At 46.5% G+C, this 288,358-nt stretch overlaps 1 protein-coding gene across 1 annotated transcript; it reads left to right on the top strand.

Annotated features, from left to right (window-relative positions):
• Window positions 1-96,267: 96,267 nt before the first annotated feature.
• On the top strand, window positions 96,268-236,118 carry PRPH2 (peripherin 2). Its single transcript, XM_069233966.1, has 3 exons — window positions 96,268-97,110; window positions 155,282-155,528; window positions 232,903-236,118. The coding sequence occupies exons 1-3, from the start codon at window positions 96,530-96,532 to the stop codon at window positions 233,125-233,127; spliced, it is 1,053 nt and encodes a 350-aa protein (XP_069090067.1). The 5' UTR covers window positions 96,268-96,529; the 3' UTR covers window positions 233,128-236,118.
• The last annotated feature ends 52,240 nt before the right edge of the window (window positions 236,119-288,358 follow it).

The following is a 288,358-nucleotide window of genomic DNA, read 5'->3' as shown; positions in this document are numbered from 1 at the left end:
GCCCAATGGCCATTCCCAGGGGACAGAATTCCCCTGGGCATGGCCATTGGGCAGTGGGGCATGACTCCTGTCTTTGCTAAGACAGGAGTCATTCCATGGTGGTTGTGCATCATAAAATGACGCGAGTCAGGTTAGCGTCAACTTTTTTGACTCTAACCTGACTTGCACCATTTTTTGACGCACAACCCCCATTATTCCCTACTCCAGCGCTGCCCGGTTCGCGTATTTTTTTTTTACGCTCACCAGGCAGCAGCGCTGGCTAGCGTCATCCCATAAATATGACACCCGGCTGGCGCGATGGAATGGGGTTAGCCTGCGTTAAATTTTTTGAAGCAAAACTGCGTTAGCGCAGTTTTGCGTCAAAAAGTATAAATATGGCCCTAAATTTCTTGGAGCTATGTGGACCAATAGAGCAAAGATTTTATCTTCTTCATGTGAAGTTGCCTTGTATGTATAGTTGCAGGTTGCCTTCCCAATGACGGTCATGGTTCAGCACACTTTTGTGAAATGAACTGTTAATTAGTGTGTGTACTCCTAATACTACTGTGCTTTTAGGCCAAAGAAGCTGTGTAGGGACTGTGCTGGATCTGTGGCCTAAAATAGTGAAGTCTTGCAATTGACTCTGTAAATCATCTAGGAAAGTGCTTCTTCTCTTAGTACTGTATTTGGCGGTGATCGCTGAACAAACTATTGCATTTTGCACAGATTTATAACTTTTAATATTTTTTTATGTATATGGTGCCAGAGTATTATGTGCTTAAGTCTTGGGCCCAGTGGTATTTATTATTGTATCAATGTTATCCTTGTATTAACTTATTTTTAATGTACATGAAAAATGATTGTTTTTCTTTGTGTATGTTTCGTGCTTTTATGGTACTAGTTACCAAAATAAAGCATATTTGAAATTACATGAAATGTATTAAAGACCCATACTAAAGCCTCTATCAGGAGAGAGGCATAGGCTTTATAAAAGGTGGTAGTATAGCCATCGGGACCAGGTGCGTTACTTAAAAGGAAACTACCAATTGCCTCTCTGACCTCGTCTGGGGTAATATCTTCCTCCTTTTTATAATATGTTTGGTTGATGTAAAACACCTTTTTGGCTGCTGATTTTATTAGGAGTTGTTCAAGCTCGCCTCTCAGCTGGCATAGATCCCTCAAAGTCCTGTGGAGTTCCCTTCCCTGTGTTGCACCTCCGCTTGTCGTATCTGAGTCTCTAATTCTTGGTGACCTTTGTTTATTCACCTGTTTAAAAGCTGCCATTTGGGAGATAAGCTTTCCTCAGAAAACTGCTTTTGACGCATCCCATAGGGTCACAGGTGACACATTTCCCGTGTCATTTTCAGGAAAATAATGTTCTATGGTTTCTTTGATTCTATCATGATGGGCTGGTTTTCTAAGCACAACATTGTTAAGGATCCATAGTCAAGGGAATGGATATTGTGGGGTCACCAAGCTTAGTGTCATCCACACTGCGGCATGGTCAGAGATAGTGCAAATGTTAATTTTGGTGTCAGTAAAACTGGGCAGTAAAGACTAAGAAATCCAAAAATTATCAATCCTTGAATATGTCTTGTGGGCATTAGAACAGAATTATAGTCCCATTCTTGGGGGTGGTGGTGATGCTAGGCATCTGACAAGGTCACGTCTAGTATACCCTGGGTCAGGGCTGTAGGTGGGTGAGGTTCGTCCCGCTGGGGATGGGAACGGACCAGGGGTCAAAGGGAACATTAAAGTCACCCCCAAGCACTATGTCACCTCTATTGAAATGGGAGATACTCTGAAAAAGGTCAACGTAGAACTCATCTCTATAAATTGAGGGGATGGACAGTCAAGTAGAGCTAAATGTGACCCGTATGCATATCTGTCATCCCACATGGTCCCTGTATGTGCTGTCAAGGGTAAAGGAGAGGTCTCTACGAAGTAAGATAACCACTCCCCGGGATTTACGAGTGTAGCAAAAGTGGAACTGTGTGGGATACCAATAGGAGTGGAGGAGTTTAGTGTCATCTTGGAGATGTGTCTCTTGCAGAAGTGCCACATCTGCCTCCTTGTAGCATAGCCAATTATTAATGCCCTATGTTTGAGCAGGGTGTTGAGGCCCTGGATGTTAAGAGATACTAAGTGAAGGGTGGTCAGATGTATAAGTATGTGTATATTTTTAGCGACTCCTTATACGTTTTTATTGGCGTCTGGTATAATGTATTATGCATGTGTGTCAGCAACAATAACAAGTTAACAAAAAAGGAAAAATGCGCACCAGAGAAGCAATGTATACAATGTAGGCAGCAGTAGAGAGGGGGTGACCATGTGGGCCCCTGCCATTCACATAATCAAGATGAGGAAGAAAAATCAGATTATTGGCTGGAAAAGAAGAGAATTACTCTCCCTGAACAATCCCAGAGCGAAGGAAAAATCCAACCATCTCTTCGCCAAAAAGGGCCAGGTTATCAAGGTGGCGTGTTGTCATCAAACTAAAGGGATGTTGTTCCTTAGCAGCCTGTTGTTTTTATTTCAGCACTTTTCTCTTGGCCTGGTGTGAGGGTTGGAAGCACCAGCCGCTCCCCCCATCTCTTAGGGCAATGTCTTGTGATTCAGAAGGCTTGAGGCATACAAGCACCAATTCTCTTGTACTGATGAGTAAATTGAAGGTGGAGCAGGAAGCCCCTTTGATATGGAATCTTGTTCTTATGTAGGTGGTTAGTAACATCTTTGAAGCCTTTATGGGGGGCTAATGTGTGAGCTGAGACATCTCAAAATAAAGATATAGAGTCACCACAGAAGACAATTGGCTCCTGTTGTCGAGCAGCCCTCAGAATCTGTTTTTTTATGAAAGTAGTGTACTCGGGTAAGAGTGTCAGGAGCCAAATTCTTTTGTTGTTGAAAGGCAGAAATCACCCTGCAGGCATGGTTCGAGGAGAACTGACAATTCATCGGGAAGCATCAGGAGATGGACAAAATGGGCCTGGACATGGGACTCCAGGTCAGCTGGCACAATGGAGGCAGCCAGGCCCCGAATGTGGATTCTATTGCATCTGGAGCGATTCTCCAGATTGTCTATCTTGTCCTGTAATTCCAGTTACCCCCGCTCCAATTTTTCGATACAAGCCGTTCTATCAGCATTGTCAAGGATATGGCCCATCGCTGTCACCTCCACAGTTGTAAGGCAAACATCTGCCTGACGCAAGGATTGATTAAGATTGAAGATGGCTCTAGTAACATCTTGGCGAAGGGAAGTGAGGTCCCTACAGAATTCAAGGAGTAAAAGCTGGATGTCCTCAGTCGCTGGATCATACAAGTCCGAGCAGTCACTTGGATCCGGTGGCCGGAGCTGAGTGTCACTTGCTGCTGGGCTGGGTTGATCAGGCTTATGAAGAATATCGTGAATTGTGGAGGAATGTTGAGGCTTAGGTTTATGTGCCGCCATAATAGGACCAACCCGACAAAGTTCACTGCCACCGCTGTCTGTCAGTGAAAGAATTCAAAGCCCCGCCTTTTGCTTAGTAGTACACTTGTAGCGCTCGTGGACAAGGCCCGAACATGTCTAGTAAACAAGGTGCAGTATGCTTCATGCCAGGCTGTTAAGTATCCCAGTCTCAACCAGCACCATGATCAGGACATTGGCAAAGCCATTAACAAAAAGAGTTGGCCCCAGCGCTGGATGGGTATGTAGAAGTATATGGGGGGGCAGAGCAATTGTTTCATTTGGAGGAAATCCAGGCAGCTCTCCAAAGGAGGTATATAGGTTGTCATGCTTATATAGTGCCACCCAAAAAATTGATTCCAATTACATTGGACAGCACCACTTCTCAAATCAGCACCCCCATTCCAGCCTCACTTCCTGACATGCAGCCGGGCGCCTCGCTGAAGAGCCTGCGCCAGGCCTGGGTCCACGCTCTGCGTGAGCCAAGGAGGTGGATAGGGGGTTGTCAAATATACTAATTTCTCCCTTTTTTGCGTAGTGTCCAATGCCTTTGCCTCCAGGGCTACAGCTCAGGGAGGAGGGGGTGAAATCAATCAAGGAGGGCTGGCGCGCCTTCCAAATAAAGAACCAGCCTTCCAAAGACTTTTGAGGCAGGCTGCGCACTCAACACTATTATGGCTCTGCAGGAGGCATACATCTGGTATGCGTAAAGGCATTCGGGTTCTTAGAGAATTGTAGGAAATTGGCTCTGTATATACTATTTCAACGTAAGAAATAGTGTGCACATAGTCCAAGGGTTCCCCTTAGAGGTAAGATAGTGGCAAAATTAGATAATTCTAATGCTCTATTTTGTGGTAGTGTGGTCGAGCAGTAGGCTTATCAGAGGGTAGTATTAAGCATTTGTTGTACACACAAAGGCAATAAATGAGGAACACACACTCAGACTTTCTACAGGCCAATAGGTTTTTATATTTAAAAAATATTTTCTTAGTTTATTTTAAGAACCACAGGTTCAAGATTTGAAGTAAAGACATAAAATGCAAGGTACTCCACACAGGTAAGTTAGGAACTTTGAATTAAAGCAATATCATACACAGTCTTGGTAAAAATGGCAATAAGCTATTTTAAAAGTAGACAGTGCAAAATCAACAGTTCCTGGGGGAGGTAAGTATTGGTTAGTTTGTGAGGTAAGTAAGACACTAACAAGTCTCAGTTCTTGGGCATAGGCAGCCCACCTTTGGGGGTTCAGGGCAACCCCAGAGTTACCACACCAGCAGCTCAGGGCCAGTCAGGTGCTGAGGTCAAAGAGGTGCCCAAAACACATAGGTGACTATGGAGAACACGGGGGCTCCGGTTCCAGTCTGCCAGCAGATAAGTACCTGCGTTCTCGGGGGGCAGACCAGTAGGGTTTTGTAGAGCACTGCAGGGGAAACAGGTAGGCACACAAAACACACCCTCAGCGGAAAAGGGGCTGCTGGGGGGTGCAGTGTGCAACGCAGGCGTCGGGTTTTAGATAGGAAACAATGGAGGGACCCGGGGGTCACGCTAGTGGTGCAGGCAAGCACAGGGGGCTTCTCGGGCCAGCCACCACCTGGCCTAGGCAGAGGGTCACGTGGGGGTCACTCCTGCACTGGAGTTTGGTTCCTTCTGGTCCTGGGGGCTGCGGGTGCAGTGCTTGGTCAAGGCGTCAGGTCCCTTGTTACAGGCGGTTGCGGTCAGGGGGAGCCTCTGGATTCTCTCTGCAGGCCTCTCTGTGGCGGTCTAGGGGGGTCGTCTCGGGCTACTCACGGGGTCGCAGTCACCAGGGAGTCCTCCCTGTGGTGTTTGTTCTCTGGATCTCGAGCCGGGGGCGTCGGGTGCAGTGTGAAGTCTCACGCTTCCAGCGGGAAGAGTGAGTTCTTTGAAAGTTGCTTCTTTGTTGCAAAGATGTAGCTGTTGTTGAGCAGAGCTGCTGATGGGAGTTTCTTGGTCCTGGGGGTCAGGGCAGTCCTCTGAGGCTTCAGAGGTCGCTGGTCCCTGTTGGACGGGTTGCCGGTTTTCGACTCTGGAGGCAGGCCAGTAGGGCTGGGGCCTAATCAGTTGTCGTTGTTCGCCGTCTCTGCCGGCTTGTAGGTAAGCAGACCTTCTTTGTAGTTCAGGTTGCAGGAATCTGATTTCCTGGGTTCTGAGGTGCCTCTAAATACTAAATTTAGGTGGGTGTTTAGGTCTGGGAGGGCAGTAGCCGATGGCTATTGTCCTGGAGGGTGGCTACACCCTCTTTGTGCCTCCTCCCTGTGGGGAGGGGGGCACATCCCTAATATTATTGGGGGAATCCTCCAAAACTAAGATGGAGGATTTCTAAAGGCAGGGGTCACCTCAGCTCAGGGCACCTTAGGGGCTGTTCTGACTGGTGGGTGACTCCTCCTTGTTTTTCTCATTATCTCCTCCAGCCTTGTTGCCAAAAGTGGGGGCAGTGGCCAGAGGGGCAGGCATCTCCACTAGCTGGGATGCCCTGGGGCGCTGTTACAAAACGGATGAGCCTTTGAGGCTCACCGCCAGGTGTTACAGTTCCTGCAGGGGGAGGTGTGAAGCACCTCCACCCAGTACAGGCTTTGTTCCTGGCCACAGAGTGACAAAGGTACTCTCCCCATGTGGCCTGCAACTCCTCTGGTGTGTTGCAGGCTGGCAGGAACTGGTCAGCCTAACACTAGTAGTCGGATTGGTATTCAGGGGGCATCTCTAAGATGCCCTCTGGGTGCATTTTACAATAAATTCCACACTGGCATCAGTGTCCATTTATTGTGCTGAGCTGTTCGATACCAAACTTCACAGATTTCAGTGTAGCCATTATGGAACTGTGGAGTTTGTGTTTGACAAACTCCCAGACCATATACTTTTATGGCTACCCTGCACTTACACTGTCTAAGGTTTTGCTTAGACACTGAAGGGGCATAGTGCTCATGCACATATGCCCTCACCTGCGGTATAGTGCACCCTGCCTTAGGGCTGTAAGGCCTGCTAGAGGGGTGACTTACCTATGCCACAGGCAGTGTGGAGTTGGCTTGGCACCCTGAGGGAGTGCCATGTCAAGTTAGTCATTTTCTCCCCACCAGCACACACAAGCTGTGAGGCAGTGTGCATGTGTTGAGTGAGGGGTCCACAGGGTGGCATAAGACATGCTGCAGCCCTTAAAGGCCTTCCCTGGCATCAGGGCCCTTGGTACCAGGGGTACCAGTTACATGGGACTTATCTGAGTGCCAGGGCTGTGCCAATTGTGGAAGCAAAGGTACAGTTTAGGGAAAGACACTGGTGCTGGGGCCTGGTTAGCAGGGTCCCAGCACACTTTCAATCAAAACGTAGCATCAGCAAAGGCAAAACGTTAGGGGGTAACCATGCGAAGGATGCATTTCCTTACAGGCGGCAGTAGTGAACTGCGTCAAAACAGTGGGCTGAGAAGACGTCACTGTTTCTGAAAAACAATGTATCTTAAATGTAGGGGAACACTACTGTCAGCAGGTCACAACGTCTGTGGATGACGCTGGGTCCGGTGGTTGCCAAAAGAAATATTGCAAAACTTTGGGAGGCCAACCAAGCCCTGAACCTGGATACATGGAAAGACAATATGGATTGGTGCATGATGGCAGAGAGGGTGTATATGAGGGCAGAGGTTGCCCCCACAAATGGGGGAAGAATTGGAATGGTTGGAATGAATATCATGAACATATTTGGACGCCTGGACTGATCTGAGGAGGGAACGCTACATTCTTGTGACAATGTAAATGTATCTTGTGATTGGGGAAAGGACGAGGGGGGAACGACAGGAAGGGGGCCTTGGAGCTAATAAAGTGGTGGGGCGTATGACAATTTCAACTTAGTAGACCATGGTTATACTATAAATAAATGTTAATAAAAAGAATGGTAAAAAAAAAAGTATCCCTTCAGCTTTTGACTATCAGTGGCAGCGTGGGTTGAGCAGTCCAGGGCTTCTCACGGAGTAGATAGCTGCAGGGTTGAACACAGGCTCACAGTCAAAAATAACAGCAATAAATTATTGTCCAGCCAAATACTTGTTTTAATGAAAAAAGGAGTATTTCTATACGAACACAAAGTGAAACACATCATGCACAGATAATACACATAGATCTGATGAGATCAGTACTCTAGGGTTAGATAGGTAGGTCACAGAATCCCACTTTTCTCTCTATTGCTAGTGTTTATTCCCATTCACAATATACAACATCCAGGTTAGGCCCACTAGCTGTCCCAGTCTTGGGTGTCCCACTCTGACTCTTCCAAAGTCCAAATTGCACTATGAGGCAGAACAAATTCCCCTTCGGCCCTGCAATCAGTCTTATCTGCTCTTGCTGGGGCTGCTGTACCGGAGTCCCTGGGAGTGTTCTACACTCAGACATCGCAGGTATGCAGCTGCTGCCTGCAGCATTGCAGGAGGCTGCAGCTGGTCGTCCATGGTGTTGTAAGTTCCTCTCTTGCAGATAAGGGGCGATCATATGCGTTCCGATGCTTCAGACAGTAGTGCAGGCAGTTGCAGGTCACCACAGCAGTCTTCCCTCTTGGCACCAACAAAACTAGGGCACAATCCTTGCTGTTCAACATGGCACCCCTCTGGCTTATGGAGTCGCCAACTTTACTTTGCACACGGACTACAGCCTGATCGGCACAACAGTAATTTGTGGCTTGATTGTCACAGCTGTAATGCACTCTTCACGGCGGCCTCCCTCTAGCATATGGGGTCACTGACTCTACTCCGGCACAGGGACTACGTCCCAATGAGCTTGGCAGTGGGGTGCTCTTCATGGTGGCCCCCTACAGCATACAGGGTTGCTGATTTTTTACCTGCATTCGGGCAATGGCATGATCGGTGCAGCCATGGTTAAATGCATGGTGGCCCCCTCTGGCAGAAGGGGTCGCCAACTTGAATCAGTACGCAGACAGCCCGACTGGTGCAGCAGCTGCTTTCCCACACCTTATTACGGGGATCCAATTGCCAGGATTACCCATTGGACCTTGCTCTCTCAAAGACCTCTCCTCATCCTCACAGGGTACATTGGTCTTGGCAAGCAAGCAGGCAGTGGTGCTTCAAGGCAGGTGGTCATGGATTTTCCTGGGTGATGTCCCCTCATCCAGCAAACTCTTGCCCCGAGTCCTGGTCTCTGGTGAAAGTCTTGCAGAGCTTGTGCTCCTCTACATTCAGCCCAACTGGTTGCTGGAAGTTGACAATTTGTGGGCCTTAAGCTTCCCTTCTTACAGTCCATTTCCAGACACCAAATGTGATTTAGGGTCTGAGTCTTCGAAGTTTGTGCTGGGAGTCTGCTTCCTTCTTAAGTGCTCTCTCCTCTGTCCTGTGTTCTCTCCAGATATCAGTCTGCCACAGCAGGAGTAACTCCAAATATCATAGCTCCACAACACATTTCATGGGAGTCGCCAGAGGTTCACAGTTCGATGTCAGCCACAGTGATATGTTCATCAAAAGGTCACCAAAGGGCCCCAGCCCTGCTGTTTATTATTCTCTTTTCAGCCGCATCTCCTTTCTAATATGTGCCCAGGCCCCTTTCCAGTGACCTCTCAAAGAGCATCCTTTGAAGTATACCAAGGAGCCTGGCTCTTTCTTGCTCCAGTGTGTTTTCCAACTAGCTTTCAGGAATGCAGCAATCCAGAAATCATGCTCCTTCAGTCAGCCCTGGGTCTCCGGAAATAGAACCCCTAGCAGTGTTCAGCAGTGTTATCAGCCAAGTAGACAATTTATTAATCTTGGAATAATTTAGAGCCACACCAATAGGCACTCAACACACCAAGCACATGTAACAGATGCTCTCTCTTCTCTCTTTTATGACTCACCTTACCCCTTCACTCAAACTGTTCACATGGAATATTTTGGGGGAAATCTAATGCTAAATATCAGGAACCTACCCAACCTTGCACAAGTGTAAATTAAGCAATCCAATTGCAGACATAGGGGGTCATTACAACCTCGGCGGTCTTTTTACAAGACCGCTGAGGGACCGCCGTGCTGAAGACTGCCAGTGGTGGCAGTTTTCCGCTCGGCGTATTATGACTGTTGGCAGCTCTACGTCGTTTTCCCGACGTAGAGCTGCCAACAACCATAGTGACGGGCGGCGGGAAGTGGAGGTTGCTCCACCTCCACCGCCACGCCAACAGAACACCACCCAGCGAATCACGTCCTGTGATTCGGCACGGCGGTGTTCTGTGGGCGGTGTGGTGTCGGTGGAGCTGCCCCCATTGCTCCCATCCCCTCCCGGAGGATCGACAGAACAGGTAAGTCGATCGTCCGTTAGGGGAGTGGGGTGGAGGGTGTTGTGTGTTGTGTGGGTGCATGGGGGTGTGCGTTGGTGTATGTAGAGGGGTGTGTGAGTGCGTGTATGCTTGCGGGGGTGTTGCGTGTTTTGGGAATGAGTGCGTGTATGTCTGTAGGTATGTCTGTATGGATGTGCGCATGTATGTTTGAATGTGGGTGTGCGTGTCTGACTGTGTGTGTGGATGTTGGCATGTATGTCGGTGTGTGTGCGTGTATGTGTGTTGGTGGTGCCTGCATGCGTGTCGGGTGTGTATGTGTAAGGTAATGTCGGGGTGGGGAGGGGGTCCTGCCACCTTTGGGGGGTGGCAGGAGTGGTGGGGGGTGTAGGGGAGGGAGTCGGGTGGGGGGTGGGGGAGACCCCTATCAGTGCCAGGGAAGGAATTCCCTGGCACTGATAGTGCTTACCGCCATGGATTTCATGGCGGTTCCTACCGCTTGAAATCCACGGCGGTAAGCCGGGTCAAAATACCGGCGGCGGTATGTCACAGACGCCGGGCTGGAGACCCAGTTCTCCAGCCCAGCGGTCGTCTCCGCCCTGGCGGGCGGAACGGAGAAGCGGCGGATGACCATGGCGGTAACCACCATGGTCATAATCCTCAAAAAAAGACCGCCAGCCTGTTGGCGGTTTTACCACCGCTTTAACACCGTCCGCCAAGGTTGTAATGACCCCCAAAATACGTTTAAACATAATAACAAACATACCCAACATGTAAAACCTATCTATAATATAACTATAGCACAGTCACTATTTCCAACTTCAACCGGTCTGTCATATTAATTTTCTCATTCATTTTCTCATTCAATCAATCAAACAATCAATCAGTTATTTGTAGAGCACACTACTCACCCGCTAGGTTCTCAAGGCGCTGAGGGGCGGGTGTGGGGGTGGGGGGGTGGTTGAGGTGCTACTGCTCGAACAGCCAGGTCTTGAGGCGTTTCCTGAAGGTCAGCAGGTCCTGGGTCTGTCGTAGGTGGACGGTGGCGAGGGGGGAGAATGATCTGCCGCCGGCTGTAGTTCAGTGGATGCGAGGAACGGTGGCGATGTTGGCGATGTTGGCAAAGCAGAGTTGACGGCTGGGAGTGTAGAAGGTGAGTCGCTCGTTGAGGTAGGCAGGGCCGGCGTTGTGGAGTGCTTTGTGAGCGTGGATGAGGTGGTTGAAGGTGATCCTCTTGTTGATGGGGAGCCAGTGTAGATCTCCCAGTTGGGCTGAGATGTGGTTGCGGCGTGGGATGTCGAGGATGAGGCATGCAGAGGCGTTCTGTATATGTTGCAGTTTTTTCTGGAGCTTGGCCGTAGTTCCCGCATAGAGAGCGTTGCTGTAGTCCAGTCTGCTGCTGACGAGGGCCTGAGTGTCCGTCCTTCTGGTTTTGGTGGGAATCCACCTGAAGATCTTGCGGAGCATGTGGAGGGTGTTGAAGCAGGAAGATGAGACAGCGTTGACTTGCTGGGTCATGGTGAGCGATGAGTCTAGGATGAACCCTAAGTTGCATGCGTGGTTGGTGGGCGTCGGTGCGGCTCCGTCTTGTCTGAGTTCAGTTTCAGGCAGCTCCTCTCCATCCAGTTGGCGATGGCCTTTATTCTGTCATGGAGGTTAGTTTTGGGGTGGCGGGGTCCTTGGTGAGTGTGAGGATCAGCTGTGTGTCATTGGTGTACGAGATGATGTTGAGGTTGTGGGATCGGCCGATGTTGGCTGGCAGTGCCATGCAGATGTTAAAAAGGGTCAGGCCGAGTGAGGGTCCTTGGGGAACACCGCAGATGGTCTTGGTGGCTTCAGAAAGGAAGGGAGGGAGGCGGACTCTCTGGGTTCTGCCGGAGAAGAAGGATGTGATCCAGTTCAGGGCTTTGTGGCAGATCGCTGCTTCGTGGAGGCATGTGCAGAGGGTGTGGTGGCAGACAGTGTCGAAGGCACTCGAGAGGTCTCGGAGGATAAGGGCTGCAGTTTCGCCTTTGTCGAGCATGGTCCTCATGTCGGTTGCGGCGATGAGGGCGGTCTCGGTGCTGTGGTTGCTACGGAAATCGGATTGAGAAGTGTCCAGCGTGTTGTTGTCTTCCAGGAAGCGGTTAGTTGGCCGTTGACGATCTTCTCGATGACCTTCGCCGGGAAGGGGAGGATGGATATTGGCCGGTAGTTCTTGAGATCTTTAGGGTCTGCTTTGGGTTTCTTTAGCAGGGCATTGACTTCGGCGTGCTTCCAACTTTCCGGGAAGGTGGCGGTCTCGAAGGAGCTGTTGACGATCATACGGAGTTGTGGGGTGATGATGGGGCTTGCTTTGTTGAAGACATTGTGGGGGCAGGGGTCTGAGGGTGAGCCAGAGTGGATGGTGCTCATGGTTTTGATGGTGTCCTCGTCGTTGATGTGGGTCCAGGAAAGCAAGAGTTTGGTGTGGCTGGGGTACAGTGCGCCGGGATTTGTGGTGGCTGCGGCGGTCGTGGGGGTCGAGGTGTTGAAGCTGTCGTGGATGTCTGTGATCTTGTGGTGAAAGAAGGTGGAGAGGGAGTCACAGAGGTCTTGCGAAGGAGGGGTGTCGTTGGAGCAGGACCTGGGGTTGGCGAGTTTCTTGACGATGTTGAAGAGTTCTTTACTGTCATGAGCGTTGTTGTCGATGCGTTCCTTGTAGAAGGATCTCTTGGTGGTCCGGATGAGCTGGTGGTGCTTGCAGATGGCGATCTTGAGGGCGGTGTGGTTGCTCCTGTTTGTTCATGGTGCCACTTCTTCTCGATTTTTCAGCACTCCCACTTAGAGGCCTGAAGGTTGGCGGTGAACCAGATGGCCTCAGTGCGAGTGCGTCTGCTGGAGGGTTTCCTGATCGGGGCGAGGGTGTGGTGCAGTCGTCTATCCATTGTCTGAGTTTGAGGGTGGCTGTGTTGGGGTCAGTGGTGATGGGTGGCGGGGCTCGGGCGAGGGTGGAGATCAGTTGGTCTTCAGTGATCTTGCTGCAGTGGGGGATCTGTTGTGGGTGGTTGTGTGTGGTGGGTTTCTGGAAGGTGAAGTGGACGCAACGGTGGTCAGTCCAGCGGGAGTTTGGTGGTATGGCTGAAGGTGACCTGGCTGCTGGTGGAGAAGACGGGGTGGAGCGTGTTGTCGGCGGAGTGGGTGGGCGTTGTGACAAGTTGTTTGAGACCGAGGTTGGCAAGGTTGGCGAGGTTGTCGAGCAGGGCAGTGGAGTTGTGTCGTTGGCGTTCTCGAGGTGAAAATTCAGGTCGCCGGGGAGGATGTAGTCTGTAGAGGCAAGGGCATGGGTGCTGATTATGTCGGCAATGGAGTCACTGAACTGTGACCGGGGTCCAGGGGGTATGTAGACAAGAGTTCCTCTGAGGGTGGTGTTGGCGTTGATGTGAATCTGGAAATGTAAGTGTTCGGTAGCGCCAAGGGCGTCCTCGGTGTTGGTCGAGATTCTGACGGTGTTCTTGTAGACTATGGCAATCCCTCCTCCCAGTCTGTTGGTGCGGTCTCTGCAGGTGATCTTATAGCCTTCAGGGATGGCTATGGCGATGTCAGGTTCGGAGGAGGGGTTCATCCAGGTTTCGGTGAGGAAGACGACGTCCGGGGATGATGAGGTGAGTAGGTCCCAGAGTTCGACGGCGTGCTTGTGGATGGAGCAGGTTTTGAGGAGGATGCAGCTGAGGTGGTTGTGTTTGGTTCTGGTGGGATGCTTAGCGGCTTGGGGGCAGGTGAAGCTGCAGTTTTGGCAGAAGGGTCCGTGGGTGAGCTTTGGGTGGCTTGGAAACAGGTGGCAGAGCGACCTGTGTTGAGGGCGTGGAGGTCATTGGCACTGTAGCAGCATCAGTGGCGTGGGGAACGCGGGGGCCAGAGGGTCTGGTGCTAGACGCAGTCCAGGCGTGGACAGGCGCAGATGGGCTTGCCTCTGGCGCGCCAGGGGCACGGCCACCATTAAGAAGGGGAGGTGGGAGGGAGGAGCAGCTGGAAGGCTGGAGTGGTGGGCGAATGGGGGCACGAGGGGGGCGTGGTCGAAGGGGACGCAGCGGCGGGAAAGGGCGAGCAGAGAGAACGGCTTAAGAGAAGCCAATAATGTGCAGAATAAGGATAAAAAAGGCAAAAAGGTTAACAGAAAGGAAAAAGAGGCTGAAAAAAGGAGATAAAGCAGTAAAAAAGGCACAATAGAAAGACAGTTACAAGACAGACACACAATACTTACGGCAACCACTAGACACCAGGGATGAGGCTCTGGCGGGTGCCTCTGGGTGGTGGAGGGCCTCGAACTTGTAGCAGCAGCGAGGGCGGGGTAGAGGGCACGGACGCAGTCAGGTGGAGCTGCGCGGTGTGGGGAGCGAATCCCGACCTTCAATCAGGTCAGGGGTCACTCTTTGCACTGCGCAGCAGGCGCCATTAAGAAGGGTAGGTGGGAGGGAGGAGCAGCTGGGAGGCGGGAGCGGTGGGCGAATGGGGGCGCGAGGGTGGCGGGCCCCAGGGTACACAGCGGCGGAAAAAGGGCGAGCAGACAGGATGGCTTAAGAGAAGCCGAAAACGGACAGAATAAGGATAAAATAGGCAAAAAGACTAACAGAAATGAAAAAGAGGCTGAAAACGGAGATAAAGCAGTAAAAAAGGCACAATAGAAAGACAGTTACAAGACAAACACACAATACTTACGGCAACCACTAGACACCAGGGATGAGGCGCAGGTGGGTGCCTGAGGGTGGTGGAGGGCCTCGAACTCGCAGCAGCAGCGAGGGCGGGTAGAGGGCATGAACGCAGTCAAATGGAGTTGTCCGGCGTGGGGAGCGAATCCCGACCTTAAATCAGGTCAGGGGTCACTCTTTGCACCGTGCAGCGGATGCCATTAAGAAGGGGAGTTGAGAGGGAGGAGCAGCTAGGAGGCGGGAGCGGTGGGCGAATGTGGGCGCGAGGGGGATGGGGCCGCAGGGGACGCTTCGGTGGGAAAGGGCGAGCAGAGAGAACGGCTTAAGAGAAGCTGAAAACGGGCAGAATAATGATAAAAAAGGCTAACAGAAAGGAAAAAGAGGCTGAAAACGGAGATAAAGCAGTACAAAGGCACAATAGAAAGACAGTTACAAGACAGACACACAATACTTACGGCAACCACTAGACACCAGGGATGAGGCGCAGGCGGGTGCCAGCAGGTGGTGGAGGGCCTCGAACTTGCAGCAGCAGCGAGGGTGGGGTAGAGGGCAAGGGCACAGTCAAGTGGAGCTGCAGGGCGTGGGGAGCAAGTCCCGACCTTTAATCAGGTCAGTGGCGTCCTCAGTGTTGGGCGAGATTCTGACAGTGTTCTTGTGGACAATGGCGATCCCTCCTCCCGGTCTGTTGGTGCAGTCTCTGCGGATGATCTTATAGCCTTCAGGGATGGCTATGGTGATGTCGGGTTCCGAGGAGGGGTTCATCCAGGTTTCGGTGAGGAAGGCGACGTCCAGGGATGATCAGGTGAGTAGGTTCATTCATGTCATACAAACATTTCCTTCTTTCTTTTTCCAAATTCTAGAACAAGAATGTATCTGTGAATTCCTAATCACCATCTCTTCTCGCAACTTAGATGTTACTTCTGTAACTCCTTCCAATCTTTCTTCTGATCCTTGTCTGTTATACTTTCTAATAAATACACACAAAACTTAGGCAGTCATTATGAACATGGCGGGAAAGATCGCCGACCGCCGTGTCGGCGGTGAACAGAATCCCGGCGTTGGCGGCGAATGGAATCCCGCCATATAATGTTGAAAAACCCAACCCCGCCAAAAACTCCCAGACCACCACTTCCCGCCAGGACCCTGTCGGCGGGAATCCCGGCCCATGCCACCCCGCCACCGCCAAGCACACCCACATGCCGCCCTCCAAATAATGATGCAAAAATCACCTCGGCGGACAGTGGAGGCCGGACGACCATTGGCGGCTGGGACCGCCACAGGCGGCAATTGGACCCAACAGCAACAAGTGCACACATTGGATAGGCGTATCACCCACACACCTGACTCACATCCAGAACCCCACAAAACACCCCCAGACACACCCCACAATCCCTTGCAAGGAAACCAGGACCAGAAAACGGAGAGCACCAGAGCCAGACAGCGAACGCCAGCATACAGGACACACATATCGACCCACACAGGAGCACCAATACCCCGTCCCCAGTTCCGACGCCGTCCACCACATTCACCATGTCCCCCCCAAAAAATCCACACTTCACTGAAAGGGATCTAAGGACCATGGTGGACGAGATCCTGGAGGTGGAGCCACAAATATTCGGGTGCGAGGTGCAGCACACACCCATTGCGCAGAAATTGGAGCTGTGGCAGACCATTGTCAATAGGGTGAATGCAGTGGGACACCATCCACGCACCAGGGAAGACATCCGTAAGAGATGGAACGACCTGCGGGGGAAGGTCAGGGCCATGGCATCTAGGCACAGCATCGCAGTGCAGAAGACTGGGGGAGGACCGCCACCAACACCACCTGACTACACCAACTGGGAGGAGAAGGTACTCGCCATCCTTCTCCCAGAGACACTCACTGGACTCACTGGAGGAATGGACTCAGGTAAGTCATCTACAATTACCCCATATACAACACATCTGCAATGCATGCACCACCCCACCCCACCTACACCACCTCGACCTACACCCCACCCAGCCATTACCCACCACATCTACCACCCGGCATCACCTACAACCCACTAACAGGCCCACATCACTCCCGCTGTGTACAACCACCCACCCCTGCACGTACCCAAAATGGAATAATACCCCCCACCACAATGCAACCCCACCACTGCCACTGAATGCAATGTCCACCTCACAAAGGCACCCTGGAAGGCCACTGAAAGTAACACCAGCACAAAATAGCCCAGTTCTGTACATCTCAAACCTTCAGGCATATGTAACAGACACGTCTATGTCCCCTATCAGGCACCACCACCCATGCAACCCTAATGGAGGGGACAAGGAGTGCCACAGCCCTCCAGGAAGACAGAGGCACATCACAAGACCTTGGCGAAGGATCCCTGGACACTGATAAGCGGGCAGGCCCCTCACACAGTCCTGGATTCTCACCATTCAGCAGCCCCACCCAGGAAACCACTGTCACCCCTAACACCCAGTCAAGACCAGCAGGCCAGGGGAGGCGTACCCACACCAGTGTACCCAGGGCACAGACTGGTGGAACACAGCTACAGAGGCCACAGTCACCCACTCCCAACATGCAGGAAGGCGAGGGCCCCAGTACAAGTGGCACGGCTAGACCTGCCCAGGGGACACAGGCACAGGGGGCTAGGGCAAGTTCAAGTGTCCCAGTGGGTCAGGGGGTAGGGCAACGGATGGATGCAGCAGCCCAGGACATTATTGCAGCGGTATTGTGGCCTATCAACATACCCAAGACAGGTTGGCACAGATTGTGCCCACCCTGAAGCAAAGTCAGAGGAAGCAGCTGGAACAACACCAACAAGCCATGGAGCAGTGGAAAGAGCACAATGCCACAATATCCACCATTGCTGGAGCACTGCTGCAGTTGGTAAACAAACAGTCTGACAACCACACCGGACAAGAGGCCCCCACAACAGCCCTGGACAACCAGCAACAGATGACCCAAGCAGCAGAAACAGCACAGGAAATACCCTCCCAGGAATCACAAAGGCCAACCATGCCACCCCAAGAACCTCCACAGCAGGCGCCCAAACGTAGTCTTAGGACAAGATATGGCACTGGAAACCCAGCTAAGAACAAGCTCCCCTCCAACAACTGGTACTGCTACTAATGCAAAACAACCATCCCACCCATTCACCAACAACACTTAGCTGAGGGCAAATTGATGTACTATTCTACAAAATGGACCCATCTAAGACATCCAACAGGGCTGCCACCAAGTAGGTTTTCAGGACACCCAACCCTTACGACTCCCATCACTGTATATAGCACAGTTTACTCTATTCTACCAATAAAACACATATCACACCTGTAACACTGTCCCCTGACTTCAATGTCGAACAAAGTGGAGTATGGATGCAACTGGCAGAGAACAACTTTTTTGTCAATTTGTGCTTGATGGTGGTGCTGTGTGTTTTAAATTAGGCAAAGAGGGAATGCATATATTGTCTGTCAGTAGCATGCAGAAGTGGTCCATGTATCGCCTATCATGACCAATCCCCCTATATGACAGAGCACACTGACAGTATCAGTCACTAACCCCAATGACAGGCTTAAGTCCCACACAGTTATTGGAAGTAGAGTTGTATCAGTTGGTTCCTGTAATTTATATCTTCCCCTTCCTCATCCTCACCATCACTCTCATCACCTCTCTGAGGTAGCTGATCAGGACCTATAGCACCCTCCACCTCCAAAAGGGGGATAGAATGTCTCACTGCCACGTTGTGCAGCATGCAGCAGGCCACCACTATTCTACACACCTTATCAGGCCCATAGGCCAGGGAACCCCCAGAGATATGTAGACACCGTAATCTAGCCCCTTCAGGAGACCTATAGTTCGCTCTATCACCCTCCTAGTACGTCCATGGGCCTCATTGTATTTCCTCTCTACATCCGTCCTGGGATTCCTCACTGGTGCCAGGAGCCAACGCAAGTTTTGATAGCTAGAATCACCTAGAAAATGGTCCAATACAGAGTCGTCATTGTAATGTCCCTTAGTCAGACAGGCAGGTTTTCTGCAATGTGTCAGTTAGTGACAGGCAAACTTACCTATGATCCACCCTCTGTCCTCTTGTAGTTGTTCTATCTTCTGTGGCACACTACTGTTCCTCAACACAAATGAATCATGGACTGAACCCGGAAACATGGCATTCACATGGGAAATGGAATTGGATGTTCATGGAATGAAAGTTCTTCCTGTTTCTGTATACCTGTTCACTCACTCTTGGGGGGATGATGGGCATGTGTGTGCCATCGATGGCACCTATAGCATGGAGAATTTTTGCAAAGGCATATAAGTCAGACTTGATGGCAGGGTGGTCAGCACTTTGGGGGAATCGCACATAGGATTGCAGATGTTGTACAAATGAATTCAGAAATCTTGTCTGTACCTGGCTGAACACTGGCTGTGAGAAACTAGCACCCATGCCCACTGTCACTTGAAAAGAGCCTGTGGCCAGGAAATGGAGTGCAGAGAGCACCTGCACCTCAGTTGGAATGGCATGCTGATTACGATTTCCGGGAGTTAGTGCAGGATCCAGTAATGCACATAGGTCCTGAATAGTTGCACGTGTGAGTCTGTCAGTGATAATGGTCTGACGCTCCACCATGGTCCCCATATCCACAATTGGTCTGTACACCGATGGCGCCCTTCCTCGCCACAAGGGTTGGTACCTACGTGGGGTTACAAAAAGGAGTGATGTGCACACATACATAGGCAAAATGTGAAGAATACATGCACTGCATTGTTCATCGAAGTGTCTGTACAATAACTGCTACCTGACAGGTGTACATGTACGTCACTAGTAGGGAACAGTGTAATTCATGTGTGCTACTATATGGAATGGATAGAGGCCTAGATGCTTCATGTGGGTAGTAGGCCCTGTATTGTGAGTAGTAAGAATTTCAAGATGCATAGGTGATAGCCAAATGTCTGCCCACTGTAGTTCTGCCCCTTTGTTGTGGAAGTGACCTAATACCACTAGCGGTTGACATCACAGCGTACGGCGATGTTGACCGCTGTTCGCACCCTCATTGGCTAACATGGATGCCAATGGGGAATCCTGGCGTATCATGATCGCCGCCGGCGGTGACGGTGCCTACCGCTGTGGAACGTACACGCGTTCGTCATCGTTTGATCACTTGACTCCCTGATCTCGTGCAGACTCCACTCTGTGTACTGCTGAGGCCTGCCTCTGGCTATGGATGTTCCATGTGGTGCAGAGGAAAGGACTCCGGCCTTCTCCCAGGAAGAACTGGAGAAGCTAGTGGAAGGGGTCCTGCCACTGTAAGGCAGACTCTACGGACGGCGAGAGGTACAGGTGAGTCTGGGTTTGGGGGGCACTGTGTGAGTAATGGACGGTGTGGATTGCACATATGTGTGCTCCTCTGAGCCTGGATGGGCCATGGTGCATGGAATGCTGTGTGCCACTGTCCTGCATGTCTGGGAGTACTGTCAGTCCTATGTTGGACAATCTGCCAGCTGTTCCTATCGTGCAAGTGCCTGACCTCTGTGTTCCATTTCTGTGTCACCCTTCTAGGTCAGCATCCACCAGAAGAGGGCACATTGGCATGCCATTGCCAAGGAGGTATGGACCCTGGGGGTCTACAACCAGCGGAGCACCCACTGTCGGAAGAAGTGGGAGAACCTGCGGCGCTGGGCGTGAAAGATCACTGAGGCCCAGCTGGGGAAGTTCTCCCAACGTGGAAGGGGTGCCCGTCGGGCACTGACCCCCCTCATGCGATGGATCCTGGCGTACCCAGATCTGGAGGGGTGCTTGAAGGCTGCACAGCAGTCACAACGGGGTGAGTACTCACTGACCATACTTCAGTCTGAAGGATGACTGTGTGTGCGATAGGGCTCATGCTGCTTAGAGAAGGGAATTTGACTGGTGTCCATCTACTGTAGGTTCCCCAAAGGGTGTAGGGGTGTCCCTGTCAGATTTCACCTACCTCAGCTCCAAAAGTATTTCAGGGGATGGGTGTAGATCAGTATTCTGGTCAGAAGTCAGGGGCATGGCCATGGGCATAGTGTATAGTGCTGCCTGTTGGGTGTGTTTGCTGGGTGGGTGTATGTCTGGCCATTGTGTATCAGCATTCAGCTATTTACAAGTGTCTCTCCTTTTTTGTCTACCCATCCCTGTTCTCTTGTGTTGGTTTGGTACAGCATCAATATCAGGCGAGGGAGCTGAGGCATCGACAAGTGGGGAAGCAGCAGCCCATGGATCCTCCGAGGCAGAGACAACAGACGCCCAGGGGACCAGTGGGTGGGAGGGTGAGGGGACTTCCAGGGGGAAGCTACTACCACAGGAGGTAGTGACTCTGAGACCTCCTCCAATGGGGGTCCTCCGGCAGTGGCAGACCCTAGTGCACACACCACTACAGTGAGATCTTCCGCCACCACCCATACCATCACCACCCTCCCTTCTGCTCCCCACCGAGTTGCCAGTGCCCATCCACCCAGAAAGGTGGGCATCTCCTTCGCCCCCGGCACCTCCTCCCCTGCCCCAGTCAGCCCGGCTGCCCTCACAGAGGAGGCTATTGACCTCCTGAGAACCATCTCTGTAGGGCAGACAACCATCGTCAATGCCATCCAGGGTCTTGCATCAGAGGTGCAGCAGACCAATGCCTATCTGGATGGCATTCACAGTGCCATGTCTGCCCTACAGAGATCTTTTCAGGCTCTGGCCTCCTCTTGGATGGCAGCCAGTTTCCCTGGCCATTCCGTCCCCCCTCCAACCTCCTCTACCCCTTCCAGCACCCCACTCCCTTCACCTGCCCAAAGCACACAATCAGACCCGCTTACAGGCACATCAACACAAAAGAAACACACTTCAAAACACAAGCACCACACTTCCCCCACAAGCATTCACACAGCCAACAGACACCTGCACACACAACATCATCTTCCCCCAGTGTGCCCACCTCTTCCGCCTCCCTGTCTGTCCCCTCTACATCCACACCCTCATGCACTGCACCTTCCTTCACTGTTACTGCTCCTCTTCCTGCACTCACCACAATCGCAGACAGCCATACATGCACCCATACACCACACCTGCACTCACCACCTCTACTGTAGTTGACACATGCAGCACACTCACCAGACTTGCAGACACCCACCCAACATACATCCACACTAGCTGTCTGTCATCTACCACTGTGTCCACCCCCTCACCTCCCAAAACACACAAACGCACGAAGACACCCACCCATCAGACATCCACCACACCACAGCCTACTGAGCAGTCACCTGCACCCACTACACGCACACCTACACCCCATACATCAACTCCCTCTGCCTCCACTCCCACGCCCTCATCCACGCCCACCCCAATTGCTCCCAAAAAACGTTTCCTCTCCTGTGCTGACCTCTTCTAAACACTGGCCCACCCCTTCTTGCCCCCAAACATGCCCACCTCCTTGCCCTTTCCGCTCCTTCCACATCACAGCCCACCCCGGTCCAGCCTTCCCATTCCCGTACACCTTCCCTGGTGAAGAAGAAGGCCCGGTCTGAGCCTAGGCCATCCAGCTCCACACGAGCCAAACAGCCCCCACCCCCTTCAAAGGAGAAGCCCACCCCCCTCCAACCTCCACAAGAAAGTCTAAGTCCCACCCTCGTCGAAAATCCCCACCCCCACCCCCCTTCCCTGAGGTGAATGGATCCCCATATGGTGCCCCGTTCTGTGGAGTACCCAGCACTTGTGGGAGTCAGGTGTGGCCATTTGTGGCCCAGGACAATGTACATTTTATGGACTGGCCATTGGCCCTGTTAGCACAGTTTGGCTCAGTGAGCTAATAATTAAAGTTTCTGTGCGGCCTGTGTTTGGGCTGCACGCAGTTTCACCCTGGTGTTTGTTTTAATTGTTTATGGGTGTGGGACTATTGTATGTACGATGGTCAAGTTGCAGTGGCCTTCGGTCGGGTACGTACCTCTTGGTGTGGGGTGTCTGACTTGTGCTGCTGGTAAGGGTTGGGGGAACATTGCAGTGTGGGTGGGGATGTAACTGTGCCCTTTCCTCCTTTTTGTCATAGGTTGCAGTACTTACCGTAGTCGTCTTCGTCGGCGGTCTCGGTTGTGTAGGTATATGGCAAGGAGCAGGGCTGGCATAATCAGCAGCTCTCTGTCCATGGCTGCCGCTGCAAGTTCTGTGGAACTCCGGTGAGTGTTTCCTTATATTTGGTTCATTTTCTGTGTGGCAGTGGTTCCCGCCCCCGAACTGGCGGCGCAATGATGGTTCATAATTTGATAAGTGGGTTGGGCCTTTCCAACGGCTTGTGGGCGGACTCTGCCGTCGTCGGCGGGACTCCTTTCCTGGCAGTGGGTGGTTTGCAGGATGCGTGTGTTTCGGTTGGATCATTATTTGGCGGTCCGGACCGCTCCTCTGTTGGCGGTTTCTACCGCCGGCGTTGCGGAACAGACCACCATGTTCATAATGAGGGCCGTAGTCTTTGCATTTATATTTGCTTTAGTGTTAGCACTATAAAATGATACAGCTTTTCTAAAAGGATTAGTTACTTCAAAGTTTTCAAACATAGGGAATTTATCAATAGGATATTGGATTCTTCTAAATAATCCTGATGGGTTATGACCAAATATATCACAGAACAAGACAACCCATATGTACAATGTAACTGAACATAAGTCACACCTTCAGAAGCAAATGTAGTACGTGCATACAAGATTAACACTCAGACAAATGCAGCATCTCCCTTTAGTTATTTAGTAGGTTTATATAAGATTTTTCTCCAAACTTGATTATAACTATCTTCATGATCTAGTGGCGTGGCCAAGCAGGCAACAAGGGCGGATGCGCTATAACATTACTCTGTGCCATTTACCCTACAATCGCCATGTAATCCTACCAGGGGCCCGGCATCAATGTTTGTTTAATCAAGCCCACTTACTGGGGACCTGAGAAATGAAACATATACCTGCTTGATGCTGTAAAGGCGAGAGCGACCTCTGTGACACCAGCGGCAGCCTCGAGGCAAGTATGGCGACCCGCTGATTCCTGGCCATTGCAGGCATCTGCAGCCCGAGGGGAGATCACAACCAGACACTCAATGCCTGTGCCTGCAGCCTCAGGACAGACTATTTCCAGTCCCATCCTCCACCCAGCACCTGACTGGCACCAACATTAGTGGAGTGGTGCGGCCTGCTCCGACGCTATATCAGAGGCATCCCCTAGCAGCTGCAACCCACTTCAGCCAAATCCGGTACCTGGATCCTCCACCTGCACCTACATTCATTGAGACGGAGACACATTGCAGTAATCCAGGGCCCTGGTAAGCACTTTTCAGGTGCAAACAACAGTGGAATGGCATGGCCCGCAGAGACCCCGCATCTGGGCTCCCCTTGCGACTATGACCCACTCCGCCCTGCAGTGTCCTTGTTTGACTCCCTTCCCGGCAGGGCCTGTGCTTTAGATCCTACCCCATGCTTCACCCATCAGCACCCCAGTCCCTCTGCATCTGCTCCCAGCCCCTGAACCGATAATTGTGTCATGCTGGAGCGGTGCACAGCCCAACTGTAGAGACATTTACTGAAGATTTCACTTTCTCCACCCAGTGGTCGATATCTACACCGCATGAGCCCTGGGACCACATCTACTAAACCTTTGCAATAATCCAAGACTAAGGGCCTGTAGGAAGTTGGCTCTGTATATTCTATTTCAAAGTAAGAAATAGTTTGCATAGAGTCCAAGGGTTCCCCTTAGAGGTAAGATAGTGGCAAAATTAGATAATTCTAATGCTCTATTTTGTGGTGGTGTGGTCGAGCAGTAGGCTTATCACAGTGTAGTGTTAAGCATTTGTTGTACACACACAGGCAATAAATGAGGAACACACACTCAAAGACTTACTCCAGGCCAATAGGTTTTAAATAGAAAAATATATTTTCTTAGTTTATTTTAAGAACCACAGGTTCAAGATCTACAGTAAACACTTTAAATGCAAGGTACTTCACTTAGATACGTTAGGAACTTTGAATTAAAGCAATATCATATACAGTCTTTGTAAAAATGTCAATAAGCTATTTTCAAAGTGGACACTGTTCCTGGGGGAGGTAACTAGAGGTTAGTTTGTGAGGTAAGTAAAGCACTTACAAGTCTCAGTTCTGGGGCATAGGCAGCACACCTTTGGGGGTTCAAGGCAACCCCAAAGTTACCACACCAGCAGCTCAGGGACAGTCAGGTGCAGAGGTGAAAGAGGTGGATAAAACACATAGACACCTATGTAGAACAGGGGTGCTCTGGTTCCAGTCTGCCAGCAGGTAAGTACCTGCGTCCTCGGGGGGCAGGCAACGGGGGTTTTGTAGAGCACTGGGGGGGGACAAGTAGGCACACAAAACACACCCTCAGCGGCACAGCGGTGGCCGGGTGCAGTGTGCAAACCAGGCGTCGGGTTTTGTATTGGTTTTAATGGAGGGACCCGTGGGTCTCTCTAGCGGTGCAGGCAGGCACAGGGGGGGCTTCTCGGGACAGCCACCACCTGGGCTAGGCAGATGAACCCAGGGGTCACTCCTGCACTGAGGGTTGGTTCCTTCAGGCCCTGGAGGCTGTGGGTGCAGTACTGGTTCCAGGCGTCGGGTCCCTTGTTACTGGCAGTCGCGGTCAGGGGGAGCCTCTGGATTCTCTCTGCAGGCGTCGCTGTGGGGGTTCACGGAGATCGTCTCTGGCTACTCACAGGCTCGCAGTCACCGGGGAGTCCTCCTGGTGGTGTTGGTTCTCTGGATCTCGAGCCAGGGGCGTCGGGTGCAGAGTGTGAAGTCTCACGCTTCCGGCGGGAAGAGTGAGGTCTTTAAAGTTGTAGAACAGTTGCACTTTGTTGAGCAGAGCCGCTGCTCACGGGGGTTTCTTGGTCCTGGGGGACAAGGCAGTCCTCTGAAGCTTCATAGGTTGCTGGTCACTGTTGGATGCATCGCTGGCTGCAGGTTTTTGAGTCAGGAGACAGGCCGGTATGGCTGGGGCCCAAGCAGTTGTCGTCATCCGTCGTCTCTGCAGGCTTGTAAGTCAGCAGTCCTTCTTTTTAGTTCAGGTTGCAGGAATCTGATTTCCTGGGTTCTAGGATGCCCCTAAATACTAAATTTAGGGGGGTGTTTAGGTCTGGGAGGGCAGAAGCCAATGGCTACTGTCCTGGAGGGTGGCTACACCCTCTTTGTGCCTCCTCCCTGTGGGGAGGGTGGCACATCCCTAATCCTAATGGGGGAATCCTCCAAAACTAAGATGCAGGATTTCTAAAGGCAGGGGTTAGCTCAGCTCAGGGCACCTTAGGGGCTGTCCTGACTGGTGGGTGACTCCTCCTTGTTTTCCTAATTATCTCCTCCAGCCTTTCTGCCAAAAGTGGGGGCAGTAGCCAGAGGTGCGGGCATCTCCACTACCTGGGATGCCATGTGGCGCTGTAACAAAGGGCGTGAGCCTTTGAGGCTCACCGCCAGGTGTTACAGTTCTTGCAGGGGGAGGTGTGAAGCACCTCCACCCACTACAGGCTTTGTTCCTGGCCACAGAGTGACAAAGGAATGCTTCCCATGTGGTCAGCAACTCGTCTGGTTGTGGCAGGCTTGCATACACTGGACAGCCCCACACTAGAAGTTGGATTGGTATTCATGGGCCATCTCTAAGATGCCCTCAGGGTGCATGTTACAATAAATTCCCCACTAGCATCAGTGTGCATTTATTGTGCTGAGAAGTTTGATACCAAACTTCCCAGATTTCAGTGTAGCCCTTATGGAACTGTGGAGTTCGTGTTTGACAAACTCCCAGACCATATACTCTTACAGCTACCCTGCACATACAATGTCTAAGGTTTTGCTTAGATGTTGTAGGGGCATAGTGCTCATACACATATGCCCTCACCTGTGGTATAGTGCACCCTGCCTTAGAGCTGTAAGGCCTGCTAGAGGGGTGACTTACCTATGCCACAGGTAGTGTGAGGTTGGCATGGCACTCTGAGGGGAGTGCCATGTCGACTTAGTCATTTTCTCCACACCAGCACACACAAGCTGTGAGGCAGTGTGCATGTGCTGAGTGAGGGGTCCCCAGGGTGGCATAAGACATGCTGCAGCCCTTAGAGACCTTCCCTGGCATCAGGGCTCTTGGTACCAGGGGTACCAGTTACAAGGGACTTATCTGAGTGCCAGGGCTGTGCCAATTGTGGAAACAAAGGTACAGTTTAGGGAATGAACACTGGTGCTGGGGCCTGGTTAGCAGGGTCCCAGCACACTTTCAATCATAACTTAGCATCAGCAAAGGCAAAAGGTCAGGGGGTAACCATGCCAAGGAGGCATTTCCTTACAGACATGTTTCCCTCCATGGTTGTTATTAGCAAGGCAGCTTTGGCTTGTGTAAGTTGTGCTTGGTTTGGCTAAGTGATTGTCACTAGTGCGCATGCTGTGGTGATGGGTGTCCATGCAGGTCTGTGATAGCACTGATGCATTGGTGTTGCATGCAGGGCTTGGTATTGGGATGGGTGGGTTGTGATGGTGGGGTATATTTGAGGTGGTGGGGTGATGGGGGTGAGGGTAGGGGTTGTTGTTTGTGATGGCATGCAGGTAGGGTGGGCGATGAAGTAGAAAGATTTGACTTACCAGAGTCCAGTTCTCCTGCTACTCCTGCGAGGCCCTCAGGATGCATGATCGCCAAGACTTGCTCCTCCCATGTTGTTAGTTGTGGGGGAGGAGGTGGGGGTCCACCGCCAGTCCTCTGTACAGCTACCTGGTGTCTTGCTACCACGGTACGCACCTTCCCCCGTAGGTCGTTCTACCTCTTCCTGATGTCATCCCTTCTTCTTGGGTGCTGTCCCACGGCGTTGACCATGTCCACGACTCTCTGCCATAGCTCCATCTTCCTTGCAATAGATGTCTGCTGCACCAGTGATCAGAATAGCTGTGGCTTTACCCGGATGATTTCCTCCACCATTATCCTTAGCTCCTTCTCTGAGAACCTGGGGTGTCTTTGTGGTGCCATGGGTGTAGTGTGAGTGGTATGTGTGAGGGCGTGTGGGGTGATGTGGTATGGTGTGTGCTGTGAGGTGCGTGCATGGTGTATGGGTGATGGTGTTGTGTGGCTCAGATTCAGTGGGTGCTCCTAGCTCATCTCTCTCTCACGTGCCAAAATGTTTGGATCGTAAAGGGTTATGGGTATTGTGGGTGTGTGTTTTATAGTGTTGTGGGTGTGTTTATGTGTGTCAGGTGTGTGTAGTTTGAATTGTCCAATGTGGTGTAGTTTTGTTAGTGTGTGTGTAATTTGAGCGCGGTGGTGTGTACCGCCGATGGTTTACCACGGTTGAATGTCCGCCGTGGCGATTCGTGGGTCATGATGCTGTGGGCGTATTTCTGTTGGTGTAACGGTGTGGGTTTTGGTACCACCAGTTTATCACTGACCTTTGGGCTGGCGGACTTGTGTGGGTGTCTGTATAGTGGTGGATTTCTGTGTGTGGGTCATAATACCCATAGCGGTATACCGCCGCTGCCACGGTATGTTGGCGGCAATCAGCATGGCGGTAAGTGGCACTTACCGCTGATGTTGTCATGAGGGCCTAAGTAATCAGTAGTATTCACAGGAGCAGCAGATGATGAAATACCAGGAATTCTCAAGTTTCTCCCCAGGAGCACTTCATGTTTACTCAAACATGTCTTCTTGCTTGATTGGGCTTCTCATGCTAGGGAAGAGTAAAGGGGATCATCTGGTTATTTTAATTGAGGAATATACCTTGGCTAATTTTGCTGTCACAGGCCCCCTCCACAACTACTGATGCTTCTGGATGTTAGCTACAATGGAACCTTTGCTTAATCGTCAGTACTTTACTTAGAACTCTTGTTATCTCATTCTTGAAACGCATGCTCTTATCTGTCTCTATAGAAGTTGGCAAACCAAATTATGGGATTAATGCCACCCAGCAATAATTAGTCAATTGTCATGGCATCACACCTTCTAGTTGGATATGCTTCAATCAATTTTGAGAACAAACAATCACTAAAATAGGCTATTGCACATTGGCATCTCTACAAAATCCACCTGTAGCTTTGCGAAGGGACCTCTGTTTTTCACACGACTCAATTTACTCCAGTTCTGTTCCCTATGTTAATAGTCTGGCATGTGGTACCTGTCTGACACACATTTTCCACCATTTTTCAAAAACATGGATGAAACCAAGACTTTCTAAATGCATCCACCATTCCATTGTGCCCCACATGTGTAGGCCCTTGCATGTATCTAATCATCTGCTGTAGCACTGAGTCCAGCACAACTGATTTGCACAATTCATTTTCATCTTGTTTAAATCCTGATTTTTTTCCACCTTTTGGTTTCTTCGTGGTGCCTCTTTCTGCACATCCTGTAACTCATCCGTAGTTTGAATTGTCATAGAAAAAAAGCATTTACAGTTATAACATCTGAATCACCTGCTTCTGAATAAAAAATGTCCTAGCTATGGTAACGGAAAGTTTCTATTCTGTTAAGGGCTCAGAGGCAAGGATTATGCTTGAAAATCTTTACTTCACTGATAATAAAATTTCACAGCAGCCATAGACAACCACGTGCATAAAAAACTAACATTCTCAAAAGGCCAGGGGAGGTTAGAACAAATAACAACATCCAGTCAGGTAATGGCAGTCATAACAAAGTCCATAATCACTGTCCATGCTGCCTCATTTCCTTGCTGCTCAGCAGCCGCAGATAAGTGTTTCTCCCTTCTCTCCTGCTTCATTGCCTATGGTATTCATACATAACACACCTTGGTGTTGTATTGTGCGTCTCTGGCTCGCGCCGTGCACCGTAATTAATTATACTCACACCATTATGTGATTACACTTGAGCCGCGGGTAAAAACTAAAACTCCTGCACTCCGCTTTATTTTATTTGCTTGGCTTCCTCCGGGTCAGTGCTCTGTGATTGGTCTCCCAACAACTGAACCGTCACGGAACACTACATCCCTCCCTAACTGGATCAAAAGTTATTATGCACACAAAGGCCCATATTTATACTATTTGACGCAAATCAGCGCCAGGGCAGATTTGCGGAAAAAAGTTTACCACTGGCTAACGCCATTCCAGTGCGCCAGCCGGGCACCTTATTTATGGAATGACGTTAGCTGGCGCTGCAGCCTGGTTAGCGTCAAAATAAATAACGGTAATCGGGCAGCGGAGGCGAAGGGAAGACTGGGGGTTGTGCGCCAAAGAATGTTGCAAGTCAGATTAGAATCAAAAATATTGTCTCAACCTGACTTGCGCCTTTTTAGATGCACAACCCCCATGAAAATAACTCCTGTCTTAGCAGACAGGAGTCATGCCCCCCTGCCCAATGGCCATGCCCAGGGGACACCTGTCCCCTGGCCATGGCCATTGGGCACAGTAGCATGTAGGGGGGCCCAAGTTAGTCCCCCCATGCCACTTTAAAAAAAATATATATATACGTGCACTTACCTGCACTCACCATGGATGGGTCCCCCCATCCATGGATGTCCTCTAGGGGTGGGCTAGGATGGCATTGGGTGTCCATGGGTGCAGGGAAGGGTACCTGTGGACTGCTTCCACGGTCTCCCAACATGGAAATGAGCCCACAGGTCCCTTAACGCCTGCCTTGACCCAGGCATTAAAAAACGGCGCAAATCCATCTGGGCACCATGTTTTAAGACCTGCCTCATCCTGTGCGTCATTTTGACGCCAGAGGATAAATAAGGCACACATACCTTAGTCATTTTTTGCACAGGAATGCCTACCTTGCATGTCATTAGCGCAAGGTAGGTTTTCACGTCCAAAAAATGACTCAAACTCCATAACTTTGGCGCTGGACGGGTCTAGCGCCAAAGTATAAATATGGAGTTAAGTTTGTGCCAAATTTGCGTAAAAAAAAGACGCAAATCCGACGCAAATAGAGTATAAATATGGGCCAAAGTCCTTCAGCTTTTGGCTGGGTGGCGGATTGGGTCTTAAACTGTACCTCCCAGTTTGGGATCTGGCCTACCTTCACCGAGTCGCTGGGGTGGCACTCACAGGTTGTCTTAAACAGCCTGGTCCAGCTGCTGATGGCAGTTCACTCTCACAATTTTGTTCTGGGCTCTCGGTGGTTGACCAGTCAGGTAATTGATCCTCCACTTCCTGATCTCCAGAATGTTCCACAAACATTGCTTTCTTAAACCACAAGATGTTTTGTGTCACCCGATCACTCCCTTTCTCTGTTGTCACCATGGTCCCGGACACTCCAGTCACTGTCCACACTCCGGGTTCATAGGGTGTGTGGAATTTCCACCCAGGTTTCCAATCTTTGACGATCACCTGGTCGCCGATGCAAATGTCTCTTACCCTGGCCCGCCTTCTTCTGCTCGCCTTATCATTGACATCTTTCCTCTAGGCTTGTGTCAGCTTTGGGTGATAGGGGGTGGGTCCAGGGGCAGTGGGAATGGTGTCTCGTCTCAGTCCAGCAAACATCAGCGACCATGGAGTCTGGCCAGTTGTACAGTGAGGGGTTCCTCTGTATTCTCGTAAAAAATTGTGAAGGCTGAGTTCCGGGTCTTTGGTTTCTAATACAGCGATTCTAGGGGCCTTGTTAAGCATGTGCATAAACTGCTCAACGTCTCAGTTGGCTTGAGGCCATAGCGGCGTTATTCTTCGGTGTCTGATGCCCAAACTCCTCACCATGTCCTGAAACTCATTCCCTTGAAAGGTGGTCTGTTATCCGTCTTGATCTCCTCCATGAGACCAAACATGGCAAAAATCTTTCAAGGACTGGACCCACCTGCGTTAATGCAGTGGACGCAATGACCTCGACGATTGGATACTTGGAGTATCCATCTATGAGCGCCAGGGTGGTCCTGCCGTCCAGAAAACTTCCAAAATCTAGGCTGACTTGCGCCCAGGGTTTCGTACATGCTTCTTCTGTCAGGATCGGGGCTGGTACTTCTGGGATACCTGTTAACTGACATGCTTGGCATTGTCGCACGCATTAGTCCACTCCTTCAAGTCCAGGGAACCATACCTTTTCTCTCATGCGCGCTTTAATTTTTGTCATTCCTTGATGTCCTCCGTGTGCTAACAGGATCACGCAATCTTGTTGTTGTTGTGGTAGTACTAGCCAGTTTCCCCGCAGAAGAAGACCATCTAACGTAGAGCTTAGCTCATTCCGGACCCTCCATAGTTTTGTTAAACGCTCCCATTCAGCTGTGGTCCAGTTGTCTGTATTCCGGAGGAAATGGTGCCATAATTCACCCTCCAACGCTTGCTTCACACGCAGCAGCTCCGCGTCTTCAAGTATCGCTTCTGAGATCTTCTTTGTGTTGATTGTTTTGGGACAGCTCCCCTGGGCGAGCGCGTGCACATGCGCCTCTGTGTCTGCCTCTTCTTGACTGGGGACTTGGGTCTAGTCCGGCGGGTGTCGAGACCGGAAGTCTGCGGGGTTCTTGGCCCATGGTTGGTATACTACCTTCATGCAATATTGTTGCAGCTGAATTGCCCATCTTTCGATCCGAGGAGGCGGATGTGGTGCGCTCCCCTTGAACAGAGGAACAAGTGGTTGATGGTCCGTGACCACCCGGAAAGGTCTTCCTTGGAGATAGAGGTGGAAATGCCTGCACGCCCACTTGATCGCCAGGGCCTCCCTCTAGGTCTGGGAGTAGCGTAGCTCAGTTGGCGTTAAAGCCTTACTTGCACATGCCAACTACGCCCACCAGCCTGGCTTGCTTTCTTGGGCCAGCACTGCCCCGAGGCCTACCGGCCTTGCATCAACAGTCAGCTCAGTCTTTCTCATTGGGTCGAAGTATGCCATTGTAGTGTCACACAGGAGAGCCTTCTTGAGTTCTTGTAATGCTTCTTCTTCTCAGCTCCCCCATACCCACGGTGCATCCGCTTTCATGAGTGCTCAGAGTGGCTCTGACAGCTTGGACAGTCTTGGGATAAATCTGCCACAATATGTTGCCATCCCCAGGAAACTCCTCACTTCAGTCACAGTTTACGGGGTGGGGGCTTTTCTGATGGCGCTGGATTTTCAGGGATTTACTTGGATGCCTTCCTGGTTGAAGACACATCCGAAGAATTTGATTTCTGTCTGAAAGAAAATGTACTTGTCTCTATGGAGGGTAAGTCCATGTTCCGACAGCCTTTTGAGGGTGTCTCTCACTTGCTGAAGGTGTTCTTCAGCCATTGTAGAGTATATTAGTATGTCATCGCTTACGTTCATAACGCCTTGTAATCCTGAGAGGGTTTGTCGAATGGCATCCTGGAATACCTCCGAAGCCGATGACACGCCGAAACTCAGGCGCTTGTATCTTCTCAGCCCAAGGTGTGTCAAAAACGTGGTGATATATCTGCTTTCCTCCGCCAGTCTAAGTTGGTGGTATCCGGCGTTTAAGTCTAGTTTGGAAAACCACTTGGATCCGTTTAAATCAGCTATGATGTCATCTATGGTTGGTGTAATGTGCCTTTCTCACTTGACGGTCTGGTTGGGCAACCTCATGTCAATGCAGAGGCAAATTTTTCCTGGTTGCTTCGGCTTCTCCGAGATCACCATGGGTGATACCCAGGGAGTGGGGCCGGATACTCCTTCAATGACTCCCTGTTCTTCGAGGCTGGCCAGCTCTTGTTCTACTAGTGGCCTTAAATGAAATGGTATTCGCCGGTGTCGTAATGCGACCGGCTTCACGGCCTTGTCGATGTGTAGCTTGATCGGGGGAGCTTTGAGGCAGCCAAGGCCTGTGAACAGTTCCCGGAATTCTTTTAGCAGCTCATCAATTTGGCAAGATCGTATGCTTTTTGCAAACATCACCAGACCTAACTCTTCTGCCACTTGACTGCCAAGCAGAGTGTCCGCCTCCCTGTCGACCACATGGAACGTAGTGTTTATCGTTCTCCCCTCCGCCTGCACTGTCAGTGCCATGCATCCCTTTAGCAGTAAGGGCATGCAACTTCCGTAGGTAAATATTTTGGTGTTTGAGGGAGTCAATGGTGGACGGGGCTGGAGGCGGCGATACTGTTGCACTCCCATCACATTGACTGAGGCTCCAGTGTCTATGAGGGCCTTGACAGGGGACCCTGCTACTTCAATCATGCAAGTGGGCTCAGGCCACCGGTGCCTCTTTAAGTCATTGGTAAATGATATCAGAAACACTTCTTCCTCTTTGTCTTCTCCTGGGGAGGAATCCTCTGAGGTATGACGCGACAATGTGTAGTTTGCCCCCGTGTAATATGGTCATCTAGTGATAGTTGTTTTACCACTCTGGTAGGTGGTCGCCTCCCTCTTGCTCCTCTTCCTCTCACTCCTCCTTTGCAGACGGCTACGAAGTGATTCAGTCTACCGCAGTTGGAACATGTCCTTCCTTACGCCGGACAGTCCCTTGGGTTGTGTTCATCTCTCTCACAGTACTCACACCTCCCTCCTGACTTGGTGTGGGCATACAACCTAGATTTCCTCCTCGTTTGTGACAACTGGATCGCATTGGCACGTCCTGTTTTGACCACCGGGGTCCTCTCTGGCATGTGTGACATCACCATGTCCATTTCAGCTGCTCTAGCCGTTGATAGATCATGGGACCGCGCCATGATTAATATTTCGTCCAGAGTGATGTTTGGTTGTCTCAGTATTGGTCCTCTTAGTGTCTTATTTCTGCATTCCTGTATGATTTGTTCCCGTACCTCTTTCTGTTGATCATCGTCGGTGCACATACTTGCCAGTTCCCAGAGGCGAGCATAAAACTGGTCGATGGGCTGTCCTTCTCTCTGTCTCACCTGCAGTAGTTTGAATCTTTCAAAATCCGGGTTCAGCTGCGGATCGAAATGTGCATTCAAAGCTCTCACCGCTGCGTCGTCGTCGTCATGGGCACCTGTGTTTGGTAGGTGTCTGAAGAGTTTGTATAATTCATCACCCACAAAATGTAGGAGCAATGACCTCTTGACTGCCCCATCCTTCTCACAGATGGCCACAAAGTAGTTCTCCAGGCGCCCGACCCATACCTTCCATCTAGGTGACGCTGTGGCGGGATCTGCAAGCTCACTGAATGGCGGGAGTGCGCCTGTCATTGTGTGCTGTGGCAGTTGATGGGTGGCTGGCGCTGGTTCATCTGCCATAATGAGTGCATTGTCCGTGCTCTTTGGCTCAGGCTCACCACTCCCAGTCAGCTATGTTGCGGTGTACCCCTACTGCGCTCACGTTGTGGTCTGTCACAGCCTAGTTGCATTTCCTGTCGGCGCAGTATCACTTTTGGGCATGCAGGAGTCCAGTGTTTGCTCTATGTCTCCCTCCTGGGTGTGGTGATGTCACACTGATGTGGAGCTCGACATGCTTTTCTGTATCTTCCTGGCAGTCCAGTTGGCTCACAGTCTCACCATAGGTGGCCCAAGCAGCAGCAGCAGGAGCCCTTGTGGGTGGTCTGGCCTTCCCCCGGTCTATACTCCTCAGCGCGTGTCCAGCACGTGTTAGCAGCATGTGGTAGAGATCATCCTCATCGTCAGTGTTGTATTGTGCGTCTCTGGCCTTGCCCCGTGCGCCGTAATTAATTACACCCACACCGTTATGTGAATACACTGGAGATGCGAGTAAAAGCGAAAACTCCCGCGCTTCGTTTTATTTTATCTGCTCGGCTTCCCCCGGAATCTCTGTCCCCCTTCCGGGTCAGTGCTCCATGATCCATCTCCCAACAACTAGACCGTCACAGAATACTACACGTGGGCCAGTTGCTTGGTGTGTTTCTTCCCACAGATTGGACACCGACGGGCCTGTACATTCCTATTTCCCTGAGAAGCAAGATTATTGATTAGCCCTCAGGCATTACAAGGGACACTGCTCCCAGGCTGACCCTTTATATCTAGCTGAATGCCTGTGTATCCTGGGGCCTAGACCTGCCTCTGGTCCCCATATATATATATATTGCCTGTCACAACACATTGACCTCTCCCCTGAGGTTATGCAGTCCTCAGGGAACATACATTAAGGAGGAGGCATTGTCCTTCCTGCCTTGGGTCGATGACTTCTATGAGGCATTAGATGCTTCCATCCTTAGGGCAGTAATGGAGGCCATGGCCCCGGTAGAATTGTTATCTGAAATTGGTAATGTTGTAGACATAAGAGCTGAGGGGCATATTTACAAAACACTGGAATAGGGCAGCACCTCAAGTCATCAGTTCAAAAGAGCAGGAATGCACCATATTTATGAGATACAGTGTATTCCTGTCCTTCCAGCCAGGGCTGGTGTACAATTTGGTGACTAGCGCCAACGCAGGCACCCTGCCATTGTTGCCTGAGTTGTTTTTGTGCAGGAAGTGTATGTTGTAACACTCAATTCATTGGCTATGCAGCATGCTGTTATAATAGCAATCAATTTAGCTACTTGTGCTAAGGTTGCATTATGCAATACTATGCTTCCACAATGTATGTCAATGTGCAAATTGCAAATGCTGCTCACTTGTTTCCATGATGGTCTCTCAAATATGAGCCATTCACTAATAAAAACGAAAATCAGCCAACTTCAGTAGTACATATCGAATGTCTGATCTTGGCTTATTGCAGAGTTCTCTTACACCAATGTAATTATATCAATGTTGTCTTTAACTTCAGAGTGCTTCTCATCTTTACAAATCAGCAATAGTGTTGCAGGATTTATTATGTTGTACTGTCTTATGGAAATATTTTCTGCAGCCACAATCATTAGCTCATATATACTTACATTATTACTTATCAGGTACTGAGAGACTCAGGGGATCATTACAACATTGGCGGTAAAAGCCGCTTACCGCCGTGCAGAAGACCGCCAACACACTGCTGCGGCAGCGGAATTCCGCCACAGCTATTATGACCCACAGCTCGGAATCCGACAAAATTCAGACACCCACACAACTCCGCCACACCAAAGGTCAGTGATAAACTGGCGAAAACAAAACCTCCACCGCCATGCCTACAGAAATACGCCCACATTATCACGACACACGAATCCACGCGGCGGTCTTTCAACCGCGGTATTCCATTGGCGGTACACACCGCTGCGCTCAAAATACACACACATACAAAACACCGCCACATTGGACAATTCGAAATACACACACCTGATACACATACACACACTACTCCCACACACCCAATACAATATAAATCACACACCCACATCACCCACAAACCCCTACGACCAAAAATTCCGAAAGAAGGCCAGAGAGAGAGAGCACCAGCAAGAACAACAGCATCCACAGGCACACAACACCATCACCCACACAACTTCCACGCACAAAACACCACACACCACTACATATCACCACACTTATCACCAAACACTCCACCCCACACATCACCCACACCACCCCATGGCACGGCAAAGACACCACAGGTTCTCGGAGGAGGAGCTCATGGTCATGGTGGAGGAAATCGTCCGGGTAGAGCCACAACTATTTGGAGCACAGGTGCAGCACACCTCCATTGCAAGGAAGATGGAGCTATGGCGAAGAATAGTCGACAGGGTGAACGCAGTGGGACAACACACAAGAAATCGGGACGACATCAGGAAGAGGTGGAATGATCTACGAGGGAAGGTGCGTTCCGTGGTCTCAAGACACCACCAGGCGGTTCAGCGGACCGGCGGCGGACCCCCACCTCCTCCCCCACAACTAACAACATGGGAGGAGCAGGTCTTGGAGATTCTGCATCCTGAGGGCCTCGCAGGAGTCGGTGGAGGAATGGACTTTGGTAAGACAAATCTTAACTATTACATCCCTCACCCTACCTGCATGCCAGCACATACCCCCACCCTCACCCCCAGCACTCCAACTCCTCACAAATGTACCAATATCACAAACTACCCATCCCAACACCAAGCCATGCATGCAAAAACAAAGCATGGACACCCATCACTAAAGCATTCCCAGTGCACATACCCATACAACCCCCTAAACCATCATCACACAAGCCCCCACACAGGAATGCCAGCACTGAGGTACACGGTCACCCACCCATTGCACACCATGACACACACAGATGCAATAATCATGTTTTTCCACCCCTGCAGGACCACTACCCAACGTCACCAGACAGGAGGGTCCAGACATCTCCACCCCACCCACAGAAGAGCCCCACAGTGATGACAGCAGCTCTGTCCACCTGGATCTAGATGACCAGCCCGGACCATCGTGAGCCTCGGGACAGTCGGTTCCCCTCACACAGGCACAGACCACCACAGACATTCCACCCTCTGGTAACACCAGTACAGGCCCCACCCAGCAGGCCCATACCTCCATCCCCAGGACACGTCAATCAGCTGTGTGTCCACCACTACAGGGAACCCAGGATAACCCACCACCCCAACAACAACAGGGACCTGGGGGCAGTGGTAGTGGGCACACAGTCCAGGACATGTTTCAGGAGACCCAGCGCATGCAGGAGGAACAGTATTTGGGGTTCAGGGAGGAACTCAGAACCATCAGCTCCGCCCTGGGCACCATCGTAGGGGTGCTGAAGGAAATACTCAACACCAGGAGGGACACTGTGGCACTCCATGGGGCCCCTGAAACTAGCATGGACGATGAACTGCCCACCACCTCCGCCGGAGCTAGTGGACAGGAGGCACCGCCACAGAACCACCACACCAGCACCCCACCCCCTGCAGATGGAGAACCACCCCGCAAGCGGTCCCTGAGATCCAGGAACAAGACAGAGCACGATGTCAAGAACCCCGCCAAGAAATGAGACCACCCTGATTGTCAACCCACTGTCCCACTTTGTCACCCTGTCCATATTGGAACTGCCCCAGCTCCACTTACTATGCCCATATGGGCAATGCACCTATGAGACAAATAGACTGGACTCTGCCATGGACACTCCTCCGCCATCACCCCTCACCATTTAACTTTCCCCTCCAATAATTTTTATGTAAATAAACACACCTAAAACACCAAAAGATCTGGAGTCTGTCTGTGATTTCGAAATAGTGTATTTGCAATTACAGTGACAAAATTTCCAGGAAATAGTAATGTCAACATACCGTTGTCACACAGCTCTAGTCCATGAGGAATCTAAGCATATATCACACGTTGGGAACCACACCTGTGAAACCGTAAGGGAAAGTGACAACTCAGTGACCATACACTGGGTGAAATCGACAGACAGGAGAGAGGTAGAAGTGTAAAAGTACTTGTAGTAGGCAGGAATGTATTCTCACCTGTGTCTCACTGGAAATATTGCTGGATGACTGAGCCCCTGTTGTCAATGTCTTCTTCCTCTGCTTCCTCCTCATCACTGTCCACAGGCTCCACAGCTGCCACAACACCGCCATCTGGACCATCCTCCTGCAGAAAAGGCACCTGTCGTCGCAAAGCCAAGTTATGAAGCAGACAGCATGCCACGATGATCTGGCACAGCTTCTTTGGTGAGTAGAATAGGGATCCACCTGTCATATGGAGGCACCTAAACCTGGCCTTTAGGAGGCCAAAGGTACATTCGATCACCCTCCTAGTTCGCCCATGTGCCTCATTGTAGCGTTCCTCTGCCCTGGTCCTTGGATTCCTCACTGGGGTCAGTAGCCATGACAGGTTGGGGTAACCAGAGTCACCTAATAGCCACACCCGGTGCCTCTGTAGTTGACCCATCACATAAGGGATGCTGCTATTCCGCATGATGTAGGCGTCATGCACTGAGCCAGGGAACATGGCATTCACGTGGGAGATGTACTGGTCTGCCAAAAACAAAGCCACATGGGTCCCATCAATAGCACCTATGATGTTGGGGATATGTCCAAGGGCATAGAAATCACCTTGCACTGTAGGCAAGTCCTCCACCTGAGGGAAAACGATGTAGCTCCGCATGTGTTTCAGCAGGGCAGACAACACTCTGGACAACACGTTGGAAAACATAGGCTGGGACATCCCTGATGCCATGGCCACAGTTGTTTGAAATGACCCACTTGCAAGGAAATGTAGCACTGACAGCACCTGCACTTGAGGGTGGGATTCCTGTGGGATGGCGGATTGCTGACATAAGGTCTGGCTCCAACTGGGTACACAGTTCCTGGATTGTGGCACAGTCAAACCTGTAGGTGATGATCAAATTTCTTTCCTCCATTGTTGACAGGTCCACCAGCGGTCGGTACACCGGAGGATTCCGCCATCTCCTCACATGTCCCAGTGGCCGGTGACTATGAAGGACAACAGCGAGCACAAAGTTAAACAACTCAGAGGTATGTACCCACAGTCTAGTCAGAACATGATTCAAACAACAAATTCAGGCCTGTATGTATGTTGAGAGTAGGCCTAGGTATGTGTGACGCAGTTCGTAATTAGGCCATGTGGGCCCCTGAAATGGCGGCTGCCTGACCTCTAAAGCGGGACAATGGGATGTGAGGTAACAGCGCTGGCGTTGCACACCGTCGCGGTAGGCGGTCGAAGACCGCGGCGCAATGCTGCATTGGTTAACATTGGACCCTATGGGTCCCAGGAGCCAATGACGATGTACGCCGGCGGTGATGGTATGCACCGCCGCGGACGTGACCACCATTTTCTATCACTTCAATCACTCGATACCTGATCTTCGACAGGAGAGGACCTACACTGCAAATGCTGCTGTGACCTCGGTCTGGAAGAGACAATGGCTCGTGCGTCTGGGGAAAGGGCCCCTGCCTTCACTGCGGAGGAGTTGGAGAAGCTCGTGGATGGGGTCCTCCCCCAGTACACGCTACTCTACGGTCCTCCAGACCAACAGGTAAGTACACAGGGAGCATGCTGTATGGGCTATGCGTGTGTGGAGAGGGCTGGTTGTAAGAAGGAAGGGGGCAGAGTTCTGCGTGCATGAAAGACGGTGGGTGCATGTGCCACATGGCAAGGGTAGGGATGGGGGCCACTCACTTTGACGGTGCAGTTGGTAATGACTTCTCTTCTTCCCCTGTATATTTAATGTAGGTCAGCGCCCACCAGAAGAAGGATATTTGGCGTGCCATCGCCAAGGACGTCTGGACCCTGGGGATCCACCACAGATGGACCACCCACTGCCGTAAGAGATGGGAGGACATTCGCCGCTGGAGCAAGAAGACGGCGGAGGCTCAGTTGGGGATGGCCTCCCAACGTGGGAGGGGTGCCCGTCGAACCATGACCCCCCTGATGTTCCGGATCCTGGCGGTGGCCTACCCTGATTTGGATGGGCGCTTGAGGGCATCACAGCAGACACAAGGGGGTGAGTACACTCTCATTCTGCTGACATTGCGAGCAGTGGAGGGGTCTGGGTGGGGGAGGAGGGCTGTGGGTTTCCCTAGGCCAGGGCGAGTTCTGTAGGCTAGACCCCTTCATAAGGCATGGCCCTGTGGCCCCCCCACCCCACCTCTGCAGAGTGCCAAGTACAGGTATTCATGCCCCTGTGTCATCTATGTGTGCAGATGTCGTACATAGCCATGTAGGCCATTTCCCAGGAATTGCAGTGTAGAGCCCAACAGCGCAACGTAGTGCAGGGGGCTGCTGTGTCTGTCTTGTCCGCCAACGGCAGCGGTAATGCATGCACTCAATATGTCTTTCTTCTGTTCCCCCCTCATTTTTTTTGCGGTCTCCCTGTTCTTGTGTGCATTAGCATCATCAGGCAGAGGTGCAGTGGCACCGGAGCACGAGGGAGCTGCATCCCACATGGGCATGGAGGCCCACACTACGGACTCAGAATACACCAGTGGGACGGAGGGCGAGGGGAGCACCACGGCGGTCACAGGATCTGCAACCAGCGACACGAACTCGCCACCCCCTACCAGCACCGCCCTCCCAGCAGCCCCTCAGCCTTTGCCCCGTGCCCGCTCACCCAGGAGGATGGGCATTACCTTCGCCCCAGGCACCTCAGCCCCTGCCCCTGTCACCTCTGCTGCCCTCAGTGAGGAGGCCATTGACCTCCTCAGGTCACTCACTGTTGGGCAGTCTACCATTTTGAATGCCATCCAGGGTGTAGAACGGGAGTTGCAACACACAAATGCATTCCTGGAGGGTATTCATTCTGGTCAGGCTGCCCTTCATCGAACCGTTCAGATTCTGGCCTCAGCAACATCCACTGCCTCCACTGTGTCCCCCTCCTCGTCGTCTCCCTCCTCCCTCCCAGTCTCGTCTACACTCACACCTGCATGCACAACCTCTACAGCCACTACATCCCGCACCAGCACATCCAGCAGCACACCCCGCTCACGTGCAGTCACCACCCCTACTACCATGCACACGTCCCCTGTGTCCTCTCCCAGTGTGTCTGTGACGCCCCCTCCCAAGATACACAAACGCAGGCACACACCCACCCAACATACACCCACCTCACGACAGCCTCCAGCGCATTCACCTGCACCCAAAGCCCCCAAAGTTACACCTCCTACAACCACCTCCTCTTCCTCCTCTCCCAAACCCCCTCCAGCGACCCGTCCCAGTGTCTCCAAACAACTTTTCCTGTCCACCCTTAACCTATTTCCCACCACCCCCCGTCCAACTCATAGGTCCCGCACTAGCACCTCAGCCACAAAATCACCGAGGCCAGTGGTGCCTGTTGTCACAGGTATGTGGAGTGCACCGGCCACCAGGCCAGCCAGTCTATCACAGAGCCAGAGCACAGCCAGTCCCCCCCCTGTGAAGCACCAGAAGTTGGCCAGTGCCCGGCGGGAGAAGGGGAAGACTCCAGCCACTCAAGCCGATCACAGGGGCCCCGGGGGAGTGTGGACTCTGCTGTGACTCCTCCCAAGGTCGGGAGGGGGCAGAAGAAACCTGCAAAGTCTGGGAGGAGCAGCACGGCGGAGAAGACCGCCATCATCCCCGCTGGCCAGGAGGGCCCTGGCAGCCCCATCGTCGCTGCCCAGGAGGGCCCCGCCAGCCACAGCCCAGCTGCCCAGGAGGGCCCCGCCAGCCATAGCCCAGCTGGGCAATGAGGGACTGCAAGCCCCAGGCCCACTGGGCAATGAAGGACCGCCAGCCCCAGCCCCGCTGGGCAATTAAGGACCGCCAGCCCCAGCCCCGCTGGGCAATGAAAGACCGACAATGCAAGCACCGCTGAACAGGGCAAGGACCGCCAAGGCAAGCACTGCTGAACAGGGCAAGCACCGCTGAACAGGGCAAGGACCGCCAAGGCAAGGACCGCTGAACAGGGCAAGGACCGCCAATGCAAGCACTGCTCAACAGGGCAAGGACCGCTGAACAGGGCAAGGACCGCCAATGCTAGCACCGCTAAACAGGGCAAGGACCGCCAAGGCAAGGACCGCTGAACAGGGCAAGCACCGCTGAACAGGGCAAGGACCGCCAATGCAAGGACCGCTGAACAGGGCTAGGACCGCCAAGGCAAGCACCGCTGAACAGGGCAAGCACCGCAGAACAGAGCAAGGACCGCCAATTCAAGCACCACTGAACAGGGCAAGGACCGCCAAGGCAGGCACCGCTGAACAGGGCAAACACAGCTGAACAGGGCAAGGACCACCAAGGCAAGGACCGCTGAACAGGGCAAGGACCACCAAAGGCAAGCACCGCTGAACAGGGCAAGCACTGCTGAACAGGGCAAGGACCGCCAAGGCAAGCACCGCTGAACAGGGCAAGCACCGCTGAACAGGGCAAGGACCGCCAAGGCAAGCACCGCTGAACAGGGCATGGACCGCTGAACAGGGGAAGCACCGCCAACTCAAGCACCGCTAGCCCATTGGCGGCAGGGGCAGTGACGCAACAGGAAACGTCACGGGGTGAGTGAAGCACTCTGGGCACCAGTCCCCCTCCAGAACCAGTGGAGACATGCATCCACTACCTCAGTCCTTGACAGGACGAAGCACTCTGGGCACCAGTCCCCCTCCAGAACCAGTGGAGACCTGCATCCACTCCGTCTGTCCTGCACAGGATGAAGCACTCTGGGCACCAGTCCCCCTCCAGAACCAGTGGAGACCTGCATCCACTCCATCTGTCCTGCTCAGGATGAAGCACTCTGGGCACCAGTCCCCCTCCAGAACCAGTGGAGACATGCATCCACTACCTCAGTCCTTGGCAGGATGAAGCACTCTGGGCACCAGTCCCCGTCCAGAACCAGTGGAGACCTGCATCCACTCCGATTGTCCTGCACAGGATGAAGCACTCTGGGCATCAGTCCCCCTCCAGAACCAGTGGAGACCTGCATCCACTCCGTCTGTCCTGCACAGGATGAAGCACTCTGGGCACCAGTCCCCCTCCAGAACCAGTGGAGACATGCATCCACTACCTCAGTCCTTGGCAGGATGAAGCACTCTAGGCACCAGTCCCCCTCCAGAACCAGTGGAGACATGCATCCACTACCTCAGTCCTTGGCAGGATGAAGCACTCTGGGCACCAGTCCCCCTCCAGAACCAGTGGAGACCTGCATCCACTCCGTCTGTCCTGCACAGGATGAAGCACTCTGGGCACCAGTCCCCCTCCAGAACCAGTGGGGACCTGCATCCACTCTGTTTGTCCTGCACAGGATGAAGCACTCTGGGCACCAGTCCCCCTCCAGAACCAGTGGAGACATGCATCCACTACCTCAGTCCTTGACAGGATGAAGCACTCTGGGCACCAGTCCCCCTCCAGAACCAGTAGAGACCTGCATCCACTCTGTCTGTCCTGCACAGGATGAAGCACTCTGGGCATCAGTCCCCCTCCAGAACCAGTGGAGACCTGCATCCACTCTGTCTGTCCTGCACAGGATGAAGCACTCTGGGCACCAGTCCCCCTCCAGAACCAGTGGGGACCTGCATCCACTCTGTTTGTCCTGCACAGGATGAAGCACTCTGGGCACCAGTCCCCCTCCAGAACCAGTGGAGACATGCATCCACTACCTCAGTCCTTGACATGATGAAGCACTCTGGGCACCAGTCCCCCTCCAGAACCGGTAGAGACCTGCATCCACTCCGTCTGTCCTGCACAGGATGAAGCACTCTGGGCATCAGTCCCCCTCCAGAACCAGTGGAGACCTGCATCCACTCCGTCTGTCCTGCACAGGATGAAGCACTCTGGGCACCAGTCCCCCTCCAGAACCAGTGGAGACATGCATCCACTACCTCAGTCCTTGGCAGGATGAAGCACTCTGGGCACCAGTCCCCCTCCAGAACCAGTGGAGACATGCATCCACTCCGCCTGTCCTGCACAGGATGAAGCACTCTGGGCACCAGTCCCCCTCCAGAACCAGTGGAGACATGCATCCACTACCTCAGTCCTTGGCAGGATGAAGCACTCTGGGCACCAGTCCCCCTCCAGAACCAGTGGAGACATGCATCCACTACCTCAGTCCTTGGCGGGATGAAGCACTCTGAGCGCCAGTCCCCCTCCAGAACCAGTGGAGACATGCATCCACTACCTCTGTCCTTGGCGGGATGAAGCACTCTGGGCACCAGTTCCCCTCCAGAACCAGTGGAGACCTGCATCCACTCCGTCTGTCCTGCACAGGATGAAGCACTCTGGGCACCAGTCCCCCTCCAGAACCAGTGGGGACCTGCATCCACTCCGTTTGTCCTGCACAGGATGAAGCACTCTGGGCACCAGTCCCCCTCCAGAACCAGTGGAGACATGCATCCACTACCTCAGTCCTTGACAGGATGAAGTACTCTGGGCACCAGTCCCCCTCCAGAACCAGTAGAGACCTGCATCCACTCCGTCTGTCCTGCACAGGATGAAGCACTCTGGGCATCAGTCCCCCTCCAGAACCAGTGGAGACCTGCATCCACTCCATCTGTCCTGCACAGGATGAAGCACTCTGGGCACCAGTCCCCCTCCAGAACCAGTGGAGACATGCATCCACTACCTCAGTCCTTGGCAGGATGAAGCACTCTGGGCACCAGTCCCCCTCCAGAACCAGTGGAGACATGCATCCACTCCGCCTGTCCTGCACAGGATGAAGCACTCTGGGCACCAGTCCCCCTCCAGAACCAGTGGAGACATGCATCTACTACCTCAGTCCTTGGCAGGATGAAGCACTCTGGGCGCCAGTCCCCCTCCAGAACCAGTGGAGACATGCATCCACTACCTCAGTCCTTGGCAGGATGAAGCACTCTGAGCGCCAGTCCCCCTCCAGAACCAGTGGAGACATGCATCCACTACCTCAGTCCTTGGCGGGATGAAGCACTCTGGGCACCAGTCCCCCTCCAGAACCAGTGGAGACATGCATCCGCTACCTCAGTCCTTGGTGGGATGAAGCACTCTGGGCACCAGTCCCCCTCCAGAACCAGTGGAGACCTGCATCCACTCCGTCTGTCCTGCACAGGATGAAGCACTCTGGGCACCAGTCCCCCTCCAGAACCAGTGGAGGCCTGCATCCACTCCGTCTGTCCTGCTCAGGATGAAGCACTCTGGGCACCAGTCCCCCTCCAGAACCAGTGGAGACATACATCCACTACCTCAGTCCTTGGCAGGATGAAGCACTCTGGGCACCAGTCCCCCTCCAGAACCAGTGGAGACATGCATCCACTACCTCAGTCCTGCACAGGATGAAGCACTCTGGGCACCAGTCCCCCTCCAGAACCAGTGGAAACCTGCATCCACTCTGTCTGTCCTGCACAGGATGAAGCACTCTGGTCACCAGTCCCCCTCCAGAACCAGTGGAGACATGCATCCACTACCTCAGTCCTTGGCAGGATAAAGCACTCTGGGCACCAGTCCCCCTCCAGAACCAGTGGAGACATGCATCCACTACCTCAGTCCTTGGCAGGATGAAGCACTCTGGGCACCAGTACCCCTCCAGAACCAGTGGAGACATGCATCCACTCCGTCTGTCCTGCACAGGATGAAGCACTCTGGGCACCAGTCCCCCTCTAGAACCAGTGGAGACATGCATCCACTACCTCAGTCCTTGGCAGGATGAAGCACTCTGGGCACCAGTCCCCCTCCAGAACCAGTGGAGACATGCATCCATTACCTCAGTCCTTGGCAGGATGAAGCACTCTGGGCACCAGTCCCCCTCCAGAACCAGTGGAGACATGCATCCACTACCTCAGTCCTTGGCAGGATGAAGCACTCTGGGCACCAGTCCCCCTCCAGAACCAGTGGAGACATGCATCCACTACCTCAGTCCTTGTCAGGATGAAGCACTCTGGGCACCAGTCCCCCTCCAGAACCAGTGGAGACCTGCATCCACCCCGTCTGTCCTTCACAGGATGAAGCACTCTGGGCACCAGTCCACCTCCAGAACCAGTGGAGACTGTTATCCACTTGAGAGACTGTGGCTTTGCACTCCCCAGGATGGTACAGTGGGCAAACCACCCACTGTAGAGACTTGAGAGACTGTGGCTTTGCACTCCCCAGGATAATGCAGTGGGCAAACCACCCACTGGAGAGACTTGAGAGACTGTGGCTTTGCACTCCCCAGGATGGTACAGTGGGCAAACCACCCCCTGGAGAGACTTGAGAGACTGTGGCTTTGCACTCCCCAGGATAATGCAGTGGGCAAACCACCCACTGGAGAGACTTGAGAGACTGTGGCTTTGCACTCCCCAGGATGGTACAGTGGGCAAACCACCCACTGGAGAGACTTGAGAGACTGTGGCTTTGCACTCCCCAGGATAATGCAGTGGGCAAACCACCCACTGGAGAGACTTGAGAGACTGTGGCGTTGCACTCCCCATGATGGTACAGTGGGCAAACCACCCACTGGAGAGACTTGAGAGACTGTGGATTTGCACTCCCCAGGATAATGCAGTGGTCAAACCACCCACTGGAGAGACTTGAGAGACTGTGGCTTTGAACTCCCCAGGATAATGCAGTGGGCAAACCACCCACTGGAGAGACTTTAGAGACTGTGGCTTTGCACTCCCCAGGATGGTACAGTGGGCAAACCACCCACTGGAGAGACTTGAGAGACTGTGGCTTTGCACTCCGAAGGATACATCAATGGGCATGGAGCCCCCTCGTGGATCTGGCGTTGTGCACTCATCCGGCTGAGGTGCCCCCCTTCCCTTCCCCCTGAGGTGCCTGTTGTATTTCTATCTGATGCCCCTGCAGTGTTCTCTCCGTCATGTTCAGGTATCTTGTGTGGGCCTCGCCCATGCATTTTGGGCCCAGTGGTCCACGGACTATGAATATTGCAATACCTGGACTACTATTCGTGGAGTATATTTTGTTAATAGTGTATATATGTAGATACTTACTTACTCTATTTTGATATATTACAATGGTTCCACTCATTTCCTTTTGTCTTTGCATTCTTCCAGGGGGGCTGGGGGGTGTTACTGTAATGTTTGGATATAAATTGGTGTGTGTGTTGTAGTGGGTGAGGGTGGGGGTGTTGCATGTGTGTGTCCCTGTATTTTGCCTCCCCTGTGTCGTAGGTGCAGTACTCACCGTGGTCTTCGCCGCCGGCGTTGGTGCTCCTGGTACAGGAGCAGGAAGACTAGTGCAGGAAGAATATGGAGTTCCGGCTCCATGGTGTCGTCGTTCCTCGTGGAGTGTGTAGAGGTGAGCGTTTTCCCTTCGAAATTCCTGTTTCCGCTGTGTTTTTATCTGCGGTGAATCCCCCCCGCTGTTTGTTTGTACTGCTGTGGCGGTCTGAGTGTTAAAGTGGCTGTCTTTGTTGGCGGTTTGCGCCACGGTCGTAATTGCAAAATTTTTACCGCCGGCCTGTTGCCGATCTTACTGCCGCTTTAACACCGTCCGCCAGGGTTGTAATGACCACCTCAGTGTGAGAGTGAACAGTGTTTCAACTGTATGTGCTACACATACAATCAATCTATGATCCATTATAATTGTTTTGCTCTGTGTGATGGCCAATACTGTGGCAGATATTTTTTTACATCCAGGCAAAGCTGCTGCCACTATATCTAGCGATGCACAAAAATATACAATTGTCCTTTTTGCATGCCCATGTTGTTGTGTGAAAACAGAAACTATGCACCCTTTTTTCAGGCATTCCGGCTGCAAGTGCGATATATAAAGAATGTTTCAGCTATAGGAAGGCCTTCATGCATTCATCATCCCAGAGTACCAGATCAGTCACATCATTGTATACAGTCTCTGTAGAGGCTTCACAATCAAAGAAAAGTTGGAAATTCGCTGATAACAGAAGCCAACCATTCCTAGAAACATCCTCACTTCCCTCTATTCCATAGGAGAATTCAGTTGCAGAATTAAAGAGATGCGTTCTTTGGATATCTTCCTCATTTGTTTCTCAAATAAATGACTTCTATTTGACAGTATTGCATTTTAGTGGGAGACACTTTGTGCCCACTTTCAGCCATGTGATTTAACAGCGCAATTGTGTCCAATTTAATTGGGTGTAATTCTCTGTACATTTTCAGCTGCTCATTACAGTTGGTGGGTGGAGGCTCTAGCCCTACCTTGAAATTTGACATTTTGCTAACAAGCTACCAGTCACTGAGTCACCTGCGTAATAGGTGCTACCCAGCCTAGCAGTGCCACTTTGGGATCTAATGGTGAAGCTTCACCCTTCAGTTATAGTAGCTAGCTTGTACAAGATCTCTCCCCAGTATCATTGTATTGGTGGACAATGACACGGCAGATGGAGGAAGTCTGCCTCTGGGTTTCCACAATGAGCAAAAGTTAAGTTGGATTGTAGGTCCATTCTGCGGAGGCTCACCAGGGTGTAGTATATTATGTGTAAGTATCTAAAGTGTATTGTGCGACATCTACTACGTGATGTTGTATGGGCTGTTTGCATTCATCAGAATTTTCACTCTTTAGCAGTTACTTGTATGTGGAGTACTTTGTCCAATTTAGCTTAATAAACTGGAGATATGATGGGGGCTTCCACTTGGATTGGATTGTAGAGTGGCAACTAGTCCCTGGGCTGATCAAGCTGCTATCAATAAACCTAGCGGTTTGGTAGAGGGTGGCTCAGTTGGAAAATTAGGTATGTATGCTTTAATCTTACCTCTGAGGCTGTAGTAAAGAAAGGTGTCAAGATTTGTGGGGTGATCAGCACCCAGGAAGGAGGATTTATTGATGAAGGTGCCAGCTTAGTAGAGGTCACCTCAAAGTTTCATCTTTAACTTTTATACTTGAGCCTGTGCCATGGGCTCATGTGTCAGAGTCAATTGGAGGTGGTCTACCAATGGGACAGAGAGGGAGTATAGAAGTGTAGATGTTGAATAAGCTGTCAACAAATGGATTTTAAGTAATGTTGGAACTCAACACTGTCACAACTCAGGGTGACTGCTGCTTTGCCTGCACGGAACATGTGTGACAAGGGTGGGACATCATAGGTAAGTATGGACCTTCAGTAATTGTCCAGGGATTGTAGCCAATGTCAGATGCTGAGCCTACACAGTGTATCCATGGGATTCTGTCCTGGCACTGCCATTGGGCACAACCCTGACACATGGTGGACTGTACCTCACATTTGGCACACACACATTGGCTGTGGAGCGCACAATGGGTTGCCAGACAAATTAAGCAGCTGTGGGTGCAGAATCACTATGCAAACACATGACCCATTGTCAGGATCTAAGAATTTAGTGGGACAATGCACCACCAAATAATAGTCTGGGTGGAAAGTAGGCAGACTATATTACACTCCCTATGTACATAAGATGCATACTTGTCACACAAATCTGCTGTCTTGACACATGCCTACAGCAAATCCAGATAAACATGTGAAGACTGATGTATGGGTGTATGTCCTAGGTAGAAACGGGTTTACCAGCATCAATAATGCGTGACGTGTCAGCATGTTTACCTAGTATGCTCTGTATAACAACATCACACAGCAAATAGCAGTATACACCACTCGTCACTCACATGACAGAAAAAGTGCACGGTAGCAACAGTAACAAACAAATCATTCCATACATGTTTTGGGCTCCAACATCACAATCAGGTGTGGGAAGTGCTACTATGTCCAGCATTGTTCAATAATTTCAGAGACTCAACTTCAAACTGAGTGGGAGTAGACCTAGACATATCTGTTGCATTTGGCAAATGCAAGGTTTAGCACTGAGATGATTTCACACCTCAACGTCATTCAGTCATGGTAAGAGGTACCTAGGTTGTGGCAAGCCATGTTCAATGGAGGATGTGGATTGATAGCTTAGAGATAACTGCAAAAAGAACAGTTGATGGACGGAATGTAGACCATATCAAACATTTACCCCCAGTCACAGATCTGGGTTTAATCTATACATTTTTTTGCTCACCATGCCATTCCAGTTAGGACCTAGCCATATGCAAATCAGTCTTGACCCTGTTCCCCATGGGAACAGTCTAGCCCTAACTGCCAGGCCAGGTCCTCCCTGGACCAGAAACAAGCATCCAGGGACCGGGTTCAGGGTATCACTCCTCTTCAGCCAGGTTAGCTTGAATCTGGTGGCATAGTGAGCACGGGACCCATGTGTGGGCATACCCTTCCCACTTGGGGTGACAAATGCAAAAAAAAACAGTTGATGGACGGAATGTAGACCAAATCAAACATTCACCCCCAGTCACAGATCTGGGTTTAATCCATCAGTTTATTTGCTCACCATGCCAAACCAGTTAGGACCCAGCCATATTCCAATCAGTCTTGACCCTGTTCCCCATGGGAACAGTCCAGCCCGAACTGCCAGGCCAGATCCTCCCTGGACCAGAAACAAGCATTCTGGGACCGGTTTCGGGGTATCACCCCTCTTCAGCCAGACTAGCTTGAATCTGGTGGCATAGTTAGCACGGGACCCACGTCTGGGCATACCCTTCCCACTTGGGGCGACAAATGCAAAAAGAACAGTTAATGGACGGAATGTAGACCAAATCAAACATTCACCCCCAGTCACAGATCTGGGTTTAATCCATCAGTTTTTAGGCTCACCATGCCATTTCAGTTTGGACCCAGCCATATTTAAATCAGTCTTGACCCTGTTCCCCCATGGGAACAGTCCAGCCCGAACTGCCAGGCCAGGTCCTCCCTGGACCAGAAACAAGCATCCTGGAACCGCCAGGCTAGCTTGAATCTGGTGACATAGTGAGCACAGGACCTACGTCTGGGCATACCCTTCCCACTTGGGACAACAAATGCAAAAAGAACAGTTGATGGACGGAATGTAGACCAAATCAAACATTCAACCCCAGTCACAGATCTGGGTTTAATCTATCAGTTTTTTTGCTCATCATGCCATTCCAGTTTGGACCCAGCCATATGCAAATCAGTCTTGACCCTGTTTCCCATGCAAACAGTCCAGCCCGAACTGCCAGGCCAGGTCCTTCCTGGACCAGAAACAAGCATCCTGGGACCGGTTTCAGGGTATCACCCCTCTTCAGCCAGACTAGCTTGAATCTGGTGGCATAGTGAGCACGGGACCCACGTCTAGGCATACCCTTCCCACTTGGGGCAACAAATGCAAAAAGAACAGTTGATGGACGGAATGTAGACGAAATCAAACATTCACCCCCAGTCACAGATCTGGGTTTAATCCATCCGTTTTTTTGCTCACCATGCCATTCTAGTTTGGACCCAGCCATATGCAAATCAGTCTTGACCCTGTTCCCCATGGGAACAGTCCAGCCCAAACTGCCAGGCCAGGTCCTTCCTGGACCAGAAACAAGCACCCTGGGACCGGTTTCGGGGTATCACCTCTCCTCAGCCAGACTAGCTTGAATCTGGTGGCATAGTGAGCACGGGACCCATGTCTAGTCATACCCTTCCCACTTGGGGCGACAAATGCAAAAAGAACAATTGATGAATGGAATGTAGACCAAATCAAACATTCACCCCCAGTCACAGATCTGGGTTTAATCCATCAGTTTTTTGCTCACCATGCCACTACCTCCCCATGATGCTGAACTGGGGCATTCTAGGCTACCCCACAGGCAAGGAAGCTGCGGTCGGCAAGGGGGTCCACCACCTAACAAGAGTCTGCAGCAGGAAGGAACAACTACCAACTGAAGCACTGCTGGGCAGACCTTATTACAAGGGTCAAGATCTGCTGGATCATCTGGGCATTGAGATTGGTGGACCAGTTGGTAAGTCTCCTATTTCTACACAAAGTCCAGTTTTTTCTTGTGCATGACAGTTGCAGATACGGTTGAGTGCTGCATGTAATGATTGTGGATCTGGACACGTTGTATGCTAACCAGCGCCACCTTAGGCCTGTAATTCAAATGTACAATAATGAAGCTGAGGCAGGGCAGATGTACCATTTTCCCTGCACAACCATTGCAAAGTGTTGTGATGCATGCATAGGGCAACTCACTATTGAGCAGCACAAAATGATGTCTGCACCATGCATCATGTATGGAACGGGGTCCCAAAACCTGTCTGGGAGGCAAATGTATAAGCCACTGGGGAAAATGAGAAATACCTAAATTCCATATTGCAGGCACTCTGAACGGCTGCTGAGAGCAGGTATAATATGGGGGCATAAAAATGTATGTGATGGGCTCCCATGTACTCAGCAGAAGTCATGATGATCTGTTGTGTTGCAACTCCTGCTGAATACATTATTTACCTACACATAAATAGATGCAGTTGGACCCTACCTGTATCATGCTTTGCTTTAGTTCTCATTAGGCGCACACATTGCTGGGATAAGGGGTGCACTGATGGCCACAAGGACTGTATTGATGCAATTAGTGCTGCACCACTGTTGTTCTATCGGCCCTTTTGTGTCATTGGCCAAGGCCATGTAAGGGAGCTTGACCATGCACTAGGTCCAGACTACTAGCACTTTGTTCTTCCTGTACATTGTGTATCACATACAGCCTATTCTCTGTTTATTATACCAAACACATGGGCTGAGTCAGTTCCACAGGCCTGCCGCCTCTCACTGACAGTATGGGACTACCGTGCATCTCCTCATCACTGGTACATTACTCAGTAACCTGCACCAACAAATGCATCCTTGGACCACAGAGCAAGTGTGTCTGTGTTGAGGCATATGTCTATGTCCATGTTCTTATCCCCCCTGGACAAATAAAGGTATACCATGCTAACAATGGCTGGCCATACACTATTGGCAATGCATCCATGATTTCAATCAGTCAGTGTGCACATAGGTAGAACTATTTTCACACAAGTAAACTCCCATAGCATTATTGATTGTGTGTGTGCCTTGTGATGACACACACATATTACTTATTTCACACAAGGATGTATCACAGCATTCCTCAACACTTTGGAATACACACACAACCCATGGGCAGTAGTTTGTCAGTTTGCTGTGACAATGAGGTAGATATCTACAACAGCTGGGGCAGGCTCAAATGCCATGGGTATTTCAATAGGATAGTGTAGGAAGTTGGCTCTGTATATACTATTTCGAAGTAAGAAATAGTGTGCACAGAGTCCAAGGGTTCCCCTTAGAAGTAAGATAGTGGCAAAATTAGATAATTATAATGCTCTATTTTGTGGTAGTGTGGTCGAGCACTAGGCTTATCAGAGGGTAGTGTTAAGCATTTGTTGTACACTTACAGGCAATAAATGAGGAACACACACTGAGTAAGTAAGACACTTACAAGCCTCAGTTCCTTGGCACAGGAAGGCCACCGTTGGGGGTTCAGGACAACCCCAAAGTCACCATACCAGCAGCTCAGGGCCAGTCAGGTGCCGAGGTCAAAGAGGTGCCCAAAACACATAGGTGCCTATGGAAAACAGGGGTGCACCATTTCCAGTCTGCCAACAGGTAAGTAACTGCGTCCTCGGGGGCAGACCAGGGGGGTTTTGTAGCGCACTGGGGGGGGACACAAGTAGGCATACAAAACACACCCTCAGCGGCACAGGGGTGGCCGGGTGCAATGTGCAAAGCAGGCGTCGAGTTTTAGATAGGAAACAATGGAGGGACCTGGGGGACACTCTAGCGGTGCAGGCAGGCACAGGCGGGGCTTCTCGGTCCAGCCACCACCTGGGCTAGGCAGAGGGTCATCTGGGGGTCTCTCCTGCACTGAAGTTTGGTTCCTTCTTGTCCTGGGGGCTGCGGATGCAGTGCTTGGTCCAGGCATTGGGTCCCTTGCTACAGGCAGTCACAGTCAGGGGGAGCCCTTGGATTCTCTCTGCAGGCATCGCTGTGGGGGTCCAGGGGAGTCGTCTTGGGCTACTCACAGGGTCACAGTTGCCGGGGAGTCCTCCCTGTGGTGTTTGTTCTCTGGATCTCGACCCGGGGGCGTCGGGTGCAGAGTGTGAAGTCTCACGCTTCCGGCGGGAAAAGTGAGTGCTTTGAAAATTGCTACTTTGTTGCAAAGATGTAGCTGTTGTTCAGCAGGGCCGCTGCTCACTAGAGTTTCTTGGTCCTGGGGGTCAGGGCAGTCCTCTGAGGTTTCAGAGGTTGCTGGTCCCTGTTAGATGCGTCACTCATTGCAGGTTTTCGAGTCAGGAGACAGGCCGGTAGGGCTGGGGCCAAAGCAGTTGTCATCGTCCGTCGTCTCTGCAGGCTTGTAGGTCAGCAGTCCTTCTTTGTAGTTCAGGTTGCAGGAATCTGATTTCCTGGGTTCTGGGGTGCCCCTAAATACTAAATTTAGGGCTTTGTTTAGGTCTGGGAGGGCAGTAGCCAATGGCTTCTGTCCTTGTCCTGGAGGGTGGCTACACCCTCTTTGTGCCTCTTCCCTGTGGGGAGGGGGGCACATCCCTAATCCTATTGGGGGGATCCTCCAAAACTAAGATGGAGAATTTCTAAAGGCAGGAGTCACCTCAGCTCATGACACCTTAGGGGCTGTCCTGACTGGTGGGTGACTCCTCCCTGTTTTTCTCATTATCTCCCCTGGACTTGCCGCCAAAAGTGGGGGCTATGTCCAGGGGGCGGGCATCTACACTAGCTGGAGTGCACTGGGCGATTGGAAGACGAAGCCTGAGCCTTTGTGGCTCACTGCTAGGTGTTACAGTTCCTGCAGGGGGTAGGTGTGAATCACTTCCACCCAGAGCAGGCTTTGTTTCTGGCCTCAGAGGGCACAAAGGCGCTCACCCCAGGGGGTCAGAAACTCGTCTCTCAGCAGCAGGCTGGCACAGACCAGTCAGTCCTGCACTGAAGGATTGTGTAAAATACAGGGGTGATCTCTAAGATGCTTCTGTGTGCATTTTTTAATAAATCCAACACTGGCATCAGTATGGGTTTATTATTCTGAGAAGTTTGATACCAAACTTTCCAGTATTCGGTGTGGCCATTATGGAGCTGTGGAGTTTGTTTTTGACAAACTCCCAGACCATGTACTTAATATGGCCACACTGTACTTACAATGTCTAAGAATAGACTTAGACACTGTATGGGCATATTGAGCATGCAGCTATGCCCTCACCTGTGGTATAGTGCACCCTGCCTTAGGGCTGTAAGGCCTGCTAGAGGGGTGACTTACCTATGCCACAGGCAGTATTTTGTGCTTTGCCTTTTTCTCCCCATCAACACACACAATCTGAAATGGCAGTGTGCATGTGTTAGGTGAGGGATCCCTTAGGGTGGCACAACATAGGCTGCAGCCCTTAGGGACCTTCCCTGGTCACATGGGCCTCTTGGTACCACTGGTACCTTTCACAAGGGACTTATCTGTGGGCCAGGGGTGTGCCAATTGTGGAAACAATGGTACATTTTTAGTGAAAGAACACTGGTGCTGGGGCCAGCACACTTCTCAGTGAAGTCAGCATCAATATCAGGCAAAAAGTGGGGGTAACTGCAACAGGGAGCCATTTTCCTACAGATAGCCACTGCAACAACCATCGAATGCCCCTCAGATACAGTATACCGTGTCAAGCAGTCCGATATGGCCATGGTGGTGCAGAGCTAACAGACACCTGCATTACAATGCCATGTATATATGGTGCAGTGAGAAGCACGATGGACCGCCGTGCGGAAGACCGCCAGTGGTGGCGGTTTGCGCTCGGCCTATTATGACCGTTGGCAGCTCTCTGTCCTTTTATGGACGGAGAGCCGCCAACAGCCATACTGGTGGGCGGCGGGGAAGTGGAGGTTGCTCCACATCCACCGCCACGCCAACAGAACACCGCCCAGCGAATCACGTCCTGTGATTCGGCGTGGCGGTGTTCTGTTGGCGGTGTGGTGTCGGCGGAGCCGCCCCCATGGCTCCCGTCCCCTCCTGGAGGATCGTCGGACCAGGTAAGTTGATCGTCCGTGAGGGGAGGGGGGCGGGGGTGTCTTGTGTGTTGTGTGTGTGCATGGGGGTGTGCGTGTGTGTATGTAGAGGGGGTGTGTGAGTGCATGTATGCTTGCAGGGGTGTTGTGTGTTTGGGAATGAGTGCGTGTATGTCTGTAGGTATGTCTGTATGGATGTGTGCGTGTATGTTTGAATGTAGGTGTGCGTGTCTGACTGTGTGTGTGGATGTTGGCATGTATGTCGGTGTGTGTGCGTGTATGTATGTTGGTGGTGCCTGCGTGCGTGTCGTGTGGGTATGAGTGATGTTATGTTGGGAGTAGGGGTGGGGAGGGGGGTCCTGCCACCTTTGGGGGTGGCAGGGGTGGGGGGGGGTGTAGGGGAGGGAGTCGGGGTGGGGGTTGGGGTGGGTGAAACCCCTATCAGTGCCAGGGAAGGAATTCCCTGGCACTGATAGTGCATACCGCCATGGATTTCATGGCGGTTTCAAACCGCATGAAATCCATGGTGGTCAGCCGGGTCACAATACCGCCGGCGGTATAGTGACGGCTGCCGGGCTGGAGACCCTGGTCTCCAGCCCGGCGGTCGTCTCCGCCCTAGCGGGCGGAACGGAAAACCGGCGGATGACCATGGCGGTAACCGCCATGGTCATAATACAAAAAAAAAGACCGCCAGCCTGTTGGCGATCTTACCGCCGCTTCTCCGCCTTCCGCCAGGGTCATAATGACCCCCTATGTGTGATTGACTGATCATAGATGTTTAGCAATTGCTCTGATAGACCACTAAGATGACGTGCTCACTCAGCCTAATACGTTGACAGTGAACAATGTCGTCCATTAACTGATATGTACAAATTACACTAAGCAATGTTTTCCATTCATGTCTTGCAGGTAGACCTCTGCCCTTCACCATAGGTGAAGGTGCCCGATTTGAAGACCTCGATGCAGCCAATAAGTGTCATCTTGTGCGTCATGTGTGCCAACCCAGGGTTTGGTTTGAGTCTGTCTGAAGTGTGAAATGCTATGAAATATGGTTTTGCCTGACCAATGATATGGTTTAATTGGAGAATGGATAGTGACATCATGTCTGTTGGAATGTTGTGCAATTAGAACGACTTGTTTGTAGTCCAAGGGGCAACATGTGCTGGCATGGAATTGTGTGTAAATTAAATTGTAATGGCTGGCCACTTATTCATTGATGTCTACCATGATAAGTGTCAGGGCAGCTGTTTATGTACATAGCATGCCTGTTGACAACCACTTTGTCACAGCACTATTGTCAGCACTGTGTGCCACACATAGCTTACACTTACTGACAAGACGGTACAGATGTGGGTTATATCTGTAGAGGGCTTATGTAGGAGACCCATGCACCACAGTTGCCTCAGTACCCTTCAGATATAATGAGGCTGTAGTACTGCAAGGAGCCATATTGTGCTGCTCAACAGTCAGTGGTGTACACAATTAGTACACAACTCAGCTCCAGATGGTTGTGGGAAAAGTCTATGATTCTTCCCACGCCAAATCTCAACAGTTTTCACAATATGGTCCTGCCGCCATGATATTTGTGAGTGATGTAAGTCACATCACATATGCATATGATGTGAATGCTGTGTGCGTACCTGGTACTTTGATGATTTCTGACATGCATGTGCAAATGATGTACAATGTATCAGGATACTGCTGCAACACTCAGTGCAGTGTCAAACTCACTGTGGGCCTAAGGGCACCCATTCAGCCACCATGTGTGTGCCGTTTAACACATGTAGCACAACATAACACAGAGTAGGGGGCTTCAGTTCTGTAATATGTAGACAACTTTGATGTGCAGGTCAGGCTTTGGTCAAACTTTCTAAGGGACATTGCATTAGTTGTACATGTGGGCACATCATGGGCAATGGTGTGCCCCCTTGTAATGTATGCTCAGGTCAGGTCTTACACTAGGACACATGAATGATGATTTTCTAAACCTTAGAGTAGCCGGTGGGAAGTTACCAGACCCCCTATCATATGGCCCCCACCTTGCATCCATGATGACTTGCCAAGCCTTGATGTTTCACCAGGGGTGTTGAGGTGATGGATTGCATGCACAGCCCACCTTATGCACAGGAAATCCAGACTTGTTGGGGTATGTGATCCAGAGCAGGCATTGTTTCTGACCTCGGAGAGCAGGGGCTGTCCCCTCCAGGGGGTCAGAAACTCATCTGTGGTGGCCGGCTGATCGCTACCAGTCAGCCAGCACACTAGAGGACTAGTAGATTTCAGGGGGCACCCCTTAAGGTGACCTCTGGGTGCATGTCATAATGAATCCAATACTGGTATCACCACTATTTTCCAAACACCACTATTTTCCACGCAGCCAACAAGTAGCTGGGTCACTTGTGATGACCAGTGCCCAGTACATGACCGGTCACTTGTAATATCTAGCAATAGAATTTTACGTCAAAGTGAGAAATCTGCTCATGCAGACATGCCCTCACATGGATTATATTGCACCCTGACTTAGGACTCTTAAGGCCTACTATAGGGGTGACTTACATGTAATATATGCAGTGACTTTGGCATGGCACACAATGTGTGTGTCCTGTCGTGTTTTGCACCCTGACATTCAGCCTGCGACAGCAGGCTATATGCAATTTGTGTGGGGGTCCTTAGGGTGGCATAAGATATGCTGTAGTCCGTAGGGACCCTCTGTAGTACCCAACCAGGAGTACCATTTACAAGGGAGTTAAAGGGGTGCTTAAGTCCTGTGCCAATTGTGGAACAATAAGATATACTTTGTTTTAAGGAAAGAGCACTGGTACCTATCTCTGTTTAGCTGGCCACAGTGCACTGTCGGAGTTGAAAATCAGCAAACGGGGCCAAAAAGTTGCATAGAAGTCCAGTTTCCTACACTGTCTCTGACTAGCGAGCTCCCAGGGGGGCAGCCTGAGTTCCAGCAATTCTCTAACATAACAGAGGAGGTTGGGAGTGAGTCGATTTAGTTCACAGCCGTAAGGGAGTCCAAGAGGGTATTCAGCCATATGAGAGGATTGTCCATTTCCAGCATGGTTGAAGATTGAAGCTAAGAGCAATGTGCTGTGTCAAGAGTGCCATTATAAATGTAGGGGGGCATTGGCAATTTATTTTTACATTCTAGGCCTCTGTGTCATGAATGTCTCCGCGCTGCTTAGAAACAGAGTTCATGTAGGTTGCCACCCGAGGAACCCCAAAAATGTCTGCTTGCTCTGATATTCAATCTTGAGGTGTGCTGGGTGGAGTAATGTAGGAGGCTGGCTTAGTTTATGGTGTACACCTATGGTGTGGCACCCTATACTGAGTCCAGGCAACCATTAGTAATAGTGAGTAGGTGTCCAGATAGCAAACGTTCTCTAGGGGTAGCTGAGGCGAGCAGCTGAAGCTTAACCAGGAGAAATGTGAAACACTTGCAATATCACAGTAGTCAGACAGTAACTCACTCACAAAAAAGAACTGCACAAGTGTTGCAAAAATAAAGGATACTTTATTACAGTACTACTACTAGACTAGCATTGGTATATCTCCCTTTGGAGATATCTACACACAGTATGTACACAAAATAACCACCGGTAATAGCATATAAATACACTGGACTTTTTAACATTTTCTGATGCCTCTTTTCTTTGGCACATAATTCATAATTCATTCAATGCCTCAAACTGCATAGGTCTTGATTGCGGTGTCATGTCAAACATGACACACCTCAGATACTCACATTTCTTCACATCAGACATGCCATTTTCAGGAAATTGCAATGTCTTGTCACCCTTTGTAGCCTTAAGCCATTTTTAAGCCAGAGACACATGTGTAAACTATAATTAATCAGCATCTCATTTGCAGCAATTTCCACTGGAGGTGGAATTTCCCCAATTGTTTTATTATTTCTTTATTGCTATTTTTAAGACATTACTACAATAATGAAAGCACTAGTAGGTGACAATGCATATTTCAGCACATGATTGAATGACAATTGCAAGACAGTAGTGAAGGAATACAGAGCAATGTGTAGTGACACATATTGTGTACGTAGACCTGTGAGACAGGGAAAGGTAATCTAATGCAGCACATTCCTCAGGGTGTTGCCATCTGTAAAGACACAGTCCAGAACAGCATATACGCTGAACAATGTGAAAGAAATAAAAACAATTTGAGAGTCCAGGGCCGGCCACTAACATTTTACGGAGTAGTCCAAGTATAAACAGGTAACAAAGAGGCACAGGGGGGTTGATGTCAGGGGTACCTATGTGTGTCCGTTCTCTACCCAGTCTGTCCCCTGGGTGCCTTAATATGGATCCACTAGAACAAATAGGGGAGGGTCAAGTTAGCCTCAGGGGGTGTTTCTCTAGATGTATACACCAGCAGCCAGCCCCACGACAGGAGACGCCCATGAAGTCTCAGCTCGTGGCATCAGTTATTGAAGGGCATCCACCTTGTCTTGCAAGTTGAGAACATAGGTGTCTCCTCGCACCTGGGAGTCGTGGGCCAGGGCATTGACCTCAGCAGTCGCCACTTATGTACAACCCCAAGCCAACAACTAATCAAGGGCAGCTGTGCCACCTTCCAAGACATGCCAATCAGTCACTTAAAGAGGGCATAGCTAGATCAGCAAGCCTCAGATAGTACTTAATGCATTTTCTACATTTGGTAATTCCCAACAACCAGAGCGGGGGTCAGGAGGAAGGGGGACTCCTGAATTATGATCAATCACTTGGGCCCACATCTGCGCTGGGGGGGCATTCCCACACCATATGGAAGAAGGTTGCGTCTTGGTGCTCACACTGGGGGCACACCGGTGCCACCCCCGGAAACATCCTGTGTGGCTAATGCGTGTAAGATATGTATGATGTAGGTAATTAAATTGAGTTTTGAGATGGGCACTGTGGGACACTAGCTAAACCAGTTCAAGCACCATCGTCCACTGCTTGGACATCAGAACTGTCTCTAGACCCGTATCCCAGCAGGGCTTGCTGAGCAATGCAAGGTCTACATCCGTGGCCTGTAAGGCTACGTACAGCACAGTAATTGCCCCACAGCCAAGACCATGCATCAGAATGCACTGCAGTCCATGATGCAGGGACAGTCCTCCTGACCTACTGTCCGAGTGCTCCTAATCGCCAGGACTAGCACATTGTAAAACAGAATTGGCCAGCTCCCAGCCCATGTTTTTCTTGCAATTCCCGGAAGGAGCACAAGCCCACATTATCATACATATCACCTATGCAGGACATTCCAGCTTCCTGCCAGGGTGTTGGGTCATGTGCTCCCATCAGAGTTCTTAACCCAGGCATACTCCAGAGTGGCAGTTGTGGGGGGGGGGTAGGGTGGCTAGCCATTGAGGTTGACCAACAGTGATTTGCGATGCGTACCAATCTGCTCATCTCCCGATGTGGGCAGTCAGGTGAGAGCAGCCACTCTACAATGTCCACGCCCCCCAGTTCTTCCCTGTTCAACCTGTGCTCGAATGTTGCATCCCCCGCCAGCCATCACCTGGGCTCTTGAAGCTTCATCACCGCAAAGTAAAGTTTGAGATCCAGTATTTCCGAGCCACCTCCCATCAACTGCTGCTACGACATTTGGATGGATACATGCTTGCGCGCTCCCAGTCTTGTCAAATCCAAGAGTAATCTCCATAAATCCTCAAAGAATACCCTAGTGGAGATAACTGGCACTTGCAGCGAAGAAATATAGAAACAGCTGGAGTATTATCTTTTCAGCAATGGAGGCCCGGCCCATTGGTGACAAGGGCACATGCATACAGAAGCTCAAGGACTGCCAGAGCGACATGAGAGCCCTCCCATGATTCCTATCAAGGAGATCCTTGTCAGTGTGATATATGTTGACTTCAAAATATCGGAATGTCTCGAACCATCAGGGCAAACAATCTGCTTCCACCGCCTCAAATCTGCGAATCCACCCTCCTTAGCGGGAAGACAGAGGACTTCCCTCAGTTCACCAAGGAGGTCTAAGACATTGAAAAGAGCTGGCAGGTCACGCTTGTGGTTCTGCATGTAGACCAAGACATTGTTCACGTACAGTGAAACTGCATGTCAGCATGTCGCCATCACCACGCCCCAGCTCAGGCTCTGTATTTGCAGCAATGCGCCAGGGGCTTCATAGCCACTGCAAAAATAATGGGGGAAAAGGGAGCAGCCCTGCTTTGTGCTCCTGCCAATGCTGAACTGTTACGATATTTGGCAGTCTGTGCGCACTGTGGCCGGCAGTGCCGCGTACATTAGGTTCACCCAACCCAGGGACTCAGGTTCCACTCCCAGGGTCTCCAGGATAAGCAGTAGGTAGGACCACCCAAGGGTGTTGAAAGCTTCCTTGAAATCCAAGGAGACCACCACTGGAGCTCCACGGATCCCTCAACTGCACTCATAATGTGACACAGCCTAAAGGTATTTTAGGAGGTGGCTCTATGTGGGATGAACCCTCAGTACCCTCATTTTCCTCAAAGTAAAGACGCAAGTGAGTGCTGATAGTGTCCCGTTAGGGCACATACAGAAGGACCTTAATCCGCAGTTTTCAGGTTGGTAATGGTGCCCTGTCCTCCCCCCAGCAGAAGGCCACTTTCAAGGGGGCTATGATCTAACAGTGTCTGGCTCAGATACTCTGAATCCAGCACATTAGGATAGAATTCCGCATTACAGAACACGTAGTTTAATCTGGTGTGTAACTCGAGTCCCAGAGCATAATAAGAATATTGCCTGACCCCAGGATGACCCTACTGCCAGACTGTAAAGCCCACACACCTGAAAGTCAGGTGCCTGGTCAGGCTGGGCAACCTTTTCTTGGGAGTGTACAGTGTGATCATTGTTTAACCAGAGGAGTTATCTTTAGAAAGAGGAGAGATACACAAGATGAAAATTGCACGCCCTGGGAAACCATGGAGCTGAGAAAATACAAAACACAAGTATGTAACATAGGAGTCTAATCACCTTGACACTCTGAAAAGACGACTCAACATGTGCAGTTATTTCTTCTAATAAACGATGATTCACACACAAGATACAGGGTCTATGTCCTTATAATATACATGCATGGGACTAGAGATATGAATCCACTCTGATCTTTAGTCTCTTTTCATATTCTGCAATGGGGCTTCAAGTTGTTATGCACACAATGGGGAATAACTAATGTCATAGGTTTGCCACAAATACAAATCAACAACACTTGTGACGAATGTCAACCACAGAGAAAACCAATATCAATTACCTATACAATGCAATACAAGTGTTAAGCACATGACAAAGAGACACGTCACAAGGATTATGCAGAGAAAGTTTGAGTAATGGGAGTCAAGGCAGTCATACAGGTCACAGCGCGAAGCGTATGCTCCGATCCTTGTTGGAAAATGCTCTATTTGTTGTCTTAATGTCCTGAATTCAATAAAGCCAAAGGCATGAAGTCCAGAAACGAGGGCAAAAGATTAGTGCGATACTGAGGGACTTAAATAACTGGAGTAAAATGTTTAACATCAGGAGCGGTGTTCAAATACAGCGCACCGAACACCGAGGCCCTCATTACAACCCTGGCGGTCGGTGTTAAAGCGGCGGTAATACCGCAAATAGGCTGGCAGAAAAAAAATGGGATTACAACCGTGGCGAAAACCGCCAACATAGACAGCCACTTTAACACTCCGACCGTCACGGCGGTAGAAATAAACAGCGCAGCGGTCACCACCAACAGACAGGCGGGAGACAAAGTACCGCCCTCCTTATTACAAGAGGCCTATCTGCCACCTTTTCCCGGGCGGAACCAGCGCTATCAAAAGCACAGTGGAAACAGTACACAGAAGGGAATACACTCACCGCTCGACACCCAACGAGGAACCAGGATGCCATGGAGCCCGAACTTCATGTGTTGCCCATGTTGGTTTACCTCCTCTTCTATGAGGAGTACGAACGGCGGCGGCGGCGACCACGGTGAGTACTGCGCCTACAACACAGGGGAGGGGGGGGAGGAAACAGAGTGAGATACACACGAAACACGCACACCCTCACCACCACACACAACAACAGATACATAAATACATGCAGCAACATTACATATATACCCCCCCACCCCCTGGAAGAACGCAAGGAGAAAAGGGAAATGATTGTAACCATTGTAATCATGAAAAATCCAGTAGTCAAAACTCCAAATTCAGTATATACAAATATGTACACCAAATACACAAGTCCGGATAGTTTACCAATCATTGTCCGTGGACCACTGGGCCCAAAATGCATGGGCGAGGCCCACACATGATACCTGACTCGAAACGGAGAGAACACTGCTGGGGCATCAGATCGCAAATATACAGACACCTCAGGGGGAGGGAGAGAGGGGCACCTCAGCCTGATGAATGACCAACGCCACTGCTGCACGAGGGGGCTCCATGCCCACTGCTTTATCCTGGGGAGTGCAAAGCCACAGTCTCAAAAGTCTTTCCAGTGGGTGGTTTGCCCACTGCTTTATCCTGGGGAGTGCAAAGCCACAGTCCCTCAAGTCTTTCCAGTGGGTGGTTTGCCCACTGCTTTATCCTAGGGAGTGCAAAGCCACAGTCTTTCAAGTGGATAACAGTCTCCACTGGTTCTGGATGGGGGCTGGTGCCCAGAGTGCTTCATCCTGCCAAAGACTGAGGTAGTGGATGTCATTCTCCACTGGTTCTGGAGGGGGCATTGTGCCCAGAGTGCTTCATTCTGCCAAGGACAGAGGTAGTGGATGTATCTCTCCACTGGTTCTGGAGGGGGCATTGTGCCCAGAGTGCTTCATCTTGTGCAGGACAGAGGTAGTGGATGTATCTCTCCACTGGTTCTGGAGGAGGCCTGGTGCCCAGAGTGCTTCATCCTGCCAAGGACAGAGGTAGTGGATGTATCTCTCCACTGGTTCTGGAGGGGGCCTGGTGCCCAGAGTGCTTCATCCTGCCAAGCACTGAGGTAGTGGATGTCCTTCTCCCCTGGTTCTGGAGGGGGCATTGTGCCCAGAGTGCTTCATCCTGCTAAGGACAGAGGTAGTAGATGTATCTCTCCACTGGTTCTGCAGGGGGCCTGTTGCCCAGAGTGCTTCATCGTGCCAAGTACAGAGGTAGTGGATGTATCTCTCCACTGGTTCTGGAGGGGGCATTATGCCTAGAGAGCTCCACGTGCATTGTGGCCAGTACAATTCCCTCACCTGGGTGTGTGTGCCACGAGATTTGCGAGGTTCAGGTAGCATGATACGCCATGGAGGCAGCGACTTACCCCACACTGCTGCGGCTGCGCCTTCCACCTGCAGGTGTAAACAGTGATGGAAGAAATGCCTCATGGAAGCTGCCCAGGGTCCAGGAACTCTCCTCCAGCCTCAGATGACTGACCACTGGGGATGGTAGCCATGTCAGTGGTGGTACCTGTGTCCGAGGACACCGCGGGGCCGGTGGCGGTGCTTGCAGCGGTGTCTGTCGCGGCGATGTTTGCGGCGGTGCTGGCGGAGGTGCATGGGTCAGAACCTGCAGAGGGACATAGCAGGACGTTTCCTGCAGCCTTGGACGGTTGCCCACTGGGGAAGATGCTGGGGACTGTCGCGGAAGCTGTAGACGTGCCGGTGCAGGTAATGGTGCAGATGGCGGTTGTGGTGGCGGGGCAGCTAGCGGTGTTCGCCGCCGTACAGGTTGGTGTGGTCGTGGACAGAAAGTGTGACACTGGTCCCTCAATCGGTGCCACCATGCCCTCTCCTGACCTGCTCTTCAGCTTTTGGCCCTTCCCCAGCTTTGATGGTGCCGCAGTTGTCTTGCCACTATCCCCTTTGGTTTTTTTTTCGGCTTCTCCCTCTGGGATGTGGGCACCTTTTTCACCTTGGCAGGTGGCAGAAAGTCCTTGCCCTCGCTACGTGGCACACTGGCAGCCCTGATGGGTGGTGCACTCCATGACCCCGCAGTTGCTGGCACCACTGTGCCTGGGGATTTGGTGGCTGAGGTGCTGGGCTGGGACCTGGAAAGCCTGGCCCTAGGGTAAGGACAGGGGGGAGGTGTAGGGAAGAGGTCAATGTTAGCAAGGAAGAGTTTTTTAGACATACTGGGACGGGAAGATGGAGGGGGTTTGGGAGTGGAGGTAGAGGCAGTGGTTGTAGGAGGTGTACGTCTGCTGAATTTGGGTGAAGGTACATGGTCCGGAGGCTGTTGTGAGGTGGATGGCTGTTAGGTGGGTGTGTGCCTGCGTTTGTGTACTTTGGGAGGCGGGCTCACAGACACACTGGTAGAGGACACTGGGGATGTGTGCATGGTAGTGGGGGTGGTGAGTGCACGTGAGCGGTGTGTGGTGATGGGCGTGCTGGTGATGGAGGCAGTGGCTGAGGATTTAGTGCATGCAGGTGTGAGTGGAGACGAGACTGGGAGGGAGGAGGAGGACGTGGAGGAGGGGGACACAGTGGAGGCTGTGGATGTTGCTGTGTCTGCATGGGTATGGTGTTTGTGTGAGTGCCTGTGGGATGTGTGGTGCTTATGTTTGCCTGAGCCACTCTTGTGTGTTGATGAGTGCCTGCTGGTCTGATGGTGTGCTTGGGATAGGCTGAGGTTCAGGGGTCTGATTGGAGGACGTTGGAGGGGGGAGGCTGGACACAGGGACAATGGCTGCCATCAGTGCTGAGGCCAGAGCCTGAAATGCTCTCTGTTGGGCTGCCTGCCCAGAATGAATGCCCTCCTGGTGTGCATTTGTTTGTTGCAAATGCCTCTCGACACCCTGGATGGCACTCACAATGGTAGGTTGCCCAACAGTGAGGGATCTCAGGAGGTCAATAGCCTCCTCACTGAGGGCAGCAGGGCTGACTGGGGCAGGGCCTGAGGTGCCTGGGGAGAAAGAGATGCCCACCCTCCTGGGTGAGCGGGCACAGGACACATGCTGAGGGGCTGCTAGGAGGGTGGTGCTGGTAGGGGGGCGGCGGCTGTACCTATTGATGCAGTGGGCACAGATGTCCCCGCCACCGCAAGGGAGCTCCCATCAGAGGAGGAGTCGCTGTCACTGCTGTCTGCTCCTGTCCCCGCCGTGGAGCTCCCCTCACCCTCCGTCCCACTGGTGGCTTCAGACTCCATTGTTTCGCCCTCCAGGGCCAAGTGGGTTGCAGCTCCCTCCTGCTCCAGTGCCAATGCTCCTCTGCCTGATGATGCTATTGCACTCAAGAACAGGGAGACCACAAAAAGGGGGGAAGACAGAAGAAAGACTTGTTCGGTGCATGCAACACCACTACCGTTGGCAGACACAACACACATGGAGCAGCCCACTGCACTACGCCATGCACTAACAGTTCCTAGAAATTTCAGCTGACCATGGGGTACGAGGCCTAAGACCAATTGCTGCACACCTGGAAGTCACGGGAGCCTGACTAGATGTAGATGGCTCTTACCGCTGGTAGGGTTGGGGTGCCACATAGCCTGCCTCACAAGGGACCTTGCCTACCAAGTTCCCCCTGGGCTAGGGGAACCCACTGCCCATCTCCCCCACCCAGACACCTCGTAATGCGCGCAGTCAGCTGAATGAGAGTGTACTCATTCCCTTGTGGCTGATGTGATGCCCTCCAGCGCCCATCCAACTCCGGATAGGCCACCTCCAGGATCCAGAACATCAGGGGCACCCCACCCACGTTGGGAGGCCATACCCAGCTGGGCCTCCGCCGTCTTCTTGCTCCAGCGGCGCAGGTCCTCCCATCTTTTCTGGCAGTGTGTGCTCCGTCTGTGGTAGACCCCCAGGGTCTGGACGTCCTTGGCGATGGCACGCCAAATACCCTTCTTCTGGTGTGTGCTGACCTAGAGGAATGGTACAGGGGGAAAGGAAATTAGTTATCTGGCCGGACTGTCATACTCATTGCCCCCCAGTTCCCACCCGTGCCCTGACGCACATACACTCACCATCCGCACATGCAGGCCTCAGCCCCCCCATGTATCTTCCATCCACACCACTCAAAACAGGCATTGCCCATGCAGCATGCTCACAGTGTACTCACCTGTTTGTCTGGAGGACTGTACAGTTGCGTGTACTGGGGGAGGACCCCATCCACTAGTTTCTCCAACTCCTCCGAAGTGAAGGCAGGGGTCCTTTCCCCAGACACATGAGCCATCGTTGCTTCCAGACAGAGGTCACAGCAGCACTTGCAGTGTAGGTCCTCTCCTGTTGAAGGTCAGGTATCAAATGAAGGAACAGACAGAAAATGGCGGTCACGTCCACGGCGGTGCGTACCGTCACAGCCGGCGTACATCGTCATGGGCTCCAGGGACCCATAGGGCCCAATGTTAACCAATGCAGAATTGCGCCGCGGTCTTCTACCACCCACTGCGACGGTGTACAACGCCAGCGCAGTTACCTCATATCCCCTTGTCCCACCTTACAGGTCAGGCAGCCGCCATTTCAGAAGGCCACATGGGATGGATGTTAACTGCGTCACACCTATCTAGGCCGGGAATATAGACAGATACCGGCACACTGCGGATTAATAACGTTTCTGAAAATTAGACATTGAGATACCTCAGTGTTGGATGACTCTCTGCTCGCTATTCTCCTCCACAGGGCACGTCCGCTGGGGCAGGTGATGAGATGGCGGCATCCTCCGGTGTACAGACCCCTGGTGGACCTGTCGACAATGGAAAAGAGACACATCCTGGTCACATACAGACTTGATCGTGCAACAATCCAGGAACTGTATGCCCAGTTGGAGCCGGACCTGATGTCAGCCATCCGCCATCCCACAGGAATCCCCCCTCTAGTGCAGGTCCTGTCTGTACTCCATTTCCTGGCCAGTGGGTCTTTTCAAACAACAGTGGCCATGGCATCAGGGATGCCCCAGCCAATGTTCTCAAACGTGTTGTCCAGAGTGTTATCTGCCCTGCTGAAATACATGCGCAGTTACATCGTTTTCCCTGAGGTGGAGGATTTGCCCAAAAGTGAACGTGACTTCTGTGCCCTGGGACATATCCCCAACATCACTGGTGCCATTGATGGGACACATGTGGCATTTGTCCCCCCCCACAGAAATGAACAGGTGTACAGAAACCGAAAGAGCTACCATTCGATGAATGTGCAGATTGTGTGTTTGGCAGACCAGTACATCTCCCATGTCAATGTCAAGTATCCTGGCTCTGTGCATGACGCTTACATTTTGAGGAATAGCAGCATCCCTTATGTGATGGGCCAACTCCAGAGGCACCGTGTGTGGCTAATAGGTGAGGTCAAGGTCCCAATACAGTTGACATGGGTGTCTGGGTATGGGGTTGTCCCTAAGGGGTTAATGTGTGTCTAACAGTTGTTCCTCGACATTTGCACGTGACTCTAGTTACTCCAGCCTGTCATGGCTACTGACCCCAGTGAGGAATCCCAGGACAAGGGCAGGGGAACGCCACAATGAGGCACATGGGCGAACTAGGAGGGTGATCGAATGTACCTTCGGCCCCCACAAGGCCAGATTCCGGTGCCTCCATCTGACAGGTGGATCCTTCTACTACTCACCGAAGAAGGTGTGCCAGATAATCGTGGCCTGCTGTATGCTGCACAACCTGGCTTTGTGACGCCAGGTGCCTTTTCTGCAGGAGGATGGACCAGATGGTGGTCTTGTGGCAGCTGTGGAGCCTGTGGACAGTGAAGAAGAGGAGGGAGAAGAAGAGGATATCGACAACCGAAACAACATCATCAGGCAATACTTCCAGTGAGACACAGGTAAGAAGATGCCACTGCTTCCCACATCTCATTCTATTGTTGGAACTAGGATAAGTGTGTCATTTTCATTTAGTGTATGGACCCTGACTTGCCACTTTGACTTTCCATTTCACAGATTTGGGTCCCACTTTGTGCCCTCTGCTATGTTTACTGCTGGCCTACAGCTGTGTTACATTGGTATGTGAACAAGTAAATTGACATTGCTATATTCCATAGTAATTGCAATTACACATTTGTGAAAGCACAGACTGACTCCAGATTGTTTTGTGATTGAAGTGTTTATTCCTGTGCTAATAAGTGGAGGGGGTTGAAAAATGGGCTGGGGGGATTGTGGAGGAATGTCCCTGGCAGAGTCCAGTCTATTTGTTTCACAGGTGCATTGTCCAAAGGGGCATAGGAAGTGGAGCAATGGCAGTTAAAGGATGGACAGGGTGACATAGTGGGACAGAAGGGTGACATTCAGGGGGTCTCATTTCCTGGCGGGGGTCTTGGCAATGTTCTCTGTCTTGTTCCTGGATCTCAGGGACCGCTTGCGGGGTGGTTCTCCGTCTGCAAGGGGTGGGGTGCTGGTGTCCTGTTGTTCCTGTGGCAGTGCCTCCTGTCCACTAGCAAAGGCAGAGGTGGAGGGCTGTTCATCATCCAGGCTAGTGTCAGGGGCCCCTTGTTGTGCCACTGTGTCCCTCCTGGTGTTGGCGGGGTCTGCCAGCACCCCTGCAATGGTGACCAGGGTAGTGTTAATGGACTTCAAGTCCTCCCTGATCCCAAGGTAGTGTTCTTTCTGCAGCCGCTGGGTCTCCTGAAACTTGGCCAGTAAGGATGCCATTGTCTCCTGGGAATGATGGTAAGCTCCCATGATGTTGGAGAGTGCCTCGTGGAGAGTGGGTTCCCTGGGCCTGTCCTCCCCCTGTCGCACAGCAGTCCTCCCAGTTTCCCTGTTATCCTGTGCCTCTGTCCCCTGAACCGTGTGCCCACTGCCACTGCTCCCAGGTCCCTGATTTTCTCGGGTTGGTGGGTTTGCTTGGGTTCCCTGTAGTGGGGAACACACTGCTGATTGACGTGTCCTGGGGACAGAGGGATGGGCCGCTGGGTGGGTGCTGTGCTGGTGTTTCCTGAGGGGGGAGGCTCTGTGGTGGCTTCTGACAGTGTCAGGGGAACCGACTGTCCCGAGGTCCCAGATGGGCCGGGCTGGTCATCTTGATCCAGTTGTGCAGAGCTGCTGTCATCACTGTGGGCCTCTTCTGTGGGGGGACTGGATATGTCTGGCACCTCCTGTATGGTGACGTTGGGTAGGGGTCCTGTAGGGGTGTAAAGGCATGATTATTGAATCTGTGTGTGCCATTGTGTGCAGTGGGTGAGTGACCCTGTACTCCAGTGCTTGCATTCTTGGCTTGGTCCTTGTGTGATAGTGGTTTGGGGTCTGTGTGGGTATCTGTAGTGGACATGCTTTGGTGATGGGTGTCCATGCATTGGTGTTACATGCAGGGCTTGTTTTTGCATTGTGTGGGTTGTGTTGGTGGGGTATCTGTGGGTTGTTGGGTGATGGGTGTGAGGGTAAGGGTGGGGTATGTGATGGCATGCAGGTAGGTTGGGGGATAAAGTAGTAAAGATTTGCCTTACCAGAGTCAAATCCTCCTGCTAATCCTGCGAGGCCCTCAAGATGCAGTATTGCCAAGACTTGCTCCTCCCATGTTGTTAGTTGTGGGGGAGGAGGTGGGGGTCCACCGCCAGTCCTCTGTACAGCAATCTGGTGTCTGGAGACCACGGAACTCACTTTCCCCCGTAGGTTGTTCCACCTCTTTCTGATGTCATCCCTAGTTCTTGGATGCTGTCCCACTGTGTTGACCCTGTCGACGATTCTGCGCCATAGCTCCATCTTCCTTGCAATGGATGTCTGCTGCACCTGTGATCTGAATAGCTGCGGCTCTACCCGGACGATTTCCTCCACCATGACCCTAAGCTCCTCCTCAGAGAACTTGGGATGTCGTTGAGGTGCCATGATGTGGTGTGGGTGATGTGTGAGGTGGTGTCTGTTGTGATGTGTGAGGGGGTGTTGGTGTGTGTTGTTGAGGTGCATGGATGTTGTGTAAGTGATGGTGTTGTGTGTCTGTGGATGCTGGTGTTGTTTTTGGTAGTGTATCTCTCTGGCGTGGTTCCAAAATCTGGTAGTAAGGGTTTCTGGGTGATGTGGGTGTGTGCTTTATATTGGATTGGGTGTGTGGGTGTGGTGTGTGTATGTGTATCAGGTGTGTGTATTTCGAATTGTCCAATGTGGTTGTGTTTTGTAAATGTGTGTGTATTTTGAGCGCGGCGGTGTGTACCGCCAATGGTTTACCGCGGTTGAAAGACTGCTGCGTGGATTCGTGGGTCGTGATACTGTGGGCATATTCTTGTTGGCGTGACAGTGTCGGTTTTGTTATCGCCAGTTTATCACTGACCTTTGGTGTGGCGGACTTGTGTGGGTGTCTGTATTGTGGTGGATTCCGGCCTGTGGGTCGTAATACCTGTAGCGGAATTCTGCGGCTGCAGCGGTATATTGGCAGTCTTCTGCACGGCTGTAAGTGGGGTTTACCGCCAGGGTTGTAATGAGGGCCAAAATCCACAAGTGAACTAGTGCAAAGCGTTATTCAGTTGCAGCGTTCAAGAGTTCCATAGCGAAAGCCGAAGTCTTAGCTGCTCCTTGGGGAAATTTGCCCTCGGAGTAGAGTGTGTTCCAAGCAGCCTGAAATCCGAAGTGACTAAGTGGAACAAAGCCGGCAATGCTTCATATCAGGTGGGTGAAAACGAGTGGCTGACAAGAACAGGAGACAAAGCCAAGCGCAGTAGAGTGCTGGGTGTGGCTTTTTATAAGAAGCTGCCCACCAGCAGTCGAGCACATGGCCTTGTGTTTAGCTCTGTGTGGTTGCCATGCAAAGTGGTTCAGACAGGAGCATCATGGTTACACAAGGCAGAAGCAGTGATTACACGTGGCAACTAATAAGCATTGGTGCCGGTAAAAAGTGAGATACCAAATAAGCATTGGTACAGGCAATAGTAAAAGTAAAACAGCTTACATTGGTACATGAAACCCAACAAGCATTGTATGGGTAACAAGAAAAGCCTGGCTTAAACCCTTTTGGTGAAACAAGGACATGGTTGACCTGGGCTCCCCTGGGGTGATGGCAAATAATACCTGATATAACCACAGACGTCATGTAATTATGTTGCGGATGTCCAGTGTTGGAAATGTTTGGTCACCTGTAGACCTTGCGTCCCCTGTAGGGGGGACTGATCAATCCGTGTCCATGCAATGTACGCAATTAAAATCCCCACCCCATAAACTAGGAGCCTGGGGTTTAAGAGAGAGGCCAGTTACAACATGCATAAGTCACCCTTAAGTGTCTCAGGTGTGTATAGGGAGATGATCGAGAGTGAACGCCAATCCAGGGCACCCTCCAGAGCACATAGCGAACCTCTACATTCCTGCTGTGTGTAAATGGGGCCCCTAGTGCAATCCAAATCAGAGCCCCGCTAGCAAATGCAGAGAACCTGATGTCAAACACCTGCCCACTCCAGCGTCCAGCCACCTTGTCCAGTTCGGTCGCTGTTTGGTACATCTCCTGTAAGCAGGCTATTTGTATGTGTCTATGCTGAAGGTATGTGCACATTCTGTGGCGGTATATAGGGGTTGCATACCCCTTAAGTTCCTAGTTAGTATATTGTATGAGACAGCCATAGCATAAGCAATGTATTCCCCAGCTGGGGCATGTCCAGGAGACCACCTGCTACACACTACACACCACCCCTTACTCTCCTTCCGCCGCCCTATACAAACCCAACCAATGACATTAAACAGAAGATAACAATAACACCCACACCCTTGACTTAGAAGCTAACAGGCATCGTGCCACAATGTCCTCTATTTAACAGCTATCAACTAAATTTTGATCTTAATGCTGAATAGTCCTTGTGGAAATAGTCCTTGTGGAAGTCTTTTTGAGCCGGACCAGGAGGTGAGTAGTGTAAAGTTCAATGTGATCTCAACCATCCTGGGCCCGAGTGTAGGAAAATGCCACTGTGGGCATGGTCACCCCACCACTTTTTGCCTATTGTTGATGCCAGCTTTGACTGGAAGTGTGCTGGGACCCTGCTAACCAGGCCCCAGCACCAGTGTTCTTTCCATAAAACTGTACCTTTGTTTCCACAACTGGCACAGCCCTGGTACACAGTTAAGTCCCTTGTAAAAGGTACCCCTGGTACCAAGGGCCCTATTGCCAGGGAAGGTCCCTAAGGTCTGCAGCATGTATTATGCTACACTCAGGGACCCCTCACTCAGTACATGCACACTGCTTTGCAGCTTGTGTGTGCTAGTGGGGAGAAAAGACAAAGTTGACATGGCACCCCCCTCAGAGTGCCATGCCCACAAACCACTGCCTGTGGCACAGGTAATTCACCCCTCTAGCAGGCCTTACAGCCCTAAGGCAGGGTGCACTATACCACAGGGGAGGGCATAGCTGCATGAGCACTATGCCCCTACAGGGTCTAAGCCAATTCTTAGACATTGTAAGTGCTGGGTGGCCATACTGAGTATATGGTCTGGGAGTGTGTCATTACGAACTCCACAGCACCATAATGACTGTTTGCACCCGGTCACCCCAGTGCCGCTGAAGGTGTTGTTTTTGTGCCTATTGGGGGCCCCTCCAGTACTCCTCCAAACCCCCTTGGTCTGCCCTCTGACAACGCTGGTACTTACCTGCAAGCAGACCGGAAACAGAGTACCCCATGTCTCCATAAGGGGCCTATGTTATTTTGGCTCCTGTTTGGCCTCTGCACCTAACTGGCCCTGTGTTACTAGTGCTGAGTGTTTGGGGTTATCTTAAACCCCCAACTGTGGGCTACCTATGCCCAGGAGATTGAACCCATAAGTTTGTTACTTACCTCAAAAACTGTACTTTACTTACCTCCCCCAGGAACTGTTGAAAATTGCAGTGTCCACTTTTAAAATAGCTTTTTGCCATTTTAAAGAAAACTTTGTAAATTGTTGATTCTATTCAAAGTTCGAAGTATTACTGTGTAAAGTACCTTTCATTTAATGCACTTACCAGCTAAATGAATCTTGTGGTTCTACAAATAAATTAACAAAAGGATATTTTTCTATATAAAAACCTATTGGCCTGGAGCTAAGTCACTAAGGGGGTAATTTTGACCTCAGCAGTCTTTTTTGAAGACCGCCGTGCGGAAGACCGCCAGTGGTGGCGGTTTGCCGTTCGGCCTATTATGACCATTGGCAGCTCTCCGTCCTTTTACGGACGGAGAGCCGCCAACAGCCATACTGGCGGGAGGCGGGTAAGTGGAGGTTGCTCCACCTCCACCACCACGCCAACAGAACACCGCCCAGCGAATCACGTCCTGTGATTCGCCGTGGCGGTGTTCTGTTGGCGGTGTGGTGTTGGCGGAGCTGCCCCCATGGCTCCCGTCCCCTTCCGGAGGATCGTCGGACCAGGTAAGTCAATCGTCCGTGAGGATAGGTGTGTAGGGGAGTGTTGTGTGTTGTGTGGGTGCGTGCGTGTATGTAGAGGGGATGTGTGAGTGCGTGTATGTCTGTGGGTATGTCTGTATGGATGTGTGCGTGTATGTTTGAATGTGGATGTGTGTATGACTGTGTGTGTGGATGTAGGCATGTATGTCGGCATGTGTGCGTGTAAGTATGTAGGTGGTGCCTGTGTGCGTGTCGTGTGGGTATCGGTGAAGTGATGTTGGGGGTCGGGGTGGGGAGGGGGGCCCTGCCACCTTTGGGGGGTGGCAGGGGTTGTGGGGGGGGAGGGAGTCGGGGTAGGGGTGGGGGGTGGGGGAGACCCCTATCAGTGCCAGGCAAGGTATTTCCTGGCACTGATAGTGCTTACCGCCATGGATTTCATGGCGGTTCAAACCGCTGGAAATCCACGGCGGTAAGCCGGGTCCAAATACCGCCGGCGGTATAGTGACGGCCGCCGGGCTGGAGACCCAGGTCTCCAGCCCGGCAGTCGTCTCCGCCCTGGCGGGCGGAACGGAGAACTGGCGGATGACCATGGCAGTAACCGCCATGGTCATAATTCCACAGAGTGAGACCTCCAGCCTGTTGGCGGTCTTACCGCCGGTTCTCCGCCTTCCGCTAGGGTTGTAATGACCCCCTAAGTGTGTGCTTTCAATTATTTCTTGTGTGTGTACAACAGATGCTTAACACTACCCAATGATAAGCCTAACTGCTCGCCACGCTACCACAAATAGAGCATTAGTATTATCTGTTATAGCCTCTGTCAAGCCTCTTGGGGAACCCCTGGACTCTGTGCACACTATATCTCATTTTGATATAGTATAGATACAGAACCAGCTTCCTACACCCAGTGAATAACATGAGAATTCCATATCCTCCCCACAGTCAATGGTGTCCTCCAGGGGCCCTCTAGAGGACCACTTCCCTACTTACTCCCACCTCACATGAGCATAGATCACTGCACTCACCAGGAGGAAAAAGTTAGTGCTCTGGCATTTCCCTTCAACGAGACCTCACCAAGGCAATGGTGGAGCTTCCATCTATGGCACCAATTTGGGGGCAACCAGTATGGAGTCCTAATCATTGTCCGGTGGCAGCACCTGAAATCATTGGCATTTTGCAGGGAGACCTCCTCACTACCTGTGCCCGTTCTTTGCAGCTTGTTTCTCAGATGGATGGGATTGGGACTTAGGCAGGCGGCAGCGGCACCTGGGCCTCCCATCAGACCACCCCCGCAGGTCGTCTTCCTCTGCTACTAACTGGTCCTGAACTCCTTTGGTGCGTAGTCATGTCCAGGCTTCCTCTGGGTTGGAGAAGAAGTGAGTTGTGTCTGCATCCAGCACTTTGAGCCGAACCAGAAGGAGCAGAGCATACTTCAGACCCAATTTCCGAAGCTGCCCCTTGACCGCTCAGAAAGTATTGCAACGCATTGGACCTCCGCGGTATAGTCTGGATGTGCCATAATGGCTTTCCCATTGTACATCCAGGGGCCCTTCACACAGAACAATTGCAGGATAATGTTTCTGTCCCTATAATTTAGGATACACGCAATCAATGGGTGTGGTGGTGCCTCCTGGACAGGGGGATGGCCGGGAATTTGATGCACCTGTTCAATGGAGAAGAACTGTGGGATCCGTTTGGCCAGCAACATTTGGAAGAGCAAATCTTCAAAGAAGAGCTCCATGTTGAGGCCTTCCACCCTCTCGGGGAAACTCAGGAAATGGATATTGTTGCACTGTGAGCACCCCTCAGCATCCTCCACTCTCGTCTTGAGGTAACGTACCTCAGTCTGAAGGAGTTTTAGCCGGTCTTGCCTGGTCACCAGGGATGGCTGCATTGATATCAGGGATGCCTCTGCATCATCCACCCTTTCCTTGAGCCTGGTGTGGTCTCCTCGCAACAGCCCAGTCTCCTTCTGAATCACTCTGAATTGGGCCTCCATCTCTGTTTTAGAGTCCTGGATGGCTTGCAGCACTCTGTCAAACATCCTTGTGTGTTTTTCAAGTGTATTTTCTAGTTGGTGGATAGGTTCCACCGGTGTAGAGGATGCTGCCAGCATGGCCATGATTGTTTTTTGGGGAGGCAGAGGTTTAGTAGCTTTCGGTCTGACAATGCCTCAATGGCTGCCATCCATGGTGACTGGGGATTCAGAGCAGAGGGAATCAAGCTTCCAGAACCAGCATTGGGAGCTCCTAGAAGGTAGGTAGTAAGGTGAAGGGGGGCGTCTCTGTGTTGTACAGCCCCTTAGCACCGCAATCGCTTGAGCACTCCTAATCCTGCGTACAGCACCAGCGTGACAGCGTGCCCCAAGGGATCTCAGGCGTGGCCAAAATCCGCTGCATGGAGCATATCTCAAATGTCTGCTCCATCCCAGTATGCAAGGGAGTCCAGCAGGGGCCCCTCAGAGCAATTCTGCAGATCAGTTCCCAAAACTGGTGGAGAAGCACCACATAGATGGTAAACAGGAGAGGGGGCAAAGAAGTCCCACTGCTAGATGTGCCTCAATGTACCCTTAGGGCCCAGGGCCCCAGTCTAGTCGATCCTACCACTCCTAGTGCTACGTTTACGTGTTCTCCTAGTAGGGGATGAGGACGTGGCAGAAGCTCATGGGGGCTAGGATAGACTTTAGTACCCCCAGTTAACCATCCTCCCACTCCACAAACGGCATGTCCACAGGTACTCACCTGGATAGTATGGCTCTGGGATCAGATTCCATTTACCCCACTATGTTGCTTAAACCCAGATCAGAACATGGAAGTTCAGCCTCACACGGCAGTCCAAATCGTCCCTCATCAGTGAATCCAGTCCATCACGGATCTTGAGTAGGGTCTCCCCCACAGACACTAAGCAGCCGGACTCCGACCAATCAGGTTTGCTGGCCGGGCCACCAATAGGGCCCCGTCTTCAAGGTCAACAGTCAAATTTAGCACAGTCAGCCCAATCCATGCAAGGAGAAATCACAAAGGGGCAGATTTATACTTTTTGACACAAACCTGCGTTAGCACAGGTTTGCGTCAAGAAGTATAGCGCCAGCTGGCGCCATTCCATGATGCCGGCCGGGCGCCATATTTATGGAATGGCGTTAAGGCCCTGTTAGCGTCCTTGGAAAGGATGTTAACAGGGCCGGGGAGGCGTAGGGGAACCTGAGGCTTGTGCGCCAAATTATGGCGCTACACTGTTTAGAGGCAAAATATTTGCCTCTAAGCAGTCTAGAGCCATTTTCTGGCACACAACACCCATGGACATGGCTCCAGTCTAAGTAAAACAGGACCCATGCCCACCATCCCAATGGCTATGCCCAGGGGAAAAATGTCCCCTGGGCATGGCCATTGGGGCCAGGTCCATGCAGGGGCCCCCAAGTCAGGGCCCTGAGCGGTGCTGGGAAAATAAAATACTCACCTGGACTTACCTGGGATGAGTCCCCCATCCTTAGGTGACCTCCTGGTGTGGGTGGGGGTGTCCCTGGGGCCACGGAGGGCACCTGTGGGCAATTTCCATGGTCTCCGACCATGCAAATATGCCTAGAGGTCCCCTTACGCCTGCCCAGACCCAGACGTTAAATAATGGTGCTAAGCAAGCCTAGCGCCATTATTTAAGGCCCCCATCCCCGTGCTGGATTTTAGCACGGGTGATAAATATGACGCAAAGGCCAGCTCATCCTTTTCTGGATGGGAACACCTACCTTGCATCTCATTGACGCAAGGTAGGCTTCCCCTCCAGAAACAACGTAAACTCCATAACTTTGGCTCTAGACGTGTCTAGCACCAAAGTATAAATATGGAGTTAGGTGTGCGCTGAATTAGCGTAAAAAAAATGACGCTAATTCAGCGCAAACCAAGTATAAATCTGGGCCTAAGGCTGCAACACAGGCCCTCTCATGCCCCACAGCATCTTCTAGTATTCAACCATTTCACCGGGCCCAGATTCCAGCAGCTCTGCTGCCCGGTCTTATTATATCCTCTCAGGACCTTCAGGTCATGCGGCAGAGATGGCTCAGCCCCTCGATCCACAGGTGGCCTCTTGTCGCGGGTAGGGTGCCCAGGGCAGATGTTGGCAATAGCAAGAGGCAGCCTGCTTGCGACATGAGCCGCTGTGGAAGCTCTGGGTATTCTGTGCGGTCAATCTCAGCACGACCACAAGTCCACCATCATGCCAGTCACTAAGGGCCTCCTCCATCAGGACCTGTCTCCAACACTTTCCCCAAATGTGCCAACCCTGCAGCGGGGCTGTAGGAAGTTGGCTCTGTATATACTAACTCAAAGTAAGAGATAGTGTGCACAGAGTCCAAGGGTTCCCCTTAGAGGTTGATAGTGGCAAAATTATATAATACTAATGCTCTATTTTGTGATAGTGTGGTCGAGCATAAGGCTTATCAGAGTAGTGTTAAGCATTCGTTGTACACACACAGGCAATAAATGAGAACACACACTCAAAGACTTAACTCCAGGCCAATAGGTTTTTATACAGAAAAATATATTTTCTTAATTTCTTTTTAGAACCACAAGATTAAAATTTTAGCTAAGTACATAAATTGTAAGGTACTTCACACAGGTAAGTATAGAACTTTGATTTAAAACAGTAGTACACACAGTTTTGGTTAAAATGACAATAAGTGGACACTGCAAAAAATCAACAGTTCCTGGGGGAGGTAAGTAATAGTTTTTTAGGTAAGTAAAACACTTACAAGTTCAGTCTCCTGAGCATAGGCAGCCCACCGTTGAGGGTTCAAGGCAACCCCAAAGCCACCGCACCAGCAACACAGGGCCGGTCAGGTGCAGAGGTCAAAGGAGGGCCCAGATAACATTGTCGCCTATGGAGAACATGGGGGCTCTGGTTCCAGTCTGCTAGCGAGTAAGTACCTGCGTCTTCGGGGAGCAGACCAGGGGGGTTTTGTATAGCACTGGGACACACACACAGAAGTACACAAACCAGACCCTCGGCGGCACAGGGGTAGCCAGGTGCAGTGTGCAAAGTAGGTGTTGGGTTTGTCGTAGAAAACAATGGAGGGACCCGTGGGTCACTCTGACGATGCAGGCAGGGCACAGGGGGGCTTCTCGGGCCAGCCACCGACTGGGCTAGGATGAGGGCCGTCTGCTGGTCACTACTCCACTGGTAGGTGGTTCCTCTCGGTCCTGCGGGCTGTTGGTGCAGTGCTTGGTCCAGGCGTCAGGTTCCTTTGTTACCAGGCAGTCACAGTCAGGGGGAGCCTCTGGATCTTCTCTGCAGGCATCGCTGTGGGGGTGCAGGGAAGTTGACTCAGGGTGTCCACGTCGTTGGAGTCGCCTGGGAGTCCTCTCTGCAGTGTTAGTTGTCCTGAGCTCTAGCTGGGGGCGTCGGGTGCAGAGTGTGAAGACTCATGCTTCTGGCGGGAAGCTAGAGTCTCTTTGAAGTTGCTTTCTTTGCTATTGTTTCTGGACAGAGCCGCTGTCCTCTGGAGGTTCTTGGTCCTTTAGGTGCAGGTCAGTCCTCTGAGTCCTCAGAGGTCACTGGTCCCGCTGGATGCGTCGCTGTGCAGGTTCTTTGAGTCTGGAGACAGGCCGGTAGGGCTGGGGCCAAGTCAGTTGTTGTCTCCATTGTCTCTGCGGGGCTTTGAGGTCAGCAGTCCTTCTTTCTTCAGGTTGAAGGAATCTGATTTCCTGGGTTCAGGTCTGCCCCTAAATACTGACTTTAGGGGTGTGTTTAGGTCTGGTGGGCAGTAGCCAATGGCTACTGTCCTGGAGGGTGGCTACACCTTGTTTTTCTCATTTTCTCCTCTGGACTTGCTGCCAAAAGTGGGGGCTGTGTCCGGAGGGACGGACACCTCCACTAGCTGGGATGCCCTGGGGCGCTGTAACAACAGAGCCTTTGAGGCTCACCGCCAGGTCTTACAGCTCCTGCAGGGGGAGGTGAGAAGCACCTCCATACAGTGCAAGCTTTGTTCCCGGCCACAGAGTAACAAAGGCACTCACCCCATGTGGCCAGAAACCCGTCTGGTTGTGGCAGGCTGGCAGGAACTGGTCAGCCTAACACTGGTGTTTGGACTGGAATACAGGGTGCATCTCTAAGATGCCCTCTGTGTGCATTTTTCAATAAATCCCACACTGGCATCAGTGTGGATTTATTATGCTGAGAACTTTGATACCAAACTTTCCAGATTTCAGTGTAGCCATTATGGAACTGTGGAGTTCGTAATTGACAAACTTGCAGACCATATACTCTTTATGGCTACCCTGCACTTACAATGTCTAAGTTTTGGCTTAGACACTATAGGGGCATAGTGCTCATGCAACTATGCCCTCACCTGTGGTATAGTGCATTCTGTCTTAGGGCTGTAAGGCCTGCTAGAGGTGTGACTTACCTATGCCACAGGCAGTGAGTTGAGGGCATGGCCCTCTGAGGGGAGTGCCATGTCGACTTAGTCATGTTCTCCCCACCAGCACACACACACTATGAGGCAGTGTGCATGTGCTGAGTGAGGGGTCCCCAGGGTGGCATAATACATGCTGCAGCCCTTAGATACCTTCCCTGGCCACAGGGCCCTTGGTACCAGGGGTACCAGTTACAAGGGACATATTTGTGTGTCAGGGCTGTGCCAATTGTGGGAACAAAGGTACAGTTTAGGGAAAGAACACTGGTGCTGGGGCTTGGTTAGCAGGATCCGAGCACACTTTCAGTCATAACTAGCATCAACAAAAGGCAAAAGTTAGGGGGTAATCATGCAAAGGAAGGCATTTCCGTACAGGGCTGTTCGAGCACCTCGCACCGCAGGTCGCCTAGCGGAGATCCACAGGGGCCGAAGAGTGCTGCTTGCACCCAGCACCACGTGCATTCAGGCACGGGTAAGCCATACCACCAGGTCTCCTCTTCTAATCCCTATTGCTTGCTCATGCCATTGGGGATTGGCCTCAGTAGCTGCGGGAAAGGGGTCTCACCCCCTTGTTAGTGGTTGCGTGGAGTACAGGAGAACAGGATATTCATTGATGGGCCCAGATCGGAACGGAGCCTCATGAAAAGGCGACCACATCTGATGCCATCTTGGCCATGCCTCTCCAGAATTTCCCCATAATAGATAAATTTCCAATGCACACCCTTTCCTGGTTCAATCCAACTTTCACAATACGCATAATGAATCACAATATCATTTTGAAACAAAAACCCTAAGCACAATGTCAGTCATTTCAAACCTAACTGTGGAATCTGTCATTTCAATCCTTGTACACACGATAAAATGGCACCATTTATATTTATCAAGCATTCACATTAAGGATCACATTAAAGATCTCATGAATACATTGCCCTTACACATTACAACAGTGTAAGTATCTTACGATATGTCACAACTTAGCTTGTTGCGTGCAAAGATAACATAACAAGAACACAATCAGTAAATCAATATCACATATTACACACCACATGACATCTCACAATGTGCAAAAACTCTATTAGAGTTCACCAAATCTCCTCATTAGACAACTAGCATAGGTACTCTGACAATTATTCAAAAAACTTCCAAGATTCTCTGACTTTCTGCCAACCTAAAAAATGTAATTAACTAGCTTATTTAGTGGTAATTGATTAGCCATTTGCCCATATTTGCCACCAAAAATATGTTGATGCTCTAGTTAACTCATTAAAAGGGTCAATGTGCTAGATTAAAACTTTGTTGAGTCTTCGTAATACCTTGTTAGTCTTTGAAAAAAACTTAGGGGCATATTTAAAAGCCCCTAGCACCACCGGAACATCACTTTTAGTAATGCTTCAGTGGTGCTATGCACTGCACCATATTTCTAAGTGAATTTCTATGTTTTTTAAAATTCTATTTCCTACTTATATTATTCCTGTAGCCTTTGGTGTTTTCAGTTTGTGTGTGTGTGTGTATATATATCTATATATATATATATATATATATATATATATATATATATATATATATATAATGCTGTAATGTATGTCCACTGTTCCGAGTCATAAAGTGTTAAGAAAACATATTATGTAGCTTTGCATTGGGCATTGTGAATACATTATGATTGACCAGTTAGTGATACTGATATATTCAGACAGACAGTGTTAAATGATAATTTCATTGTGAGTAAAATTCCATAGGTCTTGATCTATCCACATAGCTTTCTGGAGTTTTAATATTTCAGAAGACTGAGAGAGGCCATGCTGAGTCATATCACCTACCTTTGCTGAAGACTAATGGGAGGAATATTTAGCATACACTTGCTGGACTTATCAGCCTGCCTGCAAACACACATGAGAATAGAAGAACATTAGCTTAATGTTTCAAATCAGGCTTGAGGTTGTGATCCATTTTCTGATGATAAGATTAGTTTAGTTTTCCCAAGAGAAAGGGTGGGGTTGCAAATATTGACATACAGAAAGCTTCCTGCATTAACCAATATGTTGCAATATTTTCTGCTCTTCACATTGTTTGTAAATGTTGCATCTACTATTCTGTTTGTTTTTATCATAGTTACTATTCATATTGTGTGCACTAGGATAGTATTTTAATTTTAAAATACATATTTTAAATATATTCATTCTAGCCTAGTGTTCTTGAGTGTGCCTGTTAATTATGAAAGAGGGTTTGGGTTCTATCCATCATCTCTGTGATTTCTCAAATAGTTAATTGTTACCGGAAACATATCTCTCTTAGATTCTGCTCAGTGGCTTGCAGGGTGGTTGCAGTCCAACCGCCTTTCTGTTTTAGATTGGCACATTGATGAAGTCCTTACTGTCAGGGGTCTAGAAAACGGATCCATAGCCTTGTTCTGTAGTTCTGACCCACAAAACATAACACTACCACCCATCATCACAATTCAACTGTGCGGTTGGCGGTTTAACACAATGAGCACTTCACTACTACCTCAAGGACTTCACTAACACCACCTAGAATATCACTACCACCTCAAACACCATCAGCCCTGTACATCTACTTCCATCACAGCACCACTGTCACACACTGTGACCCTAGTACTTCATACCTTAGTACTTACACCCTCCAGCACCAGACTACCATGCTCTCTACCACTGTACTTTTCACATATCTACTTCATACATGGGTATACTACTATCTCACAACTGCACCACTACTGCCAGTGCACCACATTCACATAAATGCACTTCTGTCACTCTCCACTACACTAGTACTCCACACTATCCCACTGCCACACTGCTGATACCACACTCCTTTATAACTATACTGCCATCATTGCAGCACTTCTCTGCGCTACCATCACTCTGTCCTCCAACACTAATTTATCAATCCCCACCATCGTACCTCCACCCTCTAAGACAGTTCACTATCATCACACAACCATTCCCCCACCACACTACCTTCACCACTGCACTTCCAGCTCACAGCATCACACTAACACCTACCACCACCACACTACCTCCCACCACAGCAGTCACTCACCACTTCACTATCACATGCCACAGTGACTCTGACAGCCATACTACCACCCACAATATGTGATTGAAAACTCCTCACTACAACAGAAACTGCTGCGCTATGACTCTCAGCAATATGCTCCCACACTGGAAAATCTCTCTACGACCACAATCATACCACTCACACTATCGGACGGAAGCCCAGCACCTCTGCTTTATCATCCCACCCTACTAGATAGCCACCCCACACTATTGCAATATCAACCTCAAAGACCACTGTTCCCCATTCTCATGGCGCCACACCACCACCTGCTAGCACCACACTAACACCTCTTGGCAATGCACAGTAACAAAATTACCACACTGCTTCCCCACAACTATACGAAAAACACATACCCACAAAACGTTTTTACTATAGAAGCTGGAGCCAGTGATTTTGTGAATGCTCGTTTTAAAAGACGCACTGCTCCACTTAACAACTTGTCAAAATTACTACATCATTTAATAGAGGGCAGGTTTTTGGAAGAACAATTGGTAAAATGTGAAATGATAGTGAAGCTGAGCGTTGCAGATCAATACACTAATAATTTATGGCCTTTCTTAAAAAATGAGGCACAGTTGAGGACACACAGGAACTGATCTTCAGCCCCCTGCAATTCCATTGCCTCAAAGCCACCCCCCCCCCTTTTGAAAAAAAAGTGTTTTTACTGGAATGGAGAACAGATGCTTTCAACGTCTGTAAGATAATGCCTCCTTGGTATGGTTACCCCCTAACTTTATGCCTTTGCTGATGCTAAGTTATGATTTGAAAGTGTGCTGTGACCCTGCTAACCAGGCCCCAGCACCAGTGTTCTTTCACTAAACTGTACCTTTGTCTCCACAATTGTCACAACCCTGGCACTCAGGCACGTCCCTTGTAACTGGTACCCCTGGCAGCAGCATGTCTTATGCCACCCTGGGGACCCCTCACTCAGCACATGCACACTGCCTTACAGCTTGTGTGTGCTGGTGGGGAGAAAATGACTAAGTCGACATGGCACTCCCCTCAGAGTGCCATGCCAAACTCACACTGCCTGTGGCATAGGTAAGTCACCCCTCTAGCAGGCCTTACAGCCCTAAGGCAGGGTGCACTATACCACAGGTGAGGGCATATGTGCATGAGAATTATGCTCCTACAGAGTCTAAGCAAAACCTTAGACATTGTAAGTTCAGGGTAGCCATAAGAGTATATGGTCTGGGAGTTTGTCAAACACAAACTCCTCAGTTCCATAATGGCTACACTGAAAACTGGGAAGTTTGGTATCAAACTTCTCAGCACAATAAATGCACACTGATGCCAGTGTGCAATTTATTGTAACATACACCCAGAGTGCATCTTAGAGCTGCCCCCTGAATACCAATTTGACTTCTATTGTAGGGTGACCAGTTTCTGCCAACCTGCCACACACCAGACATGTTGCTGGCCACATGGGGAGAGTGCCTTTGTCACTCTGTGGCCAGGAACAAAGCCTGTACTGGGTGGAGGTTCTTCTCACCTCCCCCTGCAGGAACTGAAACACCTGGCGGTGAGCCTCAAAGACTCACCCCTTTTGTTACAGCACCCCAGGGCATCCCAGCTAGTGTAGATGCCTGCCCCTTCGGCCACTGCCCCCACTTTTGGCGGCAAGGCTGGAGGAGATAATGAGAAAAACAAGGAGGAGTCACCCACCAGTCAGGACAGCCCCTAAGGTGTCCTGAGCTGAGCTGACCCCTGTCTTGAGAAATCCTCCATCTTAAGTTTGGAGGATTCCCCCAATAGGATTAGGGATGTGCCCCTTCCCCACAGGGAGGAGGCACAAAGAGGGTGGAGCCACCCTCAAGGACAGTAGCCATTGGCTACTGCTCTCCTAGACCTAAACACACCCCTAAATTCAGCATTTAGGGGCACCCCAGATCCCAGGAAATCAGATTCCTGCAACCTGAAGAAACAAGAAGGACTGCTGACCTACAAGCCTGCAGAGAAGGAAGAAGACAGCAACTGCTTTGGCCCCAACCCTACCGGTCTGTCTCCATCTTCGAAAACCTGCACCAGCGACGCATCCGACAGGGACCAGCAACCTCTGAAGCCTCAGAGGACTGCCCTGGACTAAAGGACCAAGAAACTCCCATGAACAGCGCCCCTGTTTAAAACCAACTACTTCTTTGCAACAAAGAAGCAACTTTCAAAGACTGCACGTTTCCCGCCGGAAGTATGAGACTTCACACTCTGCTCCCGACGCCCCCGGTTCGAGACCCAGAGAACAAACACCTCAGGGAGGACTCCCCAGCAACTGCGAGCCCGTGAGTAACCAGAGACGACCCCCCTGAACCCCTGCAGCGACGCCTGCAGAGGGAATCCAGAGGCTCCCTCTGACCGTGACTGCCTGTAACAAGGGACCCGACGCCTGGAACCGACACTGCACCTGCTGCCCCAGGACCTGAAGGAACCGAACCTCAGTGCAGGAGTGACCCCCAGGTGACTCTCTGCATTGCCCAGGTGGTGGCTGTCCCGAGAAGACCCCCCTGTGCCTGCCTGCACTGCTAGAGTGACCCCCGGGTCCCCACATTGTTTTCTACCTGAAACCCGATGCCTGTTTTGCACACTGCACACGCCGCCCCTGTGCCACTGAGGGTGTGTTTTGTGTGCCTACTTGTGTCCCCCCCTAGTGCTCTAAAACCCCCCCCTGGTCTGCCCCCGGAGGACGCAGGTACTTACCTGCTGGCAGACTGGAACCAGAGCACCCCTGTTCTCCATAGGCGCCTATGTGTTTTGGGCACCTCTTTGACCTCTGCACCTGACCGGCCCTGAGCTGCTGGTGTGGTAACGTTGGGGTTGCCTTGAACCTCCAACAGTGGGCTGCCTATGCCCCAGAACTGAGACTTGTAAGTGTTTTACTTACCTCCTAATCTAACCTTTACTTACCTCCCCCAGGAACTGTTGATTTTTGCAGTGTCCACTTTGAATATAGCTTATTGCCATTTCTATAAAGACTGCATTTGATATTGCTTTTATTCAAATTTCCTAAAGTATCTAAGTGAAGTACCTTACATTTAAAGTGTTTAATGTAAATCTTGAACCTGTGGTTCTTAAAATAAACTAAGGAAAGATATTTTTCTATAAAAACCTATTGGCCTGGAGTAAGTCTTTGAGTGGGTGTTCCTCATTTATTGCCTGTGTGTGTACAACAAATGCTTAACACTACCATCTGATAAGCCTACTGCTCGACCACACTACCACAAAATAGAGCATTAGAATTATCTACTTTTGCCACTATCTTACCTCTAAGGGGAACCCTTGGACTCTGTGGACACTATTTCCTACTTTGAAATAGTATATACAGAGGCAACTTCCTACATTGGAGGATCAGCTGTGGGGTCTAAGACTTTGCAGTTGCCGGACTACTCAGCCAATACCTGATCACACAACTAAATTCCAAAAATTGTCATGAGAAACTGATTTTTGCAATTTTTCTAAATTTTTAAAAGTCCTGCTATGGCCTTGTGTAAGTCCCCATTAGCATTTCTTTTAGAGTTTAAAAGCTTTGTAACACTTTGGATTAAGTTCTAGAAATAGTTTTAAATTCTTAAAAAGTATCCCAACTTTTAGAAAAGTAATGTCTAGCACAGAAGAGATAGTGGTGGAACTCACCCTGACCCCTTACCTGCATCTAGGGATGCCAGAGTTAAGGACTCTTTGTAAACTAAAAAATATAAAGACTGGGTCAAACCCTACCAAAGTTAAGCTCCAGGAGCTTTTGGCAGAGTTTGCAAGAGATACACCCCTCTGGGGATAACCCTACAGAGGGGGAAGCTAGTGAGCAGGAGGATGATTCCCTCCCTCCTGTCCTAGTTAGGGAGGCCAGGGTCCCTCAAACCCTGACTCCACAAGTGATAGTCAGAGATACTGGTTCTTCCACAGGGGACTCCAGTAACTCTGGAAGCATTGAGGGCAGCCTCAATGAAGATGACCTCCTGTTAGCCAGGATGGCCAAAAGATTGGCTTTGGAGAGACAGCTCATAGCCATAGAAAGGGAAAGACAAGAGATGGGTTTAGCTCCCATCAATGGTGGCAGCAACATAAATAGGGTCAAAGAAAGTACTGACATGCTAAAAATCCCCAAAGGGATTGTAACAAAATATGAAGATGGTGATAACATCACCAAATGGTTCACAGCTTTTGAGAGGGTCTGTGCAACCAGAAAAGTAGACCGATCTCACTGGGGTGCTCTCCTTTGGGAAATGTTCACTGCAAAGTGTAGGGATAGACTCCTCACACTCTCTGGTAAAGATGCAGAATCCTATGACCTCATGAAGGCTACCCTGATTGAGGGCTTTGGATTCTCAACTGAGGAGTACAGGATTAGGTTCAGGGGGGCTAAAAAATCCTCGTGCCAGACCTGGGTTGATTTTGTTGACTTCTCAGTCAAAACACTAGATGGTTGGATTAATGGCAGTGGTGTAAATGATTATGAATGGCTGTATAACTTTTTTATGAAGGAACACCTTTTAAGTAATTGTTTCAATGATAAACTGCATCAGCATCTGGAGACCTAGGTCCAGTTTCTCTCCAAGAATTGGGAAAGAAGGCAGACCACTGGGTCAAGACAAGGTGAGCAAGACTTCCACAGGGGGTGACCGAAAGAAAGGGGTCACAAAGCCTCCCCAGTGGGGAGAGTGTTGAGACATCCAAGGGAAAAAGTAAAGAGTCTTATGCAGGGCCCCAAAAACCTGCACATGAGGTTGGGTCCAAAGCCTCTTCACAATCCTCATTTGGGTACAAGGATAAAAACTTTGATCCCAAAAAGGCATGGTGTCGCAATTGTAGTCAGCATGGACACCAAACTGGAGACAAGGCCTGTCCCAAGAAAGGTTCCACTTCAACTACTACTCCAGTTAGCACTCAAATAGCCAGTCTCCATGTGGAATCAATGGTGTGCCCAGAGCAAGTCAGGGTCCACACTGAAGCTACATTAGACTCTGAGGGTGGGGTGGACTTAGCCACACTAGCTGCCTGGCAGCCTAACATGCAAAAATACAGGCAGCAGCTCTTAATTAATGGGACTAGAGTTGAGGCCCTCAGCGATACAGGTGCCAATGTCACTATGGTGACGGACAAACTGGTTTCCCCAGGACAATACCTGACTGGACAAACTTATCCAGTCACCAATGCTGACAATCAGACTAAAGTACATCCCATGGCTATGGTAACTTTAGAATGGGGAGGGGTCACTGGCCTCAAACAGGTGGTAGTCTCTTCGGCTATACCAGTAGAATGTCTCCTTGGAAATGATCTGGAGTCCTCAGCATGGGCTGAGGTAGAACCAAAAACCCATGCAGCCATGCCGGGTATCCCTGAAACTGGTGTGTGTCAAGCCTAGGGCACAGTGCAGAGCTCAGGGGGAAAAAGAAGTGTTGGAACCTGGAATAATGGCCCAACCTTCCAAGAGAAAAGGAAAGAAGACTGGGGAACCAGCTTCAGCACAGAAAAAGAAACAGAACCTCTCTTCCCAGGAAGAAGAGCTATCCCCTGAGGGAACTGCGTCCATGGAGCTGGAACCTTACCAGGTTAAGCTCTAGGGCCCAGGGGGACCCTCGAGGGAACAGCTGTGCAAAGTCCAAGAAACTTGTCCCTCTCTTGAAGGCCTAAGACAGCAAGCAGCTGAACAAGAAAAAGGAATTGTCGGTGGAACACACAGGGTCTATTGGGAAGATGGACTCCTTTACACTGAGGCAAGAGATCCCCAACCTGGTGCCACTAGGAGAGTGGTAGTGCCTCAGGAGTTTAGGGAGTTCCTTCTGACCTTAGCCCATGACATTCCCCTTGCTGGGCATTTGGGACAAACCAAGACATGGGAGAGGTTAGTCAACCATTTCTATTGGCCCAATATGTCCCAGAAGGTAAAGGAGTTTTGTGCCTCCTGTGCCACCTGTCAAGGCAGTGGTAAGACAGGTGGCCATCCAAAGGCCCCCCTCATTCCACTTCCAGTGGTGGGGGTTCCCTTTGAAAGAGTGGGAGTGTATATAGTGGGTCCTCTTGAACCTCCCACAGCAACAGGGAATCAGTATATCCTAGTAGTAGTGGATCATGCTACTAGGTACCCTGAGGCAATTCCCCCTAGGTCCACTACTGTCCCTGCAGTAGCCAAAAGCACTCATTGGTATTTTTACCAGAGTCGGATTTCCTAAGGAGGTGGTTTCTGAGAGGGGTACCAACTTCATGTCAGCTTACCTAAAACACGTGTGGATTGAGTGTGGGGTGACTTACAAATTCACCACACCATACCATCCACAAACCAATGGTCTTGTTGAGAGATTTAACAAGACATTGAAGGGCATGATCATGGGGCTCCCTGAAAAACTCAGAAGGAGATGGGATATCCTCTTGCCATGCCTGCTTTTCACCTACAGAGAGGTGCCTGAGAAGGGAGTAGGACTTTACCCCTTTGAACTTCTGTTTGGCCATCCTGTTAGGGAACCACTGGCTCTTGTGAAAGAAGGCTGGGAGAGACCTCTCCATGAGCCTAAGCAAGATATAGTGGACTATGTACTAGGCCTATGTTCAAGGATGGCAGAGTATATGGAAAAGGCAAGTAAAAACCTTGAGGGCAGCCAACAACTCCAGAAGATGTGGTATGACCAAAAGGCTGCTATGGTTGAGTTTCAGCCAGGGCGGAAAGTCTGGGTTCTGGAGCCTGTGGCTCCCAGGGCACTTCAGGACAAATGGAGTGGTCCTTACCCAGTGCTAGAGAAAAAGAGTCAGGTCACCTACCTGGTGGACCTAGGCACTAGCAGGACCCCCAAGAAGGTGATCCATGTTAACCGCCTAAAAGCTTTCCATGACAGGGCAGATGTAAATATGTTAATGGTTACAGATGAGGACCAGGAAGCAGAGAGTGAACCTCTCCCTGATCTCCTCTCCACTGACCCTAAGGATGGCACAGTAAATGGAGTGATCTATTCAGACACCCACTCTGGCCAAAAGCAAGCTGACTGCAGGCAAGTCCTCCAGCAGTTTGCGGGGCTCGCTTCCCTAACCCCTGGTCAGACACACCTGTGTACCCATGATGTGGACACAGGAGACAACATGCCTGTCAAGAACAAAATATTCAGACAGTGTGATCAAGTTAAGGAAAGCATCAAAGTGGAAGTCCACAAGATGCTGGAGTAGGGAGTGATTGAGCACTCTGACAGTATCTGGGCTAGCCCAGTGGTCTTGGTCCCCAAACCTCACACCAAGGATGGCAAGAGAGAAATGAGGTACTGTGTGGACTACAGAGGGCTTAATTCTGTCACCAAGACAGATGCTCACCCCATTCCAAGGGCAGATGAGCTGATTGATAAATTGGGTGCTGCCAAATACCTGAGTACCTTTGACTTGACAGCAGGGTACTGGCAAATAAGAATGGGACCAGGAGCAAAAGATAAAACAGCATTCTCTACACCTGATGGGCACTACCAGTTTACTGTGATGCCCTTTGGCTTAAGGAATGCCCCTGCCACCTTCCAACGGTTGGTGAATCAAGTCCTTGCTTGCTTGGAGTCCTTCAGTGCAGCTTATCTTGGTGATATTGCTGTCTTTAGCTCCAGACGGCAGGATCACCTGGTCCACCTGAAGAAGGTTTTGCAGGCCCTGCAAGCAGCAGGCCTCTCTATCAAGGCATCTAAATGTCAGATAGGGCAGAGTACTGTGGTTTACTTGGGACACCTTGTAGGTGGAGGCCAAGTTCAGCCACTCCTACCCAAGATCCAGACTATTCTGGACTGGGTAGCTCCAAAAACCCAGACTCAAGTCAGGGCATTCCTTGGCTTGACTGGGTAGTATAGGAGGTTTGTGAAGGGCTATGGATCAGTAGTGACACCCCTCACAGAACTTACCTCCAAGAAAATGCCCAAGAAAGTTAACTGGACCGTGGACTGTCAAAAGGCCTTTGACACCCTGAAGCAAGCAGTGTGCACAGCACCAGTTTTGAAAGCTCCAGATTACTCTAAGCAGTTCATTGTGCAGGCAGATGCCTCTGAACATGGGATAGGAGCAGTCCTGTCCCAGACAGATGATGATGGCCTTGACCAGCCTGTTGCTTTTATTAGCAGGAGGTTACTCCCCAGGGAGCAGCGTTGGAGTGCCATTGAGAGGGAGGCCTTTGCTGTGATCTGGTCCCTGAAGAAGTTGTAACCATACCTTTTTGGTACTCACTTCATAGTTCAAACTGACCACAGACCTCTCAGATGGCTAATGCAAATGAAAGGAGAAAACCCTAAACTGTTGAGGTGGTCCTTATCCCTACAGGGAATGGACTTTATAGTGGAACACAGACCTGGGACTGCCCGTGCCAATGCAGATGATCATCCTCTTTCGTTTGGGGGGGGGGGTTGTGTAAGGAAATGCCTCTTTGGCATGGTTACCCCCTAACATTTTGCCTTTGCTGATGCTAAGTTATGATTTGAACGTGTGCTAGGACCCTGCTAACCAGGCCCCAGCACCAATGTTCTTTCCCTAAACTGTACCTTTGTCTCCACAATTGGCACAACCCTGGCACTCATGTAAGTCCCTTGTGACTGGTACCCCTGGTACCAAGGGCCCTGATGCCAGGGAAGGTCACTAAGGGCTGCAGCATGTCTTTTGCCACCCTGGGGTCCCCTCACTCAGCACATGCACACTGCCTTACAGCTTGTGTGTGCTGGTGGGGAGAAAATGACTAAATAGACATGGCACTCCCCTCAGAGTGCCATTCCAACCTCACACTGCCTGTGGCATAGGTAAGTCACCCCTCTAGCAGGCCTTACAGCCCTAAGGCAGGGTGCCCTATACCACAGGTGAGGGCATGTGTGCATGAGCATTATGCCCCTACAGTGTCTAAGCAAAACCTTAGACATTGTAAATTCAGGGTAGCCATAAGAGTATATGGTCTGGGAGTTTGTCAAACACGAACTCCACAGTTCCATAATGGCTACACTGAAAACTGGGAAGTTTGGTATCAAACTTCTCAGCACAATAAATGCACACTGATGCCAGTGTGCAATTTATTGTAACATACACCCAGAGTGCATCTTAGAGATGCCCCCTGAATACCAATTCGACTTCTAGTGTAGGCTGACCAGTTTCAGACAGCCTGCCACACACCAGATATGTTGCTGGGAACATGGGGAGAATGCCTTTGTCACTGTGGCCAGGAACAAAGGCTGTACTGGGTGGAGGTGCTTCTCACCTCACTCTGCAGGAACTGTAACACCTGGCGGTGAGCCTCAAAGGCTCACCCCTTTTGTTACAGCACCCCAGGGCATCCCAGCTAGTGGAGATGCCCGCCCCTCTGGCCACTGCCCCCACTTTTGGCGGCAAGGCTGGAGGAGATAATGAGAAAAACAAGGAGGAGTCACCCACCAGTCAGGACAGACCCTAAGGTGTCCTGAGCTGAGCTGACCCCTGCCTTGAGAAATCCTCCATCTTAAGTTTGGAGGATTCCCCTAATAGGATTAGGGATGTGCCCCTTCCCCACAGGGAGGAGGCACAAAGAGGGTGTAGCCACCCTCAAGAACAGTAGCCATTGGCTACTTCCCTCCAAGACCTAAACACACCCCTAAATTCATTATTTAGGGGCACCCCAGATCCCAGGAAATCAGATTCCTGCAACCTGAAGAAACAAGAAGGACTGCTGACCTACAAGCCTGCAGAGAAGGAAGAAGACAACAACTGCTTTGGCCCCAGCCCTACCGGCCTGTCTCCAACTTCGAAAACCTCCACCAGCGACACATCCGACAGGGACCAGCAACCTCTGAAGCCTCAGAGGACTGCCCTGGACTAAAGGACCAAGAAACTCCCGTGAACAGCGGCCCTGTTCAAAACCAACTACTTCTTTGCAACAAAGAAGCAACTTTCAAAGACTGCACGTTTCCCGCTGGAAGCGTGAGACTTCACACTCTGCACCTGACGCCCCCGGCTCGAGATCCAGAGAACAAACACCTCAGGGAGGACTACCGGGCGACTGCGAGCCCGTGAGTAACCAGAGATTACCCCCCTGAATCCCCACAGCGACACCTGCAGAGAGAATCCAGAGGCTCCCCCTGACAGCGACTGCCTGTAACAAGGGACACGACGCCTGGAACCGACACTGCACCCGCAGCCCCCAGGACCTGAAGAAACCGAACCTCAGCGCAGGAGTGACCCCCAGGCGACCCTCTGCCTTGCCTAGGTGGTGGCTGTCCCGTGAAGCCCTCCCTGTGCCTGCCTGCACCGCTAGAGTGACCCCCGGGTCCCTCCATTGTTTTCTACCTGAAACCCGATGCCTGCTTTGCACACTGCACCCGGTTGCCCCTGTGCTGCTGAGGGTGTGTTTTGTGTGCCTACTTGTGTCCCCCCCAGTGCTCTACAAAACCCCACTGGTCTGCCCCCCGAGGACGCAGGTACTTACCTGCTGGCAGGCTGGAACCGGAGCGCCCCTGTTCTCCATAGGCACCTATGTGTTTTGGGCACTTCTTTGACCTCTGCACCTGACCGGCCCTGAGCTGCTGGTGTGGTAACTTTGGGGTTGCCTTGAACCCCCAACGGTGGGCTGCCTATGCCCCAGAACTGAGACTTGTAAGTGTTTTTTCCTTACCTGCTAATCTAACCTTTACTTACCTCCTCCAGGAACTGTTGATTTTTGCACAGTGTCCACTTTGAAAATTGCTTATTGACATTTTTACAAAGACTGTATATGATATTGCTTTTATTCAAAGTTCCTAAAGTATCTAAGTGAAGTACCTTACACGTAAAGTGTTAAATGAAAATCTTGTACCTGTGGTTCTTAAAATAAACTACGATAATATATTTTTCTATATAAAAACCTATAGGCCTGGAGTAAGTCTTTGAGTGTGTGTTCCTCATTTATTGCCTGTGTGTGTACAACAAATGCTTAAGACTACCCTCTGATAAGCCTACTGCTCGACCACACTACCACAAAATAGAGTATTAGAATTATCTACTTTTGCCACTATCTTAATTCCAAGGGGAACCGTTGGACTCTTTGCACACTATTTCTTACTTTGAAATAGTATATACAGAGGCAACTTCCTACAACGTTGATTAAAAATATGTGTTCACACCTTAGTTTCTTATAAAATACCTTCTAATTTAAGTAAGACATTAAACAAAGGGCCTCCTCTGAAATGGGTTGTCAGTTACAGGTCCTTTAAACGGCAGCTCTCTGATGCCTTTTATATTTGCAGCCAATGGGTTGAGAGGTCTGAGTAGCAGATCATGTAGACAAACTGAACAGACTGAATTCTGCTTCTGCATTTGGGCTAGGACTGCCTGGCACGGTGTTTTTTTGTCGTGTGAAAACGCAAATCCCCTAAACAGTAAAATGTGGATTATTTCTTCTGCTCATCTGTTGACAGAGATTTCTGCAAATGGGATGATGCAGATTAAAGGGATTAGAGTGACGTCTTGCAGATCCAGGTTTAATCAGTTGACTCTCTGTGGCTGTTTCTCTTTTGGTGGGAAGGAACCACCAGAAATAGTTGGAGGTCCCGTTTGCCAATTTTTTCTATTAATATCCTTTTTTTTATTAAGAGTTCCCGATATCTGATATTGCATTTTGGGATTATCCTTGTCGATATGGAGGAAACAAACCGTTTAGAGTCTTTTATACAGGACTGAAAAGGTTTATTTAAAGGTCCTTCTCGTGTTTTGGAATCCTATATTTGTATCATCTGTTTTTTCTTTATCAGCGCTTGAAAAATGGCGACCATGAAAGCTAAATTCACACAGAAGAAGAGAGTCAAGCTGGCCCAAGGGCTGTGGCTTATGAACTGGTTTTCTGTTCTTGCAGGCATCGTTCTATTTGGCCTGGGCATATTCCTGAAAATTGAGCTGAGGAAACGAAGTGAAGTGATGGACGACAACGAGAGCCACGCTGTGCCCAATTCCTTGATACTGATGGGAGCGCTAGCCTGTGGCCTCAATGCGTTTGCAGGCAAGATTTGCTACGATTCCCTGGATCCCTCCAAATTTGCAAAGTGGAAGCCTATGCTGAAGCCGTACATGGCAGTGTGCATTCTTTTCAACGTCTTCATTTTCTTCACCGCTGGCTTGTGCTTCGTGATGAGGGGCTCGCTGGAGACCACCCTGGCCCATGGCCTGAAGAATGGCATGCGGTACTACAAAGACACAGACATTCCTGGCAGGTGCTTCATGAAGAAGACCATCGACCTGCTCCAAATTGAGTTCAAATGCTGCGGAAACAATGGCTTCAAAGACTGGTTTGAAATCCAGTGGGTCAGCAACCGGTATCTGGACTTCAGTTCCAAGGACGTGAAGGAGTAAGTAGTGGGCATGTTTTGGAATAGTGAGAAAGTGCTGCCTTTCAAGTTGCGCTCGGATTAATTGATTTGATGAATATCATGCTAGCACCACAAAGCAGAGCAAATGTCTAAATATGCTGTCGAATGTGGGAACAATCTGCTGTACTGCAAGTACGTTTGTAACAGAGAGAGTTTTGAGCCACGTTGCTTTAAATCACTCAGGTCCCTGAGCTCGTCGCTAGATGAGTTTGAATGTTCTCCTTCCCAGAGGAACTTTATTGCTTTATGTATAAGTAGCATGCCAATTTCCTGCATTAATGAACGAATAATAAATGATGAATGAATTGTTTTTTAGTAAAACATAACCAATACATTATTAGGGTGTTCTGACACAGGGATTTACTCCAAACCAGTTCAACTGCTTTTTTTTCAAGAGAACTGTGTAAGGATGCACGCGGTGCATGCCCTCTTTCATTTAGCACAATGGAGCACTGAAAAATCTCGTCTAAGCCTCTTGTGTGCGCATTATAGCTCCGACCTAACCCCATTTCATTTACCATAATGGTTTCGGGGCCTGTAGTGTGTTATTTTTCCGGTACAGGTAGTATGTAAAGACAAGACCTTGTGAGAGCTAAAAGGTGGTACGTTTTCTCAAGTCTCTGATATACTTAAATTGATCCAAGTAGATTAGAGCATCGATTCAAACTATTTTTACTTTTCTCTGGTGAATCTGAGGCTCAGGTCAGGGCATCAGCAAAGATGGACTCGCTGGTCTTCCGCGTAGTTATACTACACTAAGGAGAATTTAAATCTATAATACATAATCTCTGATGCCCTTTGCTCTACTACTAGTTAGCATTATCTGAAGGGTAAAGAACATGTTGGTCGGTGTCCCAAGGACATGGTCTCTCTGTGCCTTCAAGGCGGTGTGTTATTTCTTAAGCATATCACTGCGTGAGCAGAGAAGGTCTTTAGCAGATATAAATAGCACCTTGAAAGCCTAATTACTAATGAGATCCGTTTGCCAGGAGTTAGGATTGTGAGCTGCAGCCTAATCCATCAGGAGAGAGAGACAAAGCCATAAAGGAAAATAAGGTTACTTAGAAGGGTGAAAGTGGGTCACAGAGGAAGGTCGACAAAGACAAATCCCGTGCTTCAAGGCAAGTCATTGGTAAGAAAGAGTTAGTTTCTTATCATATGTGAAAATAAGTCCCAAGAAATGCAGTGCTCCCAAATCAAGTTATTGGCATGAACATTAAAAAGTAAGAGGCAGTCTTTAAAACACGACCTCTCATAATAATTGTGAAAACCTAAAACAACATAGTATTAATCAATGTCTTAAGTGGCATAGTGATGAGGTATTTGCCCGCCATATACACTTTGCATCAGGTGAGTGGCTATTCTGAAGTGTTGTATGATACGGAAACAAGCCTGCTGAGACCAGCAGTTGGTTACACAAACTCTTGCTTGTTTAGCTTTTTTGTAAACACATTTTATTGGTTTTAAATACAAGCAATTGCGTAACACATACAAGTTTTTCACAGCATTACATACATACAGGTGGGTTAGTAGACATCACGGTGTTTATTTTGCTGGATTCAGTTTTGCCGAAGTTTGATCGAGAACCTTTGTTGTTGTTAAAAAATAACCCGTGTCACCATACACTAAACAGCTTTCAATCTAAAAGAATACAACTATAAACAATAAAGGCAGTGTTCGTTGGGGAGGAAAGCTGAGCAACTTAATCGGGCAATTTCCAGGCATCTCCTCCTGACGGGGAAGTTGTGCAGAACAGATGTGGTTATGGTATTTGGTAATGTGGATGCATGTACTGTATGCATATTGTAGTGGTTCGTCCTGCCTGGGTGTCTGCCTCACAAATGCTGGATGGAGACCCATTATCCTAGCATACCCTGCTACTTCAATTACTAATGTCCCCAGCGCGCCATTCACCTTGCAAGCCTCTCCTTTTCCTGTCACTTTCACTTGTGGTTTGTCTTGCTCTGTTCTGCAGTGTGCATCTTGACAAACTCATCCCAACCTTGGGATATATCCGGTTTCCTTTGTCCTTTCGCAACCTCCATATCTAATATCTTTCTCTCTATTTTAGCCCATTTCAGTCTTCCATTTCAGGAATGTGGTCTCCCAGTCATTTTTCAGACAACAGTTATTTGCTCTTTAGCTATTAACATTTCAGAGTCTGTGAACTTATTACTGGCTTTCTTGTTGGGCTGGGGGAATATATCTAGCAGGCATATGTCACGATGCCTCAGGTCTGAGCTTTCAGTTATGTCTTTCAGTGTGTTCGTGACATGTACCTAACAGCTGCTGGACCCGAGCATTCCCATGGCATTTGATAGGACCTAGGTTACCTGGTTATACATCTTACAGTGCTGAACTCGGATCAGAGCAGCACTTGCTCATTTTCCTGGGAGTGAGGTGTGTTCTGTCGATAATCTTGAAGTGAATACATTTGAACCAGATATTTCTAGACACCTTGGGGTCACTCTCAGTATAAAGTCACAGTCTGACTAAATAACTTTCTGTTTTAGGTCAGTTGCTCACTTCTCACACAATCTCTCCATGTGAGGTCCACGACAAGACTGAGAAAGCCATATTTAAAAGTGAGATTCTTACCCTCCCCCCCCCCCCCGTCCCAGTGTGCACAGTACATGTAATCCTGCATATGTGGGTGGGCCTTCTGATTCACCTTTTTCGTATGTTCATTGCAACATCCAGCTGAATAACCTATAGGTAAAGAAACTGACCCAGAATTGTCTAGTGTGGATTCCTTCATAAAGGTCTTGCGCCGCTTACATCTGTTTGACATCTTTTTCAGACCATATTGTCTGCCTCCTGGGCGTTCATCCCTTGAGCTCGAGTTGTCCGAAGAGCCACCACCTTGGGCTGTAAGATTCTCCTGATGACTAATCTCTGCCAGACTGTTGCACTGCCCCCTCAGTAGTTATTGCTGCCCTGATGTTCCTGTTCATAATGTGTGATGAGGTGTGATAGATCCGAACCCCGAGATATTGGGATGAGATAGGCTCCCACCTAGGGTCTTACATGCCTTGGGAAACTGCTTGGTCAGCCTAAATATTTCTAAAAATACCTATTTGCATTTGTCTATTGTAATTGCTTTACAATATCAGTTAAGGAGAGATGTTAGGTGGGATTGCAATGAGTAAATGAGACGTTATAAGCGGCAGCAGAGGAAAAGCCTGATGCAGAATATATTTGGACCTGAGGCTTTGGAGTAAAGGAGAGCAGAACTTTGTTGCTAGTTACAACTCTTATTGTGAGCATTCTGATTTTTCAGTCAATGGACTGTTTGTTCTAATAATAATAAATTAAAGTGCTGAAAACCATGTCCTCCAAAAGGAGCACGAACTGTTGGTCTACCTTGAACCTCATTCTGAATTAAAATTTACTTACAAGCAGACAGTGGAGAACCCCTCATTTGTGGTCTTTTTTGGGTGTGCGTCAGGTGGGGTAGAGCATGTCAGACCAGCGGATACTACATAAAAGGCTAAACAACCAGGTTCCAAATTATTCGACACCCGTGTTTTACTCTTATTATATGCATGGCTGAGTCTAAATGAGCAAACGGTATTTCTTTCCTCTTTCTGTGACAAGACCAGCATCGTTGGAAGCAGAAGCCAGTGGTCTCTGTAAGAAAAGAGCAAATGTGATCCTTGTGTGCCTGCCCACAAAATCAGCCGAGTTGCCACGTTCTGGCTTGTCAAAAGTAGGCTGAAAAGGAATGGTCTAAATTCCTTCAGCGCTCTACACTGAGTGGCCCTTTTCATTATTGAATAACGTCTGGTCTTTTCTTTACTCTAATTGGGAAAACTAGCCAGGAGTTATTTCACAGTTGCTTTGTCATCCTGCCTGAGCATGTAAGGCATTGAGAAGATTCGCCATGGCCTTGACAGGACCAACCACCTCGGGACCCGTTTAGCTTCAGTTTCTCAACAACAGGCAAATTGTCCAAGCCTCAGTCATATCCATGCCTTAAAAGGGCACGTAACAAAAGAAATGGAGTGACCTATGGTAATCACCTTTAATCCACTGGCTTCCTTATTCTCAAATGCAGGCCAGACATCGTAATTAAGAACCGAAAGTATAGATGCTCTTCATAGACACATTACTTCAATAAGGAAATACAAAGTGTAAAGATGGCACAGTCAGAGGACTCCAACATCTATCGTTTTCTATTTCTAAATGGCACTAATTATCAGGGGATTCAACTGAAACCTTGGAAGCATGTAACATCATTATTTTGTTACTCAAGGTGTTATTATGCTACTCAGTATTTGAAAGGAAGAGATACAGAAAACTGCAGAAAAAACCTGGCATCATTGGCATGGTTTCCCCTTCTAACATTTTGCCTTCAACCCTCCTGTTTTGTTGACTGCGTTTTTGCTAATTTTAGCACTCTCCACACTTTACCAAGTGCTTGCGCTCTCTTCCTAAAACATGGTAGAATCGTCTTATACCCAATTGGCATATTTCACTTACCTGTAAAACCCTAGTAAAGTTTCACTACCTGTGCCCAGGGCATGTAAAGTAAATGGTAGTGAAGGGCCTGCAGCACTGATTGTCCCACTCACTGAAGTAGCACTTTAAACATTGCAGCCTGTGTGTGAAGTTTTAAAATCCCATGTCGACTAGGCAACCACGCCCAAATCTGCCTTTTTAATCCAAGTAAGTTACACCTAGGTTAATCCCTGTACACCCCAGAGGACTGGATGCAGTGTATTTAAAAAGTGGGACATGTTCATTTTAGTTTTACATGTCCTGGTAGTGAAAAACTCTTAAAATTATTTTTCACAACTGCAAAAATAATTACAAAATGGCAGCAGGTAATCCTCTCTCAATTTTGAAAATGGCACTTTTAGAATGTTGACATTTTCCTGCCTTAGCCATTTAGGGCCTCATTCCGACCCTGGCGGTCATGGACCGCCAGGGCCGGGGACGGAGGAAGCACCGCCAACAGGCTGGCGGTGCTTCAGGGGCAATTCTGACCGCGGCGGTAAAGCCGTGGTCAGAAAAGGGAAACCGGCGGTTTCCCGCCGGTTTTCCCCTGCCCCAGGGAATCCTCCACGGCGGTGCTGCAAGCAGCGCCGCCAGGCTGGCGGGAACGGGTGTCGTGGGACCCCTGGGGGCCCCTGCAGTGCCCATGCCACTGTCATGGGCACTGCAGGGGCCCCCTAACAGGGCCCCATTAAGATTTTCAGTGTCTGCAAAGCAGACACTGAAAATCGTGACGGGTGCCACTGCACCCGTCGCACACCAGCAACTCCGCCGGCTCCATTCGGAGCCGGCTTCATCATTGCTGGGGCTTTCCCACTGGGCGGGCGGGCGGCCTTTTGGCGGTTGCCCGCCTGCCCAGCGGGAAAGTCAAAATGACCGCCGCGGTCATTTGACAGCGGTAAGGTCTTTTGGCGGTCTCCACCCGGCGGCCGGCGCCCGCCGGGGTCGGAATGACCCCCTTAGTGACTGCAGTCTGTCTCTGGGTCACATTACTGGGTGTAGCTGACAGTTGTTCTTTGTGTATTCCTCCTATACAACCACCTGCAACAGAGAGCTTACATGTGCCTGGATGGGCCATCACTGTCTGGATGGGATGGGAGGAAGGAGCTGGACACAGCCCTACTTACTCCTGAATAGGCTTGAAAAGGCTGCATACCCCCTGTAGTTAGTCTGAAGCCAGGACGAGGAGGCAGGATGCCTGTGGACTTCAAAGGGAAGCCTCTAGAAGCTTCTCTGACTTCAAAGGAAGGCCCCGGCATGGGCGTCCACAGGGAGGGGCTGGGGGGTGCCTGCCTCCCCCGAATTTAGGTACAGCCTGGTGTGCAGGCTCACAGTGCAGCATAACACTACAGCTGCCATAGTGTTACATTGCTTTAGGATATATGATATTAAAATTATGCCCGCCCCCTTGAAAAAATGTCTGCCGATGGCCATGAGCCCCGGTATAAATACTGTACTGGACCCCAGAAACCACCTCTTCAGTATACTTCTGGAACTGTGGATACGCTGCATAAAAGAAGGACTGCTGTGCTGCTGAAAAGACTGTCACTCTGCTGGACTGCTGCTTTGCTGTGCTAGCCTGCTGCCCTCTTGCCTAGGTAAAAATGACTGGAACTACATCTGTTGAACCCAGGTCCCTAAAGTGACTCCAAGGGCTAGCCAGCTGGCCTCCTGACTACAGCCACAGTCTCCAACAATCTTGAACCCAGAATGTGGACTGCCATGTGTGAGTCCTACCCTGCCAAGTGGTGCCAAGTGGTGCCACCCCAGTCCTGAACCCTTGGAAGTGGGCCTGAAGGTGCTCTGCCAGCCCATCTGTGGATCTAGCGAGACAACTCATTTCCTCTGATGTGTGGCACAATTCCAGGCAGAACCGGAGCATCGCGTGTGCTGCGCAGATTCTCCCTGCGCAAGGACTCCGCATCGACTTCGCAGTCCACATCTGAACCGCCGATGTACCAAGCTTCACCGATCCAGACCCTGGCATCGCAAATCCCTCATTGACAGCAGCTTCGATACTGACACAGGTTCTCGTATTGCAGCCGCACAGCTCTTCGGGAAGCAACACATTGCCTTGACAGTCAGCTCAGCCGTCCTTCTTCTATGCAGCGTATCCACAGTTCCAGAAGTATACTGAAGAGGTGGTGTCTGGGGTCCAGTATTTATACCGGGGCTTATGGCCATCGGCAGACATTTTTTCAAGGGGGAGCATAATTTTAATATAATCTATCCTAAGGCAATGTAACACTATGGCAGCTGTAGTGTTACGCTGCACTGTGAGCACTGATCCCATCTTCAAGAAACATTTTATCATGGTGCTTTCTGTATGGAAAAAAATATTTTCTGAGTTAGATAGGTGGATAACCTGCTTATATGCTACACAAGGACACTATCTATTTGAACATAATCAAAAGCATTCTTTTAACAGAATCAGCTAAATCCATATCTTCCTAATTACCCCATAATCCTGGAAGAAGGCTAATTTTCATAAAGAAAAGGGTAAAGACTGTCTCAAGTGCAGTTCCCAATGACTGGTCTCACTGCTCTACAATTTTTTTTCTGAAAACGTGGCTAATCATCTGAGCAAAAGGAGTGTTTTACTGGTTGCAGGAAAGCAACATGGCTTCATGGCAGGAAACAACACTGAGCATATTAACCCCACAACATCCCTATTTGATATTACAGAAACCAATGATCCCTCGATAGCACTGATATAACCTGATGCTGATGCTGTAGAAAGCATTGACAGGGCTAGATGGTGCAAACTGTGGCTACTATTGGGCAAGCACATAATCTAATGGAGCCACTGATAAACCAACATTATTGGCTAGGTATGGTAAGCAAAGTGCTCTATTTGACCCAGAGAGGTAAAATGTAAGGTCATAAACTCTATCACCCACTCTTTGCTTTAGACAAACGCCCTCATCTAGATATTTAAATAAATGCATCTAATGTTTGGTTTATATGCAATGGAGCGCCCATATCACCTGCCAAAATCTTCTAATTCGTCAGAATCTCATAACAGCTACATAATGCAAAATCTGAGCATATTAGGGTGCCATCTTCATTATGTGTTTGTTTTATCCTTCCTTATGTACTAGTCCGGAGTTACATTTTTTGTTTCTATACTTTGGTAGTATGGGATATTTTTTCATATACTTGGCTTTGTATTTCTACTCTGGCTCTTATCAGTGCTGTACGCTGGCTTTCTATACTTTCTTTGAACTTACCTGTATTTACCTGGGATGGGTGTCCTCCAGAGGTGGGCCGGGGTGGCAGGGGGTGTCCCTGGGGGCAGGGAAGGGCACCTGTGGACTGCTTCCATGGTCAGAGACCATGGAAATGAGCCCACAGGTCCCTTAACGCCTGCCCTCACCCAGGCGTTAAAAAACAGCACAAATCAGGCTGTTCAACATTTTTTAAGGCCCCCCCTCCTGTGCGTCAAAATGACACGGGAATATAAATAATGCGCACATGCCTTAAAGTCATTTTTTGGACAGGAACGCCTACCTTGCATGTCATTAACGCAATGCAGTTTCAAGCATTCAGAAAATTATGCACACTGCTGAATTTTGACGTTCGCGGGGTCGGGTGTCAAAGTATAAGGATGGTGTTAGATTTGCACCGAATTTGCATCACAAATTGGATGCAAATTCGGTGCAAACAGAGTATAAATATGCCCCTTGGTGCTATGAAGAAGCATAATCCCCCAGCTCTGATCTGGTGTCTGTGGATCTTGATTGCGGGGAGCCCTTTTACTGGGCTAGCCTCCTCACTAAAGTGTTTAATGCAGCCCTCGCAGATAATGTTGTGCCTTCATCCTGGCATTCTGCCATCATTGTCCCAATTTTCAAAAAGGGTGATTGAGGCTGTTCTGCTAACTACCACCTGATCCCCCTCCCTGATGAAGCAGGGAAGGTTCTAGGGAAAGTCTTGCACAATCCCTTACAGGGATGGATTGATGCCCAAGATGTTATGACAGTTGCGCAAGCTGGTTTTCGGTCCCGCATAGGAACTATTGATCAGGACATTCGGCTTTATATGATCTCATATAAATTCACGATAATCTGGAAGTCCTCATTGTACTTGGTCTTTATAGACCTGAAAGCAGCCTTCGATTCGGTCAATAGGGGTAAATTATGGGGGTCATTGCTGAATTTCGGGTTCATCTGTCTTAGTCAAAGCCATAGCAGCTCTACATTCAGATAACAAGGCCAGAGTGAGATATGGCCTGGGTGGAGAATGTACAGACCTTTTTCAGGTTGAAAAGGGTGTTTGGCAACGCTGTGTGCTGACACCATTACTTTTTAGTCTCTTCCTAAACAATGTGGGTGGCCATCTTTTGAAGGAGCAGTTGATGTTCCCATCATGGCTGGTAAGAGGGTCCCAATATTATAATTTGCAGATGAGGGGTTCTTATTGCATGCACAGAAAATGCAATTCATAGGCTACTTATTCGTTTTGTAAAGTATTGTGAGGGAAAATCGTTGGTTATTAACTGTAGCAAGACGATGATTATGGTCTTGGGGCCGTCTCCCAGTTTTAAGCAAAAACCAGCGATTGACGGCTCACTTATTGACATTATTAAACACTTTGACTATCTGGGTGTACGGTTTGCTGATCATTTAAATTGGGGCAGCCATGTGCTGAAGCAAGCAGCTGGAGCAGTACTAAAGGTCAGGCACAAGGCTGGATCCAGAAGCATAAGTACTAACTTACAAATATATGTCCAAAAGGCAGTGCCCGCAGCACTCTATGGGCCAGAACTCTTGGGGGTACGCAAACATCAGTGTGTTACAAGTGGGCGAGAATCTTTTTTTAAGATCCTAATTGAGGTTGGGACAAGGAAACTGCCTGAAGGCACTTTTTGCAGAGCTCCGCCTCTCATCAATATCAGAAACAGCAGCCTTAAAGGGGGGTTACGCATGAGGGTCCCACGTAAAAAAGGTTTTGGGAGCACTCCAATTAGACGCTCCATGGGCGAAGCCTGGTAGAGTTAGGCAGGACACTGCGGACCAGATTAAGGATCGGTACCGCAAACTTAAAAAGGTGAGGTCGTACCAGGAGCAATCATTTGCAAGTTGCTATTTTAATAATGTCTGTGGTCCTGTTTCTACTGTTTATCTGGACCTGATATACCCTGAAATGAAATGATCCCTGTATTTAAAATGTAGGCTGGGTACACTGCCAACAAGGGACTATTGAGCTCGCACTGGTAGGTTAGCAGCTGAGCGAGTGTTGTGAGGCCCTGGAGGGATTGACATTATAGCTCACTTTACCTTGCTCTGCAAAAAAGTTAATTTGGCTCGGCGTTGGTGGCTCCAGCCCCTTTTCACATCCTGTGTGGCAAGTTGTGCCGACACCACACTAGCATTTAGCTTCAAGCCTGGTAATATCAGTGCACATATTTCTGTTGCGTCCTATATTTGGGCCCTATGGCCCTGCCTGAAATACCTCCCAGCTAGGCTGGGTGTGATTGAATCATAAGAATCTTATAAGTTACCAGCCTGTTTTTTGGTTGTGCATAGCGGGTCTAGCTATTGCTATTGCCTTTTTGTGGGTGGGTCCTGTGGCCTTGTAGTATCAGGGTATTACCTGCTGGTGATAGTTTGTTTTATGCATAAGCACTTTTTCTTGAATCCCCTTCTTAGAGCATTTTTTGCACAATGGGGGTCATTAATAGTGTATGGCATCTAATGCGCTGTTGAGGTGAACAGATGATGGTACTGTATTTGTATATGTAATTTATTGGGCGGGCTTTTATGAATTAGTTAACTGTTCTGTGAGTTGTTCGTAATTATATCGGTGCTCGACTCACTTTTTAGTGATATGATTTTTTATTGTCTTTTAAATTTGCTAATTGTTTGTATCGTATTGTTTGTATGTAGGTTGCATTTATTTATTGTAAAGCTTGCAGCTGAAACAATAAATAATAACTAAATAAAAACATCAGATGTTAAGTGAGGTCGATTCTCAGCTTTACTCATTCTCAAAAATTCCAAGACTGCCCAAGCAAACTAGACTCCCACATATTGTTGTTTTTAGATTCACTCGATTTAAGATTGAATACCAACTCCCTTTGACGCATCCTTTAATGTGCCTTCAGGAATGTCCTTGAGTGGAGCTGCAACTGGATAATTAATCTATCACGAAGTGGGAAAGGGTAGGGTGTAGTTGGCTTCTCGACTTCATGGTGTCAGACACAGTGATATCATGGGAGCAATTTATCAGCAAAAGTCCAGCTGTCTCCCCTAATCTGGTATTCTCTTTCTTACAATTTTTTTTAAGAGGAGACACTCAGCCTTAGAATTCTTTTAGGAAAGATATCAGTCAGGAGTATTTTGTGTCTGGTTTCACTGGCATAGGGAACTGGTATTGCCCCTCTTGCAAGACTTGGGTAATACCCCAGCATATCTGGCTAATCTACAGGCCTTAATAGATTCCAGACTTGATAGGCAAATGTGGTTTCATCATAATCAAATAGCTTGTAAAGCAATACGCAGAACGAACTTTTAAAAAATGGGCTTTTTCTCCAGATAGATGCTCTTTCTCACCCCCTCAAAATGACAAAGAATGATCCCCTTCCTCTCGCCAGCATGTTTTAGATGTGGTCATGAGAAGGTGGATTGGCCCCACATTTCTGGAACGTGCCCTGCCCTTCAGAAGTTCTGGCAGGAGATATTTGGCTCCATTAACAATACATTGCAAATCAAGATCGATTCGGATTTGCGCGGCATCCTATTTTGTTTGGCCTCACAACTGAATCAGCTAATGGTGCACCAGCTGCAATTTTTTTATCATCACTATATTAATTGCACAATCATTGATACTCCAAAGGTGGAGATCTTCTGAAGTTCCAACGTTACGTCTGTGGCAGGCAAAGATGGCTCGGGTAAGATGTGTGGAGCAGCTATATGCTCAGAGGGTAGGAGCACTTAAGAGATTTGGAGAGATTTGGCACAACTGGTGGGATTCGATCTGTGAGTTGGGGAGGAGGGGGCTACAGCTCTTCATAAGGACAGTGTTCCATATCATTAAGCAACAGGAGGTGTTTGTGGGTCGTTGGTTATTACTATTTCTATACAAATATAAATATATGCTTTGGGAATATTATTTATATAATGTTGGAAAATCATTAAGGAAAAGTTCAAATGAATTGTCAATGAATTTGTAAATTGTCTCGACCCTTTTATATATGTATGGATCGTTTTCCTACCCATTCATACATTAAAAAAAAAATTAAAAAGAGGCTCGGAACCTGCTTCCCTCAGTTCCAAAGTCAGCAGCTCTGGCTCTGGCTCTAGCACCTCATCCTCCGAGTTGTCACTTCTATTTATGTTTAAGCATCTCTGCACTGTTGTACCTTCTATCATTTTTTTATACTCACAGGTGACCTTTTGCTGTAGTGCTGCGCTCATATTTAACGGCATTCGCAAAAGTACCTCCCTGGATTCCATTCTTGATGAGCTTGTTCCCACAGAGGCATCCCAGCAATCCATACTGCTTACTGGGCTGTCTTTGCCCACACTGTCTCGATCCCAGATTCTCTGTGCCACCTGCCTTGTTCAAGGGTATTCAAAGAGCACGTCTGATTATTTTGCATTCAGCATGGGCACTGTATAGCCAAGAGAAGAGTGGTAAAAGGTCCATAAACTATTTAGGTGAGTCCATCAAACATATCCTTATGGTACATCACAGACAGCTTGTAGTGTGAAAAAGGCTGCTTTAATGGAGCAGGTGGCCATTACAACCCATTACATAATGCTAGGCACATTACCTTACAAAACTCTCACCGTAACTGACACAAACCACACACTGACCACCTGGAACATCCTATCTACCCAGGACATCACCTCGACCATGAAATTCATCCACTCGGGAGCTCCCACAGACCAATGCTTGCACCACATCTTCAACCTTAAAAAACAAAGGATAGGCCAGGAACTCACCACCCTGCTCAACACCTCTATCACCACAGCAACATTTCCTGAGGCCTGGAAACACGCCGAAGTCAGACCTCTACTCAAAAAACCCTCCGCTGACCCCAGCAAACCTAATCACTACTGGCCAATCTCCCTGTTCCCATTCCCAGCGAAGGTACTGGAAAAGATCATCAACAAACATGACATACCTGGAGCAGAACCAGCTACTTGACGCCTCCCTGGTTTCTGCAGCAATCACAGCACAGAAACTGCCCTGATCGCAGCCACTGACGACATCTGAACCCTCCTCGACCAAGGAGAAACAGCAGCTTTGATCCTCCCTGACGTCTCGCCGGCCTTTAACACTGTATCCCATCACATGCTGATCGAAAGACTCCACCACATCAGCATCCAAGGGGACATGCTCAGATGGATCATTTCCTTCCTCAGCGGAAGAAACCAGAGGATCCACCTCCCACCTCCCACCTTTCACCTCCAAACCAAATCACAGATCAATGCTATCTCCTCCACTTGCTTCCACACTTTGCGCACACTACGTAAGATCTTTAAGTGGCTCACCCTACATACAAGACACCCAGTGACACAGGCCTTTATCACCAGCTGACTGGACTACAGCAATGCCCTCTAGGTAGGAATTGCCACACACCTCCTAGAGAGACTTCAGACCATACAGAACACCACAGCCAGACTCATCTTTGGCCTTCCCTGACGAACCACATCACACCCCCATCTCAGGCAACCCCACTGGCTCCCTGTGCAGAAGAGATGCCAATTCAAGATGCTGACTCACACACACACACAAGGCTCTACACAACCAAATACCTGTGTATATTAACCACCACCTGAACTTCCACCAACTGCTGAGAAGACTATTCTCTGCCTCCCTTTCACTTGCCCATACTCCTGCATCTACCAAAGCAGAAGTGGAGGACGCGCCTTCTCTCACATTGCAGCAAAAACCTGAAACAGCCTTCCCACGCACCTCCTGACCATCACCTCACTTCCAGAATTCTGAATTGCCCTCAAGACCTGCCTGTTCGAATAATCTTCCGGGACCTGCAAGCACCTGGTACCCTATTGTGTGATTAGCAACGCTTTATAGATCCTGATTGATGACACCTACTACTTGTCTCATCCCCCACCTCTAATTGTCTCCCCACTCTCAGCTCAACCATCTGTCACTATAGCTATACTCTAGATTCTAAAGCTAACTTTACTTTCTAAAACAGTAAACCTTTAACTTCCTGGCTTCTGTTAGCATGAACCTATTCCCACCCCCTTTCAAGCAGCTTCACCTACCCCAACAGCAATTAAACCACTTCAGAAAACGAAAATATCTCAGTAAAGTGGCATCAGAAAACCTCACCTACTAGAGTTTTTCTGCCCCCTCATTCACAAACCTCTTCTGGAGCTCCCCACACTACTGCCTCACACTATGCACCTTAAGCTGTTGCCCACAACCTTATGTCTAGTGCCTCTGCTTATTCTTCACATAACTACATTAAGTATAGGTCCATGTCCATAGTGGAGAAATCCACTTCATCGCCCCTGAAAAACGGAACAAAGTCAACCTTCAACTCTGGGTGAACAATCCAGCCTATTCTTTCAACCCTGCAAATCTAACACAACTCCTTATTGATCTTCCTCCTTGCTTTATCTATGGCAGCCAGACAGTCTGCCCCTTCCCCACTAACCTCCTAGGTATCAACTGTGTCCACAAAATGTTGCTCCCTGACTAGCCTATCCTTATTTCCCCCATATCCGCATTCTTGGTCTTCCACAAGCAGAACCTTTTTCCTTCACTAAATCATTCTTACCAAGATGACTGGGCAACATCCATTTAAGCAATTTGTTTAAACACAATAGCAATTCCCCCATAACATCCCACCTTTTCCTAACCAATACACCCTGACCCTGTGTTCTGTTAGGCCAAATTGTGTTCCATATCTTCTCCTACTCGCTTGTCTCTCCACCCACATCAAAGATGACTGGGCAACATCCATTTCAGCAATCTGTTTAAACACAATAGCAACTCCCCCATAACATCCCACCTTTTCCTTACCAGTACACCCTGACCCCATGTTCTGCTAGGCCATGTTGTGTTCCATATCTTCCCCTACTTGCATGTCTAGCCACCCACATCAAAAACACATGCTTCACTACCCAGAGTTTCATCACCTCACTCTTGGGTCCCGGAATAGAACCTTTAAAAATAAAACGGTGATTAGAAATTAGAAACACATTATAATCTTTCCCCTTAACATACACAACTCTTACAGCAGTTCTGCGTCCTAGCCCCTTCTGCTGCTTCTTGTCCTCTGGAACCCTTGACTGACCCTTTACCGCATTAATAATAGTGCCCAGAAAAGTCAAAACTGTGCTTGGACCAACCGTCTTTTCCTCAGCCAGTAGAACCCCAACATCCTCCATTACCTCCTTAAAACTTACAAACATCTGTTGGAAGTCTGAGTAGCCAGGGGGGTCCCCAGAAGAACAAGTCATCCAAGTACGTCACATGCCCGTCACAAATGAGAATAGCTATGTAGAAATTAACTAAACCTCTCAAACAGTGCACACAATATGGAGCAGCCCATGGGCAAGGCTTTATCCACATACCATTGTTCTTCGAACTGTATACTCAGGAGCCCAAAATCTTGCCAATGTACTGGCCTAGGCGAAATGCCAACTTAATGCCAATTTTTGCCATCTCTGCCCCAGCATCCACTTGTTTATGAGGTCCATGACTACATCAACAGATGAGTAGGAACTGCTGTGCGGCATGGGCCTCGCTCCCCCTCCGCTGTGTTGTGAACCAGCTGGCCCACATGGCCTGCCTCCTTGAATAATCAAAAGGCCTCTACAATGCATGGGTCCTCCATTGCACTGCCAGGCATCTAGTTACCTCTCCACTACAGTAACAGACTTCCAGATTCAAAAAGCTGACCCTTCCTAACGGTACCAGCTACAGTGTACACCTATCACAAATTGACATTCACTTAACTAAGGTGCCCCGCCCCTTACAACCAAATAGTCCAGTTTCCCAGCCCATCGCCAAAAAAGTCTGGGGGGCATATTTCAAAAGTTAGATGCCCCAAGCCCTTATTATGGAGGTATTATTAGTGCGAGGAGTTTTAGGGGAGTTAGTGCTCCGGGCAGGGTACAGACTGGGCATATATGGTGATTGAGAACACATCTCCCCTGGATGTTGTGGTCAAAAAGATTCATTTTGCATTAAAGAAACATATTTGAGCTCCAGTTCATTACTGAGGCCAGATATCTACCCAGAGTATATTGCCACCTTCTATATTAATGGCTGGCAATATTCGTGATCTACAAAGCAATAGGAAGCAGAGAAGATCCAGTTGTTATTAGTCAATGACAAACCAGTGAAATTGTCAACAGGTTGCAGGTTGTCCTTGATGCAGTCAGGGCTGATACATTTTTTGTATATACATTAGTTACAACAGGGTGTAATATTTGAGTCACTGACTAGGAGACAGAAACTCATCAAACACCTTGCAATTATTTATGTTCCTTTTCTGGGAAAATGTTTTGTCTGGTACTTGAAGATGTGTTGTCAAATCCATTCACTATCCAAAATATGCCACCCCATTTACAAGTGATGTAAAATACTGGGTCTTTGAAGTTATGTCCAGAATTCTGGATAACAGAAAACTCTTTTTTGCACCCAACTAAAAAAAAACATCAGTCCTCTTAGTAGGGGACTGCTGATTTGACAAGAGATCTGAAGCAGGTTGATATAGTATTCCTGGATGATATCCGTCACTAATCAGGGAAAGCAGATAGAGTGTATGTACATACCACAGGATTCTAGTGTGGCGGACACTCTCTACCCAAAGCATCTGCCATTAGGAGCGGCATTGGAGAAGAGCATTCAAGAATGTTTATGAAGACATACAGCAGTGGTGGTGCCTTGGCAGTATAGCAGTTTAGGATTCTTCATAATCCATTTTAATGTATGTGTGTATGTTTTTTTATAGTTTTTCATATAGGTCCTACACATCATACAAAGACAAAATGCATAGGAGACTCGTGTTTAGGGCATGGAAAAGGAGAGAGATTTGTGTAGAATGAAACTGTCACTTCAGTCTCTACCTTGAACAGATAACTTTTATATCTAATCTGGAGAGTTGCAGTGATGGTGATGGTATGGAATAGTGTTCCAGCCCTGTTTGCATTAACAAAAAAGGTGCAGCTCGTGGAGGGTTTGTATTCAGTAACTCAGAGTATGAGGATCTCTTGCCTTTTGTGGTGCAGAGGTCTCCAGAGACGAGTAAGTTTCTGTCAGGTTGAATGATGTGGTAAGTGTTACAGACTTGTAAGCAATTCATTAGGTCTTGAAGATGATGCAGGTCTGCAGGACCAGCCGGTTTAGATCATTTAGGCTAAGAGTGATGTGTTCATATTTCTTTAAATATTTGAGGCAAGCCATGGCATGAAGGGTGCACGTCATCCAGGTCTATGGGACAGAGTTAGGAATTGAACTGTCCATTTTTCTGTTTCAGGGGGAAATGTTTTTATTAAATGAATGTAAGTTCATGTTTGAAAGCCAGCCATGAACGTGATACTGTTTGTTGCTATTAGTAACGAGTTCCAATTTAGTCTTTGGAGGGAGTTTCAGGCAGGCACTAGCCATCTTTATTTTGATGAGTTTGAGATATTCCAACACATAGTTCCAAATAGAGATTGAATAACAAGTGGAAGAATTTTGATCTCTGGATACCCTACAGATTGTTGGAAACTTTTGAGATCCTGATGTGATCATTTCAACAAACTGGTGGCAGCAAGTGACCTAGGAGCTGAATCACTGGAGTACCATGCTACTGAATTCCATGAAGGTGCTGAGGATGTTTAGTGGAGCACTGTGGTCAATAGTATTGAAGGCCGACAAGAGATTTAGCAGCATCAGGGTGCAGGGATCACCATGGTTAGTGATCTGCAGGTTTCATTATTACTTTTACTATGCCTGTTTCTGTGCTGAATCATGGTAAAATGCTGGACTGTTGTTTGTGCAGCTGGTAAGTGTTGATTGCTTTTTTCTTGAAATTGTATGGGCGACATTTTCTGGAAGATCTTTCCAAAGCGCATGATATATGTGATGCATCTTTAGGAAGTGAGTTCATCATGGTTCACACTGGCTGTTTTTGGGAATGGAAGGGAATGGAAGGATCGCTCCTGGTTAGAGTGTTCAGGGCAGATGCTTGTGAAAGGGAGGCATTGCTAAGCTGCAGTGGATTTGGAGTGCTACTCCTGACTGGAGCTTTAAGTGGGTGGATAAAAGTCTGTCATCTTGAAAAGTGGTGACCTTGAGGATGGTACGAATATCTGACAGGTCTTTAATAGTACCCATTTGGGCCTGACGCAATGGGCACAGGATGAATGTATGGTTCTTTCAACGAGATCTGCTTCCTGATTGTATCAGTGTTGAGAAAAAAGGATTGAAATATTGCTTAATGTCTTTAAATAATTATTTGCTTTTGTTGGAGGCTTCTGCAGTGGTCTTGTCTGTGGTCATAAAGTTTCCACGTGACATGCGTAGATCTTTCAGGAGATTAAAGTCATCAGGGAGTAGGAATTTTTATAATTCTATTTGTGTTTTTAGATGGATGTTATGCTGTCACATATGCCATAATTTTAAAGTGGATATTGGTGGGAGCTGCTGTTTGCAAGGATATTGAGACCAGGTTAACATGTGTCTTTGAGGTAATCTCGGAGGAAGCAGTTTTGCTGTGTGGATGGTTTCAATTGGCTGTGGGTTGTAGTTAGTATGTGATGAATGGCAAGATCCATCCAGTGAAAAAGCAGTCCTTGAAGTTTTCTTTGTTGATGTTGTGTTTTCTCTGAAGGTGGTAGAGATTTATTTTTGTGAGGAGATTGAACAGTTTCACTTTCAGGCTTTTTTGCATTATCTCCTGGGAAGTTGAAGTTTCCAACAAAGAACACGTGTGAGTGGATGCTGAAGCTGGTGTCATAAATTGTTTTGATTTCTTTGATAGAGGCTTGGTTGAAGCTTGTAGATGAGAGCTGGATGGGCTGGCAACGTTGTAAGGGCCATGGACCATGTTGCCACCTTGTACATGCTATCCCAGCACTTCTATGGCAGAAAATATATACCACAGGCACTCTAGGGTTTTGCAGACAAGACCACCATGTACAACGAGCTAATGCTGTGTTACCTTTTCTACTGCAATTACATGGATGTCATGCCTGCAGTTGTGTTAATGTCACTTGGTTTCCTGTGCAGTAGGAAGAGATGCCCTGTTCTCCAGTGGATGCTGAATCTATGATCACTGTTGTGTGAGTGAGTAGTTCACAGGCCCAACTCCTACAAGACAAGGTCTTGACAGCCATGTTGGGTAATAAGGTATTTAAAACACACCCCTGGTAATAGTCTTATCTTGATTAGAGGAAAACAGATGACAGCACTGAATTGCTGAAATACTCGGCTGTCAGTTATGTGTTTATCTTTCCTAACTTCTAGGACTTATATTTGCAAGGTGTAGGTGTGTATTTTAGTTTTATGACTATAATGCAGAATCCCACCAACAAAGTGAAGGGAAGCAAGATTAGCTAACTAATGTTTTGTGTTGAACATGTCACTGGCCTGTCGTATACTAGCTCTCAAGAATTTTTGTGGTGATACAAAAGACAACATGCTCAGATGCCAAAAAAAGCTGGGGAGCAGTTTGTGCTTCATCCAGTATTTTGGTTCCTTACAACACATCTACATTTACATTCCTACGCTTTGGGTGAATGATTTTTGAGGAATTAAGAGTCCTAATTGATTTCAGAGCTGAAAAGGAAACTATGGTCACCCAGGAAGTGGCCAATATCTGTAAAGTAGCGGAATGATATGTAACAACTGGAGCGACCCTTGACCCAAGGGTAGGTCGCTCCCCCTGCCGCTGCAGCTCCTCCAGCTCCTCCAGGTTCCTGAGACCCACCTCACAGTAAGTACCCCCCACCTCCCTGCCCCTCACCCTGCCCTGCGCTACTCACCCTCTCTCCTGCTCCTGCTTCTTTTCTTCTTCTCTGTTCTTCCTCCTCGCTCCTCCTCTGTAATCTTCTTCTGTACTCTTCTTTTCCCCGTCTGCTCTCTTCTTCTGGGTGTTTCTCTGCCTCTCCTGTTCGCCTCTCTTCTTCTTCATCTTCTTCTGTGGTCTTCTGCCTGTCTTCTGCCTTCTGTTCTTCGTATCTTCATCTGTGATCTTCTGGACTCCTGTTCTTCTGTTCTTCTGTTCTCCTGTTCTTCTGTTCTTCCGGTCTTCTGTTCTTCTGTTCTTCCAGTCTTCTGTTCTTCTGTCTTCTGTCTTCTATCTTCTGTCTTCGGCTCCTCTGCCTCCTCCGTCTTCTTCTCCCCGCGCCTGCCCTCCTGCTCCTGCCTCATCCCCCTCCCTCACTCGCCTCCCCCTCTCTATCACCCCTACCTACCCCGTTCGCAATCTACCTCCCTCCCTCACTCCTCCTATCTACCTATCTCTCTATCTCACTATCTAACTCCCTCACTCTCCACCTCCTCCTATCTACCTATCTCTCTATCTACCTATCTCTCTATCTATCTATTTCTCTATCTATCTATTTCTCTATCTACTTTCTCTATCTATTTCTCTATCTCTCCCCCCCTTCCCGCCACCCCCTCTATTACCTATCTTCCTATCCTCTCACTCTACCTCTCACCCTCACCCACCTCTACAACCCCCCTCCCCTATCTTCACAACCCTACTCCTATCTCTCTCCCTAATCTCCTAAACCTCCTAACACTCACCCCCTCCACCCTTAAACCCCCCTCCCCCAGCTCTTCTCACTCTACCTGTCCCCTCCCCTCCCTCGCGCTTTCCCGCCGCGACCTCCTGCACGCCCCCGCCCCCCAGCTCCCATTCGACCCCAGCTGACCTCTCCCCCCCCACTCCTACCTCATATGGCGGCCGCTGCGCGACAGTGGTAGCGACCCTTGACCCAAGGGTAGGTCGCTCCCCCTGCCGCTGCAGCTCCTCCAGGTTCCTGAGTTCCTGAGACCCACCTCCCAGTAAGTACCCCCCACCTCCCTGCCCCTCGCCCTGCCCCGCGCTACTCACCCTCTCTCCTGCTTCTTTTCTTCTTTTCTTCTTCTCTGTTCTTCCTCCTCGCTCCTCCTCTGTAATCTTCTTCTGTACTCTTCTTTTCCCCGTCTGCTCTCTTCTTCTGGGTGCTTCTCTGCCTCTCCTGTTCGCCTCTCTTCTTCTTCATCTTCTTCTGTGGTCTTCTGCCTGTCTTCTGCCTTCTGTTCTTCGTATCTTCATCTGTGATCTTCTGGACTCCTGTTCTTCTGTTCTTCTGTTCTTCTGTTCTTCCGGTCTTCTGTTCTCCTGTTCTTCTGTTCTTCCGGTCTTCTGTTCTTCTGTTCTTCTGTTCTTCCGGTCTTCTGTTCTTCTGTCTTCTATCTTCTGTCTTCGGCTCCTCTGCCTCCTCCGTCTTCTTCTCCCCGCGCCTGCCCTCCTGCTCCTGCCTCATCCCCCTCCCTCACTCGCCTCCCCCTCTCTATCACCCCTACCTACCCCGTTCGCTATCTACCTCCCTCACTCCTCCTGTCTACCTATCTCTCTATCTCACTATCTAACTTCCTCACTCTCCACCTCCTCCTATCTACCTATCTCTCTATCTACCTATCTCTCTATCTATCTATTTCTCTATCTACTTACTCTATCTATTTCTCTATCTCTCCCCCCCTTCCCGCCACCCCCTCTATTACCTATCTTCCTATCCTCTCACTCTACCTCTCACCCTCACCCACCTCTACAACCCCCCTCCCCTGTCTTCACAACCCTACTCCTATCTCTCTCCCTAATCTCCTAAACCTCCTAACACTCACCCCCCTCCACCCTTAAACCCCCCTCACCAGCTCTTCTCACTCTACCTGTCCCCCCCTCCCTCGCGCTTTCCCGCCGCGACCTCCTGCACGCCCCGCCCCCAGCTCCCATTCGACCCCAGCTGACCCCTCCCCCCCCTCCTACCTCATATGGCGGCCGCTGCGCGACAGTGGTAGCGACCCTTGACCCAAGGGTAGGTCGCTCCCCCTGCCGCTGCAGCTCCTCCAGCTCCTCCAGGTTCCTGAGTTCCTGAGACCCACCTCACAGTAAGTACCCCCCACCTCCCTGCCCCTCGCCCTGCCCCGCGCTACTCGCCCTCTCTCCTGCTCCTGCTTCTTTTCTTCTTTTCTTCTTCTCTGTTCTTCCTCCTCGCTCCTCCTTTGTAATCTTCTTCTGTACTCTTCTTTTCCCCGTCTGCTCTCTTCTTCTGGATGCTTCTCTGCCTCTCCTGTTCGCCTCTCTTCTTCTTCATCTTCTTCTGTGGTCTTCTGCCTGTCTTCTGCCTTCTGTTCTTCGTATCTTCATCTGTGATCTTCTGGACTCCTGTTCTTCTGTTCTTCTGTTCTTCCGGTCTTCTGTTCTCCTGTTCTTCTGTTCTTCCGGTCTTCTGTTCTTCTGTTCTTCCGGTCTTCTGTTCTTCTGTCTTCTATCTTCTGTCTTCGGCTCCTCTGCCTCCTCCGTCTTCTTCTCCCCGCGCCTGCCCTCCTGCCTCATCCCCCTCCCTCACTCGCCTCCCCCTCTCTATCACCCCTACCTACCCCGTTCGCTATCTACCTCCCTCACTCCTCCTATCTACCTATCTCTCTATCTCACTATCTAACTCCCTCACTCTCCACCTCCTCCTATCTACCTATCTCTCTATCTACCTATCTCTCTATCTATCTATTTCTCTATCTATCTACTTTCTCTATCTATTTCTCTATCTCTCCCCCCCTTCCCGCCACCCCCTCTATTACCTACCTTCCTATCCTCTCACTCTACCTCTCACCCTCACCCACCTCTACAACCCCCCTCCCCTATCTTCACAACCCTACTCCTATCTCTCTCCCTAATCTCCTAAACCTCCTAACACTCACCCACCTCCACCCTTAAACCCCCCTCCCCAGCTCTTCTCACTCTACCTGTCCCCCCTCCCTCGCGCTTTCCCGCCGCGACCTCCTGCACGCCCCGCCCCCCAGCTCCCATTCGACCCCAGCTGACCCCTCCCCCCCCTCCTACCTCATATGGCGGCCGCTGCGCGACAGTGGTAGCGACCCTTGACCCAAGGGTAGGTTGCTCCCCCTGCCGCTGCAGCTCCTCCAGCTCCTCCAGGTTCCTGAGTTCCTGAGACCCACCTCACAGTAAGTACCCCCCACCTCCCTGCCCCTCGCCCTGCCCCGCGCTACTCGCCCTCTCTCCTGCTCCAGCTTCTTTTCTTCTTTTCTTCTTCTCTGTTCTTCCTCCTCGCTCCTCCTCTGTAATCTTCTTCTGTACTCTTCTTTTCCCCGTCTGCTCTCTTCTTCTGGATGCTTCTCTGCCTCTCCTGTTCGCCTCTCTTCTTCTTCATCTTCTTCTGTGGTCTTCTGCCTGTCTTCTGCCTTCTGTTCTTCGTATCTTCATCTGTGATCTTCTGGACTCCTGTTCTTCTGTTCTTCCGGTCTTCTGTTCTCCTGTTCTTCTGTTCTTCCGGTCTTCTGTTCTTCTGTTCTTCTGTTCTTCCGGTCTTCTGTTCTTCTGTCTTCTATCTTCTGTCTTCGGCTCCTCTGCCTCCTCCGTCTTCTTCTCCCCGCGCCTGCCCTCCTGCTCCTGCCTCATCCCCCTCCCTCACTCGCCTCCCCCTCTCTATCACCCCTACCTACCCCGTTCGCTATCTACCTCCCTCACTCCTCCTATCTACCTATCTCTCTATCTCTCTATCTCACTATCTAACTCCCTCACTCTCCACCTCCTCCTATCTACCTATCTCTCTATCTACCTATCTCTCTATTTCTCTATGTATCTACTTTCTCTATCTATTTCTCTATCTCTCCCCCCCTTCCCGCCACCCCCTCTATTACCTATCTTCCTATCCTCTCACTCTACCTCTCACCCTCACCCACCTCTACAAGCCCCCTCCCCTATCTTCACAACCCTACTCCTATCTCTCTCCCTAATCTCCTAAACCTCCTAACACTCACCCCCCTCCACCCTTAAGCCCCCCTCCCCCAGCTCTTCTCACTGTACCTGTCCCCCCCCTCCCTCGCGCTTTCCCGCCGCGACCTCCTGCACGCCCCCGCCCCCCAGCTCCCATTCGACCCCAGCTGACCCCTCCCCCCCACCTCATATGGCGGCCGCTGCGCGACCGCGCCGCTGGCGCGCCAAAGGTAAGCCCGTCTGCGCCCGTCCGCGCCTGGCCCGCGCCCAGCGCCACGACCCCTGGTCCCCAGCTCTCCCAAGCCCCGCTGATCCGCTACGACCCCACCACCCTCCACGCCCTCAACCCAGGGCGCTCCAACACCTGCTTCCAAGCTCACCCCAAACGCACCCATGGACCCTTCGCCTGCAACTCCTGCAAACGCATCTTCCACCACGCAACTACCACGACCACAAGCCCACGCGCCATCAACAACCTCAAGTGCATCCTGGTCAACGTTCGTTCCGTCCACAAGCACGCCGTTGAACTCTGGGACCTCCTGGACTCCACAGCACCGGACGTCGCCTTCATCACGGAGACCTGGATGAACGCCTCCTCTGCTCCAGACATCGCCACCCGCCATCCCCGAAGGCTACAAGATCTCCAGAAAAGACCGCACCAACCAAGTAGGAGGAGGTATCGCCATCGTCTTCAAAGACTCCATCAGCACCACCACCTCCACCGAAGACACCCCTCTCGCCGCTGAACACCTGCATTTTCAGATTTGCACCGACCCCAGGACCACCCTCAGAGGATCCCTCGTCTACCGTCCTCCCGGACCACGCGCCCCTTTCAGCGACGCCATCGCAGACTTCATCTCCCCGCATGCCCTCGCCTCGCCGGACTACATCCTCCTAGGCGACCTCAACTTCCATCTGGAACAAAACAACGACCCCAACACCACCACCCTGCTCGACAACCTCGACAACCTCGGCCTCAAGCAACTGGTGAACACCGCCACCCACATCGCCGGACACACGCTTGACCCCATCTTCTCCGCCAGCAAACACGTCTTCTTCAGCCACACCTCCGCTCTACACTGGACCGACCACAGCTGTGTACATTTCACATTCCGACGCGAGACCCGCCACCTCCGCACTCAACCCATCCCTCGTCGACAGTGGAACAAAATCCCTGAAGAGCAACTCTTCTCCGCACTCGCCAAGGTAATAGAGAAGGCCGTCAACAAACAGCTGACCACCTTCCTGGAAGACAACAACCTGCTCGACCCTTCACAAACCGGATTCCGAACCAACCACAGCACTGAAACCGCCCTCATCTCAGTCACAGACGACATCAGAACCCTGATGGATAACGGTGAAACAGTCGCCCTCATCCTCCTCGACCTCTCGGCTGCCTTCGACACCGTCTGTCACCGCACCCTAATCACCCGCCTCCGCTCCACCGGGATCCAAGGCCAGGCCCTGGACTGGATCACCTCCTTCCTCTCAAACCGATCCCAAAGAGTCTACCTCCCTCCGTTTCGCTCAGACCCCACCGAGATCATCTGCGGCGTACCTCAAGACTCATCACTCAGCCCGACACTCTTCAATGTCTACATGAGCCCCCTCGCCGACATCGTACGCAAGCACGACATCATCATCACCTCCTACGCCGACGACACCCAACTTATACTCTCCCTCACCAAGGACCCCGCCAGCGCCAAGACCAACCTACAAGAGGGCATGAAGGACGTCGCAGATTGGATGAGGCTCAGCCGCCTAAAGCTGAACTCTGACAAAACGGAAGTCCTCATCCTCGGCAACACCCCGTCCGCTTGGGACGACTCCTGGTGGCCCACGGCCCTCGGCACCGCACCGACCCCCGCAAACCACGCCCGCAACCTCGGCTTCATCTTGGACCCTCTTCTCACCATGACCAAGTAAGTCAACGCCGTGTCCTCCGCCTGCTTCCTCACCCTCCGCATGCTCCGCAAGATCTTCCGCTGGATCCCCGCCGACACTAGAAAAACCGTGACCCACGCCCTCGTCACGAGCCGCCTGGACTACGGCAACACCCTCTATGCTGGGACCACCGCCAAGCTCCAAAAACGCCTGCAACGTATTCAAAACGCCTCGGCCCGCCTCATCCTCGACGTACCCCGCAACAGCCACATCTCTGCACACCTGAGACACCTGCATTGGCTCCCAGTCAGCAAAAGGATCACCTTCTGACTTCTCACCCACGCACACAAAGCCCTCCACAACAAGGGACCGGATTACCTCAACCATCGCCTTAGCTTCTACGCCCCCACCCGTCTCCTCCGTTCCTCGGGCCTCGCGCTCGCTGCCGTCCCTCGCATCCGCCGCTCCACGGCGGGTGGGAGGTCCTTCTCCTTCCTGGCAGCCAAGACCTGGAACTCCCTCCCCACCAGCCTCAGGACCACCCAGGACCACTCCGCATTCCGGATACTCCTAAAAACCTGGCTCTTCGAGCAGCAGTAACCCCCCTCCTTTTTTCCCCTAGCGCCTTGAGACCCGCACGGGTGAGTAGCGCGCTTTATAAATATTAATGATTTGATTTGATTTGAAGTATCCTTGTTTGTCTCTTCCCATTCATGGTCTCATGAGGCAGAGAACAGGAAGTGACCAGCCATGATCACCAGAGGAGAGGCCTGTGGTAATTTCTTGGAACATGGATAGGTGAGACGCCTTGATGAAGGCTGCCAGACTTCTTCACTTTTTACTTCTGTCATTGAGGAATGTAGTCTGGGGTCTAGGGTGCTAAGGGCATGTGAGAACGTGGAGGGCATGCATGTTTTGTTCGGCTGGTGGATTTTATGCTTCAGTAGGTTTTCAGGATGCTTATTACCATAGCTCGGTTTTTCCAGCCCACCAGATGCATCTAAGGATTGCCATATACCGGATGCATTTACAGTTTACCATCCTGTCAGATCCTCACGGGATTCTTTAAGTGATGGTGCTGTTGGCATGGTATTATGACCTGTATCTAGATGACTAACTGATTCATTGCCCTTTGTTCAGCCAGTCAGCACATGAAAATGTGAATATTTGTGGCACTGAGGCGACACATAGTTGTATCAATAGAAAAAAAAATCATGCCTCGCAGCTGTCGGTGTTCTGGATTTCAGTGGTATCACAATCCTGGTAAAAAAAGGAGTCCGCTGTGAAGCTAATATTTAACAGAACCCAGTGTCTCCTTTCAGAATTTGGCTGATGGTTAAGAGCCAAACTGTGGCAGCAGTGTGTTTTGGGCAGTTTACAACTGGAACCCCTGGTGAGGGACCTATTGTTACAGTAGAACACAGGCCACCACAACTTTAATCACCTGTTAACTGCAGATTTGCATCTTTATGAGACCCCGCATTGGTGAGGTATTGATTGCAGTGGGAAGAGGCCAATCTGGTATCTATATCTGCAGTTAACATACAGAGCATAGGAAACCATGCATCAGGTCAGCACATGTCTTCACCATGTTACAAGTTATTAGATTACCTAACCTACGTTTAAAGGGATATGCAAGCCGTTCCAATCTGGTGTTTGCATCTAGGAGAAACAGAGTTAGCTTTTTTGCATCTAGGAGAAACAGAGTTAGCTTTCCATGTCTAAGGAAAAGGAGCGTGGAAACTGAATGAAGGGTAGATATCCTGGCCAGTCCCTGGTCTGAGGGTCTGTTATATGCCTTTTATTCTATTTCTGTGACTCTTAACATATTTGCAGAGTTCAAGAAGGAGGGGACTGATGCAATTTTAGTTGCTCTCCTGGGGTTAAGAAGGTTCTGATTTATTTTTCTTCACTTGTTGGCCAGGGCAGCTCAACTTGATTGTACACCCTATGACTGTTCCTGACCATGCTGCTCTTCACACCAACAAGCCTCAAACCCTTTGTTTGGAAGTTGAAATGGTTGGCTGCCAACAACTGGGGTTATTTCTGCCCACGGCAGAGGCTTACACAAATCAAACATGCGTTCACAAGGCAAGCTTAAACAAGCATCACTGGGTGTCCTGTACCAGGGTTTAGGGAAAGCTAAGGATACTTCAGCTTGCCTTCCTCTGGAATTCTAGACTATGGACCTTATTTAGATCTAGATCTTGGCGGTATTACAGCAAATCCGTAACGCGGCAGACCCAAAAAGACTGTCAAGTCGACGGTGCTCCACATGTTATATTTATATCTATTGCGGCTGAGCTGAAGACTGCCACAACGGAGTGCTCTTCCTTGCCATCAGGTTGGCGGGTTCCCACCGACCCCATTTAGATGTTACAGACCTGCAGGTGGTGTACTGGCCGCGGATTGCTGACTGAGGGAGGCCACCGCTAGACCCAATGGATATCGGACAAAGGCACTGGCCATAGAATAGAGGTAAGTCAAACACTGTACCTTAGCCACATGTGTTTCCCTGCACTACACACTACACAACACGCTACATACGGGCACATATCCATTGCCATTCTACCACAACACAACACGAACATGCCGGAAACACACATTGCTATACATCCATGACACAACACACACACATTGTTGACACTGCACTATAGACAACACAGCCACAACACTCAACACAACTACACATTCATCTACACAAACACACTCACACACAAGCACATCTACACACATCACGACAACAACCACCACACAACAACACTCACCTGAATGTTACACAGAGGCAACACAACACACAACCAAACATACGCAACAACATCAAACCCACATGGAAGTGGCACACATACAGACACAACCACATCACCCACTCCAGCTCCATCCGCCTCAATCAGACAACTGCATCGCACACACACACATACACGTACTGACTCACATACACAACTATAAGTACAACATCACAGGTACAGGTCCCCTTGCAATGTGCACACTTGAACATAGTCGATGGGTGTGACTGTAACATCACTGTGGTGGCAGCAGTCATTTGGCAATGAATACTGACACCACAATGACAGTTGTGTATGTGTGCAATATGTGTCATGTACCAGTGTGTCCCCATCCATGTCCCACACAAATGTGTTCCTGACAAATACATGTCACAGTAATTCAAAAAAATTACTGCGACATGTATGTGACTGCAGTGGTCCCGTGCCCATATCTGGTGACCACACAATGTACACAGCCAGTGCAGGTTACCTAACTGTCAGGGTGGGGGCTGTGTTTTCTCCTTGGTCCAGTGGCAGTAGCGACGGAAGGTACTGTCCAGTCGAAAACGGAAGCAGAATTGGGAAAAAGGTAGGTTTGAACCTTATTTCCCCCCTTATCTGCCAACTGTGTGAAGGTCGAAGCGCCACAGTTGACTTGGCAGTAAGGCACATCCAAATTTGCTTGGCGGTAAAGGTGGCTGGAGCCCAGCCGTCAGCCCCAATTCTCAAGGCCGTCGTCGGGGAGGCTGGAGCTTCTTGGCGGAGTTGGTGGGACTCGGGTACTCTTTCGCCCATGTTCCTGCCAACATCCAAATCAGGCGGGCAGGCCACCAAGGAGGCAGACTGGTTTTCCAATGGAAAACCGGATGCGGGCAGTTACTGCCAAGTTCTAAAACAGGCCCTATACAATAGAAGATTTGCATAGGTGTTGTTGTCTTAAACAAAATTAGTGGCTCACTGTTAAAGCTTTCAGGCAGTGCTGGCGTGGAGAGAAGGTCAAGGAAACCAATGGTTCCTAATTGCTTGTAGGGAGTTTTGCAAATTATACCCATTAAGCCATTATAAACTTGTCGATACGTACAGGGATTTGTGTGGCGTAGTTAAAATAATAGAGGTACAACCATTTTAATCATAAAAACAGGGGCCTATGGAAAAAAAAACACCCCTTTGTGCCTGCAACATCAATTGAATCATACAAACAGGTGTCCATGGATTAAGAGCTAGAGGACTCTGATTATTTAGTGTCCTACCATATTTCTGGCTGCCAGATTTCTTACTGCTGAATGCAATCAATTTGTTTGGCAAACTTTTGGTCTAAATTTCACTTCACTCAAGAAGTAGCTCTTCCTGCATGGGACCTGACAGTTTGGCTGACCTTGGTGTGGACTTGCAGGGTTTAAACTTTCAATGGGCAGGTCTGATTTAGTTAGCAAGAGCCAATGAGTTCCTTCAATAAGTGCTTATTTGTCAATTTGAGGTGGCTGGCCTATTCTATCAAGCACATACTTGAATATATATGTAAGGTTGTTCAACACTAAAGCCCTTGCAGAGGTCACATTCACTTTGAACCACAAAGAGTAGGCAATGAGTGCAACGTCCACCTCTTGTACACCAGCGGGTAGTTATTCGCAGAAAGTGAATTGGTCTTCTCAGTCGCCTTTTATGAAATATTTCAAGCATAAGATATGGGATCTTCAGAATTACAAGGCGGGTCCTCTGTTTTACAAGCTGCATTTGGATTGCTAATTTGCATACAGAGCTATTGGTGTTGCTCAGCATTTTGTGGTTGCAATCTCCTGGTAAGCTAAGCAATGTTACAGAAGGAGATGGGGTAATGCCCAGATTACTTACCAATAATCTACATTACAACATGTTTTCACTACCCAGTCACAGTTGCCTCTGTACATCGCACCTCCTCAATGCAGGAGATTCTGGCTTGAGGATTATATAATTTTGTAGCTTGGGTATGACACAGGATGCAGTGAGAGTGGAGTTTCCATGAATGGAACCATTGAGTGGTAATGATCCATGGTGAAGAGAAAAAGGAAGGAACTTAGTAATGGCTGTAGATATTGGCAACACAGTGATTGCATGAGGTTTACCTCTTAGAATCTTAAACTGTGACTGAGAATTATCTTTGTGTAATCTTGGTTGTAGGTAAAAAACATAGGTTTATTAGAAATTCATCAGTTTAACTTTACAACAAATATATATATACAGATCATAAAAATGTTTTTTTCAGCAGTCACTTTCTTTGTCACTTTAAAAAAATATCCTGAAGCTACAAATACATCCAATATAAGTGTGGTAGTTAACAAATCAATACATCTATAACAAGAAAAAATACATCATAAAAAGCAGGGGCACATATTTCCTTCTTACCTACAATCAAATATAATATGTTTAATCTTACAAATCCTAAAAAGCCACAAATGCATAAACTATTACTATTCCCAATCTGAGCTCTGAAACTGGAAAACTCCAAAATAGGATTAGCCCTAAGCAACATTCTTAACAGATCTATTTACATGTTTCAGCTTGTGAGATCAAAATACAAATATCCTATAGGATACCGTTGATTGTTTCTTAGAAGGTTCACACTTGTTTACTTCTTGCACAAACCTAGCGGAGTTTAAAGGTAAGTAATTATCTAATAACAATAATAATTTCCTTTTATCTCACTGTTCTATGAATGTGAAGAATCTGAATAGTCTAGCAGAAGCTACTATCTCAAATTATACTATATTCAGTTCCATACACAGGGCTCGTATAGTAGAATTGTTTGGTAGGGCAAATAGCTTTTTAATCACTTCAGACTCTAAACTTTGTCAATTTACCTGCTCATCTAAGATGAGAAATTTAGCCTCAGACAGTGCCAAAGGAAAGATCATTGTCTGAATTTTTTTCACAATTAGGACAAATGAGTTGCCTTTATGCCACTGATCAAATTTACAATGGCCTGCCAACATCAATAAAACGTTTTGCCTAGTCATATTCAAATAATGGTCCCAGGTTTTGTTCTTGTAAATTTGTAACTGATTTCCTTCTCTGCAAAAACAAGTTACATTTGAGTTCAAGAATGGACTCAAGTATGTGACATTCATCTTATCCATATTTATGGACAGATGATTAGCTCTACAATAGCTCGCTAGTAAATCCACATTTCTATCAAGCTCTATCTTTGCATTGGCTGCATAGAAAAAAACAAAAAAGTATAACAATAAGCAGATTTTTGGAGAATGGAACTAAGGCTCTTCACTGATTTCTTTAGTTCGAGACAAACAATCCTGTTTATCCAATTCAACTAGTCCTAGTTATCAATGTGTTGCAACTTAATTATTGCCAGTCCTTGGAGATTTTAAATGTAGCTAGTTTGTCCCAAAGTCTTTCACAATTAATCAAATCAAAGGCTGCACAGAAGTTTACAGACCTACAGCACAACTACCATTTCAGGTCCATTAATTAACTTCCAAGCCGTAGCCCACAAAACTATTCAATGATACATTGTACTATGGTTTTGGTGTAAACCCCCTATTGCCAATGAATAATATTTCTTTACCCAATCCGTTCAGTTCATTTATTTAAAGCATGCTTTCCCATAAACTTTCTCTGTAGAGCTCAATAGAGATATTAAGACAATAGTTTCCTTGGTTAAAAACATCAACTCACTTATGAACTAGCCCTATAAAAGTATTTCTCTAACTATCTAAATTACATCCCGTATTGATCACACAACAGGAAAAAATAGCTAAAATCTCAGACCACCATTCCACTTTATAGTTGAGACAAGTACAGAAAATTCTATCAGGGTCCACTGTCCTTGGTGGTTTCATTGCCAACCTAAGGCAATAATGTCTCCAATAAGATGTTAAAGCTGGGCTGGTGGCTTAGTGGACTAATACATCCACTGTAGGGCCTGTGTTCAACTTCATAGTCACAGGTTCAAATCCCACCAGGTCCACTCAGCCTTCCATCCTTCTGATGTTGATAAAATGAGTACAATTGAGTTGGGTAACAATAAATCATGTGTTATTCAGTGCCAAGATACCCTTCTGGGGGAACATGGGCTTTACAAATGCACACATTATATTATCAGTGTTTTTTATAGTCTACTTTTCTTAACTGAGAGAAATTACCATTCAGGTCATAAAGGCTAGTTAAAAAAAAAAAATCAGTTAGATTCAGGAACAGAAAATTCCAGCTGGAAAGCTGTTGAAGGCATACAATTATTTACTAACCTCTACAACTTCTGAATTGTACTTTCCATCAGAATATCATCAGACGTAGACAGATGCATTTGGAGATTAAGGGCCAGATGTATCATTCTTCACAATAGCGATTACCTAATTGCGATATTTAGCAAATCACAATTAAGTAATTGCTATTGGAATGTATGAAACTCCAGGAGTTTCATACTGCGATTCGCAAAGGCTCGCAAATGGACCTACTTCATTAATATTTATGAGGTAGGTTGCAATTTGCGAGCCATTGCGAATGGCTACAAACACAGGGATGGTGGCCTGCTGGGCTCAGCAGACCACCATGTCTGTGATTGCTTTTCAATAAAGCAATCTTTTTTTTTTTTTTAATGCAGCCCATTTTCCTTTAAAGGAAAATGGGATGTGTTTAAAAATGAAAAATTAAAAGTAAAAGTTTTCTTTTCATTTTTTAAGAGTAGGAAGTGGTCCGTGGGACCACTGCCTGCTCTTAAAAAACGTTTTCGCTACCATTCACAAAGGGGAAGGGGTGCCTTGGGGACCCCTTCCTCTTTGCGAATGGGTTACCAGCAATTTGAAACAATACATACCTCTGTGATTCAGTATTAGGAAGGGACGCCCTTGACGCGCCCCTTCCTAATAGCGAATCAGTATGTAGTAGTTAATCCACTTTGCGATTCGGTAACAAGTTCCAGAATCACAAATTGGACTTGTTAATACCAAAAAGCATTTTTGCGATTGCAAACAGTTTTGATACATCTGGCCCTACAATCTCTGCCCAACATCAACAGGTAGTAAGGAAACCCCCTACGGGTTGTCACAAATACATTATATTGGAGCTTCTGCACAGGGAGGCAAAAATATATAGAAGTTAACTAACACAATTGGAATCAAAGGACTGCAGCCTATTTTAAAATTTAAAGAAGGTGCCAAAAACAAGTCATTGTTACATTAATCAGCCCTACATCACATAATCTCTGAGTAAAAATCAATGCTCTGTGTGTGCTAAAGCCTCTCCCGGCATCAGGTCTCTTGTAACAATATTGTTTGACATCTATGCAAATATTATACACACCAGTTTGTTTTATAAAACTGTTATAACTATTAATGTTTAAAGATAATAAAGGCATGGCCCCTGGGTGTCATAAAAATTATGGAAAATCAAAAAATAAATTATTGTGCAAAAAGCAATGATGAATCCCAAAATTGTCCAGGTTTTCCTACTATTGACTAGTTGATTATTTCTTAAGGGATTGTGGATCACAATACAAAAGATCGCTTGTTAGTGGTCTACCACCATTCACATCAAAATTTAAATGGTGACTTTGGATGTGTCCATCAGCATTCCACTCAAGATTAGTTTGAGGGGAAACGAAACTTGAGTGATACTGACGAATTGGAGAATTAATTTTTTAATTGTGCAATACTTCCCCACTAATATGCAAACTTATATTAATAAAATGAGCTGCCACATTTAGAACAGCTTTTTTAATGAAAACAAAATTGCTGCTAGTTTAGTAACTTCTTACCCATTATACTTAACAGAGTTTTTTTTAAATGTAATTGGATGAAATATTTTGTTACATTATTATACGACTTAAATCTCAAGAAATCCGGAACAATTAATGAGCTTGAATTTCACTAATTGTTTACCAATTTTTGCTTTGTGTTAATTACTAAAGAATCTGCATCTTTATATGACCAAGTTATATCTATTCTGGAGCTAATCTTTTATGGCCCAATATTGTCTTTTCTTTTAAGTGGTGTATTTCCCCATAAAGAATGTAATCTATTTAGAGTTCCTACTTTAGTATTCAGATTATTTTGGGTTGATATTTGTAGAGGACTCTTCAAAAGCTCCATCTTCATTTCATAAAACTCTCTGAGGGCCGATTTTAGAACTTTACTATTTTTCTTCTATTTCTGAACAGTACAGTTATTCAATTTAAATAGAAGAAGGATCGTTGGAATCAGTGTATTACTTACATTGGTTCATAGAAAACATATTCTTAAATACGTTCTGATTTAGCACACACCGTATCAGACAAAAAGAGGCAGAGAGGTTGACACGGAAACTCCATTATTCTACAACTCTTCCTTTGTCAGGACTATGTAAGCTAAACATCTTGCATGACGAAGCCATAGATGGAAGTAAAGGAGTGATGAAGCCCATTCGCTCATCTACTACATCAACTAAGATAGAACTGACAATACTTTTAGACAATATTGTGTGTTTAAAACTGGTTGTTTCAACTACTTAACCTCTTAAGCAATGCGGACAAGACTCTCGGATGCTAAGATAATTTTTTAGATTATATTAGTTCTTAAGTTCCTTATTTCTGAGGCTGTCTGAATCTCCTATAACATTAGCTTGTCTGAATTTCCTTTAACATGGAGCCAATAGCCACCGTAGTACCTGCTATTGTTTTAATTCCTCATGTTGCATGCCATGTTTTCAGCTTGCCAATTAGTAGCATCAACTGTAGCATCTAAAGTTATGAAAAATAATTTCAACAGCGGTAAGATACATTGGGCTAGTGGCGTCTTGCACAGGCCATCATTGACTGACTGGCAAACAACGTGCCAGCCATTTCCTGACTTTTCAGGGACAATATTTTTCTTACGATCATTACTTAAGAGCTCAGTGGGAGATAGGGGATGACTTGATACCTCATTAGGGAAAAGACATATATTTCCAACTCCAAACCTTAAAGGGATCACCTGATGTTGTTAAGCTGTGCATAACATTGCTTAAGGATTCACAAACCTCAATATTTTCACCCCGATCAGTTGTACCAACAAAATATTTATTACATTATGACCTATTTAAAGTCTGTGTTGGTGATGATTTACTTATACGGTCTGATAATTATCAGGCAACGCACCCTGATTAGAAGAGCCTTCTAATTATTTTCAAGAAAACTTGATCTTGTGGTAAAATGATCCTTGATTGTGGCTTTTGTCATCCAACAGTTATCTTCACAGTGTTCATGTGAAAATTCTAAATTCAGCATTACTCAAACGAGTAAGCATGACTTTAATCAAGTCTCCATAACATTTCCAAAATAGCAAAGTTATGGAATCAGCAGTCAATTTTGTGTTGTGACACCAGTGTTTCCAGCCAACCCCAGCCCTTCAACACAGGCTGGGCTGAAACCACTGGACATTAAATACTCTTTATGCACTTCACGCAGCTCTACGTTGCTGCTAAGCAGTAGTGTTTAGAACAATTATAAGCCGTGTTTGGGTGTGGCCTCAGGCTGCTACTACCAAGCTGTATTGTCTTCTGGCATTTGCATCGGCACGTGTGAATTGTTCGTGGGGCTCTAAATCACTTATCAAAATGGGTAGCATGTTACACTGTGTGGTTGGAGGCACGTTGCCTTTGCTTTAAGCCAGTGTGGGAAGTGTCTCCATGTCATGTGTGATGATCACCTAGTTGCGGTTATAGTGTTATGGTATATAGCACTTGGCGATGTGATATACACATGTTTTATAGTTGGTTGTATACTGTCAGTTATGATTAGCCCTGTGCAGATCCCTTCATTGATCTGGTTGTATTCCTTTACATTCTAAATCTCATTTTCTATGGTGGATTTTTTGGGCTTGCAGGAGGTAACAAGTGTAAAGAAAGAGTGAGGGACACCCGGAGAACTGCCCAGGGAGACTGTTACTGTCATCCTTTACATGACTGTTGTTTAGAGCAATCAAGTGAGATATGTTGATATGCATTGCTTTTTGCCATTATAGGATATCAGTGCATACAGTTTGTGATTATTAGGGACATGCAGGGTTGATTATGTTTGAGTTCTCCGATGACCGGCACTATGTAAAAGATCTCTTTAGTCTTCACGGGCCTCTCTGCTTAGTACTGAGTGATTAGTTAAGTGGGCTGGTTTAGCCTGTATCTGAGACCTCCATTTGCTAGCAAGGTTCCTCAGGTCCTGACATACGTTATTTGTCGGCCCCATTGAAGAATGAGTGTTTGGATAGTGAATTGATATACGATATTATGTGGTGACACAGATTATATCAGATTGTGCCTGGAAGGACAAACTGAGAGACTAGAGCTACAGTCCCCTATCTTGTGGTTAGAGGTAGAAGGTAGGACAGGGTAGATATTATTTACTATATCTGTGATGCATGTTTGTGGGGGCTAGTCCTGGAGCTCATTAGGTAAGAGTTGGATCTTCAGGTGTTGAGTGGCAGTGGCTACTTCTAAGATAGAGTTATGAGGCATGTCATAGGGTTGAGATGGTGCAGTTATTATATTCCCTCCATCAGGGGTGTAACGGACACCCCCGCAGTTGCTGAGGGGTGTAGGGGGGGCATTCTTCCATACAGAAAGGGGGGCCTAGATTGTCAGCTCAAAGGCGTATGTATTGCAAGGTTCCCTCACAATTCCTTCAGTGGGTACCTGAGGGTTTCCTTACACCACTGTCATTCATATGCCAGAAAAGGATTTAAAAGAAGAAGTACACTTCTGAGAGTAATGGCAAGGGAATATTTAAAAAGCTGTTTTTAATTCTGGTAACAATCCTTCTAAATTCTGACTTCAGGGCTCAGTCACGCTCTGGTCACCGACAGGTGCAGAACACACTAACGTGGAGCATAGATGCACGCGTTGCACATTGTGGGCCGTATTTATACTTTTTGACGCAAAACTGCGCTAACGCAGTTTTGCGTCAAAAAAATTAGCGCCGGCTAACGCCATTCTGAAGCGCCATGCGGGCGCCGTATTTATTGAATGGCGTTAGCCGGCGCAAGCAGACCGGCGCTGCCTGGTGTGCGCGAGAAAAACCACGTACACCAGGCAGCGCCGGCGTAGGGGGAAAATGGCGCATGGGCGTCTTAAAATGGGGCAAGTCAGGTTACGTCGAAAAAATCATCGTAACCCGACTTGCGCCATTTATTTTCGACGCCCATCCCCCATCAACATGACTCCTATCATTGTAAAGATAGGAGTCATGCCCCCTTGCCCAATGGCCAAGCCCAGGGGACTTCTGTCCCTTGGGCATGGTCATTGGGCATAGTGGCATGTAGGGGGGCACAAATCAGGCCCCCCTATGCCACAAAAAAAAAAAAAAAAAAACTTACCTGAACTTACCTTAATGTCCATGGGATGGGTCCCTCCGTCCTTGGGTGTCCTCCTGGGGTGGGCAAGGGTGGCAGGGGGGGTCCCTGGGGGCAGGGGAGGGCACTCTGGGCTCATTTTGAGCCCACTTGTCCCTTAACGCCATCCCTGACCCAGGCGTTAAAAAGCGGCGCAAATGCGCCGTTTTTGGCCACGCCCACTCCCGGGCGTCATTTTTGCCCGGGAGTATAAATACCACGTAAAGGCCTGGGAGTCATTTTTTAAGACGGGAACGCCTCCCTTGCATATCATTAACGCAAGGAAGGGGTTCACGCTAAAAAATGACGCACATTCCGGGAACTTTGGCGCTAGACGCGTCTAGCGCCAAAGTATAAATATGGCGTTAGTTTTGCATCGAAAAAAACGACGCAAATTCGGCGCAACCAGAGTATAAATATGCCCCTGTGTGCGGAGGGATTTTGAAAGTTCCTGAATAGAAAGAAATATTAAGTGCATTGGAAACTGCAGATGTACTGAAAGCATTTGGACAGGACGCATTTTCCACCCGAGCACAACTGCACGAGTGAATGGATTTCTCCTTTCTGTGCTCACTATGTCTTCAGTGCTCTCTTTATTTAAGCACGGGTTATTTATGCTGTCTCTGTGCAGCATGCCTCTTTCTGTATCTCCTAACTCTATCGCCTATTTTTTAATTCTCCGAGCTTGTGGTGCTCCATGACACAAACCGTGGCTGCTTAAGTAATTAAAACAAGGCGTTGGCAAAAGGCGCTAAGAAAGTGACAGAGATATGGCACAGTTTGTGGGCATGTTTAAATGCCTATCTATGTTTGCATACATTATTAGCGCTTTATGCCAGACCTCACCGTGCCATTGCGTGTTCTGTTTGCTTGATTGTCTCTATAAACAGTTTTAGTGACCTGTGGCTTGGCTGCTTGTTTTCTTGTTTTTTTTGTCTGCGACTGTCTATTTGCCTATGCTTGTCTTTATTATTACTAGTTATCTAGGCTGTGTGCCTTTGTGTCCAACTAATGTTCCTGCTTCTGAGTGGTGCTGCGCGTTTCCTGTTAACCTTTTCACAGGTGCATTTAGTGCTTTATTGCAGGAAGTATTGGAGCTGTGATTGCTTTACTTAGAACCCCACAGCCTCAAAAAGTTCAGCCAGGTCAGGCCCTATGTGCAGTTGTCTGAAATATGACCGCCTCTAACTAGTAGTAATTTGCTGCATGATCAGACAGCTGCCGACTTTGCAACTAGGGAATCAGGAGCTATTGGCGTCTCCCATGAGAGTGTGGTGCAAAAGTGCAGCTCACCTCTCTGCCACATGCTGGTCAGAATGTGTTTGTCCGTAGTTGAAACTGAAACAGAAACATTCTTTCAATGGGAAGGTCCTGCCTGACTCTGAGAACACACATTTGTTTTATTTTAAATAAGTATGCAGCTTTTTATCATATAAAGTACAGTGTTATTTGATGATGTATTCTTAGGCGTGGATTCCTAGGCCCTGTATGACTTTCAATAGGTCTGAGAACATTGTAGTGTTGCGCTTGTGACGCAACAAGCGCAGGCACTACCATTAAAATAAAAAAAACTGGAGGGTTTCACATACACACCCCTGCCCAGTTGCTTTCCTTTAAGTGACCCTGGATCACGTGAGTTGTTGTGATAAAAGGAGCGTTGACGGCGGGTGCGGCCTCTTGGGACCCCGAGAAACACGGAGGACACGCCTACCGTCAAGAGCCCGAAAAACCAAAAGAGATGTGTTGCATCAATTATTAATGGGCACACGCCATGAAGCACCGCGCAACATTACATTGGCGATGAGGGCCCGAAGTACCTGTGCTGCCTAGATGCGGCAGCCACACGCATGCACATGAGGCGAGTGGTGCTTGTGCTGCGTCTAATCACCCCCGATGAGCGTTGGATCGGAGCCCACCCGTTCGCGTGACTTGCTCCACAGGTGTGCCCCAGCGTGTGCCTCTTCCTCCCACATCCTCCGTTTGGAAACCTGAACCCAGCGATCCTGTTCCTCGGCCCGGTGAGTTAGACAGGCCGCGCCCCCTGCCTGCACCTTCGAATGCCTCTTAAAGGCACAGCACTCCGTTTTTCTGACTCTCTGTTTCCAGCCACCTTCGTCGATGAAACCTTAGCTGTGCTTGCCCACAGCACTTTCCAAAGAAGTTAGTGATTCAAAAAAAAAAAAAAATTAGATACAAAAAAATAAATAGTTGTATTCCTTGGAAAAGATAATAAAACAAATAGACAGAGACTAGCCCTCCCTGCTACATTACAGTCACTTCTATTTAATCACGAGTGGTCACACATCACCATGAATTCTATATCTCCAGTTGAGCCATTCATAGTGGAAGGTGCGCCACCAGCACAAGCTTCCCGCTGGAAAGACTGGGTAGAGAGAGTCATGCTATTTTTTGAAGCCCTGAAAATTGAAGATGAACAGAAGACAGCAATGATACTGCATCTGAGAGGGAAGGAAATCCACCGCATATATAAAAACACTTGTTGAGGCGGAACCGAAGACACACCTCACCCTCAATGCAGCCCTAAAGGCACATTTTGAGCCCATGGCCAACACTGATTATGAGAGATTTGTCTTCAAGCAAGCACGACAACTCCCTGAAGAGTCCATTGATGCCTGCTACATGAGACTCAAGGAGCTAGCTAGTAGATGCAATTTCCACAATGAAAATTAGGAAATCAGGGGGCAGGTCATCCAATGCTGTGCATCCTCGAAACTCAGGGAACACATCTTAGAAGAGTCAGGACAGTCTCTAGCGGACATACTAACCATGGGAGGACAAAAGAATTGTCAAAAGCAAGATCCTCCCACATGGAAGCAGCGCTTCAAAACCCAATCAAAGCAGAACAGGTCACTGCAGTAATACCCATGTCAAACAAACTGTGACCTCGGAAAACAACTCAGACTCCAAAAACGTGTGGTCGCTGTGGGGGGGTCGTTTCCACCCCATGCAAGATTGTCCTGCTAAGGAAAAGAGGTGCACAAGTTGCAGCAAACCCAATCATTATGCACGTGTGTATATATCCTCGAGAGGAGGGGCACCTCCAGCCACAGTGAACTCAGCCATAGAGACACACACTCCAAACAGTGATATGGATGACGATGAAAAGGAAACACAAACTGTACACTCCATCTTTACCCTCAGCACCACCACTCAGGAGAGTGGAAAGCTACCGAAATGCAAAGTGGTGGTAGGAGATAGTCCCATCCTTGCCATCGTGGACATAAGGGGGGTCCATAAATGTCATGTCAAACGCCACTTATCAAAGCCTTCAACTATCGCCTCCCTTGATACCAGCATGGATTAGTGTTTGCATATGGACCAATACGACCATTGACCATGAAAGGGAAGTTCCGGACTCACATCCGCTATGGGTCCAATGAGATAGAGGCACAGATGTATGTTGCCGAGGAAGGCCAATGCACCCTTTTAGGATGCCACACCGCAGAAGCGTTAGGCATCGTGACTTTTATCTTCAGAGTTCACCTAGAGTCTCTGGATGACATCCTACAGGCCTTTCCAGGGGTATTTGAAGGTAAAGGATGCCTCAAAGACAAACAAGTCACCCTCCACATAGACCGGTCAGTGCAACCAGTCTCCCTACGACACAAATGAATAGCATTCCATTTAAGACCTCTCGTGGAGCAAGAGTTGGAGAAACTTGAAGCTGCTGGTATTATTTAGAAGACAGATGGTCCAACACCATGGGTGTCGCCAATTGTGGTAGCAAGGAAACCGAAACAACCGGGAGAGGTCACAATATGTGTAGATAAGCGCCTACCCAACGCAGCGATAAAAAGAGAACACCACCTCACCCCAACGATAGATGACCTCATTGGAAAGCTGGGTAAAGCGAGGTGGTTCTGAAAGTTAGATCTGCGGTCTGGGTATCATCAACTAGTTCTAGTGGAAGATTCAAGGTACATTACCACATTCTCGACCCAAGTAGGAGTTCACCGCTACCGGAGACTTAATTTTGGCATCTCCAGTGTCGCAGAGGTGTTTCAAAACGCAATACGTGAGCTCCTAATGGACTTCCCTGGCACCATCAATGTCAGTGACGATATACAGATTTATGCTAGAACCATACCAGAGCACTACACACGACTAAAGGCAGTCATGAGGAGGATACATGACACTAGACTCACTCTTCATAGAGAGAAGTGTGAGTTCCTCTAAGACAAGATAAGGTTTTTTGGATATTCTTTTTCAGCACAAGGGGTAGCTCCAGACCCCGAAAAGGTGAAAGACATCAAGACTGCTCCCACCTACAAACGTGACAGAAGTCTGAAGTTTCCTAGGGATGGTAAATTATTGTGGTCGGTTCATCAAAGACCTTACACTCCTAACTCAACCCCTCCGAGACCTGACTAAAGCCGCCAATGTATGGTCGTGGGGCCGAGCCCAGGTGAGTGTGTTCCAAGTGACCTAGGACGCACTATCAGCTGACACCACTTGGACCCCAAGAGAGACACCACCATTACAGTGGATGCCAGCCCCACAGGGCTGGGTGCGGTTCTGATGCAAAAAGTTCAAGCCGAAGAATGGGCCCCAGTAGCCTATGCGAGTTGCTCTCTCACTGAGATGGAACAGAGGTACTCGCAAATTGAGAGAGAAGCAATCGCAACTCACTGGGCGTGCAAGCATTTCGATTTATATGTATATGGACACCCGTTCATCGTCGATGACGGATCACAAACCGCTTATTCCTCTATTCAATGGCATGGCATCCAAGCCGCCACCCAGGATAGAAAAGTGGATGTTGCAACTGCAAGAATATAACTGCAGAGTAGAGTATCGCTCAGGATCGAGTAACCCTGCTGACTACTTCTCACGACATCCAAGGTTAGCCACCACAGCAGAAGCTGATGAAGCACAAGAAATAGAAGAATATGTGAAGTGCATAGTTGAACGATCACGGCCTTTGCCCATCTCATTAGAAGTCATCTAGCAGGCCACCAAAGAGGATGAAGTCTTACAAAGAGTGGTACAAGCCACTGGCATCACCTCACCCCAGTAGCTCGATAGTCTCCGGAGAGTTTACATCATGTCCGACATGAATTAACAGTCAGTGTTGATGGTTTCCTCCTCAGGGGACACAGAATAGTATAGCAGTGCAACTAGCCCATGCAGGACATCAAGGCATGGTAAAGACGAAGAGCAGGCTACGGATCAAAGTCTGGTTCCCGGGGATGGGTGAGAAAGTTGGGACGTTGGTACGCTTGTGCTATTGGTGCCAGGTGACAGGAGAATCGAATGTACCAGTTCCTGTGGTAACAGAGAAAAGACCCCAAAAGCCCTGGGTCTCCACCAGTCTTGACTTTGGAAGCCTGCCAGACAGCCGCCATATGTTAGTATTGATTGATGATTTTTCACGATACCCAGAAGTGGAAATAGTCCCATCACTGGCTGCAACTGAAGTAATCCCGAATTTGGAAAATATTATTGCCACCCATGGTATGATCCAAGAGATCTGGACCGACAATGGTCCTCCTTTCCAAGGCAGAGAATTTGCTGACTACCTAAAATCCCTCAGCATCAGGCACAAGAAAATCACCCGTAGGTGGCCTCAAGCGAATGGAGAGGTAGAATGATTTATGAGGACATTAAACAAGGTCATCAGAATAGCATCTGCCAAGAAAGAGGGACCTGAGATGGTGATATATTCTTTCCTGCAGGATTACAGACAAACACCGCACTCCACTACCGGAATAGCGCTAAGCCACCCCTCTATGGGACGTGTCGTTACTGATGTCATTCCCCACCATGAATCATGGACACCAACATCTGGACATGAGAAACGGGAATACTTGAGGCGGAATGACTCCAATGACTGAGCAAGCCTCCGTTGGAGGGCAAAACATTCGGATCTACGAGAAGGTGATCAAGTTCGGGTAAGAGATCGTTTTCCCAGAAGTAAATTCCGACTACCTTTTGAGGTACGCCCCTGGACTGTCGTCAGGCGACAAGGATCTTTGGTCATAGCCTGCCGAGGAACAGAGAGGATTGCACAAAACATTTCCTGGTTTAAACGATTTCAGACAGCTGACCGTGTTTTGGATACGGAAAAATGTTTCAGTCAGGTAGACCCAAGTAGAGAAGAGCTGTTTGAAGATGACCAGTCAGAAAGGTCACTGGGGTGCCCGACCGAATCCGACCAAGGTGGTGAGTCACCTGAGCAGGTTAGTGGATCTGTTGTTGTTCCACGGGAGCCCCTGCCGTTGGCAAGCCGCACCAACTGCTCCAGGTATGAACTGCGGGGTAATCCTGCACCCTCGACTAGAATGAGGGACCACCTGGTGTGAGTAGTGAGAGACTTATCTGGAATGCTATTATGTAATCATGACTATATTCACTTTAAGTATGATTCACGTGTCCTATTGGGAGTCTCACTTTGTGCCATTTTGTTAAAGTTTTATATTTGTGATTTTGGGAGGGATGTAGTGTTGCGCTTGTTACGCAACAAGTGCGGGCACTACCATTAAAATAAAAAAAACTGGAGGGTTTCACACACACACCCCTGCCCAGTTGCTATTGTTCAAGTGACCCTGGGTCACGTGAGTTGTAATAAAAGGGGCGTTGACGGTGGGCGCCGTCTCTTGGGACCCTGAGTAACACGGAGGACATGCTAACCGTCAAGAGCCTGAAACACCAAAAGAAACGTGTTGCATCAATTATTAATGTGCGTGCACCACGAAGCACCGCACAACATAACATACATGTCCAACATGGATCTGCAGCTCTCTTATCTGCCTTTGAGGTCCCCTCTGCTGGTACATTGAGCATTTCTCAAGTTAGGATCCATAACAAGGCTCTTTCGGCTTTAGTTATGTTTCACTCCTCGTGCAATTCAGTTTGTGCTCCTTGAGCGCCATACCTCAGCAAGGTACACAAATGCACACAGTACACGTGAAGTTGTTGGGCCTTGGCAGTGCCGTGCATTTCAGGTATACACTGGATCTGGGAGGTAAGAGAAGAGAGGGAAATAGAGAGGAAAAAGGACAAGGAGGCACATGGTGGCGGGAAGAAGAGCGTTAGACAAAGTGGTAGAGGGCAAAGGGAGCCGGATGAAAGGGTGCGCAATATAGAATTGGAGATGACCTGGCACCAAAATGTCCAGCTATGATTGCATGTTTTGTTACTGATAACTAGTGGTTAATTTGTAAATAAAAACTTGCTGGTGTCCAATGCTCACCTTAGAAACACGTGGCTGCTGCATATCAATGTGCGAGCAAAGAACACAGAGGCAGCATAATCCTAACTTCCGCCCCCCGGGCCTCTTTGATCCATTTACAACCACTTTCTGTCCCTTCAACTCACTCGTGGAGCTTTCTGCTCTCCCTTTGAGACGCTTTTCCGACTTTCTTTGTTCCTTCTTTCTCATGTGTCTTTTGTTCACAGTAATTGACTGATGCCGAAAATAAGTGCTGGCTCTCAAAAATATGTGCCAGTGCTCCCCACCAGCTCAAATTAGGCACTGCTGATAACACTGGTGGTGACCATTTTAGTGTGACTGTCTCTTTCTGACAGGAACAATGCGACAGAGTAGCCATCTTATAGTCAGGCTTCACACACAATTATTGACCAAAGGGCTGATTTAGAGCTTGGCGCATGTGCACACTGAATAGTAAACCCACAATATCGGTAGGGCAGAATACGGATGACAAACTATTGAAAAAAAAATATTGACAGATAAGAACGTCTAGATTTTCCATTCCTAGCTCAATTTATGAAATATCTTCAAAGTACTTCCCTATATGCACTTACATTTCGATAGTTTGTCCATGGATATTCATGGACTGATTGGGTACTCTGTCACAAATGCAACAGAGTACCCTGCCTGCCGAACTGTCATTTAGAGACACGCAGACCATAAGTTTTCCATTTTTAGAGAGCTTGTTGGTTCCGTCATTGGAAAGCTTACTCAGACCACTTGACATAGTAAAGCCGTCACACTGCTTGCTCAATTTAGAGTACACTGTGGGATAGTTTTCTTTCTGTCTGTCGCCTCCAGAAATAGCCTGGCACAGAGGGACAGGTTTAAAAACAACAACCATCTCCCCACACACTGTGGGAGAAAGATACAAGGTGGGCTTGGGGGTAGGGGAGGCCATTAGTTTTTTCCCCAGATGCAATCTCCCCCTATGGGACTTTAGTTCTGAAAAACGAAAAAGCTAAACGTTTGGGAAATGGCCGTTGAAACTGACGGCAGCCAACCACCAAACATTTTGCATCTTGAAGCATCAGTCGTCTGTACTGACCCACAAAGGGTGGCCCCTTTCTTCTTTTCAGACAATATTACATCTCACCACGAGTGAAAACCTGCCTTCCTGCAAATATGCTGATGTTAAAGAAAAGGAAGAGGATTATAAAACACACTAGCAGCAGCTCATTTCAACGGACAGCCCCCCACCAATGCACACCACCACAAGCACCATTTTAAAGGTAAACATAATATTTTCACTATAAAACTAAGTAAGTGATTCACAATAGGACAATGTGTGCCCAAAATACTTAAATCATCTGTAAATAAATGATTTGCTCATAAGTATAAAGCATGAAATTCACATGCTATAAAAGTGGAAATCACATTTGTAAATGTAAACTACACATACCTTAAGTATGGTCAGACAATGTAAATAATAGTTCACAACAGTGGGATTTCAAATCTGGTTTCTTGTTTAGAAAACATAAGCACAAGAGTTGCTTAATGTTTAGTTTGATTTAATGGCGCTTGTGCCGTCGGTGGCAAATGATTATATACACTACACAAGAAGGGACTAGCGGGTTGGTCTATAGAACTCCTTTGCGACTGGTTAAGAAAATAACGAATCAGCAATCGTGTTTACTTTTCATAGTTGCTTATTCATTGTCTGCTTACACCACTGGTTCTGGTAGCACAGACGTTTTGCACCGAGGGCAGCTTGAGGCAAGTATTTCTAACGATAGTTGTGTGGCACATATCAATGCATGGTTGACCCATGGTAAAATTCTGCTTTTTAAATCAGGGCCGGGTGTATTACACCCCTCCTAATATCACAATGATTAAATACAGGCAGGTTCTGGGTGGTAAAGTATTAAAAAAAAAAACTTGTCTGAGGGTTGCTATTCTTGTTGCCAATCGCAAAAACAGTTAACTTGTATGAAAGCTGAAACACGAAAAAGGTATCATAAACAACAGGCGCCCATAATTTAATTGGAAGCGCAGTTACTGTCGACGCTGATGCCCATGCTATTTGGGTGGTACAGGCTCTTACAAAGTGTTGTCCGCCAGAGTTTTGGCAGTTCTTGTTTTGTTTTGTAATGGTTTTTATCAAACTTTATTGATCGGATGCTGCCAGACCATGATCAAATCTAAAAAAAAAAAAAAACGTTAACTAAAACAAAAATGTTTTTTTGCGCCAAAAAAAAGTACAAATTACCATAGTACTCCCTGACACAGACGCGAACTACTTTGTGTGTGGATGTGCTCCTTTTGAAAGGGCAGCGTGCCATAACTCATAGTGAAGTCAGCAAATGGCTATGTGGGCTGACATTTCCCCTTGATGCATGCTGGAGTGGGTGGAAGAAAAATGTGATTGAAAGTCACAGACCAATAAATGAAAACTGGCTGAAGATCCCTGTCTTATCAATTGTTTCCCTTCTCAATAAAAATCAACATTTTTAGAAATCCGGGATAAGCGTCTCCAAAAAGAATCTCACTCGTATCTAAATATATCGGTTTGAAAGGAACAACCTTTCTTTTGAAGAGTGTGCCTTTTCTCGATATGATGTCGTACCTTGGCTTTCCGATAAACCGAGTCACAGAATGGCATTTGTGCAAACGATTTTGCTTATGGAGCACATTATGACTTGAAGCATATGTGCATATTGTTCCTCATTCAGGGTATTCTGTCTGTTTTTGTGTGAATTATATGTTAACTTTAAACAGTTTAATATTTTCTCTGTGTGTTGTAGCAGCTCCTGCTTGGGCAGACATATTGTACAAGTACTTGACTTGTTTCACCATGGAATTTAATTTCATTGCATTTTGAACATTCTTCTCATGTTGTGGTATTAGCATTAATATAGCAATCACCTATAACAGGTTTGCTTTGTTGCCTATTTTGAGTAATTGCACACTTGCTGTTAAGCTCATTTGTCCTGCTCGCTTTTGAGCTGAGATGTTTTGCAGGTTTACTTGATCATCTTTCGATTGTTTGGGCATTTGTTCCTGATTTTCTGCATTCCTAGCTTCACCTTTAGGTCACACGTACTTTGGATAACATCAGAATCCTGAATTGCATTTCAGGTCTTATCTATGGTCAGTCGGGGCATTATCCTTCAAAGTCAAGGAGTGAAGTACTTTAGCCTGTTACTTAATCTGTTTTCTCAGGTGTGAAAGTACCATCTACCAACAGTCCCATGCTCCTCTGAACTACAGACCTTTGATATTCAGTGTCTTCACAACTGGGCTCATTCCACTGCTAATTCAATTTGTGTAAGATAGGCCTTGTTCTGAAACGTTATCAAAACGCATCTAACTCATCTAGGTTAATCAATTGATTGACTCTACCAAATAATGTTTTTCTCTTTTCTTTTTTTATGCCTTAGTAATTGTAACAGGGTTCAGCTTTAAAGGTGCTTAAGTTTGAGCTATACCAAACAATAATATCAAATCAATAACTTAGGTGCCATGGAGGGGTCGCCACAACAAAAATATGCCTCCTGGGCTTCAGGGGCCTATTAGTGGAAATAGAAAGTACATGGATTGAAATTGGAACTCAGTTGATCCTGATATCGACAGCTTTCATACAGCCATCTTTTAAGTCTCTAGCACTCAAGGAAGTTTTATGTACCATTCTCTCACAAGCAAAGAAAACAGATAATGAACCTTCGAGAGACAAAAAATAATTTCCTTTGGCGGAACAGTAGCAAATGGCAAGAACGTTTTTGAGGGGGACACCTGGAGTTCCATTTTTTACCCCAATGATTCTTCTTCTGACTCTTATACCTTACTTTTATATGATTCTGTACGATTTTATAGTTACACACTGTAGGATTTTTAGCCACTTTCTATTATATTATGAATATCAAAGACTGTGTGATGTCACTTCTTTTGAAGAAATCATGAGCTAGACGTCAATTGATCATTTGTTCTGATGTCAGTTGAGTCTAAGGGGGTGTGCATGTGTTAGAATACGATTTCACCTTTGGAATTCCACATTTATCGTTGGGCCAATTTCAGGATTAATCTAGGAAGATTAATCTCAGGGCAATTTATATTGGGTCTGTTTTTTCGGTTTTTGCATTAGCAACTAAGGGGCAGATGTAAGAAAAGTGGCATTGCACCCAGTGCAGCGCCACTTTTCTTGCACCCTTAGCGCCCCCTACCACCACCATGTGTGTGCTGTATTCAAAATATGGCGCATCATGACGTAGGGTAGAGGGCAATAGCATCAACATTTTGGCGCTAACCCTGAACAGTACATTGGGGCCCTTTATAAATAATGGTGTGCCCCCATCTAACGCCTGCTCTGAGCAGGCGTTAAAATTGCAGCAAAAAATGGCGCAAATAAATCTTTTAGATTTCTTGGGGCCATTTTTTCACCCCCCCTCCCCCTAACTGGGGAACACCCCCCTTGCATACATTATTCCTGGCACAGTCATAATGTGGAACAAGGGGTTTCAGAGTGGCACAATGCATGCATTGCGCCACTTGGTAAATCTGATGCTGCGATTTTGGCCTCGCTGGACCACATTAGCATTAAAAAAATGATGCTAATGTGGCGCAAGGAGGTGCTTGGCCTCTTAAATCTAGGCATAAATTTCGCACTACTTCTGTGGTCTGATGACTTGCCTAGAGTAATCAAGCTCCCAGGTATACCAGAGTGCAGATATCTTAACGTACATAGAATGAGACATTAAAGGAGTGTCGATGTTTACCTTTAGTTGGGGGAAACAGTATAGGACAGAGGTTAGGAGGATGATGTGGTGTCAGAGGCTTAAGAATCTGTTAGGAAGTTCAGATTACTGTGTACAATATCAATGGAGAAGATTGTGAATTAACTGGACATGTTACTAGGATTACTTCAGCTGTTCACAGTGGGCATGTCAAAATTGGAGGAGACAAAAGGTGATGACAGAGTGGTCGGTTGAGTCTATGTTTTTCAGGGGCATGCCGGGTGAGATTGGTTGTGCAGCAGTGGATGAGAGCCAGGATGTTGCTTTTGATGTCTCGTTAAAGTGAGACATATTGACAAGCTTTCTTCATGGCTTAATTATCTGGGAGGTTGCTGTTGCCTAAAGATATTGTTTACATAGCCAGACAAGACTATGGTGATGGTTTTGGGCATTACTGAGCTGAAGTGTAGGTTGGATGCTGGTGCATGGTAGATAAGGTGATGGTCTGTGTTTGCTGAGAGAGGGTGTGGCAGGAATGGAGTTTTAAGGAGCAAGAAGATGATGGTTGCTGAAACTGCAGGGTCATTGTGACCAGTTGGCAACAATAACGTATGTTCTGCCGAACAAAGTGCTGGCTGCTGTAATTTTGTTGAACCTTTCATTTTAAGGATATTGGTGGAGATGGAAGAGAGCCATTTGTTCTGAGCAGGATGTCATTGAGGTTGTGTGTGGTGGTATCTGGTACGTCACCAGGATGGTGGACTGAAATGTGACTGCTGATCAGCATAAAGTGCAGTTTTTTGATCTGTGTTTTTGCTTTGTGATAGGCTAGGTAGGATGTTGATGAGTTTGTTGGTATTTGCTGTACATGGCTGTTGTGAATTGTTTGAGTGTTTGCGTGTGTGAACAAGGAGCACATGTTGTTCAGTAGTGATGTGAAGTATGGAATACTTAAGTTTAATTAGGACCAAAGGTGTCCTGTTTTGGCAGAAGCTGTCTCACATTGTTTCCTAGGCTTGGTTCCCACATTCCATGTTTCAAAAATGTATCAGAAGGTGGGTGTAAATTTCCTGAATACTGTCGGAAGATTTATCTAGACAACTGCATGTCCGACTTACTTGCTAGAATGATCAAAGTCTCTAATAAAAATTAGTAACATATTTTAATGTTTTCCATTGGTCCAGGTAGGGTTTCAAATAATTAAGCCTTGTGGCCACACTGTTAGAGCCATGAATTGTTGTATCAGAGGCGTGAATTTGGAAGTTGCAAACTATTTAAATATACAATTTGGAAATTGATGATTTTAAAATGTCCCAGGTAAAAGCCCTAGAAAACAGGGCTTGATACAATGAAATCCCTGAAATATGAAGGACTCTCCTTGAGGCTGTTGATTAAAACCTCATTGGTAAATTGATACCACAGCACCTGAAGCTTATATTCCGTGTAGTGGTTGTAATAATTTAATACAGGTAACAGAGGAAAACACGTGGAGATTATTGTATGGGCTACCACCAAACACCCCTATAAATGTAATTAGGCTGGATGTAGGGCTAATGTTGGTAAATTGTACTGTTTTACAGTGTTTCCACATATAACAATAGACACAAGGTTATTATGATCAGACCTGTATTTGAGAGTAGGGTAAACATATATTTAGTAGTAGACTGTATGTAGTTAGTAAACTGGTTTAGGAGCTATTGTCTGATTGTTAGTTCTTTTTCATTTTGATTTGTTTCATACCTGGCTTAAAACATGAAAGAGAGCAAGATGCCACTCTGCATAGAGTAGGATCGTTCTCAGTTGATAAAACTCTTGATGAGAGAAAATTGTCAGAATCTGAGAATATTTACTCTCCTTAATAGATATCTTTCGAAAATCATTCATTTTGAGGAGAACAACAATATCTGAACATTATGTATGTTTACCAAAAGGATCCAGCTCAACTCTGTATTGAAAGGCAACAATTACTATGTTGATTGGTTCACAACCATTTGGTGTGGATTTGGATGTAAGCATCATCAAGCAGCGAATAACGTGTGTTCGCACTCCAACATGGATGGGAAAAGGGCACTGTCTCTAACTGCACTATTTCTGCCTATATAAGCTTTATTTTCTTAATTTAGACAGGATGTGAGACAGTGCATTCAGCCTAAGTGTTTCACTCCATCCAAAACTTTTCAAGGCTTGATTATTGTATCTAATGAATGTATACTTTCACTAAACATTATCAAAGGTTATTAATACTGTCTTTGCTTATTCATTTTCACGTGCTCTTTATTTGTATTACTGTTTCAGTAGGTAGTACTAAATACGTGTTCTGTTTGGAAAGTACGTCACAATATTTCAATGAATTGTCATGAGAATACCTCTGTAGTCTTAGAAGGCTCATATGCAAAATCAAATGACCATTTCTCTGTAGAAGCAGGAATGAGTGTTAACTTCAGTTTTGGATGAGACTTGGTCCATGAACTAAATCAAAGGAAAAATAGGGGCGTGGCCAGCCATCATAGCCGAGTGAAACTAATCCACTGAGCTCCTCCGCATTTAACAAAGATACCGGAGTGGCAGGCCCAGTGGAATACCCTTGAAGCACAGAAAGGAGTTATGTTCCAGAGGTGGTAGCCGCAACACTTTAGCGGCTGGAATCACAGGCAGCCCTCAGCTCCAGCAACGGGGGGTCGCGCCCGCCACTACCCACTCAATGGAAAGGCCGGTTAGTGAGAGCGCGGCGCTCCAGACGGATTTGTGCAACATGTTTTCCCTCACCCCGGCATCCTCAACAAAGTGACATTACCTGGGGGGGCGCTGCATGGTGCTTTTCTCCCCTTTTGTCTCTCTTTAGAAACTCGACCACCTAGGCTTGTCCTTAAGAGCTTAAGATGTCGGCTGCAAGTGTGCTCCGATCGGGGAAAAAGGCCTGAAATACTCCACCACCTGTACCGGGCAGCCTTGGAGGCCCGCCAGACTCCATGAGAGGAGCTCCCATGCAAAGTGAAGAGATGGGCCAATACTCCTCACATCTATAAAATTCTTCAGGCTCCCTAGACTGTGTCCTTCCTCTGAGCCTAATTTGCCACTTCCACACAGGCACTCATAAAAGTAGCACCCTCTCCTTGTTACCTGGGGATTCTGAGAAACACCAGTCTACTCAAGTTGGAAAACACTCCAAACGACGAGAGTGCTGACACCTGAGGAGAACTCACCCTGCCCAATAAAATAACAGGCCACAAAGATTCTCAAAGTTGCAGACACCAAGGGGCATATTTATACTCCGTTTGCGCCAAATTTGCGTCGTTTTTTTTACGCAAATTCGGCGCAAAACTAACACCATATTTATACTTTGGCGTTAGACGCGTCTAGCGCCAAAGCATGAGTAAAGAGCGTCATTTTTTTGCGTGAACGCCTTCCTTGCGTTAATGAGATGCAAGGTAGGCGTTCCCGTCCAAAAAAATGACAGCGACGCAAATGCGTCGTATTTATACTCCCGGGCAAAAATCACGCCCGGGAGTGGGCGGGGCAAAAAACCCCGCATTTGCGCCTCTTTTTAACGCCTGGGTCAGGGCAGGCGTTAAGGGACCTGTGGGCTCAAAATGAGCCCACAGCTGCCCTCCCATGCCCCCAGGGACCCCCCTGCCACCCTTGCCCACCCCAGGAGGACACCCAAGGATGGAGGAACCCACCCCAGGGACATTCAGGTAAGTTCAGGTAAGTATATATATTTTTTTTTTTATATTTTTTTTTTGGCATAGGGGGGCCTGATTTGTGCCCCCCTACATGCCACAATGCCCAATGACCATGCCCAGGGGACATAAGTCCCCTGGGCATGGCCATTGGGCAAGGGGGCATGACTCCTGTCTTTACTAAGACAGGAGTCATGTAAATGGCGTCTGGGCGTCGTTAAAAATGGCGCAAATCGGGTGGAGGCGATTTTTTTGCGTCAACCTGACTTGCACCATTTTTAAGACGCCCTAACGCCATTTTTCCCTACGCCGGCGCTGCCTGGTGTACGTGGTTTTTTTCCACGCACACCAGGCAGCGCCGGTCTGCTAGCGCCGGCTAACGCCATTCAATAAATACGGCGCCCGCATGGCGCTTCAGAATGGCGTTAGCCGGCGCAAAAATTTTTGACGCTAAACTGCGTTAGGGCAGTTTAGCGTCAAAAAGTATAAATACGGGCCCAACATTCTACCACAGATACCCTACTACACGACGATAGCCCACCAAAGTGAAGACAAAGCTGCTATAAGCAACTCCTTGCCAACATACTGTGCCCCACACATTAGCACCTCACGCTTTGTTTTCCCTGGCATTAAGTCTATGAATCCTGGTTGGTAACCTACATGCCGCCTAAATAAAAACAGCACAACAGGATGTCCAGCTACTTTTACTCCAGGAATTCAAGAAAGAACTTCAGGAGGAATTGAAGTCTGATATGGCCAACTCTCTAGACACTTTTCAATCCGATCTCACATCCAGACTCACAATGCTACAACAGGACGTTGACTCAGAGGGGGTGCGTACGCTGGACTTAAAAACAAAATGCCACTCCCTAGAACAACATCTGGGGAAAATGGAGGAACCTACCCTTTAAATTCAGGAACATCTGCAAACTACTCTCTTGAAATGTGAAGATCACGAAAACCACTCCAGAAGAGAAAATACAAGCCTCATTCTCACAGAATTTATTCTAGGCTGGACTATATCTTTATCAGCCAATCTCTTACACGCTCCATATTGACAGCAGAAATCCACCCTATAGCCCTCTCTGACCATGCCATAGTAACATTAACCCTGGGGTGGTCCCTCTCCAATTCTAAATATTTCAGATGGGTCATTCCCAGTCTGTTAACATGAGTTTGTTTATTTAGAGACGGACTGTGTAAAACCATCAGAGACTTCTTCAATCTGAATGATCCCCAAGAAACCAACTTCACTATCAATTGGGATGCCTTTAAGGCAATTATTAGAGGGAGGTGCATATCACTAATGTCCACCCTATTTAAGCAAAAAACCCAAGAACAATTGACTATGGAGAGGGACCTAATGTTAGCTGAACAGGCCTAAAAAGAATCCCCTTCTCTACGAGCACAGCTGAAGGTCACAGCTGTCACAGAGAAATTTAACGCAATCTATACAAAAAGAGCAGAGTTCACCATGCTCCGACTCAAACATGGGACATACTCACAAGGAAATGAGTTGGGAACAAGGCTAGCACATCAGTTACGAGTAAAACAGGAAAAATTATTTGTAAGTCATATAAACATAGAAAATGGAGAAATAGCAAAGACAGAACTAGAAAAAGTGAATGCATTCAGGGACTTTTACAAATGCCTTTGTACAGCCGACACCCTGGAGATAATGAACCAATTATAATATCTCCAAGACATTACTCTCCCACAAATCACGAGGACCAAAATGAAGCTCTAAGTGGCTTCATTGAGGAAGATGATGTGCAAACAGCTATAGCCTCCCTCAAACTACATAAATCACCCAGGCCAGATGGCTTCACGGCCAAATTTTACAAAACTTTCAGCTCAGACCTGGCAACACACTTAACTAAACTGTTCAACCATATCGCTTCTGGATGTGGAGTCAGACATCCAGTGAGTGAAGCCTTAATATCGGTTCTCCCCTATTGCCCCTCTTACAGACCCATCACCCTTCACAATTAAGATGCCAAATTACATACCCGCTACTCGACTAGAGGAAGTTTTGCCAAAATTGATCCACCTGAATCACTCTGGGTTTATCAGGAGGAGGCAAACCCATGACTCCCTACAAAGGGTAATCCATTTAGTGGAAATGGCCACTAAAAACACTTCCCTGCAGTGTTGGCAACACTAGACGCTGAAAAAGCGTTCAACCATGTAGACTGGACCTTCCTCTTCCAGACCATGAGACACTTTGGTACAGGCCAACTACACCACTCCTACTTCCCATGTCTTGGTAAATGGAGTAAGCTCAAAAAAAGAGAGGAGTCCATGCCAGGGGTGTCCGCCCTCTCCCTCTCCTGTTCCTTCTTATTATGGAGCCTTGGGCAGCAAAGGTGCAATAGGAGCAGGAGATAAAGAGTATACCCTTTGGATTCCTTAGCCACAAGATATACTGATTTGCTGATGATGTTTTATTATCACTAATGTCACCAGCAACCTCACTTTTTACCCTGCAGTGAGAGCTAGCTAGATTCGAGTAAGTGGCAGGGTATCGGGTCATATCTCCTCAACTTAACCCTCCCTTCCACCGAGATTAAAGAAATGGGCTTTAACACTCCATTTCAATGGGTATAAAAAGAAATTACCTACCTGGCATTAAAATTACTCCTCAAAGTTCAGACGTATATAAGGCTAACTACCCCCCATTGCTCCGGCAACTTAAGAAAGATCTTACACAATTGGCACCATTATACCTATCATGGCTCGGACATATGCACGGCATCCAGATGATGGTATTAACTCAATTCTTATATCTATTTCAGAGTCTCCCGATCTCAGTAGAGAGAGATCTTTTCTCAAAACTTGAATCACTTTTGATTACATTTATTTGGCAATATCTCAGAGCCAGACTTCCATATAAAGTGCTCTGACTACCTAGAGCTGAAGGAGGACTCACTCTTACAGACATTCTACTATATTACAAAGCGGCACAATTGAGAGTAATCAGAATGATCCCTCCGAGAGTCAGACAAACATTGGCCCCATAAGGATCGTACCATAACAGACTGTTGCATGTGGGACCTTTGTGGAAGCCTAAAGCGGACCAACCTCCTAACGCATATTTAGGCACACCCACAAAAACGACCCTTGATTCTAGGATGGAGTAAATCAAACAGGGCCTGGGCTAAGTTCCCCTCTCCATTTACACCAATCCATGTTAACCCTGCCTTTCCCCAGGCACTCTCCCAGGGACCCTTTGATCGATGGAGAACAGGAGGTTGTCTCATGATATCAGATCTATTTCATGGGTGGGGCATTCTCACCTTTGAAAACTATCAATGGAACTTTGGGCTTCCCTCTTCAGAGAGATACCACTACACACAACTACGGCATTGGGTCCTCCAACCAGAGATTAGGGAAGCAGCCACAAGGGACATCTCCCAAGTTGAAAAGTTGGTCAGGGACACAAGGGAAGTGAAAGGGGTAATCAAATTTCTATATGTTTTTCTGATGGGCACTACTCCCAACACCCAACCTCGGCATATGGAATTCTGGTCCTCCCAATTGGGGGAGACAATTTAAAACGAACAACGGCAACGTCTATGGCAGGACATACCTGGGTTTAACCACACTATGGGGATGAGGGAGGCCCATTACAAAATCCTGTTTGATTGGTACCTCTACCCCACAAAACTCAAAAGAATATTTTCCAATACCACAGATGCTTGTTGGAGGGGATGCAGTTTGCTGTGTGATTTCCGCCACATTTGGTGGGACTGCCCCATGATTCGCCCATACTGGTCTGAAATCCTGCAGCAAATTAAAGAGCTATTGGGGTATCCCATACCAGCCACAATAGGATTCGCCTACTGGGACTTCACGGCAAGACTCTCAAATGTCAAGCCTCCATTGACCGCTCAATCCTATGGTTATGCTTAGGTGCCACAAAACTGACACTAGCAGCAGTATGGAAAAAGCCAACAACTCCCTCAGTGGCACGCCAGGCTTTGGCAGGCCCTAACTATGGAAGGCTTGGAAGATATACTCAGGGACAACTTCAAAAACATTGAATACACTTGGGGTCCTCTAGTGTCCTTTCTATCCACAGACCTCCCACTCAGTGCATGCCCAACACATACTCAGGCACTCTTTCAGATATAACCTCATTGGCACGTCAGGGAGGGGAGGGAACCTCAGGTTGAAGGAGGGGACCATAGTCCATAGGATTACACTTGCAATATATATATTTGGTTCTGATTATATATCACTCATGGTTTTAGTTTCATCTTTCTCTTTATTTTCTCCTTTTTTTAAATTGTTTTCTACAATTCTAAAGGAGGTGAGATAAGGCAGTGCAAAAATCGACTAAGCTATAGGACACAAAGTCACAGGATTGCTCTGTGTCATTGGACGACTCAGTGTAATATGTAAACTGTGTAATCTTTTAGCACTAGAACCACAATGCTGAAATCAATTTAAGTATACTGCTACCACTGCCAATGTTTACACTTGAAAATTCAATAAAGAAAGTTTGACTAAAAGTAAAATATAACAATTCACTGAAGTACTATGTAAGGAGTGTTATGGAGCTGATACTAACAAAAGATATACAAAGGAGTGCGACTGCATGCAGTCACTCTTAAACACAGGAAATCATACTGGGTCATATTCTCAAAAAGAGAAAGCAATTTGCACTCGCACGTTTCCGACCTCATATGTGTGCGGAATTCTGACACTGTGGAATATACAAACGTTTTTCATACTTACACATGGACATAATTTTGAGACTCGTGCCCTTTGTGTTCAGTTGGCCATTTTTGGAGGACGTGCCATTAATATACTATTAGAAAAGAGTTTCTTGTGTGAGAAAGGAAGTTAAAGTTTCTTTTGTGTTTTGTAGAGTTTTAAAATTATAAATCACATTGATGTAATATGTAAAATTGCTTTATAGTTTATTAACTGTATAAATATGTCATGCTTTAATTCGTGTGTGCTTTAAACATCTGATTAGAATAGTGTATGGTTTGAAACAAATCAGTTCAATACTAAAATAAATGTTACGACTTTGTGGTGGGCTTCTGGCTACAATCCCTAAGGCAATTTCATTTAAAAAAGTGGAAACCGGATATTGCTTCTTGTCAATACATTTTATTACATTTTTCCACCTGCGCGTTAACGCCCTCTTCTTCCCACCAACAGTCGTATCAAGAGCAATGTGGATGGCAAGTATCTTCTCGACGGAGTCCCCTTCAGCTGCTGCAACCCAAGCTCGCCCAGGCCGTGCATCCAGCACCAGCTAACGAACAACTCTGCTCACTACAGTTATGAATACCAGACCGAGGAGCTGAACCTGTGGAACCGGGGCTGCAGGGAGGCGCTGCTGCACTACTACACCAGCATGATGAGCTCAGTGGGAGTCCTTGTCTTGTTCATCTGGATCCTTGAGGTGAGTCTTTACGTATGCAACTGCACCAGGCAGCAATCAAAATGGCATTGGAGCCTCCACTGTACGTGACTCAAGGCTAGCCCCTGACGTACTGGCAATTAAAGTGTTAGATGCACGCACTTCCGTCAATGCGAAGAAACAATAGGTTTTTTTTTCTAAGAAATATTTAAGGGTGACTTCGAGCAATAGTGGAGATTTTCTTTGCCTTGGTGAAAGAAAGTCTTGATTTTATTAAACACACGGAGGCGAGTATTATGCTATCTTCTCTTGCTTTAATTTGAATAGCAGCCAAGAAAAAAAACTACAACTCCGAGCAAACCTGGCTGGGAACCTACTCAAAACATGTCATACAGATACAACCAATCAGAATAACAGGTGAGTATAAACATCTTGAGTGAGAGCAACAAGTCCTCTTTTCTTGCAGAGCAGTTAATCCACTCTGAATAAAGGAACAATCAAAAGTAAAATAATACATGCCAACAGAATCGAAAATAAGGCTTCAAAACAATATATGATATTAACAGTCTTATCATCAAAGTCTGGATGAAGTAAGGAATGATGGAAGTCTTGAAGTAGAGACCTCTTCTGCACAAAAGAAGGTATGCCAGTCGGAGCATCATGATGTGGTGAAGGAAAACCTCTAAGACGTCTGGTTGGTAGAGGTAGATGGACCTGCTGAAACAAAGGGAGGGTTAAAAGAAGGAAAAGTGGTGGGATAATACTCGCCTCCGTGTGTTTAAAAAAATCAAGACTTTCTTTCACCAAGGCTAAGAAAATCTCCATTTTATTACAAACACGGAGGCTCCTATTATGCTAGTTCAAAGCATAGAAATCACTGAATTTGCCACATGAGAAACAGGCTTACAATAAAAAGTTCTAAAAGTTGAGACATTTGACCAATCTGCCAATTTGAGAATGTCAACCAAACTCAATCCTGCCCAAAAGTCCTTGGAAGCCATAGCTCCCCTAGTGGAATGAGCCCCAAAAAGGGAAATGTCAATGCCAGCCAAGTTCATAATCCATTTCACCCAATGGGCCAAAGTAGTGGACGAGACAGGATTGTGAGGGGACCTAAAGGAGACGAGGAGTTGAGTTTCGGAAGGCTTTCTCAAATCTTGTGTTCTTGATATGTATTCTTTCAAACAAGTTCCTACGCATATATTAGCATGACCAGGGAAGTACGGGTAAAAAACTGACATTAGGTTAGTCTTTGTTCTTCTTCGAACCTGAAAGAAAACACCTTGAGGAGTATATTGTACAGAAGTTACGTCCAACGCTCTAACGTCAGAAAGACATTTGAGAGAAACTAGGCAGAGGAGAATGGTAAGTTTAGCAGATAGAAATTTTAGAGATAGAAGAGATTTAGATTGCTGAGAAAGAAGAAACTGTAAGATCACATTGACATCCCACATAGAATTATACTTAGGTAAAGGAGGTTTGGCAAAACGTACTGCCTTTAACAGTCGACAAATCAGAGGATGTTCACCAATTGGCTTGTTGTTGACTCGATCATGTTCTGCGGAAATCGCTGACCTGTACATGTTCACCGTTCTATATGCTTTGCCCTGGGCTGCCAGGGAGGCTAAGAAATTAACGATAAGAACTACATCCGCTGAAAAGGGATCGGCACCCCTGACCTGACACCAACTATGCCAGACTGACCAGGATGACTTGTAGGCTTTAGCTGTGCCAGGAGCCCAGGCCTGACGGATGAAGCTAGCAGCTTCTTGCGAAATTCCTGGGGTTCTCCAGGCAGACCCGAAACCATCCATGTGACTAGCTGAAGTGAATGGTTGAGTATCAGATCGTGAGGTTGTCCCTGGGGATTCAATAAAAGAGAGGGAAAGAGAGGAAGAAGAACAGGGAAGTCTACCAGTAATTCAAGAGCTGAAGGGAACCAGGGCTGTCCCTGCCAAAAGGGGGTAATTAATAAGATTCTGGTGGATTGACGGCGGACCTGCGCCAAAACTCTGGAGATCATAATGAAGGGAGGGAAAGCGTAATTTGTTTGGTTGGACCAGTCCTGTTGAAAGGCATTGGTAGCCAACGCTTGAGGGTCCGGTCGCCAACTGTAGAATTGAGGGATTTGAGAGCTCAAACGAGAGGCAAAGAGATCGATAGAGAAGGGACCGAAGCTGGAAGAAAGATTTTTGAAGATAGGAGGGTGAAGACGCCAATCGCTGGAGTCTTGAAGATACCTGGAGCACCAATCTGCAATTGTGTTCATATTTCCCAGAAGGTATTCCGCTCGTAGGGAAATTTGATTTTGAAGACAAAATTCCCACAGACTTTTTGCTAACTCGGTGAGGGGTTTCGACCGAGTACCTCCTAGGTGATTTATATACCGAACCGCCGAAAAGTTGTCCATCCGGAGGAGAATAGAACAACTTACCTTGTCTTTGGCGAAGGTTTGGATCGCAAAGGAACCTGCAAGAATCTCTAAACAATTTATGTGCAGAGATGACTCCTCTCTTGACCATAAGCCTCCAGTTGAGAACTTAGCGCATCTTGCGCCCCAACCAGTCCGACTTGCATCGGATTCTAAGACAAGATCTGGTGCTGTAGAGAAAATTGCCCGGCCATTCCATGCGTCCAGGTGGTCGAGCCACCATTGGCGTTCGATCCGAGACTCGTGATCTAGTGAAACTAGATCCTCGTATCCGAAACCTTCGCGAAGATGGCAAATTTTTAATTGCTGAAGCACTCGATAATGAAGAGGGCCTGGAAATATGGCCTGAATAGATGAGGCAAGAAGACCGATTATCCGCGCTAGACCTTTGATCGTAAGTTGTGACTTGTTGAGAACCGACCGTATTTCCTTCTTTTTATGGGAAATCTTTTGAGCTGGAAGATGAAGAGTAGCCTTGATTGACGGAATCTATGAGAAACCCCAAAAACTCAATTTGACGGGACAGAATAAGGTCGGATTTGTCTCTGTTGATAAGAAAACCTAGGTTCTGAAGGAGGGGAACAAACTTGCCTAAGTGTTGTATTAGTATAGATTCGTCCTGATGTAAAATGAGAAAATCGTCTAGGTAGACTATGATCCTGACCCCTTGCGCTCTCAAGTGCGTCACCACTGGTTTTAAAACCTTGGTGAAACACCAAGGAGCTGAAGAGAGACCAAAAGGAAGACATGTGAAGCAATAAAATTGGTCCTTCCATTGAAACTGAAGAAATTTTCTGAAGGACTGATGAATAGGGATGGAAAGATAAGCATCTTGTAGGTCCAAACGAACCATCCAATCGTCTGTCAATAACGAATCCCGAAGATGGAGAATAGTTTCCATCTTGAAATGGTGATAAACTACAAATTTATTGAAAAATTTCAGGTTTATAACTGGACGAAATTTTTTGTTCTTTTTTTGAACTAGAAATAGCGTACTGGTGAACCCTGAAGGGTGAGGGGAGCATGACTCTATTGCTTGCTTGAGAATGAGAGAATGAATCTCGTGAGAGAGCAGACTGTCTTGTTGTTTGGAAAACATTAAGGGTTTTGGAACACAATGTTGGATTGGGGTGGAATAGAGCTCTATACAATAACCTGAAACTGTCTGCAAAACCCATGGGTCTGTTGTTAACATCTGCCAGTTTGTCAGAAATAATGCTGTCCGACCTCCCACTGACAATGGACCACAAATAGGAGCGCTTACCTGAATTTTGTGTGCCTTTGGATCTGAAGCCACGTCTGAAGGAACGATACCGCTGTGGGTAGAACTGTGGCTTGAATTCCTGTTGATAGGAAGTGGAACCTCTGGTCTGGTTGACTGCACCCCTGTGGGTGTATCGGCCGACAAAGTGACTCCTGCCTTTGCCGGCTCTTCCAAAAACAGGTGAATGAAAAATCTTCTGCATGGAAGACTGCGCTTTGTCCATAGAAGTAAAAGTTTGTACACATTTACTAAGCTCCTTGATAAAGGAGTCCCCAAACAGCAGACCGTTGGCTTCAGGACCCATTTCTTTGGAAGCGAGGCTGTTGAGTTTAGGGTCAATCTTCAGTAAAAGGCTTTTGCGTCTTTCCTGCGCCATAGAAGCGTTTGTGTTGCCAAGGAGGCAAATCGCTCTTTGGGCCCAATTAGAAAGGATAATCAGGTCAACTTTCTTGCCCTCCATTCTGGCTTCTTCGGCCAAATCCAAAATTCTCGTGAGAGGACCAGAGAGATCCAGCAACCTGTCCTGCAGTTGGTCCAGGCCCTGTCTACCCCTTTCTTGGGGTCCTTTCCAAACTTGGTAAAGAACATCAGCATATTGGGATCAGTAACAGGAGTGGCTGTAATATTGTTGGGGAGGGAGGGTCTGGGGCATTCCGATTTGAGTCTATTACGCACTAACTTATCCAAAGGTTGCCGTAAATTTCTTGAGACATATGCTGCCACATGATCACAGGGAGTCCATTCGGTGGAGTTAGGGTGACGGATAAGCGACGGATCAAACATCGGTTGACCCGCAAAATCCAATAAAGAATTATTACTTTCATTTGATTTAGATGACTCTCCCAATAAATTTAGAGAAGTTTTACACCTCTTCTCCACAGGCCCTGACCAGATCATTATGTCTGGATCATCCATATCCATGTCAGTATCACCCATGTCGTCGTCTGTATCTTCCAGGTTAGTGATTTGAATGGGGAAGGTGGCATTGGAGGAAGTGGACGGTTGGTTAGAAACATTTTTTAACGGAGAGTCCGAATTAATGGCGATATTGTCTGCTTTTCTTTTCTAAATCCTCCTTAAACTGTTGAGCCTCTTCATCTTCAGAATTTTTTTCAATTATGAGTAAAATGGAAACTTGTAAAAAAAAAATTACTTAAATAACAATGTAAAAAATGAGGGATGAGTAGATGAAGGGTTAAAATATCCTCGATACAGAACCAGGAAGTGGGTGTCTGTGAGGAAAATTAAGGTTAAGTCTGAGCTGAACAAGGGAAAAAAATCTGTCAGCCGGTGCAGCTGACGGCAGAATAAACAAATAAGAAGGGCTTTCAAAGCTTGAAATGGTCGCGCTTGACTGAGCGTGACCGAGGAGGGAGAACAGCTGATAAAACAGCTGATCCTCTCGGCGAAAGAAAAGAAGCTCACCGCTATTGAGAAACCTGATAATAGCGGTCGCGCTTGATAAAGTGTGACCGCGGTGAAGGGAGAGCTGTGAGGAAACAGCTGAACCTTGACGCGCTGTGCCAGCAAGCGCTGAACTGTCAAAACGCTGCCGTCGCACAGCGCGCGCCGCGGGAGTTCGCTTTAGAATGCCAGGATAAAGGCTTATAAATAAAGTAAAACAAACGAACTGAAGAATTCTAAGAACAAGCAGTTAACATATAGACTGTGGCTAAAGTAAAAACGTAAATAAAACGGCAATATAAGTATAATAAATCTACATAATGACATGAACAAGAAAGATGGTACTTATCTTGACTGCGAGCAGCAAGAAAAGAGGACTTGTTGCTCTCAGTCAAGATGTTTATACTCACTTGTTATTCTGATTGGTTGTATCTGTATGACATGTTTTGAGTAGTTTCCCAGCCAGGTTTTCTGGGAGTTGTAGTTTTTTTCTTGGCTGCTATTCAAATTAAAGCAAGAGAAGATAGCATAATAGGAGCCTCTGTGTTTGTAATAAAATCACCTTTATGATACGTTATTTAAATAATGCAGAAGGGAGACAAATACATCTGGTAAACATTAACTGCAGCTGTGCTTCTGGTTAAGTATTGATAGTGCTAAGAATACCTGTCTGTGCCTTATAGTGTGTGCACACATTCCATAGTGTCTGCTGCAATTTGCAAATCAGTAGGAGCTCACAGTTCGCTCAGTGGTCATTAACAAGTGTCTTTTTTCGATTTTATATGATATATATGACGTAAAGTTAAAAGATAACTCCATACCATCCCTGAGCTTTAATTTAAGAACCTAATGGATGCGGTAATTTGTAATCCTTGCTCACTCCAGTTTATCCGATTGAATTAAAACACTTGAAAACAGAGATTTGTACACCCAGATCTGAAGTCAGTTAATAGAGGCCGAGTCCATTTTAGTGGAAAGCACACATCCCATAAAGATGAAAATGTTGGGGGACTTTGTCTTTTTTGATGGATTTCCATTTGCTTTTCTCAGAAACGTCTGTGCCGCTGAATATTTTTCATTTCAATTAGTAAAGTCATAGGCAGGGGTCGAGTTCTAGGATGCCAGGCGATAGGAATTATCAAGCTATTTGGGTGTAGGCAGTTTAGAAGTACTCTGCTTCAGGCAGGGGCGGTGTTCGGAAAATTAAGACGTTTACAGTATGGGAAGGAATGTTGAATCCAGGGTTTAGAAATGAGGGTTCATATGCTAGATTATAGGTGGGGCAAGGGTACTAGGGTTCAGGTGGTAGGCCGGAGAATGACAGTCTAGATACGGATAAAGTTGAGGCAAAGTCAAGGTAAAGACAAATATAGTCGTGGGGGAAGAGGGCAAGAACTGGCCGGGGTGCAGCAAGAGGGGTGAATTTACTAAGAAAAAAGAGTAGATAGGCTGGTGGAAGGCGATTGCCTTTTCTCTCTAAGGTTTTGGTGATCGGACCAGCCTTCATCGTAATGTCCAGGTTCTCAGCCATGGCTGGAAGACATTAGAGGAGCTTATATAAGGGTGTACTTTCTAAACAGGGTTTAACTACTTCTTTATTACATAATGTTTTCTCTGCACATCACACACCCCTTGCCAAAAAAGAAATATCAAATTTCAACTTTATGAAATTTATGTCTAACTTAAACCACAGCGGCAACTATTCCCACTATAGATAAGGTTACTTTCTCCTGCAGTCTACCTGAGCTAACAATCTTTTCACTAGCTGTGCATTTCAATCAAGACTTTGCCATACCCTGAAACTGACAGTCTATCCACCAGTGGGATGAGGTGCAATATTTTGGTCAAATCTCATTCGTGAGACAGTCTGGTTCTTTTAGACAAGATTATTTTAACTCCACACAATAACGTTCTTGAAATCAAGCTCCACTCTTCCCCAAATGATCGAAATTCCATCTTCTTTGATTTCAAAGGGTCATTTCCCTTGCCACTCACATAACACTTTGGGGGTGATTATGACCTTGGCGGACGGCGGAGGCCGTCCGCCAAGGTACCGCCGCCAAATGACCGCACCGCGGTCAAAAGACCGCGGCGGCCATTCAGACATTTCCTCTGGGCCGGCGGGCGCTCTCCAAAAGAGTGCCCGCCGGCCCAGAGGAAATGCCCCTGCAACGAGGACGCCGGCTCAGAATTGAGCCGGCGTAGTTGCAGGGGTGCGACGGGTGCAGTTTGCACCCGTCGCGTATTTCAGTGTCTGCATTGCAGACACTGAAATACACAGTGGGGCCCTCTTACGGGGGCCCCTGCAGTGCCCATGCCATTGGCATGGGCACTGCAGGGGCCCCCAGGGGCCCCGCGGCACCCCCTACCGCCATCCTGTTCCTGGCAGGAGACCCGCCAGGAACAGGATGGCGGTAGGGGGTGTCAGAATCCCCATGGCGGCGGAGCACGCTCCGCCGCCATGTAGGATTCCCCCGAGCAGCGGGAAGTCGGCGGGAGACCGCCAACTTTCCGCTTCTGACTGCGGCTGAACCGCCGCGGTCAGAATGCTCGTGGGAGCACCGCCAGCCTGTTAGCGGTGCTCCCGTGGTCGGTGGCCCTGGCGGCCACCGGCCGCCAGGGTCAGAATGACCCCCTTTGTCTGTGGGATAGCACAGAACTCCTTCATCCTTCATTTATCTTTGGCACCCCCCTGCACGGAGAGTGGATTTCTGCTTTACTTCTTTCGGGGAACTAAGAATGCCTTGCAATCCACCACAACATTTATCACATCTGGCCTAAAGACTACAGCATTTATATTCCTTTATGCCACCTCAGAATGTTAGGGTATAGAATTGAAAGTCTTAGTTGGACATGTATGTGCTCATTGTCGTCCCATTGGTTTCCAACTTCCTTTAAACATCCAACACAAAATCATGTCTTCCTTAGACCAAAATATTATCAATGAAAAGTTATTATCAATAAAAAGTCATTAACAATGAAAAGTCGTACAAATCAATTGCCGAAATACTGCACTCAGAAGTGAATGTCCAGCATTGGTTATGAATGGACTGTCCTCTGGCTAGCATGAGTGCACCATACTCTGTGTCAACTGTAGAAACAAGCAGTTATAGTCCACGGAATCTCCAAAGTGATACTGATAGCTACAAATGCATACTGCATGACTGCAGGCTGCTGTGACACAGATGTGTGGTGGACTCTCTCCTTTGTTAAAAAAAATAGCATGACTGCAAATGAACAATGGTATCCTAAATTGCTAAACTGCTGATGAGGGAATCTGACATGATGACTCAAGACATCTGCGAAATACCAAACTATCACCTCGTTGGCCTCATAGACCTCTTGCATAGAAGCATGGCCTTTGAAGCCAGTCTTGTAAACCTCTAAACCATACACTCCAGCAGTGGTGACATTCAATGACCAGAATATTCATGGCAACTCAACCAATGCTGAGAAAGTAAAAGCCTGTACATTCTTGCAGCAGGAAAATGATTATGGTACTGTTGCGCCACACATCATTTGCTGTCCACACCAATGGCAGTACATTCACCCCACCTTCCTTCATACCTGGAGATTAGACACACCTCAATTGTGATCAGCTAAAATCTGAGAGTACACACACTGTCACAGGGTGCACACCATTCAAGGCAGATGTTGCTCAAAGCTGACAATAGTACAGGAAAATAGCAGACAACCCCAAGCATGTGCCCTCATGGCAGGTCCCATCAACTTCCAGTGTTCCAGCGTGCTAGCTCCCACTACTACCACATGAAACACATAAATCATCTTCCAGAAAGCGGCAGGAAGACAGCTTGGGTTTAGGATTCACTACTCAATTGTGTATTACTAAATTGTTGTAAAAGTGCTCAAAGGGAAGTTAAAGACGATGAAGCTAGATATAATGATTACGTTAGATTATTTTAGGCACAGGTGCATTAACAACGCAAACTGAACCAGATTTGTGCTTGCATGCTTAAAGAAAAATAAACTAGACTGTTGGTACACATTTTATTGATGTCCATTAAGACCATGTAATTTAATTGACCTTATGATTGTAATTGATATTTTATTATGTCTATACAATAAAAATGTATTTACTTAAAAAAAAATAGGAAAGCTTCTCCCATGGGTCATATGCTGTTGGGTCTGACATCTGCCTGCACAATCACCAGGCCCATCGGCATATGTAGTTCTCAACACTTAAGTTTCAACTGACCATACCTAGACCATCATTTGCAGATTGTTGAGTGTGTAAGATATTGTGCTAATTATAAAGAAAGTGGGTTTCTGTGGGGTTACCAAAATTTATGTATTTAGATGAAAGTGGAATTGCTACATCAAATAGATGATGTCATTTTTCGGCGGGGGAAAGTCATGGCACCCTGACTGCACATTTTTAAATGTGAAACACAGAACAACTGTTCCTAGTGGTATCCCGATTAAGGGCTAGAGGTAAAAAGCATTTTTTGGTCTCAAACTCTGATGTAGAGTTTGCAACAGAAACAATACTTATTGCAATGTGCTAAACCCAGTTCAGAAATCTCTAACTTTGTACTGACTTCTAAAGGTGATTTAGAAATGTATGGAGTATTGCTATTTGGAAGAGATTTGTTGTAGGTGACCCTTCCTTCCAAATAGTGTTTATTATAAATATGTGTCAAGAGGTTAGGACAGAAATAGTGGTTGTAAACCATTCTAAAGTTGCTGACCCCAAGTTGGGGTGGTAACCCATTTGCAAAAGGGAACGCACCCCATCTGACCTTTTTCTCTTTGTGAATGTTAAAAAAAAAGTTTTGGGGGGAATAGGCATTAGTCATCAGGACAACATCAAACTTTCAAACATTTAAAAAAAAAAACTTTTCTTTTTAAAAGCAGCCTATTTTCCTTAAAGGAAAGTGGGATGCATTAAAAAAGTTTGCTTTATTTAAATGTAATCACAGACATGGTGGTCTTCTGCCTCAGTAGGCCACCATCCCCGTGATGACCTCCAATCACAGTTTGTTGCAATTTGTGACTTATCTCATTAATATTCAAGGACCAACGACGATTCAACATTTTATGAACTGACCTATTAGTAAATAGTTGGTTCTTAAAAATCTTAACTGGTCACAAGAATACTGGTCTCTATTTGTAGTCCAGTATTTTGAAACCAGGGATTCATACATCTTACCCTTAATTCTGCAATTGCTATAACATCCAAATTATTGGTTGCCGTAATGCAATTATTGGAATCATGGTATGATCACAAATAGCCATACTCTCAGTTTGAGGATCTTAATGTCTGCTAGAACGTTTCCACGGTGTACACTAAAACTGGGGTCAATGTTGATATTTATCATAGAGCTGCACTTTTTTATGATCAGTAGCAATGGAGGTCCAAGTTTTCTTGCTGTATATATGTATGTCTAGCATGTTAGCATTTACTAACCTTATAATTTGAACGAGTCATGGGTGGCCAGGTCTTTTTAATAACAAAGTAACTTGGCAGAAGTTTTATATATTCAGTGATGTTTAGAAATGTTTCAATAGTTCTATCAGCTCTTTTTATACATAACTGAAGACTGACGTTTGCTAATGTGAAAACGCTTGCAAATGAATCATTCTGATCCTGTGGCTTTCCACTATAAAGAAAAACTTCCTCCACAAACTAACTTAAATCCTGTTAACTCAAGCCATCTGTGGAAACGTCTAGGCTTTTTCAAATAAGTACATTCTTCACCTCACTACTCCTTTATCAAATAAGATGAGCATCCACAAATGTTGTGAGCACTTAAATTCCCCAAAGGCCTGTACATGAAATGGTAGCACTGATTGACTGTTAAGCTTTTCTTAACAGTTATATGTGCTAACTGCATCATTTCCAGTAACTGCTATATATTATACAGCCACATGTCAATGATGGAGATTGTTATGGTGCTCCAAATCAAAAGAACCACCTATTTTGCTGTCTTCCCCCACCTTGGATGTGCATCCCAACAACGTCCTCCTTGGACATTTGGCCAATGTAGTACACGTTGCATGCTCCAGCATCTATAGGATTTCATCTGAAACATGGTTACTACATGGCAATCCAAAACAAGATGTGGGATCGACACAGTAGCTTTATAGTCTCTACAGCATTAATTAATTTGTGTACAATCTGTAGCGTGTAGTTGCTCAATGGTTTAGTGCCATCTATACATTATGTTTTAGATTGTTTTAGACCCTTGCACATGTGTGGCAACAATATTTATCCTAGTGCCTATGTCTTGCACTGTCGCTCATCTAAATGGACACCCAGGTCCCTTTCCTACTGCTCCTAAAATTTAATCTGCAAGGGATTCTCTGTGCGGTTAGGATGTTATATAAATGCAACATGGCCTTAGAATATCGTTCCTGCTCCAAAAGGAACTTCTCAAAGGAAGTCAGATGCCTAAAGGCCCCACTTTCACCTTTCCATTGCACTATGTCTGCCTCAGGCACCCAATAATACTCCTTGAGCTGCTCAAACAGCCTGAATGTGCATTTCAAGAACATGTCTCCCACCTTAAGGCACCTACCCTTCTTTCACTTCATTAATTGATCTTGGACCAATCCTAAGGAGAAATCCTGCTTACCACCGTGTGGCGTGAAGGAGGAGGGGAATTTGATTAGTCCCAAACTGTTCCATGCACTGTGTGTAGTCCTAACAAGACATCCTCAATACGTCTACCTTCCCCACCCACATGTGCATGTGGTGTTTCCAGTTTTGTAAGTTGTTTTGACCAGTTTGTATTGTCTTGTGTTCTGCAATCTTGGTTCCAGAATACTGTATCGCCCCACTATAGACCGTCTGAAAAGGGTATCCTGAGCAGATGTCAGTAGTTTTTACTTGGCCGCAGGATTATGTTAGTCAAATCTGTTTTAAACCCAGAAACTTGCCTGTGACAATGAAGCTAAGTCAGAAGCTATGGTAACAAATACCTTGTGTCAACCATCATCACCAGGAAGCTGTCCAGGAATATAGTGAGTTTGAAGTCATCCTTACCCAGTTGGATCCCTTTTATTGTCATGTTAGCCCGTATATTCTGCACTAAGAGGCATAGAGTGTGAGTAGAGGAGTGAAGGAAGCAGCCTTAGTTTCCATCCTTACTGGCGCTCACTTTGAGAGTCATCTTTTAAGTCTTACCCTCACTGGGCCGTGGACCCATCTAGTAGAATCGGGACTACTAGTAAGCTAGCTAAGTTTGAAATTTGGTTATTGATGGGTTAAATGGAGAAACATTAATCCCTAGCATACATAAAATAGTATTGACAACTATCACATACTCGAGGTCCCCAGGACTTAAAAGACGAAGAGAATTAGGTTTAGAACTCGTTGAGGCAGAATGGAGCAGAATATAAAACTCTCAGATGCACTGGGGAAAAGGAAACCTTTTGTAAAACTGAAATGTTTGGCAAAACCTTTTGACACTGTGGCAAAAATACACAAATAGGATAGTGCTACTCTGTGATTGTATGGATACATTCCTTCTGGTTCTGATTTGGAACACTCTAGGCTGAAGTGAGGTCCACTGTCATTTTACCTTACCAGTTCCTGGCCTCCTCTGCCGCATAGCCTGATAATTCTCATGAGGCAATCCTCAGCCATTAAGCTACGCCACACTGCTCCCCAGTCTGTCTGAGAAGGGTTTAGGACATGCTGCTGTTATTGTTTTGAGACAAGAGCAGAGCCCAGACATCCTTCACCAGTGCGTGCTAACTCTCATTTAGATTTTATAAGCATTTAAGATACTTATGCAACACACCGTTTTATGCATCTTTTGTGCCTATAAAGGACAGAGTATAAAATATGTGGTAAGAGATGGTAAACAGTGAAAGTTCAGATATTTTATTTGCTGAGTTGAATGATAATTGCATCTCTCCTTCATCAGAAGGGATGAGTATTGTCTGTGACAGTAGGGTTTTATTGGCACTCTTTAGTGTGCTGTGATAGGCCGATATAAGGTGGAAAGGGAGAGGACTGAGCCTTATGTAATGCTGCAGTTGACGGGGAGGGCTTTTGATCTGTAGGAGTCTACCACTATAAAATGTAATGTTGCTGTGATTAAGGGTAAGAACCATTTCAGAATTTAGACTTCCATTCCATTTCTGGTGGAAAGGATTTTATGGTCAATTGCAATAAACCCTATCATCAAGTCATAGAGTGTTCAAAGATAAGCTGCCTTTATCGAGTGTGCATGTCATATCATCAGTTACTTGGACAGAAGATGTTGCAGTACTGTTTAGGTCAGAATCCAGAATGGATAGTTTAGGAGTTTGTTTTCGGTATGTGGAAGAACAGAATCAACTTTTTCCAGAAAGTTCCAAAAACATGTCCATTAAGACACTAACTGCAGGTTTTGGAAGTCATTAGGATCCAGGTGTGAATGAATTTGTCAGTAGAAGTGTTGGCTGTCCAAATTTTTGTGAGGGTGAGAAGATGGGTACTTAAAAAATGCAGTTTATTTTTTTAAGGATTGAGGGCTAGCTCAGGGGCACATTATTTGATCAAGTGTGCAGGAACAGGGTCATTAGTATAATATGAGTGCTTCACTGAGGTAATCTGTGAGAAGGAGTCAGTGTTGAGTTCATTAAATGACAGTCATTTTGGAATATTTGTGTCTGTTATACAAGGTAGGAGAGGGGTTGATTGGAAGCTTTTTTGAGCTTGTGCATTTTTTGATCTTTTCAGAGATAAATTGGTGATGTTCACTTTTGTAGTTGAAATGGGATTTTTTGTTTCTTGACTGGGATGTATGCAGTAATTTATGGTGATTTATGGTTTGGAAGTAACCACTGAGGTGCCCCAGTGTCTCAATAATCTGTTTTTTAAGTAGTAGTTTACCTTAGGAGAACTAAGAAAAATAAAGAAATGTAATGATCCCCTCACCATGGGCATTATCTCCCTAATGGCAAGAGGGCATTATCAGCATTTTATTGTCCCTCACCACCAGGGTTTCCCTTGTGATGACGGACAGTAAAGAAATGCCTACATGTCCCTCATCCTGATTGGGTGGGCAGACCTATTGCCAATTAACTGACGACCCTTACTCCGTCAAGCTGTGGGAGAGGTTTGGCTTTGGCAGTAATCGGAGAGATTTGGCTGTGCGGTGGCAGAGTAGTCACTGCCGTAGCCAAACCTACGGTCCACCTGCATCTAAATCTGGTGGACGGACCACTATTTTGGCCACAAGGATACTTCATTATTATTGCAACAGAGTATCCTTACCACCAACATATAAATCAGCCCCTAAGTTATTATGTGTGTTTTTCTTACATTATTTGATCTTCAGTGAGTCAGGGGTTTGGTATATTTACCAGATTCTTTCTAGTTTTCTGGTTGTTTCTTTGCTGGTGTTGAGTTCTTTGGTGCATCATAATGATGATGGGAATCCCTGATGGGACCTTTCTGTTGGGGCGAGCTTGTTGGTAGTGTCTATATTGGCTTTGTTATAATTAATGGTGACACCTTCAGTGGAACAGGGAATGTTAAAAAATGTAGTTAGATTTTGAAGATCAGCAGAGTGCTGGTGACAGAAACGTTTCTTTGTGGCTGGCTTGTGGTTTCTTTCAGTTTGGATGCAGCCCTGTCATGGACACCTGCTGTAGGGAGTTGTAATATAAGTTCATAAGAGTCTAGCTAATATGATGATGTTTGAGGGAACTTATAAAGCCCAGCATGTTTCCCTTATGGTGGGTCAATAGAGATATTAATGGAGAAAAACACTGTAGCAAACAGAGTTGTTACAGTCTGGATGAAACAGGATGTTTGATACTCCAGAGGCTTTTAAAGTCTCCCGAAATACCATTGATGGAGTATTGGGTTGGCATTAATTTTCCAAGTAAAGTATCATTGTGACAGGGGAGTGTATGGATAATGGCAAATGATGCAAGCACAGATATGTTTTTATTTTGATTCAGTCTGGACGGTCGCAGGAGGGAAATTATGTGTGTTTATGGTGCAGGGAGTAATCCTCTAGAATCATTGCCTAATGTTAGTGAAGTAAGGGAGAGCCAGGGTTTGGTGATAAAAAGGTCCAATGTATAACACGTACTAATAAGGTCTCGAATTTCAGAGGTGGTGACTTCTCTTGGGCAATCCAGGTCGAGAATGGTTGATTTTGATTTGGAATTAATGCTCTGTCATAGTTTTTGCAGGGTATGCCCAGAAGGGTAGCATCCTCTGGTGCATGAAGGGGTAATGATAGTGTCACAGATTTGACATAATTCATACATTAATATTAAGGGATAAAACGTGAACTCAAGTATATGTGGAGATCAAAATTACTTTGGATTCTAGACCCGCTGACATGTGCAAATAAAGGTGCATGTTCTATTTTAAATTAATTATTGAAGAGGTTCTTTCTTTAATTTGGCAGCCCGCTATTACTGTGGTGATTATCAACACAGAAAGTTGTCATTGCATACCCCCCATTGTTCCATCACCCTCTTGTGCCTCTTTTTGGGTCTCTAACTCTAACCGTGTTTGGTGGTCAGAAGAACAGGAACCTTGAACTGCAAAATATTTTCTTCTGACTGAATATAAGTATCATAATTATTTACATATATAACAGTCACATCCCCTTCCACCAACCATCTAAACAGCCATACTCCATAGGACCATGTTATGATGCATCCTAGGTTCGATGCATCATGCATTCTAGAAGGGGAGGTTCGAAAGTTTTTGCGGTTGTTGGTTGATCGGGAGCCAGACGCCAGGCTGTGTCGTTGATTCAATAAACTTAATTATACAGGTTTATATGCTTCTCCGATGTTACTCGCAAGATTTTGGCAACGAGCTTTAGGTGTGGACACAACCTGGGTCTGGTAGACACTTACCTGCGGTTACCGCCATGGTAGCGAAGCTGTTGTCGGCGGCAGTGACGAGGCTGACGAGCTGTCGGGCGGCTGGGATCGATTGATCCCATTGAGTGCCACACCAGCTTTCACTCCTTACTTGGGTGGTCCACTCCATCGGAGCCGTTCGCAGGAGGCAGTGCGGTGAGTGTTGTCTGCCTGGAGGAGGTGTGGCAGCGGCTGCTTCAACGAATGTGGGACAACGAACAGCAACAGCCGTTCGCCTGGAGGCAGTGTGGCGAGTGTTGTCTGCCCGCAGGAGGTGCAGGGGGCGCACTCTTACTTAATTAAAAACTAGACCGCACAGCAAGAGTCGTTCGCCCAGAGGCAGTGCGGCAAGTGTTGTCTGCGCGGCTCTATCAATGAGTGCTGTCTGCCCAGAGGAAGTACAGGGGGTGCACTCTTAGATATTTAAAAACTAGACTGCTCACCCAGACATTTTACTTTGAATTCACGTTTGTGGCGGCCATCTTACATTTTAAGGGAAAAAAATTGTCACATTTACTGTTGTGGTGTTTGGGAAAAGTTTTGTACTGGGTGTAATATTGGACATGGCTTCAGTTGGGAATATTATTACACCACCCTTTTTTCTACAACAAGCAGGTCAACCCAACATTTGTTGGGAGGATTGGATTGAAATTTTAGAAAATTACATCATAACACTTGATGGTCAGAACTTTTCATCAGCCAGGAAAAAAGCAATTTTATTGAGTGCTCTTGGCAATGAGGGGCAGCAAAATTTTAAGTACTTGCCAGTAGCATTAGGTCCTAATGGTCAACCCATAGATGACATTTACAAAGAGGCCATAAAAAGGTTAGAGAACCGATTCGCGAAAGAAGTTAATTTAATCATGGCAAGATATAAATTATACACCCATCCTCAGGGAGAATATGAGTCCATTGATGAGTTTGTGGCCAGACTAAGGGAACTCTCTAATAAATGCTGTTTCAGTATTATGACAGAGGAATTGATCCAAGATCAGTTGATTGTGCAGTGCAGGGAAAAGAAAATACAGGAAAGACTATGGGCAGCGAAAGACCACTCAGTCATGGAAGCTATTGGAATGGCTAAAGTAATTGAAGAGTCGCAGAGGTGCATGAAGGAACTCAACAAAAAAAACAGGGCAACTGATGTATCTGTGATTAATCCGGGTCAACAGGACCGCGTCAAGAGTGAAGTCTGTGCAGTCAAGAGGAAAGAAAAGAAAGAATATGGACTAACCAGGAACAAGGGGGAGCAGAGTGTTCCTGGGGCCAGGAGCAAAGGGGACTGTACCCGTTGTGGTAGCAGCTTTCACAATGCTGACTCCAAAAAGTGCAGGAAGTGTGGGCGGAGAGGTCATTATGCGAGAGTGTGCAAAATGAACAGGAGCAGTAGTTCCAGTGTGGGTGTGGTTAAGAGTATGATGGGAAATTTGTGTACTGACAGGGTTCTCATAGTGAATGAGGTTCTCAAAACTAAAAGTGCAGTCTTTCTTGAAAAGAAAGTGAGGATGTCTAGGCCAACAGCAATTTGTAATGTGTGTGGGAAAAACATTGAACTTATGGTTGACTCAGGATCCATGTACACTTTCATACCCAAATGAGCTTTCAAAATGTATTGGCATAACATTAAAATTATGCCTAAAGACATAAACCCGGGGGGTTATCAAGGCGAATCCATAGACATTTTGGGGTACATGGAAGGCAATATACAGTATGGTTCAAGGTGTACCAAGGGTAAAGTGTATGTGTCGATCGAAGGACTGTCAATCTTGGGGTGGATGCACCAGTTTGATTTGAACATCATGCTATATCCCAGAGCTCATAATCAGGTGTTGGTTGTGGATGAACTCACCCTGGGGAAGGTGTTGATTGAAGCGGAAAATGTTTTTAGGAAAAAGTTGGGATGTCTCAGAGGGTATGTTCATAAAGTAAGAGTGAAATCGAATACCACTCCGGTACAGCATAAACTAAGGCAGGTACCACTGTGGGTTTGTGATGGGTTGAAGAAACTATTACCTGAGATGCTGGAGGATGGTGTCATTGAGCCTGTAGAAGCGTCAGAGTGGGTGTCCCCTGTGGTCATTACCAAGAAGGCTGATGGTCGTCTAAGATTCTGTGTAGACTTGCGCTCTGTGAACCAGAATATTGTGGTTGATGTCTGTCGAGATGGTGCCACTCACCTGAAAAGCAGGATGTCTGCAGGGGCAATGGTATGCCCCCCGACCTCCTGGAATACCTCTTGGCACTTCCTGGTGGACACAGAAACCCCTGCAGGTGTCCCAAAAGGAATGACGGAGTGGAAGAGAAAGAGACAAGACACTGCCACGTCTTGCCGGTCCAGCCAGGCACCCTGTATCTTCAGTGGGGCAGGTCATTGTTGACAGAGTGATAGTAGAGTTAGTGCACTCAACTTCCTTGAAACTGAATCTCTCTTTCTGATATGGGCATGGGAGCAGTAGAAGAACACCGGGATGCTCCAGCACTTTTCTTGGATAATAATAACTGTTGGCACAATTACTAACACTGCATTACCAAAAACCCAAACTGAGTACCATAACAATAAGTACTGCAACACTAGGGCTGGCTTCACAGAGATTCACTGTTGCACACTACAATTAGAACTGTGGTTGCACTTATCATGCACAAGAAAGACAAACAAGGGCATTAATTATATCACGTATAACTTTCACGCATGCATAAGGTTAAACTAAAAGGAACAAAAACAATCCAAGAAATACAAATGTCCACTTTGGGTTTGGGTGAAAAACCCTTCAAAAAGCAAATTCCTCAAACCTGAAACACAAGCATGAATGACACAATTTAAATCCAAGAGTTATGCTATTAGAGAAAGAAAATTCAAGTAAATGCTCTTTTAAAATTGCACTGTCACTTTTTGCAGTGCTTGAGCTCAAGCGGATTTCCTGAAGCACATTTAGGCAAGTAACTACAATAATAATGTAGAATGTTCAGAAATGCATTTGTCTATTCAAGATAAGCATTCTGCCAAAATACGAGGTCTGAAATACACCAGCTGTTCTAGGAAAGCGCAGCGCTCAAAGAACAAACTCCCTGGAGAATACTAGTCACTTAGCTGCAGTCTTTTCCAGAGTGCTGGAGGAATGCCTGGTGTCAGCTGGTACAGGAACGAAGAAAAGAATTGCCTCAAAAGTCCTGAATACGAGGATGACAGCAGGGGCTGAGATCAGGAAGCAAAACAAAGCCAAGCAGGGAGGCATGCTTCACTCTGCTATTTATAGCCAATCAGGAAAGCAGTTGAGTTTCCACATGTGGATGAGTCACCACACCCAATTAGAAGCACATGTCTACACCACACCCAATTAGAAGCACATGTCTACACCTGCTCACATTAGCAAACAAGCATTGGTAAAACAAGCATTGATAAAACCAATTGTGTAACACAGCACATTATGTTTACTTAGAAACATGAAGGTTTATCCAAGAACAGAGATATGATTTAACCCTAATCCCTGGGGATGCTGACAGATGATGCAGGAGGCACCTTGGGCATTCCTGACAATGTCTTTCCTCTTCCCAATATAAATGAGTTACTTACCTTGGTGAGGGACAAGAGATACTTTTCCAAACTTGATTTAAGGAGCACATATCACCAGGTTAGATTGCATAAAAGCTCCAAGTCACTTACCACATTCATCACCCCAGAAGGAACAGTTCAATTCACTTGGTTGCCATTTGGCTTAGCATCCGCTGCTAGTGTTTTTCAATGAGCAATGATGAAGGTTTTGGAAGGGATAAGTGATGTAATTTACTTCCAAGACTATATTCTGGTCGTTTGAAAAACGAAGGGGGAACATAACACCACCTTACGCTTAGTGTTGAGAAAACTGGAGGAATACGATCTCACGCTAAATCAGGAGAAGTGCACCTTTCTGGCTTAATAGGTAGAATATTTAGGTTATAATTTTGCTCTGGGGTCAATCAAGCCTAAGCGCTCCTTGTTGGATGCCATAAGTTAGGCACCTATCCCAAAGGATAGAGACCAACTAAGATCGTTCTTGGGGTTGGTGGAGTACTACGCTAAGTTTGTTGAAAAAGTTGCAGAGAAGACAGAAGGTCTTAAAAAATGTTGTGCAACGGCAGCAAGTTTGAGTGGCAGGATGAACAGCAGCTTTGTTTTGACAACATTAAGAAGGAAATATGCCAAGCGGGCATATTAACAGTGTTTGATAGAAGACTAAAATCTGCGCTCACAGTAGATGCCAGTGCATCTGGCTTGGGTATGGTTCTTTCTCAATTTCATGGTAGTGAAACTGTGGTGTTTGCCTCTCGTACACTGACATCGGCTGAAAAAAACTATTCAGTCATAGAGCGCAAAGCTTTGGCAGCAGCCTGGGGTGCTGAATATTTCCGTGTGTTCTTGTGGGGCTTACCATTTGTTATACGGACAGATCATAAGCTGCTAGTAAGAATTTTAGCTCCAGGTGGTGCAGGAAAGGGTTCAGCCAGGTTGGCTAGGCTTGCAGCAAGACTTCAGGAGTATATCTACACTGTTGAGTTTCAACAAGGCTGGAAGAATGTTCAAGCAGATTGCTTATCTAGATTGCCGTTGAATTGGGAGGAAGTTGATGATGTTGGTGTGAGAGATACAAAAGTGGAGGGTGCTGTCGCCACCGTACAAGATGCAGTGGTTAGTGGAACTGGTTCATTTTCGGGGATGCAATGGGAAGAGGAGATAGAAGAGGATCCAGTAATGAGAGATGTCATTACAATTATTAAATGTGGAGAAGTGAGAGAGAGTGCTCTGGCCCCAGCTGTGAGACCCTATTTGAGAGTGCTAGAGGAACTATCTGTCTGTGGTGATGGTGTGATCATGAAGGGGGATTGTTTTGTTCATCCTGTGGGGTTGCGATTCCGAATTTTTCAGCTGGCACATGAGGGTCATCTTGGTCAAGGACTGACCCCCCAGGAGGGTGAGAGCAAACATTTGGTGGCCAGGGATGTACAATCAGATTAAGGAGTGGGTGCAAAATTGTAGCTTGTGTAAAGAGAGTGAGAAGAGGCTGGTTCTTGAGAAGTGTGAGGGTGGACATTTAGGAGATCCTGGAAAGGCTTGGCATACAGTTTGCTTGGATTTTATTGTACCGCTGGAGGAATTGTCTCCAGATATCAACTTTGCAGTGGTGGTTGTGGATATTCACTCAAGGTGGTTGGTGGTGGAATTTTTGAGAGATGTCACCACAAAAACCACCATTAGTGTTTTAAAAAAAAATTCAAAGGAGAAGGGGCTCCAGCAGTCCTTATTACAGACAATGGCACACAACTTACTTCACATGAGATGGTAAGCTTTTTAAGGGCTTGGGGAGTCAGACATTCTTGTACTTCCGTTTATATAATCCAAGGGGAAATGGAGTGGCTGAGAGTGCTGTGAGACTACTCAAATGGACTATGCAGTTGGCTTTGGCGAACCAGTGTGATGTCAAAGAAACCATTTCAGACATGGCGTGGGCATTTCGCACCATGCCACACAGTGTCACTCAGAGGGTCCCTTTTGTGGATATGAGGGGCCGGTTGCCCGGCACCAAGTTAGTGCCAGCCTGGTTGAAGGGAATCATGTATGATGAGACAGATATCAGTGATTCTGTTAAGTTTCCCATGACAAGACAAGGTGCAAGCTAGTTTACATGTAGAAATGGGAGATTGGGTCAAAGTGAAGTTGGGCAGGATACAGGGAGGTTTAACCAAGTTCAGGGGTCTTTTCTGGGTTCAACAAGTTGGTGCACATTTTTTGATTTTGGAGAATGGTGAGAGGTGGAATTTTCAGAATGTAGCTCTGTATCAAAAGAGTGGAATGATTGATAAAGATTTTGATAAAGGTTGCTCAGGAATGATGTTCATGAATGATGGTGAGGTTATCAGTGAGAGAGGTGGAATGTCTTTGGATGATTGTGTTGAGGAACAGGGTGTTGGAAATGAGTGTGGTGATGGTTCTGTTGAGTGTGGAGATGCACCTGTTCTTCAGAAGAGGATTAGGAAACCACCTTCTTACTTGAAAGATTTAATTAGATAAGAGATGATGTTAGAACTAATTTTTTTGTAAGAGAATTAGAAAACCTTAGAAAACCAATTTTTGTATGTAAAAGCTTTCGTTAGATATGATATGTTATTGCAATAACCTTATTGTTATCATTCTGATTTTTAAATTTTTGTTTTTTCCACATCCTGATGTCTTGTTGCTATTGTAATGTGAATTATCTTTCTCATTTGTAATTTATTGATGAACGGGAAAGGATGAGTTATGATGCATCCTAGGTTCGATGCATCATACATTCTAAAAGGGGAGGTTCGGAAGATTCTGCGGTCTTCGGTTGACCGGGAGCCAGACGCCAGGTTGTGTCGTTGATTCAATAAACTTAATTATACAAGTTTATATGCCTCTCCGATGTTACTCACAACAGACCACTACGGGATGAAGTGCAGATGAAGGAGCATGGGAAAAAACATTCCCTGCACATGAGCACTAAAACTTGTTCCAGTTTTGTTTGCTGACCTGATTTCAGGCTTGTTTCTTGATTCCTAGTACCTTGGTTTCCTTTATTTTTTCAGTACTCTACTCCCTGCTGTGCTACCTTGCCTTCCCTGGTTCTGTTCCTTATTGTTGCTGCCTCTCTGCCCCCTCCCCTTACCTGTGTTTCTAGTGCTGTTTTCACAGTCCCTGTCTTGCCCTTGTTGGTATGCAGATTCTGAGTCTTGAATTCCTGTTCCTTGCCCTGTGTTCCTTGTGACAGTCCGGTCCCTATTTCCTGTTTGTTTGTAGCTCCCCTTTCTTGGCTTTCAGTGCTCCTATTTCCACAGCCCCTGACTTCACTACTTTCCTTGTTCTTTAATCCAGTCCTTCTTTTCCCTGAGATCAGTTCCTATTGACATTATTACTTGCTCTATTCCATTTTGTTCCTTCTCATATGACTGGGTTGGTCTTGATTTTTATTACCGGTGAGATTGTGCATCTTGCACAGAGACTCACCCACCACTCTTTCCCATTAAAAATGCTGGTTGTGTTCCCAGACATTGAGATTAACTGTTTCTTGCCTTTTGTAAGGTCCTTTCTACTCACAGTGAGATCACTGCCCAAGGAGCATACAAACTATCATTTAAGACAGTTTGTTTATGATGTTTCTGTTTGTACTGTCATCTTGCCTTCCCAATATTTATTGTTAAATATATATCTTGTCTATATTGGTTTGTCTATGCAGGCATTAAGCTATTCCGTTCAATGGTCCCTTCTCACCGTTCAGGTATCAGTCTTTTGTATACTAAGGGGGTCATTGTGAACACGGCGGGATTCCCCTCCGTGTTCATGCTGGCGGTCTAAACACAGACCGCCAGCCCGTTGAGGACCCCGCCGGCCCAAAAATGAACATTCCACTGGGCCGGCGGGGGGAACAGTGGAACGCTGGGCCTGGACTTGTTGACGGCTCCACATGGAACTGTCGTCAATGACGCAGCAGCACCCGTTGCGCATATAGGCAGTGACCTGCGCAACGGGTCTGTGCAGGGGGGCTCCTGCACTGCCCATGCCAAGTGCATGGGCCCCCAGGGGGGCCCCAGAGCACCTCTTCCACCAGCCTTTCCCTGGCAGGGGAAACCACCAGGGAAGGGCTGGAGGCACACAGGTTCTTTATTCGGATAGAGAGCTCCGCCACCGCCAGGCTGCCTGGGTGCGGTAGCCTGGCGGTGGCGGAGCGCCACCTGTGGCGGTCCCCCTGTGTTCGGAATATGGCAGTCCAGACCGCCATGACGGTGGCGGTAATTTCCGCCACCGCCGGCATGGCGGTCTGGACCGCCATGTTCATAATGAGGGCCTAAATCCCTCTTCCGGAATTATCCTCCCAGGTCAGACTCTACATGTTTGTTAGTTTAGTCTTGATCTCAGCCGAGTTACTGACTGACAGAGAGACAAATGGACGGACAGACAGACACACCCACACACACTTGTAACAGTGGAAATAGCCCATGCTCTCAATAACACAGATAAACAGGTCTGTTCACATTATCAGTTTCAAAAGCACAGTATGCTGCCACAAACGCGTTATGCACCATAACCAGGACCTGTAGCAGTCTTCTGACCAGCATAAGGGCACGCTGCTACAACATTCCAGGTCACAGGAGTGTTCCAGGATCTCACATAGTCAGTGACATGCCTAGGCCTCTGTCTGTACCCTTGATTTACAAAAACTCTAGTGAGTATATCAGATAAACACACAGATGGGCATTCAGAGCAGAGGAACAGACCGGCATTCCATGCATGGGATATTCCTTTTCTTGCAACAAATCATCCACTATCTATGCCGCAAAATGTTGTACCCAAGTGTAAAATTGGACAAGTAGTGCATCCTCCTAGGAATTCAACCATGGAGTTCACAACTGCTAACAAAGATCCTGAAAATCTTAGGAGAGAGAGTAAAATTTTGAGATGCTAGAAAAATGTTACAGAGATGCTCCATATGAAAGTTTTCCATACAAGGGTCATACACTGCAGAGGACGCCAGAAGTTAGTCTTCTGCACACAGACCAATTCGGTGAACTAGATCTACCAAGGATCCTGGTCTTACTGCTTCCTCTATATTGAGGTGTGCTACTGATCTGCAGTATAATCTCTGAATCAAAGACTAAAAATTTGGTGTCATGAAAAAAACACTAGGGTACCTCCTTCTGCATCTTGGACTACCCTACCTATCACTAGAACCTGCTAATAGAAGTCCTCTAGAGGTAAGATCCCAGAAAATAGTAGATACGTGACTAAAGGATTACACGTACAGTCTTCTAAAGTGGACAACCAGCATAGTCATTGCCCACTTGTTCAATGTGTTAAGCTTTTGGTTACAACTTATGGTAAGTCAAAACAGATGCTACAGCACCTGTTCTGGTGGCAAACAAAGAGACACCTTGTGGTTTCATCCTAGGCAATCCTAACAATCCAACCCATTCTGCAATGCTTAAAATGACAAGGTAAAGTCTGTAAGCAATTACCAGCCTGCGTATGCTGAATAAAGTGCAATATATTGCCAAGTTAGTACAGCGTAGTTTTCTTTGGTGCATCTATTATGCATGTATAAACTTTGTTCGACAGAACTTCCTCTTCTGGAACAACACAGTGCATTCTGTGTAGTCAAGGGAGGATAGTATCAAACTATTCATATGAGGAAATGTCTACCGCTCTTTATCCAAGGCATGCAGTTTAAAAAACTGGAAGAAATATTTATTCCATCTACTATTTACGGGAAAACAATAAAGAACAGGACAATTAAATCTACAATGTCAATTGTTCTGGCACAGTAAAATACAAAAACTAAGGAAAAAGAGCAAAGTTCAAGGAGGGGGGTGGTCAGTACAGATGCTAATAGATCTTGTCAATGGGAAAGTTTCATCGGCTTGCCTGAGGAGCTTGCAATTGGTAAGCAAGATGTTGTAGAAGATTGCAGGAATCGACCATGTAACACTCATCAAAAGACACCAGCATACCTATTGATCAACCTGAGCTGCCAAACCGACATTAGCCTGTGAGAATGGGAAGACAACTTGGACTGGTGCATAAGAGTAGGTACATCTTAAGGATTTTGGGGGCCCAGGGCCAATCATATTATGGGGCCCCTTTGAACAGCTTTGAATTTATGCCCTCTTTGGCCAGGTCACTGACAGTGTACAGGCATGCTCGTCCATATTCTAAATGTGTCTGTATCAAATATTCAGGGATAGTGACAATATTGTAACACAGCAGCAGCTCACTAATATTACTGCAAATATTCTCTGTGACACCTTCCCATTTTTCATATGAGAGATTCCCTTTTGATCCAAAAAAAAAAAAACGTTTTTATGGATGTTGCATGAAACATAAACACAACATTTCTCTGAAAAATGTCTGTTATATACTCTTACACATCACCCACATTAAAAAAAAATTAAAGAAAGATTGTATTTAATACAATCTGTTTAAGAATTATTCAAGGTGATCAGGGCAAGACTGCAGAACAGAGCAGTCTATATCAGGGGCCCCACTAAAAGGTTGGGGCCCTGGGCCAGAGCCCACTTTGCCCATACCTTAAAATGTCTCCGCATGAAAGCCGAAAGGCTAGTTTACCCATCTAAGGGATTTCCATTTAAATTTGACAAGATATGGGTCCTATGGAAAAGTGTACAAGATGCCATTAAACAGGGGTTGGGGAAGAAGATAGGAGAAATCAGTGCTTCATTTGTGCTTGTTGTTTCCGGTGCAGTGCACCAGCACTTATTTTTTAGGGCCAGCATATCTTTGTTTGCCTAAAGCATTTACTGCGAGCAAAAGACACACATGTGAAAGACAGAGGAAGAGAAAAAACAAAAAAACGTCCCAATAGGAGAAAGCAGAAAGCTGCAAGTGTGAGCTGAAGGGGCAGGGAGCGGCTTTAAATGTATTGAAGAGGCCTGAGATGGCTTCAGGATTACACTACTTCAGTATTCCTTGTTCGCATATTTAATTGAAGCAGCCGCGTGTTTATGATGAGGGCTTTGGGCACCGGCATGTTTTTATTTACAAATTAAGCACTGGGAGAAACAGGCCAGAACTGAATGGATGGGCCTAAGAGAAAGAGAGAACGAGGTTTCAGTTTTACTCATGTTCTGTTTTGCCAGGACACATAGTCCAGCTCGGAATGTATGTATAGGGATTGGTTAAAGTTTGGCGGAAACTCGATAACATGCCTCTTGAAGCTGGGACCTGTTGGTTATGTTGTATATCTATGTCAGTCAGTTATAAATTCTTTTATTTGGCTTAAACCTTAAAAGTATAAAACAATAAAATGTACAAAATTCATTATAAAAATCCCTATACATTAACAATCAATTACACAAGATTCATTAAAAAGAGTTCCCCATTACATAGTACATTCACATACAAAATTCATAATTCATTCTGATTCTTATTAACCAACTCTACTTACATAATTCATTAAATTATTTCAACCATCCACCAGTTTCTTTTCCTACCCATCCTTTAAAGTGCAGCGTGCCAACCAAATTATCCCACATACAATTCTAAAAAGACTCAGATCCTTATAATGACAAAGTAGAATTTCCAATATAAAGTGCTCTACATTTTACTTTTCGCCTTTTTAAAACTTGGCAAATCTTTAATATTACCATCAACCAATGTAATTTTTAAAATAATCAGTTTTAAACCATTTCGAACTCTTCATTAGCCTTTACTCCCTACATTACACCAGACTCTATAAGTTCAGTTAAAACCCCTCTTAAACCTATTAGAAACTGTCCTAGCGCACAGGTTACATTAAAAAATCTCATATCTATTAGTAGCCTAAGCGCTTGATCCCGATTATTAATATTATATTCCTTAAAAATTGGTTTTAAAAACTTCTTATGCACCTCTAAAAAAACAGTAACAATCCAAACGTAGGTGTTGTGTGCATAATTTCTGTTGTAAGCCACATGTACATAGGCCTTGAATATCCTTGAGAATTGCTTTTGCTTTGGGGCCCTATAACCTGGATTCAACCCAATTCGGAACTGTAACACTGTGTCCCTTAGTCTTTGGTTAGGTAAAGCCTCTATATTGGGGACATTTTCCAGGTTCCTCCATCCCCCTACCATAGCTTGAGTTGAAATTTTACTATCCAGATACTTCAGATCTATTTCTCTTGCCCTTACCTTCACTATTGTTTGTAAGCTTTGTTTTGGAATTTGTACACCACGCCACTCATTACCGGGTAAGCCTAAGAGAACGCAGATCTTCTCTAACCGTACTTTCACATGTAACGCCCAATACAACTTGCTTGTTATTATTTCTTTTTTACACAATCTTGCAATCTTTCAAGTCCCCTCGTCTCTTATGCTTAACCAAAACTTCAGCGCGGCTTGCCGTCCCTAGTAAGTCCATGCCGTCATTTGACATTCTGCACTTATAGCTTGTAATATACTTGAGGGAGGTAATGATAGCATACGCTTGTATATCTATGTGAAAACTCCATAAAAATACTTTTAAAAAACTACGTTGGCCTTGGCAAATGCTTTGTACTCTTTCATTAGCCGTGTCAGGACTTTCTGTTATTATCATTGGTGAAGTACACTTTGTCACTGTTCTTAAAATCCACTGTTTGTCTTCAGCAAGATTCCACCATTGCGCCACTCCGATGCATTTCTGTCCTTCCTGGACCTCGATCACAGATAAATATCCACGATGACAGTGGTGTAAAAACAGACGTTGGAAAGAGTGTGGAATTAATGTGTCCATTGGGTTAAATTACACTCACAACCTTAAAATGATTTAAAGTTTTTAAACTAATGTGAAGAGGGCGTGGCGATGTGACGTTGTGATAAAGACCTTGAGGATGACTACAATAACAAGAATTCATTGCAAGGTGCGTTAAACATCCTGGATGGATTATGTGTTGGATGTGATTTAGGGGCGCTTCTCACTAAAACAGGAGTGTTTACGGTAATGAAAAACAATAAATTTATGGGGGAATTGTACAACGAGATGTTGGGGAAGAAGGACGCCACACTGCCTTATTGTGTGTAAAAGGCCGCTTTATTGCAAACAGGTGCACTTACAACCATAAATTAACCTTGGCCTAAAAGCCTCACGAAACCAACACCTCACTATACATCGAGTTATCCTATCATACCTCCCCTTCTCCTACCCTACCCTACCCTACCCTCCCCCCTCCCTTTCTCTTACCACATGGCCTCTTATTGCCCCTTACATTGTACTGATTCCTTGCTGAAATCTATTGTCATGTTAATAGTCTCCTGCTGCTTCCTACCCTTTGAACGTGCAAATCCCCAAAAACCCCTTAGTGTCCACCTATTCTTGTCTGAGTTGTCCTGCAGCCTTCCAGTCCTTTCCCACCTGTCAATGCCTTGTCGGTTCTGCCGTCCCCCCGTTCTCATGGTCCTGTGCACTGTCTCAGTTCCCACCACCAGAAAAAGGAGCTCTCTCCTTTTTCTGCCCCCCCCCCCCTCCCAGTAGGCGGGCGTATCCGCTGACCGTCTCAGTCTTACCTTTCGCCTTGCAAGGCTTTAAGGACCTCCTTTACCTGGAGCAGGTACAACTCCATGCCCATGAAGGACAGGTGTACTCCATTGCTCAAAACGAAGATCCTCATGTTCCAGAACTGAAATACCATAAGCCCTGCAAAAAAGTTTCATTTCTTTATTAATCTTCCGCCGGGCCCTCTCAATAGCCCCCGGTTTCAGCGCCCCTCTCCAAATCCTACGCGGCACAAAGGCCGTCCATATAAAGTGGCATCCATACCATTGCCTACGAATCTCCAACAAGTCCGCCTTCATGGCCTTGATCACATCCAACCCTGTCTTCCTCACTAAGTCATTCTCGCCTAAGTGTAATAATAAAACGTCAGGACAGGAGCTGTGCCCCTTTTCCGCCTGCAATGTCCCCAACAACTGCTTCCACTTCATTCCCCCTTTTCCCACCCAACGAACTCTGTATCTCTCCTTATCCAAACCCAAGTTAACACCAATGGCTGTTTTCCCTGCTTGCCTGTGGACCCACTTGACAAAAGAATGTCCAACGAGCCATATGGAGAGGAAGTGTGTCTCTGGACCCGACACCGAACCTGCAGAAGGAGAAAAATATGTTAATGTTTATTCCACCAATCCAGAACCCCCACATCTGACATAACACTTATAAGCATCCGAGCTCCACCTCCCCATCCGCATTATGCTTCCGGGACCCCAACCCTGCAATCCAGCCTCTGTCGCTATGCCTATGCGAAACGAGTGCATGCCAAAGCGCAATGCATCCTGTCCCACATTTGCCAGACTCGCTCGAAGCACTGCTAACAGCTGCCGAGCAGTGACCTTTGCCCCATTGTACTCTTCTCCTACATGCCCTTCCTGTCTCAGTGCCTTACCCAACCTTACGGGGCATATTGCAGACACCGGATAATTAGCCAGCACCACCTGCACCCCCAACCCTTGCTGATCCGTCTTAGAACTCTTAAGGCTCAAAATTACTGACGATTCACGAAAACCGACATCATCCCATCGCAATCCCGGCTTGGTCCTAGGCCCCAGAAGCTCCGACACCCTGAACGCCCCAAAAAACATCCAAGACATAAGCGTCTTGAAGAGTAGGGTTTCCATCGAATCATAGCATACATTCCCCAGACTGGCCATGACATCCTTCAACAGTCCCAATGACATAGGCTGTCTCCCTGTGAGACTCTTCCCCTCCTCCTTTGACCAACCATCGAGAATCCGCTGTCCCAGTTTACCAGCGGATGGGGCATACCCCCAGAAGAACTTTCTCCAAAAGGCAATACCCGCTAATTTTCCTGCAATGGTGATGCGCGACTGTCGTCTCTCCACCATTGCCTTAATAAAACGCTCCACATCTTCCACTCTTCCTTTCTCATCTGGATGCCACCTCGTCCCCAATTGCCTGAACTCCTGCCAGGCCCAAATGTAAGCCTGTTGGGTAGATGGAGCCAGAGAATTCAACACCAACCTGAACATCCTCTCTCTCCCACTGACCATAGGGTTAGTGGCATCCGCGTCCTGGACAAGGGCTCGCCCGCAACGAGCCCATGGAATCGCTCCCACTGTGAACGAGACAAAGCATCAGCGATGTCATTGTTCACTCCTGGCACATGTCTTGCCCTAAATTGGATTTCGCGGCGCAAACAGTGTAACACAAAAACGCGCAGCAGCTGCAGCACCTGTGAATCGCGTGCCGATTGCCTATTCACTACTTGCACTACCGCTAGATTGTCAACTCTGAAGAGTACTTTTTGATGCTCCAATAAGTGCCCCCATATAACCACCACGACCACCAACGGAAACAACTCCAAGAAAGCTATGCTTCTCCCCACTCTGGTCCATGATGCGGGCCAAGATTCAGCACAAAACTTCCCCTGCCAATACAAGCCAAAACCCGAAGCCCCCGCTGCATCCGAAAAAATCTGTACATCCCAGTCATATGTCCCCCTTGACCTTAAGGGAATCCCCTTGAACTGCTCCAAAAAGGCACACCACATCCACAAGTCCTCCTTCACACCCACCCGTAGTCGAACATGATGGTGCGGTAAATGTCTCCCCGTCAACGAAAGCGCCAAATGTCTGCAAAAAGTCTGTCCCGCTCTTGCCACCCGACAAGCAAAATTCAGATGCCCCAGCAACACCTGAACCTCTCTCACAGTGACTTTGTTTTTCCTCACCATGTCTATAATTGTGATAATCATAGTCCTCTTTTTATCCAAAGGCAACCTGGCCACCATCAAATCTGTATCTAACTCAATCCCTAAAAAGGTCAATGCTGTGGATGGACCCACCGTCTTTTCAGAGGCCAGGGACACACCCAGTTCCCCCATAATATCCTGGAACTGCCAGAGGATGACCGCACAATGGTTTGATTCCGCCGGAGCCACAAAAAAGAAGTCGTCCAGGTAATGCGTCACCACTGAATGTCCCATGGCGCAGGAAAATATCCACTGCAAACAAGTACTGAAACGCTCAAATAAAGAACAAGAAATAGAACAACCCATGGGCAACGCTTTGTCGACATACCATCACCCCTGAAATTGGATGCCAAGCAACTCAAAATCATCTGGATGCACCGGTAGGAGGCGAAAAGCAGACTTTATGTCCGTCTTGGCCATCAAAGCCCCTTCCCCAAACATCTCCACCATGGCAATCAAGATGTCCACCGACGCATACGATACCTTGGTCAGCGCCTCCGGAATGAAGTCATTGACCGACACCCTCTCCGGTCAAGAGAGGTGGTGAATGAGCCAAAACTGGCCTGCTTCTTTTTTGGGGACAACACCAACAGGAGAAACAATGAGGTTATCCAATGGCCAATCTACAAAAGGTCCCTCCATCCTACCTTCTGCTATTTCTTTGTCGAGCTTTTGTTGTACTATTGCCTCCCGTCCCGTTACCGATTTGAAGTTGTACGCCCACCGACACACTCGCAGTCCTGTGTACTGTAGTCAAAAACCCCCTGAAAAACCAAGAAACAACACTCTCGCTGCGTCCCTGTCATCACACAGATCTAACCAAAATCGCAACCTGCGTAAGAGCTTTTTCCCAGCGCACCCTGTCTGCCCCTGTATCTATTGGCACCCTGGTTCCCTGTACTACCACCGGAGACTGTGCCCGGTCCTGATCCAGACGTCCCACAATTCCTGGAAGCGTAACAGTGAATGACTGCATGCTTTCCGGCACTGCATGAGCATTCATGCCGGAATTTGTAGTATTCTTGGGTGCACAAACCCTTGTTGTAATCCCAGCACGCCCCAGACTTGATAGTCCCTGACCCACTTGCACCAGTCATGCCTTTTGCCGTTTACCTGCCCCAACCTGGGTGGGGCAGTCCCGAAAGGGCCGATATGTAATGGGCAATCTGCTAGCCGTAAAGACCGTTTTGCTAAATTTAGCAGGGCCCATGGCATGCTGCCATAGGTCTGCATCAATTTCCCCCCATAGAACTGAGTCATCCGCCGCTAACTGCGCCCGGAATTCCTCATCGTACTGAACCCAGGCGTACCCCCCATAATTAAGCTGAGCTTTCCGTATCACATCCATGTATTTCAAAAGCGCTACCGCCCACTCACAATAAACACTGGCGTAAATCAAAAAGGCTGCCGTCCAATTTTTTATAGTAACCGGTACCTTTGGCTGCTTAGCCAGCTCGTACTCCTCCTCCTTGGAACCTTCCTTGGACCTCACATCCCTATGTAGTAGTTTCAACATCTCCACATACTCACCGCGCCAAATCTTTTCTTTCGTGGATAACATCAAATGGGAACCCAAGGGCTTCGCCGTTCCCGCGTAGGGAAACTTTTTTCCTTTCCCCCTCCCTGTCACAGTACCTGTTTCCACCTTTTTCTCTTCCTTACCTCGCGGAGGCGCCCCTTGCTCCCCGCCTCTTCTGGCCCAACATCTACATCAGCCACATCAACTCCTTCATGCAGGCACTCCTTGACCTCATCTACTTTCGCCTCTGCCGCCACCGAAACTGCCATGGCGGGCCTCTTACCTGTCATCAAGGACCGGGCTGCTCCTGAGCCACTCGCCTTGTTCGTTGAAGTCCATCACCCGTTGCTGTTGCTGCCTGCAACGACTGAACAACAGCATTAGACCCCCCACCCGAACACACCACCAGTCATCCTCCCCCCCTTCCCTCAACTCCCCTTCCTCCATGCTATCTTCATCATAGTCCAGATCCTATCTGTGCCAAACTCTCCGCAGGCAGGGCGCCCCCCCAGATCCCTAGCTTGTGCGTCGCCCGTCTTACCTCCGGGGTGCACCACCACCTTACCCCGTGAGGGTCCCGCACGCCCTGTTTGGGCCCGGTTAGGTCGCCACTACACAGAGGATACTGCAGCAGGGGGCGCAATACCCACTCTGCTACTCCCCCTGTGGAACAACCATCACCTCGCCGACTTCCTCCTCCGACCTTTTCCTCGCCGCAATCCAGCTAGCCGCTCGGAGCTCCGCCTTCTCTTCCTCCTAGGGTCTACGAGCCACCCATGCCCGTCCCAGGTCTCGCTGTCCTATCTTGCTGCCTGCCAGGATATGCCCGTAGATCTGGTTAGGCCTGCGTCATCCTCCCTGTGGCCCCCGGTACCTGCCTGCTCCCTACACTCCCTTCCCCCCAGAGACCCCTCTGAGGGCTCCCTGCAGCTCTACGCCCCTTGGCCACCCATAAGTACGGCGAGGGGGGCGCACTTTCAAAGTAATCCCATCTTCCTCTACTTCCCCTTCGTCCCCTTCGCCTTCATTACTTCATTAAATGAAGAGGGATTTCATATCAGCCCCACCCAAACCTGCTGCTACCTCCCCGGTATCTAAGGAGCTGGTCCAAGAGCCTCCCTCCTGCCATTCATGCTCATTTTCTAGTAGTTGCTCACCTTCCCCAGCCCAGCCCACCAAGTCCTCACCAGGGCTGCAACCGTGAAGGAACTGACAGTCCCGGACCCTTTCAGCCGACTCGCTCCTACCCATCCCTCCCCCTGTGCCACTCGTCCCCTCGTGGGGGCTCTCCGCACCCTGAGATGCCTGCTCTTTCCCATCTTTGCCCAGCACATGCATTCCCGCATAGGGAACATCCCCACCCCCTTTCTGCGACACCTCCCCCTTTCTGACACTTCGGACCAAACGTACGAAGGGCGTGCGGCAGTACCCCTCCCTTTCCCTTTCCCTTTCCCTTTGTCCCGCCTGCTGAGCGCCCGGGCCCTCCCCTTCTGCTGCGCACTCACTGCCTTTAGTTTTCCCGTCACGCGACGCGGAGGCGAACATGCCAAAACGGCTGCCGCTACTCTGCTCGCCGCTCTCCTCTGTGGCCGGGGGGTCTCAAGCATCCCCGCGCGCACTAAATCCAAACGGCCGGCCTCCTGCAACAAGCGAAGCACTTCCTTCACTTTTGCTTCCGATGCTATCCTCAGATCTCCCGTTCCCGGTAATTCCTATATACGGCAGGCCCACTCCCTCTCTCCGAACCTTCGCCTACCGATGTCCTACGGACCTCCTAGTTTATAGATATGTGGTTTCAATTAATTGTTCATGTTGGATGTACATATAGCACTGTTTGGGGTGAGGAAACGGAAATACGTCATGTTGTTAGTAATTTTTAAACCAGGAACAACAAAACATATATAAACATATTTATCTGTGATCAAGGTCCAGGACTGACGGAAACTCACCGGGGTCTGTGAAACTGCACGTTTTTATTATGAAATTAAAAGGAGCATGTTGGCCGACTGTTTGTGAGACTCATCATTAGTTGCGTGGAGCAACATTGCGGGTGATATACTGCGGCGTGGTCCAGCCGCCAGAGTACCGCACCCCGGAGATTTTTAGAATGAGCGCAAGCATCCAAACATAAGGAATCCATATATAAGATGTATTACTCTTGTGTTGATGGGGGGTACCCTCAGGCACCTAATCGGGGACTGTGCACAATGTCGCTGAGGACCACCAAACTTGGTGCAAGATTCTCACTTGCGAGTGCTAATGTTGGTGTCTTTATTTATGCAAACGAAATCTCAGGGCATTTCAGGTATACAATAGCCACGTTCACGATTGTCTCCCTATAGGTTATCGCCTGTTGTGTGAGGCTGCATGTCTATATCTGTAGGTCAATGCTTTCTTGAGCTACTGTGTCTTTCTACAATGTTTTAATTATGTTAAATAGCTAGGAATACATGTTCTTGCAAATTTCTTCCACCACTGCTTATACACCAGTGTGCCAAGCTCGTAACAAGCACGAAACAGGATCCCCACCTGATTTATAGATGAGTTATTTCCTAAAATCTCATTGTATGTTGTTCAGGACATGTTGTTCATCTGTCCTTTATAGAAACTTCTTTTGTGAAGTATTTTGAATTTATAATTTTCAGATTTGTTGCGCTACATAATACGTTTGGGTGTGTTGTGAAGAATTTATTGCAAGCTGGCATCATTACACACACACATACTTCATAAGAATCTTGTCTTATTTACTATGTCTTACGAGCCCGAATGCATTCTACCTCTTTCACAATTTGCTGGCACCAGTCTACTGTAATTAAGCATAATTATCCAGACATGCGACCGGACTGAAAATTTGCGCTTGTCAACCAGCAATGATTGCAGCTTGGCTACTATGTTTAGCACACAGCAAAAGAGGGGGGTGTGATAAATTGGAAATCCATAAGTGTGACGTGCGTGTCTCTTGAAGAGAATGTTGCAAATATCCACTGTATACTGAATTTGGATCTTTGGCCACAGAATTCCATAGTGCAGCAACTAATGGGCTTGTGTGATTTCCCCTCATTTTAAACCAGGTCTTAATCGTGTGAAACTTCCTTTCTAGCTGCTGCTGCTTAAGGCCAAATTCTAGTCAGACTCGTGTTGGTGATGCACGTCGAGGCAAGCGGAAAACTCGCTTGTAGATTTTAATTTGTTGCTAATTCAAAATTGTTTTTCCCAACTAATGACACATTCCCATACATTTTTGTTGTTGGAAGGAATTTAGCAAACATAATGTACAGTGAAAGTCGGAGCATTCTAAGTACACAACATTTTGGGTTGCTCTAGTTGTTGGTTTGTATGCTTTAAGGAGATTCAGGCAACAATGACATCAAGGGGCTTCCCTTTCACTGGAATTGAAACAAAATTTACAGTTAAGCACAATATGTATTTGACTCCTTCTAAAGGTGAGGATACATACAGTCCTTTTCCTGTGCTCCTTTGACAGACATCCTTTAAATTTTGAGTACTGGACATACTGGACAGAGGCCTGCTGCCTCCAGCAGGTCACTGTCCGTGGAGGAATGAGACACAAATCCTGGAATTGAGCTCGTGGACAGCACTTGAATTTGTATCGGTGGATAAACAGGGCACATGCTCCTGCCTGCATTCTGTGGTCCAGCAGAATGAGTCATTTATATTTAGAGCAACCAAAAAAGTGTTATTTTTCATAACACCCTATGAATGGCTGGGAGGATGACCAAAGTTGCTCTGGTTCACCATCTCTCTTTTTCCTTGGACCTCAGATGGGACAGCAATGCTCTACCTGGCTTGGTTAGGAGTTAGTAGACCATCCTGCCAAAATACAGAATAATGATTCTATCACAGTAAGTATGGCTGTTTATCTACCAGCTGCCCTTGTGGCAGAGGCAATGCCTCCACTACACCAGACTTAGAGAGGCACCAAACATTTTTCTTCAGATAAAACTATGGCGTGCATGGTGGTAGGCACTTCTGAGGGAAAACAAACTGACAGCAAAGCCATCATATTATGGTTATTGTTGCATGTGTAAGTGATGGAGATGATCTCCAAAGGTTAGCATCAGTTTCCATTGTCCAGAAGCTCTGTGAGTTTTGTCCCAGCATATAGACTGGGTTTGCTAAAGTTTCTTTCTTGACTGCAAAGCCATTGGTGGTTCCATCAAAATGAATGGCAGGTCTGAGAGGAATGTGAACTGGACTTCTGCTTCCTTTTGAGCAGATGCAGTGTTTGGTTCTCAGTAAACTTACTGCACCTTTTTGTTGTAACTTCTACCTGATTGCCATAATCTCATGCCATGCTCCCTTCTTATTTGCAGACCCTGTACACTGGAGGCCCAGCATGACTACCACTTGTTTATCTGCCCCTTTTAATGTGTCTTGACTCAAATGCCCATCGCTATCCCCTTCTTTTTTTACAGCCTTCTTTCCCTTTTTCTGTAATGACCCCTCTTTGCTACTTCTGCTTTTTCCTTTACCTATTCCCCCTATTAGGACCCTTGTATTGTTCATCTCTTGTGACTTGCTACATGACATCCATCCTATTTCTGCACCTTTTGAGAGCTTTTGTTTCATTTTTGGACCCCTCCAAGTCCAACTACCTTCTCTATCATGGACTCACTACTACACTCCATCCATCACCACCAGCCCTAAAACCTCTTCCATGGTCACACTCTCACCATCATTGTCAACATTTCTGTGCAACTGAGGACTGTCTGTCATAGTCACCTTTGCTCAGGGACAGTAGCATAAATAGCTACTATAATATGCTGTCATTGAAATCACTATTGTGAAGAAAAGTGCATTCAGTTCATCCAATAATGCAATCATGAAGCATTGGGGAAATGCAGGGCCAAGCTAGGCTTCAAAGAGTTTTCAAGAGTATCATGTTACAATCCAGGTATCTATCTAGACAAAGTACATAGATAACAGTGACTGTCTAGACAAGGTACATAAATAGCAGCATTAATAGATGATTTGAGTATAATGAGGGGTTTCTGCTGGGAATTTTCTTCGAAGACTTATTTCTAACGTAGAGTAAGTTCATACAACCATTTAGGTTGTAAACATTTTACCTAGTAAGCAATTCTCACAAAATATATGTGTACAGCATCTATGTTAATAACCTTCTTTGTTGCCACAAGGCACACCCTCAGGCACAGAGACTGGAGTGAAGAGAGCTTGAAACATTAAGGTTTGAGTTACTGGGAAAGGGGTTTGGGTCTCCAATGATTGTTAGAGAGTGTGAGTATGCAACAGTAGGAGCCTGCAAAGGGATAACTCAATGAATGTCAGGCTGGAGCAATGTATCTGTGGGTTGACAGAAGAGGTCAGGAAGAGAAACTATAATAATAGGTCACAATATTCTTGGAGATGGATCTTAAACATGGGTTTGGAGTGAGTGAGTATAGAAGAGAAAGCAGTGCGTGGTCTGGGAAGTGTTAGCAGCATGGTGAAAACAAGAGTGGACTTGGTATATGCTGTGGTGGGAATGGATGTTGGAGATGTGAGGAGGTGTTGTGTAAATGTGAGAAATATGTGAGTGGAAAGTATACAAATAAACAATCCATGTAGAAGCAGTGCACAAGATGATTCGGCAATGTAAGATTTACAACATTACATTGGAGTTGGTGGTGTTATGCCTTTTACAGTGGTATACGCATGCATACATCATGTAGGATTGACAGATATCCTGGATGGTTCATATTTTTAACCATAACTAGAACAAAAATAGAAACCCCCACCTGAGCATCGAAAGCGTGGTAACATGGGGGTAGAAGCATCACATTCTTGGAGGTTTTCCTATTGGTTGTAGCAGTGGCATGGTTGGGGAACAATTTTTGTAACAGGTAAGTGTCTTTTAATGTGGACAACATGGCAGTGGTCAACATTGTGAGTAGACAGACAGCAAGAAACTTGAAGGTTCTCCAGTTTCTACGAGAGTTTGTTGGGTTGACTGACTCATAATTTGACTTTTCATGTTTTGCACTTTACTGCAATCAACAATGACATTGCAGGTGCTTTGTCTTGTGGAGGAGATTCCCTGGTCTAGCACTGGATGCAGACAGGGAGAAAATGCCCATGCTCGTGGACCTCTGGAATGTAAGAGGCCTAAGATGATGAAGCTCATTGAAGGGTCACTAGCACCATCTAGGTGGAAGTCGTATTTCCAAATTTGGCAAGAATTTATTCCATCAGGACCGAGAAAGGGTGAAGGGTTTGGTTGTGGTATGGTTGGACATAGGAAATATATGATCAGTTTCATTACTTGCTTAATCAACAAAAGTTTGTCACTAGTTTCTCTTGAGGGCAAACTGTCTGGAGCAAGCTTTTACAGGGAGGTTTTCTGGGGCTATGAGCCTTTTTTTTGGTGAAATGGATAGGAGAATTCTTTAAGGTTGGGCTAGTGGGAAAGGTAGTTCATCAAGGCTGCAGCAGCTGATTTCCTTGGCCTTGCTACAGAGCATATTGTTATCAGTTACAAATGTATGGCTGTTTTTTAAAGGTTTTGCATTTCGAACTTGAATTGGCTTGGAATGGGGTGCAAAGAGAGGACATACAGGTCATGGATGGTATGGTGAAAGTGTGGGTAAAGAAGTCTCAGATAGGTCAAAGAGGACATGGCAGGCAGGTAATATCAAGAAAATGACCCTAAAGAAGAGGTGTGTCCCATGAAGTGATGGCTGAATTTTTTTAACAGATTTGGGAACGTTCGGAAAACAGTTGCTCAACAAATGAATGGGTTGCTGCTTTTGAGATGTCAGATTCGAGTGGTTATGAGAAAAGTGTTGCAATGCTGGGGCTACCCCCAGAGGATTCCAGAAGTTATTCTTTCAGAATAGGCTCACTGATGAAGGCTAACTCAAGAGGTTGGGAGAAGATTAAAGTGCATATTTATACTTAGGCTGCGCCATTTTAACATCATTTATTTGGACACTAAAACGGCATTAGCAAAGTTTTGCGTCAAAAAGTATAAATATGCACGTACGTATCTGGAGAGCTGGAAGTCCGGCTGCTTCAAACAGTATATATGCTATTATTTGGGGGCTGTATTTTTTTCTTTTGATAGTGATATGAGGTTGCATAGCTGGACCTGAGAAGGGTTTCATCTCTGTTTGGATTTTTTGTCACCCTTTTGTAAAATAGGTTGCACGACAGGCAACTAGGTTGTGTTATAGTGTCAAATTGGTTTCAATGATATGAATGTACAAGCAAAATCATTGGGAAAAGGGGAAATGTGTTGGGCAAAGATAAAATGGTAAAATGGCAAAATGCTGGTGGTGCCATATGTCACTTTGTACTTTTGAGGGAAATTAACTGGGGAAATTAAAAAGGCCTATCACTGCTAAAAACACGAAGTGGGATCTGAGAGAAGTTTTGCAATGCAGGTCGAGCACATACATTGTTTGGACAGAATGCTACATAGAAGACAGGGGAGGGGAGAAAACAGGATTGAGTGAGTAGTATATGCAGACATACAACATGAGTTGTCATAATATGTTTTGTGGGGGTATGGAGGTAATTTTTCAGAAGTTGGAGTGGAATTATATCTGTTCCAGATCAAAGAGACCCTGGCATGGTTATTGGTTGAGAAATGGTAATGGTTCAGTGAGAAAATCTGGTGGTGGGTGAGGCTGGGGAATGCCATCAGATTTTTTCTGAGTGGCAGGTCTTTAGAAATTAGGTAAGGGCAGAGGCAAGGTTGACTATGCTGTGATATGGGTGAATCAGCTCGGGGGTTATTGAATTTACAGTTGTTTTCAGGTTAACATGTTAATTAGGAGATAAGAGGTTAATCCTGGAAAGGGAAAATGTTTCTTGGAGATCAGGGTTCATAAATTTCGAAAGGGTTGTCTTTAGGGGAGGAAGTAAGGACAGATAAACATTCAGGAAAAATCATGTATTAGTGAGGCTCTACATAAATAAAAAATAAAATGTATGATGATACCAAGGAAGGTGATCATGTGATGCCCACTTGTCTCATTAAAGCGCCCTTTTGCGTACAGTTGTGTGATCAGTGATTATTAGTATGATCCATTTTGCCAGATGGGGTTTTTGAGGGGTGGGGTTCAGCTAATTTGATCCTGGCATACTGGGGCCCTCGGGCAAGTGAAGCATTAAAGCTCATTCCTGCACAAAACCAGTCCTGCAACCATGGTACAAGGGTGCCTGTGTTGACACAATGCAGCACATTGTGCGCCAGTGCAAGAAGAGGACAGGGATGTGCTGTATCATGTTAAATATGTCTCATTGCTGCCCTTTTCCTTTCATGCAGCGCACCACGGTGGCTTGGTGCCTTTTTCACAGTTATGTGGTTATTGAGTATTAGTTTGATCCATTTCGCCCGATGTATCATTCACTGGTTCCTCCCGCAGTTTCCCACTTCAGTAATTATCGGTGTATTGATTTGGCCCATGATGTGTACTTTGTGAAGAAATAAAGGTGAAGTACAGGCCTGTACATAGAACTCAAGTTTGTGCTGACAAGGAAGCTGTTGCAGTAACGCCCACACTGGGCAGCCCCACTCCGCAGTACAAGGCAGTCGCATGCTGCAGCAAGCCTGTGTGGCTCAGAACTTCAGTGTCCACAGGCCATCAACCCTGCTCCTAAGTCTACCATGTTTGCGCAATGACGTGAATTGTACTATGTGGAATTGAAGTTAGTGTAGATAACTTTTACCGGATAGAAATATTCAGAAAGAATGATTTAAAAATAAAAAAAATTGCGAACCAAGCTAGGGGAAATTGTTAAATAAAGGGCACTGGCAAAAACGAATATTTTTTAAACAATTTATGTCACTATCAATCTTTGATGGAAGCAAGTCAAAATAAAAAATAATGCCTAATGAGCATAACAAAATACCAATAGTTAAGGCACTGGGAAACACCTGGGGCCAGATGTAGCAAAGTGTTTGCGCCTCGCAAACGGCGAAAATCGCCGTTTGCGAGGCGCAAAAGCCACTTTGCTATTCAGAAATGCATTTTGCGAGTCGGCTCCGACTCGCAAAATGCATTTCCGACTCGCAAATAGGAAGGGGTGTTCCCTTCCTATTTGCGACTCGCAGTGGGATGCAATTCCATTTGCGACCGCGTACGCGGTCGCAAATGGACTCGCAGTTACCATCCACTTCAAGTGGATGGTAACCCACTCGCAAATTGGAAGGGGTCCCCATTGGACCCCTTCCACTTTGTGAATGGACCCAAAAATATTTTTTCAGGGCAGGGAGTGGTCCAAGGGACCACTCCCTGCCCTGAAAAAATACCGAAACTAAAGGTTTCGTTTTTTTTTTAAGTGCAGCTCGTTTTCCTTTAAGGAAAACGGGCTACACTTAAAAAAAAAAAAACTGCTTTATTTAAAGCAGTCACGAACACGGAGGTCTGCTGACTACAGCAGGCCTCCATGTTTGCGAGTGCCTATACTCGCAATGGGGCCGCAATTTGCGACCCACCTCATGAATATTGATGAGGTGGGTCATTGCGACGCCATTGCGAGTCGCAGTCGGTGTCTGAGACACCGTACTGCATAGCAAATTGCGACTTGCAAATTGCGAGTCGCAGGGACTCGCAATTTGGAGTCGCAAATTGCCGATTTGCTACATCTGGCCCCTGGTGCCTTGTCACCCATTTTCTGTTCTTTACCTGTAATCCCAAAGCCACCTCTGTTTTTTGCATGACAGACCTCCTGTTAGCTGAGCGCTCTGGCACGCGGACTCTCTTTATGTATCTTCTGGGTCCTCATACATAGCTCCTGTCCCCTTCAAGTGGAATGTTGGTGCATATTGATCTGCAAGGCCCACTGTTGCTGTTTCCCCGCACTGGAGAGGCTAGCAGGGCTGGGTTTCCTAGCGAGGACACTTGTCCTGCCCCCAGTCGATCTGCACTTACATCGGTCTTTTGAAATGCCTGGGTGTCACCCAGTGCTTTAAATGGGAAAAAATAAGTGCAGGTACTCATTAACATATACTAGTAGTGTGGTGGGTGGGGCTAGGGGCGGGGCTAAGAGCAAGACATGGGATATTTTGACTTATATACCAGTTGCAGCACATGCCAAGGCCCATGAGAAATGTGTTTGAATAAACAAAACAAGTTAACTCGTTAAACGAAATGTAAGCGAAACACAACGCTATTTATCTTACTGGCATACATATTTCCTGTTGTTTTGCACAATACTATATATTCTTGAACGTGCACACACAGAAAGAAACAAGCAGAGGCGCACGCCCAAAGCATTCCACACAGTCCTCCTTAAAGTGCCCCGATTCTCTCTCTTTCATTCGCTTTTCTTTCACACAAAGACACACACATGCATAAGCAGACCCTCGTTCAAGAGACTCAGGTGGGATCAAAGCCATTTAAAACTTTCTTCCCATGGCTTTCTTAGTTGTCACTGTCAGCGGGGCTGCCTCAATTCCTGTGTTTACACAAAAGCACACGAGTGTGTAAATGTGATTGACGGCACAGGGCCTGAATGGACCTGTTCTGTCAAACACAGCGTGATCGTAAATACCCAGACATTAGGCACATAATCCCCACTGAATAGCTCAGCGTGGGTCAGTTTAGGGCAACAGAAGCACCTTTGCTGTCAGAGGCGGGTTCAACTCTGAGAGCCTAGTGCTCACCAGCACTAGCAGCTAATGAGCCTGCCCTTCATGAGTACCAGTACTCTCCTTGGCAGCAGAGAAGTGCTGGTACTCAGAGGGAAAAAAATAAGAAGTGCCAGTACTCAGTACCTGTGAATACCGGCCCATTTAAAGCAATGGTGTCACCTCTTTTTGGACTGTTATTAGGCTGCAATCGGCCAGCCAGGTAGCCCACCTGCGTGATTGCTACTATTTTTCTTTTAAGTAAGGTGCTGTTACATAACTCCTTCACTATATAATCATTATGCTCAGAACTATTTTTGCAATGGACACATTTTTAAACTTCACAAACTGCGAGTCTTGTTTTATAATCGTTTTCTAGTACAGTTCTGTTTAGCTTTTCTCTCTTTCTTGTCTCCCATTGTAGTTGTGTTTTGCACAGTTTATTTACTGCATCACAACTGTAGTTTCATTAGCCCTAATTTCAAGTTTCATTGCATTATGGTCATTGTTGATCTTCGTGTGGCTTACATTTCCTTACATTTTGCCTGCTACAGCATACCCTAGGGCAGATTTATCGTTCTTTCACACAATGCAGCACAACAAGCCACCCTGCTGCGCTGTGCTGCGTGAAGGCAGGAATGTGTCGTATTTACCATTATACAGTACATTCCTGTACTTTCCTAGCGCTGGCGCACTTCTGGCTGCCTAGTGCCAATGCAGGCACCCATGCGTCAGAATGCCAGGGTGCCTCCGTTGGAGGCAATATTATTAATAGGCAGGAAGAGACACATTCCTGCACAACAACCATACTGAGAAGCGTTTTCTGTGTACTGCAAAATGCAGTGCAAGTAGAAAGAGGAAAAAACAAGACAAAATAAAGATATTTCTCCTTGTTACGCCTCACCTGGGGAGGCAATGCATTTTGATGCATTCCCAGGATGCATTCCCAAGATCCATTTACCACTAATGGTAAATCTGGGAATGCACCAAAGTCCACAGGTGGATGTGTGAGAACACCCATGCTCCACCCATGGAACGCATTCCTGGCACAGGGTAATGCAAGGCAGCGACTTGCTCTGCCTTACGTTATCTTAATTTATCAGGCTATGCAGGGCCACACACGGTGGCCTTGAATGACTTGATAAATCTCACTTAGATTTTGTGTTGCCCTTGCGAGGTGCAAGGGCGATGAAAAACCTTGTTAAATGTGCCCCATCCTGTCTGTTTAAAGCTCTTGAAAGAATGTAGTGGTGCTGGATTGTGGGTGGTTAATTATTCATATAACATAATGCTTTAGTATTGTGGTGAATAACAGCTATATGTACAGCAGATGCACTTTTGACAACCTGGTCACCTGTTTTGGAAGAACACCTCGACTTTCTGTACAGTTGACAGTTCTAACTGATATTGAGTGCAGTAATGCACTTCGTTGGTAGTAGTTCCAGTGTGTCATATCTGTGTGGTTTCGTGACTGGTCCTAGCAGAATTACAGGGACCCCAGTAATGCAGAGCCCGAAGAACAACGGTTCCCTGCCAAGCAAAGTGATGTCCATGCCAAGTTCACTTTAATTGATTGCAATTGTGACATAGGTATATACATAGGAAGGCATATATAAATGACTTATGATCTCCTTTGCATTTGTAGTTTCTTTGAGGGAGCCTGATTTTGACTTTTGTCAGTATGTCCATTAGGTCCTCCTTAATGATCTCTGGGAAGAACGAGAGATGACACGTATTTGTAGCATCAGGCAGTCTGGTGTTTTGCTGGGGAGTAAAAGGGATACACTTTAATAAACGCAATCTTACTAATAAAAAAGGAATTCAGAGTGTCCCAGAGATGTTGAAATGGTGTAAGGTAGGGGAATTCTCTCAGGATTTGAAAGCTAGAAGACAATTTTAAATATCTCTTGATTTATTGGAAGAGTTCAGAATTCTATTGGTTAAAAAAAAGGAGGGTTTGACTCGCAGAGTAGTTTTTTCACCATCTGCATTCAATGCTACTAACTTCCAAATTGGATGCTTTCAGCTCTTATGAGAACCATTTAGTGGCATCATGATGACTCAACTGACTTTATGAAGGGGTGCGTAAATGTAAAATGTAACCGTTCTGTAATTGCTTCCGCATGACCATCTATGTCTTCTTTAGGTGTTGGAAGAAGTATTTCCAACTGAAAGATTTCTGGTCAATGCATGACCAGTTCCTTTGTAAAGTGCCAGGACAAGGCAAGGGTTTAAGAGGAGTAAGGTCTAAAAGTGAGAATTAAATCAAATGGTGATCTGACCATACACTCGGGCAGCTGTCAATCCTCTCATAGGGAGTTTGGTGGTACAGATTTTATCCGACGTATGTCCTTAAATGTGCATAGGCTGAAATACCTGCTGTTCTAGATTGAGAGTATGTGGGGTGTCAGTAAGGTCAGCTGCTTGCTGCCCGCCTTTTTCCTCATTTGCTCAATAATTAAAATAACTAATTAAAAGTAGGTTGGCTTGATCAATGATTAGTCAGTAGAAAAAAGAAAGATTAGTCAGTAGAAAAAAGAAAGAAGCAGAAAAATATAAAGGAAGGAAGGAAAAGCAACATAAAAAAGAAGGTCGAAAGAAAGAACATTTAAAAAGTCAGAAGGAACAAAAAATGGAGTCAAAGGAAAGGAAGAAAGAAGCAGGAAAGGAAAGAAGTAAACAGAAGGAAAATAATAGAAAAAGAGAAAGAAAAGAAAGAGGTGAAAACAAGAAGAAATAAACAAAAGGAAGTGAAACATGAAGAAGAAGAAAAAAGAATAATAAGTAGGGAAAGAAGAAATGAGAAAGTTAAAGAAAAAAGAACAAAAAAGAACTAATGAATAAAAAGAAACGAGAACTGTACAGGAAGAAAGGAAGAGAAGGAAAAAAGTTGAGAGAAAAACGACAGCCAGGCAGAAGGAAAGAAGTAAAGAATGAAAGTCAGGAAGAAAGAGAAAGAATGAGAAAGAAGAGAAAGCAAGAAAGGGGAGAAAAGGTTAATCATGATGGAATAAAGTTTAGAAAGAAAAGAAAGAAGAAGATCCAAAGAAGGAGGCTAGAGAAAGAAGGGAGAAAAAGAAAGAAGTAGAAAAAGAAAGAGAAATAAAGAACATTTTCACAAGAGGGTACGCTGCACTGAGAGGATCTCAGGCCTCACAAAACGGGGGGACACATTGTTTCTAAGTGCACCCTTTACTAAAAGGCAGCCACATGTTTTTAAACTGGCTGACGGGTAATAAAGCGTGAGCTACAGAGAGGGAGGCAGCGAGTTACAAAAGTATTGTCCTATTTGGTATAGATTTTCTATTAGGAACTTCAACAGGGCAATATTTTTAAAGACATTATTTAGGACACAATATTTATGTCAGTCCATATTCCATCAAGGATATTCTGGTACCACATCCATTGATCCTCAGGGCCAGATTTATCAATATTTAATACACTGCAACACAGCAAGATAACTTTATGCACTGCTTCAAATGGAGAGAGCAGGAATGTGCCACATTGACTAACATATGGCACATTCCTGCTGCCTGTCTGCTTTGGCCCACTGTGTGCTGCCTAGCGCCAATGCAGGCACCCTTGCACCATGGTGCAAGAGAGCCTGCCTGCAGGCAGAATTGTTTTGTGCAGGAAGGAAAACCTTCTTGCACAAAAACAATCCTTAGAGGCGTTTTCCTCCTTCTAAGTCCGCTTAATGCAACAGACTTTGAAATAGAAAAAAATGAGGAGAAATAAAGATATTTCTCCTTGTTGTGTCTCTATCAGGAAGGCGTAAAAGTTTGAAACATTCCTGTGTTTACTTGTCTTGGTAAATCTGGGAATGCACCGAAATACATGGGTAGATGCGTGGAACACCCAGGGCCATATTTATACTTTTTGACGCAAAACTGCGCTAACGCAGTTTTGCATCAAAAAAATTAGCGCCGGCTAACGCCATTCTGAAGCGCCATGCGGGCGCCGTATTTAATCAATGACGTTAGCCGGCGTTAGCCGCTGGCGCTGCCTGGTGTGCGTGAAAAAAAAGCGACGTACACCAGGCAGCGCTGGCGTAGGGGGATATGGAGCTTGGGCGTAAAAAAATGGGGCAAGTCAGGCTGAGGCAAATTTTTCGCCTCAACCCGATTTGCGCCATTTTTTTTTACTCCCAACCCCCATAGAAATGACTCCTGTCTTAGCAAAGACAGGAGTCATGCCCCCTTGCCCAATGGCCATGCCCAGGGGACTTATGTCCCCTGGGCATGGTCATTGGGCATAGTGGCATGTAGGGGGGCACAAATCAGGCCCCCCTATGCCACAAAAAAATAAAATAAAATAAAATACTTACCTGAACTTACCTTAAGTTCCCTGGGATGGGTCCCTCCAGCCTTGGGTGTCCTCCTGGGGTGGGCAAGGGTGAAAGGGGGTGTCCCTGGGTGCATGGGGGGGCACCTCTGGGCTCCTTCCGAGCCCACAGGTCCCTTAACGCCTGCCTTTTCCAGGCGCTAAAAAACGGCGCAAAAGCGGCCGTACGTCATTTTTTTTGACCCGCCCACTCCCAGGCGTGAATTTTGCCCGGGAGTGTAAATACGGCGCACATGCCTCGGAGTCAATTTTTTAGACGGGAACGCCTACCTTGCATGTCATTAACACAAAGTAGGTGTCCACGCAAAAAAATGACGCAAACTCCATGGACTTTGCCGCTAGACGCGTCTAACGCCAAAGTATAAATATGGAGTTAGTTTTGCGCCGGAATTGCGTAAAAAAAAACGATGCAATTCCGGCGCAAACAGAGTATAAATATGCCCCCCAGTCTCCACCCAAGCAACGCCTTCCCGGCGCAGAGTACGCAAGGCAGAGACTTTTGCTGCCTTGCGTTACTCCAGATTTACCAAGCCTCTGAGGGCCATGCAAGGTAGCTTTGTGTGGTAAATCTGATTTAAGGATTATGTTGCCCTTGCATCACTTTGCATGACACAGGGGCAACGCAGCCCTTTGACAAATCTGGCCCTAAGTTTCTGGCAAGAGGAGGGAGCTCACATTCTTTTTAAAACGTTGTGACCGAGATGGCTTCCAAGATCTAGCATAGCCTTGGAAGCCTCTGGAGGTTCTGTGCAGATTCGCCACAAGTGCAAAGAAACTTGAAATCTTCTCATTTGGCTAACAATGCTCCTGTGCTATAAAACACAACTTTAAAATGTGTTCAGCATTGAGGCGCAAGTCCTGGCAACATAGATGTAACCTGTCCACTGCCGACCAAGCCGAGTAGGCCTTCATGGAATGCCCGCCATGATGTGCCCACCAGGAGAGGATGTAACTGAAGGCAGAGTTTAGTTCCACCTGATTCCTGGTACTTCCTGAAAGCTAGTATCCATTCCCTTTAATCCTTCTTGCCCACCGTTCTTCGACGGTCTTCTAATGATTGACTCTTGTGCAGGAACATCCTGCAGCCTGTTCAGGTCATTGACATACAAAGCTCTGGTGTAGGTGAGCCTAGTTAGCTGGGAAGCACCAGTGCTATAGCTGCTACTATTTCACGTTATGAATCAACGGGTGACTGCCCGGCGCTGGCAGGATAAGTAGAACGGGCTACTCTCACTATGGCCAGAGCCGCTTCTGAGCATGGGCACTGACCCTACAGGTATCGGAACCTGGAGGTAGTGCAGGGCATAAATGAAGATCCTCTAGGGGCGTTACTGACATTTATGCCAAACTGATTGTCATTTAATGAGAAAAGCCTTGAGGACTTTTGAGAACAAGATGGAGTTTTATATTTTTTCTCGTTGGTTCTTTGTATTATGGCTTTCTGATTGGTGGGATTAAACGATGTACTGTGTGCGCGTCCAAGTCACAAAAGAAGCCTACATCATCTGGATCCTCCTACCTGAAAATATGGCTTGCAAGGTTGGGCAGCATTCTGCCACTGGAGGATGCGGTGCCGTGAACCACGCTCTGTTGCATACATTCCGGAACACAGGTTGTTCACTGTTCGTTTTAGCCACGCCTTGCGTATTTCATAGTTATTTGTTTACAGTACGGTGATCTCATAACAATGATTTCACTGCTAAAAGCCACAGACAATGGGTCTGGCTGTTTGTATTAAATGTATGTGTTGTATAATAATGATGTGCATAGTGACATAAAAAGATAGATATAAACACACATTCACACAGACGCTCTGATAAATACACATACTTGTGTGACATCCTCCCCACCTATGCTCATGTGCGCATGCGTGCAGACACACAGACAAGAGATGGTGTGACCGATAGTGCACACTGTATATGTGTCTCACTCACTGGACTGCCGATCTTTACACTGCACACCTTGGCATTAGCAACCTTGACACTGCACACCCTAACCCCGTACTTCACCCTTTATGGCACTGCAAACTCTGACCTCCTTGAAACTGTGCTACGTATCCTGATAGTGCCAACTGACTGCCCACCATGCCACTACCTAGCCTGATGATCCGACTGGACATGCTGACTGCAAATTATGACACTATGAGTAGCTTGCTACTCACCGAAAAGCGCTTCGACGCCTAGTCAGGGGGAAGTAAGCGCTACATAAATACTATTACAATACAATACAATACAACACATACCCTCAGACCACATTGTGACTCTTACCACCTTGACAATTAAGAATCTATTTCTGCATTCATCAGTGCGCCACTGTGACTGCCTCCTTCCCCCCCCCACCCCCCCGGCACTGCACCTCATGAGTCTGGATGCCCCGACATTGAATGACTTGAGACTGCACAGATGCACGCTGCACACTTTGCCTGTTCACATCACAGATAATGTTCAGCCAGACATTAAACAGTACTTACTGGAGCCTCGGCACTGGTGGTCTCCCTGCACATGCCAAGAGTGCACCCCCTGACACTAAGCATCATGATACTGCACCCTTACCGCTGTGACCCCACAGACCTTCCCACTGCACACCGTGACTGCTCCCTGTTACAGTGTCCACAGCAACTCTGCTCAACTTTGTACTGTACAATCTGGCACTGCATGCACTCACGCTGCACACGCCCATATATTCTAGGCCCTCATAGTGCATAGTGCCATCCCACAACCTGGCACATCCCATCATGATACTGCATGCTGACCCACACACACTGACACTGCAGACTGTGGCACTGCCACTAATGCTTGGCACACTGGCACACTCACACACCCTGTGGCTGCACATTTTGTAGCCGTCCATTGTGCCACTACCCAGTATCTCGCTGCACACCCTAACCCGGCACGGACTGGCACTCCACAGTCTGACATTATGGACCCTTTCACGTGATCCTGTTGGGATCATACTGGTGGTGACGTTACACACCCTGAAACTGACATCATAACAGTGCAGACCATAAAACTGTAGAGATGCTGACACTGCACAAGTACTGCTTCCGCGGACTCTACTACCATGAGAAGTGGCCCGCTCCCTAAACCCCGAAACTGCACACTGAAAACTGAGACCCTGAGTACAGCGAATGAAAATTCCCAACCTGACCCTGCATACAGAGACTGTAGCACATGAGAATGAGAATACGTACTGCACATCATGGCAGTGACCCCTTTCACTGCAGATCCTTGTGACAGTCAAACTGCATACACCTCACTGTAGCACTACCTTATTGACAATGCACACAGACTGGTATTGAATGCTTGACATAGGCCACCATGCACCTAATGCTCTGAAATTGTGTAAGGAAGTGCCTCCTTGGCATGGATACCCCCTGATGTTTTGCCTTTGCTGATGCTAAGTTTTGATTGAAAGTGTGCTGGAACCCTGCTAACCAGGCCCCAGCACCAGTGTTCTTTCCCTAAACTGTACCTTTGTTTCCACAATTGGCACAACACTGGCACTCAGATAAGTCCCTTGTAACTGGTACCCCCGGTACCAAGGGCCCTGATGCCAGGGAAGGTCTCTAAGGGCTGCAGCATGTCTTATGCCACCCTGGGGACCCCTCACTTACTCACGTACTTACCTGCTGGCAGACTGGAACCGGAGCACCCCTGTTCTCCATAGGCGCCTATGTGTTTTGGGCACCTCTTTGACCTCTGCACCTGACCGGCCCTGAGCTGCTGGTGTGGTAACTTTTGGGTTGCCTTGAACCCCCAATGGTGGGCTGCCTATGCCCAGGAACTGAGACTTGTAAGTTCCTACTTACCTCACAATCTAACCAATACTTACCTCCCCCAGGAACTGTTGATTTTTGCACTGTCTACTTTTAAAATAGCTTATTGCCATTTTAAAAAAAACTGTATGTTATTGCTCTAATTCAAAGTTCCCAACTTACCTGTGTGGAGTACCTTGCGTTTTATGTATTTACTACAAATCTTAAATTTGTGGTTCTAAAAAATAATTTAAGAAAATATATTTTTCTATATAAAAACCTATTTGCCTGGAGTAAGTCTTTGAGTGTGTGTTCCTCATTTATTGCCTGTGTATGTACAACAAATGCTTAACACTACCCTCTGATAAGCCTACTGCTCGACCACACTACCACAAAATAGAGCATTAGAATTATCTAATTTTTCCACTATCTTACCTCTAAGGGGAACCCTTGGACTCTGTGCACACTATTTCTTACTTTGAAATAGTATATACAGATCCAACTTCCTACAAATTGCAAGCCCTGATACCAGACACTCTCACACTGTCCATTGACAGGACCCACTGTAAATCTGCATTCTGACACTGCACACCCTAAAACCGTACACAGTGATCTTGGGCACTTCCTGAACTACCTAAGCTGACAATGCCCACACAGATACTTCAGACCTTATCTTGAAGTACTGAATAATGGCCTTCCTGACAATGCTGATTCTGATACTGTCCATTGACAGTGTACACCCTAACACCACCCATCCAACATTATCCTTTAATTTGCCGACCAGTGAGGAGCTGCCTCCATGTGGCTCCTTCAGAGAAGTCAGAAGAAAACTCAAATCTCGGCCTCTGTAGCACTCCCTGAAAGCTGAAATCCATTCCCTGTAATCCTTCTATCCCGACGTACCTGACAGTCTTCTAAGTATCGACATGGCCTGCAGAAACATCAGGTCCTCTACATACAAAATGCTGCTGCGGCTCAGACTAGTCAGGTGGGAAGGGACAGTGGTCCAACTGTGACCTCTACAAATAGTCAATTAATAGAGAACTGCTTGGGTTGTGGTAAAAAAACTGTTTCCTGCCTGTCACCGACTGCTCTTCTCCCCTCTTATTACCCGATAATTTCTCCAATTCAAGAAGAAGGATTGAAACCTGGTGGCCAAAAGCCAAATTGCAATCCCCAAACGCCTTTGTTGATCAGACTTTCACAGAGTTTCCTGGACACTTTTCTTCTACCAAGGTTTATCTGCTGGGGTCATGGCTGGTGCCCTCCTTGGGCTCCACAGTCCTCCAGAGTTTCTCCTGCCACCTAAGCCCTGGTATACAGGCAGGGCTGGACTGGGAACCCAAGGCAGCCCTTGCAATTTTGTCAGACCAGCCTCCAGGTCAGGGGGATGGAGGGAGGGTGTAGGAAAGCGCCCCTTTTTGGCATTGTAACCTCACTTTGTGCCTGGTACATGATGTGATTTCGACTGAAAGTTTACTGGGTTCATGCTAACCAGGTCCCCAATGCCGGATCACTTTCACAAAATTGTACTGTTTCCCCCAATTGGCACAACTTTTAGCACCCTCTGTAGGTCCCTAGTAAATTGTCCCCCTGGTACCTAGGGCCTGGGGTACTAAAGAAGGTCCCTAAAGTCTGCAGCACGAATTGTGCCACCCTAAGTGGTACCTCACCAAGCACACACAGTGCTGCCATTGCAGGCTGCGTGTCTAGGTGCAGGCAAAAGTGAAAACACGACTTGGCATACATCCCTTTATGGCATGCCACCTACCACTGCATAGGATATTTGTAAGTCACTCCTACAGAAGGTCTTCCAGCCCTGAGACAGGGTGCATTAGATCGCATCTGAGGACATATCTGCACAAGCAGATATGCCCCTGCTATGTCTTTGTCAATTGTTAGACACTATAAGTAGTACGCTCTTGGAAGCCAGGAACAAAGCCTGCACCTCCTCTATGCAGGATGTGCATTCAGAGCGGGAAGCTTCAAAGGCCAAGCCTCTGTCCTGACTCCTCTTCTTGGCGACAAGACAGGCAGGAAAATTAGTAAGATTAGGAGGTGTGTCCATGTCATGCCAGTCCCACCCCTAAGGTGGAGTAGCTGATGTGGACACCACTTTTCAGATTCCTCCATCTTGTTTTGGATGGAAATAGCAAAATAGGGCAAGAGTTAAGCCCACTTCCCACCGGAAATGGTCATATAGAGGGTGTAGTCTCCCTGCGGGTAGGCAACCCATTGGCTGATGCCTGGCACTCCCTCTAATGCCCCTAAATTAAGTATTTAGGTGGCACCCAAGAACTCAGATTTGACGGATCAAGAAAAGCAGGACAATGAAGAGTCATTGTCTAGCGAGAACAGCAGGAGAACTATCGACTGTTGGCGCAAAAGCCAACCTGCTCACAGCTATCTCAACAATTGCAACAGGCTGACTTGCCCTGCAAGTTGGAGAGCTACCAAAGCCTTGGGTAGCCTGCAAGCACTTTGGAATTGCCACCAATCTTCCTTGGAGTAGAGGAGCTACTTCCCTACAGACCGCAGGCACTAAGCTGAGACTGGTCCACCGTCTTGCAGCCCCCCGCCACATCGATGCTGCAGGTGACCTGGAGAAAGTGCTAATGCCATGGAGGACCAGACCAGAAATGGATGGGGTCCAGCCCCTTTGAACTTCTTTATGGGTACCCTGTCAGGGTCCCCTAAGCATAGTAAAAGAGGGTGGGAGAAAGCTCCCAAGAAACCCCCTTAGGATGTGGTCAGTTACATGTTGGCCCTCCCCAACCAGATGCAGCGCTTCTGGAAGAAGGCCAAGAGCAACCTTGAGGCCAGTTAAGAGGTTACCCTGAAGGCCACCCTGGTAGAGTTTCAACGTGGCGACAAATTTTGGGTGATGGAGCCAGTAGAGCCTAGGGCCCTTCAGGACTGCTGGACTGGCCCATTTGAAACCAAGGAGGGTAAGGGGGAGGCCACTTACTTAGTGAACCTCAAGTCCCCTAGAAACCCCCTAAGGGTGCTCCATCAGAACCAACTGAAGCCTCATTTTGGGAGGTCTGAGGTCAGTATGCCTCTGGTGACAGATTAGGGTATGGAAGAGGAAAGTGAACCTCTCCCCAACCTCCTCTCTGCCAAGGAAGGTGATAGGTCAGTGGAGGACGTCAATCTCTCTGACACCATGACCCTGGATCAGAGAGGGGACTGCTACCAGTTACTAGAACAGTATTCCTCACTGTTTTCCCTCACCCCTGGACTCACACACTTGTGTGTCCATGACGTTGACATGAGAGCCAGTCCCCCTGTAAAGAACAACATTTACAGGTTGTCAGACAGGGTGAAGGCCAGCATCAAGGAGGAAGTTGCAAAGATGCTGGCTCTTGGGGTAATTGAGAAGTCCAGCAGTTCCTGGTCCAGCCCTGTGGTGCTGGTTCCCAAGACTGCCGCTCCTGGTGCCAAGCAAGAACTTAGCTTCTGCATGGACAACTGGGGTCTCAACTCTGTCACGAAGACAGATGCTCACCCCATTCCCCGTGCTGATGAGCTCATAGACAGGCTAGGCGCTGCCAAATTCCTTGGTACCTTTGATCTCACATCAGAGTACTGGCAGATCGCCTTGACTAAGGGGGCTAAAGAGAGGTCAGATTTTTCTACTCCTGAGGGACATTACCAGTTCAGAGTAATGACCTTTGGATTGAAAAATTTGTCCGCTACCTTCCAACAGTTGGTTAACCGGGTCCTAGCTAGCAAGGATGCGTTCTGCACAGCCTACTTAGGCGACATTGCTGTCTACAGTTCCAGATGGGAGGAACACTTGCTCCACTCAAGCAGATGCTTCGGGCTCTGCAGCAGGTAGGCCTGACCATCAAGGCCAGTAAGTGCCAGATTGGGCAGGGTTCCGTGGGGTACATGGGAAACCTAGTAGGTGGTGGCAAGATGCAGCCCCTCCAGGCCAAGATTGAGACAATCAAGGCCTGGCAACCACCGAGAACCCAAACTGAGGTGAGGGCCTTCCTGGGTCTCACCGTGTACTACCGCAGGTCTATGGCACCATAGTGTCCCCCTTAACAGAACTCACATCTGAGAAACAAACTAGGTTGGTAAATGGGACAAATTGAATAGAGGCTTGTCAGAAAGCCTTTGAGGCTCTAAAGGAAGCCATGTGCACTGCACCCGTGCTCAGGGCCCCTGACTACTCCAAGAAGGTCATCGTGCAGACAGGCGCTTCAGGGCATGTAATAGAGGCAGTTCTAGCACAGCTGAATGAGGGGGGTCTAGACCAACCAGTAGTCTTTATTATCAGAAGGCTATTACCATGGGAACAGAGGTGGAGTGCTATTGAAAGAGAAGCATTTGCGGTGGTCTGGGCACTGAAGAAGCTGAGACCATACCTGTTTGGGCCTCACTTCTGGGTTCAGACAGACCACTCAGATGGCTCATGCAGATGAGGGGTGAAAACCCTAAACTCTTGAGGTGGTCCATTTCCCTATAGGGGGTGGACTTTAGGGTGGAGCATTGCATGGGGACTGACCACACCAATGCTGAAGGTCTCTCCAGATACTTCCGCCTTAGCGATGAGAGCTCCCAAGTGGTTGGATAGCTCTCTCTAATTTCAGTTGGGGGGGACACATGTCAGACCTGACAGCCTTAGAGTAGTCATCCCCCAACTTTTTGCTTGGCTCACTTTTCTGACACTGTTTTGCTGGTTTTAGGACTCTGCACACTTTACCATTGCTAACCAGTGCTAAAGTGCATATGCTCTCTCCCTTAAACTTGGTAACATTGGTTCATTCCCAATTGGCATAAATGATTTACTTGTAAGTCCCTAGTAAAGTGCACTACATGTGCCTAGGGTCTGTAGATTGAATGCTACTAGTGGGCCTGCAGCACAGGTTGTGTGATCCACATAAGTAGCCCCTTAACCATGTCTCAGGCCTGCCATTGCAAGGCCTGTGTGTGCAGTTTCACTGCCACTTCAACTTGGCATTTAAAAGTACTTTGCCAAGCCTTAAACACCCCTTATTTTCACATGTAAGTCACCCCTAAGGTAGGCCCTAGGTAACCCATAGGGCAGGGTGCTATGTAGATAAAAGGAAGGACATTTACATGTGTGTTTTATATGTCATGGAAGTGGAAAACTCCTAAATTTGTTTTTCACTACTGTGAGGCCTGCTCCTTTCATAGGATAACATTAGGGCTACCCTCATATACTGTTTGAATATACATATTCTGATCAGAAAGGGGTAACCAGGTCATATTTAGTATGGCCAGAATGGTAATACAAAATCCTGCTTATTGGCGAGGTTGGATTTTATATTACTATTTATAAATGCCAGTTTTGGAAAGTGAACATTTCTCTACAGTTAAAATCCATCTGTACCTTACAGCCTGTCTATCATCTACCTGCACTCATCTGCATACTGAATGGGTCTTGCTGGGCTGGGATGGTGGAGGGCCTGACACTTACATTTCAAAAGCTAGTGGCCTGCCCTCACAAAATGGACTGCCAAACCCCCTACTGGCACCCTGGCAGACAGATCTGTACTGAAATGGGACCTTGTGCGCTTCAAAACCACTCTTTGAAGTCTTCCCCACTTCAATGGCATTTTTGGGTACATAAACTGGGTCTCTGACCCCACCAAACCAGACACTTCTGGACCTGAACCTGCAATCTGTCAAGAGGAACTGCCTGGCTGCCCAAAGGAGTCATCTGGACTGCTTTGCTGTGAAGGACTGCTGCCCTGCTGTTGCCCTTCTGCCCTCTGACTTTGCTGAGAAGTGTTCTCCAAGGGCTTGGATTGAGCTTGCCTCCTGTAATCTGAAGTCTCAGGGCCAAAAAGACTTCATCTCTTGAGGAAATACCTTGTGCACCGAAAATCGACGCACCGCCTGCCGGAAACGATCCACAGCCTGCCCTCCGATGAAGAAATTGCTGCACAGCTAAACCAGAACAACGCAGCCTGACTTTCCAAATAAAGATCTATGCAGTGCCTGCGTTGCGACTGGAAATTCGACGCACAGTCCTACAGGATCGATGCACAGTTGAGCCAGAATGATGCAGCCCGACTTCCTGAGGAATCGACACAGCGCCTGCCATGCAACAGAAAATTAGACGCATCGCCTACCGGATTGATGCAACGCCTGTGACTTCTTCCTGCACGCCCAGGATTTTCCCCGCATCTTTCCTGGGTCCCAAAAGATCCCCGCATCGCAGTGAGGAACCAAGACTGTGTGCCAGAAATCGACGCAAAGCCCCTTGGTATCAAACTTCTCAGCACAATAAATGCACACGGATGCCAGTGTGGGATTAATTGTAAAATACACCCAGATGGCATCTTAGAGATGCCCCCTGATTATCAGTCTGACTCTTAGTGCTAGGCTGACCAGTTTCTGCCATCCTGCTACAACCAGACGAGTTTCTGGACACATGGGGTGAGTGCCTTTGTCACTTTGTGGCCAGGAACAAAGCCTGCACTGGGTGGAGGTGCTTCTCACCTCCCCCTGCAGGACCTGTAACACCTGGCGGTGAGCCTCAAAGGCTCATGCCTTTTGTTACAGCACCCCAGGGCATCTCAGCTGGTGGAGATGCCCGTCCCTCCGGCCACTGCCCCACTTTTGGCTGCAAGGCTGGAAGAGATAATGAGGAAAACAAGGAGGAGCCACCCACCAGTCAGGACAGCCCCTTAGGTGCCCTGAGCTGAGGTGACTCCTGCCTTAAGAAATTCTTCATCTTGAGATTTGAGGATTCCCCCAATAGGAATAGGGATGTAACCCCCTCCACTCAGGGAGAAGGCACAAAGAGGGAGTAGCCAGCCCCCCAGACCTAAACACACCCCTAAATTTAGTATTTAGGGGCGACCCTGAACCCAGGAAATCAGATTCCTGCAACCTACAACAAGAAGAAGGACTGCTGACCTGAAAGCCCTGCAGAGACGATGGAGACAACAACTGACTTGGCCCCAGCCCTACCAGCCTGTCTCCAGACTCAAAGAACCTGTACAGCGATGCATGTGACAGGGACTAGTGACCTCTGAGGACTCAGAGGACTGACCTGAACCCGAAGGACCAAGAAACTCCTGAGAACAGCTGCACTGTTTCAAAAACTGCAACAACTTTGCAACTTTAAAGCAACTTCCAAAGAACTCTCTCTTCCAGCAGGAAGTGTGAGACTTCTCACTCTGCACCCGGTGCCCCTGGCTCAAGTACAAGAGAACAAACACCATAGAGAGGACTCCCAGGTGACTACAATGACGTGGATACCCTGAGTCGACCTCCCTGGACGCCCACAGCGACGCCTGCAGAGAAGATCCAGAGGCTCCCCCTGACCGCAACTGCCTGGTAACAAGGGACCCGACGCCTGGACCAAGCACTGCACCCGCAGACCCCAGGACCGAGAGGAACCACCTTCCAGTGCAGGAGTGACCTGCAGGCGGCCCTCTTCCTAGTCCAGTTTGTGGCTGGCCCGAGAAGCCCCCCTGTGCCCTGCCTGCACCACCGAAGTGACCCCGGGGTCCCTCCTTGCTTTCCATAGCAATCTCAATGCCTACTTTGCACACTGTACCCGGTCGCCCCTGTGCCACTGACGGTGTGTTTTTTGTGCCTGTTTGTGTGTCCCCCAGTGCTCTACAAAACCCCCCTGGTCTGCTCCCCGAGGACGCAGGTACTTACCTGCTAGCAGACTGGAACCGGAGCACCCCTGTTCTCCATAGTTTTGAGCCCTCCTTTGGCCTCTGTACCTGACCGGCCCTGTGTTGCTGGTGCGTTGACTTTGAACCCCCAACTGTGGGCTGCCTATGCCCAGGAGACTGACTGTGTAAGTGCTTTACTTACCTGAGAAACCTAACCAAACTTACCTCACCGAGGAACTGTTGATTTTTGCACTGTGTCCACTTTTAAAATAGCTTATTGCCATTTTAACTAAAACTGTGGGTATTACTGCTTTGAATCAAAGTCCCATACTTACCTGTGTGAAGTACCTTGCATTTTATGTACAACAAATGCTTAACACTACCCTTCGATAAGCCTACTGCTCGACCACACTACCACAAAATAGAGCATTAGTATTATCTAATTTTGCCACTATCAACCTCTAAGGGGAACCCTTGGAAACTGTGCACACTTTCTCTCACTTTGAGATAGTATATACAGAGCCAACTTCCTACAGTGGTGGGGTCTAAGACTTTGCATTTGCTGGACTACTCAGCCAATACCTGATCACATAACTGAATTCCAAACATTTTCATTAAAAATTAATTTTTGCAATTTGACTATTTTTCAAAAAATTTTAAAATCCTGCTAGGGCCTTGTATAAGTCCCTGATAGCATTTCTTTTAGAGTTTAAAAGTTTGTAAAAGTTTGGATTTAAGTTCTAGAAGTAGGTTTTAGATTCTTACAAAATAATCCCAATTTTTAGAGTGATAATGTCTAATACAGATGAGATGGTGATGGAACCCATCCTCACCCCTGACCTGCATCTAGGGATGTCAGAGTTAAGGTCTCTCTGTAAAATTAAAAAGATAAAATATGGGTCCAATCCTACCGAAGTAAAGCTCCAGGAGCTTTTGGCAGAGTTCACAAGGGACCACCCCTCTGAATATAATCCTTCAGATGGGGAAGTTAGTGAAGTGGAGGATGAATTCCCCCTCCTTTCTAACCAGGGAGAACCGGGTTCCTCGAACCCTGACTCCACAAATCATAGTCAGAGAGACTGGTTCTTCCACAGGGGACACCAGTAACTTTGGAAGCATTAAGGGCAGCCTCAATGAAGATGACCTCCTGTTAGCCAGGATGGCCAAAAGATTGGCTTTGGAAAAGCAGCTCCTAGCCATACAAAGGGAAAGACAAGAGATGGGTTTAGCTCCCATCAATGGTGGCAGCAACATAAATAGGGTCAGAGAGAATATTGACATCCTAAAAATCCCTAAAGGGATTGTAACAAAATATGAAGATGGTGATGATATCACCAAATGGTTTACAGCTTTTGAGAGGGCTTGTGCAACCAGAAGAGTAAACAGATCTCACTGGGGTGCTCTGCTTTGGGAAATGTTCACTGTAGAGTGACCAAATCAAATGAAAAGGGTCACAAAGCCTCCCCAGGGGAAGAGCGTTGAGACATCCAAGGGAAAAAGTAAAGAGTGTTCTACAGGGCCCCAAAAACCTGCTCAGGATGGTGGGCCCAGAGCCTCTTCACAGTCCTCAAATGGGTATAAGGGTAAAAGCTTTGATTCCAAGAAGGCCTAGTGTTGCATCTGTACTCAGCATGGACACCAAACTGGAGACAAGGCCTGTCCCAAGAAAAGTCCCACAACAAGTACTGCTCCAGTTAGCACTGGAATAGCCAGTCTCCAGGTGGGATCAACAGTGTGCCCAGAGCAAATCAGGGTTCATACTGAAGCTACATTAGTCTCTGAGGGTGGGGTGGACCTAGCCACACTTGCTACCTGGCCGCCTAACATGCAAAAATACAGGCAGCAGCTCTTAATCAGTGGGACTAGAGTAGAAGCCCTGAGGGATACAGGTGCCAGTGTCACAATGGTGACAGACAAACTGGTTTCCCCAGGACAATACCTGACTGGACAAACTTATCCAGTCACCAACGCTGACAATCAGACTAAAGTACATTCCATGGCTATGGTAACTTTAGAATGGGGAGGGGTCACTAGCCGGAAACAGTTGGTAGTCTCCTCTGCAAATTCCAGTAGAATGTCTGCTAGGGAATGATCTGGAGTCCTCAGCATGGGCTGAGGTAGAGCTCAAGACCCATGCAGCTATGCTGGGCATCCCTGAACTGGTGTGTGTCAAGACAAGGGCACAGAGCAGGGCTCAAGTTTAAAAAGAAGTGTTGGAGTCTGGAATAATGGCCCAACCTTCCAAGAGAAAAGTAAATAAACTGGGGAACTAGCTTCAACACAGCACAAGAAACAGAACCTCTCTTCCCAGGAAGATGTTCTATCCCCTGAGGGAACTGAATCCGTGGAGCTGGAGCCTTACCAGGTTGACCTCTTGGGCCCAGGGGGACCCTCAAGGGAACAGCTGTGCAAGGAGCAAGAAACCTATCTTTTCTTGAAGGCCTAAGACAGCAAGCAGCTAAGCAAGAAAAAGGAACGGTCAGTGGAACCCACAGGGTCTATTGGGAAGAAGCGCTCCTTTACACTGAGGCAAGACATCCGTAACCTGGTGCCATTAGGAGAGTGTTATGTCCTCAGGAGCTTAGGGAGTTCATTCTGACCTTAGCCCATGACATTCCCCTTGCTTGGCATTTGGGACAAAACAAGACATGGGAGAGATTAGTCAGCCATTTCTACTGGCCCAATATGTCCCAGAAGGTAAAGGAGTTTTGCACCTCCTGTGTCACCTGTCAAGCCAGTGGTAAGACAGGTGGCCATCCAAAGGCCCCCTCATTCCACTTCCAGTGGTGGGGGTCCACTTTGAGAGAGTGGGAGTGGGCATAGTGGGTCCACTGGAACCTCCCACAGCATAAGGGAACCAGTATATCCTGGTAGTAGTGGATCATGCTGCCAGGTACCCTGAAGCAATTCCCCCTAGGTCCACTACTGCACCTGAAGTAGCAAAATCACTCATATGCATTTTACCACAATGGGATTTCCCAAGGAGGTGGTTTCTGAAACCGGTACCAACTTCATGTTGTCTTTCCTAAAGCACATGTGGAATGAGTGAGGGGTGACTTATAAATTCATCACACCATGCCATCCACAAACCAATGGTCTTGTGGAGAGATTTAACAAGATATTGAAGGGCATGATCATTGGTCTCCCTGAAAAACTTAAAAGGAGATGGAATGTCCTCTTGCCATGCCTGCTTTTTGCCTACAGAGATGTGCCACAGAAGGGAGCAGGGTTTTCCCCCTTTGAGCTTCTGTTTGGCCATCCTGTTAGGGGACCACTGGCACTTGTAAAAGAAGGCCGGGGGAGACCTCTCCATGAGCCTAAACAAGATGTGGGGGGACTATGTACTAGGCCTATGTTCAAGGATGGCAGAGTACATGGAAAAGGCAAGCAAAAACCTTGAGGCCAGCCAACAACTCCAGAAGATGTGGTATGACCAAAAGGCTGCCATGGTTGAGTTTCAGCGAGGGCAGAAAGTCTGGGGTCTGGGGCCTGTGGCTCTCAGGGCACTTTAGGACAAATGGAGTGGCACTTACACAGTGCTAGAAAAGAAGAGGCATGTCACCTACCTGGTGGGCCTAGGCACTAGCAGGACCCCCAAGAGGGTGATCCATGTTAACCGCCTTAAACTCTTTCATGACAGGGCAGATGTAAACATGTTAATGGTTACAGATGAGGACCAGGAAGCAGAGAGTTACCCTCTCCCTGATCTCTTACCAATAACCCTAAAGATGGCTCAGTAGATGAAGTGATCTATTCAGACACCCTCTCTGGCCAACAGCAGCTGACTGTAGGCAAGTCCTCCAGCAGTTTGCTGAGCTCTTTTCCTTGACCTCTGGTCAGACACACCTGTGTACCCATGATGGTGACACAGTACACAGTATGCCTGTCAAGAATAAAATATTCAGGCAGACTGACCAAGTCAAAGAAAGCAACAAAGTGGAAGTCCACAATATGCTGGAATGGGAGTGATTGAGCACTCTGACAGTCCCTGGGCTAGCCTAGTGATCTTGGTCGCCAAACCTCACACCAAAGATGGCAAGAATGAGATGAGGTTTTGTGTGGACTACAGAGGGCTCAACTCTGTCACCAAGACAGAGGCTCACCCCATCCCAAGGGCACATGAGTTCATAGATAAATTAGGTGCAGCCAAATACTTAAGTACCTTTGACTTGACAACAGGGTACTGGCAAATAAAAATGGCACCTGGAGCAAAAGAGAAAACAGCATTCTCTACACCTGATGGGCACTACCAGTTTACTGTTATGCTCATTGGCTTAAAGAATGCCCCTGCCACCTTCCAAAGGTTGGTGAATCAAGTCCTTGTTGGCTTGGAGCCCTTTAGTGCAGTTTATCTTGATAATATTGCTGTCTTTAGCTCCAACCTGGTCCACCTGAAGAAGGTTTTGCAGGACCTGCAAGCAGCAGGCCTCTCTATCAAGGCATCTAAATGTCAGATAGGGCAGGGTACTGTGGTTTACTTGGGACACCTTGTAGGTGGAGGCCAAGTTCAGCCACTCCAACCCAAGATCCAGAATATTCTGGACTGTTAGCTCCCAAAACCCAAAACCCAGACTCAAGTCAGGGCATTCCTTGGCTTGACTGGGTACTATAGGAGGTTTGTGAAGGGATATGGATCAATAGCGACACCCCTCACAGACATTACCTCCAAGAAAATGCCCAAGAAAGTTAACTGGACCGTGGACTGTCAAAAGGCCTTTGACACCCTGAAGCAAGCTATGTGTACAGCACCAGTTGTGAAAGCTCCAGATTATTCTAAGCAGTTCATAGTGCAGACTGATGCCTCTGAGCATGGGATAGGAGCAGTCCTGTCCCAAACAAATGATGATGGCCTTGACCAGCCTGTTGATTTTATTAGCAGGAGGTTGGAGTGCCATTGAGAGGGAGGCCTTTCTTGTGGCTTGGTCCCTGAAGACATTGAGACCATACCTTAGGTGCCTATGTGTTTTGGGCCCTCCTTTGACCTCTGCACCTGACTCGCCCTGTGTTGCTGGTGCGGTGTCTTTGGGGTTGCCTTTAACCCCCAACGGTGGGCTGCCTATGCCCAGGACACTGACTGTGTAAGTGCTTTACTTACCTGAGAAACCTAACCAAACTTACCTTCCCCAGGAACTGTTGATTTTTGCAGTGTCCACTTTTAAAATAGCTTATTGCCATTTTAACTAAAACTGTGTGTACTACTGCTTTGAATCAATGTTCCATACTTACCTGTGTGAAGTACACACTGTGGCACCCGTTGTCCTAAAGTAAGGTCCCTAATATGAAGACCCCTCTCTTGTTACTGTGTAAAACACTTTACATATGAGGTAAAACCCACTTATTTAAGTTCATAATTGCTTATGTATCTACAAAATAAACATGTCAAATGATCCTACATCCTCATTATTTAAGTATCTAGTTTAATGGTCACTCCCACAAACAAAAATACCCCTTTCCCATGTCAAAATTAATATAACACAATGTCCAATTCCATCAGTCCATCTCCTTCCAAATAAACTGGATATCTCCCAGTTGTTCCATCTGATTCCAAAGTCCAGTGAATTTGACCTCAATTATTATCGTAATCCTTGGCAATACCTAAAGTTCAAGTAGAAATCCAAACTGAATCAAAAAGGTCCAAGTTCTTTATAACGACCTCACAGCCAACACGTGTTTCGTCATTTGACTTCCCCATGGCTGGAATTTAGTTGCGTCATTACTTTGTAATTCTGGAACCCAAGAGCCATGAAAAACACATTAAATATAATAATAATAAATTCATTCACGGATACATAAAGTCTCAGTGTCACCATGAGAACCCATCTCCAAGAGGAATTTCGTGAAAAGATTAGTAGCAAGTGACTTTAGATAACTCTAAGAGTATTCCAATATTAATATATACAAGCACCCCATGTGTAACTCTCCTTATCATGCACTAGAAGTCACCTAGTTTGAAAACGAAGAAAAAGATGATGCACATGCACTCAATATCTTGTGTAGTAAAGGACCACGTACAATAAAAGAGAAATAGAGTTGACATTTGAATAAAATGACACCCCATTTGTTGTCTTAGTACACATAGGCAGGTCAGTGCACCCTAAATAGTTAACCTAACCCCGGGAATAAATACCCGGTCTCAAGTTACCTCAAAGTATTCCAAAGAACAAGCTAAGTCAAGTTACAGTTGACTATTAATACCGTTGTCACCGTTCGTCTATAGCTGTTCTCTCTACTCAATTCATGTAGACATCACTAAATGTTGATCTGTAATCAATAAAATTTTTATAAACTATCTTTAATTTACCCATCATTAAAAAACTCCTGATATATTTATTTAACAGAAAGTAATTAGATTCATCACTCCTCCACCAACACCAAAAATCAATCTTGTGAACGCGGTCATAAGTGGGTCTCATATTATCCTATTCTTGCCTAAATGAAATCTGTTAGCCTCTCGGTTACTTGCATCTTTTCAAAGAACCTACGACAGAACTTCACACTGTCCTTCTACGGTGCCGCCCCCAAATTCACTACCCCCTTAATTCATTCCCCAATATAGAACGGAGGCACCAATCGCACTCCGAAATCGTACCTCATGAGTTTTTAATCACCAAACATGTAACCGCCGTGCCCGGTGTTTCCGTGCCACGTATTACCCTGTTGTTGCCAAGTCAATTCTATTAACCCTTCATTCATAAGTACTTACTCAGTATACCTCCGACATAACCTCGGAACTATCCTGCCACAATGCTGCCTCTAAGATAGTTAGCCACTCGCCTTGTGCCCCAGTACACAACAGAAGCGTCGATCACACCGGTGCCGTGTCTCATACGTTGTTTCCAAACAATTGTGTAACCGCCGTGATCGTCGTTTCCCTTCGCCATTTTTAAAGACTCTGCCTTCCTCAAAACTGTAGAAGGACCATCCTCCTAGTGTTTATTGCTAGAGCTAGAAAACGGGCCAACGCAGCGACACCGCCCGTTTTACATGCTATCCCAACAGGAAGAAACATGTATTGCACCATCATTGTATAAATATAAAGGATAGTGCTTTCCTCATCCTTTACAACCGGAAAATTATAAATAAATCTTATTAATAACTGTAACCTGTAAGTTCCCTTATATAATGCAGTATAACTAATTCAGTCACACGTTCAGATAAATCAATGCATTAATATAACATTAACCATCCATTTGTACTAAGACAACAAAATATTATTACTTTAAGTTATAAAAAGTTAATATAAACCTAAAACATGAGAAGTGCATGATATGATAGTAAAGTATGGATGGGTAAGTATAGACGAAAGAAGAAATGACAAAAAAGAAGAGTATTGGGAACTAGTCCGTAATATCACTGCACATGTACTCCACCTAAAGATTCAGGATTATACATGAAAAAATAGAAGCCTTCCATTACATCATGTTATTTATCACAACAGTTGACGATTCATGATTAATCTATGACCTATCATGTACAAAACATCATCACATTAAGCAGTACCCCACATAAGTCGTACCAAAAGATAATGTCATATTTGACAATACTGCTTTTAAGTTTACCCTCCACCATCTTGTAGATTAATAAGTTCAATCACCCAGAAAGTATTCCAATTCCCTATCTGTGTTCAGACCATCTTCTACTGCCCTTAATCGCATTATCCACATTGCTTCTCGTCTTCGTAATGTTAATTCCCTATTCCCACCTCTCTTATCTCTAAATACCTGTTCACAGCCAAAAAAAGTAAATCCGACTCTTGCATTCTGGGATTCACAATTAATCATATGTGCTACAATAGGGTATCTAGTGTCCTGCTGAGCCAAGGCTCTGGCATGTTCTCCAATTCTTACTTTAAGGGGTCGGGTAGTACTCCCGACATAGTATTTCTTACACTTACACACTAAAATGTACACCACAAAGGAAGTATTACAATTCATACTAGACCTAATAGGAAATGTTTCACCCCATTCATTAGAGAATTCTTTCCGCCCATGGCAGGCCCATTTGCACAATCCACAATCTCCGCATTTATAAAATCCCACCCTTTGTGCTTGCAACCAATTGGTCTTAGGGGCAGTTCTAGGAAAACTTGGGCTGAGAATCTCTTTCAATGATCTCCCCCTCCGAAAAGTAAAAATAGGTAAACTGGTTATAAATTCAGTCAATATTTCATCACAAAGTAAAATGTGCCAAAGTTTGGCAATGTATTTCTTCAAAATCCCTGTACTACCTGTGAAATCAGTAACCAGTCTTACTTTCTCCTCCTTGTGCACCAATGCCTTAGTGTTCTTAGCTGTCAACGTTGCGTGCCTCGGAACACGTTTAATTCTATTCTGTGCCTTGGTAATAATGGTGTTGCTGTAGCCTTTACTTCTAAAACGATTGCCCATTTCTTCAATACAATTTACAAATTCCTTGTCATTGCTACAGTTCCTACGTGCCCTAACCATCTCTCCATAAGGAATTGATTCAATTTGATGTTTAGGATGTGCACTTGCCACGTGTAATACTGCATTGCAGGCAGTGGATTTTCTAAACAATTTACTCTCAATATGACCATTTTCTATGTACAGTTCTGCATCTAGAATTTCTATACTGGTCGCGCTGTACTTGCACGTAAACTTTACATTCATGTCATTAGAATTCAAATATTCGACAAAATCCAATAATTGATTGGCATCCCCTGTCCATAACATGATACAATTGTCAATATAACGACCCCAATAGAGGATATGAGTATGCCAGTGGGCACCACCTGGACCCCAGACCCATCTTTCTTCGTATCGGCCCATAACTAGTCCTGCATACTAGGGGGAAAATCTGGAGCCCATAGCCACCCCCTGTTTTTGTCTAAACCAATCATGCTCAAAGATGAAATAATTATTTTCAAGAATCACAGAAATAATTTCCAATACCATCCTTGTATGTTGCCATCTATTTACAGGTTGCTTATTCAAAAACCACTCTGTGGCTTCCAGACCCACATTATGTTGGATACAAGTATACAATGAGACCACATCTAAGGTAACCAATAACATACCATCTTCCCATTCTACAACATTAAGAATACACAATATATGCATAGTGTCCTTAATGTATGATGGTCATTTTTGTACTATAGGTTTCAAAAATACATCCACGTATTCAGACAATTTCTCAGTTGTGCCACCTATACCTGAAATAATAGTTCTGTCCGGGGGAAAAGGCAAATCTTTATGTATTTTGGGCAACGTATAGAAACAAGGGAATCTAGATTCCATCACCTTCAAATATAGAAATTCATCCCTATTCAATAAGTCAGATTGATACCAAGTCTCTAGTTTTGCATTGATAATACCACTCAATTTCAAGATCGGATTATAATCCAACTTTTCATAACAATGAACATCACCCAGTTGTGATCGTATCTCCTGAACGTAATCTGTTCTATTCATTAGGACAACATTACCCCCTTTGTCTGCCGGCCTTATCATAATCTGGTCATTCTCACTTACTTCTTTAAGTGCCCTCCATTCTCCTTGTTTCAAAATACTAGTAGTTTTAGGTAGCTCATGTTTATGTTTATGTAGGTCCAGGTCCCTACATACCAAATCAACAAAAAGTGTCTACATTTCTATTGTCCAATGATTTGGCAATCCATCTTGATTTGCACTTCAAACCACTCCTACCACCCCCATTACAGGTAATATCTAGGTCCTCTAACACCTGTTCAAAAATAATCGGAACTTCTTCCTGTTCTGTAATGGAAAGCAGCATGGCTGTATCAAGTACCTTGCATTTTATGTACCTACCTCAAATTTGAATCTTGTAGTTCTAAAAATAAATTAGGAAAACATATTTTTCTACATAAAAACTATTGGCCTGGAGTTATGTCTTTGAGTGTGTGTTCCTCATTTATTGCCTGTGAGTGTACAACAAATGCTTAACACTACCCTCTGATAAGCCTACTGCTCGACCACACTACCACAAAATAGAGCATTAGTATTATCTAATTTTGCCACTATCAACCTCTAAAGGAACCCTTGGACTCTGTGCACACTATCTCTCAATTTGAGATAGTATATACAGAGCCAACGTCTGACAATCACTGTGTCCTGTTTGTAAACTTGGTACTGAATCTGGTGAACATTTGTTAGTTTTTTTGCCCCAGCTATATGAAAACTAGGAAGAGATGGATAATCCCATCCTGTCAGATACTGTCTATCACACAGCTGCCAGACGCTATACGCATCTTAAGATCTAAAAACACAGAGTGGGTTGTGTTCTCAGTATCAAGGTATCTCTTGTATGCCTGGTGCATTAGAAGTAAAATACTAGTTACAACCCAATGATAATATGTCACTTTTACGAATGTACGTTTTAAGGTGGTTGGTTAATGATAAACCTAGGCTGTTGGTAAAGATTTTTGAACTCCCAAAGGGTAGCTCTCTTATGTGTTACAAACCTTCTAAGATGCATATCAACCATGAATATCTAATACATATGGGAATTTAAATAGTTGTTATCTATTTTACATTGTAAATGGTTTTGTATTTTTAAATTGTAGTATTTTCGATTTTTATATATATGTTGTATTTATTTATTTCTGTTTGTGGAACTGAGTTTTATAATTTATACTGATCGAATAGATTTCAGCTACATCACTGATAACATCCGAAATCTATGATGGTACAATTATACTTAAGCCAGTTATGTATAACTGGCGAATTTCAGTGTTTTTTGTTTTGAAATGTTAGTTCTATTTTAGTGAATTTCTAAGGTTTTTTAACAGAAGTTAAAATCTTACTACCTTCCTCATGCATGACTCCACTTTAACCATTGTTTTTTCAGTGAATACATATATGTATTATATATATGTGTGTGTGTATACACACACACAAACAGGCGAACCAAGGATTATATTCTACTGATGTTAATGGATTATGGATGTGTATCAATTGCAATTGCAATGACCAGCCCGCATTTAAACCATTGGTCATCACATTTTGTTTTATTCACACTTTTTTAATGAATGTTTGTCCACGTGTAGACCACTGTTTTGGATGCTCTGTAGAGTTAAGGTTGTGCTGAATACCTAAAATGTCCTCTTGCATGTTTTTTTTCAATTTTCATAACTGCTGCCTCTCAAATATATGAAGATTGAAGTAAAAAGGATGGACAGCTCAATTTATAGAGTAAATTAAATTGTAATTAATTAATCTATAAGTTGCCCCCAAGTCTGCATGTGTTTGGATTGTTGAACACCAGGGGTCGTATTATAGCGATGTTGCACTGTCTGTTTGCACCTTGGCACACGCCTTTAGTTCAGTGCACCAGGCACATATGTGGACCATGCATTCTATAACTGATAGTGTTTTCCCCCAAGGGCAGCCACGAACTCACGCTGCCCTGGTGGCAGCACCTTAATGAAAGATGGGCCGGCTCATTGAAGCAGCCATTCCGTTTACCTCTGTGTAGGTGGCACCCACTTCCTTTTCGAAGGAGGGGGCAGAGGTCAGTGAATTACTGCACACATCAAAAGGGGAATGTCTGGGGGAGGGTCCATCTGATTGCCTTTCTCCCCTTCAGAAGTGGCACCCTCAGGGGGCACTGATAGTGTGCCCCTTTTTGGGTGCACAGCCAGTGTGCCTACTACCTGGCTCTGCCTCTGCGCCTTCAAAGGAAACATGTTTCCTTCTTTTGGATATGATATGCAATTGAGTGAACATCCCATATAGGATAGTCCTGGAGCTATACGTGGACCAGCGCTATCTGCAGCCCTTTCTGTAATACCAAACTGTCCAGGGGTGTAGAATATGCATGCATCCTCATTGTGCCCCTGGGACACCTTATGTAATAAGGCCTCAGGGGATAACTGGTGTTTCTCAGCTCACCCAGTGGTGCATACGAATCTTCTTAATTACCCCTGTTATTTCTGTGAAAACACCAAACAGCTTAACCATCAACATACTATTGCCTTAACAAGCAAAGACGATTGCTTTACTAACAACTGTATTGTTATGTTGTACTACAGAAAAAACAAGCATGTACAATCATCTGCACACATTTAAAATGGCAGCTAGAAACAACAGGAAGTCTTTTTGTGATTGCTACAGTGGAGCAGACAACTATATAAGGAAAAGTCTCTTAAAACATCTTTCACTATTTTAATTTAAATACATATATACTGCTGCAAGCAAAATTTTGGTGTTTTGCATTTTAGTTCTGAATAATTTAGGGCCAATTCACAAAATGATGTATGAGTACGTAAAATAATACTACAGACATTACTACAGACATATTATTAAATACATTCAAAATACCTTTGTGAATTGTATCAGAAATGTCAAACTCCCGATTAGTAAATGTGCATAGAGTGCACAGTCTTTTCTATTTATACTAATTGTAAATGAATAATTGCTGAATATCCACAATTTAAATGTTTTAGGGCCAATTCACAAAAGCATCCAGGAGTATGTAAAGGAGTTGTAATGACGTGCTCCTTTACATACTCCTGAATGATTTTGTGAATTGGCCCCTTTTTTTAGGAAAGAAAGAGAAGTGTAATCCATGCAAAGATGGGCAGATATCCAGGAGGAACCAAACCATCAGTTGAATTACACTTATAGGGACTATAGATAAGGCAATCATAATAGAAATATGGTGATAATCAAGTTCTGTACTAGGGACTTTCGTTCTACTTGATTGTGTTTTCTAAAGATATTTACAATGAGGGAAATATGTGTCACAAATGAGGTACCCCTGCCAGTTCAATAAATCAACTCAGATTAGGTCAAAACACAATTCAGAGAGAATCTCTGCTCAATCCCTGTTAGCTATGGCACAATGAGGAGGCAATTTCCAAAAAAGTGCATGCTAGGTTTAAGCAGCACTAGCAATGCAAAGTTGGGAACACAACACAATACAATTCAAAGAACATTTTAGATTAATAGAGAAAAGGATAATGAGTGATAAGACATCAAGATCGTCAAAATAGAGTAAGGAGGACCAGAGATAAGTATTTTAACAGTTTTAAGCCAAAAAGTGCATGGAAAATTCAACCACTATGGAAAAACAAGAGTTTGCCTGACCTAGGTGCAATTTGTGGCTGATGGCGATGAAGTGTAGTTTGGATACACCAAGTAGGCTGTGCCAGTTAAAGGTTGTAACGTCATTCTTAGTTTCAATTGTTGGGAAACTTTTTTCTGATCAGTCCTGCAGCTCCTAGCTCCACAAGGCAGGCGTCTGCACAGGTTTCTCTCCAGCCAGGTCTCACGTAGGGTCAAGACCTCTTTAGTCAGCTGGGCTCTCCTGGAGTCAGGAGTAAGTTTGTATTTTGTGTCCCTACCTTAAGTAAACAGGAGGCCAACCACTTGCATCATGGAGATGGATTTAAGGTCCTGGATGCTAGCAGGGTTCAGCAGTCCTATAGCTCTTTTGAGTCCTCTTCTTTCAGCAGGAGTCAGAGGTCAGGATTCTTCTTCCAAAAGGGCCACCTTCTTCAGATGAAATCTTCCCAGTTCCACAAATGTTCTGAGGAGGTGGTGATGGAGGTGCCAGATTTATCCTGGGCACTAGCCAGTGGTTGAAGAAATAATACCTTCCAGTTCTAACCATTTGCTTGCAATCCCTCACCTCCTTTTGCTTTTCTGCAGTGTTACCCAGTAGTCCCCGTTTCAAGATGTCAAAATCAAGCAGCCATCAGACAGGCCTGTGTTCAGCTCCTAAGCCATTTTGTTCCACCTGACAGGGGCAATACTGGTTTTCATTCGTATTGTGACTGGAGCCTGGCTGTCTAGGAGAGCTTTCTGGTAATGAATATGAGAAGCTGTCCTAGGCATGTCCAAGTCAAAAGAAGTAGTGCTAAATCAGCCCTTTGTTCTGCCATGTGCTCCCGCTGACAAGCAGAGAGCTAATACCTGATAGGTGCAGCGCATTTAACACCCATTAACCTTTCCTGGGCTCAGAGGCTACCCTACATACAGACTCCAGGCCCCTTACTTCTCTTTTATTACAGCTGAAGCGGCATATAGGTTCAATGCACATGCCCTTTGAGTTGGATGTTGGCGTCTGCCATTTTCCAAAGGGTCATTCACCAAGTTTTTAAAGGGTTATCAAATGTAAAGTGTTTCCAAGACGATATATTGGTGTTTGGAGAAAACAATCACATTCACATTGACACACTGAGGAAGGTGTTGAAAATTCTCAACAAAAGTGGGTTAGCCATAAAGGAGGTTTGTGCAAATTTGGAATGAAGAGTGTGGATTATCTGGGGCATAGGTTGGATGAGAATGGTATTTCACCCAAAATGAAGTTGATTTCTGCCTTTGAGGATGCCCCGCTCCCATCAAAACAGATCAGCTTTGTTCCTTGGATTAGCGGAATAATATTGTAGGTTCATCCCCTTGTTTGCTGACAAAACAAAATCCATGCAAAAACTGATTTGAAGAATGGGAGATTTGTCTGGTGTGATGAATGAGAGAAGGAATTTGTTGAATTAAAAAAAATCTACTGCCCCAGCTTTGAAAGCATTCAAAACACAAAATAGCAGTATCATCAGTATGGATGCTAGCAAATGTGTGTTTGAGTGCTGCTTTATTGCATGCAGGGATGTGTATAGACACTGAGAGATGTAGAGAACAATTATAAATTATTCCATTATTGAAAGAGAGGCCTTGGCATGTTGTTGGGAGATAGGCTATTTCAACAATTGTGTATGCTGTACGACATTTACATTACGCTATGACCATAGGCCATTAGTGGATGCTTTTACTATGCAAGGACCAGGTAGAGCTTCCGCTAGAACTGAAAAGTGGATGTGGAGATTGATGGAAGATGATTTTGTTGTCCAGTATGTCCCAGGAAATTCAATGTGTTGGCAGATTTTTTTCACATCTGCCAATGCATGATGTTCAGGATTAAGTTTTGTAGGACAATATATTGGCTGCCAATGTTTGGTGTGTAACTGATGGGAGTATCTCCCATGGAGAGTGGGTGGAAGCAATGCAAGGTGATGCAGTGCTTCAGAAAGTTAAGAAATACCATACAGAGATTTGGCCCAGAAAAGGTAAATTACCAGACCAAGTTGAAGCTTTTGGGATGTGAGTGCAGAGTTGTCTTGTTCAGGAGAGCTTATGTTAAGGAACGATTTGCTGGTTGTGCCAGAGCTATTGCGATCAATAGTTATAAGATTAGCTCATGATGGTCACATAGGCATATGTGCTACCAATAGGGGAGAAAATGTATAGCCTGGTTTGGATCGCGTTGTTGAGCAAGGGATAATGGACTGCATATTTTGTGCATGGACAGACACGTCACAGAAGACTGTTACTTATTCGCCTGTTGTGTCAGACAAGATGGATGCTCTGTGCAAAAAAATTGCTCTTGATATATCAGTTCCATATAGCGATCTAGGGGCTAGCTCCCGGTTCTTTTATTTGGAATAAAAAGTCAAGCGTCAAAAGCAGAATCAAAATAAGAACGCTGACTTCAAGAATTAAGGTCTGAACCAGTTGAACAATATTTGGTTCTGACATAATTTATTTATATACATTTGGACTCCATGAAACATAATCCATAAAGACAGTGGATGTTAAGGAAAGTATCTATATGTATCAGTGTGGATGTTGTGTACTGGCCTTTTTGGAGGTCTGAATGAATTATTTTGGGGAGCACAATATTTAGTCCTGAAGAAGGTGGTGAAAAAGATTTTGGAATCCCACTGAAACGCATCAACGCTTTACCTTTACTGGACCCATAGAAGGAGGCCTTTATTGAATAACAAGTATCGATAGTTATCGATAGGCCGAGTCCTATCAATACTGGGACAGTTCCATTTTATAGACGATTGTATATGTCTTTTGTCTGTTTCCCTTTTACTGAATTGTACTTGATGTTGATTTTAGGCTGCTGATGTTTTAATATTTGTGTCTGTTTTTGTTATTGCATGACCTGGGAATTTGCTCGCTATTTCATTAAATATTTATTATTCTAAATTGATTAACAGAGAGTTGCATTTTTGTATGAGTGAGGTGTGATTGGATGAGTTTGGCCAGTGGGGATTTCTTTATAAATTTGCTAGCTCCATGTATGCCTTGGTGGCTATTGTTTATTTCTCTAGTTGGCCAGAGGTGAAATTTACACACCCGGTGATCAGGGAAGTGGCTTTTCTAACCACAGTATGGGACAGGTAGAGAATTCCCAAACCTATTGTAACAGATAATGGTGTCCAATTTGTGTTGCATATCATATAACAATTTTTGCAATCCAAAGGTGTGGAACACATTCCTTCATCTGTTTATTACCTCCAGAGCAATGTCTGGTCTGTGGAGCTGTGAAACAGGGTTTTGAAAGAGGGTATCTAGTTGGTATTGTGTAGTGGTATGCAATGGCATGAAGTTGTCAGAAAATTGGTGTGGGCGTATCACACCACGCCTAATATTAGTACTGGAAAAAACGTGTTTGATATTATGAGGGGAAGGAAACCAAGGGCTTTGCTAACCAAAGATGTAGAAAGAAAGAGTTTAGATAAGGTAGTAAAAGATTATATGAGTGACAAGGCTGTTATTGGTTTGCAGGTTGGTGACTGTCATGGCAAAGAGTTGTCAATGTTTTCCTGTCCACTATTCAGTGTATAGTGTGGATCCATACACTGTTTTGTTAATTGATGGCAATGTTTGGAATTGTAAGAAAGTGGTGGTTACCTAATTGTTTGAGGAAGTGTGAGGGTACTGGCGAAAGAGGTAAGAATGTGCTAGAACCCAAGGAAGCTAGGCGTTATCCAGTCAGGGCAAGCAAGTTGCCGGAAGGGTTGAATGACTACAAAGTGTATAACTAGCGTGGTTATGCAAGTTTTTAGAATTTCTGTACTTCACACTTATGTACTATGGTTTTTTGTTATCAAAAGTTATACAACCACATATGGTGATGTATTGTTATTAACAGTAGTGTTGTACTCCCTTGATTATTATCAAAGGTAATGCTTTTTGATTATTTTTGATGTGTGTTCAGTGGTTGTTGTTGTGAAGGAAGAAGTGTGGCATTCCTCCTCTGTCAGCACGAGATTGCTGGAGCATTCGGTGTGCGCAAGTGAAGTGATTCGAGAAGCTGCTGGAGGGATGGTGATTGTGCAGCAGGCTCCCTCCCAACAGATCTTCTGAATAAAGAACTCACTTGATATAAGAAGTCTTCATCTTCTTCAATGCTGTATCTTTTCATTCAGCCATATCCAAGTCATGGTTATGCCTTGCTTAAGAATGAAAAAACTGTCCCAGCAAATTTTGCTTGCACAAGATGTAATCTAGTATTGTGAGAAAGTAGGATTATCACCTGGTCCAAAATGAATGAACTACTGAAAATATTGTGCCTGCATCTGCACCCTTTCTGAGGACCTGGTTATTCTAGACCAGGTCCATAACAAATCTGTAAGAGAAGGCTACATTTGGACACTCATGGGACATCTGAGGTTCTTGACAATTATTTGACCTAGCATGTACGGAGTAAAGGCTACAATTACAGGACAAACTGAATTTAGGCTAGCCTTTCTGGCCTTTAACACAGTTATTCTGGGAATCCTAATACATAAAGCAGAAAAACTAACATTTTCAGAAGGAACTGAGAGCACGAGAATTGGTGACCTTGTAAGGCCGTCCCTCAACATTATAATCTTTAGTGCCTCGGCCTAGTCTATGTCTTTCAGTCTGGGTAAGATAAAGATAACTTTAAAAAAAAAGTTTCACCTAATGTAACAGAAATAATGAGGCAACTGGTAGTCGGTGTTTATGTTTTCTTGACCTAGAACCCTCACAGACCTTCTAAGGCCTTTTGTAATAGTTGTAGACCCCGGTTGGAGTGACATATTCAAAATGATTTAGTTAGTGGCCATCGACTATGGGACGTTTATAGCAAAATGACACTACAGGATTGATATACTTTCAAGCCCTACAGTGAACCTATTGAGAACCTCCTTGGAAGGGATTCTACTATTGTGGAGTAGGTGGACTGCTGTCTGAAGGACTATCATAATTCCGTCTTTTTCTAAGAAGGCCTAGTGTTGTTGCTAAAACACCCTCTGTGCCATGTATGCACCTTCCTTATAAAATATTTTGCCTTAGTTTAGTCAGCAATTAAGAAAATCATGCAGAAGTTTTTTTCTTAAGTACGGCTGGTATTATGCAAGCCCACGAATCCTGCACTTCAATCTTGATACTGGTCACTCTTGAAATGCCTTCTACTTATGTGTGAACTTAAAACTCTGAGCTTTCTGAATGATCTTTTATGCTGTAAACATTGAATTTTTCAATTAATTTGAGGTGTGTGAATGAGATTGAAGAAAGCATCATACTGCAGTATCTGAAAGTGAGACTTGCCATTCTCTGATACCCGAACAAGGAAATGATGCATTCACACTTTGCGCCACTAACAACATTACCTGTGTACTCCACAGATGACAGTGATGGTCGGGTTGCGCTATCTGCACACATCTCTGGCAAATATTTCAAACCCTGAAGACCCAGAATGCGAGAGCGAAGGATGGCTATTAGAGAAGAGCCTGAAAGAGACATTTAAATCTACTTTGGAAAAAGTGAAAGGTTTTGGTAAGTTTAACCAGGTGGAGGCCGGTGAAGGCGAGGAAGATGGGAAGGCACCAACTGTTGCTACAGTCAGCTGAACATCTTGGCGATGTTGACTTTTGTAAAATCAGTAAGATGAAGATATGTGAATAAATCAACGTAATTTATGAAATCAGCATTGCAGCATCTATGCATGAATGTTTTATATAAAAGACACTGTGGAGGTGCAACATTTTAAAAATGTTTAGACTCTGATTTGAAATACAGAAATACCAACATCTGTGTCATCATTAAAGGTAAATTTGAAAGAGACTCAACTATAGAAGAAAGTCAAACATACTCACTGGAATTTAAAAAATACATAATTAGACTTTGCCATTAAAAATTAACAGATAGGTTAAATATTTGTAAACCCTCCGCATTTCCAAAAATTCAAATTGTATATTTTGCATATCAAAATCACATTGTATACTTTTCAACAAAGATATACTAATCTAGAACTGTAAATGAAATAATGAACTAGAATATACCTTGCTAATCTAGGAAATGTATGATAAATTGAGATAGGTGAACTGTGTGCTAAAATTAAAATAATGATAACTTCGATATCTTGCAATGGTAAAAAAATGGATGAGTGCAATTTCTAAAGGCTTGATGTGCATGTATGTATCTCTGAGACTACTGTGTAAATATGTTTTTTTAAGATTAGAAGAGACATGTGTAGAAAAACTTAGGTATCTATTAGGACATTGGTTCTCGCAGAAGTATAATGCAAAATTATCTTCTAAAAAGTGTCATTAAGAACAAACACTTGCTGGCGACATTGGTGTTTCTCTCATTGGCCATCTTGTTGGTTCTGGTTAAATATTTTCAGGTAGCAACCAATCACTGCAAAACATACAACAGTCAAAGGACTTCTTTAACTGCACCAACTAACCAGTTCTAGCTATAAACTTATGATCCTTAAGTTCATTTGGAGTTCTGTTTATCTGTTGAGGGCAAGTTGTTAACGCCAAAAATCAAAAGTATGTTTTGCAAGTGGCCACTTTTCGAAATACTTTCAAAGCTGACAACACATTTCATTATAACACGATGGGCCCCACTCGGCTTTCTGTTCACGCAACAAGCACAGAAGATAAGATGTGGTAGGGAACCTGAATTTGCTGATTTCCTGTTCATGAATGGATTAATGGGCTTCTGGAGTCCATGTGCCCCTAAGGTTAAATCTGGAATTTAAAACTATGTGCTGAGTGCTGCGACCTGCGGGACCCTGGGCAAAGCTGTCATCACACAGCCGTCCTCTTCAAGCAAACTGATCCGTTTACCAGCCTAACTTTTGTTTACAAGCCACGTCATTCATTTTGTAGGGTTTAATTAATCAGACTAAGTCTAGTCTAGTCTAGAGGCGGGACTCAGGGAGCTCTGTCCGTTCATTTCATTCCTACTTAAGGCGACTATTACTGGCCCCCTATAGAGCAATAAACAAAGCAGGTTTATTTAACATAGGCAGTAATAAGACATTGGTATACAACACTTGGGGTTCCTAGGTCTCAAATAAAATATCAGTGCCCTACGACCAAAAGTAAAATATAAATATCCGGAAATCGATGAGATTTGAAACCACCAATTTTTAAGGCGCTAGTACCAGTTCATAGCAGCACTGGCCAGTGTCTGTACGACGACTGATTTGCACTAAGAAACCTTTAAGACGTGGTGCATTTGTCCAATCTCTGTTAGAAACTGGATCACACAGCCACTATCTGCAGTGTTATAAATTAATATGTTAAAAACATAGGCAAACATATTAAACATGTATCGCAAGAAGAAAAACAACTTGCTAAAAGAATATGTTTAAATACATGTATATATTTTCTACTTAAATTGAATAATTGCTTGTATTAGACACAGAAATGGAGAATTGTGCAACTTGTCGAGTTATATGCGTATAAAGAATCCATATGCTTAAGTAGGCTAATGCGGACACTCCCTGCTGTGTTTCATGTGCGTCATCATGTAGCCTACTTAAGATTAAAGTAGCTCTGGGTACAGCCACACGCACTTTATCTTCTTATATAAAGTACCCGATATAGTCAGCTTCTAAGACCACGGAGACGGACATCATGACAGGAGCGCTGCATATGTAATGTGGTTCACACTCAATATATGTATTTCTGTGGATTATTGTACAATACTGGAACTTATCTGTTGTATTGTGAGACAAAATCTCCTGTATAGAGAGTTTACTTTTATCAGACTCCTCAAGGAAATTCACTATAAAGTGTGGGCCTATTACGGAATACAGGCATTCTAAGTGAGTTTGTATTTAATAAAACATACCCACTCACACAGAAATGTTGCATTGACATGGGGTGGGGGAGTGGGTGGAGTTTACACACATGTAAACAAGCAAATATGTGTAATAATTTGTAAGGATGAATAATGAAGTTGCTGTTTTCAGAATATTCGCACAGAATTGATCCATGCTTTGCTTTGTCTACAGGTCCATTTTTTAATATAACAGTTATTTACCTGGTGACATTGACACTTCAGATCTCGCCAACTCATTCGACAGATATGATAGCCAAAAGAACAAGCAATGGCAAAACCAATATTTCTGGGTTTAATGCAGTAGTTCATGAAGCATTAGAAAATTAGAAAATTAGAGCTAGACACAGGAGGGAGCCACCTGTACCAGGCAGAAAGGGCAATAGTCATGAAGTAGTCTTTCGTGCAGTTCAATACAAGCACTGGGGAGGAGACGGAATAATACACTCAAACAACTAATGGCTTTAGGTGAGAGTTGAACACTCCACTGTTTTGAACCAAGACATGATTGACAAAGTCCCATGGCTGAATGATGCTGGTCGAAGGAAGTCAGTGGTTGAAAGCGGTGGATCCAAAACCCACTGTGTATTTTAACAACAGGTTTGTTCTACAGCTGTGCTGTCAAAACCCAGATCTAAAAACGTCCATAAGTGCTCTAGTGAATATTGGTCAATTGTGTTAAAAGTAGGATTCCTACACCAGCATTATACAAACTTGCAAAGTGGGAGAAGTTCGCCAAAAGAATAAAACTATGTGTTAAGCCCTTCCTGAAACCTTGATTGTCTAAATCTAAAATGCATGCAGTCTGGGTAGTTCTTATGCTGTAGGGATATATGAAGAACCACACCTTCGGGCAGCACATAATATGGAGAAATGAGGATCCACAGACATAGAAAGACAAAGGTAGAACATAGTTTATTTATATCTATATGAAAGTCTGTTTTATGTATTCTGTAATTCTTCACATTCATAAATTCGTCAGTAAACCCAAGCACGTTTATCATTAATTCATGAAGGGGTAACCCTGTAAATTCAGAGAAAACAAGATGATATTTTTCTTCTGTTTTGGTTATGCGATCCATACAAAGTCCGATCACAATTGATACATCTGGCAGGCATATGGGCAGTGGCGGCCGACAGTTTTAGGATGGACCGGGGAGGGCAAGAAGCACACTCACAGTTATTCTTTCACACACACACGCACACATGCATGCACATCCATTAAAAACACTCATCAACATTCAAACATGCAAGCATGCACCAAGCATTCATTTAAAAAGATCACACACACACTTAGGTTCAGCCTCGGAGGTACCAGGAGGGTTGGGACTGCTGCCTTCCCTCGCTGGCTGACCCTAGGTCAGCCAGTGAGGGAAGGCAGCAGTCCCAACTTCGTCACAGAGTGGGATGGGGTCACTGAGACTGCTGATCCCACCCCACACTGTGACGAGTTGTCACTGATTGACACTCGCCCTGGGCGCTTCAGGGCTTAAACCTGAAGCGCCCAGGCCGAAGTCAATGGGTGACGCTTCCCTCGTCACCTGGGGGAGGGCCTCGAGGCACCTTTGCTGAGCCGAGGAGGTCACGCCCACAGGAGTTGTGACCTCTTCAGCACATCAAAATTCAGCTCAGGCAGCCAGGAGTCTGCGCAAATCACGCATCTCTCACTCCTGGCTGCCTGACCTGAACATAAAGAGTGTCTGTGAGGCTGACCTTTGTTCAGCCTTACCGGCACTCTTCATGAGGGGCAAAAGGTGGGGGGGCGTGGCCCCTCCGCCATCAAGGACCGGCCACGCCTGCATATGAGAACAACATATTGGGAGCCACTTGGTGTTGCTGAGGTTGTATTGGAAAGAAGTTTTTGATTCATCCGTCTTCATTGGATATTAGTTGAAAGGGAGGGAAGGCATAAAGAAGAATGTCCCATAAAATTAGAGACATATGTCTCCAAAGAGTCCTGGACGACCTGTAGTAAGGACAGTACTTGTTACAGGAAGCAAATAGGACTATCTCAAGCAATCAAAGCAGTTGTGAGATCTCGTCCTTCTCATGTTGTCTTCATCATTTGACCATAGAGGTATGCCTGAGTGTTGTGTCCTGTCACATGTAGAAACAATGTGAAAAACCAATGTTGCAAGGCTAATTTCCTTGGAGGTATTGTTTCCTTTCACAGGGGCCATGTCCCACTCCTCTGTGCTTGTTGATGCAAAAGATGTCAGTAGTGTTGTCTCTCAGCATAAGGATATTCATTCCTTTATTTTTGAGAACAGACATGAAGAGCAAGTACATTTTTCTAGTTGTAGCCTAATCTCATCTTCAAGCCTTTCTAGCACCTTATTATCAAAATGAGCTCCCAATTCATGTTGTGAAGGAACTATCACCAATTGTGTGTTGTCAGCTATTATGAAGTACTCCCCCACCCTACTTAAGCTTCAGTTATGAACATCAAAGGCTTCTGCCACCCGAGTCAACAAGAGGACGTTTTCACATGTATTCCACTTAAGGTACAAGATCTTTAGAAAACACTGAATGGGCCTCATTCCTTGTGTTGTGAAGGGTGTCACCTGGATGCTCCCTCAAATCCAGTAGAAGGGAGAAAGGGAGAAAATTGAAGTGTTGACCAAACTCACCTCTGTTTAGAACAGATTTAGCTAACAAGTAGCTCCTAAGGCCCAGTGTCCAGCCCAGTGTACTAAATTAGAAGTTTTAGCTTAATTGAAATAATATATGCATACCACTATCAAAAAGTGTGTATTCAAGATGAAATTGGGTAAATTTTCGGAACTCATAATTTCCAAAATATATTTAAATCTGGTATTAGGGTGAAAAATCATGCGGTCTTGGTGAGGCCTATTATTACCTAAGTGCAAGGAGCACTGCAGCTATTCCTGTTATGTATTACCCTTAAACAGGCATTCCAAATTGAAAAGCCTTTTTTTGCAATACTGCTGGCAACCCCACAATTATGCAACACAGTGATCCCCTTGGAGAGAGGAGAAAGCATATCCTCACAAGGCCAATGAGAAACGCACAGTAGTTAGTATTAAGACATTATAAAATAACAATTTATTTGTTTGGTGCTTTTTACATTATATGCAATCTAGCAGCTACATTGTATATATTGTGTAGGAAGCTGGCTCTCTATATGGTGCACTAAAAAGACGTACACCATCCACAGAGTCCAATGGATCCCTAATTGGTTGGCAGAGGCAAATGTAGATAGTACTAACGCTCTATTTTGAGGAAGAGATTGATGGTCCGAAGGTCAGGATAGGGCGGAGGCTGTTGTCCTTCTCGGGTATCAGAAAATAGCAGTGTAGGAAGCTGACTCTCTATATAGTGCACTAAAATGAAGTACACTGTGCAGAGTCCAGTTGATCCCCAATTGGTATTGCAGAGACAAAAGTTGATAGGACTGATGCTTTATTTTGTGGTAGTCTGGGCGAGCAGTTAGGCTTATCAAAGGGTAGTGCAAAGCATTTGTTCTACGCACTGAGGGAATAAATGAGACACACACTCAAAGAATAAATCCAAGACCAAATTAGAAAAATAACACTTCTTTTCATATATACATTGAAGCCAAGAACTTTGTTACAAGGTAAGGACGTTTTAAAGTGGACGCAGTGCAGTTGTTTAGTTCTTCAGTGTTAACCCATGTGTGGAAAACAAGTTCAGCAAACATGTAATTTACAACGACTTACAGAACCAATCTCTGAGATTTAGTGTGAGAATTGGGCAAGGCCCAGGACCACACCAACAGGCCACTCCAGGCACCCTTAGGGCTGGCGGGTGCACAGGTGTAGTACGGTGTTGGGTGCCCAATGTCTGTCTGTCTGTCTATCTATCTATCTATCTATCTATCTATCTATCTATCTATCTATCTATCTATCTATCTATCTATCTATCTATCTATCTATCTATCTCTTTGTAAGGCTCTATCTGCCTCCCAAAGGCCATCTTTAGGATGGTTTACTCTACCACAGTGGTCTTGCCCTGCTGGGACCCAGACAGGGATTAAAAAGGTAGTGTATGCCTCGTAGCTGTTCCAGAGAGACATCCATAGGTAGGTTGTGGTTGAATAAATGGGATGATCGTGGCAAGAAAATTAAAGACTGGTATTAAACATGCATTTATTGTTACCAACATTTGCTCAAGCCCTGTGGTCAGAAACTCTGAATTGATGCAATCACCCCCTCCCTGTGATAAGGATGGGAAGATCTGCTCCATTATGGTTACTTTTATCTGCTTTCCTCTCAGACCTTTTCATTAATATGTGTTTACATATGCCACGAGACACTGAGGGCTATATGAGCCATTATGTCACTGTGAAATACCATCCTATTGCCATCTGCTGCAGTTCTAAACTCAGAATGACTTGCACCAATTTGGATTCTATTAAGGCACAAATTGTTTTTATCAACACACAAAAAGGAAAGTCCAGGATGGCACATTAACATGGTATAACAGCTAGACTCACTTTTGCCAACATGACACTGAAGTACCCACGCTGTGACTACAGCTACAGTTTCACATTCATGGTCAAATACCTTCATTTTGTTAATTGATTTGCCGTCAGTTGGATCATAGTATCTCTACTTAAACCTGCATCACAAGCATATTTCAAGCTGTACTTATTCTTACTACAATAAAAGTGAGATGGAAAGATGAAGAGGGACCTTTATAGATAATACAAAAGCCTGGTCAAGAGTTCATTCAGGAGAGAAAGTTAACAATAGAACAGACAGAGGGAGCCTCATTATAAGTAAATGCCTAAGTGAGAATTAGATAAATCCCAATAAAGGAGTGATGAATTTAATTTCCAAACAATTTTGAATGTGGCTGAATCAAAACCTAGATGCAGTGATTAGGAAGGGAAAAAATAGCCTCACAATGATGTCAATGAATAAAGGCATGTGACTAGTTGCTTAACATATGGCTTTCACAAAACCTTCTAAAGATAAATAATGTAAATATCTTTGAAACTATTTAAGTTCAAAAGAACAAAGTGACGTAGAAACTGTACCATAAGTTGTGTTTTTAAAGAAAGAAGCAACTATGTCCTCCTTCGAGGTCACAAGGGTGGTTCTTAATGCACACCTTAAAATATTTTCCAATGCCAAATTATTAGCAAATGAATAGAAAAATGTATTGGAGTGGGGCCCAGTCACAATAGGGTCATGCAGGGTGTCTGAGAGGTTGACATTTTTGAACACACTATTGTATCACTGCTGGACATCAGAGCCAAAGAAGGAGTTACACTCACCCTTGTATGTTTAGACTCTGGCAAGTTTTTTATTAAGGTGAATGTGACATTATCACTGCAGTACTGTCAAAATTCAGAATTGGTACTTCCTTAATAGAACTCTTAAAAGTTTATAATAGTGATAGGTAATAGTGAAAAATTAGACCACCATATGTTTTCCACTTCCAAGCGAGAGCCGAACTTAATGCCCCCTGCTTTTCTAAGAAATGTAGAAGCTGTCTCCCATTATTAACTTCGAAAAAGCATTACATTGATTTAATAGGATAAGGGTTTTCTTAAACCTATCATGCTAAGCAGACACCTTTTCCTCTCCTACAAGAATGAATAGTCATTTTTAAATCGAGCCTACTAGACAGCTCATGGGCTGCCTGTTACAAGACATATTGCGGCTTACCAAGAACATAGAGGGTATGGAACCCACCCATTGATCACCATTGGTTGGGTTTCCTTTCATTTTCATAGGCCTGCTTCTTATTTGTGTCCCAGATTGTTAATCATGTGTTTGTCCTTCCCATGGAGCATTGCCTGTTTACCATCTCTTTGAATGACTAGGATCTCTGTGTTCACTGCTTGCTTTCAGTCACTACTATTTTTTATATATTTATGAGCTGTCTCTTTGTGTTTTTCTTTACCCCTGTTGCAGTCTGTCAATGTTGCCCTCTCTTGCCTGTGTGCTTCTCCCGACTCGCTCCCTGTTGCACTCACCACTCCCCTTTGCTTTCCCAGACCCTCCATGTTGCTTCATTCCACCCCTTCCTCCGTCCCTCCCTATTTATTTTCCCCACCAGCATCCGCTATGCTGCTTTCCCCCAACCCTGTGTTGCTTTCCCATCACTCCTGCAAACCTTCCCTGTGTTGCTTCTGTGTATCTCGCCCTCATCCATGTTGGTTCTGTATTCCGCTCCCTCTCACTCCCCTTTTTGGTTTACCAACCCCACCGCTATTGCTTGCGCTTCCCCTGCCTGCTTTGCAAAAATAAATGATTGTGATCGTGTTCTTTTCATTTTAGTTACTGATCCAACTTGGCGCAGTAACGAAAAAGAAAATTACAAAATTATATGGGCAGCAGAGTCAAAAGTTTTTGCTTTTAAGTTTAGCTAAGCAGCACAACTTCGGGGTTGCTGTGCAGCATGGCTGAAAACCACTGGCAAAGTCAACAGGTCACAAAGGAGAGACTTATTGGCTTTGCCAATGCTTGTTTAAAGTGGTTTTAAATGTTCCCTACTGCTCTGAATACAAAACTATGGTTAAAAAAACAGCGGTGATAATATTAACGATTTACAAACAACACATACTATGGACTAAAGCCAGATATACTACTTTTGTTGATTCAAGGCAGTGCTGTGCCAATGTTGCTGCACTGCCTTGCGTCAAAGGGAGAGAGAAAAATATGACAAACGTATTAAGATATGGTGCTTTTTTTCTCTCCCCCAGAGCTGGCACACTTTAGGTACCCATGCACCAATGCACATACCCCTGTGCCATAGTCCAAAGGTGTGTGTGTTCTCAAGCACAGTTTTTGTACTGGAAGGAGTCACTTCCAGTAAAAAAAAAAAAAAATAAGGCTTTTCCTACTGTGTATGTGTGCTGTACAATGCAGCACACATTCAAAGTTAAACAAAAACATTTCTCCTTGTTGTCTGCCTGAAGGAGGCATAGATATTTGCACAAATCTCTTTCTACCAATGTTTGTAGGTAGGGATTTGCATGGTCAGTTGCATGAGAATGCCCATGCAGCACTAATGGAACACCCCCTCGATGCAAAGTAATGCACAGCGGTACATAACACAACTTTGCATTACTTTGGAACACTATCCTGATTTGCATTAGACAGTAAACTCCAACCCAGCACTTTATGCTGGGTTTGCATCACAAAAGTGCTAGAAAGCCAGGCGCAAAGCCTTAGTAAATCTGGGCGCAAGTTTCTAAGCATTACACTGATAGTTAACAGTTGATGCTGTCTTGCCAGATAAAACATCACGCAGTATTGTGGACAATGTAAAACCTCAAGTCTGTATGAGGCCATGTGACCCTAAACAGCACTCAAACACTATGCACATTAACAGAATTGCAAGGGAATCTTTTCTCAATAGCCAGTATTACAATGTAGACCATGGAGGTTTATTAAAATAATTTCACGAGCTGTACAGTAGGGAAAAAGGGGATCAAAATACATAGTAAATCAATATAGAGAATAAGCATATGTACCAATTAAATGCAGCAGCAAATGACATGAAGTCTTAGTAAAAATAGTCTAAGTCCAAAGCACAGGATGAACCAAAAAGGGTTACGCTTCCGAAGCCAGGGAGTCAGAAGACTGGCTCACCTCCAGGTTTCTCAGCCTCTATAGGCTAATTAACCATACAAGTTAATGAAAAGTGCACAATCAGTATAAGGTGAGCAATGTTTAACAAATCACATTTCGGTATTACAAAATGTCACCTATTTCCAACATCCTAGCAGCAGACCATTAATTGAATATTAAAATGCCCTATTCGTTTTTTTGATAAACAGATTTTATTGAGTTTTGCACATAAAAGGTCAACAATACATACAGAAGAAACTTTACAGCTTTGAGCAATCATGCACAACTCAGGTAATCAAACAGTATGATACATTAGCACAGGGCAACAACAGCTGTTCCGCCTCTAGATAGGACCTTAAGGTATTTGTCCCAGCCATCTCGCCCACACTCAACCATGTTTACGGGGACAGCCCGGGCCCCGCAGACTGGTCTTTCTTGCTGTGCATACCAGTCCTCCCGTTGGTGCCATTGTGAAAGGGTGGGAGGAACAGGGGCTTTCCAGTGAGCTGCGATTTTGCACTTGGCAAAGCCATGCTCAGGAATGCCCAGTCAGCCCTCATACCTCCAGCACCACCCAGGACCCCCAATACAATCATCAGGGGAGATAGTGGAACCTCCCACCTCAACACTTCAGTAAGCTCGCCCACACTGCAATCCAAAATTTTGAATCTGGGAGCACGTCCAAACCATATGGTAGAAGTTGGCTGGGGCATTGTTACAGCCCACAGCGGGGACAGAAAAGCTCAAGGAAGGGGCCCGCTTTGTGTAGTCTGATCGGGGAGAGTTCGGCAGTTTAGACATAGTGGCCCATATTTATACTTTTTTAGCGCCGCATTTGCGTAATTTTTTCACACAAAAGCGGCGCAAACATACGAAATACAATTGTATTTTTGTAAGTGTGCGCCCCTTTTGTGTCAAAAAGCAGCGCAAATACGGCGCTAAAAAAGTATAAATATGGGCTGGTACGTTTGAATCAAGTGCGAACAGGAAGAGATGGTGATAGTCCCTCCAATCATCATCTTCCAAGGGGCCTAACCAATTCTCCCACTCGGTTCTGAGGTGGTTCCAAGTGCCTGGGGCATTGAGATCAGTGTCCTATAAATTTGGGACGTCCCTCCTTTGCCTAACACCCCCATAAGAAATTTGGCATCCAGGGGGCTGAATTCAGGGAGAGGGTCAGTGCGGGAAACATGATTGAAGAGCATGTCTTATTTAAAGGTATTTATAGAATTGCGCATTAGTACCTGCATAAGTTTGCTGGAGCTCCTGAAAGTCCTCCATATGTCTCCCTGACCACACATCTCCTAATTGTGAAAGTCCAGTGAGATCCCATCTCTCAAAGCAATGCAATGCCACAACTTCTCGTAGTCAGGTGCCATGTCGGAGAAGCTTTTGTTGTGTAAGTGTATTGGCCCAATGAGTGTGGCGTACGGCAGCTCTCTGGGTCAGTAGAGTCATTTTGGTTACTGGAGATGTGTCGTGGGGGATAGGGGAACCGTATAGCATGGCTAGAATATGCCCTATTCTACCTAAGGTCATCATATGTGGCAGCACAAACTAGGTCCAAACCGTCACACAAGTGAATATCTACTAGCAGTAAAAGACTTGAATGTAACAAAGGCTTCTACCAAAATTCTTTGAGGACAGCATATCAATACAAAATCAATACAAAGCATTACAAGTGCACATTTTGGTTTTGTGCAAAGAAAAGAGAAATGAAAACACACACATTGTCATAACTGCATTAGAAATAAAATGGAGTGGGCGTACTTGTGTCAAGCATAGTCAAATACAGTTCTGTCATGTGCATTGTTGTTGTTTTAATACAGAAGTGTTCAACATATTCAACACACATTTTAATAAATCGAAATCAGCACTGACCAACTACAAAGAACTATTTAGGAGAGTCAAAACAAATATGTTTATGCAGGAGAAGCTCTGCTGCCCTGTGGTTTCCAGCTTTGCGAGTTGATATTCTGAAATCATTATCTAGAAAGTTACATTGTTCTTGAAACATTTCGAATGGCAGAGTAAAACCCACTGTTTTGCGGGGGAAACTACATAGACCTAAAATGAATATAGGCTGGGCTTTCCTAAACATGAAATGCTATTTCTAGATATTCATATTGTACATACATATTTTTCTAGAGCTAGAGACTTCATTTTCTGTGCCTCTTCCCATCCCCTTTTTATTTAAAGAAGATTTCATTCAAGATCCCAATTCTATTAAGACCTTTCAGAAGGAGATTTGCAGCTTCCCTGTAATCCAGGCCATAGGTTACATATCTCCTTGGATTGAGGTCCCTGAATAGCTAGACTGAAAGTGTTCCAGGGACACTGAATCAACAATAGATCAATGGAACAGGATAGCCTGTCTTATGTTAGGGTTTTGTCAAATAGTGTAGTCTGCGAAGTTAACTTCTAGCTCGAGTTTTCTCGAACATTTTTGTGGAGAAGTCCTACACTGGAAAGAACTTTCGCCAACTAGCAAATTCCTTAAGCGTATTACACAAAAACTTCTATCTTAAATTCTTCAAACTTTTTTAAATAATGAAAAATTGTTGCCAAAGAAGTCATTTCAGAGTAGGGAGTTTGATGTCAGATAGAGGTCGCTGGATCAAGAATTCACAAAAGTTATACACAGTTCTACTTCCAGCATCTTACTTTCATTTATAAATGTTTTACTTGACTCAAGAGAAAGTAGCAAAGTTAAACAACAGAAATCACAGGTGTTTTGGCTGCGAGGAATATGTAGATTGGTTAATATTTTAAGGGGCTGGTCTTCCCTAATAGCATTTCAGGGGATAGTTCAGAACAGCATTACAGAGGTGCATGTGTTGTCTGGTGTTAGGACCAGTGCACAAACATTGCTAAAATGGAAAACACAGAAGTAATTATGAGAGGTGATGTGCATGAGGTTTTTATTATGCTACTATGTTAGTAAGAATAATAAACTTCTGCTTTTGGAAACACAGTCAGTTTAAGTGGAGAAATGGTGGAGTGAGTTGAGCAGAATTTTTTAAACTGAGCCAGCCAATCTATCAACAAATATAGGGATTCTGAAAAGGGCCGTGATACTGAGGAGGTGGGTTGTGTTTTGGTAGCTGTCCAGCGCTGAATACGGGACGTTGCATAAAATGAAAATGTAATGCTGAAATGAACTGCCACAAAAATGCCACATTTCCTCTCAGAGATTATCTTTTTATATGATAAATAGATGCTGTTATAGTAATAACCTTAATATTGGTGGGTGCACTGAATTTGGTTCAAAACAGTATAAGAAATACAAAACATATTAACAGTCTGTTGGTATGCAGCCCTCTAACGAATTGGGTTCTGCCCATGTAATCCGCCCGGATTTTTTCTTTTTGAGCTCCTGTTTTAACTTTTTTACTTTAGATGGACGTCGCAACTGGTGACTCACCCACAGTAATTGATTGTGCATGTTACCACCAGTGTCTTCCTTTTAAGGTAAGGTTGCTGCGATGCAGCAAGGGTAAGGGGCACTTGGCTGGTTACACATGTGTACACATGTGAGGGCCACTCATGTGAGACTACCATTGTGCACAGCCCAGCTGCTGAAGCCAGTGATGGAATAAGGTGTTTTGGCATGTGATTCTGGTCTTTAAGTGGGGTAACATTGACCTGATGTGAAGTGACACCCCCTTATGTGGTTATGTGCTGCAGTGTACATGGAGGTGGTTATGGTGATTTTTGGGGTCATGACACTGTAGGGGACAAATGTAATGTTGCCAAAGGTATTTCCACCAGGCTTATATATATATTTGTAAATTGCTGCGTACTATTAAGTAGTGTGTGTAATAAATGTACTTTTCCTTTTCTAAAGAAAACGCAGAGACTGGATAATCATTTATTGAGTGTTATTATCATGTGCCAGCGAAGGGTGATTACTAGCCCACACTGCCTTCCTTAGGTAGGCCTTGGACTACTCTGCTTCGCTACCCTGAGTGTGTCAAGCACTACAGTGGGGTGTTTTGTTCCCAGTGACGGGGTAAATGTGGACCCATTACTTGTACAGACAATTCAACTAATGACCTGTTTCACAAGATATCCCAGAATGGAAATAGCACAACTCAGACAAAAAGGTATGTATTTCATGCTTTAGCACTAGAGGTCGTTACACATAGATTGATTGTATTAAGGACTTAAGCACACTATTTAACGTAAGGGGGAAAACGTTCCATATTTTTTATTGATGTGTGGAGAGAAAAGAGAAATCAAGGCTCTGCCATAAATATACATTATGTTAAATTTCTGAGGTTCATGGTAAACCAAAACCTTAAACTTGAAATTCACCACGCTACACATTTTCTCTAATGTTTTCCCAGAGTTTGTGCAACATTGGAAGAGCACTTCCCTTGCCATTAGTGGCTTACATCAATGACATAAATATGCATCATAAGGGCATCCTGAGGACAATTTGTATGTGTAAATAGGGCAGTCCAAGTAGTACAAAAAGTGGTTAGTTCCAGCTTAGACTGCTGAGAGGAATTAAGCCCTATATGCCTGAAGATGACCTTAATGAAGAGGTCTAAATGTTTTTTCTTTAAAGTATCGACTGTGTTAACTTGCTACTTCTCGATATTACCAAGACGTACCTAGCTTAACTAAAGACTGCAGAAGCAACGGCTGATGTCAGGTACAAGACATTATGGGAAAATTTTCCTGGTACTGATTACACTAAAATGGCTGCTATTTGAAGCTACAAGCATCTTTAAACTTGCCTGCATTGTTCCTAAATCAGTCTAATATGATCTCCCACTATTGTGGCCAAATGTTGATAATTTCAAGAGAAATTGGATCTCTCTGATCACTCACTGACTCCTACTTGAAGAAACAGTTACTTACCTTTGGTAATGCTCTTTCTGGTGGTTACTCTATCTAACCGCAAATTCCTAACTGTACAGTGCTTCCAGGCAGCAGTCTGGATCTGGAAACTTTCCTCCAGCAATTCTCCTGTAGTGCTGTACAACTTCACGCTGGCTGCGTAAACCACAGAAGTGAAAGAGAAGATGGACATATTAGCCCCACCTGTGAGTGCTGACATAAGTTTGTAATGTTTCCATTTCTGCACCATCAGGTGCAGTGCTTGAACAAGTGTTTAAAGCGGTGTGCTGATTCTTAACTAAAAAACCTTTTAGTTGTTAAAAAGTGACCACCCCATAGAATATGGGAGTGTGAGTGCAGTCAGGAGCCTGCAGTTATAGAGAGTATCCACCAGAAAGAGCATGCCAAAGGTAAGTAAATTGTTCCTCTAATGGATACTTCTAATCACAGATTCCTTATCTTAGACTAGAGGCCAAAGCTGTACCTCCCTCCATGGAAGGTCTGCCAAATGGACTTAAACCAAAAAGACTATCAGGACCAAGCAGACGAAAAGCCCTTTCTTCTGGCTGTCAAGGACATAGGGGGTCATTACGACATTGGCGGGCGGCATCAGCCGCCCGCCAAGATCTGACCGCCATGCGGCCGCCAAAGCAGCCACACCCCCACCGCGGCCATTTGGAGATCCCCGCTGGGCCAGCGGGTGGAAACCTGGTTCCCGCCCGCTGACCCAGCGGGGATCACGGCCGCAACATAGGAGCCGGCGGTGTTGCGGCCGTGCTGCTTTTCACTGTCTGCACAGCAGACAGTGAAAAGCCGCATGGGGCCCTCTCAGGGGGCCCCATGCACTGCCTAGAGGGCCCCACGACTCCCCGTACCGCCAGCCTTTTCCTGGCGGTTCAGACCGCCAGAAAAAGGCTGGCGGTCGGGGACTCGTAATCCCCTGGGCAGCGCTGCAAGCAGCGCTGCCATGGCGGATTACATCCGCCGGGGCCATTGTGGTGGTAGACCGCGGCGGTGGCAGGAGGCACCACCAGCCTGTTGACGGTGCTCCCGTCGTTTTGGCCCTGCGGTTATAATACCGCCAGGGTCATAATGACCACCATAGTGCTTTGTGAACATATCCGCATCACAATCTGGCAGATGTCAAGAAATAGGCACTTTACATGCCAATGCAGTAGTAACAGCTTAAGCCCTGGTGGAATGGGCTCTAAGAACTTCAGTTGTCCACTACTTGGCCTGTGCGTAGCAGATGTTAATGCAGAGGACTATCAGCCTCAACAGGATCCTCTTTTGCACACCCTTTCCTTTCTTCACACAGGTAAATTCCACAAAAAGCTGATCATCTACCTGGTTTTCCTTGCCATCATAAATACGAAGACTTTAAGCCCTTTTGGGGTCCAGCCGATGAAGCCTCTCCTCTTCTTTCGAAGGATGTTATGTAAGAAAATCAGGGTCACCAGGGGCCAGTCTATGATGCTTGGCCACTTGCGTGTTCATCGGTGGACAGGAAAAAGGATTTGACCAAGCGCTCATCAAGGTGTTGGTGACGGCCTTATCAAAGGAAACACACACATCTTCACCACAAAAGACAGCTTAAATTACAACTCCATCACACCGCTCCCGTGGACTGAACACTCCATCATCCACTTCCAAATCAACACACCTTTAGTCAACACTCCTACCAGGTTCAGCATTCCAAGCTTCCAAGCTACAGCTTGGACAAAATCACAGAAACAGACTGGCTCAGTGCCCTCAGCACGGCTTAACCTAGCCCTACATACAACCCCGACAAAGACATTGACAACTGGATCAAGAACTGCAAGGACTCCCTCACATCCATCAAACACAGTAAATCAAACAAGCAGGCCAGGAGGTACACAGAGAACCTCTGAGACACCAACAACACTAAACAGCTAGAAAGGAAATGGAGCACCCAGCAATGACACCACCAACAGAACTACCTACAATGTTGCGCTCAGACGCTATCACCAACAAATAAGAGACACCAAGAAAAAAGCACTAGTGGACCGCATCGAAGGAAGTTCCAAGGAATCCTTCTCAATCAACAAGGATTTCACCTTGCCCTCAGTCACTGCCAACACTGCTGCCTCCCAACAACTCTGCGACAACCTATCCAACTTCTTCCACAGCAAAACCACAAACATCTACAGCAACTTCGCACACCAACCCAACCCCAGAGAACTCATTGATAATCTACCCACCACCAAACAAGATGGCCACCTGACCAAATGTACAACCCTAAACAGAAACAACACAGTGAAAATCATGTGTACCATCCACTCAGGGCCCCCAATGGACCCATGCCACCAGCACACCTACAACCTGAGAATATCACCAATCAACACCAGCCTGATCAATTTTATCAACTCCTCCATCACATCTGCCATTTTCCGGATGAATGGAAACTTGCAGAAATTAATGCCCTCCTCAAGCAGCCCACAGCAGACCCAAATCAACTGATCAACTTTTGACCCATCTTCCTATTCTCCAATCCAGCCAGAATGATTGAGAAGGCCATAAACAAGCCACTCACAACCCACCTAGAACTTCACCACCTTCTAGATAAAACTCAAACAGGATTCAGAGAGAACCACTGCGCCAAAACAGCTCTCTTCGCGGACAACAATGACATTCAAATCATCCTGGAATGAGGAGAACAGCAGCCCTCATCCTGCTCAACCTCTCCATGGCCTTCAACACTGTCCCCCACAACACCCTCATCATAAGACTCCACAATATTGGCATACAAGAATCTGCTCTCAAATCGATCTGTTCCTTTTGTCAGAGGAAGAACCCAAAAGGTCAGGCTGTCATCCTTCACATCAGAAACCAAAAAACGAATATGCAGAGTCCCACAGAGATTTACTCTCAGCCCCACCCTGTTCCACATACACATGACACTACTCACCAATGTCATCTGATCACAAGACATCACCATCATCTCTTATGCCTGTGACACCCAACTTATCCTCTCCCTGATGGACAAGACAACCATCAACAGAACAAACTTCACCAATTGCATGCCATGGAAGCAGACTGGATGGAAACCAACTGCCTCAAGTTCAATTCTGACAAGACGGAAGTTCTGGTCTTCTGCAACAAGACCTCCACATAGGTCTTAAACTGGTGGACCAGCACCCACAGACCATGCAAGAAATCTAGCAGCCGTCCTCGATGACACTCGCACGATGGCGGCTCAAGTAAATGCAGTCTGTACCTCCTGCTTCAACATCCTACACATGCTGCTAAAGACCTTCAAATGGTTGTCTGGGAACACCAAACAGACTGTCATGTAAGCACTCATCACCAGTAGGCAGGACAACAGCAACACTCTCTATGTCGGAATCTCCAAACAAGTCCAACACAATCTCTAGACGATCCAGAACACCGCTGCAAGACTCATACTTGGCCTCCCATTCCGCACCCACATCACACCGCACCTCAGGAAACTTCACTGGCTCTGCAATTCACAAAAGCAGCCAATTAAAACTTCTCACACACACATACAAAGCCCTATACAACAGAGGACCAGAATACCCGAACAGTCGCATACACTTCTGCCTCACTCTCACACACTTATCGCATCCGCAAAAGCAAAACTGGAGGTCACTCATTCTCCTACATCACACCCAGGACATGGAATGACCTCCCTCAACACATCAGAACCTCCTCCTCTCGTCTTGAGTTCCACAAGAAGCTAAAGTCCTTGCTCTTCATATAAGCACCTTGAGGACCACACATCTGCACACCTACCCAAGCATTCGGAAAACCCTCTGTGGTGATTAGTGCGCTACATACATCAACATAACATAATGTAATACAACAAGGTCTCAGACATGGCTAGACCAGGCTACAAAATTTCAGTCATACGGACATTTATTTTAGCCCTGAAGGTAGCTACTAAACCAGGACCTCAGCAGCTCATCGGACCACTACTGCAAATGATTCACTTTCTTTCATTGATGGCCCAAATGGCAAATCAAACCCTGTCACTGCAAAAGTATCAATCCCAGTGGCCTCTTGTAAATCCATGTAAAAGTTGTCATCTGTGTAGTGTGCGTGGAGGACTCATCACCAGCCCTACCATCATCATCTACATCCTGGAGTATACCTCGTTTGGGTCAAAGCCGAAAAGGTAATGGAGCTCTGCTGAGGCATCCGCCCGGGTACAGGCAGTGGTACAGAGTCAGGCTGTATAATGACTGATTGTGCTTTTTTTTAACCCTGGTAGCACAAAATCAGGTGAGATCTGGCTGAAGTTAGGCATTGGAATCAATACAGGATACTTCTCTGGTTGCGGCATTACTCACACTGACGTGGAAGGGCCTGGTGCAGTTCTTGAACCCAGAGTGTAAGTCTGTACAGGCCAAGAGTGGGTCCCAAAGGGTCAGACAGCACTTAGGAAGGATCTGCCATTGGCTGTCTGACTGGAGGCAGCTGGGTGCCTTGGGCCTGAAGGAATGCAAGAGGGAGCTGGAAGTGCATAAAAAGATCTGCAGCACGGCCTCCTTGAAGGCTTCAGTCTGTGCATAGTCACCGATGACACAGGACATTTGGAGTGTACTGGGATTGGTTGGGGAATTGACTCCATGACTGGAGACGTAGAGGGACACCTACACATTATGATCCTTCTTTGGGTGCAGAGTGGCAGTAAGGGGTTGAATCATGCTTTGCTTTTTTGTGCTCACGTCTGTACTTTGATTTTGCCTTGCTGGAGGACTTCACCAGCAAAGTTGCCCTCTCACAGGAACAAGTCCATGTCCATGACTTGGAGTAGGAGCTGGGCTTACACAAGGGTCGTTAAAGGAGTTGAATCATGCGTTGCTTTTTTGTGTTCACATCTGGACTTTGATTTTGGCTTACTGGAGGACTTCAACAGCAAAGTTGACCTCTCGCAGGAACAAGTCCATGCCCATGACTTGGAGCAGGAGCTGGATTTACAAAAGGGTCGTAAATTCTTATGTCTGGTGACATGCAGCTTCATTTCTTGGCCTGAATTGCCTGTGGAAGCATTAGTGCATTTTTATTACACAATTTGAAATTGTGCTCTAAGCCAAGAACCCAGTGATACACCTTGTGCAGGTCCGTAACAGACATCTGCTTGCTACAGTCATGGCATGGTTTGAAGCCTGTTGTTTAACCTTGGAACAACAACAAGGTCATGGTTGGAATGCATGAATTAATGCCAGACACTGCCAGTCACTCAGGCTGCATTGTAATCTATCATTTTTCACTCACCATGCCACTCTAGACAAAGGCACACCTTATGCAAATCAGTACTGATCCTGCTCCTCATGGGACCAGTCTGCCTTGAACTGCCAGGTGAGCCCCCCCCAAAAGATCCTACAAGTAACCCACACCAGTTTTGACCTACTTAGGTCTCATCAGTGAGGCACAGCTTGACTCCTATGGCACAGTGACCACTGGACCCAGGTTTTTGCATGCCCATGGCCCTTAGGATATAAATTGTAACAACAACGAGGTGATGAATGTACTACTTTAGTTAATCTCAGTCACTGGAAATCTCTTGGGCCACATTCCAGTCCATTGTCTTTCACCCACCATGCCATTCTAGACAAAGACCCACCTTGTGCAAATCAGTACCAATTCTGATCTTCATGGGAACAGTCCGTGTAAATGCTCTAAAGTCCTTCCCGAACGGCCGGGTGAGGCCTCTAAAGAACGGACCACGAGCAACCCTATGATCAGTTTGGACCTACTTAGGTCTCATCAGTGAGCTATAACGTGAGTCTTATGGCATGGTGAGAATAGGATCCATACTTGGGATGCCCTTCAACCTTAGGACATAAATTGTAACAAAAACAAGGTGATGGATGGAATATTTGAATTAATCTCAGCCACTGGCATTTGCTCAAGCCCAGACATGTGCCTCATGGTCACTATGCCACAGGACTCAAACTAACCCTCACTGATGAGACCGTAGGAGGTTGAAACCTACATGGGGTCACTTATCATCCCCTCTGGAGACAGCCTCGTCTGGAGCAGGGTCGGTAAAGATTTGCATAAGATAAGCATTTCTTTAAAATGTCATGGTGGGTGAAAAACACTGGAATAAGCCCCCTTATTGTTATTGCTACAATTTATGCTTAGCACATTGGATTTCGTTTGGAAGTCATTTGAAGACTGACAAAATAGGGGAAGTGCTCCAGATACAAGGAATAAAAGGAACCAATGTCTACACGCAGGGGTGACACTCGTATAGAGCTCTACCCATCACTTCTGGAGTGGTATAGAGCAAGTGCACAGCTGCAAAGACCCGCCCAGCACCCCAAAGTATCATTCCTTAAGAAACGTTTCCGGAATCCAGGCTGGGCATTATGAAGTGAGGAATTTGCTGTTAGAAATATCCATCAGTAATCCATCACTTCAAAAAGAAAAGAACACTGAATGATTCATTCTGTAGCAAGGGCCCAGTTTAAAAATCTATCCCCTGGCTATCAGGACTATGAAAAAATAACTGACCAGCTTATATTAGTCCAGCATTACTACTTCCTGTGTCAGTACTTTGTTTCCTTCCTTTGAATGTAATGCTCATCTGTTTTTTAAAATTTATGATTGCTGAACTATTAGCTATCCCCTCATGAAATATAAACTCCTATTTATCTGTGTATACTTTCATGTATTTACTCTTATCTTTATAAAAAAATGCCTTCCTGTGCATCTCTGTACAGGTTTATATTCCTAGATCTTAGAGTCTTAAAGGCCGTAACATTTTTGCTATGATTCTTGGGATTATTGTTGCTGTCACTCGTTTGAGTCCTGATCGTTGTATGGAAAAATGCATAAAAATAAAATATACAGCATTATAGATGGGCAACTGTGAGTAATGGATGTTTTTCACTGAGGAGTTCTGAGTGGAATTAAATAGATAACGAGAGTGTAGTTTAAGTTGTCGATGTTACTCAGATGAAAAACATCTCTGTAATTTGTGGTTACCCATCTACAATTTTATGTTATGTATGGGTGCCAAAATCACCTGCCCCTACTTTCAACTGCTAAGCAGGGCCAAAGAAGTAATTTGAGAGCCACATATAACGTGGCCATCCCTTGCTGATTCAAATGTGATAACAAATGCCTTACCTTCCAAACTTAACAAACCCCCACCACCTTCCCTTCCTCACTCCCACCTCCTGCAGCTGTGCTTTCTGATTTCAGTCAAAGCAGAAAATCAGAGCTGCACTGACAGGCTCTCAGACAGCCCTGGAATTCTGACTTGAAAGGCCTTTAGCAACATTGGCTAACAAGTTTGATTATCAACTGTTGCTACGTCGTAGGAGGGAGTGCTGAAAATTTTCAAACACTCACCCCCAGTCATAGATCTTTGTTTAATTCATCATTCTTTTGCTCACCATGCCACCCCAGTTTGGACCCAGCCATATTCTAATCAGTCTTGACCCTGTTACCAATGGGAACAGTCCAGCCTGAACTACCAGGCCAGGTCCTCCCTTGACTGGAAACAAGCATCCTGGGAGTGGTTTCAGGGTATCACCCCTCATTACCCAGGCTAACTTGAATCCAGTGGCACAGTGAGCAACAGACCCACGTCTGGGCATACCCTGGCCACTTAGGGTGACTTTAGCAACACAAAAGGATGATGGACAGAGTGCTGACATTTTTCAAACACTCACCCCCAGTTACAGATTTGGGTTTAATCCATCGTTTTTTTGCTCACCTTGCCACCCCAATTTGGACCCAGCCATATGCAAATCTGTTTTGACCCTGTTCCCCATGGGAACAGTCCAGCTCGAACAGCCAGGTCCTTCCTGGACTGGAAACAAGCATCCTGGGACAGGTTTCAGGGTATCACCCCTCATCAGCCAGGCTAGCTTGAAACCAGTGTCACAGTGAGCAAGAGACCCACATATGGGCAGACCCTAACCACCCAGGGTGACTTCAGCATCACAAAAGGATGATGCTGAAACTTTTCAAACACTCACCCCCAGTCAAAGCTGGGACCACCCGAGGCACTCTTTAAATCAAACTGTTAACATTAACCTTTAAATCAAGTCCCACAAAAGAAGCATGTTAATATTACTAAATGACTACCTACGGTATCGTCCCAGCAAGTTATTGCCTTTCATCATTTATAAGCATTTCTCTTTTCATAATTTTTGGACTTAAAACATATTTAATATCTTTAAAAAATAAGCAAAAAATGCTTTAGAAATATTTGCATTTACACATATATAACAATTTTGCTTTTTTTTCTTTGCACAGTCCTATTCCTTGTGGCTTTTTCCTCTACCCTTACCTGCTGGGGTGGCTACAGTGTCCATGCATGTACTAGATAGGGTGACAGTACGGAAAATATTTTGATAGGCAATCATGTGGGATGCATGAATTAAGCACTTAATACTATTAGAGAAGTACTAATTGAATTACAGTGCAAGCAACCTAAAAAGAATGTACTCACTTGTCTAAGTAGTACCCATGGGAAAAGGACCCTCTTTTTGACAAGGTTACCCCCACTTTTTACCTGCTATTGGTGTGCTTAGACTGTTTTCACTGGGATCCTGCTAACCAGGACCCCAGTTATTGTGCTCTCTCCCTCTACATTTGGTTGACTACGACCTTTGTGCACTCCACAATTGGCATACTGATGTCCACTTATAAGTCCCTAGTATATGGTACTTAGGTACCCAGAGTTATTTGGACACTAGGGGTCCCCCATGGGCTGCAGCATGTATTGTGCCACCCATGGGAGCCCATGCAAAATTTGTCTGCAGGCCTGACACTGCAGCGTGCATGAAAAGGTGCATGCACCCTTTCACCACAGGTCAATGTACCAGGTCACTGTAAAACACTCCTATGGTAGGCCCTCCTAGCCCTGTGTGTGAGGGTACCCCTGCATGAGCAGAGGTGCCCCTATGAACCCCATTTCCATTGCACTGGACTTTGCAAGGGTGGGGAAGCCATTTACCCGTCTACTGAACACCTGCGTCCAACTACATAATGGTACCTCTGAACCTGGGCATGTTTGGTATCAAACATGTTGGAATCATACCCCAATACTGTTGCCAATATTGGTTGCATGATTCCATGCACTCTGGGGGCTCCTTAAAGGACCCCAGTGTTGCTTCTACCAGTCTTCTAGGGTTTTCTGGGCAGCCTGCACTGTTGCCACCACTCAGACAGGTTTCTGCCCTCCTGCTGCTTGACCAGCTCAGGCAGGGGAAAGCAGAACAAAGGATTTCCTGCTGGAGTGGAAGGCAACAACTTCTCCTTTGGAAATAGGTGCAGCAAGGCATGGGAGGGGTAGCCTCCCCAAGCCACCGGTTTGCTTTGAAGGGCACATTTGGTGCCTTCTTTGCATAAACTGGTTTGCACCAGCCTGGTCCCTGGTCTGGTGCGAAAATGGACAAAGAAAAGGGGAGTGATCACTCCCCTGTCCATCACCACCCCAGGGGTGGTGTCCAGCGCTCCTCCAAGTGGCCACTCAATTCTGCTATCTTGAAACCAAGATGTGCATAGGCCCTTGGGAGCATCTGAGTGGCCAGGTCAGGCAGGTAGCGTCAGAGATCCCTCCTAATAGGTTGTCACTATGCAAGGTGACCAAACCCCCATGTAGGGCTATTTAGGGACTCCCTTGCGGGTGGGTCCCCAGATTTGACGTGCAAGACTCCACCAGGACTCCTCTGCATTGTTTACTCTTACTTCTGGCCACTGGAACCCTAACTGGACTTTTCAGGAACCGACAAGACTGCAACTCCTGCGATGACCTCGCCTTGCAACATTGTTTCTCCGGTTCCTTCATAAACTGCAACATTTCCCCGGCTGTGCTTCCTCTGGGGTCGACAAGACGTCAGATTTCACCAAGAAGCAAGAAGGAATCTCCCTTGGAGTGAAGGAATCATTCCTCTGCATCTGCAGGGACCTACAGCAACGATATCCGGCTGCGTGGATCTTCTCTCCTCTGGAACTGCATGGATCCTGCATCACAAGGCATGGTCTGGAGTGGTTCCCTTGGTTCTCTCTGCCAGCTGTCCAATTTGGGAGACAGTGAGCCTGCCTCTCCTTGCAGGACAGTACCCCTGTGCACTGCGACTCTTGCAGCTACCAAGGCTTGTTGTCTCCTGCTCCAAGGGATCTTCAGGCTCTGAGTAGCCTCGGCTTCCAGCACTTCATTTTTCAAAGAACAATCTCCTCTCTGTTGCTCCAGCAACGTGGGACTCCTCTCCAGGTGTGCTGATTGGGCCTCACTGCAACTTACTGTGCCTGCTGCCAGTGGGCTGCCTGTGGGGGCGGCAACTGCTTCTGCTGGCTCTCCTGACTGCTGGGCCTCAGCCCAGACTCCCCTTTAAGGCTTTAAGGGTCGAGTCCCCTGGACCTTGCTGGTCCTCTTCAGCCTTGCAACACTCCGTTTGCTCCTTCTTGCATTTGCCAAGGCTTGTTGGTGGTTCTCCTAAACCGCCAACATGTGGCCCGATGACCGCCGTGGGACACCATCTGCATTGCTCCAAGGACTTCTCTTCAGCTCCTGGGCTCCACATCTGGTCTTCTTCTTCCCCCCGTCGACCTGGATCTTCATCCAGAGAAGAGTGGGTAGTGGCTCCTCTCCCCACTGGACACTCCATCGTGGACTGGACTCTGTCCCCTTCTTTTGCAGGTCCTCTTCTGCCAGAATCCGCCTTTGGTTTCTTCTAGACTAGTCCTGTTCTTGCACAATCCAATTTCTAAGTCCTCTTGTTAGTCTTTGCTTAACTCTGCTCTCCTGGTCACTGGGGGTCACTTAGGTACTCAGCTTTTGGGGTACCTAGTTCTTCCAGTTTCCCTCTAACAACTCCATATCCTTGGGTGGGGGACTTCACTTCGCATTCCACTATTTTAGTACATGGTTTTGTCCTCCCCTAGGGTCCTATTTTTCACTAATTCTTGCTAATGCTTATTGTTCTTTATGCCAATTCCTAATTATTATTGTGTGTGTGTATGTATATATATATATATATATATATATATATATATATATATATATATATATATATATATATATATATACAGGGAGTGCAGAATTATTAGGCAAATGAGTATTTTGACCACATCATCCTCTTTATGCATGTTGTCTTACTCCAAGCTGTATAGGCTCGAAAGCCTACTACCAATTAAGCATATTAGGTGATGTGCATCTCTGTAATGAGAAGGGGTGTGGTCTAATGACATCAACACCCTATATCAGGTGTGCATAATTATTAGGCAACTTCCTTTCCTTTGGCAAAATGGGTCAAAAGAAGGACTTGACAGGCTCCGAAAAGTCAAAAATAGTGAGATATCTTGCAGAGGGATGCAGCACTCTTAAAATTGCAAAGCTTCTGAAGCGTGATCATCGAACAATCAAGCGTTTCATTCAAAATAGTCAACAGGGTCGCAAGAAGCGTGTGGAAAAACCAAGGCGCAAAATAACTGCCCATGAACTGAGAAAAGTCAAGCGTGCAGCTGCCACGATGCCACTTGCCACCAGTTTGGCCATATTTCAGAGCTGCAACATCACTGGAGTGCCCAAAAGCACAAGGTGTGCAATACTCAGAGACACGGCCAAGGTAAGAAAGGCTGAAAGACGACCACCACTGAACAAGACACACAAGCTGAAACGTCAAGACTGGGCCAATAAATATCTCAAGACTGATTTTTCTAAGGTTTTATGGACTGATGAAATGAGTGAGTCTTGATGGGCCAGATGGATGGGCCCGTGGCTGGATTGGTAAAGGGCAGAGAGCTCCAGTCCGACTCAGACGCCAGCAAGGTGGAGGTGGAGTACTGGTTTAGGCTGGTATCATCAAAGATGAGCTTGTGGGGCCTTTTCGGGTTGAGGATGGAGTCAAGCTCAACTCCCAGTCCTACTGCCAGTTCCTGGAAGACACCTTCTTCAAGCAGTGGTACAGGAAGAAGTCTGCATCCTTCAAGAAAAACATGATTTTCATGCAGGACAATGCTCCATCACACGCGTCCAAGTACTCCACAGCGTGGCTGGCAAGAAAGGGTATAAAAGAAGGAAATCTAATGACATGGCCTCCTTGTTCACCTGATCTGAACCCCATTGAGAACCTGTGGTCCATCATCAAATGTGAGATTTACAAGGAGGGAAAACAGAACACCTCTCTGAACAGTGTCTGGGAGGCTGTGGTTGCTGCTGCACGCAATGTTGATGGTGAACAGATCAAAACACTGACAGAATCCATGGATGGCAGGCTTTTGAGTGTCCTTGCAAAGAAAGGTGGCTATATTGGTCACTGATTTGTTTTTGTTTTGTTTTTGAATGTCAGAAATGTATATTTGTGAATGTTGAGATGTTATATTGGTTTCACTGGTAATAATAAATAATTGAAATGGGTATATATTTTATTTTTGTTAAGTTGCCTAATAATTATGCACAGTAATAGTCACCTGCACACACAGATATCCCCCTAACATAGCTAAAACTAAAAACAAACTAAAAACTACTTCCAAAAATATTCAGCTTTGATATTAATGAGTTTTTTGGGTTCATTGAGAACATGGTTGTTGTTCAATAATAAAATTAATCCTCAAAAATACAACTTGCCTAATAATTCTGCACTCCCTGTATATATATATGTGTGTGTGTACTTACCTCCAAATGGGGGACTGCCTATAAGTAATCTAGTGCTGTTACTATGATAAAGTACCATTATTTTTGTAACACTGTGTGGTTATTTCATGTGTGACAAGTTGCTCTGTGACTATTGTGTGACAAGTTGCTAGGAGACATGCATGAGCTTTGCATGTCTCCTAAATAAGTCTTGGCTGCTCATCTACAGCTACCTCTAGAGAGCCTGGCTTCCTAGACACTGCCTACCTTCAATAATAGGGGTCGTTTAGGCCTGGTATAAAGTGCCAACACCATAGGAGTCCACCACACACCATGTCTGCTTCCTACAGTACCTAAAATAGAAGAGGTCTTTCAAACTCAGTCCTATGATGTCCTCTAAAACCAGGGGGGCTGTTTACAAGGATATGCGCGTTTGGTCATGCGATGCTGTGCAAGTTTGTGCTGCGCTAGCAGCCCAGTAAAATGGTAGGTAAAATCGATGTGACGGTTTACATCACGCAAACTATGGTAAATACCACCCTGCTTGCGATCCATGGTACGTACCATTCATCACTCCCTTGCGACAGGTACAGCCTTATTTAACATGCCCTCTTTGTTTTTTCCTGCATGTACCGCTCTACTATACAGGTGATGACCAGGCATTCCCAAGGCGGACAGACTAAGCAGATTATAGTAAATGACACTAATATTATAATCATCTGGAATCTCCCGAGTACTCTTATCACCCTGTATTCAACGATGACATATGTGAGATGAGCGCGGGCAGTCGGCTTACACCTGCAGTGCTCAGCAGAACACATCTTTCTTTTTTTAACCTGCGGTCAATAAAGGGCAGTTGTTTTTCAGACAACAGAGTGGAGTTGCGCAGGGCGGCCTGAGCCCTGCTGGGTGCCGCACAGTGAAGGAGGTGCACCGTGCGTCTCAGTACTGGAGTGAAAAGGGGCCGGTGACAATATCCTTCATTTATCGCCTCAGGCGCGTAGGGCCGGGTGGCTTCTTGCACATAGCAGACGCCAAACACGTAACTTATTTGCTTACAATAAAGGGTAAGTTTAAAACAAATGCAGAGCAAAATAATACCGCTTATCCCAAGGCTTTTAACGCACAATAGTAACATATATTACAAGACGAATCCTCTCTTGTTAAGGTGCCCTTTGATAATATTACTATAATTTTAACAGAGTCCTGTGCTGTTTAAACACAGGGCCTAGTCCATACACTGGAAAGCATTGCCTATGCACATTAAAATTGTTTACGTGTTAAAGAACATGGTTGTAAGCATGGATTCACTCGAATTCCTACAATTCTCAGTATAGTAGTAATTAAAATTATCTAATTATTTATTGATTGATTTATGAAGAATTTTGTACAGCATAAGCCTGTTCTACACCCAGTTCGCAGGGCTGAATTGCCCATTAATACCCTGGAGGCCCAACACTCCATGTAGAAAATTCTTTACTTCTGAATGGATAGGTCTAGAGTCACCCTTGATCACGAAGGAGCATGAGGATTGTTCTGTGGAAGAAGGAGCCTACTGGTGGTCATGGTGGACTCCCAAGATATGCTCCTACCCCTGCCACAGCGAGGAGGGTGATCCCCAAGGTGTTGTCTAAGGAAAGCCTAATAAAGTGGTTTTAAAGATATTCTTGAATGCTGGCACTTTGGGTAGAGCTCCCAGCTGTTGCTCTAGGGAGTAATCAATTTACCCGTGTTTGAAAGTTATACTCCCGAAGAGTAGACAAAAACACTGGGAACAGAGAAATAATTGAACTGCTAAAGACTAAGGCAACTAAAAAGCCCGGGACCTAACCAAGAAACTAAAACAATAAACTAAAATAAGTGGCAAAAATAAGAAGTCAAAACAATTAGCTGAAACCAAACTCAAAGACGTTTCAGATAGCAAGTGGTTCAACCTACTTGCTTTATGATGTCTGCTGCCTGGTCAGTGGTCATTCCACCCACAACGTAACTGCTTTTAGCTCAATGTTGGAGCCAAGCAGCATTTCAGTCCCAATTTCTCAATGGCGCATCCCCCAGCTAGCACACAGACTAATAGTGCTTAACTGCAAAAGTTGTTAATTTTAACAACCATTCTAGACTCATGATCACTTCCCTTCTCACGTCCTCCTCAGTTAGACACAGCTGTGCAGTCAAAATGCAGGACCTTGTTACCATCCAGGCCAGATACATGGGTAGCATTATGCCCATGGCCCAGGTGCAGATCCCACACTAGTCACAATGATCATTTTGTAGATGACATCAATGCATGCGTTACACACTCACGTGGCAAACATTTAAGTCCAATTTTCACTTGGGTGCAAGCATGACATGCCGGTTACACATGCACACCAAGCACAGCCACGGGGTATAATATAGGAATTCATCAGTAGGTGAAATCAGCAGACTCCACTGGAGGGTCCACACACATCACTCTTTCTGCATAATGGTCAGAGGAATGCCTATCTGGACTACACAGAAGCAAAGTAATTGTTTTAAGGCACCGGCCATTAGCATAGCTGTGGGGGTACTAGTGGCCATGGCAAACTGTGCCCACCAGTATTGATGACCATAGAGGTAGCTTCCTGCCTTGTAAACAAGTTAAATTCTAATTTTACTTCCGATAAATAACAGTAGACCAGAACAGTTCCACAGCTCATGAAAGGTAGTACTAAATACAACCCAATTCACAAAAGCTAAGTAGGGTAGGACGAGGCTAACTCTAGTGGGCGCTTACTGCCTCCAACCTGATAAGAAGTCCAATTGCACTTCTGAGTAGGTTTATCTTCAGTACACTACAGAGTTGTAAACTCCAACACCCTCACTAGAATTACCAGTGCTTTGTCAAGGTACCCCCAGTAAGCAAGGACAGAGAACAAATAGGCATATACAGAGAGAGAAAGAGAGAGAGTGGTGCCTGCTTAGAAGTGACTACAGTAATACAGATGTTGCTGGGTCCAGAGGCCAAATTATAGTGAAGCAGCAGATGCATTTGCACCCACTTTTTTGCATTGCCATGACACTTCCTTATTACAGAAGGGGCAGCAGATGGCTCTTTCTGTAACACCCATTATCTGGGCAAATGTTTTGCATCAACACAATGTTGCAGGCATTGCTTGAATGGGAATATGGTCTTTTTCAAATAAATTAACGCATTTTTCTTAATGCCCATGCAGTATTACTGATACAGGCACCTGGCAAAGAGGCACTTGAGCTGTATACACACCGCCTGCGCCCCTAGGAAGTAACACATTTTTTTGTGTCCAGAAAGGCAGCTTTCAGAAAATAGGAAGCTTGATGAAACAGAGAATTTCCGACTTGTCACAATTGAGTTTTAAAATGGTTTATACTCATCCAGCGATGGCTCTTAGAGACTCTTGCAGGGTTGAGTTAGTGCGATCAGCAGATCTCCCCTCAAGATTTACAATTATTTATGTATCATCTGCGTATATCAAAAGCTTGAATCCAAATAAGTTGAGCAAGAGGGATCATGAACTGATTAAACTACAATGGTGGCAAGATAGGATGCTTGGGGACAATACAGGTGCATGGCCCTGTAGAGGATTCAAAGGATGGCGGTGAGATCTAGGAGCATCTGTCCACCAGAAAATCTGAATCCCATGATCAGGTCAGATCTTTAATCCCTAAATCAGGAATCCATCAGGGTAGGATGACTCCCCATCTAAAATGCTGCTGAGAGGTCTAAAAAAAAATTACAACACACTGAATATTGGCATTGTCTAAATGCTGCAAGTCATGAAGGACCTAGACAGTTGCGGTCTCAGTGCTGTGTCCAGGACAAAAGATCTTAGCTGGATATAAGAAAGTAGTAGCTTCCATAAAGTTAAGAAATTGCTGAACTATCGCTTTCTTTAGTAATGTACCCAGAAATTGCAGTTGGGAAATAGATATGTAATATGAAAAATCGCCTGGATCTAAAGCCAGTTTTTTTAGCAAGGGTCATACATGCTGATTTTAAGGTTCTTTGAATACAGTCTTCCAGAAGAAACACCTTGATGATAGCTTTAGCCCAGCTAGGATCCACCATTTTATACTTTTTATGCAGTTGGGCAGGGAAAGGGTCCCAAGAGGAACCAGAGGATTTAATTGATGCCACTAGTGTGACAAAGTCCCTTTTTTTAAAAGTCGAGAAGCTGGACAGTACAACAGAGGAGGTGGGGGTAAATAATGGTACATGACAGGGGAGAGAACAAGAACAAGCTAAAAGGCTGGACAAGTTGACAATGTTTTTAGTGAAAGAGTTGACTAGCTGATTACATTTATCTATAGAATTATCTATAGAATTAGTTGAATCCATCACCATAGGAGGAACCTCCAATTCTTTGATCTATTAAAAGATTGTGCACAATGGGTTAAGGGAAATCAATAGTTTATTCAAGTAAAATGCAAATTTGGTTCTCCAAAAGATGTGTTTGTAAATAGGAGTTGCTATTTTCTATACATCTTTAATCTGGTAGTCTTGACGTCAATCACTGCTTAATTTGAGCTGGTGGTTTCCGGTGCAGGGCACCGGCATTTATTTTTGAGGGTCGGCCCTTACTTTTCTGCCTCAAGCATTTAAGACACATATGGGAAAGACGGAGAAAGAGAGAAACGAAATATCGTCGCAAATGAAGAAAGCAGAAAGCTGCAAGAGTGAGCTGAAGGGGCAGGGAGTGGCTGTAAATGGATTAAAGACCCCAGAGATGGCTCTAGGATTACGCTGCCTCAGTATTCCATGGTCGCATATTTCATTGCAGCAGCCGCATGTTTCAGAGGTGCGCTTTGGGCACCGGCACGTTTTTATTTATAGATTAAGCACTGAAATAAACAGCCTGAAGGATTTTATCATGTGAGCGCAAACTGCTGGCATGCCAGACTCTTTCTTGGAAGTCACTTAAGGCACTAAAGAGTCAACTACTGAATTCCTTAAATCATTGTAAGATTTCACCAAGAAGGTGGGGGACGCTATGCAAGCATCAGTGGGGTCTACAGAAGCAAAAGCATTTGATAAGGCTTTGCAAGAGACCACCTTCGTACCTCTGTATTTGGTCACATGAACTATGGGACTATGATTTCTGTAAATTTAGAGAAATGACACGAGAAGGCAGATCAAAAAGATCAATCTATGGGATAGAGTAAGGATAGTACAATTGACATCTTGGAGAGATCGAGGAGCTAAAATCTAATCTTGCAGTAGGAAGTAGAAAATATGTTTTCAACTCTAACCGGGTGAATGCATCCAAATATTTGCCAACCAAAGATTTGGTTAACTGCACAATTGGCTGTTAGTATTAGTAACCTTGCACCCTTCAAGATGGCGGTTCCTTTTTGGGTTTTAACCTATTCTCTGCGGGATCGTGTTGAGCTTACTTTGGGCTATATCGACAACACGTGTTTTTGCCGCATCCCGGTCCCGGTGATTGAAAGCAGGACACGGACATTGTCAGACTTTCCCTATTCCGCCATCTGCCTTTTCTGTTGTGACTGACCCTTAGGGCATTCTGGGGCTAGACCATGCTTAGACGGGTCAGATGCCTTTGCTATCAGCTTCATTTGTGGAATTGGTAAGATCTTTTCTGGTTGCTCTTCATTGTAATACCTTCAGTTGGTCTAACGTTGGCTTATGCAGATGGTCTGCTGATGGGTTGCTTTTATGTTTGCTGAAAGGTTCCTTATCTCTATAATGTGACAACCTAGGTTAGCAAAGTTCAGAACTGAGTTTCTTTTATGACAGTTGCATTGGAAACACCAAAATCATATTTCTGGAGATTGGTGTTTGTCATCCTTCTAATTTAGGTAACTTTTAATTTAAATCTCGGTTTTTGGACTGCACAATTTCGGGAGGCATGAGATCACTTTTTCGTCACAATATTTTCCAGGCATGCCGATTTGTTTCACTTTCAATCGTCACTTGGCGGTGTTTTCGGTTCTGTTAGTCTTAATTTGTATATAGATGGAATTCGTAATTTTAAGATTTCGGTTACTGTGTGTGTTCCTCAAATTTAGAAGTATTGGTCCACATATAAATCCTGGGGTTTACAAGCTCTTTTTCGGTTATTCTGGTCTCTGCGGCACAGCATTCTTTCTCCTATTTTTCCTTTTCAGACAAAACAAATATAATTTTATGTCTATTGCTTTTATTCACTGTATTAACCCCTTCCTTCTCTTGTTTTATCTTCTTGCACTTTATTTCTTAATTGTTCTCCTCCTTTCTTCTTTTGTTCCCCCTTTGTTCTGCTTCCTTTTTTCCTTTTTTACTTTCTGCAGTCTTTTCCAGCTGGCATAGGGCCATCATCGATGGCTCCTCATTTGTGTGTTTCAGGCTTGAATTCTATGTCTGATGCCGGACATTTAGGTTTCGGGAACAAACATCAACATAGGTACCCTGACTCATGTGTATAGTTTTGTATGGTTTTGTGTTTGAGTATGGGCACCATTTTTATGCGAGACAGATAATCGTATAGGAGTGTGTTTTTGTTTAGTGGCCTGATTCATTGAACTACATGTTGATTCATTATGCTGTTGCTTCATCATGCAAATTGATAAATAGTTTGGTGATCTTCAGCTGTCAATGATGTCTTTTTGATGTTTTCCAGCTGGTCTGGAAACCAAATTCTTCTTGTGTGTGCTTTTGAGGAGATGTAATTGATTCAACTTTTTTGTATGAATACATTATTAAGAGCTTTGAGTTCACATGGAATTCCTTGTATTTCTATGTACGTATTATTTGAATATTTGGTGTAAGGGACTTTTGTTCTTCTAAAAAGTATATGCCCCTTGGTCCTTACAGATTTTGGGGCTCCCTTGTTAATTAAACTAACCAGATTTGGTGGCACAATCAAAATGGACATTTAGCTAAACAAATAAAAATCAATTGGGATTTGGAAGTAGCCCATACGGCTAGAACTAAGGCCACATTATCCCACGGCCCTTCATGAGCCGACTGGGGCCATTAGGTCAGAACAAAAAGATTAGACATGACAAAAAAGAGCCTTGCAGGGTCTTTAAAGTTTACAATCAATGACTTGAATGCTGGATCAGTTGCGTAACAAAGGTCTCCGCAGCTTTTATGGTGCGTGGGGGCCCCCGAGCTCCAGGGTGCCTCCTCAGCACAGCACCTGGCCTGAGTGAGCCGAGAAAGGGACGCTCCATGTGCTTGAGGGGGTGCTCTATTTTTGTTACGCCACGGTGCTGGATTGCAGGTGGGTGAATATTTTGTACACTTCCAGGTGTTTTTAACCACAAAAAAACAGGCCGCTTTCCATTTTTTTTTTAAAGCTGGCGATGAGGTTTAAAGAGTAAGTACCTAAAGGCTGTGCATGAGGGATGTTGGTGCCCACAGGTGGTTGGAAGCAGGACCGTGCAGGAAGGAGGCAAGGCTCTGTGGCCAACCCATGCTATGCACAGATAAAGACCGTGTGTGGTGGTGTGTTGGGCACAGGGCCTAGACACAGGTGGTACACTAAAATTAGATAACTTAGCCAAAGTGTCATTTGTCCCAGAATTTCTATCAATGTTCTAAGAAAGCCCTCTTTCAAGTCACTTGCATACTTTAATTCGGCTTCTAGACTCCTGTGGTCTTGGTAAAAAATATCATGTCTATATTTTTACACTATACTATATTAATATTATACAATACATATATATATATATATATATACTTCACATAAGATTCAAACGACGGCACTCCATGCAGTTTACTGTCCTTTATTTATGTCAGGAATTCCATATAAATTCAAAAACCTCAAGGAATCACAGGTTTAGGGCGACAGTAAACTGCATGGAGTGCCGTTGTTTGAATCTTATATGAAGCATATTTAGAATGGGTCCTGTGCCCATTGTTTGAGCACCCACCTCGTCAGGCGAGCACAGGAAGAATAACAGGACATGCTTGGAGAGAGATATATATATATCTATATATATAGATATAGATATATATATATATATATATATATCTATATCTATATATATAGATATATATATATATATATATATATTCAGATGTACAGAGCGTAGTTTCCTATTTATTGCCATTGTTGAATGTGGGGAAGGACCACAATTTAAGAGACATAATTCTAGTCCGTCAAGATGCCCTGCTCGGCTCTCAACAGTGGTAATAAATAGCCTATTCCATTCAGCATAGCTGTATGTATGGTTTATGTGTTATTGATTTTTTAATGTGCAGTGGTTGTGAATGAAAAATTACCTGTATTCAGATTATTAGGGGATAAATCCATACAGTCAGACCTTCCCACAGTGACCAGGCCTTTTGGTGTACGGCCCAGGTTTTCTTATCAAATTGTGGAATAGAATCTGGAAGACAGTAAGCAGTGTTCTTTCCAAGCCAGGTAAGTGGAACTGTTGTAATAACAAGGAATTTGACAATCATACTGGAATGATAAACGAAGGAAACTACTTTTCTTACCACCCTGACTCCAAAAACAGACCTTATTCACAGAAAAAATATAGTATTACATGCACAGATTTATATCTTTGCCTATGTGTATTCATAAGGTTCTTTTTCTATTTACAAACATTCCAAAAGATATGTCTGATAAACTGTGCCATTCCTAGGTGGACAGGATTCCCAAAAGTGTGCCTGCAAATCTCCGACCACTCCCAGTGTGGATTAGGACAGGATCACATTGTGACAATGCCCACAAATTTACCTGTTCATGGTTAAAAATACTCTCCTGCCATCCCTTAAGGGGAATTAACAATAGCAGATTTCTTATCTTTTTATAATGAATCTTTGATCAAACTACTTAGACTGAATCTACAAACTTTCTCGTAGCACATAGAATAACCAGTATCTCTGGCTTGGCGCAGGATCATCCGCACTTCTTGCAGCTACACAAGAGGTGACATGCTGACCGCCTTTGAATCCATTTTCCTTGCCAGCAACAAATTATGAAATTTGCCTATTTCTAATACCCTGTGCAGTGTCACTTTAATCACAAAGGTAAGTAGGCTGTGTGCAAATTAAACCTTGACTAAATAACCAGGGCCCGGATCTATGAGCATTCCTTGCAGCACAGCAAGTGAAGTGTACTGTGCTGTATTGCGTGAAAGGGAGAGAGCAGACCTGTGCCATATTTTCAAAGAAATGGTGAAATTCTGCTCTCTCGCTGCACTGGGGCACTCTGCGCTGCCTAGTGTGAACTCTGGCACATTTGTGCCATAGTGCAAGGGTGCTAGCATTAGGGTCAGAGTAGTTTTTGTGCAGGAAGGTGTGAATTTCTCCACAAAAATATCCTTGGAGGCTTTTTCCCCCCTTTGTTTTTGTGTTGCAGAAAGCAGCATACAAAGAGGAAGTAACACGGAGGAATAAATACCTCCTCGTTATGCCATCATCATAACATAATTTTGGCCTAAAAACGTCTATAACTCTTTGTTAATATTGTTTTGTGTGGAAATCCATAGGTGATGCAAAGTTATGTACAGCAGAGTTTTGTTTCTTTTTTTTTTTATTTTTTACAAAGTAGCATTTGTGTTCATTTGTAAATACCAAAATGGATTAGCGCTAAAAAAAAGTGATGTAAACCTGATACTAAGGCCCATATTTATACTTTTTTTAGCGCTGCATTTGCGTAATTATTTGATGCAAAAGCGGCGCAAACTTACAGAATACAATTATATTTTGCAAGTTTGCGCTGCTTTTGCGTGAAAAAATTACTCAAATACAGCGCTAAAAAAGTATAAATATGGGCCTAAATCTTTGTAAATCTTCTAAAAGGCACCTAATGATGGTGATTGATAGGTGGATGGGTGCTCGGGTTTGTTTTTTGGCTTGATGATGTACAGGCTGGGTGTGGTCACAGGTCTGCCAGCTTATCCTTCATGCCCAATAATGATAACTGCAAATCAGCAGAGGTCTCCCAAATGTATACTAGAACACAAAATCTAAGGCTCAAAAGTGTGGCCCGTCAAAAAGGTCAGAACCAAACTCAAATCCGAAAGAAAAAAAAACAAAACAAACAGGAATGGAGGATATTTACTCTGCAATCCCCGAAGAAAAATAGCTACATGAGGTACATTTACAAAGGACCCTTCTCTGTTGAGAACAAACATCCTGAAGCAGCTGATACATACCATTTACCATGCCAGTATTCAAACCCGTCTCACCCAGAGGTCACAAAAAGCAGGACTTGAGGTAAATCCAGACGATTTACTGTTCCAAGTCAACACCAAGCTAAAACTATAATCCATAACCCTACTAGAATGGTGCAGAGTATATATAACTATTTCAAGATCCCACTCTGGCCAAACTTGAAGGTTTAAATTCTGGAGACTGGTGTGGGAACTGTTCCCCCAAAAAGGAAGCCATATCAGAGAACAAAAACGGAGTTGAAGAAGGTCCAGGTACCACACGGCCCACTGGGATCCTCTAAGTTTACCTGAGCATCATGGCACCGACGTTTCTGAATAACCTTTGGCAGTTAAGGTACTAGAGAAAAGGCATCATGTAATGAGCCCTCACACTGTTATCATAACATCTCTCTACTAACCTGCAGAGGAAACAGTCTGGAGCAACAGAGGAGTTTTCCTATTTGAAGATGATGTACATAGATTTACCTGTGGTAACTCTGCTTTAAAGCACCTTTAGAAGCTCCGCCTCATGACACTCTTTTGTGATCACCAATTTACATCCTGCTTAAATGCCACTTGCATTGTCCTCCCGCAGTAGATGAGGTGCTGACACCAGTCCTTCTGTCAGTGATTAAATTTCAGATTTCTATCACCTTGCCGTGCAAAGGGTGAGCCCCGCAATGGCCTACTTGTTTAAGCAATACATTGTGCAAGTGTAGTATGATGAAATGTGTATCTCCTTCCTAAGCATGAGAAGAAGAAAGACTAAGTGGCAACATGATCAGTCTAACATCTCGAAGGTTAATATGCAACTTCCTATCCTAAGGACTCTATCAAGCACTGAAAGACTACAGTCGCAGATGACCTGCCAAACACTTAAGGGAAGCGCCTTTCACCACGGTCTTCAAAAGGGCACTCATTCAAATAAGTTTTCTGGTTACATTCACAAATGCAAAAACAAAGAAGGGGGTTACCCTAATAATTCCACGTTCCCTGGGCTGTAAACAAGGAAATAAAATAATGTGGGACATAATGGGGAAAGATTAAGATATTTTCATCATCAATGACACAACCAATTACAATTTGATATATATCATTATAATTGCACCAAATGAACAAGTTACTTACCTTTGGTAATGCATTATCTGGTAGAGACAATATCTAGCTGCAGATTCCTTACCTTTGAATTTCCCCAGGCGTCAGACTGTATCCGGAAGATTTTTCATGAGCAGTAACCCTGCAAGACAGTAGGTGGTGTCGGGCAGCTCCATGCGACCTCGTCCACGCCAGGAGTGACGTCCACTTCACTTATGTAGGCACCACCTCAGTGCACTGACATCAGTTACTTTTCACGACTTTCCAGGCCAGGAACGCGGAGCCATGAGTCATGAACCGCACTCACACTGGTGTGTCCAAGCTAGTGCCCTGAAAGGAATGATTCCTGAACCTAGAAATTTGTCTGCAGAGCAGGGAGGAGGGATGGGTTGGTAAGTATCTGCTGCTAGATATTGTCATTACCAGATAATGTGTTACTGAAGGTGAGTATCATTTTCATCTGATAGAGAATTCTAGCTGGCAGTTCCTTACCTTTGATTAAAGACCCAAGCAATACCATCCCCAGTGGTGGGTCTGCCTACAAATGTAAACTTGGAAGTCCTGCAGGACCAAACGGGCAAAAAGCCCATCCTGTGGACCTGACTGTTCAGGCAGTAATGTTCAGTAAACGTGCAGGGAAGCCCACGTTGCTGCTTGGCAGAGGTCCAGGACTGGGACTACATGTGCAACAGCTTAAACTCTGGTGGAATGACGCCATAAGCCCTCAGGAGGATGTTTCTTTGACAGTGCGTAGCAGATGTTAATACCGAGTACGACCCACCTAGCGATGGTCCATTTTTGCACCACTCGACCTTTCTTGGCACCAACATACCCCACGAATTGTTGGTCATCCACCCGGATGTGTACGGTCAAGGTAAAACAACAACACTCTTTTTGGGTCCAGATGGTGGAGTTGCTCCTCTTCTTTAGAGGGATGTGACGGAGTGGAGAAAGTGGGCAAGGTGACAGATTGTCGTGCATGAAAAAGTGTTACCACCTTCGGCAGGGAAGAGGCCCTAGTGCGAAGCACCAGTTTGTCTGGATGAACTGACAAGAATAAAGGCTTGGAGGATAAAGATTGCAGCTCACGCACACTCCGGGCAGATGTAATTGCCATGAGGAATGCTATTTTAATCATGAGCAGCCGGAGGGGACAATTGTGAAGAGGCTCAAAAAGAGCAAACGTCAAGAATGTGAGAATTAAATTAGGGTCCAACTGAGGAATAATAAAAGGAGAAGGGGTAAACATCTATACAAGACCCTTCAGAATTATATTTACAATAGGGGTGTAGGAAGCTGGCTCTCCATTTGGTGCACTAAAATGAAGTACACTGTGCAGACAGTCCAGTGAATCCCCAATTGCTATTGCAGAGGCAAAAGTAGATAGGACTATTGCTCTGATTGTGGTAGTGTCAGCAAGCAGTTAGGCTTATCAAAGGGTAGTGCTAAGCATTTGTTGTATCACACAGTCAATAAATGAGACACACACTCAAAGAATAAACCCAAGAACAATTTAGAAAAATAACAATTCTTTTTATACATGTTTCAAACTCAGGAACCTTGTCATCAGGTAAGTAGACTTCTAAGCATAAATACTTTGCAGCTTCAGAAATAGACACTTAGTGCAATCTTCAGAGTTCTCAGAGTGTTATCCTATGAAGAAAAACAATGTTGAGCAAACGCAGGGTTAACAATGACTTATAAAGCCAATCTCAGGGAGTTAAGGTAAGTACTGTGCACTGATCAGAATCACACCAACAGGTTACCGGGTAGCACTGGGGCAGCCGGGTGCAGAGGTGCAGTAAGGCGGCGGTTGCCCAATTGTTTCCAAAGGGAGTTTGTTTTTGGTCCTCATGAAGACAGGCTACATGCCAGTCAGGGACAACAAGCAGGTAGGTAAGAGACTTGGGGTGCTTGGGGAAGTAGGTTCACCTTTGGTCCTCTGCTCTTGTGCTCAGGGGCGACAGATGCAGGGGTGTCTTTAGGCTTTGGCTTTTTACGTCTGGGAGCATTCGCGGCCTGTGTGTTGAGGCTCCAGGCTGCGTCGGGGAGCCCAGCAGGGGTGAACTCAGGGTGGGCTCGAGCTCTTAGGAGCCGGAGGATGTCATTGGTGCCGGTGACCCACCTCAGCTGTGGTCAGGGGTCACGGGTGCAGTGGTTGCTGAAGCTGTCAGATATTCTCTCTCCACAAGCCTGTGTGGGGGGTGGGGGGGCTGTGTACAGAGACTGCAGGCGCCTTGGAAGAGTCCAATATGGGTGACATCACACTGGACTCAGTCTCCGGGCAGCTGGGGACCTGCATTGGCATTGTCTGTTGCCTTCACCTCGGATCGTGGACGTCAGGTTCCCGGGGCTCCAGCAGCAGTCTTTTCTTTGGAGTTTCTTCTTGCAGGGCAAGTCTGGTGCCCAATGGAGACTTGAGTCTTTATCGAAGGTTGGACAAGTTGGCTTCATGTGCAAGAATCCTACGAAGTCAGCAGGCAGGCCGGAGGGGCTGAATCCAGGTCAGCTGCTTCTTCTTTTCCTCTTCTGTGGGTGCAATTCTTCTTTGTAAGGGTCTTCTTAGGTTGTCGAAATCCGAGTTCTGTTATTCAGGGATGTATTTCTGGTTGCCACCTAAATACTCAATTTAGGGGGGTTACAGGGAATGCCAGATGGTAGCCAATGGGCTGACCACCTTGAGGGTGACAACACCCTTCTTATGACCACTTCTGCTGGGAAGTGGGCATAACCCTAACCTTAGTGGCCTAATTCCTTCCAAATGAGAAGGAGGAATTTTAAAAGTAGTGTTCACTTCAGCTCGTCAACCTTAGGGGTGGGCATGAAGTGGACACACCTCCTAATCTGCCTAATCTTCCCAAAAGTGCTGCCAAAAGTGGAGTCAGGACCGAGGGGGTCGGTCATCTTCACCATTTGGAGAGACCTGGGTTGCATTACAAAGGTAGCAAGTCCTTTGAAGCTCCCCGTTCTGCAATGTCCATCCTGCCTGGGAGAGGAGGTAACACCTCTGCCCAGTGCAGGCTTTTGTCTCAGGTCCACAAGAGGGCTGTCTCTCTCCTTCGGGGGCAGAAATACATCTGTGGGAGATGAACTGGTCAGGACTAGTCAGTCAACACACTAGTAGTTGGTAGGTTTTCAGGGGGCACCTCTAAGGTGCACTCTGTGTGCATTTATTAATAAATCGATCACTGGGGTCAGTGAGGGTTTATTATTCTGAGATGTTTGATACCTAACACCCCAGGATTCAGAGAAGCCATCCTGTAGCTGGGGAATTCGTAGTGACCAGTATCCAGGACATGCATTTCAAATGGCTTCCCTCTGCACTCAGAATTCACAGAGACACAACAGGGGCATATCTGCTCATGCATATACGCCCTCACATGTGCTTGGAGGCACCCTGCTTTAGGGGTGACTTAAACCTGGCACATGCAGTGATAAGGGACCTGGCACACGGGGTGTAACAGGTCATGTTTTCAATCAGGCCTGCACCAACACATGCAGTCTGCAGTGGCAGCACTTGTGTGAGTTTGGTGAGGGGTCCCTGAGGGTTGCACAATTGGTGCAGCAGCCCTCAGAGACTTTCCTTAGTACCCCAGGCCCCAGGTACCAGGGGTACCATTTACTAGGGACTTACAGTGGTAGCTTATGAGTTTGCCAATTATGCAAAACAACTGTGCAGTTTTGGGAGAAAAGATCTGGCCCTGGGCAACTGGTTAGCAGGGACCCAGTGCACTTAGGCCCATATTTATACTCTTTTAGCGCCGCATTGGTGCTGCTTTTTGATGCAAAAACAGCGCAAACTTACAAAATACAATTGTATTTTGTAAGTTTGCGCTGCTTTTGCGTCAAAAAGTGGCGGAAATTGGGCGCTAAAAAAGTATAAATATGGGCCTTAGAGTCAAATCACACAACAAACCAGGCAAAATGTGTGTGTGTGTGTGTGGGGGGGGGTTGACCATATCAAAAGAGGCACTTTCCTACAAGGGGACTTTAATAAACAGGGTTGGTCAGGCAAGCGCAAGAAGGCAGATACAGCAGAAATATAACCCTTCAGAGTGCCTAAGCAGAACCCTGTTGGGCAATGGTAAGAATAAACAGCAAAATATCAGAAAGGGAGGCAGAAAGTGGGTCAATAGACAATCTTGTACAGTATGTTACAAATCGCTTAAAACGGCAGGCGTATACCATCTTGGTGGAAGGACGCCTGGCTGCAAGAATAACATTGCAGACTTTGGGAGGAACGATGAAGGAAATTGTTGCCATTCAATCGCCACACAAGAAGGCTTATAGTTGACAGATTTCAGGTGGAGGACCCTCCCCTGCTGCTGAGACAGAAGATCCTCCCAACGATGCAGCCTGATTAGAGGATCAACACTTACATTCTGAAGCTCGGAATACCAGACTGTCCGTTTCCAGTCCAGCCAGAAGAATGACATCGGCCTGGTCGTTCCTCATCTTCTTGAGAATTCTAGGCACTGGTAGTATGGAGGGAAAGGTGTACTGGAGGCCTGAGCTCCACTACGAGCGAGAGCCGCCTTGGAAACTCCAATGCACAAAACTGCTGACACTGCTCATTCTCGGTGGAGGCAAACAGATCTAACCAAGGCACTGCCCACTGGTGAAAGAGACTTTGTGCCACCTCCGGATGGTGACTCCACTTGTGATCCGCTAGGCATCGACGTCTGAATTTGCCTGCTCAGGAGTTCAGGGACCCTACTAGATGTTGAACCACCAGGGATATGCCCTGATGTTCCAGCCATTTTCAGAGATGCAAGGACTCTTAATAGAAGGTCCACTACCCCACCCCTCCCTGTTTCTTGCAGTACACATAGCAGTGGTGTTGTCCATGAACACCTGCACCAGCCTTCCCTCAATGGAGGGTAAGAAATCATTCAATGCCAGTCGGTGCTCCAGCATGTTGACGTGGAATTCGAATTCCGCCGAAGACCGGAGTCCGCTGATCTCTCCCGATGGCTGCCCCATCCCAGGAGTGATGCATCTGTCACTACTGTCAGATCTGGTTGGGGAAGGAAGAGGGGTCTGCCGCCGACCCAATCGCGGTTCGTTAGCCACCACTGCAGGTGTTTTGCACTCCCCTCCAAGATCTGGACCATGTCTGAGAGATTCCCCTGATGCTGCGCCCACTGGAACTTCAAGTCCCACTGCAGAACCTTCATATGCAAGTGAGCATGTGTCACTAGTAGGGTGCAGGAGGCCATGAGGCCAAGCAACATCATAGTCTGTCTCAGCGAAACCCAGGATAGAGGCTGAAACATAGGTATCATGGCCTGAATATCCGGAACTCGCTGCCCGGGAGGATAAGTCCCAAACTGCAGTGTCCCGGAAAGCTCTGATGAAAGGGAGCATCTGTGAGTGAGTTAGATGTGACTTCAGCACATTTATAGTGAACCCCAGCAAATGCAGGATGTGTGTCATAGTCTGGAGGTGCGAGATGACAGCCTGGGGCAAGCCCACCTTCAACAGCCAGTTGTTGAGAAAGGGGGAAACTGGCACCCCTGATCTCCGCAGATAACCTGCAACTACTGCCATCACTTTGGTGAACAACTAAGGGGTGCTGGTAAGGCCAAAGGGGAGCATGGTGAACTGAAAGTGCTTGTGGCCTGCCATAAACCACAGATAATGCCGATGGGCATGCAGGATGGGATGTGAAAATAGGCATCCTGCAAGTCCACCGCTACCAGACAGTCTCCTAGATCCAGGGAAGACAAAACCTGAGCCAATGTGAACACCTTGAACGTATCCTAGATTTACAAACCCTCAACTACTTCCTAAAAAAGGAGAAGACGAAGACCCTTGCCCTTTTTAGGGGACAAAAAGTAGAGGGAATAGCAACCACAGACTACTTCTGGCACGGGCTCCTTTAGCCAAGAGAGTTACGACTTCCTCGCAGAGCAAAGGCGATTGATCCTCCATCAGCTGGTTGTAAGATGGAGGCACTGAGGGAGGGGAACATTTGAAGGGGAGGAAGTAGCCCCTCCAAATAATCTGTAGAACCCACCTCTCCAATGTTATGGACTGCCACTGGTGATGATGATGGCGGGTTCTTTCACCCACTGGAGGCCCGTGATTTAAAAGGACAAGATAGGAGGGTTGGGAGGCTGCAGCTGCTGGGGATTGGTGGTTGGAGCAAACTGCTAGTTACTTGACCCACAGGGCTGGTAGGAACCGTGCCCTCGTCCATGCAGAGGTTTGGAAGTTTGAGTGGGACGATGGCTGGGATATGGCTGGCACAGTTGGACACTCCTTCTGTAGCCAGGAAAGGAGCGGACAGCAGACTGAAGACAGCGCAGGGCAGCTGAGAGGTCCAAGGACTTGGCCATAGCCGACACGTCCTTAAAGCACTCCAGCACCAAGTCTGCCTTGTCTCCAAAGAGACAGGTGCCATCATAGGGCATGTCCATGAGGGAAGTCTGGACATCCCCAGAAAAGCCAGACGTTCGTAGCCAGGTGTGGTGCCTGAGCACAACCGTCATTGAAACCGCTATTCCAAGTGAGTCAGTTGTGTCCAACCCACAATGTATAGTGAACTTTGCTGCATCTCTTCCGTCCTTGACTGCTTGGAAGAGAATAACCTGGGACCTATGGCAGCACTTGCATTGCATGGGAGTAGCAGTCCAATAAGCACGCAGTGTTCACTGACCACAATGCAAGTCTGGTGGAAGAAAACATTTTCTTTCTCAAGATATCCAACCTCTTGGATTTTCTGTCTGGGGGTGCAGCAAAGAATGTGCCATGGGAAGAAGCCTGGACCACCAAGCTCTCTTGGGTAGGGCGTTGGGTGAGGAAGTTTGGGTCCCCAGGTATGCGGCAATTACAGTGGGTAATCGTCCTGTTCACAGGACCCCCTGTGCTGGGTTTGAACCAGGTTCCCAGAAGGACGTTGGTGAAGGCTTTGTTGAAAGGGAGCAGGGGTTCAGGGGAGGAAGCTCCCGGTTGCAGCACCTCTGTCAAAATGTTGGTCTTGACTGCCACTGAGGGCAAATCAAGGTTCAGGACCTTAGCCGCCCTCTTTACCACCATAGCATAGGTAGCTCCCTCCTCCATAGCCCCAGAATGGAGAGAAAGCAAGTCAGTATTTGGAGATGTGTCCAGTCTGCTGGCATCACCCAGTTCCTAACATCAGTCCATATCCTGACATTCTGAGTGGTGATTTAAAGGGTCCAGTGGCTCATTACATTTTTCTCTGAGGCCTAGGTCTTCAGAATAATGCTGAGGCACCAACCAAGGACACAAGAGGCCTGCTGGTGGCGGAATCAATGTCAAATAAAGCTGCTCTGTGTCAGATGCTTGGATTAAAATGGGGTTGGCTCCGATGGTAGGCACCAGAAGCATTGGAGTTGGGACCGGCGTTGAGGAAGATCACAGTGGCATGACCGGCGCTGGTTTGAATTTACAACCGAATCCATGGAGGCCCATCGGACCCAAAGCTGCTGACTCGTAACCCAATGGGGCCGCCTCAAACTCCACGGGTCCCATAGGGACTCTGGAAGAGTCGTCCCACTCAAAAATGAGACACATGGACTCGTAAAATTATTTTATTTGAGCGGGGATCACTCCGGCTCCCGGAAAGGTGGGGAGTACAGCGTCGGCCCAGGCGTAGGCTCCGAAGAAACATGCTGCGAATGCTGATGTTCCATTCTTGTGACGACCGACAGACGAGGAGAAGTCGAAGCACACTTCAACTTCTTGTGTGTCATATGCCACATAACTAAATGTCCCGACAATTTCGAAGGGGATGAAGAGGACTTGGGGACTCCTAGAACAATGGCGTGACGTTCCTCTCGACCGGGAGCAAGACTTTCGAGGAGTCATGTGCCGGGCCGCTGGCAGCTTTAGGGTCTGCTCCCTCTAAGCCTTCGGCACTCTGGGCCAGCAGTCGGAGTACGACTTGGAGCCATGGGCCCTCATTACAACCCTGCCAGTTGGTGTTAAAGCAGCGTTAATACCGCGAATAGGCCGGTGGTAAAAAAAATTGGATTTTGACCCTGGCGGTAACCACCATCAAAGACCGCCACTTTAACACACCGACCGCCAGGGTGGTAAAGGCCGCTGGGCTGGAGACTTCGGTCTCTAGCCCGGCGGGCGTCACAATCCCACCATCGGGATTACGATCCGGCTTACCACCATGGTTTTCGTGCCAAACCTACCGCCACGAAAACCATGGCAGTAGGCACTATCAGTGCCAGGGAATCCCTTCCCTCGCACTGATAGGGGTCTACCCTGCCCCACTCCCCCCTCACATATACACACCTACATGCGCACCCATATACACACATGCACACACACATACCCACCACCAACCACGCATTCACACATACATACCCACACACCCCAACACACACCAACATACCTTGTCGCACACATGCATTCACAACATACACTCACAAGCAGTCATTCACGCACGCATTCAACGTGACTCACACCCGCATGCACGCATTCCAAAACATACACACCCACCCCCACAAACACACAAAACCCCCACCCCACCTCTCCCCGGAGAACCCAACTTACCTGCTTGCAGGGGGTCTTCCGGCTGTAGACCGTCCATGGCGCTGCTGACAGCAGCAGCGTCGGCCAGCAAAACACAGCCAGGCCGTATCATTGCTCATGATACAGTCGGCGGTGTTTTGCTGGCGTGGCGGTGCTGCTGTCAGCAGTGCCACCTTACCACCGTCCGTCTCCATGACCTTCGGTGCTCTGGCGGAATACTGTCGGCAGTCATAATACGCGTAGACGGCTGGTAGCCACGGTGGCGGTATGTTGGTGGCTGTTGCCGTGGCAGTAGGCGGTAGTTACTGCCAATGTTATAATGAGGGCCATGATCCTGCTCCAGACACCATACATGAGGTGTGGGTCTGTCACTGACATGGCGCGGTGACAGGTGCTGCAGAGTTTAGAACCTGTCTACCTCATTAACACATCAGGACAATAACCTCCAAAAACGTTGACAAAAAGTAAAAAAAACAAACAAAAAAAAAGGCCTGTCAAAAACTGACAGGGTTAGCTCTTTTCTCAGACCTGCACTGACTAGCGCAGAAAGAAAAGAACTGACGTCAGCGCTCTGATGTGGCGCCTATATACATGAAGCAGGCATCACTTCCAGCGGTGACGCCACCGACAATGGAGCTCTGAGCTGGCCTGCTGTGCATGTTATGGTCGACATTGTGTCTCTTCATATGTTTTAGCTATTTTTTAACATGTTTTTAAATACGGTTCTTTGCTATTTTTTAATGATTTTAGTTCTTTTAGTCCAGAGCATTTTAGCTTGGATTCATTGGCCTTCGATGGCGTAATCCTATGGCGTCATACTTGTTCCAGCAATGGGGAGGGTATAGTGAGTCCTATCTTGTTTTAATATGCAGCAGGAGTTAGCTTAGCCTTCTGGCTGGCAGACTTGTGCCCTCGTCACCCAGTTACTTCTATCCTACTTAGCTTGCTCTGTTTTAGCGCAATTATTTAATTATATCTTTCCAAGATGGCTGCATTGTTTTTAGTTAGGACACTGTTTTAATTTCATGCTATCAGTGCCACTCTGCTAAAGTGTCACTATCAGTGCCAGAGATAGATAAGATTTAGGTATTCACATTAGGTAATTTCCTATTTTGTGCTTTTGAGGGAATTGTTTATGTAATTGCTTCCCCAAGCATGTCTTGTTATCTATTGTTTGGGAACAGTCCTACATCAGGGGTCCGATCAGATCTGTATAAATGCACGTTACTAGGCAGATAGTCAGAGGGATTCCTACCAGATGCCATCAACACTATCCATGTTACACGTCGCCTTGACGCTGACCCAGCCTACGTGTCCCGATGGAGTCTGATCTAGAGACCTCATTCCAAGGTAACAAGAGTTAAGGGACTCTTCCCTTGGACATGTTACTTGCAGATTAGGTTTAAAACACCTAGCTTTCTTTAGGTTAGGGATTAGATTCATCATAGTAGGATATTAGGACATCATATCTCATGTCATTTTATGTTATTGCAAGATGGTGGGGGTCTTTGTATTAATGACTCTCGTGTTTACAATTCTGCTTCTTGCATTGTTCATTATCCTAATCATTGCAGCCCATGCAACTTATCGTAGATTGCAGTATTTTTAATAAGACCTATTAAAAACTTTACTGCATCTCTTTTATTGCCTGTGTGTTTGACTGAGACATTTTGTTCATGTGAGAAAAGTGTAATCTCTGTTTAACCACGACCTCCCTGAGATGTTGTACTGAGTCCATGCGTAAAGGCTGCCACAAATCACCTTTTTCTTTTTGGGTTTTTGGTGAGGTACTGCTTGTGAGCCGGAAGGGTTGGGACGACAGTTGTAGGACTGGCATAGTCACCTACAAACATAAGTACTGTCATCCTTAAACCAGCAGTCTAGCCTAAAGCAAGAGGCAAACTGCGACAGTGCTAAGCATTTGTTGCACTCACAGAGGCAATAAATGACACACACACTCAAGGAATAAATCCGAGATCAAATTAGAAAAATAACACTTCTTTTTATATATGCTTTAAAAGCAAGAACTTTGTTCAAAATTAAGTGCTGTTTTTATTATGAATTTTCACAAGTAAGTAAAATGTTCAAACCTGTGAGCTTTTAAGCACAATGCAACCCCATGGAAGGAAAAGCCAGATGCATAAAGATAGATACAGTCAGTTCAGGGGTTCTCCTTCAGGGTTTAGAGTTGGAGTGGGCCAAGGTGTAAAGTACAACCAGCAGTTTTTCAGGAACTTCCCAGATATCACTGGGAGCAGGGTGCTGGTGAAGTACCCCAGAGGTTGGTGCTGCACAGTTTCCGTTGGTACTGGTGTCTTCACTCTTGGTGGGGGGACAGATTTGGTCCTCCAGAGCACAAGTACCTTCTCCTGGTCGTCTGTGGCTTCAGTCAGGCTGAGCTGCAAGGCGGTGGACTGGACTCTGCTTGTCTGTGCCTATGGTCTGCAGGGAAATAGCTCCTCTGCTCCAAGGGAGACTGGCAGTGATTTTCAAAGTGCTGGCAAGCTACCCGAGGATTTGGTAGTTCTCCAGAATGCAGGGTGAGTCACTCTGTTGCAATTGTCGAGAGAGTTGCAAGCAAGCAGGATTTTGGGCCAAAAGCTTTCAGCTCTTCTGCTGTTCTCGCCAGGCAGTGACTCTTTGTTGTCCTTCTTCTCTTGATCCATTGAATCTAAGTTCTTGGGTTCAGTGGTGCCACCAAAATACACAATTTAGGGGCATTAGGGGCTGTGACAGGTAGTAGTTAAAGGGTTGCCTACCTTTAGGACGGCTACATCCTCTATATGACCACTTCTGGTGGAAAGTGGGCATAACCCTGACCCCAGAATGCTAATTCCATCCAAAACAAGACGGAGGAATTTAAAAAGTGGTGTCCACATCAGCTAGTCCACCTTAGGGGTGGGACTGGCATGATGTGGGCATATCTCCTAATCTTACTACTTTTCCCGCTTGTCTTGAGGTCTAGAAGTGGGGTCAGGACAGGGGGTGGGCATCTCTGCCATCTGGAGAAACCTGGGTCGCATAACAAAGGCGGCTGAGCCTTTGAAGTTCCCCGCCCTGGAATGCACATACTGCAGGGAGGAGGTGCCAACACCCCAAAACTGCACAGTCATTTTTTTCCCAGTTGGCAAACCTTTAGCTACCACTGTAAGTCCCTAGTAAATGGTACCATTGGTACCTAGGGCATGGGGTACTAAAGAAAGGGCCATGAGAGCTGCAGCACAAATTGTGCCACCCTCAGGGACTCCCTCACGAAGTGCACACAGAGCTGCTTTTGCAGGCTGTGTGTCTTGGTGCAGAAATAAAATGAAAACACGACATGGCACACAGCCTGTGTGCCCTGTTCCCTTTGCACTGCATGCAATATGTGTAAGTCACCCCTCTAGCAGGCCTTCCAGCCCTAAAGGCAGGGTGTATTATATTACATGTGAGGGTATACTTGCATGAGCAAAAATGCCCCTGCTATGTCTTTGCCGATTGTCAGCCATAGTAAGTGAACAATTAAACCATTTTAAGTACTTGTGCTGGACATTGGTCATTACAAGTTCCGCAGCTACATGATGGCTTCACTGACAATAGGGATGTTTGTATCAAACAACTCATATTAATAAACTCTCACTGAACCCAGTGATGGACTTATTGATACATGCACTCAGAGGGCACCTTAGAGGTGCCCGCTGAAAACCTACCAACTCCTAGTTTGGACAATGACTGGTTAAAAGCAGTACAGCCACCTTATGACAGAGTTATGGCTCCCTGAAAGGAAAGCGAATGCTCTGGAGGGCTCAGAACAATGACCTGCTCTGGGCTGAGGTGTGACTTCCTTTCCCAGGCAGGATGGACATTCCAGGGCAGGGAGCTTCAAAGGCCTTGCCGCCTTTGAAATGCAACCCAAGCCTCTCCAAATGGTGGAGGAGGCCGACCCCCAATTCCTCAACCCACTTTTGGTGGCAGGACTGGCAGGAAAATTGGTTAAATTCGGAGGAGTGCCCACTTCATGTCAGTCCCACCCCTAGGGGGGCCGAGTTGAAATGGACACTACTTTTTAAATGTCTCCATCTCGCAAGGAAAGAATTAGGCCAATAGGGGTAGGGTTAGGGGTAGGGCTAAGGCTATGGGAAGTGGTCATAGGAAGGGTGTAGTCACTCCCTGTAACACCCCTAAATTCTGTATTTTGGTGGCACCTCTGAACCTTAGAATCAGATCCATGTTGACATAAGAAAAGCCGGACACCACAAATTTGCACCAGCAGAGAACACTTGAAGACATCCACTGACTTGGCCCCAGGGCTACCGGCCAGCCTACAGCCTTCAAAGAATCTGCACATGAAGACGACTTGTCCTGCAACCCAGCGACCTCCAAAGCTTTAAGAGGACTGTATGCCTTCAATAAAGAACAAGAACTCCCATGGACAGTAGACCTGTTCAAAAGAAACCACCTCCAAAGAAGTCTGCCTGAGGAACCACAAAACCGCCTCTGTGCCCGACGCCCGAGTCCAAGTAGCCCACCATACCAGTGAAGGTTCCCCAGTGCTTCTGACCAAGTGTCAACTGTGGGCTGACACCTTCCAGACTCCACAGCGACGCCTGCAGCCTAAATCCGAGGGCTACCCCTGACCGCGACCTGCCTGGTAAGCTGTTTCCAATGCCAAAAAATACCCATGCATCCAGGGCCTTGGGGAGCTGAGCTGTTGGTGTCCCTATGACCCCTGACAACTCAACTTACCTGGATAGATGTGGGTTGACCTCTTCGGGCCTCCTGGCTAGAACCTGCAGTCCATTTCTGAAAGTAATTTCCTTTATTGAATAACACTGGGTGCCTGATGCTGTGTTGGAACTCTGCACCAGCTGCCCCTTGGCCACTTGAGGGTGTAAGCTTGGTGCTGCCTTGTGCCCCCCGTACATGTCTCAGCTCCAGGGGATTGCCCCCTGACCTCACTTTACTCAGCTTTAAGCAGTGCTTCAGCAGATACCCCTTGACTATATTGGATAGCATTGGGTGCCTGATGCTGTGTTGGCACTCTGCACTCAGCCACCCCTCTGCTGCTGAGGATGTAAATTGGTGCTGGCTTGTGGCCACCCCGGTGCTTGACTCGACTCCTGGAGAACAACCTCTGACACTGCTGTATTAACCTGCGAGCAGCACGTTTTCAAACCCCTCTCCCCTCATTCTCCATTGACTAACATTGGGCACTGACTCCAGCTTTGACCTCTGCACCCAGCCGCCTCCGTGCCGCTGTGGGTGCACTCTTGGTACCAACCTGAACCTGGCCCGGTGCTAGTCGTAAGCCTTGAAGACTGCGATTGTAAATCGCGTACTTAATTGTGAAACTGCATTCTTGTTCTTCCCCCCATAGGTTAACATTGAATTTTTAAAACAACAAAGTATTTCTTATTTAAAAACTGCTTATCTTATAACGAAGTTCTTTGGTTCAAAACATATGTAAAAGCAACTGTTATTTTTGTAAATTGGTCTCTGATTTATTATTTGAGTGTGTGTCTCACTTATTGCCTCAGAGTACAATAAATGCTTAACACAACTCCTTGATAAGCCTAACTGCTCGCCCACACTATCACAAAAAGGGCACTAGACCTATCTATTTCTGCCTCTGGAAACCTTTGGGGATCCACTGGACTCTCTGCATGGTGTACTTCATTTTAGTGCACAACATAGAGAGCCAGCTTCCTACAGTGTTCTGAGTTCAATGTACTTTAAAGGAGCTGCTGTGAGTAATGGCAATAAAGGATGATGCATAATGTTAGCCTCCGGGTCTTGCCATAAAATCCTCTGCAAATGATGTTGACGGGTGTGAAACATGCGGAAGAGACAGCGGGGAATGACTCAATAGGATTTACAGGTTTGGCTGCCCTAGGTGTGCGCAGTGATCCACGGGAGTGAGCAATACCCCCTTGAAAGCCTCGTATGTGATGGCATCCATGTTGTAGAAGGAAGCCTCAGGTGCTTTCAAATTGACCACCCAAGTAGAAAGAGTGAAAGAAAGATATGGAATAAAGATAAAGGTCAAAAATGGGAAAGAAGTGGCATAGAATGCTTCCAATGTAGCAAACCTGTTTCATAAATGCATGCATAAATTCATAAAAGCTTAGTATGAGATAGCAGCCATATTGGAAAAGGTAGCACTCATTAGCTTCTAGTGAAAACACCAAAGTGAATGCAGTGAAAAAGATACAGTATGCACATGCAGATTGAAAAATAAGAAAGAAGTGACATACAAGCCCCGCAATGAGGCAAGATGTTGCATAAATACATTAATCCATTGCAACAATACATAAATTATAAGCTTCTCGACTCAGGCAAATACAGATCTACACATGAAATAAACACCTTTGAACATCTCAAAAAACACAATTATCACTGTATACATTGAGAATATTATTAACACATTTAGTAGAGCTCTGAAAATACATTAAAACTAATTTTAAGAAAATAGAAAAGCAGAAACAATAAGCATGCTGTGATATGGTGCTTCTTTACATCAACAACCATAGTTCACCTAAGTGTAAGTTGGACGCTGCATGAAATTTCTCAATCATCTTTGCCTCTAAACTAGATATGTATGGTCACCTCTTTCTTATTTTCCAACCTGCAAGAGCATACTGCATCTTTTTGGAGAGTTCTCAACTGCAGGCGTGCCTAAGGGATCAAAAGATGCAAGCTGTATTCAGAACTAGCAACCTCAAGAATACTCATACTTGCTGTGACCGACAATTCATGAACTCCGAATGGCATGGAAACAGTACTGACCAGCTTCTTCTGTATTGGAAAAGCTTTCACGAGTGAAGTATCCACCACTAACTCATGACTTGAGCACGCTGAGATGGAAGCAGACAGGACATCTTGTAACTCACTAAACATTCCCACCCATGCAAAAAGGTAATTGTAGCTGATATGTTCTGTATGTGATCCGGCCTTTACAAGCCAATTATCCAAATATGGGTAGCAGTGAATAGAGTGATGGTGGAGATAAGCTATCACTATAGCTAAAACCATTATGAAAATCAGAGGGTCAGAATACTCAACAAAGAATGGCAAGGTGACAATGTTGATGTCCTATAGTAAATCTAAGATACGTTTGTGACCATTAGCTATCATAATATGAAAATAATCATCTTGCATATCCAACAAGACTTAGCAGTCTTGACTTTGCAACTTTGCAGAGTTAACAAAGACTGATCAGTATTTACTTTGCAGGGTTGGCAGGAAATGAAGATTGATCATCTTGAATTTCTGTTGCCTGAAGAATTTGTTGATAATTCTCAGGTGCAATTTATTTGTAATAAAGTAACAAGAGCAAGGGCTACTTTGTTAGCACCCTTGGCTAAAAGATCTGCCATCAAGAAGTGTGAGTGGGGAGAAATGATGAGGAACAGTTAGAGGCTTCAAAACGAATGGCAAAGAATAACTTGTGGAAATTATCTGCAAGATCCATTGCTTTGAGGTTATCCTTGGCCATTCATTCCAAAATCCCGAAAACCAAAATCCCGGCAGAGCCATAAAGAAACTGACTACTGGTGCATCAAAACTAAGGGTCTGAAAGGGGATGTCCTGTCCTTAAAAATTAGTTGGCTGAGCGGGGAGGATGGGTGGGTCAGTAGATATTATCTCTACCGGATAAGGCGTTACTGAAGGTTAGTAACTTGTTCATCTGTTAGAGACTTCTAGTTGTAGACTCCTTACCTTTGAATAGATACCCAGGCAGTACCATCCCCGGAGGAGTGTCTATGAACTAAGTTCATACTACAAAGTCCCATCCCTATGAACCTGACTGCCCAAGCAGTAGTGTTTTGTAAGCGTGTGCAGAGATGCCCACGTTACCACCTGACAGATGTCAAGGAATGGAACTCCACGTGTTAACTCAGTGGCTGCAGCTTTAGCTCGGAACCATCGGGGTTTCTTCTTGGCCACTGCGTACACGATCTTAATACAGAGTACGACCCATCTAAAGATGGTCTGTTTTTTCACTGCCCAACCTTTTTTCACACCTACATAACCAAAAAAAGACTTGATCATCCACTGGGAACTCTTTTGTACGATCAAGGCAGAATGCCAATGCTCTTTTTGGCTCCAGGTGGTGGAGTCTCTCCTCTTCCTTAGAAAGATGTGGGGTTACGTAAAAAGTAGGCAAAGTGATGGATTGGCCTACATGAAAGGGCGTAACCACTTTTGGCAGAAAGGAGGCCCTAGTGCGAAGCACCACTTTGTCAGGATAGATGGAAAGATAGGGTGGCTTAGATTACAATGCCTGCAGTTCATTCACCCTGCAGGCAG

The sequence above is a fragment of the Pleurodeles waltl genome, chromosome 5 (assembly GCF_031143425.1).
Source record: "Pleurodeles waltl isolate 20211129_DDA chromosome 5, aPleWal1.hap1.20221129, whole genome shotgun sequence".
Lineage (NCBI taxonomy): Eukaryota > Metazoa > Chordata > Amphibia > Caudata > Salamandridae > Pleurodeles > Pleurodeles waltl.
Note: the sequence above shows the minus strand (reverse complement) of the source record. Positions and strands in the feature narration are given on the sequence as shown.

Bases quoted from the DNA above. Each gene is read 5' to 3' on its own strand.
- PRPH2 (XM_069233966.1), top strand. From the start codon at position 96,530: ATGGCGACCATGAAAGCTAAATTCACACAGAAGAAGAGAGTCAAGCTG. The intron at 97,111-155,281 runs GTAAGTAGTGGG...TCCCACCAACAG, and splicing joins AGTTCCAAGGACGTGAAGGA to TCGTATCAAGAGCAATGTGG. The intron at 155,529-232,902 runs GTGAGTCTTTAC...TGTACTCCACAG, and splicing joins TGTTCATCTGGATCCTTGAG to ATGACAGTGATGGTCGGGTT.